The 288,358-nt window shown below is 39.6% G+C and overlaps 4 protein-coding genes across 5 annotated transcripts; 3 read left to right on the top strand and 1 right to left on the bottom strand.

Moving 5' to 3' along the window:
• The first annotated feature begins 1,985 nt into the window (after positions 1–1,985).
• LOC114650411 (NF-kappa-B inhibitor alpha-like) lies at positions 1,986–56,091 on the top strand. The gene is made up of 6 exons (XM_028800029.2): positions 1,986–2,797; positions 11,567–11,669; positions 19,458–19,695; positions 29,065–29,153; positions 52,678–52,887; positions 54,942–56,091. The coding sequence occupies exons 1-6, from the start codon at positions 2,520–2,522 to the stop codon at positions 55,002–55,004; spliced, it is 981 nt and encodes a 326-aa protein (XP_028655862.1). The 5' UTR covers positions 1,986–2,519; the 3' UTR covers positions 55,005–56,091.
• A 26,579-nt stretch (positions 56,092–82,670) lies between these two features.
• On the top strand, positions 82,671–114,520 carry yif1a (Yip1 interacting factor homolog A (S. cerevisiae)). 2 transcript variants are annotated; one of them, XM_028800048.2, is made up of 8 exons: positions 82,671–82,750; positions 88,109–88,341; positions 95,141–95,245; positions 104,893–104,971; positions 105,243–105,300; positions 108,351–108,506; positions 112,264–112,357; positions 113,557–114,520. In XM_028800048.2, exons 2-8 carry the CDS (start codon positions 88,111–88,113, stop codon positions 113,710–113,712), a joined length of 879 nt encoding a protein of 292 aa, XP_028655881.1. In that variant the 5' UTR covers positions 82,671–82,750; positions 88,109–88,110; the 3' UTR covers positions 113,713–114,520. The 2 variants fall into 2 exon arrangements, with proteins under 2 accessions (XP_028655881.1, XP_028655872.1); XM_028800039.2 differs by having other exon boundaries at positions 82,689–82,918.
• A 16,378-nt stretch (positions 114,521–130,898) lies between these two features.
• On the top strand, positions 130,899–219,496 carry naaladl1 (N-acetylated alpha-linked acidic dipeptidase like 1). Its single transcript, XM_051931779.1, has 19 exons — positions 130,899–131,131; positions 144,406–144,578; positions 148,801–148,922; positions 158,420–158,539; positions 165,239–165,431; positions 171,791–171,884; positions 178,370–178,471; positions 180,936–181,021; positions 182,014–182,133; positions 183,676–183,761; positions 191,740–191,803; positions 193,151–193,218; positions 193,303–193,394; positions 195,974–196,067; positions 196,518–196,599; positions 205,639–205,812; positions 206,917–207,004; positions 210,027–210,125; positions 219,117–219,496. The coding sequence occupies exons 1-19, from the start codon at positions 130,938–130,940 to the stop codon at positions 219,292–219,294; spliced, it is 2,229 nt and encodes a 742-aa protein (XP_051787739.1). The 5' UTR covers positions 130,899–130,937; the 3' UTR covers positions 219,295–219,496.
• Positions 219,497–240,714: 21,218 nt separating this feature from the next.
• On the bottom strand, positions 240,715–272,219 carry LOC114650431 (prospero homeobox protein 1-like). Its single transcript, XM_051933753.1, has 5 exons — positions 272,074–272,219; positions 264,406–266,039; positions 247,672–247,786; positions 247,084–247,278; positions 240,715–241,339 (listed from the first exon to the last, which is right to left on the bottom strand). The coding sequence occupies exons 2-5, from the start codon at positions 265,968–265,970 to the stop codon at positions 241,154–241,156; spliced, it is 2,061 nt and encodes a 686-aa protein (XP_051789713.1). The 5' UTR covers positions 265,971–266,039; positions 272,074–272,219; the 3' UTR covers positions 240,715–241,153.
• Positions 272,220–288,358: the final 16,139 nt, after the last annotated feature.

Here is a 288,358-nt window from a genome sequence, read left to right on the forward strand (position 1 = left end):
GCACCAGTCTGTCTCGGGGTGAACACATGGACACTCACTAGGGACGATTTACTGGCAATCCACCTAAACTGAATATCTTTGGACTGCGGGAGGAAACCTGACAGGGTGAGAACAGGGGGAGAACATGCAGACGCCATGCAGGGAAGATAGAGACTTGAACTTCAGCCTCCTTACTGTGAGACAGCAGAGCTACCACTGCACCACTGTGCTTCCCATCTGTGAACTAAAAAACTTTCATAAATGATAAAAATGCACTGAAACAAAAATGTATATACTTTACCACACAAAAATTTAGAAATGGCAATGCTGTAACAACAAACTCTGCGAAGGAAGACTTTGGAGTTTGGAGGCAGCAGCACTAACCACTCTACTACCACAGCTTCTATTAAGCAGAACCCAGAGCATGAAGTGGGCCGGTACACACCAGTATGGAATACTACACATCTCAGTTTTTACCAGTTGTGTACCAGCAGTATTTGTGAGTGTACTGGTTTGTATCACACATGTCCTAACATCTATTCCTCCCTCACCCTTAGAATAAATGTCAGTGCATCACAATGCTTGAAACTCCAAAACTTCCTTGTCCCCACTCGTTCAAAGATGGAATATTAATGGAGCATGGCACTAGAAGATCCTGTTCCCCACTCTTCAGTCATAAAAACACAGCGTACTGCTAGTTATGTATATGCATTTCAGGCAATGGCAGAACCTACTTCACTTTAATGCTTTGTGTCTTCTATTTTTCTCCATCATTTCATCTGATTTTGTGCCTAGAGTGAGTGTGCTTTGGCTTGCCTGAAGGTGGCTGTGTTTGATTCTTTGGCATCGGTGTTGATCATGCCTGATGCACCTTCATTTACAAGTGTCACCAGTCTACATTTGTGCGCACTGTACAGTATATGCCTGACCTTGGATCTGGATTTTTTTATTCCATACCTTGTCTCATTCTTCCCAGTGTTAAGTCTTGACTGGATAGTCAGCTCCATCTTTGACAGACATTGATGCCACTCTCAGACCCAACTACTACTGTCTATTGACTTTTCTCCATCTGCTCTTGTACAGTAAATCCAGACTGGAAATGTTGAGGCCTTCAAATCACTCACAGACACAATCCATTGTTCTACAGCCTCTGTTATCCTGTTGATTTTGATACCCGTCTAGATGCAGACCCGAAATGACAACATATCACAGATTCAAATGCCTAACCCAACTCAACCTGAGGCCTTCACTATCTGTTACATCTAACAAGCCAAGTGCCTCTGGTAGGCTGTGCACCATCTTTAATTATACCACTACATAACAAATTAGATTAACGGGCGACTCCAAATTGGCCTACTGTGCATGTAAGTGTGGCTGTGTGATAAATTGGCATCCTGTTCTGTTTTCTGCCTTGCACCCACTTCTACCATCCCCACAAGTTCAAGTTTTTCCTTTGCAGGAATCTTGAACAGCCAGTCTGGATCAGACAGGATAACAGGATCCATTCTAACATGCATGCCAAATTAACTCATGCCATCCAGAGTCTGAGTTTTTAATGAACATAACGCGCACATGTCTGGGATGTGCAAGAAACTGTACATCGCCCACACACTTAACAACGAGGTGAAGGTGCAGGCGAAACACAGAGAGTGACCCAATTCATACACCTCTGCAGCACCACCACTCCGTTTCCTGTTCCAAGAAAGCAAAAATCATCTCATTGATTTGCTTTCACATTGGCCCAAGGTTACAAAGTGGGCCAGATGTGTAGATCGAATGGACAAACCGTACAGTGCAACTCTTTATTCCTGTCTGCTTAAACTGGCCCTCGTCTAGGTCCCATGTCGAGACACAATCTGCTGACATATTTGTATATTTCCTATATGGGGGACATGTGACCGTCCATGCCCTTATCTGCGCCTTATAAAGAAATAAAAACGTCGAATGGAAAAACTGACTGAATACAAAAGCAGCAGCCTCTGCATTTTGAAACTCAACTCTTGACAGTGCGATTACTTCCCGCACCTCACGTTTCTGCACCCGTCAGATTCTCAGTTGACAGCGCAGATTCAATGTTGAAGAGAGGCGGACTTTCCCAAGTGTTGTAACCGACCTTTCCTCCTCCTTTTCAGCCGATCTCTACGATCGGATCTTTTGGAAGCTGCTGCTTTAACACGTGCGTCGGGGAGGAGATTCGTCAGTTGGGAGAGTGCGGCGTTATGGGGCGCTAGAACAGGTTCTGCCAGCTGACTCTCCAGATCCTGAGCAACAAACTCGCTGTCAGGGCGGTAAGGCGGGCGCCATCGTCGTACGCTTCGGTGCCCGTGCGGGGTATTTCCCCATTCTGCGAAGGAACTTCCAGCTTGTGGCTGGCCGCCCGGCAAGCATGAGTAAGGCGCCTCACTTGTACCTCTCGCATCAGCCCAGTGCAAGAAGCGCAGCGACGACGGGCTGCTTTCAGTTCGCCTGTCTCTTTAGACCGCTTTTCTAAACTTGCTAATGACGGATTGTCTAATCTACATGTCCTGGTTCTTTCCAGCATGGAATTAACTGATGATATGATACCCATCGATTCAGACTGTTTCACTTTAGAACAAGGCTATCCGGTGGAGCGTAACGAAGCAATAGAAATGAAGAAAACGCTGCCCCTGGAGTGCCCACAAGAGGCGGACGACTTGTGCGACTCCGGCTTCTTGGAGAACTTCAACTCCGGCTGCTCGCTGCATGACCGACGGAACCAGGATGGACAAGAAGGAGACATGGACACAGCGGAGACGCGTGCTAGCCTGTGGAGATTTTTATCAGAAGATCAAGACACGTACGTTATGTAGCAGGGGTCGTGGGAACTTTGAACGTTACAGAACTGCTTTTATTTCACCGTGAATTTACACCTGTGTGCAGTTAAGATGTACGCTCAGTTTAGGGAAAGCGGTCAGGTGAAGTGTTTCGATAAGTATGGGCTAATTTTCAGTTACTTGGAACATACTCTTCCTCTTTTTAGTTTTCATTTTATGCCAGTGGTTCTGGGTTGATTCATTTTACAGGTTGGATTGCTGGAATACAAGTTAAGAGTGTTGTTATTGTTAGGACTTGTTCATTCTGTTAGGGAGTAATGGAAGAGCGAGGGGGGGGGGGGGGGGTGTATGGGGGCACAGTGGTTAGTGCTGCTACCTCATAGCTCAGGAAACTTCCGTTGTGATGGCTTATCTAGGCCCTAGCAACTGTGCTTGGCATTTGCATGTTCTCCCTGTGTGGGTGTTATAGTCGTAGTTTCTTTGCATGTTTCAAAGATGTTTGGTGTTTTGGTTAATTAGTGACTCCACATCGGTGTGAGCGCAGCAGCAGTAGTAGTAGTAGTAGTAGTAGTAGTATCACGTGTACGAAGTGCCATGAAAATCTTACTTGCATGTCTGACCAACATGCAGTGTGTGGTGTATCATCCCACTCAACGGTGACATGATAAAAAAAAGAATATATTCAAAACAACAGAACTTCATTTGTCACTAGTGAGTGTGCCATGTAATGTACTGGTCTCTGACCTTGGGTTGGGTGGTTGTTTGCACCTAATACTACCAGGACACAATGGTTTATAAAATGAATGGAGTTTATTATAAGGTCATTCATTACTCATGTGCTAACACGATGCCACTTTCCGGTGCCATGATTAGTAAATATAAAATCCATACCTTGAAATCCCTGTCTTCCTAACCTTGAGATTCTCAAAATGCAGAATTAATATGGGAATCTGAGAGCTCCTGAGACTGTTGTATGGTGGTTTCCATTACAGTGTCACAGCTCCAGACTGGGACTTTATTCCTAGGCATGCCCCTATTTGTGTGGAGTTTACACATTTTCCCAGTGTACGTGTGGGGCTTCCCAGTGTGCTTCTTCTATCATTCCACATCTCAAAGATAAGCAGGTTACATTTACTGGCATCTGTATATTGTAATGTGCCCAGTATGTGGCAATGTGCAGTTGTGTGTGAGTGGACGCCTATGATGGATTGGTGTCACAGCCAGGCACAGTTAGGCAGCAAGTTTTTTAAAGCATTTATAGGGAATACCAGTAACGTGTGCATTGCAAGATAACGTGCAGTGAATACACTTGACTTGCACATTCCTAGTTTTCAGACTCTTTCTCTGTACGTTTAGCATTCGTTTGCTCAGAGGTTGATGCGCTTGCTGCTTCCTGAGCAGCTCTTCTTTTCTCTACCCTAGCTGCCCACTTCTTCTCTTCTTTCGTCGGCATCTTTTCACGTTAAAACTGATTAAGTCAGTGTTTGTGTTGCAATTACTTAGTACGTTTTTCTTCATTTTTCACTTAAGTAGGCACTTAAGTCTTCAGTCTGCCTCAAGAATGATTTAAGATATGAGCAGGTAGGGGAAGTGATAACGAAGGTGGTAGGGATGAGAACGGCGCCTGTACCCATGTGCCGCACGGCCACCCTGCTGGCATCTGCCGAGAGTTGATTCTACAATAAAATAAAAAGAAAATTCATCACCCCGAAAGCGGACAGTAGAGATCATGTAGTACATCTGTACCAAATTTCAGGTCAATAGTTCAAATGGTTCACAACATACAGGTGATATAAAATACTGGACAGACAAATGGACAGCCATGGTAGCGTATTAAATAAGAAGATAACATGCATGTTATCTGTGCATAGTGACTAGAATTATCATTTGTCAGATCCTTGTAACCCCTTAACTGTCCAAGTTGGCCGGCAGTTCTTGTCTCTGCCCAGTGATCAATTAAACTGTATGCTTGGCATATTTGTTCATTTTTAGATCACTTATGCAGTGTTCTGGGTGAAGGAGAGCCAGTGCTTCAGGATAATTCTTGACTCTTTTTTATGAAATCACAAGGTGCTTTAGTAAAGACTTGGCTGGGATATTGAGATGTTTTGTCTTTGGATAGCCAAGCAGAGGATGCTGTTCGGCCGTGCGTATTGAGAGCTATATTAGGCCTATTAATGTCATAAGGATTTCTATTCATCAATGGGAGAAAAGATCTGAGTTATGATAACATAATGGAAATAACAAAAACAAATATTTGAAGTAGTAATGGATTGCAGTATATGGGAAACAGGAGATGACTCAACATAAAGCACAAGGAAAACTGCAGTAGAAAGTAGCAATGTTTCCTTAAAACCTTGCGAGGAAGATATACTGATCTGCACAGATTTAGTGTAGTCAGTAGGATCTGATGGTTCACAATGTTGAAGACTGTGAAAGGGTGAGAGAAGGTGATAAGATGGCAACTCTGCCTGACTGCAGTATGATGCAAAGGAGAAAAGTCAAAATGGGATCTCTAGGCTATAGTAAATTAAGGGCATTAAATTCTACTACGGGTCCATACCTCCTGATACTGTCACTGAGGTGGATATCAAAGAGATAGTATGACAGCATTCAACATAATATGATATGATTTTAGTGTGGATTCATTATGAGTGATCTGGAATTAAGGCTGAATCCTGAGATTTATGTTTGCGTCAGGGTATTACATTAGACCAGGTGTCTCCAACTCCAGTCCTGGAGAGCTACAGTGTCTGCACGTTTTCATTCTAACTCTTTTCTTAACTCTTTTAGGGCTAATTATTTTTTTTTTCTCTTTTGTACTGGGGCTAAATATTTTTCCAAAAAAAACCACAAAAAACAATGGTTTCAGACATAAATCAATCTAAAATACTCATTTATGACAAATGTCACTTTGTTTTATGTTCCATGAGCCCCTACAGTATGTAAATTCACATACTTTTTACACACCTGTTTCTCTCATCACTCATAAGATGAAAGGAACTTACTGGAAAAAAACAGCTTGAAATAGTTGAGTGGCTGGTAATCCATGGTGCCCACTAGCACACTGTGTCGTTTGATGAAGTCCAGTTGTCAGCTTGCCTCCTACAGATCAATGTCTGTGTAGTCCTCCCAGGGTGAACGTTGCCGTAGGCATGTCAGCTGCACAATCAGCAGATGCAGGTCCCTGTCTTTCATTTTCAATCTCCAGAACACTTGCATCAAAATCGGAGTTCGATAAGTCAGAGTCCAGTTCAGCAATATTGTGTAAAAAAAATAAATGAATAAAATATACACATGGAGTATTTTGTTTTGCGCATTTGCTTCGCTGTCTCGCCTGATGTCGATGCCATTCTAGACGTTGTTTACTCTACACTATTTATGCATACATAGGGATTCAATGTAATGTCAACGTGTCTTAATGGCCCTCCTAGCAAATCAGGTCTACCTATCGAGTAATGGTGAGTTTTAACGACGTGTACAACTTTTTTTTCACCCTCTGCCCCTGAATGTCGACTTTAGTCGACATCCTCCCTCAACCCCTTGTGTCGACAAAAGTCGACATCCACCCTTACAGAGTTAATTAGAATATGAGAACACTCTAGATGAGAACAGGCCATTCAGTCCAACAAAGCTCACCAGTCCTAACCACTTATTTCTTCCAAAAAATATCAAGTCGAGTTTTAAAAGTCCCTAAAGTCTTACTGTCCACCACACTACTTGGTAGCTTATTCCAAGTGTCCATCGTTCTTTGTGTAAAGAAAAACTTCCTAACCGACCAGTTAGTGACCTAGTGACCAGTTTTTTCTTCTAATTAACTATTTCCATTTATTTTAAATTGATTTTTCTTGAGACTCTGATGGCTGGATTGATTCTTAAATGGCACCTAAACATAAATTTGATGTGAAGTGAGCCAACAGATGACCAACTAAATTGGGGCCGCATACTCCAACCAACTTCACTTCATTCAGTTTCTTAACTTGAAGCCAATTCTCGTTGCTAATTAAACTTATTATTTAATTCCAATGGTGCTCATTCTGCCATGGCAGACGTTTCCAAAACTGTTGATTTTCTTTTTTAAGAGCGCTGTCAAAATGTGTTGTGGACCTGAGCAGATCAACATTATTAAGGCCTTCACCTTTCTTTGTTTTCAGTTATTGTGTGATGGATGCTGGTTGTTGTTTATGTGTTTGTTCATTTTGTGTCTTAATATTGTTTGGTTGCTAATTAAGGAAAAAAGAAATAATTAATGGGCCTGCATCTTAAGTTGTGCATCAATTAAAATTAAGGCAAAGAGTTAATTAGCAGCAAAATCTGGTTACCAATTAAGAAAAAGGTTAGAAAGAAAACCTGCAGCCACAGTAGCTCTCCAGGACTGGAGTTGAAGACTCTTGCATTAGACCCTTGTATGTCAGACTTGGGCAATTTTATCATGTAGGATCCTTGGGAACACTCTTGTCACGTTGTTGTTTCTTATTTTTAGCTATTTTACCATTTTTTTAGGTGATATCAAAGTCATTGCCGTTTTGTGATGTTGGTCACAATGATGCTATGTTTTAGTAGGCATGTTGGACACTCATAACATGCAACATTATGGCCACCATCTTATTTGAGGTCATTTTGCTTGTTTATGGGTGTCTACACTTTATTGAAAATAATGGAAATTCTTAGTAAAAGAAATTCAGTTTTTGAATGATTCAACTCAACTGCTTGTAATGCTTTCTGAGAAGACATAGGTTCATAAAATACATTAATAATAACTTGGATATATATTATTTTTTGGGATGAAAATGTCTGCAGTCTTGTTACTTTACATTGACATGGCATTATCTTAAATGCTTCTTAAGCCTAAACATTTTCTCCAGGTTTGCCACCAAGGATTGAAATAACCACTAAAGGGTCTTGCTCATTATCTGCACTCTTGAAATAAACATGTACTGTATTTACAGTAGCTGCTTACGTATTAGTTTCTTGATGGCATGATGACCCAGTGGTTGTTGCGTTCCTGGCAGCCAGTCTGAATGGTCTTCCTATGTTGGTATGTTGTTTTTCTTCTGTGGATGCACAACTTTACTTTCCACAACTAGATGAAGTGACGACTGAGTTTGTGAATGCGTCCATGAGTATTCCATGTGATGGACTGCCGCCCTGTCTAGGCTAATTTCTGCCTTGCACTGGATGGTGTCAAGGTGTCAAGGCCCATGGCACTGAATTAAGATTAAGTAGATTTGATAATGGATGGATGGATAGGTGCCCTTTTGACGGTGTGGTAACTCATCCCTGCTTCAAAGATCTAGATTTGGATCCCAGCCTGGTCATTGCCTATATAGGGTTCACATATTCTCTCTGTGTCCATGTTGATTTTCTTAAACTATTCTGCTTTCCTCCCAAATCTCCAGCAAGTGCAAGTTAAGCGAATTAATGTCTCTAAATTGCTGCCCTCCATTAAAATAAGCAAGTTTAGAAAATGGATGGAAGGGCCTTCTGAAGCAGAGCTGGAAAGATGAAGGTGACAATTCCTTAAAGTTAAGTGAGATTGAAAACTGTACTTGCAGTAAGTGCTATGAAGTGTGTTAATTTTCAAATCTGATCATCATGCAAAATGTTATACAGTGGTGTGAAAAACTATTTGCCCCCTTCCTGATTTCTTATTCTTTTGCATGTTTGTCACACAAAATGTTTCTGATCATCAAACACATTTAACCATTAGTCAAATATAACACAAGTAAACACAAAATGCAGTTTGTAAATGGTGGTTTTTATTATTTAGGGAGAAAAAAAAATCCAAACCTACATGGCCCTGTGTGAAAAAGTAATTGCCCCCTGAACCTAATAACTGGTTGGGCCACCCTTAGCAGCAATAACTGCAATCAAGCATTTGCGATAACTTGCAATGAGTCTTTTACAGCACTCTGGAGGAATTTTGGCCCACTCATCTTTGCAAAATTGTTGTAATTCAGCTTTATTTGAGGGTTTTCTAGCATGAACCGCCTTTTTAAGGTCATGCCATAGCATCTCAATTGGATTCAGGTCAGGACTTTGACTAGGCCACTCCAAAGTCTTCATTTTGTTTTTCTTCAGCCATTCAGAGGTGGATTTGCTGGTGTGTTTTGGGTCATTGTCCTGTTGCAGCACCCAAGATCGCTTCAGCTTGAGTTGACGAACAGATGGCCGGACATTCTCCTTCAGGATTTTTTGGTAGACAGTAGAATTCATGGTTCCATCTATCACAGCAAGCCTTCCAGGTCCTGAAGCAGCAAAACAACCCCAGACCATCACACTACCACCACCATATTTTACTGTTGGTATGATGTTCTTTTTCTGAAATGCTGTGTTCCTTTTACGCCAGATGTAACGGGGCATTTGCCTTCCAAAAAGTTCAACTTTTGTCTCATCAGTCCACAAGGTATTTTCCCAAAAGTCTTGGCAATCATTGAGATGTTTCTTAGCAAAATTGAGACGAGCCCTAATGTTCTTTTTGCTTAACAGTGGTTTGCGTCTTGGAAATCTGCCATGCAGGCCGTTTTTGCCCAGTCTCTTTCTTATGGTGGAGTCATGAACACTGACCTTAATTGAGGCAAGTGAGGCCTGCAGTTCTTTAGACGTTGTCCTGGGGTCTTTTGTGACCTCTCGGATGAGTCGTCTCTGCGCTCTTGGGGTAATTTTGGTCGGCCGGCCACTCCTGGGAAGGTTCACCACTGTTCCATGTTTTTGCCATTTGTGGATAATGGCTCTCACTGTGGTTCGCTGGAGTCCCAAAGCTTTAGAAATGGCTTTATAACCTTTACCAGACTGATAGATCTCAATTACTTCTGTTCTCATTTGTTCCTGAATTTCTTTGGATCTTGGCATGATGTCTAGCGTTTGAGGTGCTTTTGGTCTACTTCTCTGTGTCAGGCAGCTCCTATTTAAGTGATTTCTTGATTGAAACAGGTGTGGCAGTAATCAGGCCTGGGGGTGGCTACGGAAATTGAACTCAGGTGTGATACACCACAGTTAGGTTATTTTTTAACAAGGGGGCAATTACTTTTTCACACAGGGCCATGTAGGTTTGGATTTTTTTTCTCCCTAAATAATAAAAACCATCATTTAAAAACTGCATTTTGTGTTTACTTGTGTTATATTTGACTAATGGTTAAATGTGTTTGATGATCAGAAACATTTTGTGTGACAAACATGCAAAAGAATAAGAAATCAGGAAGGGGGCAAATAGTTTTTCACACCACTGTATACCGTAAACTTAGGTTAGCTTTGAGAATTGTGCCTGGGCCTTGGTTTGTTGTTTTAGTTGATATTTTGTTTTAATTTCTTTTAGTCCACTTTACAGCTTCCACCCATTTGCTTGTGATACATATATACTGTATAGTGTTCATCTGGCCGATGAGTTGATTCTATTATTTGTGATGCTCATGTTTCTTAAACAAGGACTGGCCACTTCCCTTTCAGTGTTTAAAGGTGAGTTCGCTTTACTGTAAAGTGCGACTGCTTTCAGTTTCACTTTTAAGACAGTGTAACAGCCTGGCAACAATGTGTTGTCTCTGATCTCAATGGCAGCCAGCTTGTGTTTGTCACGCTACCTGAGAAGGCATGGAGGACGGGTGATGACTCATTTGGTGGGGGAAGGGAAGAGGAAGTCAGATTTTTTTTTTTTTTTTTCGGAATCAGGTGACAGATATTTTCAGTATGGTTACATTCCTGCTTTGACATTGGGGCTTCCCTATTAATGCTGATAATGGATATTCTTGTGCTGTTCCTCATTCGCTACCCAGACTGTTCGTTTCATGTGAACTTGATGATGCACTTTTTGCTGTCCTTCTGATGTATTTTATGTCTCCTGTGTGAACTGAATCTACCACAATGTGCATTTCATCATACTGAAAAGTACCAAACACAAGTTAAAAGGACGGAGGTTAATCTTTAGTCGAGATCCGGCTTATAAAAATGCAGCTGACCCTTATCAGTGGGAGGTTTGCTGGCTCTGGTACCCTGGATACTTTGTGTTATTTTCTTTCCCTTGGCTATGTATGCAAATCACTGCTATAAAAACAGTAAAGAGAAAATAGATTTTGGTCCACTCTCCATGGCTACCACGTTAATGCGATAGTCACTTTTGCTTCCCATAAGATATATTTCTGATATTCTTTAATGGCAGTTAAATAAAGCAGTACCACATCCCATTAAATATGGAATTTCCCCTTGGGATTAATAAAGTATCTATCTATCTATCTATCCATCCATCCATCCATCCATCCATCCCTTACCTGATTCACTACTGGAAGTGGATTTAGAAGTGAAGTCAGGAAGCACTTCTTTGCTCAAAGAGTTGTGGGAAGCTGGAACAAAGACATACAAGTAAAGCAGAACCATGTCAACCTGTAAAAAGTATCTGGATGAGACGCTGAGACAGCTTAGCTATTAGCTTAACAAATGAGCCTGAAGGACTGATTGGTCTCCTCTCATTTGTCAGATTCCCTGTGTTCTATTCCAATTCAGGTTTGGCACTCAGAACCTATTCTGGCAGTCATGGGCACAAAGCGCTAGTCCAGAACAAAACACACACACAAACACACACACTTTCACTCACTCATACACTGCCGATTTAGTGTTGATAGTCAACATGACACGTTCTGGTGACTCTAAATTCAAAACCAGGCGTTTGAAGTGGCATTTTGTCCCAGGGCTGGCTCTTACCTAATGCTTATTATTCATGAAAAGGAGGAAGCAAGTAGCTAAAGGGGGGGATGGTTATGTGATAAATGTAACATTCCTTTTTGCTTCCATTTTTATTCCAGGTTTCTGCATTTGTGCATCATCCATGAGTCAGAGGACAGAGCTCTATCAATTATTCATCAAGCCAGTCCATCTTTCCTAAATTTCCAGAACACATTGTACCAGGTGAGTATCAAAACACCATATGAAACACTTTGTTGGGAACAGGCCATTCAGATATTCACCTAACTCTTGCAAGAACCACGAAGGCCTGCAAAGCAGTACTGTTTGCCACACTGCTTGTCAGTTCACTCCAGGTATCTGTTTTTTTTTCTGTGTAAAGAAAAGCTTTCTAATGTTAAAAAATTTCCCTTAACTTTGCCTCTTTCTTCCAGATGAGGGGTCTGCAAAGTCGGTCCTGAGGGGGCCATAGTGGCTGCAGAGTCTTGTGCTACCCTGAATGCTTAATTCAAAACCAATCCTTGCCAGTATCAGATCTTATTTAGGGTTATGGCTTCTTAGCGTTTTCATTCTGCCATGTCAGGTCATTCTTATATCGTAGTATTTTTCCTTTCCAAGGATATCATTCAAATGATTTGTAGCCCGTAGTAGCAGATTTTCTCTTCACTTTCCTTCCATATATTTTATTAAACCAGACAGTTCACAATAATAATGAATACAAGTAAATGGAAACAAGTTAGATGGAGAGCTGCTGATTCCTTTGTCATTTGCATCGTATTGCTAATAATGAGCCATTAAAACTAGTGAATGCAGCTGTTTAAGACTGAAATAAGCAATTCAGGTTGGGAAATCTTAACAAGTGAGACAAAAAAAGTGAAATATGAAACTTTTGCTCAACAAATAAGCAGTGATTGATTCCAAATATTGGGTTGGAATGAAAACCTGCAGCTACTATGGCTCTCCAGGACCAACTTTACCTGCCCCTGCTCAAGATGAAGAGCTCATTAAGTAACAGTTGCTATCTAACTTACAACTTTCCTTCATAATTTTAATACCCATATTGTGTCCACTGAAGCAGATGCCCCCTCTGCCCCTGCAAGACGGAGAGACATCTAAACCCAAAAGGTTCCCTCATCAGACCTCCACAGTTCCAGCCAAAATATATATACACCTGCCTTTACACACACATAAACTTTAGTGACATCCCAATCTTAATACTTAGGCTTTAATATGGAGTTGGCCCACCTTTTTCAGCTATTTTACAGCTTCAACTCTTCTGGAAAGGCTTTCCACAAGGTGTAGGAGTGTGTATATGGGAATTCTTGACCATTCTTCCAGGAGAGCATTTGTGAGGTCAGGCACTGATGTTGGTCAAGAAGGCCTGGCTCACAGTCTCTGTTCTAATTCTATTGGGATGTTCTGTTGGGTTGAGGTCAGGGCTCTGTGCAGGCCAGTCAAGTTTCTCCACACCAAACTCACTCATCCATCTCTTTATAGACCTTGCTTTTGTGCACTGGTGCACAGTCATGTTGGATCAGGAAGAGGCCATCCCCAAACTGTTCCCATAAAGTTGGGAGCATGAAGTTGTCCAAAATGGCTTTGTATGCTGAAGCATTAAGAGTTAATTTCACTGGAACTAAGGGGCCAAGTCCAACTCCTGAAAAACATCCCCACACCTTAATCCCCCCTCCACCAAACTTTACACTTGGCAGTCAGGCAAGTACAGTTCACCTGCAACTGCCAAACCCAGAGTCGTCCTTTGGATTGCAAGACAGAGAAGCGTAATTTGTCACTCCAGAGGACATGTCTCCACTGCTGTAGAGTCCAGTGGTGGTGTGCTTTACACCACTGCATCCAACGCTTTGCATTGCACTTGGTGATGTAAGGCTTGGATGCAGTTGCTCAGCCATTGAAACCATGAAGCTCTCTACGCTGCACTTTTCTTGAGCTTTTGGATGTCTGTAGCTATTGACTCTGCAGAAAGTTGTGCCTCAGCATGCACTGTCCCCACCTATGATTTTACATGGCCTACCACTTTGTGGCTGAGTTGCTGTTGTTCCCAATTGCTTCCACTTTGTTATAATACCATTTATAGTTGACCGTGGAATATTTAGTAGTGAGGAAATTTCATGAATTGACTTATTGCACAGATGGCATCCTATCATGGTACCACACTTGAATTCACTGAGCTCCTGAGAGCATCCCATTCTTTCACAAATATTTGTAGAAGCCATCTACATGTCTAGATGCTTAATGTTATACACCCGTGGCCATGGAACACCTAAATTCAATGATTTGGAGGGGTGCTGCAATACATTTGGCAATATAGTATAAAGTCAAAGCGAACTTTATTGTCATCTCAACAAGTATACAGATAGACGAAATTGTGAAGCTAAATTAAAAATAGAATTAAAATTTAAAATTAAAACACAAACAAGACAAGCCATTGTGCAAAGACAGAAGTAGCAGCAAAATTGACGTGTAGTAAGCAATATGAACATTGATGCAATGTATGGTATTGTGCAATCTAGATACATAAATATAGTCAATAGATATGTAATATAATAAACTAATAAATAAATAATGAATATAGATACTACAGAAATTATCAGTGTATGATAACAGTTGTTTAAGACGTGTAAACAATGACAGGTCAGAATGTTTCACAGCAGAAGGATATCAAGAGTGTCAAAATACTTAAAGGTCAGTAGGAGATTTTCAGTTCTTCTCCACATGCACACTCGTGGCTCGCATGTATAAAAGTTCAGTTTTTAGAGGTGGTTGAGGACGTGTGGAAGATCTCAGGGGGCAGCCTGGTGTTAAGGAGTCTAACAGCTTGGGGGTAAAAACTCTCCTGCATCCTGGCAGATCTGGCTCTGATGCTGCAGTATCTTCTCTTGGATGGCAGAAGTGTGACATGTCCATGTGAGGGGTGTAAGGGGTCCTGCACAATGCTGCAGGCCTTGCAGACACTGTGTTTGTGAAATATGTCCTGTAGTGAAGGGAGAGGCACCCTAATCATGTTCTCTGTGGTTCTAATGTTCTATATGGTTATAAATTCTATATTATATTTAGGGTCATACTGTATATAGGGCTTGGGCAAGTCTTCTTACTACTAGTGAAGGGCAATCTTAATGCTTCAGCATACAAAGACATTTTAAAAAATGCTATGTTGCCAACTTGGTGGAAACAATTTGGGGAAGGCCCTTTTTTAATCCAGGATAACTGTGCCCCAGTGCACAAAGCAACGTCCATAACGACATGGTTGGATGAGTTTGGTTTGGCAGAAGTTGAGTGGCCCACACAGAGCCCTGACCTAAACCCCATGGAACACCTATAGGATGAACTGGAACAGAGATTGTGAGCCAGGCCTTCTCGTCCAACATAAGTGCCTGACCTAATAAATGCTCTTCAGAATGAATGGCCGCAAATTCCCACAGAAGCAATCTTGTGGAGAGTCTACTGAGAAGAGTGGAAGCTGTTTTAGCTGCAAATGGGGGAGCAACTCCGTATTAAAGTCTATGTATTGTGAGGGATGGCCGGCCAAATATTCCGGCCCACACCTCCAGGCCGCCAGATGGAGCCCTCCCAGCAGCATGGAAGTTCCCCGAATTCCAGCAGGGCCTTATGGACATTGTAGTTTTTATAAACAGCCCTGCTGGATACCATGGGGACCACCAGGAGCCGCTGTAGGGAGGCTTGAGGAGTGCTACGTGCCCTATAACCCGGAAGTGCGTCCCGATCACATGTCAGAAGGAACGACGTGCTTCCGGGTTGAAGAAAAGGACTTTTAATCTGACCCGGAAGTGATGAGGACTCATGGATTGCAGGGCTGGATCCACTTCCGGGTCAGGGACTATAAAGGACTATGGGAAACCCCAGACGAGTGAGCTGAGCTGAGTGAAAGGGTGGCAACGCGTCTGGGAGAGGAGGATTGGTGATTATTTGTTGATTATTGTATTGTATGAGTAGTGTGGAGTGGAGGGTGCTTTGTGCAAAGATTATTATAAAATAAATAATAACTGTACTTTTACCTGGTGTTTGGCGTTGTACCTGAGGGTTCAAGAGGTCAATAGGGGCCTCTACTGCTACAGTATTTGAATGCAATGTCATTAAATTCCCTGTTGGTGTAATGGTCAGGCATCCCAATAGTTTTGTCCATATAGTGTATACATATTTTTGAAAACAGAAAAAAAGCTTTGTGCATTTTTATGCTAAAGAAATTAGTGAGAAACTGGTGTGTCAAGTTGTATCACGCTACCAGCAACAGATGATAATAATTGAAATCTGCGTCAGTTAACTGTTAGACAATGAAGAATAACATCAGGATAAGAAAAAGAAAATATCTAAGCACTACTCAAAGCAAGCAATTAGCATGTCAGGACACTGCCAGACCAAACCAAAGACAACATCTGCGCTTAAATCATCAGTGGAAGAGGGAACTGGTGAAAAGCTACATAAAAGGAGCAGATCACATTAGGTGAATCAAGAACCATGGCCAGCTTGACAAAACAGGCTTCTTCTCCTTGTCCTCTTGTCCACTTCTTTCTACTGCAGATGACAACAAGCTTATTAATGATCAGCCGAGCAACCAGCCAGCCTCAGATAGACTTAACGATGTGCAGTATTTGAAATGAAATAAGTACATAATAACATTGGGCTCTTAGACATTATTATTATGTTAATGCCAGAACAATTTTTCCCTAAAGTGCAACAAATTTCACAGCATGGGTTTAATTAAATTTGGTTAAAGAAAAAACGTTTGTTTGAATAGTTTCTGGCTGCTGTGGAGAGGCAGGTGAGTCTGAAAACTTATGATTTTAGGGTCATACAACAAAAAAAGTGTTAAATACAGGAAATAGTCCAAAATTTCTCATGACCCCATTAGTACAGGTCTAGATTTTCCATGTTTTGGGTTTTTTTATAGTATATTTTCACTGTAGTTGTTTTTATGATTAATAGTTTCCTGCTTTTGGTCTATTTGAATGATTATTTTTGTTGTTTCAGAGTGTTATTCCTTTTCAAGAGTTGATAGCAACTGTGCCGTTCTTAAACCACTGCAGCTTGATGTCTGATTACAATGCAATGTGTACAACCTTGCGTTTGGATTTTTAAAAGCAAAAAAAAGGCTACGTTCACACTGCAGCAGCTCAGTTCCCATTTTCTTACTTGTATGTGACACCGACCTGATGTTTTGTGCAGTAGAGGAGTGTGATTAGCAAAAAAGATATGGAATCAAAATTTTTCAGATTTCACTGTCTCTCGTAACAACGGTTTTGCTTCCAAACGTTTCTCATTCCACTCTTGGCCATTCCAGTCTCCTGACCTTTGGGCCACTTGTTTCTGCATAGAGAACACTGACAATGAGAAATGCACACAAGCCAACAGCTCTTTCGTTTGCCTCTTTTCTCTTCTTTGCCATCGCAAGCTTATGAATTTGCAGGCGTCCTACACTGATAAAACGTGAAGTAGAGAAGCAGACAGCATCTGTCTATTTGTGTGCATCTGCCTGATAAAATTCATTTTGTGTATGCTGGACACATTCAGGATAGAGATCTGTACTCATGTCAGATGTGGATTAGTTACAAAATTAATTTGAGCAGGCAAAAAAAAAAAAGTTACATATGAGGCAAAAATCAGAAAAGAGTCACTCCTAGCTATATAGTTTTAAAAGGCTCGTGTTTCTTCAGACAATGCCTGCTTTATGTGCAACAACAACATCCAAAACAACATTACATATGTGAAACCACTAAATACAGGAATGTTAAAAAAAAAAAAAAAGTTTAACCGAGGTCCCACTGTAAATGCAGTTTTTTCAGAGCCCCACCTTCACCATTATAAAACAAAGATCGAAAGGGCTTCCTCACTTGGCCTTAGACAGGTCGAGTGGCTTTCAGTGCAACAGGTTCCTTAACTATAATCACAATCATGTTAATCTTTTTTAGTGTGTGCTGTTATTAGCCATGATGGAAAAAGAGAGCATTGGCATGAAAACAGATATATATACATACACTATATATATATATATATATATATATATATATATATATATATATATATATATATATAGTGTATCATGAGGTTTGTGAGCCATGTTGCTTTTTCTATTAATCTATTCATTTCCTAACCTGCATATCTACTTCAGAGAAGGTGCCTATCCCAGGATCACTGAGCAGATGGTGGCAGCCAACAGTAGATGATGTGCTGCACTCAGGACACACTCACAGACATACATACCGTATATACTTCCGTATAAGTCGGGTCTTGAAACCCGAAAATTCGATCATAAAATCAGACACCAGCTTGTACGCCCGTTCAAAAATACGACACTTACATTTTTTTTTTTTTTTTACATCTTCTTGCTTCCTCTAATCTCGTGCCAGTTTCTCGGACACATCAAATTTTGTTGCAGTAGTGCATTTACCAATTTCTTTTGCCACTTTAACAACTTTTAATTTAAAACCAGCTTCATATTTTCTTCTGATCGAATGCTACATCATAGATAAGGGGATGCTTTAACAATGAAAGTGTATAAGGGTGTGAGATACAAAAAACACAAAACAGTGCAAACATCGCTTTGGAATAGTTCAGGTATTACCGTGTGGTCACGTAGGCACAATATATAGAAAAAAAAGGCAGTGTGCTCCGTGGTTACTCTCTCAGGTGGGCGTTAGCATATCATAATCTCTTGGACAAATAGCATAAGTTTTCTGCATTCGACTTCTATGACCGACATTATAAAGTACCAGAAATTATATGATAAAATCAAGCCCCGACTTATCCATGGGAGAACTTAAACGCAAGTATATACGGTACATGTACACCCTCACTTAACACAGAGCCAGAATGGGCAATTAACCTAATGCAGACCTCTTTAGGATGTAGGAGAGATATGAGGACAAAGAAAGAATGTGCAAATTTCAAATAGCCTGGAGCCCAGCATGACCTGAAAAGTATGTGAATATCCTGAAATCCATTTATGGTTAAAGCATCTCATGTCAGAATCAGAACATGACAAGTCATGTTGGCCAATTTGTAAAATTACAAAAACTCTCTAAATTCTTTATCTCAATGAGTATTGGCCAACTTTCACTTGCAATTTTGGGAACTTTGACAGCTGACAATTAGGATTCCATATTATGCCATATAAGACAGGGTTTAATGCACATTTAGAGGACAATGCAGTATGGTTGGCCAACCAGACTGAACTAATATGTCAGTTAGGCATTTGTGGATGTATTACAGAAAAACAGATAACATGACAAACATGGTTTGTTCCATTGTTTTACATATAAATAAATAGAAAATAACAGAACTTTCATTTTGAAGAAAAATATTATACTGATTTTCACAGTAGTTAACACTGATGCTTTTCAGGAGACAGGATTGTGTCCTGGCCTGGTCTCTGTCAATGATGAGTTTGTTTATTTTGTGTGTTGTTATGAATTTTCCTCCATGTTAGATTAATATGCACAGTACCTATGTGTTATAACCCACCAGAGGCACAGGCAAGAGAAAAACTTCATAGTTTTTTTTATATTAGTTTATTTACAAAATAAAAACAAGAATGCATAAAATTAGATTTTTAATTACTTTTGAAACATTACTTCTGTTGAAAAGTTTTCAATGTCGTTAAGTATAACATCGAAATGTTTATCACCGTTGGAGGTTCTATGTATGAGTGAATGGAGAAGCGCTATCTGGGTTGAGTGGCGGGGTTATAACATACAAGTACCATACGCACCTCCCAACTGGTCCAGTATAGCTGCCTTTATGTCCAGTAATGGTTTTTGCCTTACACGTTGTCCTGATGTAATAAGGTCCAGGTCCCCTTGACTTAGTATTGGACTGTGCAAGTTCTCAAGACAGATGGATGAATTATTTTAATCTATAATTAAATAAACTTTCCCAGGGAGCTGGATGCTTATTGAATGCATTATGTTCTCTCTGACCTGCATGGCTTTCTGAGGAGAAGTTCATAACTAATTCTTGTCCCCTCTCTCCCCCTGGCAGACACCACTCCACTTGGCTGTTTACTTACGGCTGGTGAAGACGGTCCGTGACCTGGTTTTGTGGGGTGCAGACACCAATCTCCAAGACTGGAATGGGAACACACCTCTTCATCTGGCCTGTGACTACGGATACGTGGACTGTCTGCAGGCCCTGACACAGCCCCCCACCGAAGAAGAGCAGCTCCAGCGTCCACAACAGTTAATTGAGCCTCCAGACCTGGAGAAGCATAATTGGAGAGGTACAGTATGTGCTGAAAGGGATCTAGTATGACTGAAATAATCAGCTGGAATTGAAGAGGGATCTTGTATCAGATCAGCAGAGGGGATATAATAGTAATAGACTGACTGAGAGAGCAAGTGTTTCCTGACCCCATTCTCAGGTGTGAATAATCCGTTTCAAAGCCTATCCAAGCAGCATGGGGTGTAAGCCGAAAACACCTCTGGACAGGGCAACAATCACTTGGATGTTCATCATAGGAAGGTGCTATATAAAATTAGATCGAACTAACTAGAATATCAGATCACTGGTTGAACATCCATCGCAGTTGACCACTATGACTCTATATGGGTCACTTTATAATAACATTGTATGGAAACTGTTATAGCATACCTAAACCATAGAAAGATGCTATTTAAAATTACCAGGTCATTGTGGTTGGATTTAATGGGTTCTGTGAATGGTTGGATGGCTGATACTAAGATATAGTGAGATATTAATTGATCCATACAGTAGCTTGTAAATAACAAACTGGAAAATGCGACACATTTATGCGAGCGCAGTGAATAAGTTTGACCTGGCATTTAATGCTGCTGCTTGGGCTGGTGCTCTATTATGCTAAAACATGAGCATTAAACAGGGAAGTAGGTGGTCAAAAATCTGATTGTTTGAGGTAGACATAGGCATTTTTGTTTGACATTTAGACAGTAACAAGGTTGTGTGCCATGCTTGTCCTTTAGTTAAGGTCTCTTTCACTTTCATCTTCAACAGAGGGAGATCACAATTATAAGATAATAATTTCATTACAGTACATTACTTGAGTCTGACCCGTCATTTTGCAGTACTTTATCCTTTCTCTGGTGCTTCTTGGTAGCACAACTTAAAATCAGTTTGTTTCTGCTACTAGAGTCTGTTTTGGACCAAACTCCATGCACATGATATTTTGATCTATGCAAAAATGCAAGTCATTTACAAGAACCTAGCTGAGATTGCTGGACACTACAGGGCATAGTAAAGAAAATTGTAGTTATGGGCAAAACAAAGGGCCGCCTTACTGAAAATGCCGAGGAAATCGCCCTCACTCAAAATAGTATACTGGTTTTCATTGCTGTCCTATTAAATATCGAACACCACTCCTCCAGCATCTGTTGGATTTGTACTTCTGCTGGGATAGTTATTGAATATTTTTGCAAAGGTATGTGTGTTGAAGGCACCTTAGCATATACAGTAAATTAAAATAATAGGCAATTAATCTGTATTGTGTTTGTAAGAATTACTTACGAGTGCTTTGAAAACACTTAAGGTTTTTTCTTTTTTTGTTGATTGGCCCCTCCAGATTCATGAGTATGAGAAAACTCCCACAATAAGAAATATCATTTGATACATCTTGACGTCTAATTATGCAAGACATCAAGATTTTTTGGGTTCCCTCCTTATTTTTGGCTGACTAAACCCCAAAAACACTCTAATTTTAGGTCCTTTTTGGACCTTATTTTGTGCAGGAAATTATACTGTTGTGGTAACGAGTAAATCAATAGGTGTCTTCAACAAAAATGATCAGAAGGACTTGGAGTTGTGCATGCCACATCAGCCACTCCCAGGGGTTCACCTCCAGTGGGATATAAGGTGTCAAAGTTACTCCTTTTCGCAAAATTTTGAAAAAGGGGATCAATAATATAGTCATGTGGAGGGTTATTTTATGCTGTTTTGAGGTTGCTGATCAAGAGTATAATTATATTGTTGATATCTGATAGATAGATAGATAGATACTTTATTAATCCCAATGGGAAATTCACATTCTTAAGCAGCAGCATACTGATACAATAAATAATATTAAATTAAAGAATGATAATAATACAGGTGAAAAAAACAGACAATAACTATGTATAATGTTAAATATTAACGTTTACCCCCCCTGGTGGAATTAAAGAGGCGCATAGTTTGGGGGAGGAACGATCTCCTCAATCTGTCTGTGGAGCAGGACAGTGACAGCAGTCTGTCGCTGAAGCTGCTCTTCTGTCTGGAGATGACATTATTTAATGGATGCAGTGGATTCTCCATAATTGATAGGAGCCTGCTGAGCGCCCTTCGCTCTGCCACAGATGTTAAACTGTCCAGCTCCATGCCAACAATAGAGCCTGCCTTCCTCACCAGTTTGTCCAGGCGTGAGGCGTCTTTCCTCTTAATGCTGCCTCCCCAGCACACCACTGCGTAGAAGAGGGCGCTCGCCACAACTGTTTGATAGAACATCTGCAGCATCTTATTGCAGATGTTGAAGGAAGCCAGCCTTCTAAGGAAGTATAACCGGCTTTGTCCTTTCTTGCACAGCGCATCAGTATTGGCAGTCCAGTCTAATTTATCATCCAGCTGCACTCCCAGATATTTATAGGTCTGCACCATCTGCACACAGTCACCTTTGATGATCACTGGGTCTATGAGGGGTCTGGGCCTCCTAAAATCCACCACCAGCTCCTTGGTTTTGCTGGTGTTCAGGTGTAGGTGGTTTGAGTCGGACCATTTAACAAATTCATTGATTAGGTCCCTATACTCCTCCTCCAGCCCATTCCTGATACAGCCCACGATAGCAGTGTCATCAGCGAACTTTTGCACATGGCAGGACTCCGAGTTGTATTGGAAGTCCGATGTATATAGGCTGAACAGGACCGGAGAAAGTACAGTCCCTTGTGGCGCTCCTGTGTTGCTGACCACAATGTCAGACGTGCAGTTCCCAAGACGCACATACTGAGGTCTGTCTTTAAGATAGTCCACGATCCATGCCACTAGGTATGAATCTAATCCCATCTCTGTCAGCTTGTCCCTAAGGAGCAGAGGTTGGATTGTGTTGAAGGCGCTAGAGAAGTCTAGAAACATAATTCTTACAGCACCACTGCCTCTGTCCAAGTGAGAGAGGGATCGGTGTAGCATATAGATGATGGCATCTTCCGCTCCCACCTTCTCCTGATATGCAAACTGCAGAGGGTCAAGGGCGTGTTGAACCTGTGGCCTAAGGTGGTGAAGCAGCAGCCTCTTCATGGTCTTCATCACATGTGATGTCAGAGCAACAGGCCGAAAGTCATTCAGCTCACTAGGACGTGATACCTTTGGGACTGGGGTGATACAAGATGTTTTCCAAAGCCTCGGGACTCTCCCCTGTTCCAGGCTCAGGTTGAAGATGCGCTGTAGAGGACCCCCCAGCTCCGATGCACAGACCTTCAGCAGTCGTGGCGATACTCCATCTGGACCCGCTGCTTTGCTGGCACGAAGTCTCCTCAGCTCTCTGCTCACTTGCGCTGTTGTTATTATGGGTGGGGATGTTTTTCCTATGCTGGTATCAGCAGAAGGATGTGTGGAGGGTGCAGTACTCCGAGGTGAGAGTGAGAGTGGGTTAGGGTGGTCAAACCTGTTAAAAAAGTTGTTCATTTGGTTTGCTCTCTTCACGTCTCTCTCAATGGTGGTACCCCGCTTCGAGCTGCAGCCAGTGATGATCTTCATCCCATCCCACACTTCCTTCATGCTGTTATTCTGCAACTTCTGCTCCAGCTTTCTCCTGTACTGCTCCTTCGCCGCCCTGAGTTGGACTCGGAGTTCCTTCTGCACGCGCTTGAGCTCATGCTGATCACCGTCTTTAAAAGCCCTTTTCTTCTGATTCAAAAGGCCCTTGATGTCACTTGTAATCCATGGCTTGTTGTTAGCATAGCAGCGTACTGTTCTTACTGGAACTACAATGTCCATACAGAAGTTGATGTAGTCAGTAGTGCAGTCAACAACTTCCTCAATGTTCTCATTATGAGATCCCTGCAGGATATCCCAGTCTGTAGTTCCAAAAAGTTCTCTCAGAGTATTCTCAGCCTCCAGGGTCCACTTCCTGAATGATCGTGTGGTTGTAGGTAGGACTCTTAACTTTTGGTTTATAGTGAGGCTGAAGCTGAACCAGGTTATGAGAATGCAGGCAATGTTTTGTCCAGCGTCACATGGTTAAAGACTCCAGCGATTAGCACAAGCGCCTCAGGGTGCTGCGTTTGTAACTTAGCAACAGCGGAATGGATGATGTCACTCGCTGACTCCACGTCTGCCCGAGGAGGAATGTATACAATAACAACAATGACATGTCCAAACTCTCTAGGCAAATAGTAGGGACGTAAACTTACGGCCAACAGTTCGATATCCCTGCAGCAAGTGGAGATTTTGACGTTAACATGTCCAGAGTGACACCACCGTGTATTAACATAGAGAGCGAGTCCTCCTCCTTTGTGCTTACCACAGGTACTTGCATCTCTGTCCGCTCTAACTGTGCTAAACCCGGATAGCTCCACGTTGGCATCTGGGATGGTGTTATTTAGCCACGTTTCGCAGAAACACAACAAACTGCATTCTCTGTAGGTCCTTACATTTTTCACCAGCGCAGCCAGTTCGTCGATCTTATTTGAGATTGAGTTTACATTCCCCAGAATCACAGAAGGCACCGAAGGCTTGAAACGCCACTTTCTCGCAAGCCGCTTCTTTTTTAGCTTAGTGCCGGCTCTGCTGCCACGATACCGCCTTCTTACCTCGTCGGGTAAATATGGAACCACACCGGCACTGGCATTTGTTCTCAGCGCCCGAAGTTGAGTACTTGAATAGGCGAGTCTCGGCGTGTAAAAATCCATGCCCACGTTGTAAAAGTAAGTGTGTCCAGGGAAGGAATCCACATAAAATAAAGTGGTAGGAGTGATCAATAAATAAAAATAGAAAAATGAAAGTAGAAAAGTACACATACATATACAGTCATACACGGAGCTGCTGAAAAGGCTGCCACTCACGGCGGCGCCGGATGCACAATAATTCTGATTCTTTACCATGGTCCTAGCCCTCTAAGAGCCACTCCCAGAAGGTTAAAAATAATACATTTCAAACATAAGTATAAGGGTTACATTTTAAACTATTTCAAGGTCAGTGATTATAAATATGTTAATTTTGATTTGTAAGGATCTAGTTCTCTATGGACCTCTGTCAGAAGGTGAAAAATGACTATTTCTATTACAATCGAAAATTTTTAGACTTTTACGTGTAAATTGAACCTTACTGTTTGATATTCCAAATATATGATGCAACTGCTCTTGTATCTTATGTACTTCTACCTTATGAAGTAAATCATTACATTTCTTATGAACACCTCAAATTAGGATGGCTAACGCTAATTTGGACTTTTCTTATGTAGCATCATATTAAAAAAACAGCTTGGGTTATCATTGTAATGCATACACATGGGTAAACTGAACAGGACAATAATAATGAGGGTGAAAAGACAACTCAACAAGTGGACAACAGCAAGTGTTTGTAACAGAGAAGAGCCCAGGATTGATTTTGCATGTGAAATACTCTTATTATGTGCTGTATTGTTTACCTTTATTGTATTGTTTAGTGCCTTATAATATACAATGTTTTTAGTTTTTCCATCTTTAGCCAATATGTAAAGGTTCTTAGGACTTCCTACCCTTGAATATACCACAAAAAGTTGTCCATGTGAGAAACAGGCTGTGTCCAAACTGATTCCAGCAATTTTCAATGATTGTCCAAACGTTCTGAGGGTCAAGTGGATGATAACAGACATACAAGACCGAATCTCCAGTTAGTCTCTTTTAACAGAAATTCTTTTACAATCAATTAAAGGTTAAATATTTTACCTATATAAATAAATATTATAAGTTAAATATCATAGCTATATTTGCTCTATACTTTACCTTCGATTTTGATAACTTAATTAAATTAGTCTTTTGATATGAATGTATTAAAAAAAATTCCTATTTGTTTTTTACGAAAAAATTGTAATACCAACACGTTAGCTATGATATTGCGAAACAAATGACATTTAGTTCATTAACGAATAAACAAAAATTACAAAGAGAGCTGCTAAATCCACAAAATAAATATAGGATGTTTATGGTAGATAAAAATAAAATTGCTTACTTATCTTATATATAATATAACAGCCTATTTTAATCAAAATATAATCGCGGAATACGTTCAAAGCAATGTATAAAAGATGGGAAAAGCGAAGCCTTTTTTTATGTTTTTTTGACAGATTAATTTTTGTTTTGTGGTGTAGTAGTAAGTTTTTACATGCAGAATTTTTGACAATGTAAAAAAAGTTCATTAAATTAATATTATTATTAAGTTAATTTAATTCTATTACCACTACAACATTGTTACAATAAGAATAATGGAAGATGAAAATATAGTTAACAAAAACAAACATTAAACGACAAACAAATAATACTACGGATTTTTCATGATAAAACTGTCGGTTGCTTTTACGGAGCACACCAGAAACGTTCCGAGTGTCAACTGGATGATAACATACATACAAGACCGCAAGATTGTTACAGTCTGTTTTATATATATATATATATATGGCGGCTCGAGTCACAACGACAAAATGAGTCCCAAAAATAGCAACTCAGCCAAAATTAATTTCAAAAGCAACAGGGGCGTGGTGGTGCTCAAACATAAACAATGCTGGCAGCCTCCTCCAGTTCACCCTTTGGTGGTCGTTTTGAGTGTCAACTGGATGATAACATGCATGCAAGACCACAAGATCACCCCCCACCCTACCCAGAAGGGGGTGAGTTAGGGTTGATTTCACCCTGCAGTATTTTTAGTCGACCAATGAGAAACATTTGTACCAAGTTTCATGAATATCGCTCCAGCAGTTCGGAAGTGATGCTGGAACATACATACATACATACAGACATACACACATTGACTTTTATATATATATATATATATATATATATATATATATATATATATATATATGTGTGTATATATATATGTGTATATATATGTGTGTATATATATATGTGTATATATATGTGTGTATATATATGTGTGTATATATATGTATGTGTATATATATATATATATATATATAATATATATATATTTGCAGTTGGAGATCCACAAAGGGAGAAAAAACGAATCACGTATCATAAAATAGTTTTATTCCTGAGCTTTCAACCTCTATCGGGGGTCTTCATCAGAGGATAATGCTTAGACTTACAAGAATCAAAGGCAATATATAGTAACACATTCAGTATGGGGGGGGGGTGGGTGGCGGTGACTAAGTCAGTATGATCAAGGGGGGGGGGGTGTATCGTTTAATTATTGTGTACATGTCCTTCTTAAGTTGGCATATGCTGGGTTTATGTCCAAGTGTCTGTTGATGGCGTTTTCATCTGATAGCCAAGACTCGGCCAACTTTCTGGCGCTTTTTGTACTGGCCTTAAATTTTACTTTTACGTTGTCCCAGTTGAATGTGTGTCCTGTCGATTTGGTATGTGCATATATCAAAGATAGTGCGTCCTTTCTTCTGACGGCGTTGCGATGTTCCTGTACACGTGTTGAGATTTTTTTTGACGTTTGTCCTATGTATACAGCTGAGCAAGAATTGCATGGAATACTATAAACTGCGTTTCATGTTTCGGCTGTCGATTTCTTTAAGGCCAGTACAAAAAGCGCCAGAGAGTTGGCCGAGTCTTGGCTATCAGATGAAAACGCCATCAACAGACACTTGGACATAAACCCAGCATATGCCAACTTAAGAAGGACATATGCACATTAATTAAACGATACACCACCCCCCCCCCCCCTGATCATACTGACTTAGTCACCTCCACCCACCCCCCACTGAATGTTTTGCTATATATTGCCTTTGATTCTTGTAAGTCTAAGCATTATCCTCTGATGAAGACCCCTGATAGGGGTTGAAAGCTCAGGAATAAAACTATTTTATGATACGTGATTCGTTTTTTCTCCCTTTGTGGATCTCCAACTGCAAATATGCAAACCGTATCACAGACCTTCTCTTCCATATATATATATATATATAGATGATCAGCATCAAAAGAATTGGGTATTGGGTGGTGGGGTGCAAAAAGAAAGGCAGAAGATAATGGGGCAGCCTTGGTTGGCCAACCTTTGGATCGAAGAAGCAGAAGTGTATTCCTAAGTTAACGCGCAGTGTGCGCTCCCTAACAATAATTCTAGAACATATGTTTTAAACATTTTCAACTTTATGGCTCCCCATCTCGAGCCAGTCCCAGTCCTGTTCCAACAAGGAAGAGCTAGAGTTTTAGCTGTCCATGACCCATGCAATGGAAGTTATGGATAATAAGATGCTGCACACAAAGTTCAAAAACGACATTCATACTAATAAGTCCTGTCACTTTTAATGTAATTTTAATGAGTTATGTAATATTTTAGGCTGCACGGTGTTCTGTGTGGCATTTGTTTATTCACCCCATGTTCGTTTAAGCTTCTTTCTTGGTTTCATGAAATACTTATCCATCACTAGGCACAAATACACACATATCCATATTGGTCAATTTAAAATAATCAAATAAAGCGAACTGCAAGTCTTTGTGATTTGTGAGAACAACCAGGGTACCTAGAGAAGAACCCATGGAGAGATGGGAAGAACATCCATCCATCCATCCATTTTCCAACTCGCTGAATCCGAACACAGGGTCACGGGGGTCTGCTGGAGCCAATCCCAGCCAACACAGGGCTGGGAAGAACATGCAATCTGCAAAAACAATGGCCAGATCAGATTTGAAGTTCAGAGCTCTGTTTCTGTCAGACAGCCATATGAAGATCTGTGCCACCCATTAAAATTTTAATAACTAAACAATGTATGCAGTTTCCACATATCTCAAAATGCAGTATGTAATGGGAAGAAGTATTATGTTCACATGATATGCAGATATTCAAAGTTACTACTTGTGATGTCTCACTTTCTTACTTCATTGTGTTCATTTGAATTTCCGGCTGCTGTGTTGGGAGAAATGAAAGGTTTGCTGCCCAAGTCACACACACACAAAGAAAAAGCTATGAGAATACACACACGGCATAGACTACTCATGCCATTGCACCTATTCTGTAAGTCCATGTTTGTGTGTACATATTTACATTTACACAAATGACATATTAAACCTGCCTAGCATGTGAAACAAAACACTGGAAACTGTTATACCTGGAGTTTCGAATTCAAAAATCCCCCATGAATTGTGTTGTGTTTTAGCCTGAACACAGAAAAGCAAGTAAGACACTAAAATAATCAGCTACTCAGACCTGTCATGCCACAATTCTTTACATCTTGCCTGAAGAAGGGGCCTGAGTTGCCTCGAAAGCTTGAATATTGTAATATTTTTAGTTAGCCAATAAAAGGTGTCATTTTGCTTGGCTTTTCTCTACATTCATAATGGCTAACACGGTACAACACCCTAGTACCACAATTCTTTAGTAAATGATTCACCTGTTAGGAGCCTCACCTCTGAAATGACTAAGAGTGCTGAAATCCCACAAGACGCTGTCACTGTTGCATTTCCAGTAACCACTGGCACGTGTTTTTCAGGTCACGCTTGCATTCACATCGCTGTGCTGCAGGGAAATTACCAGACGTTGGAGATTCTTCTGTCCCTAGGAGCTGATATCAATGCTGAGGTGAGGCTTTGCTCTTTTAACTTTCTCCAATGAGTATTCTAGTAGGGTGAAGTACACTTGGGTGGTGAGGCTTGGTAACAAGTGGGCTGCCTTTCTGTTTTGTTTTTTAATTTTCAGCTGATATATTCTTTTTGACTTTTTGTGTTGAATCTAAAAAGCTAAATGTATTTACTTTTTTTATGTGGCAGTGTTTATAACAATTACTTACTTTAAATTATAGTTTATGACAAGTGTGGGAAATTCTAAGGGCTAAAATAGTAAAAGTAATGTCCTTAATGAATGAAGACTACCCAGGAGGACATAGGGAATAGCACAAAGTATCATACATCAAGCTAAAGACATCCGTAGCTGGGTGGGTAGAGTTGCTCATTCACTTTCTCACCACTAAAATATATATCAAGATGGCTATACCTGTACGTCTCTGTCCATTCATTGTGGTTCTGAGGCTAAGGATCTGCGCAGGTATCTGGAAGGTTGCTGATTCAAATCCTGTAACTGCCAGAAGGGATCCTAATCCGTTGGGCCCTTGAGCGAGGCCCTTAACCTGAAAATTGTAACCGTGATGCTGTACAATGGCTGACCCTGTGCTCTGACCTCCAAAAATTATGTGAAAACACAATTTCCCCTCAGGCATTAATAAAATATATCAAATCAAGTAAAAAAAAAAAGATCCTTCTGATCTCAAACTCCTCTTTATAAACCTTACACTACGATTAGCACTCCTACAAAGACCCAGGTTTGTCAAGTTACTGAGCCCTCTGCAAGGCCCTAGTACCTCTTCTTCTTTGAGCTCATGCTCTCTCCTAAGAGACCAGCCTGCACACCCATCTTTCCATTTTGTTTTTCCATCTAATGGATTTCAGGGGTTTCCCTATCCAATGTGACAACTACCTCACTCTGGCATTCCCAAAAAACTCCTGGATATCCCAAGGGATACCCAGGCTGCTATTGTCTAACTACAGGCCTGCAGTGATCTCTTCATCTTTCCTGCAGGGGTTAGTCTTGTGTAAATGACCTCCACGCCAGTGCCTGAATTGGAGTTACTTAAGTGCTGGTATTCTGTGATTGAGATTCATTGATTCAACCTTGAGATTTTTGAGCAATGCAATACACTAACATTTACTGACAAGTCAGGGTGCAGGTACTGGTTTTCATTAAGAGTTCTGAGCTCTGTGATACACTAACATCTGATCGACAAGCACTGGGCATGGGGTTGTTAGTGGGGATGTGTGAAGGTATGCAACTTTTTAAAACTGAGCAGTGACACTACTCCATACTAGCAAGTAGCAGCCCACTTCAAGCACTACTGGTAGCCCATTGCAATCCATGCAACCTGTTTAAAAAATGGCAATACATTTTCTTGATTTTAATGTAAAGAACCCCAAGATTGTAATGTTTGGACTCACTGACCTCTATAGAGCCTCTGATAGTAAACTCGGTTCACTAGTACCATACATTAAACCCTGCACTAAAAATTTAGATGTGAAATTTGATGGTAGCCCTAAATTACATAGACATGAAAATTCTGTTGTTAAGTCTTGTTTCTTTTCAAGTTTTAGCCAAGATCTTGTTGATCTGTGTGTGTTTGTGCCTATATTTCTGCTCTATTAGAATACCGAATCTCTTTCTGATCTACAACTGGTCCAAAACGCTGCTTCACTTTTGACAGTTGCACGTTTATGTCACCATATTTCTATTATATTAGCCTCACTTTATCGGACTCCGGTCTGTTACAAAGTTGATTAATTATTGTTTGTATTTAAGTTCCTAAATCAATTAGCACCTTTACATTCCATTTCGCCTATTTAGGTCCTCTTAGGTCTGTGTTCTCAGACTATTTGGAGCGCTGGGGTTTGAAGTTTCACCTGTCCACTTCAGTGCATTCATTTGGCTTTCCAGTCGGACTGTTCCAGTGGTCTCAAACTCCAGTCCTGGAGGGCTGCAATGGCTGTGTTTTCATTCTAACCCTTTTCTTAAATGGTGTCCAGTTTTTGCTGTTAATTAACTCCTTTTCCATTCATTTTAATGGACTTGTTTTTTAACATTTGTTCCCCTGAATTTCTTCATCGTTCCTCTGAATTGCTTCATTTCTTTTCTTAAATGGCACCAAGACAGAAATGAAATGTGAAGTGAGTCAGCTCACAGAAGGCCAGCAAAGTCAGGGCCTCAGACTCCAACCGGTTGCTTTTAATTGGGCACTGATTGTTGCTGTTAAATAAATCCGTTCTTTAATTCCATGGCTTGTTGCTGCTCTCATTGTGCAATAGCAGACATTTCCTAAATTGTTGATTTTCTCTTTTCTAAGAACACTGTTAAAATGTTTTGAGGACCTCAGAAGATCAGCATTCCAGAGACCTTCATCTTTCTTTATTTTAAGATATTGTATGGTGCACCCAGTTTGCTGGTCATGTTTTGGCGCATTTTGTATCTCATTATTGTTTGGCTGCTAATTAAGGAAAAAGAAACAATTTAAGGATCTGAGTCTCAAAGAACAACTCAATTAAAATTAATTCAAAAGAATTTAATTAGCAGCAAAAACTGGTCACTAATTAAGAAAAGAGTCAGAATGAAAACCTGCAGCCAATGCGGCCATCCATCCAGGAGTGGAGTTTGAGACCACTGGACTATTCGGAGAAGCGTGAGGTCACTCATGATTTGTTACTTGGTCTGCCAAAAAAACAAAACAATTTAAAGATAAAGGATATGTCTTGTGAGAATAAAGAACAAAATTAACGTATTAGTCAGGTTTAACTTGGCAAAAAAAATGTCATTTCTGGCTGATCAGGTTATATGTTTTATTGTAAACAATTGATCAAGGTGAAAGGTCGGCGTTGCGTCACAATTCGGACAATTCAGCCCTGGCTCTGTTTTGTCCGAGTTGGCAATGCTTTACAATTTCCGACTACACACGCAGCGTATGATCAGATAAGTTTAAAGGTGAGTGTTCTTTTATAAAAGCCGCCCCTCAGCTCTGCTACAACTGTTTTAAATCCAGTCTTTTCTCCTTGGTCTTTAATTGGAATCGAGTGCTCTAATGTATTTTGTTTAACTGTATCCTGTCTTATGTGGTTCTTTGTAATATTATTTCTTTTAACGTGAAGCAGGTTGTTTTGAGTGTGATCTGTAAATAACTAAACACAATGAGGATAACATTGTGCAAGTTTTATTTGAGAAAAAAAAAATTGTATATTATTTAAATGTGTGGGAAACATACCGTAGAGAATCCCCCATTGTGGTGTAGTAGTTTTGAGTTTAAGAGACCGCTATGGTTGTACTGCACTTTTTTCTTTTGTCATTCTGTAGTGTGGGGGCACAGTGGTTAGTGCTGCTGCCCACTTCATGGATGCAGTATTCCGAGCTTGAATTTAGTTTTCTCAATTTTTTTCGTGAAAAATATTTTTTTCGCTAATGATGATAAGCATTGGGTAGAAAAAATGATAAAGCATTTTTCATTCGTCAAGATAAGGCGCGTGGTCTGTCACAAAGCACGTAGTCTTGCCGAAACGTCACAACATCACCCACTTTGGCATGTTCTCCTGAATTAATCATGAGGTCATTTTTGAAAACGTGGTCCAGAATAGTGCAAGGAGAGACGTAGCCTACGAAGACGACTGTGTGGCGAGCGAAGCCGAGGAGGAAAATGTGTTAGCTGCTGACGAAGAGAGATTGCAACAAAAATGTGGCAGTGGTTTTGGTTATCATAAATCGGACCAAACACTAATAAACCCGATATGCTGTTGCCAAGTACCTAAAAAGAATGATAACGCAACAAATCTATTCCTCCAACAACAAAGTTACCATCCGATCGAATTCCTTATGAAGACTGTCAGAAAGAACACTCCATGGATGTTGCTCGCCAGCGCTCAAACAGTGGCGTGGTACCTCCACTACAGTCCGGCGTGCCGACGTTTTCACTCATGACCCCATAAAACTGAGCATCAAAACGGCATCAGGACACCACGAATAAGTGCACCAACTTCATAGCAAAAGACGTGGTGCCAGTGAGTGTTTAAAAAACTTTTGAAAGTGCTCGACTCGAGCAATCAACTTCCTGGCTGAAAACCTTTTTCTCATACTATGACACAGCTTTAAACTGAATGTCGACCGAGGTTGGAGGCTGAGTTGAAAGACGCGAGATATTTTACGACTACCACAGATTTATGTTTGACTCGGACATCGGAGCCATGCACAACGTTCTTGCGAAGGGATCACACGGCAAAAAGTTATGTCAATGGTGCCCGAGGATGCCCTGTGATCTTAGATGTGCCCTGGGGCTTAGAGAGGATCGCGAGGTCTGTTGAACAGCGGGCAGCAAAGCGAGCATTGCCAAGGCTGGGGGTGAAAAAAGGACTCGCTGCAGTGCTTCGGACACCTAACATTGTTTTATGCTTATTTATTTCTTTGGCTGACGCTTTTATCCACGACGTCTTAAAACAGGCGAGACACAATTGGCAACATTTCCTTTGATGTTTAATAAACTATTACTTTTAGGTAATCCATATATAATAAGCATACGTTGCTGTAATGTTTGCACGTAAATGTATTTGCGCTGTTACATAACTTGTTAATTTCAGCTACTGTAAGGAAGTGCAGTTATTTAATCAGTTTTAAGGAAATTTTTAATGTATTTAATTCAATAATAAGCATCTTGCTTATTCAGTCTGTTGTAATAAGATCCTCTTACAGTAATATGAAACTCAATTTTGATATTTATCATGATATAGATCAGTACAGTAAAAATAATCATAATGTTTTTGAGCATATCACCCAGCCCTACTTGAATTCCATATCCAGTCATTGCCTGTGTGTGTGGAATCTGCATGGCCTCTCCGTGTCTGTGTGGGCCTTTTCTTTGTTTTTCGGCCTATAGATGTGCATTATTACCTAACTAGCTGTGTAAGCTGGGGTCCTAGAAAGTATTGAAATCATCAGAAAAAAATTGAAATGTAGAGATGTCAGGTAATTGAAAGGAACTACTCTGGACGTCACTCTCCTAGGATGATTTGTTTTGCCGATGTGCTCGCCTCGCTTGTGCATTAGTGGTGGGGGGGAAAAAGTAAAAGGGATACCGTTTTGCTGATGTTAGTGGCTATAAGCGTCTTTGTCTTTCTTCTGAAGTTTCGTTTTGCTGACATGCTAGCCCCACATGTGTTATCAGCGGCTAAGCGAGTTTTCTGTTTCCTCGGAGGTGGAGCCCTTACCCCGACTCCACCTCTCACTTCCAGGCCTGACAGACACACACTTCCACACGTAGACATTTATATATAAGATGAATTAAGATTTCTAAACTGGCCCTGCATGGGCTTGTGTGTGAGTGGGCCATGGCATGGCATGGACTGGACTGTCCACCGCAAGTTTCTGCCTTGTACCCAACATTGCTCAGGTAGACTTAGGTACCCACTGCCTTGAACTGGTTTAGGTGGAATGTTTTATTTTTTTATGGTAATAAATAATAAAGATGGCTAAAGTTAGAATAACCAATGTAACGCATTACAAGCCTGAATGTGGGTGGTATTGTGCCTGTTTTTGTAATACTTAAGGTTTTATTAAGCTTCTCCTTTATTTTATGGTGCTGTGGCCAGAATTTATGTCCTGCTTGGAATTCGTTATCAGTACTAAAGAATGCGGAGTCTGTGTATTTCTGTTCTTCCTTCTCTGATACTAGTGGAGTACAGCATGTGTAATGCCTTTGAGATTCTGGAAGACTGTGCAGAATGTGTTTATTCCTATTGTATTCCTTTGAATATTTGTGAAGCACTTTGAGCATGGAAAAGGTGCTAAATAAATAAAATGTATTACTACAATGGTGTAGATAAGATGTTTGTTAGTCATATTGACTAATTCTGTTATAGACCACTGAATATTCCAGTAAACAAATCTATAAATTTATAAATCTATAAATACAATAGTTTAATGAAATGTAGAAAGTAATTTAATAAAGTTTAGATTTAAATATGATTTACAAAAGCTTGTGTACTATAAGGTACACTCATGAACCAGCATTGACCCCAGAAAAGGCAAGGAAGCCCAATTACCTAACCATAAGAAGCGCCTCCTGTCCATAGCTTAGTTGGGGATTTCTGAAGGCAGTGAGGTGTGTGCTTCTTTGGTTTGATTAATATTAAATGATAATAATAATAATGTATTTTATTTATATAGCACTTTGATTATCTTGAAGTCTACTCTTTAGTTTCCATTGTTGTCGGGAAGAAAAGAAAGTGTAGAATGAACAAAGGGATTTAACACAAAGCAGTTTTACAAAAGGAGAAACAATTTTGCTGCCTTTGTCGCCTACCAAAATGGGCCTTTTTCTAAGTGCTGGGGTGGTTGCTGACTTCTTCAGTCAAGTTTCACACAAAGCACTCCCTGTATTCCCTCCAGCTATCTCCCAATTCTGGCCTCTCTACTTCCAGTGAGTCCCCCTTCACTAAGCTCAATAAAAGACTGGTGCTGGGGCAGTGTTATACTCTTCTCCACAGATTACCTTTGGGGCAGCTTCAAAAGCTACTGCCTGCTTTCATATGCTGTGTTGAAGCCCTGTAGCCATATGCCTAGAGCACCTTCTAGCAGACTAAGCTGCTTCTGCACTTCCAAAGCAGAGCTGAGATTTAAAGGGGTAGGCACTCCTCACTTAGCCAGTCATCTCCAGTGAGCAGGCACATCTCCTGCCATCCAGCTCAGACCTTAGGGCTGTCCTCTAATGGACCGGTGAACTGCTAACGTGGTTCCCCACTCCCCTCCCTCCAGTTGTATATGGTTTGGTATAATTAACTCCTTGACTTCCATTGCCACTTCATTGGCAGTATTGCAGTCTCAGTGACTTCTCTTATTGTCAAGGAAAGTTTACAATCGTGACCTTGTGAAGTCCTACTCCTGTCTGGTGGCATCCCCTGCTAGTTGCGCTGTCAGATGCTACCTGTCCTTTCTCTACAAGCTATTGTGATAAAGCCTGTGTAGAAGATCTAAATAAAGTATCATATTCTCAACTCATTATTTACAGAGAGAAACACAAGGTGTAAAAATGCAAATATACAATGGCAATAAATGCTGTTATATATTGTATACTTGGTGACAGAGATCCTTGGGTAGGGCTTATCGTAACTGTTCCACAATCCATCCATTCCGATTTTGATTTCGTCTGAAGTTAATGGTGACTTAAATTCTGGCTGGTATGAGTACTTGTGAGTGTGTGACTAAATATGTTCTGTGATGCACTGCCATCCCATTGTAGAGCGATTTCTGTCTTATAGTAGAGATGATGGAATAGGCTGTAGCCCACCCTGAAAATTGCACTCAAGTAAGAATTTACAGTCACATTCTTCCATTCAAGGAATGTGAATATGAGTGGGGGTGTGTGTGTGTGAGAGTGAATATGGCCGGCGATGGACTGGCATCATCTAAGAACCTGTCTGTTCCTTGAGTCTGTCAGAATTTTCATGTACTTTTAAGATGCGCCATCTCTATATATCTCCCTATTATAATAAAAAAAATCCTGGGACGAGACGTGACTTTTTAGCCTGGGATGAGACGTGACTTTTTCAGAGAGATACTTTCATGTCCTGCAAGATGAGACTTTGTGCCAAGAGATTTAACAACACCAGGGGCCGGAAATAAAAGACAAAGAGTAGATGACAAAGTAGAACATCATGAAGAATTCAAAAACATTGACACGATACATATGCAGAGCAGGTTAGAGATAATGAAAGTACTAAAATTCGAAAGTCTCAAAAAAATGATAGTAAAGATTGCATTAGCGCAAACAATTGGAAATTACTACTCGGTGAAATAACTGAACAGTGAAAAAAGGTCAAATATATTTTTCGGATTTAAACTTTAAGTCGGAGACTTGTAGATTGTCTAATTCGTATTGCCATTAGGGAAAAGTAGTGTTTCTTCCAAATGTAGAGGCATCCACAAGGATGAAAAGATCCCCATACACAAACGGCAGAGACGCGAAGTGAAGTGGCTGGCACATAGCACAGGCTGGGGGGAGGGGGAGTTTTGGCGAGTGAAGCGAGTGTGTGTATATAAATATATATAATAGATAGATATAGATATATACAGTACAGTATATCTATCTATATCTATCTATATATATATATATATATATATATATATATATCTCCAACGTCTGTATGTCTGTCTGCTTTTCACGAGAGAACTACTTAAGGGATTTAGATAGGATTTTTTTTTTTCTATAATTTGCTTGAACATTCCAGTTAATTTTGTGACTTCTCTCATCGCACTAAGAATCATAGTTCGCTTGCAGGTGCGATATATTTGGACTAATCCGAGACAGAGGCTGTGGGCTTATGGGAGGGGGGAGCGTTATGTCAGGAGTTGGGAGCCGGGCGGGACCCTCCTCCCTGTCCTGTTTCACTACTAAGTGGGCAGAGCAATGGGGGACGGCTAGTATTGAAAATAAATGGAATGAGCCGATGATAGGCTAAACATTGTTTAGGTTGTGTATACCATGTCATGAGTTCACCCTGGCAGCAACTGTGATGTTCACCTGTCTGACCTTTTCTTGGTCAAAAGACTCGAGAGTTCAGCTCTGCTGTACGTGTTTGACCTGCAAACACTAGAAGTGGAAGCCATTGAGTTCACCATGCTGGCTGATCCCATGAGCTCCTCCTGTCCATGGCTTATTTGGGGTTTTCTGAAGGCAGTGAAGTGTGTGCTTCTTTGGTCTGATTAATATTAAATGATGATAATGCATTTTATTTTTGTAGCACCTTGATTATCTTAAGGCCTACCCTTTAGTTTCCATTGTTGTCTGGTGTAATGCTTAGTCTTCTTTTCACATTCTGGCAAGGCAGAGGGTCTGCATCATCATCATCACAAAATAAGCTTTTATTGCTTTCATGTACAGTATAAAAAGAAAAGTTAAGCAAAATGACACCTTTTATTGGCTATCTAGAAAGATTACAGTATGCAAGTTTTTGAGGCAACTCAGCCCCCTTCTTCAGGCGAGATGTAATGATGTAATTCTTGCCTGAAGAAGGTCCCGGAGCTGCCTCTAAAATTTGCAAATTGTAATCTTTCTAGTTAGCCAATAAAAGGTGTCATTTTGCTTAACTTCACTACATTCATAATGGTACAACACCCTGGTACTATATGTATTGTGAAATTTGCCCGGACACTGTCAAACCAACACCGCATCTTTATCCAAATGTACTTTTATTTTCTTCTCCACACAACACAAACTCAGTCCCGCACAACAACACTGTGCCTTCAGCCCCAGTCACCTTTTTCCTGGGCCTTCTCTCTCCTCGTCCCTGGGCCACCTGTCCTCTCTCTCCAGGAGCTTCATCCTGCTCCTGCTCCCGACTCCAGCTCACTGACAGGAGGGAGGTGGCCCCCTTTATCCTCACCCGGATGAGCTCCAGGTGTTCTACCTGACGTCACGTCCTGGTGTGGTGGAAGCATCAGGAGAGCACCCGGAAGCACTCCGGGTGACCCTGGAAGGATCGTCCTCCATGGGTGTGGCAGAAGTGAATAAGTCCCGGGCTCCATGAGGCTCGGGGCGCCCTCTGGCAGTGACCAGAGACCCCAACGGTCTTGAGCCTCCCTGCTCCCCTTCCGTGGGCCTCTTCTACTCCAGGGCGGTTGCCCCCTCGTGGCCCGGAGGATAAATATGCCACGACCCAGCCCTTCCAGGTGTCCTGGCCGGGTCTGACCCCCAGCCGCGTACCACAGTAGAAAAAGACAAACTTCAGTTCATGTTAAAAATAGGCATTTTGGAGAAATCACACAGATTATCAAGTTAATTAAACAATAAAATTATTTGGGGTGACGTTAAAATGAACAAATGTGTATCAAATGGTGATCTTTCACTTTAGGTGCCTCTTTTTCAATTGAGAAAAAATCTCCAAGGTGTTTTAAAGGTTCTGAGCACATGAGCTACGGGATAAAAAATTTCAGCCTCCTCCAAGAATCAGAATAATAGAAGATAAATTGAATGGAGTGGCAAATTAATTTGCTTGTGCTAATAAGGGTATAGAAGAGCCATAATGTCATACCCTTGTTTGTATCTCAGCACAGGGGCTTTCCACAAGGATTCTGTTCTAGGATTAAAGGAAGTGTTTAAAAAAAGATAACACTGTGTTTATGGCACTTGTAACATATTTGAAAAAGGGGATTTTTGTCAGTGTTGAGCAATTAAAGGGAGCTCATTGCTGCTCCTGACGTTATTAACAGGAAGTGTAATTCTATACAAAAAACTTTAATGTGCTTACTTTACATGTTTGTCATTTTGTTAGAACATTTACAGTCTTTACCTCGTGATAAGTGCTCAGAGTCCTAATATAAGGATATACAAAAATTAAATATATTGCAGTATGCCCAAAAATATCAGGACATATCTTTGAATATAATGTATATGTAGTTCAAATATGTTTTTAAGATTAGATCTGAAATATAAGGAAACCCTTGTTTGTCTTTAATATGCCATAACAGAAGAAGAAGTTGAAGAAAAGCCGACCAATTCAATATTCTGGGTATCCAGACCTAACGCAGCTTATTCATGCCTTTACATTTTTACCTGGAAAATACTGAACCCAGACTCCCGGTGAATCCAATTTAATTTGGACTCCCTGTATCCCACTAAAAGTAATTCAAGCCAATCACTACACCAGGATACGTCGGCTTCAGTTTACAATCTTAAAAGCTTCTTGTAGGTTTGTAATTTGTGCTGTGTCCCTGTGCAATTTGGTCTAGAACATATCTCAAAGATAACAAGAAACGCCTGTGATGTCTTTTGGATGATATTTTCAATAACGTGTGTGGTAAGATGAGATGGGGGTCTGTGGCAGTGTGTTAGTTTAAATTCAAAAGGGTGCACTGAGGTTCGGTGTGGCCATAGGAGTGTACGCTAGCATGAACTAGCAAACACGGGGTATTGATGGAGGGCATAGCAAGTTTCCATGTGCAGCTGCTTGCAGTTTGGTCAGTTCACTCATTAGCATTCTAAGTTGCCTGATTAGGTACCTGTGGCCACTAAAGTATAAAAAGAGCCTGAGTGAGACAAAGAGAGGGAGGAGGAGTTGGGAAGTTAAAGGAAAAGGCAGGACTGTGGCTGAGTCGGTGCAACAGAAGGGAGGTAGACAGGTCAGGTGTGGTCCTTTAGAGGAGTGAGCAGAAGGGGCTCCAGGAGCAGTGTCACTCCTGCTCCTTGGGTGCTCAGCTCCTACAGACACCAGGGAATGGCAGTGGGGGATAGCAGTAGAGCTCACGGGGTCCCCACTGAAAGGCCGAGGGTTGCAGCGAGATGCATGAGCCGGTTAAAAGGATGACTGCACCTGTTAGAGGACATCTGAGGAGGTTGTAAAGGTTTAGGAGAGGAGACGTCGGGTTTGGAAGGAGGTATGAAAGGCTCCTGGTGGTCTTAAAAAAAGGAGTAGATCCTACCAGTGATTTTAACCTCTGTGTTAAATTCATATAGTGTTTGCTTACTTTCTTACTATGTCAGATTTTCATAGTTACTCAGATATGGTTATAGTCTTTCACCCCCTGTAAGTTAACACGAGAGAGAACTTTCTTAGCTATATCGGAAGAACAGAGTGTTAATTAAGCCAGTTAGGAAATAGTCTTACAGCTAGCATGAACTATTAGATGTGTTTGCAAATAGGAGACGGCATACAATTTTCTGAGCGTGCTTACATGATTAACTTGCTGAGCTGTGAGACAGCAAAACAAACCGCTATAAGCAGAGACCCCCTGTCAAATCTGTTCAAGGAGATACAAGTGAAAACTTAGCCTCCTTCCCCCAACTTGCATCTTGACAGGGACATCACTTTTGTTGGGCATAGCCTCAAGCAAAATGTTTTGAATTGTCTGAACTGGGTGTGCCAGAAAACCTCTCCTCTTCACCCAGTTTTGGGTTCATTGTGGTGTAGCGAATGCGCCCTCTGCAGGAAGGTCAAGGTGCCACATTCTTGTGGAATTCTTTGAAGTTGTGTCTGTTAAGATACTGAGGCTTATACTATATTTATGATTCAATTGAAAATAGACATCATGCCCAAACACAAATATGCAACACATCCTAATCAATAAAATGTCTGAGTGACTCAGACTGTAATAAAATTCCAAAAGTCCATTGTCAGTACCTTAATGTTAGGTACACAAATACGATAAGCTTGGAATAATCTATAATAATGAATAAAGACTAAAAAAGAAAAAGCCTTTTGTCAATATATTTCTCAGGGCAGCTTGAAGGCAGAGTGTTTCTGTCTCCTTGGTTCAAATCCTGGCTCAGACACTGGCTGTGTGTGAAGTTTGCTTCTTCTCCCTGTGTCTGCTTAGTTTTTTTTCCTTGATATCACAAGCCGTATGTATAACTTTGATCTTCAACTCTAAATTGGCCCAGTATGAATGGGTGTAAGTGCAACCTGTGATGGGCTGCTACCCCATTTGCAGTTGTCTGTAGGCCTTCTACATCCCTGGGTTGGATCATGTGGGTTTGAGGGTGGAGGACGGACCTTTTTCTTCTGTTTTTTTCATGACGTGGTTTGCACAACTCCTGTGAATCACAATGGTTATACTATTGTTGACTCTGATAGTAGGGTAAGACCCCAAACACTGCAACTAGTACTGTCTGCACAGCTTCTCAATGTCATGTGCTCTGTAATACTCGGGTTAACCCTGAATGTAAAAGGTTGAGTGAATCTGAAAATCTTGTGCTATTTCATAATTATTTTCCCATCTTAATGTGACAGCAGATCAAGCACCCTCATGTGAATGTAGCAGTGGGCTTAAATTAATTAATATGCAGAAAATGTGTTTTTTTTTAAAGAGAAGCGAATATATTGCAGTACCCTTCGGGATTTTTTTTGTTATTATCTATCAGGAGCCTTCAGTCATATTGCCTTTTATGACAACCAAAGGCAAAGTGTGCCACTCTACCTTAACTATTTAAACTTTAAATCCACATACAGGATTTACTTGACATGTCCAGGACTATAGGAGCGGCACAATCCGGTTTTCCATGAACAAAATAAAATTCACATTTTATTGTAAAGGTACATGTAATAGATTACCCAAGCCAAACTGACAATGCTAGATTGTGACTGAAGCAGGCTGTGTGTGATTGGGCTGTTTATTGTCACCCTCCCGGGACTTTACGTGAACTAAATGCATTGTATCCCATGGTTAATGGTGTAGTATGAAATAATAATAAAATAATAATAAAAGCTTGTTTTACCAAGGATGATTTATTGAAAGCCTAAAAATGCAATTGTATAGAATGAATCTCAAATGTCTGCATACTGTGACCGCAGAGAGCTGTCTCATACCACCATGCTTCAGACTCAGCCACACAGACAGGTACAAATAAACACTAATTTGGCAAAATAGCCTTTTATAGGCTTCTTCAAAAAATAATAGTGCTATTCCCCTCTTTTTTCACACTGTCTTCCTGCACTCCTTCCCTGATGAGCTTTGTCCTCCTCCTTTCCTAGGTGAGGCAGGATGACTTATTTTATGTACTTCTGGTACTACAATATTAGACTCGTGAAGCTCATCCTGGTCTGGTGGATCCTTCCTAAGATAAGGGAGCTTCTGTCAAAGGAAACTGTTGGGAGGTACATCCACAAGGCCACCCATAGAAACTGCAGTTCCTAGATAGCTCTGTTGTTGCGTACATGACACCTGAGCAGAGGGATGCTGCAAACTGGGAAGCAGTCTCCCACCGTCATTCCAGTACAGTTTCATCTTGACCCATCTGTCCGTGGGAGCCATCTGTTTTAAAAGCAGAGACTGGAGAGGAATTGACTTCCATTAAGCCTCCATAGCATTTTTCTGTCTGGTGCAAGCTTATGGAAGCTGTATTCAGAAATAAATGAGAAGACTACTTTTATGAAAATAGAATTCTAAATAACTGCAGTGGGTTGGCAACCTGCCCCGGATTGGTTCCTGCCTTGTGCCCTGTGTTGGCTGGGATTGGCTCCAGCAGACCCCCGTGACCCTGTGTTCGGATTCAGCGGGTTGGGAACTGGATGGATGGATGGAATTCTAAATAAACAACAACTTGAGTTTATGAAACATATTTTTAAGACGTTTTTTGAACATGCAACTGAGATGAAAAGAAGCTATCACTTTATTTACATACAGTTTTAATGGCATCTGCAACAGTTCTACATCCAATGTTAATTTAATGTTAATTCTATGACAATTCTAGAAGCCATCAGCATCACATGTAATATACAAAAGTGGATTTCATGTCAGAGTAAAAATAAGAGGCGAATGTTACATTTTGGGTGGAGGTGGAGTGCCTCAGGGGTCTGACTTGAACTGTCGTTGTCTATTAATTTGTACTAATGACATTTGATTCTGGTGAAGAAAAAAAAAGTTTGGACTGTGCCGGATCCATTGTCTTTTCTGTTCCTAGACAGCTTGAAAACAGTTACTGTGTAAAGAAATATACAGTGCAAAGAAACACGTCTTATGTCATAGAGTCCATCTAGGCCAACAGCAAGGAGCAGAAGGACCTGAACTTCTCAGGTTACATTGTAAGACTAGCTTTAAGAATAAAGAAGGAGTCTATTGACGTCAGAGCCATGTTTTCTTAGGCTACATTACAGAGTTTGAAAAAATGCTGCAACCCTCTCAAAATTATGAGACGATAGTTAAAAACATCTTTTTTTTTTTTAGCCAGAAGAAGCAAAGTAATGCAAATCAAATTCAATAATGTAGATTGTTAGAAAACAAATAAAAGGAAAAATAAAAATTAAAGGCTTACTGTTAAAATGGAATAATATTGCTTTCCATTTCTTGCATTAGCATACTGGTTATTGTTGCTGTCACACATCTCCTGAAGATTGTGTTCCCCAGCTTGGTCATGGCTTGTGTTCAGTCTAGATGGTCTTCCTGTTGTGTCCCCCAAGTCAGACCTCCATCGCCCCCGACCCCCTCCAAGCATGTATGTGATGGTGTGGGTTGGCTCTACGCTACTAATTGCACCCCATGAGCCTCTTGAATCTGCCACCGCTGATAATGTACTCAAAGGGTGAGCCAATAGATGAGGACACACACAGAGCAAGGGTTAGGTGCATAAAAGTATGAAAGCGCTTTTATTAAAAACAGTCAAAACAAAGTGTCCAGAAGTGCAGTGCAAAATCTCCAGTAAATAAATACTCCATTTAAACCGTGAACATCTGTGCGATTTAATACCCAGCACTTAAAACAAGAAAAAAATTATCACAGTTATCAGGTCCTTGTTCCATCGGACAAGCCCAACGCAACTCCCACTTTAGCTCCCCAGGTTACCCATCACTTGCTTAGCAGGCAGAAACATTAGCAGCTGCAGCCCTGTCTAACCTGGCCCTTATCTTGGCTGCCTTGAATGGCATTTGGGATCGGTTATCCTTCCATCTTCCTTCTCGCTCCCCTAGTGTGTATTGGATCCCTGAGGAGGACTCCACCATTCTCACACCCACTCTTTTACAATTAATTAAGGGGGGGCAAAGCATCCCTAGAGCGCTGATCCTTCGCTCCTGTGTGGGACCAGCAACCTCGCTGCCTTTCCACACTAGCCTCCTGGCTCGTCCTGCCTGTCCACCTGGTGCTGCTCTCCTGGTTTTCTTTCTGTTCTTTCTCATTCTTTTTTTTTTTTTCCTGACCTGTTTCTGTCTTGCACTCCACTTTTATACATTTGGGAGGATTGCAGGTGCGATCGTCTGATTGCCGCCCCGGGATGATGATGAGACAATCCGACTGGCTGCATGTGCCAACAACACAATGCATGGTTGGTTGACTGCCTAGCACCAACCCGGAGATGAGCCATCTTTTCTGCAGATCGCCTGCACTTGCTCCACTCCTCAGTGCGAGCGTGTCAGTTATTTATTTAATTCGAGGATAACAACAAGCCGCAGACCTATGGTACCACAAGGTGTGCAAGTGAGGTTACTTGATGATGCCATATTGGCCCTCTAGGAGCTAGTATAAGTGTGGCAACTTCTTCTATAGTGGGCTCCTACACCTAAAATTGTACGGGCAAGCTCCAGGTCCTGGGTCTCTGAACTGGATGGGTGGATGGATCTTTTTCAGCTCACCATGTATGAAAGGATCTCTGAGATGCTGTTGTGGTGCATCTCCTCTCAGTTGTACTTCCTGTGGTTCTCATTCCTTCTCTTGCTTGTATTGCTAAATGAGTAAGTGTGGGATATTACAGATTCACTAGAGGGGAGAAAATGATCCTCTTGTAAGAAACTAATAAACTGGTTCCACAAGTCCAGCTGTCTGAAATCAAATCAGTTTAAAATGTTAGAATGCCCCTGTCGAACAGGAAACCCTCCTACTTTAAATAATTACCATTATTAAAGTCAAAACCAGATACCTCAGCCGATGAGCCAAAGAACATTTCTAAGAAATCAGGGTGTTTTCACAAAGTAAGATTCTCATCAATGAAATTTAGGATGACTCAGTTGCATTTATTTGAAGAATGTCAGATCTGTCTCTGATACCTGATTACCTTCAAATTTCCGTGTATGTAATCGTAAGCAAAGCCCAGGGCCAGAGAATCACCTTCTGTTACGATTAATGCCTGTCGTAAAAGAGTTCAGTGTGTGGAATTTATGAACAATTATACCTTTTCTATATACAGTATATAAAACTTGAGTTGCACTTTAAATTACAAAGGATCACAAAGATATTAGCCAAAATGCTTATGCTGTTTGAAATTGTAACCCTTTTGTGATGGCATTCATCATATCCAGTGGACAATTTGTTTTCTCAGGTTGACCTTGTTGGAAAATTCCAAGCAGCACTTTAACAAGTTTGTTTGTCTCAGTGAAGAAAAGAACAGGAAGACTTAGAGATCAGGATACTGGATTGAACTTCAAACCACAAAGTGGCTTGTTCATCTGCTTCTTCAGTTTCAGTGCGTCACCCTGTGCAAATGAAGGACTAATACCAATAATAAGCAGGGAGGAAGTACAGGAGGCACAGAATAGAATGAAAAATGAAAAGGCAACAAGACAGGATAAAATACTAGCAGAATTGTGGAAGAGGTTAGGAGAAAAGGGAGTTGGTGTGTTGTGGGATGTAATGCAGAGATCTATGAACAGGAGAGAATACGAGAGGAGTGGAGGAACAGTGTGATCGTCCCCATTTATAAGGACAATAGTGATATTCAGGATTGTGTAAATCATAGAGGAATAAAGCTGATGTTACACTCGGTGACAATTGGGAAAGGGTTATATAGACAAGGCTTAAGGAAGAGACCACCATAAGGGATAAACAGTTTGTTTTTTTACAAGGGAGAGGAACAACTGATGCTGTCTTTGCATTCGGACAGCTCATAGAAAAGCATCAAGAAAACCAGAAAGCTTTGCATATGGTGTTTATTGATTTGGAGAAGGCTTATGATAGAGTGCCGTGTCAAGAAGTCTGGAGGTTCATGCGGGAGAAAGGAGAACCTAAGAAGTATGCGAGGATTGTCCATAATATGTGTGAGGGAGTGAGGACTCGAGCTAAAAACAGTGTTGTGATAACAAGCAAGATCCCAGTCAGAGTAAGTGTGCACCAGGGATCATCTTTAAGTCCTTACCCTTTTGGTCTGGATATGGATATGTTGAGTCATGGGGATAAAAGACCAATCCGTCTCGTGTATATTTTTGGCTGATGACATTGTATTGTGTAGCACAAGAAAGAAAGAAGGAAGTGGAGAGGAAAATGGAAGAAGGAAGAAGGGCATTGGAGATAGAGGATTGATGATAAGTAGGAAGAAGACAGAATATATGAAATTTAATGATGATCAGGATTCAGAAGTAAGCCTGCAGGGAGAGCTATTGCAAAGAGTGGATACATTTAAATATCTAGAATCAATCGTAGTTTAACATAGATAATTAAATGCATAGATAAGAGTTCAGTGTGGATGGAACAATGGGAAGGTGGTCTCAGGAGAAATGTGTGATTGAAGGTTCAAGGTAAGGATTTTAAAACCGTAGTAAGCCCAGCAATACTAAATGGAGCTGAGACATGGGCAGTAAAGGGAGCACAGGAGAAGAAGTTAAGCTCAGGCTGGTGCTGCACCCACCTCACAATGAACCACCTGGACTGGGACCCGAGTGCAGTGGGTGACACCTCAGCACAACAATGGAATAGTGTGAGGTTTTTATGGTGGATGGAGTGCCAGTTAGATGTGACACAAATGAGAAGGTTGTGTGGAGTTACAAAACAGGACAGAGTAAGAAATGAGACAGTGGGAGGCATAACAAAAGTGGAAGAGCTATCTAATAAAATTAAGGAAAGTGATGTTATGAGAGAGACAATGAATTTGTGGGCAAAAGAGAGGGCGAGGGAGGCCAAAGTAGAAGTGGATGGATAAAGTAAAAGAAGAGGGCTTAACAGGAGAGGAGGCGTAGGACCAAGCTTGGAGAAGGTTGATCAAGCACATTGACCCCTTATAGAAGTGGGAAAAGGATGAAGAGGAAAAAAGAAGAACCCTGGGCTCCATTGATACAAATTGCATATTTAAATACCACAGCACTATATGTGTAAAGTGCCTTGAGATGACATCCATTATAGGTGCTGTATAAAATGAAGGCTTACGTTGCACTACTACTACGTTTAACAAAATGAGTAATTCTTACACATTCCAGCTGCAGAGCTGTAAGTCATTGACCTTTTGCACCCACGGTTTAGGCAATTTGAAATAGCTGACATTCACTGTTACAGGAACAAAAAACATTTCCAACCGGTGGCTTTTGCTGTCCTTCAAGCACTTTAGTGTTATGCAGTTTTGCCAAGCATTACATATTTGTTCTAAAAATGTAGAGAACAGTGCTGCTTATTCCTAATTTTAAGAGATTACAGAATTCACTTTGAGGAGGAATTCCATACTGAGCATTCCATGTTGATTTGTTCTGTGCTCTGTTTAGCTCTCCAAACACTGCGCTGTATTTGAATTGTGATGCTTTGTGAGCATCCTGTTGGCCTGTACTGAAGAGAGCACACTCACAAAATGGAGAATAGTGTAATGGTCGTCACTTTTATGAGGCAGGTGCTCAGGTCATGAAAGTGGTGCTTTGCAGAAACAGAAGGGACAGCAGATAGAGACGCCTGGAGTGTGTGAGACATGCTGTGCTTGTTGGCTGTTCAACGCCTGCGAGGGATGTAGTGGCTGGTATGACTCCTCTTTTCAGAATGGGTGCCAAATTGTTGAGAACTCCATACACGTAAACATATTCATTTTGAATCTTGTCTTCAGATGTTTGACATCTAAGTGTGGTGGGAAGGAAACCAGAGCAGTAGGAGAAAATCCACATGAACACTAGGAGAGCATGCAGATACCAGTAGACAACAATAATGAAAACTCATCTACATAAAAACATGAGAACTCGCATCCTCTGTAAACAAATTTCATGTCAAAATAATAAAAATAAAATTCTATTGAGCTGTGCTATGCACATCACTGGGTCCCACAAGCATCAAAAGATGTTTATGGATATTGTCAAAAGAGTAACGTACAATTATTTTTGTTTATTAGATAAAATAGCAAATTTATTTAGGAACGGAATGCAAGTATAATTAATTAAAAAGAAAATTTTAGTATCTTTTTAAGCCTAATTAGCAAAGCTTAAGTTTTAAAGACTATGGAGAAAAAAACAACTTTTTGTAAGGATCAGCAGTGGAATTACAAATGTCAAGTTGTGACTCGGAGAGACTGATTACATAATTTAGTAATGTAACCTCAAGTAGCGAAATAGCAAATGGAAGACAACACGTTCTTCTGTTTTTATTGTTATTACGTTCAAGTAAGCAATGACTAAGAACTGTAATGAACTAAACTGCAATAGAAATTTGAGCCGTACTGCTTAGTCCAGTTTCTCCTGGTACTTTCGGGCTTGAGGGGGGCACCATTCATGGCTGGGATGGCAGTGCATCAGAGGGCCCACTGAAGCACATGCTAACAATGTAGGGTGACCCCACAGTTTAGCCTGCAGGTCTTTGGGATACAAGAGCAAGCCCACGGACACATGAGAAGAACATGCAATCTCCACACAGAAAGGGACCAGGCTGGAAACCGAATGAAATTTGTGGAGCAAAAGAGTTAAAACCTGAGATGTCACTACACCAATAAGCATGAAAAGAGCAATGATCACAGTCTGAGCTCTGTGAAGAAGAAAAGCCACTCGGGGGGGGGGGGGGGAAAGAGAAGTTTAAGAAAATGAGTTTCATAATGAAGCAGCATCATGTTGTTTGAATTCACGTTGGCATTTCTCCTCTTTGCTGAGTTCAATTGCTATGCATTTTGCAGAGTTTGTTACATTTACGTTTGACTAAATCCTGGCCACGTTCAGTATGTTGATTACCTGAGAAACAGGAAGGAAGTACTGCGGGACGTTTGTTCAATCAGTGCCCACGCATTATGCACAGGGGTGGCTGAGTCTCATTTTAGCCCATATAGTTCTGACCACTGTGACTCAGCCTTATGGAGTCTTTTCATGAATTTGTTTTTTTTTTTTCTTTCTTCAATTTCTTGAAATATGTACTGAAAGACAGTCACTGTCTTACTAAACTTCACATTGTGGGCTGCACCTCCTGAGGTATGTCATTGGGTTGAAGGCTTTGACATCCACAGTGATGAGTTTACACAAGCAGTTTCTTCTCTGCTTACTAAGAATTTGTTTTCTTGTAGCATCTGGCCAAATCCTGCTGTGTCAGTGGCTTTTTTATTTTACATATATAATTTATACATAAACATGTTTGCTAACTGGTTTATCAAGTTCAACATCAGTCATAAAGAGAAAACTTACCCATGCTGCCCATAACAGACAATAATCATAATATCGTAATGCTTTCAATCATGCAAACACAAGTTGATGGTATGGCAGCTGATAGCATGCATTCATTATGTCCTTTCTCTGTTGCGATATAAGGGAATTCATTCCATTTATTTTCATTATGCCTAATAGTATTTATCATTATTCCTCCTGGTGCAATATAATTGAAAAATTCCTTGTGGACCTAGTATCTCCTCCATGTTCTTGCGACCTTCTTGCGATGGCATGTATGGATGTGCCATCCTGGAGGAACTGGATTACCTATGCAACCTGAATCGGCAGAAGGTATCGCCTCATGCTACCAGTAGTGACGAGGACACTGTCAAAACACAAAACTAGAGAAGAATCAGTCAGGAAGGATAAGGAGAGAATGTGGCCACCGCATGCTAAACCATTCCCTTTTTGGGGGTTGACTTGCTGTTGGCTCTCCAGGGCACCTGTTGTCACTTTCATTTGCACCAAAGCAGGTGAAGTTTATTCACAGTTACTTGTGCTTCCAAACTGGACAGATTTATATCTTTGAAAAGTAACTATCTTGGTGTTAGACTGTGATGTTAATTTCTTTGAGCAGTGTATATGTTACGGGTAGAGACAGAAATTGGATAAACCTAGCATTATCCGGGTGAAGTTCACATTGTCCAAAGAGATTACGCGGGTAAAGTTAGAAACTCCTATTTTACTTCAGCTTTACCCAGGTCTGCCTGATAATATGAACTTTACCCTGGTACTGCTAGGTTTATCCAGTTTTCAAGCCATACCAGTAACATCTAATATATATAATATATATTCTCAAATGAAGAGTCACATAATGCCAGAACCTATCCTGGCACACTGGGTACAAGGCATGAACCAATCCTGGAGAGGGCACCAGTCCATCACAGGCCCACCTGTAAACACAAGCACTTCACATAGGGCCAATTAACCAAACACACCCATCTTTTAAATGTAGAAAGAAAAGCACAGTACCAGGAGAAAGAGCCACATAGACATGGGGAGAACATGTCATCTGTATACAGTATTAATCTTGAGTTCAGTGCTTGCTTGTCTGCAAAATGGTGGCATGGTAATCCATCTATCTATTAATACATTAATTAATATGCAGACAGTTGAAAACATAGACGTCTTTCTCGGAATCTTGTACAGTGATGCTAATAAACGCTGACTCATTTTACAAGTTCAGGTTGAGTCTGAAGGTCATTCAGGTTGAGTATGGCTGATTTCTCTGTCGAGTTTCACTTCTGGTAAGTGGTACCGGATTCCTCCAAACATTTGGTTGAACCCACTTTCCGTAATCCCCTGTCACATTATTAGGTATGCATTTTGATGGTGTGATCCATACTATTAAGAATAGAAAAGTTTAAAATTTCTTTCTCTTACATGTCTCGTCATTATATTACTGGACTACACTGACAGTCCATTCATTCTGCCAGTATCGAAATTGCTTGCCACATTTCACGGTCGTGAGAGCCAGGGATTATCTTGGCAGCGTGGGGTGCAATACAGGAGGCAACCTTGGACAGGCAGATTTTTGAGTAAACTTCATAGAAAACAAAGTTTACAAAGGGATACTTTAAAATTCTTGTGACATTTTTGTACAAGCCTGTGAAATTTAAAAAATACGATTCACACCATGTAGAGATTATCATTTAGCATAGGACGTATCCAAATTCTACCCAGTATTATCATACTACCACCTATTGTTTTCAAGTATCAAGCAATAGAATTCTTTTGTAAATGTTTATTTTATTGCTGTATTCCTTTTTTCATTGTAGCAAAATGGTTACAGGTACCGAGAAGCATAGTTGAAGCAATAACCCTGACTATTTTTAAAAAGTATGTGGAGGAGATATTGGGACAACTAAGCTATTGAGCTTCATAGACTGAACAGTCTCCTCTTGTTCGCCTGTCTTCTTATGCGCTGACTCGCAGTTCCAGGCACTTGGCTTCTATAGCCAGGTCTCAGACTGTAAGGGTTTTCTCCAAGTACTCCATTTCCCCCCAATATTCTGAAGATGCACCAGCTAGCTACTTTAGTTTGATGAAGTATCCAGGTTGGCCTCCCACATTGTTCTTGCTAAGCTATTTCCTGTGACCCTGTGGTGGATTAATCAGCTCGAGCTTTATTTCATCAATTCAAGTGAAGACTATCCATTTCTGAAGTCCTTTTTTATATAGTGGGAGTCTGGGGAAAACAATCACAGTAGGAACCACTGAATGGCCGTCATTAGGAGACAAAACTCGCAATGAGCCAACAATGCTCATCCAGACTGGGCTGGTTTAGATCCACACACCACCCTAACCGAATCTTTAGACTGATGGAAGAAAGTCATCTAACTCTTCAGACACGCTTTGCACAGTAATAACTGGAAATCGAGGCAATGCTTGTGTGTTGGAAATGCCAGTGCTACAACACCATGCCATTCACATTTATTTAAGTTTTATTTCCAGTTACCTTGTAATCTTTTTGCATAGAGATAATGAATTCTGGAAAAGGCACTACATAAGTTAATGCTTGATTAATTCATTAATTGGTCTTTTATCAATCATTTCAGTTTACTTGACAGTAAAATGCACATTGAGTTATGGCCATCGCCCAGTGTAAAGTAGGAAGTGTGTCAGTAGCACATGGTTGTCTGCTGAAAATGCTGATTTGTAATTAATGTTATTATGTCAGGACTTTTTAAAGCTAATGTGTGTTTTTTTTTTTGTTTTTTGTTTTCTCCCCCTCTCTCTTTACTCAGGAAGTAACATGGGGGAGGCGACCCTTGCATCTCGCAACAGAGAATAATGACATTAAAATGGTATCACTGTTGCTGGAAAGGGGAGCACAAGTGGATTCTGAAACATATAGTGGCGTGACCCCACTAGAGCTGGCCATCGGGCGAGGCAACGGGCAACTTGCTGTGGAACTTCAACACACTGTGGGATTGAGTGGCTCGAACACCAGTGTGGTAAGCAAATGTCACTGATCTTCTGGTGTCTGCTTATTGCATGGATTTTTCCTATATACAATTTAATAAAATGATTGTTTTCTCCTTTAAATGGGCATTAAAGGGAGCAAAGGAGAAAAGGTTGGCTGTGTACAGAGTTACAAAACATGACACAATAAGAAATGAGACAATAAGAAGTACAACAAAATTGGGAGAGATATCTAAGAAAGTGCAGAAAGTAGGTTGAAGTGGTATGGCGATGTGATGAAGAGTGACCATGAATATGTGGGCTAAAGAGTGATGGGAATGGAATTACAGAGGAAGAGAAAGTAATTCGGCTAAAGGGGAGGTGGACGGACAAAAGTAAAAGAAAATCTGAAGGAAAAGGGCTTGACTGGTGCAGGACTGAGCTGTTTGGAGAAGGTTGATCAAGCAAATTGACTCCACATAGAAGTAGAAAATGAGGAAGAATTGTTCTCTCCTTTAAAGTTGAAACAGAACAAATTTTTAAGAACTTATCCATGCAATTATGTAATCCGCCAATCAAGAGATAGTAGCGCAATGCATAAAATGATGCAGATCCAGGTCAGAGGTTTCAGTTAATGTTCACATCAAACACCAGAATCAGAAATAATGTAATGTCTGTGATTTTGACAGTGGTAGGACTGTTGGGGGCAGACAACTCTAGAATTTACTGAGAATGGTGTGAAAAATTAAAGACATCTAGTGAGTAGCAGGTCTGCAGATGGAAATGCCTTGTTGATGAGAAAGGTCAGAAGAGAATGGCCAGACTGGTTTGAGCTGACGGATAGGCTACACTAATTCAGATAATCCACTTTATACAACTGTGGTAAGCAGAAAAGAATACACAACATGTTGAACCTTGAGGCAGATGGGCTGCAACAGAAGATGACCATGTTGGGTTCCGTTCCTGACAGCCAAGTACTTGGAAACTTGAGGCTGTAGTGGTGGGCACAAGCTCACCAAGACTGGACAGCTGAAGACTGAAAAATGTAACCTGGTTTGATAAATCTTGATTTCTGCTGAGGCACACAGATGGTAGGGTCAGAATTTTGCTCCAACAGCACAAATCTATGTACCCAGCCTATCTTGTGTCAACTGTCTAGGCTGGTGATAGTGATGTAATGGGGTTGAAACTGTTTTCTAGCACACTATATGGGTCCATTAATACCAATTCATCATTCCTTGAATGCCATGGCCTGTTTGAGTATTGTTGCTGACCATGTGCATCACTTCATCTTTGAATGGCTAATCCCAGCATGTTCTGCACCATGTCACAAAGTAAAAATTGTCTCAAACTGGTTTTATGAACATGACAATGAGTTCAGTATTCTTCAGTGGCTTGCCCACTCCCTAAATCCAGTAGAACACATTTGGAATGTGGTAGAGCGGGAGATTAGCAGCATGAATGTGCAGCTGAGAAACTGAAATTGACCAACTGGCCAATGTGGACCAGAATCTGAAAAGATTTTTTTTAGCATCTTGTGGAATTCTTGCCACTAAGAATTGAGGCTGTTTTGAGCGCAAAAAGGATGTCCTACCCATTATTAGTCCAATGTTCCTAATAGCTAACTATAAGATCCCAGCCAGGTCCCGGTCTGTTGTATTTTTTTTCCCCCAAAGGATATTACTTCAGCTTTTATCCCACATGAAAAACATGTTGATGGATGACTGTAAACTAGCATTGTGTGTATGATTGTGACTGAGACAATGAAGCAAAAGGGAAAATAAAGCAATGAAATATCTAAACAAATAGCACTAAAGTATCTACTGGAGCAGGGCATCCTTTACAGCATTAGCTCTTTTAAGTCAGACAAATGTAAAAGAGTTCTGAGCCAACATGACTGTAATTCAGTCTCTTCCTCTAACACGTCTGACCTTCATATTCGGAGGAAGTGAAAGCAAATGGTCTTTGTAGACTTGAATCCACAACATTTAGGGAAGAAGTATGAGCAGGAGTGTATCTTACTCATTTTTCTTTAATTTTAATGCAGTTAAAATCTAAACTCCTCACTCCTTACCACTCTCTGTCTCTTTTTCTCTTTGTCCCTCAGATTATTAATGGCTGCTTCTTTGATGATCTGAAACTAAGAGGCCTCCCACTGACAAGTCATTAATGGAGCCAGTTACTCACCAAGCTTCCCCCTCTGAACTTGTGAAGGGGGACTTTTTCAGGACAGTTTTGACATCCTTTTGGAATTCACCTCCTACCTGAACCCTGCCTCGGGCCACTAGGCTTGTTTTTTTTGAAGGACTGCATTGAGCCTATGTGGGTGAATATATATGTGTGTGTTTTTTTTCTGAACTGCTGATTTTTATTTTTGGGAGGTAGGATTGAGCAGTGAGTGCTCATTTTATGTAGCCGAGTTCCCTTCCTCCATTGATTTATATTTTCTTGTCAATCCAGGCCTAGCAGCACTAAGCAAACACTTAATTCACCCTGGATCTAGGAAAAGTAGAGCTTCTTTATAAGAAACCTGCAGCTTTTCTCTCTAAGCATTAAAAAGGAATCCATTCATTGGCAAACTGACCCATCCTTGTTATTCATCTGTAAGCAATGAATTTGCCATATCAGACTATTGAAGGAGTTCTATATAGCAGACGTCATCATCCTCCTAATACTAAAAACAATAATGATGATGAAACTTTTGAAACCAGCATGCTATTAAGTATTTTTCAATCTATAGTCCTTGTAGACGATTGGATTTTATCATTAACTGTGTGCGAATATATTCGGCCTTCCAGGAATTATGACAAGGCTGCAGTTACAATATTTGTTTGGCAGCATGAAAACATATATGCAGTTTGTATCAAAAGCAGTTACCATATTGGAATTTGCTGACAATATTGAAGTGTGTGGAATCTTAACGAACAGATCCATTTATTATCATTGTGCAGAATGAAAAATGGTACTACATTCCTTAGTTTAATGTGTAAGCTGCGTATGACAGCAGACTGTGCTTTTGTGCTGTCTTTTTAAGCCAAATGATGCCAAAGAGGCCAAGGCAGAGAAAAAGAAAAAAAGCTGTAACAACAAAAGTGATGAATACAGAGGGAAAGTAAATGGGACAAGCTAATAGATGAAACACAAGAAGCATATGTCCACAATTAGGTCACCTTGTACTGCATTTTGTGCTTATCTGTCAGGTTGGCTAGCTGCCTGCCAAATGTTATTTTAAAAGGGTTTCCTCCTGTTCAAGTTAATTTTCGACTTCGCATGTATTTGCCATTTATACACCGTACATTGAGGTTTTTACTTGCGTGTTTCCCTCAGACTAGTGACAGCTGTATTCAGTTTTATTTCTTTGGCCCCTCTTTCTCCCAGAAGTCGAACCCTCGTCGTACATTTCACTTACAGCTCCAACCATATCTAATAGAATGAGTTTTGAAATCTTGGGGAGGAATTACTTCTGGGAGCACCATGGGGTTGATTAGAGTCTGGGACTCCTGGGGCCATCTTCCTCTAACAGACCCCGATAACCCTGCTGTCCTTTAGCCCTCTGCTCATAAGTAAAAGTCCAAGAAACCTCTAGGTCACCGGTCTATTATAGTGGTTTGCCCTGCCGCTACTAGCCTGGAAGAGACATGCACAATTACACAGGGTTCCACTACTATTCTAGGATAAATTATGCAGTTGAAGAATATCTGACTCTGTGCTCCATAAGCAAGGATCATAATGTCCCATTGTCCTACCAGAGCAGCCATCTCTAAGAATCCTTTCATATTAAATAGGGATAGTGGCCCCTACTGGTATGGTTGACAAGGCCACAATTGTAACACACCACTGTGGTCCTATCCTGTATTATGGAAACTACCTACAGCTCTGACCTCTACAGGGGCCTACGTCACACAGTTCATAATTCACTATGAGGAAATGGATGACAAGAACATGATGTTTCATCAACATCCAGAGATTGAACTTCTTGTGAATAGCAATATCTTGGTAGCTGCCGTTCACATGAGAGCTTTATGCTTAACTGAACAGCAGCAGCGTCAGATGTTGGGTAACACAATTTAAAGGCAGGCACTTCGATATTGCCCTTCAGCCTTGAACAGTATTGAGTGTAAGAAAAGAACAAATGACTTTTGCCTTATAGAATACTAAGATGTGATACACAGAGAAATGAGGCTGCCCAGGCATTCCTACCCCAAGGGAACCATCAAACATGGTAGAAGAGTGGTAAAACACCATTAAATTGGGGTGGAGATTTAGTAGAGATATCAAAACAAAGGCACACAGAAAAAGTAAAAAAATATTAATTCTGTGATTCAGTAAGAATATAAACTGGAAATTACTACATTTAGTTCCCAATTACAACACATCTATACATCTTGTAATATTATAAAATATATGTTAGAATAGAGAAAAGTGCTTCCTCTACAACAGTGGTTCCCAAACTCGGTCCTGGGGACCCACTGTTGCTGCAGGTTTTTGTCCAAACCAGATTCAAAATCTGTGATAATAATCGATATCAACTGATCTCATTTAGTTAACTGGTCTTTTGTTATTCTTCTCTTATTCTGCATTCAGAATGTTTTTTACATTTATAAGACATTTAGAAATATTTCTATTTTTTTCTAAAGCTATAAATGCTTAACTCTCTTTTGTTGTTTTCCTATTATTTTCCTCTTTTCCTGTGTAGTTTGCTTCCTTCACTTAACCCCAATAGTGACAATTAGCAGCCAGCATAGCAGACACCCAGGATGATGAAAGCTGTAACGACTTCAGAGTCAGACCCGCTAATTAGTAAATAATCAATTAAATAACCGAAACATGCGCAAAAGTAGAATGAAAATTAGGTTGAAAATACGGTTAACGACTTAAAAAACCTACACAGTACCCATATAACATATCACATTTTAATAAAAAATCTACTAGACTTAGTTTGTAATTTTTATATTGACTCCACAACATAGAAACTGGGAAATAATGACTCACTTAATTAGGCTAAGAGTCCAAAGAAAAACGGAAGTTGGTTGGAACAAAAACCTGCAGCCACAGTGGGTCCCCAGGACCGAGTTTGGGAACCACTTGCCCTACACCAGGGGGTCCTCAGTCACGGTCCTGGAGGGCCGCAGTGGCTACATGTTTTTGTTCCAACCCAATTGCTTAATAAGAAGCCCTTATTGCTCAAGTAACACTTCTGCTTCATTTTAGTTGTCTCGCTCGTTGAGATTTTGAACCCTTATTGCTTATTTTAGTCTTAAAGAGTCTTTCTGGTTTTTAATGGCTCCTAATTAGCAATAACATGCAAATGACAAAAGAAACCAGCATTTCTCAATTTAGCTTGTTTCCATTTACACCTGTGTGGATTTATCATGCACTTGGAAGGAAAGTGAAGAGAAAAAAGTGAAGGACTGAGAATTACTCTTCCATTTTAGCCTTCAAATCATTTGGATGATATCCTTAGAAAGGAGAAGAAAATCTAGGATATGAGAATTACCGGACATAGCAGAGTTAAAGCACTGACAAGCTATGAAATTAAATGATTGGCAAGATTTGCTTTCTAATTAAGCAACTGGGTTAGAACAAAAACCTGCAGCCACTGCGGCCCTCCAGGACTGTGATTGAGGACCCCTGCTGTACACGGTGTGTTCGCCCTGGTTCGACTCTTTTTATCAATTGTCTTCTCAGTGGAGTTTGCATGCGCTTCATCCAATTGCAGGGGTTTCTGCTTGTTTTTTTTTTTTTTTCTTTCCTGCAGTCCAAACCAGTGCTGCTAGATGACTGGTCAGCTCTCATCTGGCTGCCGATGGGTTTTCTTATCGTGAGGGTGTACATATGTGTGGGTTTCGAAGTCTTCTTTGTTCTTGTATTCAGCCGTTGTACCCATTGCTGCCATGATTAGGCCAGCTCCTCACAACCCCAATCAAGAAATCCAGATTATAGAAAATGATTGGAGTGATAGATGATCTAGTAGATAAAAGTCTTCTAAGAAAACAAAGTTTTGGCCTGAAAAGCAAATGAGTGTATAGGCTGTCCAAATAAACCTGCAGTTTTAACAAGGACACCATGCTGTGCGGCATCCGCACTCTTTATTCTCTTGTCAGTTGTTTTGTTATGTAGTACAATCTCACAACTGTTGTTTTTTTATATTTACATGATATATTTTTACATTCAGAAGTTTCTTTTTAAAAAAGTATATGTTATAACCCTATTAATGTTTCCCCTGTTTGCTTATCTGGTATTTCTACTTTGAACACTTCCAATCTGAAAGCAGGTCAGATCTCTATCTCTTACCTACTTAATGATCTGGCAACACTGCAGCGCTTCAGAAGATAAAACCAATGCTGATGTTTGTAACGCACCCCAATGCTGAAAGCTTTTACTTAGACTTCTTAACTTTGACACCATTTTCAATAAATCTGGCATTTCATTAAGCTCTTTTTTCCTTCTTTATTATTCTTAAGCCTCATTCATTTTTTGCTTTGTATGAAAACAAAGTGTGTTTAAAGTATTTCAACGAAATAGTCCTGTTGGATTTGTAAATTATATGTTTGATGATGACAGACTACTCTGATGAAGAGGGGGAAAAAAAGGGGTAACTGTGCTAAATATAAAAAAAGAAAATAAATTGAGTTTGGAAATGTTTATAATTCTTTAAGTTGCTTGAAATTAAATGTACTTGTTTCAACACATCCATTTTTAAAACCTTATCCCATCAGAGGTATTTGAATTTAAATTACTTGAGTCACAAGTGGTCGGTGTGGCTAAGACATAATCTTTAGAGTCACAAGGTTGCCGGTTCAATTCCTGCCGTGACTCCCTGAGCAAGTGCCTTAAGCCGACTGTGCTCCAGATGTCCTTCCATTTACTAACTTGTTTACCCTGTTTAGGGTATATAAAAATAAATAAAAAGTAGCTTTGCACTTACAAGGTCCCTTGTGATAGTGTTCACTGCAGAAGGGGCCATATGAAATGAAGTGTGTAAAGTGTAATCAATAAACTCATTAAAAAATAAAAGCAGCAAAACAGGTTATTTAACTTTTTACAGCCTATGATTATAATATCCGTAATAAAGCCTGAAAAGCAAGACCTTTTCTTTGATTCATTCATACATACAATAATAGCATACCTTTTGTTCATATTAATATTAATGGATTTCAGGTATTACAGGTCAGTGTTGAAAACAACAGGCCATTGGCCCCAGTTGGGTACATTTTAGTTAAATATATAAAAAGGGTTAAAAAAGCATTGCCTTATATGGAGAGAGACAAATGGTGTAAACATGCTGTGTGATTGGCTGAGGAGTGTGCCAATGGCTGCTCATACAGCAAGGCAAATTAACATTTGGAGATACTGCATGTGACATTGATTTTCACGGCTTAAAAGTGCGGGTCAGCTTTCAGAAATTTGAAATATCTCAGCCTGTCATATTTCTGCTTACAGACAGCGTTAGTAGTAATCATCAGCCATATCTGTATTGCTTGTGCAGAGTTAAGCTTCTTTGTATATGAAACGAAGAAAGAAGATTCCTGGTCAAGTGACCTGAGTTTCTACTTGCTGTGCATTTGTTTTCTTTTCCATTCACTACCACTCCACAAATATAACAATGGTTTAAATATAGATAGATAGATACTATGCTATGAAAACAGTGTTCATTCTTTCTTTACAAAATATAAAAACTACTTCTATTAATTTTACTAACCTGCTTATTCCAAAGCAGGGGACAGTTAGGCATGCTTGTGCACTCAGTTGTTTTTTTGTTCTTTATTTCTCCTTATACAATTTCTTGTATTAGGAATTTGTTAGTTTTCGCATACCCCTTGGGGTCAGAGCACAGGGTCAGCCATTGTACAGCACCCCAGGAGCAATTACAGGTTAAGGACCTTGCGCAAGGGCCCAGCAGAGCAGGATCTCTTTTGGCAGTGAGAGGGATTCGAACCAGCAACCTTCAGGATACCAGCACAGATCCTTAGCCTCAGAGCCACCACTCCGCCCTCGTTTGGAGTGGTCCATAAACCTGACCTGAATGACTTGCCTGAGCACTCATAAGAAAAGCCCCAGTTAAACACTGGAAGAACATGCAGAAAAAAAAAACACACAGAGTGACTGGGTCTGAATTTGAGCACAGGACTCCGAAGCTGTGAGGCAGCTGTGTCACACCCAACAAATTGAAGTAAGTTCAACGTGTTCTGACTTGAACCAAACTGATCACATTAGCTGCATGTTAGATAAAGAATCATCTTTAAAAGTCTGCTGTTGACTTACAAAGCTGTAAATGTTAACCACCCAGAGGGCTCACTATACTGTATATCACCTAAGATCTAACATTTCCTCACCATCATGACCATCTGTCTTGGGTGGACACTGTTTCAGTTTCATGTCGTCAGTTGAAGTTTAAGTTGCACATGGAGATCTTTGTGGCTGTTCTGTAAAAAGTTTCATCTGGCAATCATTTTCCACATCGGACTGTCCAACAAGGAGGTCAGGCTTAGAAGGCCATAATGGCTGCAGGTTTTTATTCCAACCCAATTTGCTTAAATAGAAAACAATCCTTGCTAATAGCAAATGTTATTTAATTGTATGGCCTCATAGTATTTCCATTCTGCAGTGTCCAGGTATTCTTATATATTGTTGATTTCTTTATTTTCAAGATCATCATGCAAATGATTTGCTTCCAGAGTAATTCTCAGTCCTTCAGTTTTTTTTCTCTTCAGTTCAATTCCAGATATTTTACGTGTTAAACCAGGTAGTTCATGATGATTATTTGTGCCTTATCTTTCTATATGATACGCTACTGTGGCTGTTCGTTTGTCTCTCCAGGAATTTAAATCACCTGTAGCTTGTAAACCGTTTGAACTATTGACTTGAAATTTGGTACACATATACTACGTGACATCTACTATCCACTTTTGGGGTGATTATTGACCTCCAAGATTATTCTTCTTTTTCTTTTTCTTTTATTTTATTGTAGAATCAACTCTCAGCAGTAGGGCGGCCGTGCGGCACATGCGTATAGATAGATAGATAGATAGATAGATAGGCGCTGTTCTCATCCCTACCACCTACGCCATCACTTCCCCTACCTCTTCATATCTTAAATCAATCTTGAGGCAGATTGAAGACTTAATTTTTCACTTAGTATGTTTTTCTTAAGTGCCAGCTTAAGTAATTTCAACACAAACACTGACTTAATCAGTTTTAACGTGAAAAGATGCCAATGAAAGAAGAGAAGAAGCGGGCTACTAGGGTGGAGAAAAGAAGAGCTGCTCAGGAAGCAGCAAGCACATTAACCTCTGAGCAAACGAATGCTAAACGTACAGAGAAAGAGCATGAAAACTATCAATGCTCAAGTCAAGTGTATTTACTACGCGTTACCATGCAGTGTGCCATTAGTGGTTGCTAATAAGAAGCCATTAAAACAATGAATGCGGCTATTTAAGTCTAAATTAAGAGTTTGAAATCTTAACATACGAAACAACGAAAATGGAGCATGCAAATGTTGCATGAGTGAAAAGTGCTTCAGCAGCAAGAATTGACTTAAACTGGGTTGGAAAAAAAAAACCTGTAGCCAATCTGGCCCTATGGGACCGATTTTGCAGACCCCTGTTCTATTAGTTTAACAGATCAGTCTGCCTCTACAGTAAATATCCTCCTGTGTTGATATCAGACTCTTTCCATTTTCCTTTTCCTGTCTGTCAACACTGCATTGCTGTTTTGACGTGCTGTGATCAGTTCTACAAATACTTTATTATGATCTTATTCACTCATTAAAATCTCTTATGATGGCACATACTGTTAATGATGCTGTATAAGACTGATTGATGAGCTCTTTGAAATAAAACCAGGATAATATTTAGCTATTTTCCTGCTATTTCTGCAGTCCTTTGAAGTCAAGGTTTTCTCCCAAAGCATCCTTCTTCTTACTTTTATTTGTGGAAGTTGCAAATCAGAGAGCTAAGCCTGGATTTCACACATTTTTCTCTCTTTAAATTTATCGGCATGCTTACTAATTGTACAATCGAGCTATTGACTGCCGCTGTCAGGACGCCGCGCCTTGAGCTGGATTCCCTTTTGTATGACTGTTGAAAACCAAAGATGGTGGAGGCCATTTTATTACTGAAACTCCCAGAAGACGTAGAATGAGATTCACTTGCACTATTCCATGCCTTTCATGTGATGACAAGTTATTAATATCAGTCACGGGATTTTTTTTGGGTCTTTCCCCCCAGCCATTCAGAATTGATCAATACAAGCAGAACTTTTCAGAAAGGCATTTGCGTTTTTCGGTTTGCATCATGGTAAAGAAGCTTCTCCTTTTTTAGCCAACGTGCAGCTTGACGGCCTTCATGATTATGTCACCGTCTTATTTAAAGAAAAATTCTGATTTATTTCTTTTATTGGATATTACTAATATTGTAAGACATGAGTAAAATCTGAAAAGTATTTATATTATCATTAGTGCCTGGAATTAGGATGAATCTACTGCTTTATTGGTTCTTCTAAACTGTGCAATGCAGCTTGAAAAATACTGCAAAAATCTGAGCTCACCTTTACCCTGGCCACAGGTTTCACACAGAAGTGTTTTCTTGTATGGCTGTACTCTCATTTCTGGTCAGTGATGCAAAGAGTCACACGTGGGTACATTTATATCATAAATAAAGGACGGTGGCCATTCAGCACAGGCTTTGATACAGTCTGCCTATGGAAATGAAAGGTTGTCAGCACTCTGAGTTTGGCAAGTCTGCTATTCACTGCCGACCCTGAGATCTTCAAATTCAACACTTCAGGATGAACACAGTACAACAGAGCTGACATTTTTTACTCTTCAGAACATGACATTTGTGGTAGTTGCGTTATGTTGCATTGTAGCACGGTGATAAGCAAAACTGTTTAACCCCTCCAGAATCTCAAATTTGAACCTTGTTATTCTAGTATGGACCATTCATGTTCTTCCTGTGTCTATGTGAGTTTTCTTCCAACATAAAAAAAACAACTTTTATGATTAAATGGTGAGTCTTGAGGTAGGCTGGTGCCCTGCCCGGGGTTTGTTTCCTGCCTTGCGCCCTGTGTTGGCTGGGATTGTCTCCAGCAGACCCCCGTGACCCTGTAGTTAGGATATAGTGGGTTGGATAATGGATGGTTGGATGGTGACTCTACATTTTCCCATCATGACTGAGTGTGCCACTGTGTGACTGTGGAACCCCATCCAGAGCTGATTTCTGCCATGTACACAGTGCTTGCTCCCCAAGAATCTGAAATGGATAATCTCATTTGAAAATGAATAGACTGATGGATGTTCAGGATCTGACTATTCATGGCTGCTACAGGATTTGTGATCTTTTAACTTGTAAAACAGGTGAACCTTTGGCTAGGACTTATAAGATCTCAACTGACATTTAAGGTCAGTGTTCTTTCTCTCTAACAGCCCATGTCTGGGGGCTTTTTGTGTTGTACACTTACACTTACACTTACATCATTTAGCAGACGCTCTTATCCAGAGCGACTTACAACAGTGCTTGTCGTGTTGTCACACCATCAACCGCATAGCAGCTTATACATTTTGATTTTCTAATCAAGTTTGAAAAACAAGGAGCTTTAAATGGTTACTGATTTACACAAAACCTGATTAGAGCAACACAGATTATCAGAAATAACTCAGAACAGTAAGTAAAAAGCAATAATGATGTTTCTTCTTCTTCTTTGTGTAACCAACATCTAATCGCTCAAGATGGTGCTCTCTTCACAAGTGTTATCCCCACTGGACTCCTTGGACATCAACTCGGCACCAAACCCCAACCTAACTTCGGAAAGCTACCTTGACCAATCAAGCCAACGGAAAACATTCTCGGTGCAAATGAAGCTTCTGACATCAAGGCTGTTTCTTCTTCATGGTGGAAATGGTCTATTTGTCTGGTTCAAGGGCTGGAATCAATTATTTATCCAGAGTTTTTTTTAGGTTGCTTGGAGAGTTGGGAGTTGTGTGTGCTTCTGTTTGTCGTTTAGGCCTCTCAGTTTCTTGCACTCCTTGCTGTGCCTGTCTATAGCTACACATTTCTGCTCTTGCTGAGGTAAAATAGTCTGCTAAGGGGTCAGTTGTTTCAGCGATGCAAACGTGTTACTTTTCTCTTCTGTTCCCTCACCTTGTAGACTTAGCAAAGCTGTACTCACATCACTCAGGTCTCTCTCTGTTAGAGCCTGTCTTCCTCTTCTTCTACTTGTAAGTCCAAATTCTGAAATTCCCTTTTGATGTAAATCTCACAGTCAGGGCAAAGAAAAACAATGCTTGTAAGTACTGAGGCATAAAAGAAAATGTTGACATTTCCATCTTGATTTCATTCTTTATTTCCTTGACAATATAAGTCCATTCTTTGGTACATGATTGCTGCATAGGTTTGTCCGTCGAGGTTTAAAGTGATGAATATTCTGTCGCTTTCCTTCTTATCCATCAGCTCAGCACACCGAGTTTGACTATCACTAGGAAGATGTCACTTGTCTCAACTCCACTCAAATGAGAAGGGCACTTTAGGCGCCAAATGCTGGTCTTCGTATTGTCTGCACACACCAAAAGCTTCAGAAGGAAAGTAATTTGTTGATTCATTTGCTTCTTAAAGAATTTGGAATTGGTAAGCTTCCACCTCAAATGAAAGTCTGTCTTTCCATGGTGAAATAAAAAGAAGACAAAAGCAAATTTGCCTCACAAAAGTGGGCACATACGCTCATTGAGGAACTTATTAGGAACACCTAATCCACGCAATTATCTAATCAGCCAATCATGTGACAGCAGTGCAATCCATAAAATCCTGCAGAAACGAGTCAAGAGCTTTAGTTAATGTTCACCAGAATGGGGAAAAAATGTGACCTCAGTGGTTTCGGCTGCGGTATGATTGCCTGTGAGCATCAGTTCTGTGAACAAAAATGCCTTGTTGATGAGACAGGTCAGAGGAGAATGGCCAGACTGGTTCAAGCTGGAAAAAAGGCAACAGTAACTCAAATAATCACTCTGTACAACTGGGCTGCACAGAAGGCATCTCAGAATACACAACATGTCAAACTTGAAGTGAATGGTCCACAACAGCAGAAAACCCCGTCAGGTTCCACTCCTGTTAGACAAGAAAAGAAAACTCATACTGCAGTGGGCACAGGCTCACCAAAACTGAATAGCTGAAAACTGAACAGAGGAGGCCTGGTTTGTTGAATCTCAAATTCTGCAGAGGCACACAGAAGTTTGGGTTAGAATTTGGCACAAACAGAATGAATCCATGCACACAATCTGCCTTGTGTCATCAGTCCAGGCTGCTGGTGGTGCAATGTTGTGTGTTGTTGGCACACTTGGGGCCTCTTAATACCAATCAATTATCGCTTGCATGCCATGGCTCATTTCAGTATTGTTGCTCACCATGTACGTAAAGTACATCCCTCATGGCTACAATTTACCCATCTTCCAATGGCTACTTCTGCTATAATAATGCACCATGCCACAAAGCAAAACTTATCCCAAACTGGTTTCATGATCATGACAATGAGTTCAGTGTTTTTCAGTGACCTTCCCAGTCACTGGACCTGAATCCAATAGAACACCTTTGGGATGTGGTAGAAGAGGAGATTCACAGCAAGAATGTGCAGCTGAGAACTCTGCAGAATCTTCATTATGCAGTTATGTCAACATGGACCAGAATATCAAAGGAATATTTACAACATCTTGTGGAATCCTGGTCTAGTGGTCCTACCAATTTGCTCAGTGAGTGTGCATTAGTAGGGAAACAAATGGGGATCCTCTGTTACAAGTTCAACAGTCCATTTCATCCTCTGTACTTGCAGGCTGTAACTTGTAAAAGTGTCATTTTGATTACGTGCAAGTGTGACGTTATAGTGGTTAGTTAGCTGTGCTGTTTCGTGGCTCCAACATTCTGCATTTGACTCGAGAACCTGGTTGTTGTCTGTGTAAAGTTTGCATGTTCGTTTGTCATAGATTTCTTTTAAATAAATGTTCTAAGCTTCTTTTGGTGTATACAGTATATGTATGTATTGTGGAGGATTGCAGGCTTCCCAGTCTGGCCCTCACCCCCAGGCCGCTAGGAGGAGCCCTCCGGACAGCATATTCATGCCCCGAGTTCCAGCAGGGCCTCATGGACTTTGTAGTGTCGTTACACAGCCTTGCTGGATACCTTGGGGGCCGCCAGGAGTCGCTGTAGGGGGGCTAGTGGGCCCTTACGTGCCCTATAACCCGGGAGTGCGTCATCACCACGTGATAGGAAGAAACGACGTGCTCCCGGGCGGAAGAAAGACGGTTTACCCTGGCCCGGAAGGGATAAGGACTTGGGGGTTTGGCCAGGAACCATTTCCGGGTCAGGGGATATAAAAGGACTGTGGGAAGCCCAGTACACTGAGCTGAGCTGGGAGGTAGGGTGGCAAAGTGTCTGGGCGAGGAGGATTGTTTATTGTGAGAGTTTATTGTGTATATGAGTGTAGAGTGGAGGGTGCTTTGTGCACAGTATAATAGAGAAAATAAAGAAATATTATACTTTCACCTGGTCATCGGAGTGGTACCTGAGGGTTCAAGAGGTGGACAAAGGGCTTATTGCTACAGTATGTACTGTATATATTCGGTGTATATATATATATATATATATATATATATATATATATCTATATATATACACTAGTATTATAGATAGAGACATATCTATCTATCTATCTATCTATCTATCTATACACATATAAATGTAAATGATTATTATTATTATAATATAAAGAGAGACTTACATATATATATGCTTCCCCCTTGTGGTCAGAATAGAGAGGTAAAAACCCAAGACACAGTAAAGAAATGTAATGAATTATTATTATTATTATTATTAAAGCTCTAGACGTTTCTGGAATAAAATACAGAGTATTTATTCACACCTTTCCAGTGATCACCTCCAGTGGTTATCCTCCTACAATATATAAATCTGTTCATTAGATGTATTGGAAAGCAGCAAGTGATCATTTTGTTCTATTTCAGCCACTCTATCTAACACAAATGTTCTTGAGTCTTTATAGACAAAATAAGGACTGATAGCTAAAAAGCAGTCAATCATCCTACAGACTGCAAAAGAGCTAGAAACTTGAAGTACAGAGCTTATCACTTGGCTAAACCCCTGCCATCTTTTAGGTGAGGCAGAAAGAAATCTTTTGTTCTAGAATAGCAATTTACAGTTTATGAGCATACATACTGTATAATATGTTTAAAATTGGTTTTAAAAAATACATTAAAAAATTCCATAACAAAATACACTCCTCAAAAGTTAATTGAGGCATTCTCTATGTGATTTTTGACTATATAAAAATAAGTTGTTGTTGTTGTTGTCTGTGTGGGTTTTCTTCTGGTAATCGAGCCTTCTTTCCATATCATTACAAATGAACAAGTTTAAGTCAGTGGGCATTTCCAAATTGTCCCATGTATGGAAGGGGGTCTGCGATTAACCGGTGCTCTGTTCAGGTCTGTTTCCTATCGTGTTGTTTCGGAGAGATGCTACACTCCATGACCTTAAATTTGCATTAACCAGGTTTGAAAATATTATTTTATGTTATGTTTCCTATATGATGTTTGAACTGATACATTCTCTCTGGTGCTGAAAGTATGTAGCTGCAGCATTCTCCAGGTGCCATAGCTAACCTCAGATTCTGAAGTGGGCCCTTCTCTTCGTGTCTCAGGGTGCAGCACATTGACTCTCAACACTCGCTCGCACTGAGATCCATACATCAAACTCACCAAGGGACTCTAAGAGGAACACAAGTACAGATATAACCACAGATAAAAAACAGTTCTCACTGCAAGGAAGTGTATTTTAAAAGTATTTGAGTTTAGAACAAGGGGCTATCCACAGGCAATACCCTTCAAAAATGGCGTTGTGAAAATGCATAAATTGAGCGTTGTAAGTCTGGAAAGAATCTAAGAGGACATCCTCACCACTGTCTTACTTTGTATTTTTTCCAAAATAACTGATCTCACAGGACTATTCTACCCTTTCACATGTGCCCATATTAAAAGAATATTACTGTATCTTTCTATTCTAAGACTGTACATAAAGGTGGCAAACAGAATACTTAGCACAGAATACTTAGTCATAGTTTGCAATACTCCTATAGAAAGAAAATGAGCTTTGGGTTGGGCTCTAAAATTCCCTAGAATTTCAATTGCTTTCTGAACCTGCTTTTTTCATTCTTTTGGTGTCAATGGTTGTTCTGACTGCATCAAGGTCAAGAAAAGAGCCACCCCTGGGCAGGGTGCCATTGCATCACGGGGCATGCTGACATATAACAGTTCAGAATTATCTATCACATAACATCCATCTGTTTGGGAAGTTGGAGAACATGCAAAGTCCACACAGCGAGTATCCACATTGGCTTTTGAACCCATGAGACAACATCACTGACCACTACACCAGCCAGGGTTCAAGCCTAAAAAGCACATATGCCAATAGTAGATTGATTCTTTGACAGTGGTCAGAAGAATGACTAAAACCAAATAGAAATTTCTTATTAACAGCTAAGTATTTACTGTATAAAGACTCAGAGCATGAAGGCAAAGAGATGTGGTTTCTTTTTATATCAAAGTGTTTTAGAACATACAAAGCGGCAAATGGTCACTTTGCATATCAAAGTATTTTTGGATGCACTCCCATTCATCGTGCTCAGCAGGTGGTCACTTAGCACTTTTCAAAGGACTTTCTGGATGTGATTAGATCCATGCCGCTCAGCAGGTAGCATTTATATATTGTATGTGGTGGATACATATCAGATATAGTCAGAAGCTAACAGTAATTTTAAATACCAAACAACATAAAAAATGAACCAATATTTATATTGTATTAAGATGCATCTTATCAGTTACCTTAATCTAACAGGCTGGTGAGCAGAATGCCTGTAGTCTTAATAGCAACATTAGCCAGCTGTCTGTCATGCTAGACTGGCACTTTAGTTTCACGGGTGAAGAATGAAAGAATATTCTCAAAGCCTTGTTCAACAAAAGGTTTCTGCGGCTGACTGTCAAATGACCTACATTGAGAATGTCAAATGCCCCCGCAAAATTCACATCTTCTTTTGATCACAGTTTCCCTTACTGCAGTTCTGCTGTGGCATTAAAAGCAGCAATAAAACTGCTACACAATAAACCAACTTGTGCACTGACTTGAGTTGAACATAAGTAGGAAACAAAGCTTAAGCACACAAAGGACCGCAGTTTGCTGAGCACGCTGGAATAATGCTGCAAACAATTCTGTATTTTATTGACAACATCGACCTGACTGATGAACCTGTTTTAATCTTGCTGGGCTCTCATTCAGTTCTTATCAGTTCTGATGTTGTCTACTTTTTGTCTTCAGTTTATTGTTTTAGATTAGCTGTGTAAGCCTGTGCTGTAAAAATCCCGGGGTCCTAGAAACTATTGAAATTATCAGAATAGAAAATTGAAATGCAGAAAATGTCAAGTAATTGAACGGAACTACTCTGGGCATCTTTCTCCTAGGAGGATTCGTTTTGCCGACATGCTTGCATCGCTTGTGCATTAGCGGCGGAAGGAAAAGTAAAAGGGATACCATTTTGCATATGTTAGCGGCTAAGCGACTGTCTTTCTTTTCTGAGATTTCGTTTTGCTGATGTGCTGTCCTTGCTTGTGTTATTAGTGGCTAAGCGAGTTTCTGTTTCCTCAGAGGTGGAGCCCTTACCCCAACTCCACCTCACACTTACGGGCCGGACAGACAGACACACACACTTCCACACATAGATGTTTATACATTGTGGAATATGACCCGAACACAGACAGGCAGACACATTAGTATTACCCCATACACCTTTATTTTGGTACTCCATAATACAAAATATCACTCACAGACCCCCGATACCCCACAGTCCAGACCAACACGATGCTTTCTCTCTCTCTCTCTTCTTCAGACCGCCTCCTTCTCTCCTCCAGAAACCTTGTCCTTCTTCCACCCGACTCAAGTCCATCTCTGAAGGGAGGCGGCCCCTTTAAATAATCACCCGGATGTGCTCCAGATGTGTTCCCGGCAATCTCCCACCGACACGCCCCAGTGTGGTGGAAGTGCCGGCTGTATCCCCGGAAGTGCTCCGGGTGTCCCTGTTCCTCTTCCCCCCAGCACTTCCTGGTGTGGCGGAAGTGCTGAGGTCCAGGGTCCTCCAGGTATTGGGGTCCCCCTGGCGGTGACCACGGGCCCCTACAGGGTCGAGCTTCCCAGCTCTGTACCTGTGGCCCCCAGGCCGGTCACCCCCTCGAGGTCTGGAGGAGGTACAAGTCCTTCTCTGGTCTTCTCGGGCGTCCCAGCTGGATACCACCCCCATCTGGGTACCACAACATAAGATACTATGTTGTTGATTCCAGCATATTGGCATGCTCTTTTCAGCTTAAATAAATGTTCCTGTTCTTTATCTTCTGCTTTAATTATGTCTGTTTTTTTAGAGTGTGTTCTGCAATACACTTTGTAATTGTGTCTGCTGTGGAAGAAAAAAATGACTAATTGAATGGTTTACTATTTTTTAAAACACTCATGTTACTTTATACTATACATGCTGTCACAAATAAGAGCTGCTGCACACAGAAGCAGTGGTCCACTTAACACACAAAATGGGGTAAAGGGCACAAAACAAATGAGCAGGGACAGACGGGAATCCACAACAACTTGTTTCTCCAGAAACTGGGATCCATATTACTAACCGAGAATGGTAAACCGGATGGCATGGACGCAGGTTTACTAACTAAACCGGATGGCATGAACGCAGGTACACGGCGATGTGACCATGAGACGTACTGTGCAGGTGCGTACAGCGCACGTCTCATAAACCGCAATCAAAGTCGTATCCACCGCGAACGAAGGACTCACGGCCCAAAAATGAAACAGCTCAACAGAAGGAATGAGAAATGAAGCAACAAGGCGCCCATAGCTAACGACTACCGACACAGCCATGCCAAAAAGAGGATTCTGCGCTGCAGCCCGGATTCAAACGGAAGAGGCTATGGCGGCTCCCCAGGTCCACAAAGATGGTACGAAAGGTGCAGGCGTCACCGCCATATTGTGAGTGGCAATACTACGGAAGGCGCAGGCGTCACCGCCATATTGTGCGTGGCACTACCGCAGAGTGAAGTGAGGAGTAATGTGCTGCTTGGGATTGTACAAACCACTGAACGCTTTACACCGAATTCAAACACAATACAGCTCAATGATACAAACACGAGCTCACCTGGATAAGATCAATGAACGCAGGCGCCTACAACGCGCGTCTGAAACTGCGGAAGCACAGCAGACACGGGTTCAAAACAAACGAGCTCGACTGACGGATATACAAGCACGAGCCTGGCTTGATAAATAATAAAAGGCAAAGAGTAAACAACAAAGTCTTTTCGCATTTGCATCATTCAAAGCACAAAACATGGATTTACACAATAATGGACCATACGCTATGAGAATCTGTAGTCCCGGAACAGTTAAAACAACAACAAGTTAAATTTCAAAGAATACACAATTTGGTCAGGTGTATATTGATGATCACGGAGAAGCGATGCAAATTTTACCCAACGCCGGGGGTAGGCGAGCGAAGCGAGCTGGGGGCGGAGCCCCCTTGTACTTATATAAATGGTCCAAAGGCTATGGACTCAAACACATATTGCACTTTAAAATATCCAGATAGTGAATCCTGTATCTTGCTTTGATTCAATGTGCTGCTTCAAGGCTTTGTGTCTTCACACAACACGTTGGCCCTGAGGTGGCTGAGTGAAGTACAGGGTAGCATTAGGTTCTTGAAGCATATACAGTATTATGGATGAATAAGGTAAACCTTATAGGTGACAGTGCAGAAATGAGAAATGGCAAGAACAGAGAAGGAGCTCCAGAGATAACAGTCGTAAAGTTAAATATGACCGGTCAAAATATACAAAGGATTGGGGTACCCAGTTAATACGGATGGTTGGCAAAAAGGCAAAAGAAAAGGTACATGCAGGGGAAAAACACAATGTTGTGTCATCAGAAGAAAGTTGCACCTGAGTAGGAATTCCATCTTCCTCAGTTGCAGGTTCCGAATGAACTTCGCTTTTCAGGTGTTTCTTGATCTTCATAGTGCTGACCTGGAAGCGGTTGGGGATTCTTTGGCAGAAGTGGAAATGAGATCACTTGTTACCTTGCTGGCAATCCACTGAATTGAGAGTGAAAAGGGAGATAATGCTAATGACAGTGCCCCTCTCTGCTCAGGGTGTTATTGCCTATCTTATTAGAGCACTGAAGATGTCCCCTAAGTGTTCGTGTTTGACACAGAAAATCCAAAATTAATAACAACAATTTCAGCTTTCTATTTTCTCTCAGTGTTAAATCTTTTGTTCAGATTCTTTTTACCTCTCTGTCTTGCCATAGTTATTTTATTTTAATTTTTCTAATACATGGCTAGAAACTGAACACTGCAACCTTGAGTGTTTAAAAGTGCATAGACTGGAGGAATGTGGAGGTGTGTTTTTAGGAAGAAACCATGTGGGCATAGCCTTTGCAGTGGTGGAGTTTGGTGCTATTCACTACAAACAACTGGGAGTTGTCCCCAGACGTGTATTCTTGTTCAAAATGACATTTGGCTCTGGTTTCTGATTATTTTTTACTCTGTCTTTGGTATTTTGCTCATGGATTTTGTTTTGGACTTGTTTGCTTCAGGAGTACATTTTAAGCAACTTCTTTTGGCCTATTTCTGCTCTTTAGAACATTTGTGTTTTTCTGTTTATGATTAATACATCTTCTGTTTAGGAAGATCCTGTGGTATCTCTTTTGTGCACAAGCTACAGGTTTACAGTAATCTCTTGTTTCTTAGGACATTTATGACATATTTTGGGAGATTTGTTTATATTTTGAACTAAGCCATTTTTTTCCACTTTGAACCAAGGCAGGCTGAAGCCTGCATATAGTTTGCTGGGTCAAGCTGATCTGGAGTGAGTTTCTTCTGGACTGGCCAGTGAAGGTCCAGTCATGCTTTATGCTTGTTTTTTGAGGCCTCAGCCCCATTTCACCTTGTTTGAGTCTACTTTTCAGGGCAAGTTGTAGGCCAATACATAATGAACTTAGTGAGTCCCACTCGCCCTTTGGACATCACAATGAATAGCATAGATGGGGAAACCAAATCATTACTCTGTGATTTGTGGAAATATTTGCTAAGGGTCTGTGCAGAAATAAATACCAATCTATAACAGCATTTCTCAACCTTTAAGTATTTGCGACCCGAGTTTTCAGTTTCAATCGCGTCCCCCTAACGTTTTTTTGAAACCCTACTTAAATTTATTCCTATATTTTTTGCTGCCGATACACCACTGCAAGTTTAAAATTCCCCTACAAACAGTGAAATTACGCCACATATGGCAACATTCGTGCCCCTTTTTTTGTTACTTCACGCCCCACTGGGGGGTGCGCCCCACAGTTTCAGAACCGCTGATCTATAAAATGTTTGTGTGAAAAATAATATAACTTTTACTTCTTTTAGAAATTAAGTATTTTAATGTATGATTGCATTAATGCTTGTTATGACTCAGCCTGGGTTCCTCCCCCTGGCTAGGGTTCAAACACATGGTTTATGTCTCTTTTGCTCATTTTGATTGCTTTATGCTGATTATGTTAATGCTACTTTTCTTGATTATGTGCATTAACTGTGTTTTTGATTTTGTTTATGTATGTAAGCTTCATGTGCTTTGTGGGTTGTCCTCCAGGAGTCAAGGCCACATGTCAGTCACCACCAGGAACTGTCCTCCATCCTATAAATCCAGAGGATTTCCTACAGTTCCTGACACTTCATTTTTTCATGTGCTTGGGAGTGGGGAGTTCATTTGTTTAATTTGATTTATTGGGTCTCTTGATTTTTGACCCTCATCTCTGTGTTTTGATGATTCTTTGAATATTTGTATTGGGACTTGTTCACTTTGGATTGGATTACATTATTAGGTTTACTGTAAACAACATTACGTCTTTAATGCTCATTCACTGGTTGTCATTACACACTTTTTACTAACATATAGATCCCTACAGTATGAGCATTCTACTGTATACACCTTTTATATGAATTTTACACAGACTGCTGGGACTCTGATGAAATTTTCTCTTGGCGTGCTTTCTGCCTGAAATTACACTATTTGAACCATGATCCAATAGATTTCCTGTGACGATGCGGGTTCACTCCACACTCCCAAACAGCTTCTGGGAGCTCTTGAACCCGACACCGTTGTTAATGTCACTGATGAGCTAGGCAGTGAGGCACAACATAGCAAGGGGATGGTGCAAAAAGTGCAAAGTGCTTTTATTAAAACAGCAAACAAAACAGTGTTTAAATAAATAAGTGCAGTGTTTCAAAAATCTTTAAATAAATAATCCATAAAACCAGAGGTGAAATCGTGGAGGTTAAAATCCAACAGAAAAAACAAAATCCTTTTTAAAATGACGAGGTTAAAACAACAGCTGGAAGCTGTCCTTTAAAGCAAAGCCCAGTGCATTCTTTAACTGGTGACTCAGGCCATGCATCAGGGGAGCCACCCTACCTGCAGCTGACCTTCATTCTGCCTTCTGGTCTGGAGGCTTCCCAATCCCTGGCTTTGGTTCTGCTCTCCCCAGACCGAAACGTGGCTTCCCCCAACGGCCAGGATACTCAAACTGGGGAATCCACCTCCCAAGCCTCCTGACTCCCGCTGTCTTCTGCAGCGAGCCATCCTTCTTCCGGTCACTCCCGCTCCACACAATGCTCAGCGGGAGCAACCATTACCAACTGCCCTAGGTGGCGGCCAAACACCCCGCTAGGGCTCACTGTCCAGCTGCCTGCAAGCCTGCATTCGTTCGCTCTCTTGCATTGCACCGGCTTTCCTCTCCCTGCTTCCTGCCTCCCTCTTCTGCAACCTCCATTCCATTCCTTTCTTCTTCTTTTTCTTCCCTCCCTAGCTTCCTCGCACTTCTATTTATCACGGAGATGTGGATCAGATGTGGCAATTAGCAGCTCCCGGGAACAATTACGGATGCAGACGACTCCTCACCTGTGCACTTAGGTATCACGAATTCCCCAGAAACCGCTTGGCCACACACACCATGCCCTCTCACTAAGCTGCGAGTGCGGCGATTATTTATTTTAAAAAGTGGCCTTTTAGACGTGAGCTGTGGACCCGCTACACCACATTTCCTCCCACTGTCCAATGACATTTCATTGTCTGGTCCAGTGTGAGAGAGTGAGCATGTTTCTCAATGGACTGGTACCCTGGTCTGGAACTGATTCCCTTCTTACACTTACTGCTGTCAAGATAGATGCCAGCTTCCCTTGATGCTAGACTGGATAAGTGAGTTAAATTTAACATTTGCCATGAGGTATCTAAAGTACATTCTGTTAACATATTAGGTTCCCCTCCCACTTGCCAAGGACATGTCATTAGAATGATTGGTCCAGAATGAGCTGGTGTGGGGGTGTGCATAAGTGTGCCTTGTGGTGGACTGGCATTCTTTCCAGGATTGGTTCTTACCTTGAGCCTCTGATGCTGAGGCTGCAGCTCTGCCCAGGTTATGTTCCAAATGTTCTAAAAAAGGTTCAAAGTACAGATAAAAGTATAATGTGTTAAAAGAATTCAAAACAAATTTCAGCAACAGTAAAATCTGCCAAGAAAATGGAGCTTTTTCTCACAGTACTCCATTTTTCTGGTTCTGGTTTCATCTTTCCTTCCATATTCATAGACAGAGGCAGTGACAACTTTTAATTTCATGCTGTGTTGCATTATGTAGAGGAGCACTTAAGTTTCCTCACAAATATACTAACAGATAATCTTAAAACACAAATGCAGTTTATGACACAACCTACCTGAATAAGAGGTCACCGTTCCTTCCTAATGCCCACATATTCTTCCTTCTGTTTTTGAGACTGCTTTCTTCAATACGGAGTCCAGGGATTTCCTCAATCGTTCAGTTTAAAAATCAGCCCCATTTTACTCTGAGTTGGATTACATTAACTTGAAAATGTTATGTTACATAGTTAATGTTAAACATCGAGTTTTCTCTTGAAAACACAAATTCTGAACTTCATGTTCTATGCAAACAGTGCCCCCTGGTGTTTCTTAACAGTGTAAATGCATTCATATGAATCAAGACAAGGAAAAGCTTGTGCTTACCTAAAGTAAGTGTCACTTTCTACATTAACTAGAATAATAAAATATAATAAAAAGTTTGGTTTGAAGTTTTTGATTTTTGAATAGTCTAATACCTAAAAAATATGATTGCTGATACCAAAAATCAATACATCTGCTTTACTGGACCACGAGAGGGCAGTCGCCGGGGTTTGTATGGGGGCCGCGGGAACCGAGCATGGAAGCTCAACCCTATTGTGGCCAGTGGCCACCACAGTGGGGAGCCCGGAGGATTGTGGAGCCCTGGATGCACTTCCGCCACACCCGAAAGTGATGTTGGATGAAATTCCAGGGACACCCAGAGTGCTTCTGGGTGCTCACACGGCACTTCCACCACGCCAGAAAGTGCCACCGGAAGATCGTCACAGAGCACCTGGAGTGCATCCGGGTGATTATAAAAGAGACTGCCTCCCTCCAGTCGGGGAGCTGGAGTCGGGCGGCAGAAGAAGAAGTCCAGATGGGCGAGACGGACTTATTACGGGTGTTTGGTGCACTGTCACTGTGTGGTGTGCAGAACTGTAAATAAAATGTGTGTGACTTTTGGATCATTCTGTGTCCGCCTGTTCATGTCCGGGCTGGTTTACCACAGGGCAGTAATAGATACTTGACAGTGTTGGGGTAAAATGTAACATTCTCTATGTTCCTGAAACACAGCTTCCATCAATGAATGTAATTTAATAGACTGATTTTTATAACTGGCCCAACAGCCGTCCGGACCTGCAGTTTTTCTAATGTACACTGTCTGGGATTTCAAAGAAATTTAATGGTTTGTCCAGCTGCTCCTCATGCAATGTATTGATCGTTGGCAATTCTATTTTATCGAGGAATTCATTGGTATGAGCCTCACCTTCTCAGCATTCCAATATGCACAGAGACAAAATATTCCTTAAATATATTCTTTGTGCTCACTAAAGTAATTTCCAAACAGCACTGGTGATCTTTGCAATTACATTTTAAACTTCCTTTTTTTTGTGTAGTTGTTGACCTGTTCTCCAGGCTCATAATAAGAATGGCAAGACTTACAAATGAGTTGATCTACTTCTCTTGGGGCCAAACCTGTGCTTTTCACAACAGCTTTTTCTTTGTGTGATCTTGCATATTCTTCATTGCCATTATAATTCTAACAGTTAGTTCTGACGCCCTTCTATTTTGCAATTTATTTTTAAGCAAAACACACAACATAGAATTGTTTCTTTATTCTGTTTATTTGATATATTACACTGAAACCTGATGAATGGGTTGAGAAAACCTTGTCTGTAGTTTTTACTAAATATTTATATTTTTCTAAACTGCTTTATCAGATTGCAGAATACATTCTGCCTCCCTGAAAAGTAAATATTTCACCTATTTTCGTTATTTTTGTTTTTCCTATCGATTTAAAACTTAATATTTTATTATGTCTGCTGTCTCCTACAATGCTACTATTTCTGCTGTTACTCTCAAGCTTTCTTACAAAAATTTCAAGCACCATTTCAACTACCATACTGGTCTCCTTAATATCATACTGTATGTCAATGGGTACCAGAACCAGTCTCATTCATATGCTACAGTCATAAAATTGGCTGCTAAGTTCCATCAGGGCAGGAAGTCTCTTGAAAATGATTCAACATCTGGCCAGCCTTAGACTTTTGACAACAGAAATAAGTAAAGTGTGTCATAATGAAGAATCAAGGAGTGATGGATCCATGAAATGGCAGCCACTAAAGGAGTTAGTGGGATTCAGATTAATCCATTCTCCAGAAACAATTTAACAAGTGAGTCAATGTGTGCCCAGAAGTTAACCCAGAAATGAAGCATCACTTCATCCATTGTTCAAAGGAGAATCTCAGGATGATGAATCCAGATTGGGATCAATTTAAGAAACATTTCATAACTGGTGTCACACACGTGTGCTTAGGAGGCAGTCAACAAGCCCAAAAGTGAGTGAAACATCGTAAGACAGGGGGTTGATGTGCGGTACTAATGTATCTCTTTCTTCGTTTTCATCAAACAAAAAGTAGAAAAATAATTACTTCCTTCTTGGTTTCAAGATGGCTGCCAGGATGTCACTTCTGGCACCTCCAGATGACGTTACTTCCGGCCCTTCCAAATGACGCTACTACTGGCTCCCTCTGATGACATCACTTCTGCTCTACCTTTGATGACATTGTAGCCATCCCACAGTTTCGACGTCATCTCCTGCCAACTCACTTCCTGTCTTCATTTTGTCCTCTGTATAAAAATGCCATTTTCTCATGTATTTGTATCAAATGCTATACATGCTTTTTGATCCCTGCAAAAGTCTTTGCGTTTTTTGCTTGTCCAACAGACATTATACAGGGACGGTCCCCAAACCTTTTTCTTTGTGGAAAAAACTTATTACACCAGAGTAAAAAAACAATCAAAACAATGGAAGCGTGGTGGTTCATTGACACCAAAAAACTTCAAGGTCCAAGCCAGTGGCAGCAAGATTGGGAGCAAAATTTTTATGACATTTAGGGTGTAATCTACACTGATTACATGTTTATAAAGCCTCACATAACTTGTACACTGAGTTGTAAAAGCCTTCCCCTTAAACTGCGGCTTTAAAAAGACACCACACACATTTTCTCTATTTTCCAGACCTGGTCTCCTGTGAGTACCAGGAGTTCCTTAATCTAAAGCTTTACTGATGTAGCATGCACCATGGCAACACTAAAGACATCAATTTAGCTACAGGGCAAGCAAGACGACTGAAAGGTTTTGAGAATAATTCACTGCTCATAAAGCACAAAGGGCAGTTTTTATGAGATAAATGATATTTCAGCATTACTTTGGAAGGCTAAAAGAACAACAGTTCTGTTTTCCAAAACAGTTATTTTCAGATGTGGTCCTGGAGTCATATACGGCTGCAGGTTTCATTTTAACCAGTGTTTGGAAGTCTAATTAAATAAACATTCTATTACTTGCACGTTTCTGCAATATCTGTCCCAATTAAGAAATTCCAAGCACACCCTATTTGCTTTTAACATTAATTTAAAAAGTATTATGTTATTTACATTCAAAGATGAGCATACCCTCCTTGCTTTTTTTTTAAGATTTCACTATTGTATTTATTAAACTGTGACTGGGTAAAGTGTTGCTTGCTAATGCAGGCAGAGAATTGCATTGAGATAGCTGTTTACTTGTGATTCTCATTTGTACCTATAAGCATTACATTTAATTAAGTGCTACAATCTGTATTCAATCGTGAAAGCAAATTCTACAGAAACATCAACATATTAACAAGATTAAAATGAAAAGACAGTAAATTTTAAAAGCTATGAAAAAAGAATGTTTTTTTCTCACAAAAATAAATGACACACTCAAATGTTACTCCGACTACAAACTGGAAGTAACATAAGATCACTATCTGAACAAGGAATTTAATTAAAACTAATTATGAAATTTGCCAGAAAGAACACTCAATAGGCCCCCAGAAGTGAGTCTTCCGAAGCACTGGACTATGCCATGAATCTACCATATATCTCACCGATGCAGGGGTGGGCGAATTCACTCCTGGAGGGCCGCAGTGGCTGCAGTTTTTCGTACCAACCCAATTGCTTAATTAGAAATCAGTCTTTGCAAGTCTCAGACTTTATTTAATTTTATGGCTTGTTAGTAAGCAATCAGTGGCGTAGCTAGGGGTGGGCGGAGGGGGCAGTCTGCCCCGGCTGGCACATTTTTGGGGGCGGCATTATTGGCCAAAAGGCTCAGAACACTTCACGTGTAAGCAGCAGGGTTCGGAAAAATATCACTCATGAAAGAATTCTCTGATTTTCATCCACAAATGCTTCAAAAATCATTTTCAGACGGCCCTTCTGTGATGGCATCAGACACGGCAGTTGAAATTTATGAGGCAATAACAAAAATAAACAGAAACATTAGATAGATAGATACTTTATTAATCCCAAGGGGAAATTCACAAATTCATTAAACCGATAATAATTTCTAGGAAGATAATAAACTAATTCACAATGTATAATTTCGTTTCATTAACAATCCAAATGCGTTCTTGCTCATCCCCACCTATCACTTGTACACCACACCGGTTCTGGTTTTCGCAGCGTAATTATATTAAACTAATAATCAGAACACGGCTTATCAGTGCGTCTGTACTATATTCTTGTTTAGTTGATGCTTATAAATAATTATATGCGAAAAAAATATTGCTGTTTCTCTATATAATAAATAAATCTATGCAAAATGTATATTAATTTTTCTCTATATATCATTTTAATTTTCTATTTAAATAGGTTAACATATTCAGATACGTTGGAGGGTGGCAAATTGAAGCCCCGCCCCACCCCCAGTGGCGAGAACTCGAGCTACGCCACTGTAAGCAATGTTAGGTTCTTATATTGTAGATTTTTTCCTTTTCGAGGATATCATCCAAATGGTTTGAATCCTAAAACTGATCATTTTCAGTCTGTCACATTTTTCTCTTTAAGTGTTTTATTAAACCAAATAGTAAGTGATGAATATACACAGGAGTAACTGGAAACAAGTTATCTGGAGAACTGCTGGCTCCTATGTCATTTGCATCTTTTTGGTAATAAGGAGCCATTAAAAACAGTGAATGCAGCTGTTTAAGACTAAAATAAGCAATTAAGGATGGAAAACCTTAACAAGTGAGACCACTAAAATGATGAAGCATCAAGAATGTCACTTGACTAATAAGTGGTTCTTCAGCAAGAATGGACTTCTCATTAAGAAACTGAATTGGAACAAAAACCTGCTGCCCTCCAGGAACGAGGTGCCCACCCCTGGTACTGTATCAGTCTACGTTTACCTATGCTGAAATTGAACAAATGTTTTCCGCAAATAATGTAGCTGAAAAACACACCATAGAGCTCTTGACGTAATCACTATAACATATTGAATCTTCCTCCTCTTCATCTTTTCTCACTTCTGTGTGGGGTCGATGTGCTTGAACAATCTCCTCTAAACAGCTCGATCGTGCACCTCCTGGCCAGTCAAGCCCCTTACTATGGCAAAACGAAATTTGCTGCCCCATGCAGCAGGCATATTCCTAGTCTGGCATGACAGGAGACGTTAAACTTTAAAACATAAACTAACTAAACGAACTCTTGTCTTCTGCTCGACTTGGTCTCAAAAGGTAACCAGATTCGCTTTTTCAACCTAAATTTCCCCTTAACGATAGAGTTTGGCAAATATTATTTTTGATAAAAGTACATCTCGCCGGCTTTGTATTTTACGCAAAAATTCCTGATGACACCAAACTCTTTATTTGCAGTTTGGGTATTTTACTTTTTAGTTGACAACTGCTTGCTTTTTAGTAATCACATTCTAGAGCAGCATTTTAAAATGCCACCAAATTACGCTACACGTTTCCAAGCCATCCCTCTTTCCCATCTTTTCTGACTTCGTGGCACTCCTGTTACAACGTTCACGTGACCAACAATGCGCACACCTTCTATTAACCATAGAACTCCGTGACAAATGAATTCTTTACTTTACTTTAACTGACGTCTACTGCAAAGCCAATCAAAGATTCGAGGCAAATGATTGAACCCTCCTTTCCTTCGAGACGAGAATCACCGGCACATCACAAAGATTGACAGACATTCTACCCTATTAACAGATGCTAACTGCTAACTGACAAGTAGAGTGACGAATAAAAGTTTCGATGTTAAGCGCTCCGATGACGCAAACCTGCGTATCCGGACCAATCAGTAGCAAGTGGATATTTTGACGTGTCCGTATTGGACTTAACGTGTTGTCAAGTGGTACGAATTTTGTTTATTTAAAACATGCTTTCCTAGGTTAAGCGATTACACTACTTTTTGTCAAATTTATCTGGATATTGAAATTTAATTTGTGTAGTTTTTAAACGATTTTGGACGTTTTGCTGAATAAGTGGCACCGTGAAATGGCCCATCAAGGATACAGACAGAGTAAGTATAGTAGAGTAATATTGCCCTCAGACAGCACGGATACTGAAAAACACAAGTGGAAATGCAACACCTTTTATATTATTCAGATTGTTGTTCACTCATAGCAGCAGGTTACTTGTATTGTAAACTGTGACGTAATTTAATATTATTAAGTGTTGATACTTAAAATGTTAGCTGACTTAAGTTTTTTTGCTTCTGCTGCACGGTGACTGGTATGGCCGAAGGTGATTGGAAATTTTAAAACGCTTTCGACTGACTCAGCAAAATAAGTAACAAGAAGACAAGAAAATCTTGAAGGCATTCTTTAAAATTATCATGGGGAAATATACGTCAGACATTTAATTGCTTAAGGTATCATGGACTCGCTATTAGCTAACTCTTCGACTGGATTTGTGATCGGTAAATGGATGGCCGCAAACCTCAAAATGATTTAATTTTTAATGAAAAAAATGAGCATGAAAGAAGATAAAGATAACATGAACCAACATCAGAGATCATCAGTAGTCTGTACGCATCGGTGTGCGCTGTTAGCCCCGGCCCGTTAGTTAGGAGAAGTTCTACTCCATTGTGCAAAGTTTAACTTAAAATAATGGATCTGGTGCACGTAAAGTGACTCCACGTGTGCCTCATGTTTCACGACCATCCCTTCCTTTAGGCAGATTTCAGCCATTAGTAGCCAGCGTGTTACGTTTCACTACCTGATACTGAACATTGATACTGTGATGTTCTGTGGTGCAAATTCGATGCGAGAATGTTTCGACAGCCTTAGCTTCTTTGTACATTATCTAGTCCACGGAATTGGCGATGCTCATCTTTGATGAAAGTTGGTAGATGTATTTTCTTTTCTGTGTGTGTGTGTGTGAGAGAGAGAGAGAGCGCCCTTTAATGGACTGGTGCCCTGTCCAGGATGGTTTCACGTCCATTGTTGCCAAGTTAGATGCTGATCCTCATGACCCATAACTGGGTTAAGCAGGTCTGAGAATGTTATGTTTTAGATGCGTTGATTCCAAGTTTTGAATACCTGGTTTAAAATTCAGAGCTCAGTGTATTTGCTAATAGCAGTGGTTTTCAACTTTAGTCTTTGGAAATGATTGTGGCAGCAGGTTTGTGTCCCAACCAACTTCTTCTTTTGTTTGGACTCCTACCTTAATTGAGCAAGTTGTTTTTTCTGCTTTCAGCTTACCAAATTACTGGAATGTAGCAAGCATTTAGTGTTTTTAATTTTTTATTGTTTTATCTTTTAATTTTTATCAATATTGTCATGGTTTTCATTCCACTTTTCTGGAAATCTAGCTATTTAAGATATTATTTACTAAGGAGCTGCAGCTTTTCTGCATTCAGTGTCAGTTTCCCTGGTGGCTTTTCATCTTGTGGTTAACAGTCATTATTGGGATACAAAATAAAAAAGAAAGTTCAGCAATTAAAACTGTGGTAAAAATGTAAATATTTGAATTTCTAAAGAATGTAAATTTTACAGTACTGTTGTTTTCTGACTGGTGCCCTGTCCAGGGTTTTTTCATGCTTTACTCCATTGTTGCTGGGTTGGGCTTCTGCTGCCCCATGACCCTGTCCTGGAAAAATGGATGGATGGGATTTGTTTTCTAAAGGCAGAATAGTGGAAGAAGAAGAAGAAAAAGAAAAATCAACTAATTAAATAAAGAGATCTGCTAGAGGTAAAATGACTAACTGTGAAACTGGTTGAAGCTAAAACTTCTAGCCATAGTAGACCCCCAGGAATGAACTTCGGAACCACTGGCTTATATTATGTGAGTCATATGAAATGCTCACTATCACTGTTCCTTCATATTTTAATTTTTTTTTGCTTGTAATTAAGTGTGTTTTACAGATTTTACAAAGTGAAACTATCATTGTAAATGTGGTACTCTCAAAGAATAAGACCAAATGGACACCAGGTCTATTTGTTTTCTGTTCTGCCACTGGAAGAAAATTCAACTCTATACCTTCTATAAAATAATGAGGCATATTTAGAAATATAATGAGCCTAACTGTAACTTAGAAACACAGCTTTTCTAAATCATTTCATAATGACTGGTTCAAACACCAGTCTGTTGGCTGGTCAGTAGTATCCTGTCCATCCTATGTATATTCATGTTACTTTATAGTTTATAAAGTCCGCTGCTGGTCTGAGGACATTATAACCAACTTGATTTTCAAACGTTTTATTTTCAGTGTACAATTCAGTTAGATTGTGTCACAAACTAAACTATTTTTGTGTAATGCCAATAATTAATCTATGATGTGAAGTTTTGCTGCAAGTGCTGTATTTACTCCCTCGAGAGCAGCCTGCATTTGTTTCTCACTGTATTTATAACCTTTTATAACCAGTTTCACCAAGCAGGTAGCAGGTAATAGGTATTAAATGCAGTGAACATAAAGCTACTGTGTATCTGATGTCTGTGGGTATGTTGCTTTTCTGCAGTTCAGATGCATATGGTTGTTGAATGTGCCATTCAAAAATTAGGGCTGTAGGGTTGCACAGCCCACTACTATGTTCTTACAGGGCAAATAAATGTTTAAAAAAAGTGAGCAGAGTAATGGACGTGTACAAGTTTGTCATCAGAAATACGACACAGACTAAAATCATCTAGTTACTGCGGTATCGCCACAGACTTGTTAAACTGTTGCCTACATTGAGCTAGAACTAGAACTAGAACCAATAATTGAAACAGTGTTGGTTCCAGGACCTCCAGGCAAAGCTCAATAAAAGTGAAATAGGATCTGTACCCATTTCTGCATATTTTCCTGGTGTTGCGCTCCCTTTGTGAATAAGGATGTTTTGTATGTGATGGTTTCACACTTTTTTGCATAACTGAACATTTTTGTTTAGTATGATAAATGTATCACATTTCTATTTGACAAGTAAACACTTACTTTAGATGTTTTTAAATAAAATTGACACTTTAAGTGAAAGTGAGAGATGGAATACGTACTAAACTTTTACTTAAGACAACTGAGTGTTGTCAGACAGAAGGTAAAAATTTGCATTCACTATCCTACCTTGAGTGGTAATTTGTAGATAATAAGAATCTACTCTGGCTATTATAGTTAAATTATTTATTATTTTTTCATAATAGTTCCACTGTGATGCTGTAAATAAAATGTACACAATGCCTTCAGCAGTGAAAACCCATAAGGCATTGTGTGGCTGTTTATTGACAATGTATGAAGTGTTACTTCCCCACCATTCTAAGTGGTTTTACTTTTTCAGTTTATGCCATTTTCAAGGCTCAGAACTTTAGTGCTTACTTATACCACTTTACAAGTTGCTGTTGGCTCCATTGCCTGGATGGGGAATGTCTGCTGTATGCACAGCAGTGATAGAGTGACTGGCTTATTCCCAATGATGCTGCGCTAATTTCGCTCTTTGCATCCATTAAATTAGATTTAGCAGGTTTGATAATTGGATGGCATTTAATGTATTAGTGTGTTCTTATTTTATTTACCAGGCTCCCAGTAACCAGTCTACAAAATAATAAAAATGATTGGGCAAGTCTGAAAAATCATAATTTTATCTAGACCAGTGACCTTTTTACCATAGGAAGTGATTTTTTAATTTTGGGTTAACTATTTGTTTGGTGGGTGGCATGGTAGTACATTGGTTAGCACTACTGTTTCATGGTTGGAGCATCCTGAGTTTGAATCCTGCAATGGGTTGCTATATCAGTGTGTTGTCTGCACGTTCCACCCGTGTAGCAACCGCACAATACGGGAATGCGATTCCTACACTTCACAACCCGTACAGGGGGGTGGATGATGTTTGAAAGCATAATAGCACAACCATATTCGGTCCTCGTCCCCTCTTGCCACAATTCCCTTCTTAATAATTTGCAGCAAATAAAATGCAATAGGAAGTGGAACAGAAAAAATATATTAACAGTTGCTGTTTACATGAACTTGACCTGTGCCTGAGTGCTCCTTAGTGAACCCCTTCCCCAGACGCCCTCCCTAGCGCCCAAATACTAACCCCCGGTTTGACACAGACAATAAAAAGAAAATAAATAATAAGAAAAACTGTTCTTTGAGAAAGCAAAAGGAAGATTTCACTTAGTCCAAAATATACGAAAACAAGAAACACTGCAGTTTAGTTCCTCCTGAAGGCAGGAAACACAACCGTCCTTTGGCGGAACGACTTCTCCGCGGACTATCACGAAGAATGAAACTCAGGAATCCAACTCACCAGATGGGAGCACCCGGAGAACACCAGACCCTGGCCTCTTCTCGGGGATTCGTCACTTGAATATTTCTTCGGGGTGGCCACCCATGAATAGCAGACGTCCCTGGGTGAAGTAAAATCCTGAATAGTTCTTTGAGCGTGGATAGTCGTTGCGATGCCTTAAGCCTTATCCTTTCTTTTTTCTCTCCTCTCCGTGATCCGCCATTCCCCTTAAAAAGAAAAAGTTTCCCGCCGAAAATCCTTGCCCCTCACGGTTGTCATGGGAACCTCACGCCAGCAACAGGCAGCTGGAAAATTTACTCGGGCGGGATCCTTCCAGACTGGGGTCTCACCAAAGGTGCCTGAAGGGCTATTTAAAACACCCTCCCAGCCAACATTATAAAGTGACGGACAATCCAGAAGGCTGACACGACTGTCCGTTTTGTAGCCTTGCTACAATATCAGTGTGTTGTCTGCACGTTCCACCCGTGTTGTTTTTTTTTTTTTCTTTTCTTACAGGTTTACAGAGGTGTTGTCTGTGTGTAGTTTGCATGTTTTACCTGTATTTGGGTGAATTTTTCTTCCACGTTGAGTTACTTGATGATTCTAATTGGCACCTTTGTGAGTGTGAGCGTTGTGTGAGAGGGCCCTGCAATAAACACCACCTGCCTGGTTCCAGAATGTGTATTGGCTGCCACGAGGCCATGAATTGGATTAAGCAGGTCCGTGAATGTTCTGTTACTTCTTGCAGAACAACGTAAATATTTTTGGGAAACATCTATGTACAATCAATAACATATAAAATAGCAACAAATAGTAATGATGATACTATGTAAAGAGTGTGTGTTTTTAAGAAGCACATGAGTGGTTTGGCACTACACATACTAATCAGAGTTTCTGTTGTGTGTGTAAAATTTAAAGATTATTCACAAGCCAAGTATTGGCAGTGAAGATGGTTTTGTTTTAGTAACTGAGGAATATGTTTAATTTACTAATCTTGTATTTATTTGTTGTAGATATGAAGCCTAGGGCTCGTGGTCCTTCCACTATGGCTGGTGACCCTAATCAGCTTTTTGAAGACACAAGTGCAGGAATGCCCCCAAGTCAGCCAGGAGGTTACCCAAATCAGAGCTATGACATGGGAAATTTCAGCGTCAACAACATTTTTGGTGACTCAGTAGTATCTGATCTTGCTATGGCATATGGTTCCAATCTTGCTAACCAGAGCAAAGAAATGGTGAACAAGGAAGTAAGTAGAAAATCTGATATTCCTATTTCATGCAGTTACTATGGAAGAGCAGAGAGAGTGGTTTAGAGCAGGTTCTGTATCTAGTGGCTAAGACATTGGACTTGAAACCAAAGTGTGACCCATTTGCTTAACCTACCAGTGCACCGGTTATAAAACAATACATGTAAACAAAAAGTTTATAATAGAAAGGTGATGTATATAGTAGTTACTGTTGTTTTCTTGTTTATTTATAATATTCTAATATTGTACATACTAAATCTGATTAAAATTGTCTTAAAGCTCCATTTGCCATGTCTGATGGCGCAGGTAACAAACCTTAAACTTTTTTTCATTCAGTGTCTTCTTGCAAAACGCATAAACAATTAATGTTTCATTTATACGTCTTCAGTGCTACAAGAAATTTTACCCCATGAAGTCTGTCTTTTAACATGTATGCATATATGTAAATTTAATCCTATCAGTAAGGGCCCTGATCTATGATGTAACCGTAAAAGTTTGCATTTTCCAATTATGCAATCAACATAATGAGCAGAAATGCATTTCTTAGACTTGTGTACATTATGTAGGTAAACATTTGTGGACATCTGACCATCACACCTTTATGAGCTTGTTGGACATCCCATTCCAAAAGCCAATGTGCATAAAAGGATACGTTTGTTATTTTTTAATTTGAAATTAGTTATTTCATAAAAATATCTTTATAATGAAATTTCAAGTGAAAAATACATACAAAGTTAAACTTTTTTTGATAAATTGTAACAAATCTTGCTGACTTTCATTTTATAATGCAGCTAATGGGTACCAGAATGTGGAAAAAAAGTATTAAACTTACTGAATACATCATTTTTTCTAACCAGAAGTGTTATTGAGTATTTATCCAGTCTTGAGATTGTTAGCATATTGTAATTCTGCATATTCATGTAACTTTAAGAAAGGAAAAAAAAGCAAACTGCAAAACACTTTTGTGAGATTTGGCCATTGTAAAAGGGGACCAGCAGTGTGCTTCACTTTGCTGCTCATCTTCCTCCGTGCCACCCTTCAGAGCCATGGGTATGGATTCACTTTAGAAAGTGATTGCCAAGCTCTGTTTTTCACTGTCTTAAATGTTGATGCTAATATGTGAATTGCTGTCTCTCATCTGTAGACAACTTGACAAGAACAATTCAAATGTCACACTTGTGATTGGTCACATTCTTTCACTATTCAGAGGCCTAGTTCAGGTTTTTTTTACATTTTTTTTTATATATACAAAAACCTTGCCTACTGCTGTCATTGTCATAATGCATACATGCACTTTGGTGGTCTGGCGAGAGAAATATCGAGTACATGCGTAGCATGCAGTCAAGTGACAAGAGCTGAACTAATGTTAAAGACATATAGTATATTTAGCTTTAATCCCATTGAAGTTTTGTAAGTTTAGTACTAATGTTTTTAGCAACAGCAGACTGGTAAGCGCAGAGCTGTCACTCATCCCTCATAGTTCCAGTTTCTGCATGAAGGTTACACATTTTCCCCTTGTATTTATCGATTGCTGTTGGTGAGGTTACTCACTCAAAGATGTCTTTTGTTCTTTTATTATCATTTTCTTGGCAGGTGCAACTTGTCACACTACAAACCAAATATCCAGTTTTTTAAATGTGTATCAGTCTGGTTCATCTCGGTTGGGCTTTTTTTATTTTCTGTTTTATTTTTATTTATTTTTTTTTATTGTGCATGTGCACAACACAACATCAAAAGTATGACATGCAGGTGGCTCTCCTCTGTTATAAAAAATACAATGCCTTTTAATGAGTTTAGATTTGTTGTTATGTGCGTAAAGTACAATGAATCTCTTATGTGCTCTTTTGCACCACTATACAGTAGAACCTCTGGTCATGAACATTTCCGAACATGTACAAATCGGGTTACGATCAAAAAGTTTGCCAAAATTTTGCATCAGTTCACGACCACACACTCTGGTGGTGAACAAAAACAACGGCGGCCAGTTTTCCCACACGCGTTCGTACACGCCAATGATTTCCCATTCTCCATTTCCCATTTTGTTTTGTTTGCGTGTACAGGGCCTAACAAAGCAGCTGATGTTGCAAAAGGAGTTACTGTATAATGTTAACCAAGCAGAGGCCTCAAGTGCTGGAAGAGGTGGAAAAACTGTTGCTAGAGTGGTTGAACGAGAAGCAACTTGCAGGGGATAGCGTAAGTGAGGCGATCATATGCGCAAAAGTCAGGAAGATTCATGGCGATTTGCTGAAAAAAGATCCTTCTTCGAGTGGCGAAGGTGAGGAATTTAAAGCTAGTAGAGGATGGTTTGAAAAGTTTTGCAAGAGAAGTGGCATTTAATTTTTTGTCCCTGTGCTTAAAACTTATTTAAAAAAAAAAAAAAAAAAAAAAAAAAAATGTGTATACAGTGATCCCTCGCTATATCGCGCTTCGCCTTTCGCGGCTTCACTCCATCGCGGATTTTATATGTAAGCATATTTAAATATATATCGCAGATTTTGGTTCGCGGATTTCTGCGGACAATGGGTCTTTTAATTTCTGGTACATGCTTCCTCAGTTGGTTTGCCCAGTTGATTTCATACAAGGGACGCTATTGGCAGATGGCTGAGAAGCTACCCAACTTACTTTTCTTTCTCTCTCTCTCTTGCACTGACTATCTGTGATCCTGACGTAGGGGGTGTGAGCAGGGGGGCTGTTCGCACACCTAGACGATACGGACGCTCGTCTAAAAATGCTGAAAGATTATCTTCACGTTGCTACCTTCTGTGTGCAGCTTTTAAGTATGCTGCACGGTGCTTCGCATACTTAAAAGCTCAAAGGGCATGTATTGATTTTTGACTTTGTTTCTCTCTCTCTGCTCCTGACGGAGGGGGTGTGAGCTGCCGCCTTCAACAGCTTTGTACCGGCGGTGCTTCGCATACTTAAAAACAAACAGCCCTATTGATTTGTTTGCTTTCCTCTCTGTTTCCTTTGAAGAGGAAGATATGTTTGCATTCTTTTAATTGTGAGACGGAACTGTCATCTCTGTCTTGTCATGGAGCACAGTTTAAACTTTTGAAAAAGAGACAAATGTTTGTTTGCAGTGTTTGAATAACGTTCCTGTCTCTCTACAACCTCCTGTGTTTCTGCGCAAATCTGTGACCCAAGCATGACAATATAAAAATAACCATATAAACATATGGTTTGTACTTCGCGGATTTTCTTATTTCGCGGGTGGCTCTGGAACGCAACCCCCGCGATGGAGGAGGGATTACTGTACAGCGAGTGGTTTGTAAGGGTCTAGCGTGAACTCTTGCAATGTTGGTTTTCTCTGTTGTTCAAGGTTTTCTCACTGTTATTCAATGTTTTTACATTTAGTTTACTATTACACTATGCATTCTATGGTATAATTAACTATTTTTGTGCTTAAAAAATTATATATATTTACATACAGTTCATACGGTCTGGAACGGATTGATTGTATTTACATACAATCTTATGGGGAAATTACATTCGGGGCGCATCGAGTTTTGGAACGAATTACAGTCGTGACCAGAGGTACCACTGTATTGCCACACAGCATTGATATCACTCTGTAGGCTATGTAAAATAGCAAAACTGAATGTAATTGTGAAAAATACTTGATGTTTAGGGGGTAAAAAATCATACGAGTTGAGTGCACCTCTGTCTGTTACAAGCCATGGCAAAATATAATTGCTGAAGAAACAGAAGCAAAAGTGGGATACCATATTATGCAGAATATAGCTATAGGCAAGCAAGCAAGAAATACAGTATATCTTTACCTCAAGGGAATAATTTCTTAAGTCAAAACCTTTGTTAGTTCGAAGTCCACGCATTTGGTAAATTTTAAGGTTTTTTTTTTTCTTCACATTGTAACTATGGTACTCCTGCGGTGGGCTGGCGCCCTGCCCAGGGTTTGTTTCCTGCCTTGCGCCCTGTGTTGGCTGGGATTGGCTCCAGCAGACCCCCGTGACTCTGTAGTTAGGATATAGCAGGTTGGATACTGGATGGATGGATGAACTACGGTACTCATTAGCTCCATTATAAAATGCAAGAGCAGGCTAGTTATTCTTTAAAATTTATAATACATGTTTTACTTTAGAACACAGTTCCAATTGACAAATGAATATAAAAGCGTCAACTTGAAAAATGCTAAACTTATCTTTGCCCCACCCCTTGCGAATATAACGGCCTACACTCTTTTGGGAAGGCTTTTCACAAGGTTTTTGAGTGTGTATGTGGCATTCAGCCGAAAGAGCATCTATGAGGTCACAATCAGCTTCCAGTTCATCCAAAATATATTCAGTAATGTTGAGGTCTGGGCTGTGTGAAAGTCACTCGAGTTGCTCCACACCAAACTTGTCAAACCTTGTCTTTATGGAGCTTTCTTTGAGCACAGGAGTGCAGTTATGCTGAACAGAAAAAGGCAGTTTCTAAACTGTTGCCACAAAGTTGGAAGCACACAATTGTCCAAAACGTCTTCGTATTCTACCTCATTAACTGTATTATTAACTATTATTATAAAAATGGCATTTAATATAATTTATAAAATAATTTTTATAGTCAGTTGTTTGGTTCCCCTGCATTGTTATTTTAATGCAGGGAAGTGCTAAATACACAATAAAGGAATAGTAAAAAAAAGCTAAGGAGTTAGAATTCAAATTAAGGATCACAAAAGTACCTTTTACATTTATTTACATTCTCATTTCTTATGAGTAAATGCTACATGGAAATTGATTAATACTTTCTAACATTGTAAACCAGATTTTGACATTAAATGTGCATATTTAATAATGGATTTTATTTATACAATGCATTTCCCATGCTCAAATCACTTCACATATATTTGAACAGGTGTAAACGTAACAATAGCACAAAAAAAGATAAAATTAGTAACACTAGATACAAACTAATATCAGACATTTAAACACCAATTAATAGATTAATATAAGAAACCCAAAGTTCTGAAACAGAATAAGAAACAACAAACAGAAATAAAAAAAAAAAATACTAAAACCCAAAATGCTAGTAGAGAACCATGAACAAGTAACCTAGGAATATCAACGTAGATGGTAAATGCCTAGGAGAGAGGACTTGGCTGATTGTGTATATCAGTTAGTTCAGATCACGTAAAGAGGCCCATTGCAGTAAATGACCTTTAGTATCCAGCCATTATTAAATAAAAAGTTAAATCAAGAAAGGTAGCACATAAAAGAAATAAAATTCTGCAAATCAGAAATGACCCATGAATATAAAAATGAGTAAAGACCCAATTAATTTTGGCCATATATCCAAGGTAGACTTTGCCTCCCGTGATTGTATTATGGAATAATGTTAGTACTGGATGATTTTCATATTTTGATATATTTTTTTTTTAATTTGATATACTTTGTTAATCCCCAAGGGAAAATGCGTTTTTTCGTATATATTTGCTCTAGCATTAAATGGAAGTTAAAGCCACTGACAATTTCCTAATAAGGATCAGTGGATTAGTCAGCAGATTAATGTCTATTTGATAGTAATAACACATAATACAGTGGAACCTTGGGTCACGACCCGAAGTAATTTCCCCCATAGGATTGTATGTAAAAACAATTAATCCATTCCAGACCGTACGAACTGTATGTAAATATATATTTTTTTAAGATTTTTAAGCACAGATGTAGTTAATTATACCATAGAATGCACAGCATAATAGTAAACTAAATGTAAAAACATTGAATAACACTGAGAAAACCTTGAACAACAGAGAGAACTAACACTGCAAGAGTTCGTGCTATAGTGGTACGAACCGCTCGCTAAAAACACTTTTTTTTTTTTTTTTAATGAGTTGTAAGCACAGGGAAAAAAATGAACATTTGAAAAATCCCCAATTTAATAAACCACCAAGAAAAGTAACATTGCAACAATGCACGCTACAAACCTATCGCTGTAAACAGAAGTGAAGTGGAGGTTAAAATCCAATAGAAAAAAGTCTTCATTAAATACAACGAGGTTAAAACAATGCTCGAATCAGTCTCTTTAAAAACAAGCCTGGTGCACTCTTTAACTGCCTTCTCGGCCTTATATGACCAGCCCTCTCTATCTTGTGTGTGTGTGTGTGTGTGTGTGTGTGTCTCTCTCACGTGTGTGTGTGTGTGTGTTTCTCTCACTCGCTGTCTGCACAGGAAATGACTGAACACGTGCGGAAATCATCGGCGCACACAAACCGAAAGGGAAACTGGCTTGTTCGTATACCGAGTGTGTGGTCGTGAACAGATGCAAACAGATTTGTACGTGTTCAGAGACATTTGTGAACCGAGGTTCCACTGTATTAGGAAATAAAAATTTGTAATGAATAGTTGAATAAAGGTGTACAGTGGAATTTTCAACAGAGAGCGTTGTTCCTGCATTGGCACTATTTAAGTGCAATTTGACAGTGTAGACTTTATAATATTTTTCGTAAGTGGATTTACATAATTAGCATTCAGAGAACATGACGAGGAATGAATTTTTTGTTGGCATGTGTTAACTGAAAAAGCACATTCTGACTTTCAGGCCTAATGAAATCACATTTTGGTGACATGATCATCAAACTTACTCCAATAGGATAGATTTCGAAAAAAGATTGTGAAAATTGACAGAGTGATGGCTGTTCTCAAATGACTTGAATTGAAGGAGAGCAAAATAAATCTGAAACTTGCATTAGATAGTTCCAGGGTAATATTATGTAGCATTGTAGGTGTGATTTGTACAGTTATGAACCATTATTAGCTATTTGTGAAGTACCTTTTAAAAACTTTTTTTTTCCCTTTTCTTTCAGATCAACAGATTCATGCCAATCAACAAACTGAAGTATTTCTTTGCAGTTGACACCAAATATGTCGTGAAAAAGTTAGCCCTTTTAATGTTTCCTTACACGCATCAGGTATGTAGATTTGTGTTATTATGTCTCCACCTGTGCAAATCTATAAATACATATCTGTTTATACAGTAGTGTTCCGTGGTACACACATTCAGTTATTGTTCAGTTGACTGGATTTGTTGTATCATGTTGAACAGAGTCAAAAACAATAGAAGGGGCAACTTAAAACAACAAAGTTAAAACAAGAGCAGATGCACATTATCTTTAGCAAAGAGCAGGATCTGTAGTATCTATAATAGTGTTTTTTGCAATTTAAATGGCAACATAATTTTATATTATTGATCTCTTAGTTCAAAATCATTATCCATTTACATTTCCTGTTAGATTTTATATTTCAAATGTTTGGTGATGTGCACAGTAAAATGTCCTTTTGGCTCATGTTCCAGTACTTACTCCTTAAAGGAGCAAGCACATATAGTCTTCCTTTAACAACAACAACAACATTTATTTATATAGCACATTTAAAATGGTTGAATCTCATAATACTGGTGTTTTTGTTGAAAAATGAGTGGTATAAGCTATTTTACACTTAAGATCACTTAAGATGCAGATCAATACTCGACAACTGCCTTGGCTTGAAAAATAGTCTTATTTAGTACTTTTTGAGCCTTTATTTTCCAGTGGTGTTTTATGCCCCATGTCTCCATTGTAAAACACCACTGATATATAATTTTAAATTTGTAGAAAATGCTTAACTGTAAAACAAAAATTTGAGTGAAGAAATAAATTTGATATGAAAAATACTGAACTTATCCTTCAATGTAGGTTTAGTTTTCTTCTGTTAGGTAGTAGTGCTTTTTTTTTTTTTTTTTTTTTAAATGGCAGAATCACTTAATTCCTGGTAGTGACTGTTTTTTTTTTTATTCCTAGTCTTGTGGTGCTAGATGTGATTCTCACATGAGAATACACATCTGGGAAACAACTCCTTAAAAAGATTGTAGTGAATAGCAGCAAAATCCTCCACTGCAAGAATTCAGGGCCTGAATGTCACTGCAGTGGTTATGTAAAATGTAACTCCACAACAATAGACTCCAGCTTCCCTGCAACCTCCTCAGGTTAAGCGGGTTAGGAAAATGGTTGTTGAATGAAAAATGTTGTAATGTCGCATTCCATTAATATGGGGATTAATTGCCATTCCATCACACAAATTGAGCAGCTTCAGGAGACCCTTTAAAAGTGGCAAAAGATTTCCAACTTGTGTAACCACAGTCAGTGATTAATTTTAAGAATGGTGAGCTACACAAGTCTGCGAGCACCACCGTGTCTTGGTGTGGTATATACCAGCTCCGCACCTTAACATTTTAGTGGCCCCTTTTTAATTAAATAAATAATTGAATGGCCATCTCTGTGAGGTTGTAAGTGCAGCACGGTGAAATAATTGGGGCGAGACACACTTGTATATGAGGGTGCGGTGGATCTCTGTTGCTTCATCAGTTTTCTGCAGTATGTGATTGACGTACTGTGCCCATGGAGTTGTTTAATGGGTAGTTGGCACAGAGAAAGGCGAGAGGTAATAGACTGGCCAGCAAGAGAGAAGAGAACCACAAAGGTGGTTAAAAAAAGAAGGGGGGGGTGGGGGGAAGGGAGGCAGAGACGGAAAGTGCCACTGCTGAAATGAGTGAGGTAGGTGATCAGGTGTGAGTCTCAAGGCTGTGGAAAGGGCACTCCTACTGAGTGCTGTCAGCGGGAGACATGTGCGGCACAGCGTTGTGCCCCGGCATTGCCAAAGGCAGGGTAATGGGGACCTGAGCTGGGATCTGAAGCGTCCAGATAGGATAAAGAGAGGAGAGGCCAGATTTGAGAAGGAAGCATTGGGGTCATTGTCTTCATGAACTGTGTCTGGTTTTAACCTCATTGTTTTTATTGGATGATTTATTGGAGCTGTTTTTAACCTTCACCTTCACTGTTTTTATGGATTATTTATTTGAGTGATGGAGCACTGCACTGTTTTGGACATTGAAATGTATTGTTTAATAAATTCAGTTTAGCACATTATGCACCTACCTCTTGCTTTGTGTGAGTGTTCTCACTTGTTAGGCTCATCCCTGGGGTATGTTATCGGTGGTGGCGGGTTCAAGAGACTCCCTGGAGGACCCGGTAGCTTGGGGCCGACCTGCACCATCATACCTGGTGCTATAAATATATCCGTGTTCTTCCCATTCAAACACTGATCAGGCTGCCTGCCTTGAGCTACAGTGCACTCCTGCTAAACTAGCATAGCACAGGAAATCTCACACACCTCCTACTGTAAATGCCAGCACCTGACAGCTTTCTTATGAGGCTTACAAGATTTAAAAAAAAAAAAAAAAAAAAAAAAAAGCACTTTTTTGGCACTTTGAGGAAATTTCTGCTAATGTATGGAGCCAATTGATGATTTTAATTTACATCAACAATGTGTCCAGCCTATCGGCGATGGACAATATCCATAGTGCCCAGGCATTCTGCATTTACTGCTTTTCTTTTTATTTTATTGTGCAAATAACTACTAATTGTACATTAAAATGTGCAGAAATCTGTCATGTGTAAATTTTGTTTTATGCAGATGTGTTAGCTTATTTTCTCTTGGAGATTTCATGAAACATACAGTTTACCAGGTGTGCCCAAACATTTCAATACAGCTAGATACCAAAGTAATATAAATTTAAGTCTGCAGGCAGTGAACTGTTCAGCTGGTGTTTTCTTGGATCGGAGAGTTTTTTTCCATTGTCCAGCAAGTGGTGGTAAACTGTAGTGGTACAAACAATGCAAAAGACTCACACTGCATCTCCACTCTGTACACTTCATAATTCTTACTACTTTATATACTCGCGGATAAGTTGGGACTTGATTTTACAGTATAGTTTCTGGTATTTTATAATGTCGGTCGTATAAGTCGAATGCAGAAAACTCACACTATTGGTCCAGGAGATTGATATGCTAATGCCCCCCTGAGAGAGTAACCACGGAGCACAGTGCCTTTTTTACTATGTGGGTGCGGCAATGTGCTGTATCAGCCCGTGCTCCTAAACTCACTCTCTATTGTGCCTATGTGACCACGCGGTAATACACGAATTATTCCAAAGCAACGTTTGCACTGATTTGTGTTTTTTCTATCTCACACCCTCATACACCTTTATCGTAAAAGCATCCTTTATCTACAATAGAGTGTTCAATCAGAAGAAAATATGAAGCTGGTTTTAAATTAAACGTCATTGAAGTAGTGAAAGAAATTGGTAACTGCGCTGTTGCAACAAAATTTGATGTGTCTGAGAAACTGATGCGAGATTGGAGGAGGCAAGAAGATGTAAAAAAAAAAAATGAAGTGTCGCATTTTTAAATGGGCGTATAAGTCGGGGTCTGGTTTTATGATCGATTTTTTTTTTTTTTGTGTTTCAAGACCTGACTTATACATGAGTATATACGGTATTTCTAAGACAGACTATGTGATTTGTTCTCTTTATATACTACTGCAAGAGTCTGATCTTAGTCAAAATCTTTTGCAAGAGGCAATATTTGTAATTGTTAAACGTGTTACCCATCAGCATAGAATCGTACATTTTTTTAGACCTGCAAGCATACCTTCCTTGGTGTTCTCAAAGTGAATAATTAATTTGGAACATACTTTATATTGTTTGTCTTTAACATTTGCATATTGCACACTCCTAGAAATGAGCTTTCTGTCTCCTCTCTTTTTTGGAGGCAGTTCAAGTTCACTATTGTGTTTGTGTCTTTTGTTTTAGTTTTTTTTTTTTTTTTACCATCTTAAAAAGTGGCATTAAATTATCACCTTCAAAATATTTAGTTAATTAAAACCAGTAACCTGTTATTAGAATTGCAAATATTTAGTTTTCCTGTTCTCTACCAAGTGAAGATTTGCTATTAGCACTCTCTTCCTGCTTAGGCTACTAGTAAGCACTCTTTTTTCCATGGTAGTCTAGTAGATGATGCTAAACCAAAAAACTCAGTCATTTATATTCATGTTTCTCTCCTTACACACACTGAAACAGTTACTCAGTACACACCCATTGTTTTAATGTTTTTATATTCATGGTAAGTGCTTCTCTGAGGCTTTCTTACCCACTATACTTTAGAAATCTATATCCTTGATAGCAGTGTCCACCCATTCATTTCTTGAAGCTGCTTAATCTATGTCAGAGTAGCAGGAAGTTTGAACCTATTGCTAAAAGGCTAGCATTAGCATCCTCATTAGCGCAATGTCATGAGGATATCTACTTACCCTGACTTCCAGTTCTGCCAGGTGAAGTCTCTGGGCATCTTTCTCCATAAATAAGACTTGAGAATGTCTCTCAGTATTTTAATTCCGGTCTGTAGTGAGAAGTTAAGCAAAATGACACCTGAATGGGCTAACTAAAAAGACTGCAATATGCAAGCTTTCAAGGCAACTCTGGCCCCTTCTTCAGGCGAGATGTAATTCTGGTCTGCAAATTCAAATTTTCTGACAGTAATTCTACCTATTTATATTCATCTTTTACCTTGTATATTTCTACTTTTGGAACTCTTTTCCTTTTAATTGCTTTCACTAGTCACTATCACAGGTGGCGCAGTGGTAGTGCTGCTGCTTTGCAGTAAGGAGACTGTGGAAGATTGTGGGTTCACTTCCCGGTTCCTCCCTGTGTGGATAGCGCTGAGAAAAGCGCCATATAAATGTAATGAATTATTACTATTACTGCAAAACTTGATAATTTAATATAATTTGTGGATTTGTTTTTTTTTTTAAATCTTATGTTTCTTGAACTAGCTACTGTAAAAATCATCCAGTCATCCAGATGCAACATCGTTTAAATAGCCAGATATGGCTTGTTTTGCCTGGATTCAAGTAGTTGGTGGCTAATTTTACCTATCGGGCTTCAAACCCCCCAGGCTGTTTTTTGGGGTTTGTGAGGAGAGACCTCTCTACCTTGTGTCACACATGCAACTTTCGAATCTCACATCAAGAATACCATTAAGACCGCTTTCATTGAAAACACATATCCTGGCTTAATTTTTCCTGACATGCAGTGTTCATCTATGCTTTTGTTACATTTTGCTGTTTAGTTTCATATTTTATCCCAAGGAATAGGTTATATGCACATGGTAGTGCTGACATACTTCGATGAAATCTCAGCCAGCTCAGTCACTTCCATTGTCCATGTTGCAGTTATGATTTTAGAAGTTTAAATTTCAGCATGCAGATGGCTCTACAGCTGAACATTGTTGTGTACCTTTTGTGTCGAGCTTCCAGTAAGTACAACAAGGTACTTAATTTTCATACATTTCTCTCAGATGTGGAAGCCTGATCCAAATGAATCGTCGCTATTCACAGAGAGCTTTATGGTTAGTCCCCATACCTGAGTTTGTAGTCGACATTTTAAAAAAGAGGATTTTCGTGAGCTAACATCTGAGAAAGGGCAATAAATGTTGAAGGGAACAATTCCTTTGTTGTTTGAGTGGAACAATTTCTTTGTTCCACTTTTAAGACCGGGGGTTTGAAAGAGGAGAAAGCGACTGATGAAGGATGACACACAGGGTAAGGAGGAGGATGATAAAATCCTCGAGGACCATGACTACACTTTGGCTCCGGATCCAGTAGTTGTCAGTCCAGCACTTGATGAAAACATGTCTCTCAGAGAGGAGATCCCCCAGCTGAGGAAACAAATTGAGACCCTTACAATGAAGCATTGTTTTAGCATTCATTGTTTGCTGGCGCAGACAAGGTAAAATGTCCAGCCGACTCATATTATTTTGTATTGTAGCATTGGTACTGATTGTTGAAATGGCTGGATTATCTGCTCTTTACATGGCTCTTTGAGATGGCTCACTATCCTTAAAAGGATGGCTTGCCTTTTGCCACACTAGTTGGAATTTTTTTTACAGGTGCCCCTTCTATTGAAGATGCAGTGCCAGCTCATTCTTTTGGTGACTCATCCCTGGCTAACTGTCCAGCGCCATTGCAGTGTTAAGCTGACATACGTATTCGCTTGTCCATGAATAATGTTTAATGACTAATTATTGAAATTGGTTTTTTTTTTTTTTTTTTTTTTTTAAGAAACCTAATGTAATTGCATGTTTGACCCATGTTAATTCATAATAGACATAAGTTTTTAAAATGTCCCAATCTTACCTTCATAATTGTGGATGTACAGTAATCCCTCCTCCATCGCGGGGGTTGCGTTCCAGAGCCACCCGCGAAATAAGAAAATCCGCGAAGTAGAAACCATATGTTTATATAGTTATTTTTATATTGTCATGCTTGGGTCACAGATTTGCGCAGAAACACAGGAGGTTGTAGAGAGACAGGAACGTTATTCAAACACTGCAAACAAACATTTGTCTCTTTTTCAAAAGTTTAAACTGTGCACCATGACAAGACAGAGATGACAGTTCAGTCTCACAATTAAAAGAATGCAAACATATCTTCCTCTTCAAAGGAGCAAACAATTCAATAGGGCTGTTTGGCTTGTAAGTATGCGAAGCACCGTGGCACAAAGCTGTTGAAGGCGGCAGCTCACACCCCCTCCGTCAAGAGCAGAGAGAGAGAGTTAGAGAGAGACAGATAAAAAAAATCAATACGTGCCCTTTGAGCTTTTAAGTATGCGAAGCACCGTGCAGCATACTTAAAAGCTGCACACAGAAGGTAGCAACGTGAAGATAATCTTTCAGCATTTTTAGACGAGCATCCGTATCGTCTAGGTGTGCGAACAGCCCCCCTGCTCAATCCCCATACGTCAGGATCAGAGATAGTCAGCGCAAGAGAGAGAGAAAGAAAAGTAAGTTGGGTAGCTTCTCAGCCATCTGTCAATAGCGTCCCTTGTATGAAATCAACTGGGCAAACCAACTGAGGAAGCATGTACCAGAAATTAAAAGACCCATTGTCCGCAGAAACCTGCGAAGCAGCGAAAAATCCGCGATGTATATTTAAATATGCTTACATATAAAATCCGCGATGGAGTGAAGCCACGAAAGGCGAAGCGTGATATAGCGAGGGATTACTGTAGCTTGAAACATATAGTTTGAAGCCCTTCTCCTTTTTAGCTCCTGACATATGGCACAATTTTTGAATAATGAAACTTGTGTCATTTACCGTAAATCTGCACAAGTCTTGAAGCAGTTGGGTGAAAAACATCATAGCTAGTCTATTTTGATATCAGAGCGAAAAGTGCAGCAGCTGGCTGATGCGGAATCCTGATGAGAGTATGCAAATAGCCTATTAGAAGACCACTGTATGTACAAAACTTAGCTGCCACAATTATTACTGATTCAAAACCCTAGGAACATATTACCTCTACACTTGAATGACTCCAGTGACTCTTGGTTAAATTTTTATAGATACAAGATTCTTTTACTCCTCTTTAAATCCCTTTACAGTCTCAGCCATGCTTATCTTTTCAGTCTTATTCAGTGTTGCATGTTTTCTCATTTGTTATGCTCCTCAGAGTCCCATTTGCTCTTTTTCCCCCTCTTCTGGGCTTTGCTGTACAAGTGACTGAGTGTTACTGGTTCAAGCTCTTGAGTGCATTTCCTTTAAGTATATGTGTATCCACAAAATTCTGCTATTTTAAAGGACAGCTCCCCTTTTTAAGCAAGTATTTTTGATGTGTTAACTATCAGTCTCATTTTTATGGAATTATAACATATGTATTTTTGTTCTTATTGTGTCAGCATTTATTTATGTACAGTACACCCCCAAAATTTGTGGGGTTTACGCTCCTAGAGCACCCGCGAATTGTGAAAAACCGTGAATTTTGGAATGTGGTTAAACAAATGCTTATTTTCATAGTTTTAACCCTAAATATGCCCCCAAAACACTTTAATTTAATTTCAAACTCTGCTTAATACATTACCTAAAAATAAAGAATGTAAAGGTAAACCTGTATATCATACTGCTATGTCTCCCGCAGTGCTAGAATGTAAAATACCGATGTTACCGCTAAATGTACTGTAATTCATGCAAGCGCATTTTCATTGCCAGAAGCCTTAGACGGTGCAGCTCGTTTCCGTGGCATGTAGGGACTTTAACCCTTAAACTTGGGGGTTAATGCATCCCTGGACACCAAATGCTTTTTTGCTGCACTTTTAAGTAAACGTCACAATTAACAAAGAAAAAGTGAAATTTTAATGGAACACTTTTTTTCATGCAAAGAGCATCACAATTACTGCAACACTGATCATTTTACACACTGCTAATGAACTGTAAAAACTATTTAAAAAAAACTACTGGAACAATATGTACAAAGTGCAACTGACGCCATGGATGTAAATCACTGAGCCAACTGCTCTTGAACTGCCTGCACGCAAGCACACAAGCGCTGACTCTGGCAGGCTCACTCAGGGTCTCACGCGTGGGTAACAGAAACACAGGAGATTGTAGAGACAGGAACTTTATTTAAACACTTCAAACAAACATGTCTCTTTCAGAAGAGAAACGAGCTCAGTGTGCAGTTAGTTATCGATTAAACAATAGACAAACATCATAGGAGAGCACAACCCCCAACAGGAGCAGAGAATGTCTGGGGGAGGAGAGAGAAACAAAGCAATCGGCCAAAAAGGACAGGTGCTAGTCAGGCTTTTAAGTAAACCGAAAACACAAGAACACTCGGCTTGAGATGTATCACAGTCAATCAGCATCGAAATGTAATGATGAAAATAGATAGTCCAGAGATCCGCATGTTGAATGGGAATGTAAAGATAGTCCTACTGGTAGTTCCTGAAATGGTGAAGATGGTTGGACGGGTTCAGGAGCGCTCCTTTTTTTGCAGGATGGCCATGAATCCACTTACAGGTCGTCATGTACACAGGCAGATGGCAGACCATCCAGACGCACAAAACGATCCAGGACAAAATAAATAAGTACAGGTAACCCAACAGAAGGCAGTCAGACAGGAACTTGAAACACAAATTACAAAAACCTTTTTTTTTTTTTTTTTTTGCTTTTGGTTACCAGCCCCCTTTTTTAAAAGCAGCGCTGACACCCTTTGACCTCAATAGCCCCAGCACCCTCAGCAGAAGACCAATCAGATCCACTGCAGGGATTGCTGGGAGTTGCAGTTTCAAATTCTATTGGCTACTTTCACCATCCCAAGCCGCGGTTCTCTCTACAGTACAGTATTGCCACGAAAAAAGCCATAAAAATTGCGGAGGATTTTTGCAGTTTCCTCTAACAATTATTAGTTAGGTTCTAAGGAAATATCCGCGAATGACTGAGGCCACGAACTCTGAACCCCAACTTCGCGGGGATCTACTGTATATCTTTTTGTTTTCAATTTTATGGTGCTTTTTTTATTTTGTATTCAGATGTGTAGAGTTTCTTTGGTACCTTGAAAAGTACTATTAAGTAAAATTTCTTACTCTTCTCTGTGTATTTTCTAATAGTAAGAAATTGGATCTTTAACCTACATAGCTTGTCCTGCTGTGACAGGTTAAAGTAATGGATCTTTATTTTTGTACAGAGAAGTCTTTTCACCAACTTAATTTCTGATTTAAAGATTCTCAGGATTTCAGTTTTCTTCACATTAATGGACATAAAAATATGGAACTAGCAAGTCATGTGGAAACCCTAGTAGTTTTTTTTAAAGTATGACTGGCTGAACTGTTGAGTTGATTATTGGCTAATCAAATGAAATTGATAGGTGAATGGTCTCCTCTGATTTGTCTTCATTTTCTTATACTAATAGAACTGGGAGGTGCGGTACAGCAGAGATTCCCCGTTGACTCCAAGATGTGATGTCAATGCACCTGATCTTTACATTCCATGTAAGTAATAGATATTAAAATGCACAGGATGATAAAATGATCGATGGCATGCAAAATGAATTTTAGTTTCGCTTATTCCATAAACATTAATTATTTAATTAAATTAGATTGAATTAAAGATAAACAACTTGCAACATTTTCTTTTTAATTATTTTGCTAATTTAAAAAAATTATATTTTTTAAAATGTAGTATTTAATATTTAGTAATTTTAGTGCTGTTTGTTGTTTATGATCAATTCATTAACTTTTAATTTCTTATCTTTTATTGTAGCTATGGCATTTATCACATATATACTCCTTGCAGGAATGGCTTTAGGAATTCAGAAAAGGTAACTTACCACAGATTGATGAATGCATACATTTCCTTTACCAAGTACCTCTGCCTCTTCTGTCATATCCAGAGCTGGTACTTACCATTGATTAGCCAGTCCGAATTTATTTTATATTTTACCTTTTATAGCAAGCATCATTACAATAAGAATTTTGAAATAATGAAATACAGCCCACTAAAGTTTGTTTATTATATCTCACTATATATTGTGGTTCTTTGTTTTTGGTTGAATGCAACATAGCTAAGTTGTATTATTTTTTTGTTATTTGTTAAATTAGGTTAATAATACATTTTACCAGAGGAAGCAGACTCAACTGTGACACCATGTTTTTGTTCAATACTGCTTTCTTTTATTTACTTTTTTCCATTTTTAGATGAATAGTCATAGCTACAAAATTTTAGTGTCTACTCCTGAGCTGTATATGCTTGTCCATTCTTCATTCTGTCCTCATCACCTTCTATACTATTGACAGTTTTATTATATTCATCCTACAGTAGCATCATTGTCCTCTCTGCAGCTCAGTTCTTTGCACTTTAAACCGGCGTAACAATACATGACTTCTAGTCAGAGAAGATGTCAAATTTAACTTGTGCAGTTGCTAGATCTTGTAACCATGAAGATACCATAATACATGACTAGGAATCACAGGGGATGACAAATTACATGACTGTGTAATGGCAGTTCAGCACGATTGCTCATTTCCAAAGTATCATAATGTTTTGTCTTGCAATATATTACTCTACTTTCTCCTTTTGTATTAATATGTAGCCTTTGTGTCAGAATGCCTCAAATCTCAAAAGACTTACCACTTTTTATAAGGTATTGTACATATAACCTCTTCTCACCTTCCTTTCTACATTTATAACCTCGGCAATTAGGTGTAGTAAAAGACAAGCAGGAGTTAAGTTACACTTTAAATAATGTATTATTGATAATAGATAGATAGATAGATAGATAGATAGATAGATACTTTATTAATCCCAATGGGAAATTCACAAATAATAACAATAATAATAATATTCATAAGTAATAACAATATGCAAATTACAAGTGAATACTGGCAACCATACAACCTGATAAAATGCTGATGTGTAGTTTCAGGTGGCATACAGACTTGTAGTTACTTAAAATGTCTCTAGTTAAGGCATAATTTTTGGTCAGCTTTCTTCAGAACAGGCCGCATGTCTGTCTCAATATGGCTGCCGAGCTGTGCTCTCCATTGTGTTGTCCTTCTCAGTTCATGGTGTGTGAGATGCTCCTTCATCATTTGGTACGAGAGAGAGAAGAATAAAGCAAGCAAATTTATAGATTTTCTGTCCAACCCCTACAGCCAATAAGGCATCATGGTACTTAAAGGCTTCTGATACAAGCCAATTCCATACTTCAGACCAATGGGGCAGAGAATACCTTCACAACTGCCCCCAAAACCCTGTGTTAAGGTGAAGCTTACCAGCTAGGCAGTCTGCCTTTCCTGTGGGGGTTGACTGAGAGAGCCCAACAGAGAAACATTTGCCAGACTTGTTTGAGGCACTTCCCCCAACCCTGTCATAAAATTCACGATCCTGACTTAGTCCTAGGGGGTAAACATGAATTCTTCTCACAAATACTAATATTACATTGCTTTGCCTAAGTTACGAATAAAGACATACAAAATATTTATCAACTTGTATGCAAAATTTCATACCACAACACATGAGCTCACTGCACGCTGACAGCCAATTACTGTGTTGCTTGACAGTACTGATGCCTGTTGAAAGTCAAGTTCAGCTGCATTCTCAACCCTTTTATTTTCCTTTTTCAGTTCAGTTGTGATACTGCAAACACTAGGTATCAGGCAGATGACTGTCTCCTCTTTTTATGTGGTCCAAAACACCTGTGTTGTTGTTTTCCAATGGCCACATTTGCATATTGCACTTCCAGGAAATTTCTCATTGGTATCGGCTCTTGCACGCGCACACACTCGCCCCTAGAACTTAAGACAAAATCAACCCTGTTTTGAGTGTGCAGGGGAGAGTCGCAGACCAGTCTTGTATTGTGAAGAGGCTTTATATACTGAAAATTTAAACTCTTGAGTTGTGGTGTCTGCACTTTCCTTCCACCATAGCTCAGACAATCCCAGCATTCCCTATCATACCCCTCACATGTTCAAGACATTTCTCAGCCTTCCTAGCCATATGAATGCTCTTATGTTTAGTCTCAAATTACAAATATTACACTGCTTCATAACCTTTGAGACCCATTCTTTCCCCTGACAGATGAGAATTCACTAATCAAGTTAATAAAAATAACACATAAAAAAATCGTCAAAGTTAATGTTCGAAAATTAGTTTTGTTGTTTATCTGTTTACCCCGATTTCATCGGTCTTCCATCACTCCAGTATATGATCATCTACAACATTGTATTTATCTTTTTGCACAACTGCTCTGTTCAAGGGCACAGGGTACACTTGTGTTTAATAAACAGGCTTCTGTTTTGTAAGACTTTTTTTAACTTTATGCAGTGATAGATTTTGTCTGCCTCCTATATATGCTTTCGAGAACTTCTGTGTGTGACAGTGTTTTTTGTGTAAGTGTGTCCTGTATAATTAACTGGTGTTCAATTTAGGTTCCAGACTGGTATAGTAGGTTAAGAAAATGTGTGAATGGAAGGATGTTTCTTTTTAAAAAGAAAAATGTTTATTAGCTACATAACATCAGCATGAGTCTCTGTAAGCGCAATGCTCCAGTGACTATCCCATCCCAACCAATTTTTATTATCTAACATTTTTATTAATTAGGCCTCTTGTAAAATTTTCCATGTCTGAACTGAGTACTGTATATACAAAAATATATGGGATGGGAGAGCCACTGTAGCCTTTTGGTAACTGAGTTTGAGAACACTGAAATCAAATTAAATAATGATGAACTGTTACATTTAATGTATTATCGAGAAAATATAATACCCTCCAAAGAGATATAAAAACAATAGGTTTTGGCTAATGCTAGTTGAAAGTTCTTAAGGTAAGGCTTTTTTTCAGCAGAATAACTTCACATTTCTCTTTTGGCAGGTTTTCACCAGAGGTGCTTGGTATGTGTGCAAGTACCGCTCTTGTCTGGATTATCATTGAAGTTTTAGCTCTTCTTCTATGCCTCTATTTAGTCACAGTGCACACAGACCTTACAACATTTGACATCTTAGCATACAGTGGTTACAAGTATGTTGGGTAAGTTGAAAATCTTATGTAACATTGACACCAACATTCAGATCTACTGCAACAATTAGGTACTGTAAAATATTACAATAAAGTTGTAGTTAAATCATCAAAATAATTTGGTTTGGAATGTAACTAATAAATCAATTTGGCATTAACATTATGAATCTTAGGAAACAAAATTTTGAAACATCAAGGTTATCTTTGAAGGGTGCGGCATTCTGTATATACATTATCATTATACAACAAAGCCAAACATAGTAATTTGGTCAAGAAAGCAAAATTTAGTTATCAAAAACAAGTGATTAAAAAATGAAATAGTGATGCACTACTGAAATAACAAAAATTACAGAATTAGTGTAAATATTACCAACTGTTTCTTACTGAAATGTACATTTACTGGAAGCGATACAAAAGCCTGTTGCACCAATGAAATGTACTATATAGTCTGATGATCAGTAGGTACTCCGTATAGTGGAAGAAATCTAGAAAAAGACTAAATCCCATGAAAGGAAGTGTCAAACAAAAATGTTGCAAGGCACAGTTAAAGAAACTAGTACACACTGTATATCCACAATTGAAATGCATTAGACTTGAATAAAGAAAACGAGAGTAGCAGATATTACAGGAGTACTCCACCCAAAAATGGTACTTTTTATGTGTTGCATACTCCATGTTTGAATTGATGTCCAAGAAAGAAATTTGATTTCATGCATTCTTGAGGAACTGCATAAACAAAGGTTCCTTAAAGCAACAGCATCAAGATAATAAGTAATCTCCTGCAGTGTAGTTCAATCCAGTTTATATTTGTATTGTGCTCTGCACGGAATATATAGCCAGAATGCTGACATAAGTTTCCAGCTGCAGTGCAGTGTAGAAATAATTAAACCATATGTCATTTGCATACATGAACACAATAAAAAGTAGTATGTTTGATTGACATGAATAAATGATGGTATAAGTCAACAAGTTAACCTTCTGATTGAGACGTGGCTAATGGACAGTGTAGGAGATGCGGGGGGAAACGGGGTATGACTTTTTCACTGCGCAGAATATGGTGGCTTATTCACCTATATATGCTTATTTTTTCTTGTACAAGGCAGCAGAGAACTAATACTTAACTCTCTAGAAATGGTTGGCAAAAACAACTGGGTGCTACAGCGGTCCATTGTATGGCATGATATAGTGATTAGGCAAAAAACAGCTTTTTGGTAACAAAATTTTGAACTTTTACAAGGGTCCACTTAACTAACTTATTCTCAAACTAAATTGGACTAAAGTTTCTTCAACATTTTAAAAGCAATATATTTTAAAAGCAAAGTAATGTCAGTAGTGCGTTATGTGCTGTGTATGTTGTGACATGATATCATTGCTATTTTTTTATATCCCAAATAAAGAGAAAACCTGAACTAAACCCTTAGTGTACAACTACTGTTCATAAAAGTTTGCTGCAAGGTTTATTACTAGCAATTAAAAGTGGCTCAGTGATCAAGTTATGACATATGTAGGGTGCACATTATCTTTTTTTGGTTTAAATATGCTGTACAGTGTATTTAATATATTCTGATTTGCTGAATTATACAGGTAGTTTACTAGTGAAACATGTAGACTTCTGTTCTTAAAATAAAATTCTACAAAGGACTACCTATAAAAATCTCTCCACCCACTATTTACAAATATAAGCTAAACAAACATTTGGTTTTGAATTCTGAACACATATGTAACATACCCTGGGTGATTATCAATAGATAGGCATGTGGGGATCGTTCAATAATTATAATAAATGGCTCCTCAAAATGCTTATTATTCTTCAATGCAAATATAATTAATCAAAAATTGTATGGGAAAAGTAAATTCTAAATGGTTTTCAGAAGAAAAGTTCAGTTCACTTTTAGGCTATGGACTGGCAGATTCCCATTTAAGGACCCCAGGCTAGTTTTGTGGGAGATGTTTCTGGGGAAGCTGATCTCCCTGCGTGGTGATGTCGGGTGGCCCTCACATTCATCTGATTTTTTTCTTGTGGGGCTTGACAAAGGTATACACACACCGACCTCTAAACCTTGAAGCCCTCAAGGACAGTATTCGCCACACAATCACTGCTATTCCCCTTCAAATGGCCATGCAAGTCATGCGAGCGTTCAGAAATCATCTTGAAGAGTGTATCGCTAATGATGGCGACCACCACGAAGACATCATTTTTAAAATCTATTTTGTATACCCTTTCCTGTGCTGTAATGAAATTAATTTTATCTTGTAGCGTTTTTGCAGAATAAACGTTTGAAATGTGGTACTACTTTTTGGCTCCCCCTGTACTTTTACTGCATTTATGGAACTGATTAAAAGCTGGTAAAAACAAATGCATTAGTAAATAAATACATTGTAAACTGTAAGGGGTCTTCTCAAGATGTTCTTGAACCCAAACAACACCCAAGGAGGGCAAAAAGCATAAAAAAAATGGATTTACTAAAGGGTAAATTTAAATATATGCTTGTTCTTTTAGTTTCATATGCATGTCCTTCAATATATATTCATTGCTTTAAAGATAAATAAAAATGGCTAAAGACAGAATCACTTCTTATAAGTTGAAGAATTGACGCCATATTTAGAAAAGTGAATTTATGTGACCCAATTTTTTTAACTAATTTTATGTTACAGTACCAAAAGTCTTTACTTCAGAGCTTTACATTTCAAAATATTGGCCCTTTTTGAGGTGTTGCCTGTCAGATTTTACTAGAAGGCAAAATTACACTGTACTATTTGTGTGTATAATACCAATCTTTTTGTTAAACAAACCTTTTATGTTTATGAGGCATGTCAACTATTGCATAAAATGATGTAGAATGTAATTCAGCATCTTTATGGGTCATACATAGTCCCAGATAACTGCAGATGAGCTCAAAAGATCTGCTAGATAAATACAGAAAGCTGTTCCTGTCCGATATCCAGACACCTTCATCTACTCTGCTCTGCTTGTTACCAAAAGCCATTACACATGTATCCACCAAACATTAATCTTTCTGTGGCTGAAAAACATTCTTGGATTGCCCCGTGTTCACTTCCATAATGCAATAAGCATAAAATAAGTGGGTTTTTTTGTTTGTTTTTTTCCTCCTATATTCATGCCCACTATCCTTTTGTAAATTGCCTTTATAAGTGTGCTGGGCATGTATGGTCACAGGGGCAGGGCATACCTCTGCATGTTCGGGCACAAATTATGAACCAGCCAAGGATCAAATGCCTAGGCATTGCAGTATATACCTCACTCACTCATTTTGGGCCTTTTAGAGATGCTAGTTAGCCTACATCTTTGGTATGTGGAAAGAAAAATGTTAAATCCAGCCTGAGTCTCCTTAGAAATTTGAGGCAGCAGCACAAATCATTGAAACACCATTTCATCCAGGATTGCATATATAGTACTTGTGAAAATTTGTTCAAATGTCTGAATACTTGTACTATATTACACTACTTTTTGGCACTTACGTAGTGTATTTTTTTAACTTGTTTCAGCATTCATATAATACTACTAAGAAAATGTCTGTAAACTTCATTTTACATTGACCACATATTTCACTAGGTACAGTATATATGGTAATTCACTTTTGCTTTTTTAAGAATGTTTAAGTCATAAATCTACACTCAAATGCTGAATGACTAAGTTTATTTTTTTCTCTTCATTAGTTTATCCATCCGTCCATTCTTACTAATATGAGATATTTGACTGGAATTTTGTCACTCTTCCTTATATTAAATATATTTTTATTTTTTACAGAATGATACTGTCGGTGCTCTTTGGCCTCTTGTTTGGTAAAGATGGATACTATGTTGCCTTAGCTTGGACGTCTTGTGCCCTAATGTTTTTTATTGTAAGTAGAAAATAAAAAACAACAGGTTTAACAATAATTGTAATTATTGTTAAATTAACTGTGACATGTGTTCATTACCAGAAAATGGAACTAAGGAATCCCATTTATGGCATTATTATGTGTAATTACTCAAAGGCAGCAGAGCAGGTAATGTCAGTAGTTCACAGCTCTTGAATTTCAGTTCACTTCTTGGCTACAGTGCCTTCTGTGTCAAGTTTGTATGCTCTCTCTCCTTCACATTGGTTTCCCATACAATGTCTTGGTTCTTCACCGAATCCTAAAACTCACTGTTAACTGTAATAAAGCAATGAAAGCATTTGTCATTTTCTGGGTGTTCATCAGGCCAAATTAAGATGAATTGTCTACACATGGAGGAAACTCTGTCACTACTGTATCAAGGAGTTGGAACATTGACTTTGCCCAGCTAACACATGTACATTTGGTAAAGTCTGGCAAATATAAAGAGTTATTACTAGTAAACAGCTCCCATCTGTTTAAGACATACATGTACACTAAAATATGCTACCTTAGAGAAACTAAGACTATATTAAAGGCCTCTGTTATCCTGAACAGACACTTTTTTCTCTCTTCTACGCTAGCTTAGATGTAGTGATAAATTTTTACCTTGTATTTTGCACAGTATTCATCTTCCATTCTGTTCCAAAGTTGAACAGAACAGGTCATAATTCAATTACTTACTTTTATATTGTAATAATGGTGTGTTTCAAAGAATAGAACATGTAACCAGCGCTGAAGTAGCATGACATCAAACAATTAATTCAGTTTATCAAAAATTTTAACTTCACATATTACTATTGTTGAAAACTGACTCTTCTCATTGTGGTATACTAGGCCAAGATCATTCTGGGTAGAATTGTTTGCAGTATTTTGTAAAGATGTTTTTTTTTTTTCCTTTTGTGAGGTTGTATTTAACATTAAATTATAGAACAGACAATGAAGCTTAATGAATGAGATTATTTGTGAAACATAACTGACAGTCTCTGAACTGGTTTTCATGACACTGCATAACTTAATAGAAGTTCTAAGGTTAAAGTTTATATTGATAAAAACATTAAATCAAAGAATAAAATTAATTTATAGCTAAGAAAAAATCAATGTTGAAAGCACTAGAGTCCTGGCTCAATGGTTTTGTTACTGCCTATAATTTTTTAATTTATTTATTTTTTTTGTAATTTAAGGTGCGTTCCCTACGAATGAAAATCCTGTCCACAGTGTCCTCTGAAGGCATGGTCAGCTATAATGCCAAAAATCAAATTCGCCTTTACATCACGATGGCCACAGCTCTCTTCCAGCCTGTAATAATCTACTGGCTGACCTTTCATCTGATCAGATGAGGTTCAATACTGGACTTGACTCTGTGGGTCATTAACATGGGATCGTCCCAAAAGAAGAGCGTCATTTTGTTTCATCAGTAGTAAAATGTGGAACAAGTGTTTTTCACCACAAAAGTGCCAAAAGAAAGATTTTATTAGAATGTATTGGAAACCATGGTGTGCTTGAATATAAGGCGAAATCTACAATAAAGGACTACATTGTTTAAAAACTGTTTTACGCTTTTGTTTGGCATAAACTGGTCTTATTTAATATTTTTCAGATGTTGTTTTTTCTCATAAAGGTACCTTATGAAAAATCATATTTGAAGGCAGTGACTTTGAACTGAAATTGTTGGCAAAAGTTTTTGAAACATTCTAAAGTTGTAGGATTTTTTTTTTCCCCAAATGTTATTTATCCTTGTACTGGCAAATCAGGTTGTCTGTATTTTCTATTTAGAAAGCATGTTTTTTATTATAGTGTAATTAAAGAATTAGTAAAATGTATTACAGGTAGTAGTTATGCTGAAAGTCACTCCTAAAATGTTACCAATAAATCATGGTTACCCTTTGAAATATTTCCTTTTGTCAGTATGGTGTGTTTTGTTGTGATCATTATATACATTAACCCAATATGTTAAAAGTCTGTACCATTTTTAGGAATCTGAGAAGTGAAAAAAGAAAAGCAGATAGATGGTTGTTTGGGTGTGATATTTGCTTATAATGCTCAGTATCGCACAATTTGGTAAGTGTGAATTTTGAGTACCTTTTAGTGCAAAGGGCTTCTGAAATACTTTGGTTATGCATGCATACAATAAATGATTTAATACTTTCTCTGTGTACAGTAATCCCTTCTCCATCGTGGGGGTTGTGTTCCAGAGCCACCCGCGAAATAAGAAAATCCGCGAAGTAGAAACCATATGTTTATATGGTTATTTTTATATTGTCATGCTTGGGTCACAGATTTGCGCAGAAACACAGGAGGTTGTAGAGAGACAGGAACGTTATTCAAACACTGCAAACAAACATTTGTCTCTTTTTCAAAAGTTTAAACTGTGCTCCATGACAAGACAGAGATGACAGTTCCGTCTCACAATTAAAAGAATGCAAACATATCTTCCTCTTCAAAGGAGTGTGCGTCAGGAGCAGATGTCAGAGAGAGAGAGAAAAGCAAACAAATCAATAGGGCTGTTTGGCTTTTAAGTATGCGAAGCACCGCGGCACAAAGCTGTTGAAGGTGGCAGCTCACACCCCCTCCGTCAGGAGGAGAGAGAGAGAGAGATTTTCAGTCAAAAATCAATATGTGCCCTTCGAGCTTTTAAGTATGCGAAGCACTGTGCAGCATGTCATTTCAGGAAGCAGCTGCACAAAAGATAGCAAACTGAAGATAATCTTTCAGCATTTTTAGACGAGCGTCCGTATTGTCTTGGTGTGCGAACAGCCCCCCTGCTCAATCCCCCTATGTCAGGATCAGAGAAAGTCAGCGCAAGAGAGAGAGAGAGAGAGAAAAGTACGTTGGGTAGCTTCTCAGCCATCTGCCAATAGCATCCCTTGTATGAAATCAACTGGGCAAACCAACTGAGGAAGCATGTACCAGAAATTAAAAGACCCATTGTCCGCAGAAATCCGCGAACCAGCAAAAAAATCCGCGATATATATTTAAATATGCTTACATATAAAATCTGCGATGGAGTGAAGCCGCGAAAGGCGAAGCGCGATATAGCGAGGGATTACTGTACATCATGAACTATGATTACCTATGTATTATTTGTGAAATGTATCAGAGCAGCATGTCTGCTCATTATAATTACTATTAATATATCACCAGGGAGATATAAAGGATGCATTACTTTGGATGTGTTTTGTTAAACATCTGTAGCCTGTAATAAGGAAGAACACCAGACATTGCAAAGGTTTGGGGCAGCCACCCGTATAATGTGTTCCTGGCTGCAAAGGCAAAAAAAAAAAGTTTTAGAGCGAGTAGTGTTTTCAAGACCGTCCAAAACAGAACTAAAATCCAGAGGAAGGGAGTGAGGTTTTATAGGGAGTCTGGGGCAAGTGACGTCATCCTCGGGGATTGGGACCGGAAATGATGTGTCCCATGTTGAGGTAGCAGCTCCTGGTGGGATTTCACAGGAAAGATCTGCAGGAGACTTAGAAAAAGAGTCGGTGCACCCCACCGCCCCCTGGGCAGATATGTTGCTACCAGCCTTCAGCTGCCTCCTATTCAGACGTGTGACAGGCCTCATGTATAAACAGTGCATACACACAAAAATGTTGCATACTCCCATTTCTTCGCACATATGTATAAAACCAAAACTTGGCGTAAAACCACACACAATTTCACGGCAACCCTCTACCTTGCGCATGCGCATTTCCACTCTGTTTTTGTAAACTGGCAGCACTCAGCATCAAAGCAGTGCCATTGTTTCTGTGTCATTTGCCTTTCTTCTTAATATTCGCATCAATGACGCGGAATTTATCAAATACACCAAAATTAATTGCATATCGTTTAAAAATTCACTTGATTGGTTATTCCATGCAACATTATATTGTTACAGAAAGATTACAATCTATTCCAACTACCTGAGCCATTAAGCATTGTTGGAAGTCCTTACAAATGGAAGAATTAGAAGAGAGTGCATATTTATAGATTATGATGATGATGACTGGCTTCTAAGTCGATTTTGATTTCCAAGATCTATCCTCTTGGAGCCGTGTGCTGAACTGGTATGGGCTTTACAAAGGCAGACTTTGAGGAATTGTGCTCTACCTGCTTCTTTGCACGTTTGGTCCTCTCTCAGGATTGTAGCCACAGGAGCTTTTAAACGTGAACTTGCTGACCAATCAGGTATTTCACAAACATCATTCAGTCACAACTTGCCAGTTGTATAGGATGGTATTATTTACTTGTCATCCAGTTACTCTATACAAGATTTCCTTACACTGTAGTTGAACTGCTAAACATCAAAGCCCAATTTGCAGCAATGGTCGGTGTTCCAAATGTAATCGGAGCGGTCAACTGCATGCACATTGCTATTGCAACAGTGCTGGACAACTTGCATCAAGTAGGGATGAATCTCCAAAAGAATGAGCTGGCATTATATCGTATAGCTAGAGAACCTACAAAAATGGCAGCTCCCTACAGTCGCAAGTGCTTTTTCCAACTAGTGCGGGAAAAGGCAAGCAGTTCTCTTAAAGATACTATAGCGAGTCACCTCAAGTAGCCATGTAATGAGAAGAGAATCTCTGTTGCTCGGTGCCGATGCTACACTATAAAGATGCCTTCAGAGAATGAATTTGCTTATATAAATAGAATGCATTTCCACTCTATTAATGTGCTGCTCTATAGTCCACAGAATGTGTGTCAGCGGCTTGCCTGTTCCTGACAAAATGTGGTATGATGAAGCTGTCCCTGACCCACCAAATGATCAGCCAAATTGGACAGCGCTACAGCTTTGTTTTAAAGTAATAAACAGAATGTGAAACAGATAATCAGCATTTATTTTTAACCAGTTAATTTAAATTGTGGTCAATGTCACATAGTACAGCCCTTATATTCCTTAGTTCATTGGCCACAGCATTCACTGTTGCATTTTGTGACTCCAGAACAGTGTCCGTCAGCACACAGCCAATATAGTCGGTCAGCGATTTCCGAGTTAGAGGTGTGTGTGCAGCCACCACCCGAAAATGGGATCAGCACAGCAGCACCATCATGTCATGGCCACGGGGGGGGGGGGGTCAGCTTTTGTAATATTGTCTGAAACAGAGTAATCAGTCAGCTGTGACTTGCCTTTTCACGTCGACTTTGATGTCTGACCACTTTTTTTTTTTTTTTTTTTTATTTCAGGAACTGTGCGACTTTCTGAACTTGAACTTTCGAGTGTCTCTGCCACACTGTATCACTCAATAACTTCCTTTTCTTGCTTATACCACTGCTTAAGCCAACAATTGGTACATTTTTCCTGGCCTCCACTTTGCATTAACTGAAATTCTTCTTTTTTCCACGTGATTTTGCCATTGTCTTTTTAACAAAACACAGAACAGAAGGTGATGTTTATATTGATTTGCATATTAAAATATGCAAAGTTCTGGGAGCAGTCAGGGTGGGTCTGTAGGCACGTGCGTTAAATTTCACATTCATTGGGATTTATACAGGGGACTACGTGGAACTTGCTGTACGCATAGTTTTATGCATCTGGATTTTTTGTGCTTACGCATTTTTCTGTTTTAGTATGAGGCCCCTGATTTTTTTTTTAGCTGTATGTCAGTAGAATAGTGTGACACACCCTTAGGGCAGCTCAATATAAACAAAATTGACCTAAATAAGAACTGTGCCTTATCAAGACAGGCCTGTAGTGAGTTTGGCTGGTGGTACTTTGCACTGTTGTGTATATTTTGAGCAGAGCACCACTAACCATTCCCAAGCAAATACAGATTTATAGCAGTTTTAAATTAAGAAGATAAAAAGGTTCTAGAAAACCAGTGATTGGATAACTTCCCATTGTGACCACTGCCTGAATCTCATGCTTGGAGACTGATTGTGTTAAAACCTTTTACAGTCTTTTGTTGCTTTAATCCACATTTGTCTAAATCAGTAAAGTTAATTTTCTACAGTGCTCGTCACTGAGGGTTACAGGTATAACATGGCAATAGTAAAATACAAAAACATAAAATGGTAGCAGAAACAAATCCAGGCAAATGAAGTGTAACAGATGTAATAGGAAAGAATTGACTCCAACAAAATCAAAAAAAGTTGGGAAATTGCCCCGTATAATGTCCAGAGGACTTGATGAAAAACAATTGAGAATAGGATCAAAAAACCAAAGCATTTGACAAAAAACAGCACTGAAATGACAAAATGGTGATAGGATGTGATGTGGCAGTGTATTATCGTATTATTTCCCTCTGCTTACCCTTTACCTGTTTTCTCAAGGGTAAGTGTTCTCGTCGAGTTTGTTATCAGGTTGGTCTACTGTTGCACTTTAAGATGAACACACAGATACATAGCTATATGCATACACACAGACCCTAACCACAACAGTGCCCCATGAATGACACACACACACACACACACTGATTAACCTTTAGCACTTTAAACCACACAAGTGCTTTAGGAATAACACAGCCTGTCACTCAGCACTTCAAGAGACTTACTTATTTTCGGCACGAACAACATACAATAATATCTCAGACCTAAATATTAATCTTGGTCTACAAGAATACATTTAAACATACAAAGACTCCGCACTCTTGACTATAGGCCATTTATCAGCCAAGAATACCTTCTTCACTAACTGTTCCTACTATCGAGTTGAGCTCTCACTCTCAGCCTTAAAACCTTGCAGCACAGAGGTAATGGTAAATCTCTGTGGCTGCTACAGGTGCCAAAGAAATCTAACATTACTTCAATCACTCTATAGACATTAAGACAAAGCAGAAAAAGTTAAAAGCAGCATGGTATTTATTACAAGAATAATAATAATACCACTGGAACAAAGAATAATCGAAAATAGGTACTGACAGGAAAGACTGAATATACAGTGCATCACTTTTTCCACATTTTGTTATGTTACAGCCTTATTCCAAAATGGATTAAATTAATTTTTTTCCTCAGAATTCTACACACAACACCCCATAACGACAACGTGAAAAATGTTTACTTGAGGTTTTTGCAAATTTATTAAAAATAAAAAAACTGAGAAAGCACATGTACATAAGTATTCACAGCCTTTGCTCAATACTTTGTCGATGCACCTTTGGCAGCAATTACAGCCTCAAGTCTTTTTGAATATGATGCCACAAGCTTGGCACACCTATCCTTGGCCAGTTTCGCCCATTCCTCTTTGCAGCACCTCTCAAGCTCCATCAGGTCGGATGGGAAGCGTCAGTGCACAGCCATTTTAAGATAAATCCAGAGAGGTTCAATCAGATTCAAGTCTGGGCTCTGGCTGGGCCACTCAAGGACATCACGGAGTTGTCCTGAAGCCACTCCTTTGATATCTTGGCTGTGTGCTTAGGGTCGTTGTCCAGCTGCAAGATGAACCGTCACCCCAGTCTGAGGTCAAGAGCGCTCTGGAGCAGGTTTTCATCCAGGATGTCTCTGTACATTGCTGCAGTCATCTTTCCCTTTATCCTGACTAGTCTCCCAGTCCCTGCCGCTGAAAAACATCCCCACAGCATGATGCTGCCACCACCATGCTTCACTGTAGGGATGGTGCCAGGTTTCCCCCAAATGTGACGCCTGGCATTCACACCAAAGAGTTCAATCTTTGTCTCATCAGACCAGAGAATTTTCCTTCTCATGGTCTGAGAGTCCTTCAGGTGAATTTTGGCAAACTCCAGGTGGACTGCCATGTGCCTTTTACTAAGGAGTGGCTTCCGTCTGGCCACTCTACCATACAGGCCTGATTGGTGGATTGCTGCAGAGATGGTTGTCCTTCTGGAAGGTTCTCCTCTCTCCACAGAGGACCTCTAGAGCTAAGACAGAGTGACCATTGGGTTCTTGGTCACCTCCCTGACTAAGGCCCTTCTCCCCCGATCGCTCAGTTTAGATGGCTGGCCAGCTCTAGGAAGAGTCCTGGTGGTTTTGAACTTCTTCCACTTATGGATAATGGAGGCCACTGTGCTCATTGGGACCTTCAAAGCAGCAGAAATGTTTCTGTAATCTTCCCCAGATTTGTGCCTTGAGACAATCCTGTCTCGGAGGTCTACAGACAATTCCTTTGACTTCATGCTTGGTTTGTGCTCTGACATGAACTGTCAACTGTGGGACCTTATATAGACAGGTGTGTGCCTTTCCAAATCATGTCCAATCAACTGAATTTACCACAGGTGGACTCCAATTAAGCTGCAGAAACATCTCAAGGATGATCAGAGGAAACAGGATGCACCTGAGCTCAATTTTGAGCTTCACAGCAAAGGCTATGAAGACTTATGTACATGTGCTTTCTCAATTTTTTTATTTTTAATAAATTTGCAAAAACCTCAAGTAAACTTTTTTCATGTTGTCATTATGGGGTGTTGTGTGTAGAATTCTGAGGAAAAAATGATTTTGATCCATTTTGGAATAAGGCTGTAACATAACAAAATGCAGAAAAAGTGATGTGCTGTGAATATTTTCCGGATGCACTGTACATAGTCTTTAGGAAAAGCTTACGAAAAAGTTACAGATGACAAGGATGAATGTCCCAGGACGCCGTTTGATTTAGCAATCGATGTTCATAATGCTTTTCTGACGACCAGTGACATCTTCGTCCGTTCCTCTTCTTCTTCTTCTCCTCCCCTACTTTTCTTCTGACGTTGCTTTCAAAATGAGGCATATTTATTATGAAATGTCATGCCGTGGTTTCACAACAAATGCACCTGATTGGTTGGCTGTCAATATAATTGATGAATTTTTTAATCTATCTTTTCCCAGATAAAGTTTTTTGATGTTGCCTAAAACATCACCATTTCCATCTTTCCCAGGCAGTAAACCAAATTGTTGTTCCAGATGTCCATCCATAAAGTAATCAACAGCCTAAGGTATTGGCTCAGCATCCTTTCCCAGGCTGTAAAACCATTTTAGCACTATGCCATGAACAACTGTTATAAAAGTGAGGTGTAAGGGAAGAAGATATGCCTTGATTTGTCCTAAATGTAGTTCATCTGTTGTCTTGTCTTGAACAAAATGTAATGGAAAATTAAACCAAAATGTACAGATTTTATACACCATAACAGGCAGGAAATTATGTCAAAACTGTAGGACAAGAGTGACATCATCATGGTGGCAACCAGAAGTGACGTCGTCACAATGAGACGGAAATTACATCATTTTCGGGAGTCGGACACGGAAATGCGGTTGAACAGCCATTTTGAGAACTTGGAAATGATGGAGGTAAGTGAATGAGATCATTATTTTTCTTCTTTGGGTCTGGTGAAAGAGAGGGAGAGACGTTAGTACCCGAAATCAACCTTTCATCTCGCGATAGATCACTCACCTTAGGGCTTGTTGAAAGCCTCCTAAGTGCATGTGTGTGCCACAGAGGAGTCAGCGCCTCAAACAGTACTGCTACCTTTATGCAGTATGTCTAACTGACAGCGAAATGAAGGAAAACTAAAAGTCCAGTTAACAGCCTTCTGAGGAGTCAGTCAATGGCCCTTTGTAACAGGTCACAATTATGCTTCTCATTCTTCCCTTTCACAATGAACATGCTGTACAAATCATTTTAAAATATGATGGTGTGATCGCAGGGTCAGCAACTGCTGAGATTCTCCATCATTGTGACAACTCACTCCATAAACTGGATGCTTGAAAGCAGCAGTGACATTGTGTTCCACAGCACGATACCAAGAAGGGGAAGAGAAAGCGAAGAGAAAAAGGCCAGTAATAGCTCGTCATTTTTCAGAGATCTTCTTTTCAAACTGGTAATTAACAAACAGTATAATCAACTCCTTTAGACTGGGGCAATGAAACACCTTGAGAATGGAAAAGATGCTATAAAAATAAAACATTTTATTGTTATTAATCTTTCTCCTGGCTTTAAATGTGGCATCTCTTAGACTAATGGGTAAATATTAACTTAAGAGTGTGCTCCCTCCATTGTTGTACATATCCTTGAGATATCTAGATGATGCTATTATAATGTATATATTAAAATATAGGAATTAGTAACTTCATTTAAATCATTGGCGCCAAAGCCATTAGGTCTGAAGGTCAGAAGGCATACTTTAAAACCACGGCACAAGTAACTGGAAACAAATGCAGACCTAAGAGGCTGAGTTACATGGTTGTACTTCGGTCACACCTGAGGTATCCATTATAAAACACTTTATTTACTATGCTGTTATTGATTAAAAAATCCTATGTTGGTCTTGAAATATATTGTTTTATATTTAATAATAATTCATTACATTTATATAGCGCTTTTCTCAATACTCAAAGCGCTATCCACACAGGGAGGAACCGGGAAGCGAACCCACAATCTTCCACAGTCTCCTTACTGCAAAGCAGCAGCACTACTACTCTGCCACCTGTGAGGAGTTATGAGAGTTATGACATGCTGTCTGTTAAGAGCTACTTATAATGATACTGTTCCATGCAAAGGTTTGGGCAGTAGTTCATATTTTGTTGACATTTTAAGTAAAAACCAGTTTGACAGCAAGCACATTAAAACAACATAATTTTTATGAAATTGTTAATTATTTGATGAACTGATAATATGCAAAATGAATACACAAATAAAAGAGTAAGTGTGGCATTTGCAAGCACCCTTTCACTTGTAAGGTCTCAGAACTCGTTCATTTGGTCGCTAGTCTGGTCTATCTCATCTCATCTGCTCAAGAATTGTCAGCCGATGATCGTTTCAGAGCTCAGTATATTCTTTGACATTGAGCAACACTCGACAACCATGGACTGTGCTAAGCTACTGACTGAATATCTGATAAGTAAACTTAACAGATGCACACAAAGCTGGAGAAAGAGATAAAAAGATATCAAAGTGTTTCTAGTTAGCAATGCATATAGTCTGACGTCATTAGGAAACAGCGGTTAAGGGATAACGTGGAGGTCAAGACAAGATCTGGAAATCTGAAAGAACAGCTTGTATATGTGCATGAAGACAAAGCAAAACTCCCATGTGATTGCCAAGGACCTACAGAGAGGTTTAGCTGAGAAAGGTGTGGTGGTGTGCTGCTCTGCTGTTCACCCTAACTTACTGTACATAACCATGACCTTCATGCAAGAGTCAACAGGAGGTAACCTTACCAATGATTAAATCACTTAAAATGTCTTATGCAGATGATGTTTTGCATTCTTAAGACGGACCCATTTGGGAACCAACTGCTGTGGATATGTAAATTTGAGTTCCTTGGTGTCGATGACAAAAGGAGTGTTTTTCTGGGGACAGCAGCGTTTGAAACAAAAACATTATTGACAAGGTTTGCAGTTTAAGTCTGTGGATGGATGATGTGTCATGCTTTGGGGATGTGTGGCGTGTAGCGGCACAGGAAACATCGTGCAAGTACAATGAAGAATACATTTCACTGGAGCTGAAATAAGGATGGCTTCGACAACAATACAATGAACCCAAAACACACTTTGCAGTCTGCTATGCAGAACCTCAAGAAACAAACTGAAGATGAAGGTTTTGGAATGTCTACAGACTTTCATTGAAAAGCTGCGGGTGCTATAGATCTTATATGTACTGTGCATGCAGGACCGCCTGAGAATGTATCATAGCTAGAAGTGATCTGCCAGGAGAAAGGGGGGAAACTTCCAAAACAAGACTCATAGTTTGCAAAAAAGATTTTTTTGACAAAGGGGGTATTATTGACTTAGTAGGGTGCCCACTCTTTTGCAAATGCCACATTTTATTTTTTTAGTCCATCAACATAAATGGTAGCTGTCCGTGAACATTTTTTTTAAAAACTGTCATCGTTTTAGTGTGCTTGCTGTCAACGTTTACTACTTTGCACTTCAAATATCAACAAAATGTGCCATTTTGCCAGGGGTGTCCAAACTTTTGCATGGAACTGTAGCTGAAGTATTTGCTGTACTTGTTAATTCTAGTGATCACCTTTGTAAGAAATTTGTGTATTACAGCAGTCTGTGAGTAAAGCATTGCAGTAGTCCATTCTGTCTGAAATAAATAAATAACTGACTTCTCCTGCGTCTAGCATAGATTTATCTGAATTCCTTAGCTCTAAAAATGGGTGAAGGAAAGTTCAGTAATGTGATCGTCAAATGAGAGCTTAGTGTCAAGATAATGTCTCTCTCACATTGTGATTCAGTACAAGGAATGGACCTGTGAGTTAAACAGTGACAGTTGTGTGTTACTGTCTGCCACATTCCCCGTCACCTTACAGACTCTCTGTTTATTCCATATATAAAGCCACATTCTGTACTTTTAAATCACTGAAGTTGTTATTTAAGGAACGATGGGAGACGTGTCATTATCTCTGATCTAACTGGTCTAATTGGTGAGGTTACTGTATATTCATTTACCACAGTGACATATTGATGAGGGCATGCAAGTAAGAATCTTACTGCACTATGTGCATGGGACAAAAATGTCTAAGTATATGCAAACAAATATATATAAATAAATATAGATGCAGCTGACTACCACCTGCGTAAAAGTTAATTTGAATGTTATGGTGTTATGGTATCCTCCTAAAACAAAAGCAGTGCCAGTGCTGAGCTCTATGGGACACCAAATGAAGTGTCATAACATAAAGCTAAACTCTTCCCAACATGTTTCACTAAATTGAGGCCAAAGTGTTTAATGGGCAAGTTTCCTTTTGTCACTGGCAGTGTCACATTATTAAATACAGTATTGTAAATTTATTGTCATACAAGACAGTGTAGCGAATAATACAAAAAATCTTTAGTGTAAAACTTTGAGAAAATAGAAAACCACGTCAGACAGAAAATAGAACTGTGGCAGTAAATGTGCTCAGGACTCGCAGAGTCTGCTGCCACAAGAATCCACCACTGTACAAGTTCTTGAAATTCTCCATTTAAATGTGAAACTCCGTCTTTATGTGGTGGAAAGCTGCAAATAAAAATATTCTGAGCAACACAGCCTAGGATGTGCTCTGACGCTCCATTGAGTACAGGCCGCTGCTATACCATACATGTCAGTTGTACAATAAAATCAATTTCATTTTTTTAATTTGCTTATGTACTACCAAAACTGAAGATGTTGTAACCTTTATGGAAAAATGACTTGACCAGAAAAATGTAGAGAAAGCCACACAAATGTCAGATGTGTCACTAAGCATTAGCCATGAAAGTTATAGCCAATCCATGGAAAAGCAACCACTCGCTGGCAAAAATCAGTAAGACGTATGCAGTTAAAACGAGTTTGGACATTCGATGGCTTTCCTTTTTGAGGTGAGTCCTTGATCACGTACAACTCATTGTGAGACCTGCTGTCCACGGGGCTTATTTAGTGACTGTGTATTCTGCCAAGGGGAGGGGGGCAGGGCCCTCCTCACTCACGCGCCCGCCTCTGTCGCTCTACCTCTTGCCACATGTTGGAGTGTACCTTGCCTCTGCTTACCTAGTGATACCTGTTTGTTCAACAGACAATATAATCTACAGATAGTTAAGGAGTAACGTCTGACATTTTTTTGAGAGAGAGAATACAGCTACGGCCACATGTTTTTCTCCCCACTCGGGGGACGCTCTCCCGTCAGATCTGAACACGATCAGATACAGTGACAACATTCCACATTGGAGAGTACCTACCTTCTGCTAGGCCAGAATTACATTTTAAAAAAATTTGTTATTGATTTTTAAAGTTTGTCCCGTTTCACTACTATGTGGGCAGAGCCATGGGGGACAAATAGTATATATAGCAGTTTTACTATATTCGTGAACTTGGAGAGGCGTCTGCTAACTCTTAAGATTACCCAGGGCAGAGGATGTACACATACCTGTGCTTGCTGCCCCACTGGCTTTCATAAGAAGACACGGGCAATGCCATATCTTAGCTGTATCGGTGGCATATGAGTCCTATTAATCTTTGTCTTGGGGAAAATACCTCCAGATAGATTATGTTTTTAGTGAAAACATTAAGCCTTTGCCTCCGTTACTGAGGTGTTTCACTTGCATGTTGTTGAGCCGTGGTGTTTCAACATTTCAACATTGTATCTCTTCATCTGTGTCATTAGCACAACGTTGTTGTTAGGCGGCAGTGGAGTTTGCTGCTCAGAGGTCTTTTGTAGTGTGATGTGTGGTGCATGCAAGTGCCAAAAAAATGTAAAAATGTATGCATGCGCCATACACACACACACAGGTCTTTCATTTAAATATCCATCCATCCATTATCCAACCCGCTATATCCTAATTACAGGGTCACGGGGGTCTGCTGGAGTCAATCCCAGCCAACACAAGGGCGCAAGGCAGGAACCAAACCCCGCGCAGGGCGCCAGCCCACCGCAGTCATTTAAATATGTTTTATATATATAGTAAAAGATAGCCCAGCCACAGACACGACACCAAATGTCCACAACACACACGGTTTATTTACAATATTTCTATTTACAGTGGACAGTTCCACAGACTCACACAACTACTCAGTCATTTCCTCTCTTCGGCCACCTCCACTCCTCTCTTGCAAGCTCCGTCTTCCTCCTCCCGACTCCAGCTCCTCAAAGGGAATGTGGTGGCCCCTTTTATCATGCCCCAGATGTGCCCCAGGTGCTCAGTGATGGTCTTCTGGCAGCACTTCCTGGTGTGGCGGAAATGCTGCCCTTGCACCCGGAAGCACACTGGGCATACACAGTTCCTGGAGCGGCAGCACTTTCTGGTGTGGAGGAAGTGCTGTCCTCCAGGGCTCAGGAACCATCTAGGTGCCCCCTGGGGTTGGCCATGGACCCCCACAGGGTTGAGCTTCCCAGCTCCATATCTGTGGTCCTTGATAGAAATCACGGGGACTGCCCTCTTGCACCCAGGAACATGCCTCCTCCGGACCACAGGAAAGGAGCATGGAAGCTCAACCCTATAGGGGCCCGTGGTCACCTGCCAGGAGGCGCCCAGATGCCTGGAGAGCCCTGGTCCTCAGCATTTCCGGGGGATGAAGACCAGGGACACCCGGAGTGCTTCCGGGTGCACAGCTGGCACTTCCGCCACACCAGGGAGTGTCAGCAGAAGCTCATTGGGAGGCACCTGGAACATGTCCGAGTGAGGATAAAAGAGGTTGCCTCCCTCTATTCGATGGCTGGAGTCGGGTGGAAGAGGGTGGAGCTCGGAGGAGAGGAGTGGAGCCGGTCAAGAAGAGAGAGAAAGGCATTGAGAGAGGCCTGGACTAAAGGGTGATTGGTGCTGGGGCACTGGGTTGTGTGTGCGGTATAGTGGTAAATAATTATGAATAAATGTGTGTTGGTATTTGAACCTACGGTGTCCTCCTGTCTGTGTCTGGGCCAGTCAATAATTATATATAAAACAGCTCAAAAAAATTAAAGGAACACTTTGAAAACACATCAGATCTCGATGGGGAAAAAAAGTCTTGCTGGATATCTATACTGATATAGACTGGGTAATGTGTTAGGAACAAAAAGTTGCCACATCGTTTGATGGAAATAAAAATGATCAAAATACAGAGGGCTGAATTCAAAGACAACCCAAAAATCAAAGTGAAAAAATGATGCGGCTGGCAAGTCCATTTTGCCGAAATTTAATTGCTGCAACTCAAAATCTTATAGATATAAATATATATACTGTGGATATATATATATATATATATATATATATATATATATATATATATATATATATGTGTGTGTGTGTGTATATGTATAGATATAGATATATACCGCATATAGTCGCGGATAAGTCAGGGCTTGATTTTACAGTATAAGTCAAATGCAGAAAACTCACGCTGTTGGTCCAAGAGATTACGATATGCTGACGCCCACCTGAGAGAGTAACCACAGAGCACTCTGCCTTTTTTTTTCTATGTATTGTGCCTACGTGACCACACGGTAATATCCAAACTATTCTGAAGCAACATTTGCACTGTTTTGTGTTTTTTGAATCTCATACCCTCATACATCTTTATCATAAGAACATCCCTTATCTACGATGGAGCATTCAATCAGAAGGAAATATGAAGCTGGTTTTAAATTAAAAGTCATTCAAGTGGTGAAAGAAATTGGTAACTGTGCTGCTGCAACAAAATTCGACGTGTCTGAGAAACTGGTGTGAGATTAGAGGAGGCAAGAAGATGTAAAAAAAATGAAGTGTCGCATTTTTGAACGGGCGTATAAGTCGGGGTCTGATTTTATGATCAATTTTTCGGGTTTCAAGACCCGACTTATACACGAGTTTATACGGTAGATATAGATAGATATATAAGACTGGACACAGACATACTAGACAGACAAATATAAGATATAGGCTGGCTGTTTACTGGAATTTAGAGTTCTGCTTGATCTTGGCACAGATCAATAGCTTTACGATACCAAGTCTTTAAAGATGATGTCCAATCTTCTTTGGAGTTGTTGCTTTATTGTTGCTCTTGGTTCAAGAGGAGGATTCTTCTTGCATTGGAGTGCACTCTTATAGTTTGCTGCATGATCCTTGTCAGTGCTGTTGCTTCCTCACCTTGCCTTCTGCCATCTCTTGCCACTTCATAGGAATTAGGCATTACTCATTCTGGCCCAAGAGTTTAGATGCTGAAGTTCCCCTCCTGAAGTAATGGCTTCTTGGCATCATCAGAATATTAATCAAAATGTAGTATCTCATCAGAATATTAGCACACAGCTTTGGATTGACATGCTGGGTCTCAGCTTCAGGCTCACAAAGAAAATATATATATTTTTGAGGCCAGGTTTCAGAAGTTCATTTTGCATATATTCCCCATCCCTTAGAAAATCCCCATTGAGTTCAGTGAATGTTCAATGAATATCATGGAGAACTTCTTCAGGATGGTGCAGAGAGTTTTAAAGGAAGATTGAACCTTCTTCTGATTGGATTAAAGCCACTTCCAGTTATAAAATCAGCATCTTCTAATAGGTGAGTTTTTCTGGCCATCTTACTTAATATTATATGTCTTTGTTCTAGCTTGAGTCCATTTTGTGCCTTCTGGCTCAAGAGTTCTGGAGAGAAGTCTCTGGAGAGATGTCGGCGCAACTCTGATTTACACCTTTGCTATCAGATGAAGTCCAGGCAGGTCCTGGTACAAGTAGGAGTTTAGTCACTTAGTTTGGAATGCAAGTGGGAGAAGATGGAAGCCAGGGAATGCCTGCATCCATGTTAAATCTGTGTTTTTTTAACATGCCTGGTGTACCTCTAAAGTCAATGTGTATCAGAGCAAAATCCAAACCATCAGGTTGTAGGAATTGTCTGCAGAACTTAGAGATAGGATTATGTTGAGACACAGATTTAAGGAAGGCTACAAAAATCCTCCAGCTTTAAAAGTTCTTAACACCAGAACGGCTATCATAATTCTTAAATGGAAAAAGTTTGGAATAAGTATGACTCTTTCAAGACTGGCCAGTGAGTCATACTAAGCAACTGTAGGGGAAGGGCCAAGGTAGGAGAGATGACCAAGAACACAATGGTCACTCTGGCTGCATTCCAGATTACCTGTGTGGAAGTGAGAGAAACCTCTACAAGGACAACCATCACTGCAACACTCAACCATTCTGGGCCTTATGGCAGAGTGGTAAGACTCTCCTCGGTCCAAGAAACATGGAGGCCTGTTTGGAGTTTGCAAAAAGCACCTAAGGACTCTCAGACTGTAAGAAACAAGATTTTCTGGTCTGATTAATTCAAGACCAGTTTCATATTTGGTGGAAACCAGAAAATGTTCTTCACCTGTGCAATACCATCCCAAAGGTGAACCATGATGGTGGCAGCAACATGCTTTGGGGTTGTTTTTCAGTGGCAGGGACTGGGAGACTCAACAGGGAAAGTTACATGGAGCAAAGCAGTGCAATATCTTTAATGAAAATTTGCCCAAGAACACTCTGGAGATCAGAATGGGCCGAAGGTTCACCTTCCAACAAAACAAGGATCCTAAGCACAAAGCAAAGACAACTCGGGAGTGGCTTAGGGACAACTCTGGAAACACCCTTATGTTGCACAGCCAGATCCCAGATTTGAACCCAATCAAACATCACTGGAGAGAGACATGAAAATAGCTGTCCATGGATGGTCCTCATCCGGCCCTACGGAGCTTAAGGAGATTTGCAGAGGAGAACAGCAGAAACTCCCCAAATCCAGATATGTGAAGCTTGTTGCATCAGACCCAAGGAGACTCCAGAATGTACTCGCTGCCAAAGTGGCTTCAACAAAGCCCTGAGTAAAAGGTCTGACTACTTATGTCAATAGGATATTTCAGGTTTTTATTTTTAATACATTTGCAAAAATTTCTAAAATCCTGTTTTGCTTTGTCATTCTGGGGTACTGAATATTGCTTGAAGTGTAAAAAAAATTAATTTAAATGATTTTAGCATAAGGCTGCAACAGAACAAAACATGAAAAAAACAAAGTGTCTGAATACTTTCTGAATGCACAGGATTGGGATTTTATATTTTGTGCTTTTTGTTGGAAACATCGTAAATATTCAGAAAACATTTTTTATCTTTGCTAATCTATGTAATTTTGATTTCCACATTTTTAATAAGATCAGCTATTACGGTATCAGAAACACTTCCTCTCTTGTTGTCAATGATTAAACTTCAGCACCTTGCTATAAAAGGTTCTTCCACTGAGCAGTACAGCCTTGGCAAGTCTGGGAATTGAATTCACAGCCATGTGGAAAAAAGTGATAGGATTTGGCTTTTTGGGGCTTCTGGTCTTTGCTGTGGGAATCCTTCTCGGTCATTTTGCAATTACGAAGAACTCCTCACCAGAATGGGTTGTTGATGTCACCCAAGACATTGATGAATCTTTAATTAAAGAATTTATCAAAGAAGTGGATAACAAAAGAATTGAAGATAACCTAAGGTAAGACCAAATATTCCAGCTGTTTTGTTTTTTTTTGCACTTTACATTTTATATATAATAATACATATCTATATATAAATGTACTTTTTTAAATAGTATATATAAATAATATGTAGACATTCTTTTTAAAGTTTCTTGAGCTACTTTAAATCCCCCTCTGGGACTAATCATCCTATCTATCTATCTATCTATCTATCTATCTATCTATCTATCTATCTATCTATCTATCTATCTATCTATCTATCTATCTATCTATCTATCTATCTATCTGTCTGTCTGTCTGTCTGTCTGTCTGTCTGTCTGTCTGTCTGTCTGTCTGTATCTGAATTTCTTCAGTTCATTTATTTTCATGACAGTACAAAATTAAATAAGGGCTCCCTGTTTGTATAAATGTTACACTTTCTGGTAGATGACAAGTGATTAGTTCAATTTGGTACGAAAATTTGGTCTCACTTTGGTGTTATGTATTGTAGGATTGGTTCAATCCTGATCACATGTACAGATGTTCATTAACTAAGTAAAGCTTGTTCTTTTCAATAATTATATTTATATTAAATAATTACATTGGATATATTTTGAGTTCACAATCCTCCCATTTTTCTCTTTGAGGACCATGCTAATATTAAGAACATGACTCTGCTACTGTTAATGATTGTTTTGTGTCATCTTGATAAAAGTTACAAATTACTCAAACAAGAGACAATGGCATGTGGATGTACCCCTGTATTAGAGGTTCATCCATAATTAAGCTCAGGAGTTGAGCCTATGTGAGTGGGAAGGAACCCTGCATCAGGCAACACCCCATGTTGCTTTGAGACTCCATGGCCATCACATTTATTCATAATGGGTCATTTGTCAGTAGCCATGAACATATGTGGATTGTGGGAGAAAAACTGAAATTACTTGGAGAAAAAGCCAACACAAACATAGGATAGACATGCAAACTCAAGACAAACAATACCTGGACCAGGATTCAAACTCAGTAGACTGGTTCTGTGAAGCAGAAGTCCTAAACATTGCAAGCCATTCAAGCAATCCTGCTTGAATTAGCAGTTAAAAAATAAGGTGCTGGGACTTAATCATTGTGGGCTTATCAGTCTCACTTTATCGGGAATTCCTCATTCATGGGGAACAACTGCATCATTATGGTCTCCATCACCAACGAGGTTCAATGGCCTACCCACACCTCTTGCCACAGAGCAGACACAAGCTAATCCATTCAGTGCAGAGTGTGTGTAGCTCCTGGCATCTAAGGGTATCACTGACATGCTGTGGCACAATCTCACATTACTAAAAGCCATCTGCTCCTCTAAAAAGTTGGATGGGAGGCTCTTTTGTTATCAGATTTAACCAGAAAAATTGTTCCATCATCTAAGAACGGTCATACTCCACCCAACACATAATCGAGGAAGAGCGATCAATCTGTCAGTCCCTTTTGAGATTGAAAATAAATAATCATTTTCATTTCTAAAATTAACAGCACGTTTTACTGATCAATCTTTTTAATATTGTAAAAAATATGAGATTGAAGTGACATTGGGTCATATGCTGTAACAGCAGGTCCCATCTTATGACTCTTTATTGAACAAATTGTGTGCGCTCTTATCAGTCAATGATCCCATAATCTGTAAATTATTCTTTTCTGTCTCTTAATATAAGTTTAGCTGGTGGACAAAGTTCAAGTTGATGGTGAGTACAATGTTGTGAGGTGTTGTGTGCTATACTGTATAGGGAAATTATTAATTGTATTAATGAGTCAAGAAGCAAGAAAAGAATTCAGAAGGACTATGGGGGTCATTCTGACATCTTTTCAGTTCTCTGCCGTCATCTTGCTGTATTTTTTCAGTTTTCCATCCACATATCTAAAACATGCTGTGATGTCAACTGATGATTCTGAATTTCCCCAGTATGTGTCCTATGACAGACTGCCACCATGTCAAGGGACAGTTACTCTCTGGAGACTTGTGATTATAGCTCCCAGTGCCTTTCAAAAGTATTTGATCTGACAGGCTAATCTAATTACTTGAGGGAAGAAAAAAATAAATGGATGAAAATAGAAGGATCGAGTAGAGCAGAAGACAAACCATGGAAAACTTTAAGAGACGAGTGACCTGAATAACAGGGGAAGGTGGGCTCAAAGTCAAAACAATAATAGTTATAAGCAAATGTCCACGCAATTAGTGAAAAGAAATTATGGGAGAAACTAGCTGCTAAACACAAATGACTTCTCTTTATCAAAATGAAGTCCCAAGAATAATCAAACATGTGGCTCACGTTCATATAAGATGGCAACCATTAGGTCACGCGTACTTCTTTGCACTGGACACTTTTCAAGTGACAAATCGCATCCTAGCAGCCGAAACACAAAATGGCAGAGTGGCATAATTATGCAACCGTTAAAAAAGATAAAACACATTTTAAAAATAAAGATCAGAATGTTATGTGACCACTGCGGTGGGTTGGCACCCTGCCCGGGATTGTTTCCTGCCCTGTGACCCTGTGTTGGCTGGGATTGGCTCCAGCAGACCCCCGTGACCCTGTGTTTGGATTCAGCGGGTTGGAAAATGGATGGATGGATGGATGGATGTTATGTGACCAGTGACCAAATTTTAAAAACTTATAACAATATTCATTGTCTTGAGAGTTAAGTGATAAAGGTTGGGAAATGCAGTCAAATGATCAAACACACTTTCCTGAATAAGGCTAAACAAAACTCAAAGTTGGAACTAAAAAGTCAAATCCTTCATTTTTTTTGTCAGTCTTCATGATTTACTTGTCATTAACTTCTGAGGGGAGGCATCTATGACTTTTTTAAAAAAAAAAGGGAGACTGGCACATCAGAAATTGTGCCACACCACTGCAAACAGGAAAGTGTCCCAGAACTAAGAGTGTGACAATAGCAGAAATTACATCATTAATACAACAGAAGATAATGTAAAAGATCAAACGACAGTTTGTTCCAATTCCAAAACAGAAAAAGATGCCACAAATATTTTCAGACCACTCTAGATTATAACAATTATGATTTCCATTTAAGTTAGGGAATAGCATCAGTAAGCCTGAAGTTCATAAGGAGGCTTAAAAAAATATTTCATGATGACATTCACACCCTAATGGCCCCTGTGCCCCCTCACTGACATATGCAGGACTTGTCCTGCAGCTTATAGTCTGGCTTTGTCTCATCTTCTTCTTCCCCGCTGCTACCACTTTGTTAGGGGTCAGAAACCTTGATGACTCTCCATCTTGGTCTATCCTCCACATCCTCACTTCCTCATACTGTATGCCTCCTCTTCTCTCCGAGTCTTTTCCAATCTCTCTCAATCATCTTCTTACCACATGACCACCGCTTCTCTAATCTTCTCATTGATCTTTACCACTCCTGTCCTTCTCTTAACTTCTTCCTTACTCAATCTGTCTGTAAGTGAGACCCCTCCAAAAGCCCACCTCAACATTTTCACTTCTGTTCTTTCAAGTTTCTTATCTGCTGTTTTCCTTATTCCTCGTGCATGTGCACACATTCTGGGGACCTAATCTTGTGGTATTCCTTGTAACCAATAGGGGGCACCACTGAGTCCTAAACCCCAGACCCAATAATGCCCAACACAGTCACAGGTTCATTTTTAATCCTCCTAGCACCTTGTACAATAAAGCACAGCATATAACTATTCAGATAATGCAATTCTTTCCTTTCCTTCTGCCTCCAGTTGGGTGTCAGCTGCTGCCTCCCAACTCTGACTCCTTGAGTTAAGACGGGGGCTCCTTTTAAGCTGGACTTAGAATGTCTTATCAGGAACTTTTCCAGTATATTTGGGAACCTGGATAGTCCTCCCCTGATAGCACCCCCTCGTGCCACCCAGGGAGTCCAACAGGGCTGCACTTCTGGACACCAGTTCCCATGAACCCCTGCTAGTGTCTAAACTGGGATGCTTCCCGCTAACCTCTGCCACCTAATGTATGGGGGATGGAAGTGCCCCTGGCCTCTGACTTTTGCTCATCTGTCCCCTGGTACCTTCCATTTTGGTAGGAGGTCATGCCAAAGTCCAGTCTCACCCTCTTGCAAGCTACTCCATTTATACTCTCTGCTCTATTTAGTCATTTAATAAATATTTTACAAGCACTAAAATTTTATATACCTGTAAATAAACTTTTAAATTGCCATGTAAGAGAGTTAATAAATAAATTGAACAACTCTAGCTTATGCTTCAAAAAGTACTGTTTCAAGGATTCTCCTGTGATCCTAAAAAAGAAAATTAAATGAGTTGTAATGTTTGCTATTTTAATGTTTCAAAGATAAACAGTGTAAGCTCAACTCAGCATGAGAGGTTGAGTAACTCACATTCCAGTGCTGTCATTGTTTATGTTCTTTACAAATGAACCACCACGACAACTCATTCAGCCATTTTCGGAACCCACTTGTTCTTACTTCATGTCAAAGAGCATATGAGGACTCTCATTCACAATCGAGCAGACTGAAGAGTAAAAAACATGGTGGATTCTATGAAGGCTGAGTACATATTGTTGTGGAAAAAATATTCACCATGGCAACTCCGGACTCTTTTGTGTCTGTCACATGTGCTCAGAATGAACCTGCTATCATCTATAAAGAAAACAGGGCGCCAATGGCAGAGCTGCAAATTGTGGTATTCTCTGGAGAATGCCAATCGAGCTGCTTGAGCATAGGTCCCACTAGAGGATGTTGGGCCCTCACGCCACACACACGATGAGAATGCAGAATATTTCTTTATTTGCAGAGTTATGCACAAATGTCTCAGTCCATGCAGTGAGCAATCAATTAAACAATTCTTCTGCTTTTATACTTTTCTATTACCATTACCTCAACTAATACCTCATGTCATCTGGCTCTTAATATGCAGAATTTTATCATCCCATCCAATCATCTAGTGTCACCACTATTTTGTGACTCTTGTCGACTCTCCCATTAATCTGAATGCCTCCTCATTGATAGGGGTGTTCTACGGATTCACTTATTGATCTTGTCACCTCTTCATGGGGGGTGTATGGGCATTCCCATTAGTTTATCCTCACTTTCTTGAGGGGTGTTTGTTACTCATTTACTTCATTCTAACCCTGGAAAATCTAGTTGGTGGTTTCTCTAAGGCAGTGGTAGTCAACCTGGTCCCTACCGCCCACTAGTGGGCGTTCCAGCTTTCATGGTGGGCGGTAGCGGTAGCGGAGGAACCAAACGGCGCTACTAATTGACTAATTTAACTATAGTAAGTTGTTTTATAAAGATTTATTCTGCCAAACTTAGCGAAAATCCGACATAAAGTACTTGGTAAGTAATTATTATTATATGCTTTAACTTGCTGTAACTCTGCTTTATAAATTTTATAAAGTAAAGTTACTTCCCTACTTTATAAATCAACATTACTGTGGAACCGGTGGGTGGTTAGAAAATTTTACTACTAACAGAGATACAAAAGTGGGCGGTAGGTATAAAAAGGTTGACTACCCTGCTCTAAGGTGAGGCAGACCTCACATGCTTAAACTTTAAGCTACATTTAGTTAATACTTGAGATCCATTCAATCCCTGTCCTTATGTTTAATAATACATTCTGTTATGGCTTCATATATACTTGTAATAAATCGTAAAAGGTTATATATTAACTAAAAATTCCACTGTCTAGATGTCCTAGTTAAACTGCATTATGGACCTGTGAGACCTCATCTTGATTATAAGGTGCAACTTATATCTTCAGTTCAAATGGATCAGATAAAACGAGTGTCACATTGGCACCATTTGTGACACACAAAAACTTTCAGTGCCACCTCTAGAGTAGTGGATCACTAAATGAAAAGGGCAATAAGTCACAGAATAAAGAACAGCTAGAGGAAGTTACAAAAATACATAATTTTTGTCAGCCATTGCTGCTTATAAATCTTCACTTTGCATAGTGTGGCCTGCAGGGGACACACCAGCTCCCCATACCTGACACTGACAGATGTAGACACAAATTCCACAAGTACATGTGATATTTGCCCGGACACCACCAGTCGAAGACCACATCTTTATACAAAATATGCTTCTTTATTTAACTTCCAGTTAACACAACACAGTCCTGCACAACTCATAGTGCCTCTAGCCCCAGTCACCCTTCTCCTGGGCCTTCTCTCTCCTCTTCCCTGGGCCACCAGTCCTCTCTCTCCAGGAGCTTTGTCCTGCTCCTACTCCCGACTCCAGCTCTCTGATAGGAGGGAGATGGCCCCATTTATCCTCACCCGGATGAACTCCAGGTGCTCTACCTGACGTCACGTCCTGGTGTGGCGGAAGTGTCAGAAGAGCACCTGGAAGCACTCCGGGTGACCCTGGAAGGATCGTCCTCCATGGGTGTGGCGGAAGTAAATAAGTCCTGGGCTCCATGAGGCTCAGGGCACCCCCTGACGGTGGATACGGGCCTCCACGGACTTGAGCCTCCCTGCTCCCCATCCGTGGCCCTCTTCTGCTCCAGGGCGGTTGCCCCCTCGTGGCCCAGAGGAAAAATATGCCACCTCTTGGTCCCTCCAGGCGTCCCGGCCGGGTCTGACCCCCAGCCATGTACGACAACAACACAGGCTTTATTGAGTGGGAAACTCCTCTCCCAAGTGCTTCCCACCCGCAAGTACTCTTCTTTCTCTGTCTACTTTGTTTAATCTTTTTATGTTGCACTTTGAGATTTACTGCTAATGTAAAGTGCCTCTATAAATAAAATGCATTATTATTATTATTATTATTATTACTTCTCATTTTCTGTCCACCACCACTATTCCTCCAGCAAGCTTTGTCACCTTCCTCCCGACTCTGGCTTCTGGAGCAGTGGCTGCAGGCATCTTTTATCCAACACCTGGAGTATTTCTAGAGGCACATTTGAGTGGTCCGGAAGCACTTCTGGGTCAGGTGGAAGCCCGACAAGGTAGGGCTTTGCAGTTCCTGCAGCACCCCGTGGCAACACCCACGGAAGCCACGAAGCCCTGTGGGAATCTGAGGCACTGCTACAACCTAGGGGGGCTGCCATCTAACGATCCAGGGGAGATAATGCCCTGTGTATTTTCTCCCCCAGTCCTTTCATTAAGAAGGCATCCTTGACGGGCAAGGGTGTTGGCCGTCTTCCACAATAGCTAGCGATTCATTTTATGTGAGACTAGTGGTGAAATGATCTGTGTTTCACTTCAAAAATATGCAATAAAATTACATTTTCCTCCTTTGAAATTCCTACCTTTGACACAAGAAGACAGATTTTTAATCCATGCTTTAATTCCACATACACCTGCCCTTTAATGCAGTACAAGAGTAAATCAAAAAGTAAAGGCAATTTGATAATTACGTAGTAAACGCAAGAAACAGAAGGTGACACAATTCAAAAGCTTCTTCTCAAGAAGATCCGGGTGTTTTGGGGTGAATTGTCAGTGGAGATGAGACATGGGTCAAAAGCAGGAGACAAAGCATAAAGTGCAAACAATAGCCTTCTGACAAAAAATCATGATGACCTTCTTTTGAAACATGAATGGTCCTATTTTAGTGCATTTTCAAGGAACATGAACAACCAGCGGCCAGTACAATGTACTGTGGCCTGCTTTGAGAGAAACTGAAATCTGCAATTCTTAGCAAAAGACTAGAAATGCTGTCTAAACCAGTCTTGCTTCTCCATCACTATCACATCTTCAGTCCACTTAAAGAGGCTCTACATCAGTGGTCTCAGACTCCGGTCCTGGAGGGCCGCAGTAGAAGCAGGGTTTCATGCTAACAGTTTTCTTAATTGGCAACCAGTTTTTGTTGCATATTAATTCCTTTTCCTTCCATTTTAATTGACTAGGGGGCTTTTCCCCCTGTTCACTTTGCTCGCCAACCCCTGGGCAGGCACTGCACGCAAGTCACTTTGTGGTATTGCCGGTCACGTATGGGGATGTGGATGTACAATTTAAACAGAATATTTTTTCATGGGAATTGTTACATATGCATAATAGAACTAACTATTTTATATTAAAGAGATTAACTATATTAAAAAAATAGTAAAACGTTATAATTTGAAACTAAATTATGTTTCATGTTGTGTTACAGTTATTTGTTGCGTTATACGATTTTGTTCTGTTTGGATTTGAAATTAATCCGCAAATACCTTTTAAACTTACACTTTTACTGTAAAACTTCAGTAAAAACAATTTTTTGAATTTAATTTTCATCAATATCGCATTGTATTTTTATTCTGTGTTTGGACTTACATCATGACAACGCAATGTATAACTGCCCATGAGTGAATTTCGTTTCTTTCTCTCTAATAAATAAACAGATTTTTTCAAATGTTTGTCTCTGTGATTTGTTAATTGTCTTAATTGTTTTTGCAAAAGCTATTCTAACGGGAAACTGTTCACGTTTTAATATGAATGGCATATCAAGATCTCCTTTGTTGTCTAATGTTATCCCCTGAAGATGTACTACAGTACATTAAGTTTCTTGGACACATCCTTTTTTCAACAGTAATTTGGCCGGTAGAAGACCAGACGGTGTTAACGGTTGTAGATATTCTTTGGGATATTTTAAATTGATGTTTTCATCTTCCGCACGATCACCAACAACTGTTTCAGCATAGTCTATTGATACGGATTTAACCAATTTCCCATGCAATCGAACAAAAATTTTCATGCTAATTCATTTGACTTCATCGTTTCTCTGTGCTTGGATTGCCCTGTATTCATTTCTTCTGCTGATAACCCTTCAGGATGAAATTCTTCAATAAGATTTGGACATAATATGTCTTCTTTTACTGGGAACTTTAAATGAGGAAAATGTAAAAAGAGCTTAGAGAGCAAGAACTGTGTCTGTTAAAAGCATTCACATGAATGAGAGGTGAGAGGGGCTTGTACATGGTTGAATATGGTTGAGAGGAGGGCGGGACTTGAAAAAAATCTCATGTCCAAAGTATCATCTCACGGGACTTGAAAAAATATCTTTGAAAAAAGTCTTGTCTCAGGATTTCCTTTTAAAATAGAGAGACTTGTTTTTTAAGATTTGTCCCCTGAATTTCTTCATCGTTCCTCCGAATTGCTTCGTTTCTTTCCTTAAATGGCACCCAAACAGAAATGAAACGTGAAGTGAGTGAGCCAAAAGAAGACCAACTAAGTCAGGGCCTCAGACTCCAACCAACTTCACTCTAACCAGTTGTTGTTAGTTAAACCCGTTCTTTAATTCCATGGCTTGTCGCTGCTGTCATTGTGCAATAGCATACATTTCCAAAATTATTGATTTTTTATCTTTTCTAAGAGCACTATTAAAATGTTTTGGGGTCCTGAGCAGAACAGTTTCCTGAGACCCTCCTCTTTCTTTTTTCTCAGATATTGTGTGATGGACATGATTTGCTGGTCATGTTTTGGCTCATTTTATATCTCATTATTGTTTGACTGCTAATTAAGGAAAAAGAAACAATTGAAGGTTTTGAGTCTTCAAGAACAAGTCAATTAAAATTAATTCAAAAGAAGCTAATTAGCAGCAAAAAACAGGTCACTAATTAAGAAAAGGGTTAGAATGAAAACCTGAAGCCATTGTGGCCCTCCAGGACCGGAGTTTAAGACCACTGCTCTACATGGTTGCAGGTTCACCTGTGACAATGAGGTTAAGAAAGTGGTGCAGACCTTGATTCGGGAGCAGGAGAAAAGCTGCTTCTCCCAAGGAATAAACAAGTTAGTGAAATGATATGAGAACACATTGACCTGCAGGGAGATTATGTGGAGAAGTAATAGAACTGTTATGTTCATCTGTTCACAGTTACCCCTATCAAGAAGACTTTACTTTTAAATAAAGATCTCTTGTAATTATCACTGGACTCATTTCCCGTGGTGTAGATATTTTATTTGGCTATCAGACGTGTTCTGGTAGTGTGATCTGCACTTTGCTAATTATGATGACAATCTTGATGTCAGAGACGTAAAACTCCATGGCTCTTGGAGACTATAAATCTCCATATCCTCAACCTCTTCTGCAGGAATCAAGAAACAGGAAAGGGTGGTTGCTAAGGCAACATGGGTGGGAAGTTGTGACTTCCTGTGCAGTGAGATTTTCCAATGGAGAAAGGACAACAATGTTGATAATGGTGCATTTTGGTGTATGTTCATGTGGAAAATATTCAGAATGTAACACTTTTAGACAACATACTACACTCCTACGTGATGATGTGAACAAGAGGTGTAAGCAGAATTGACTTTACAGGTGTGCACTACACAGCTGCAGTAAAGAACACAGGTAAAAGAGAAATATGAAGAATGGTTTTAGGGAGCAGTATTACTTGGTTTTCATCCATCCATCCATCCATCCATCCATTATCCAACCCACTATATCCTAACTACAGGGTCACGGGGGTCTGCTGGAGCCAATCCCAGCCAACACAGGGCACAAGGCAGAAAACAAACCCTGGGCAGGGCGCCAGCTCACCGCAGGGAACACACAATTTAGAATCGCCAATGCACCTAACCTGCATGTGTTTGGATGGTGGGAGGAAACCGAAGTACCCGGAGGAAACTACTTGGTTTAAACCACAAATATAAAAAAAGCAAATAAAAAACAATTTTTAGTAAGTTTTACATTTCACAATTGGAAAATCAACGGTAGCTTGCATTTTAATGAATGTACGCAAACCAAAGTTTGCCTGTTTTGATCATCACAACAGGGGACTGAATTACACAACTTTAGTGGAACCTGGGACTGCAGGTGTGCCCCTTAAGTTCTTTATAAAAATGGTCATAGACTTGTGCAGTTGTTTTTTTCCTCCTTCACTTTGCTAGTTTAGTTTTCAAAAAATTTAGGAAAGATTGTTAAAACCTCCAAATCCGAGACCATGGTCCTCAGCCGGAAAAGGGTGGAGTGCCCTCTCAGGGTTGGGAGCGAGATCCTGCCTCAAGTGGAGGAGTTCAAGTATCTTGGGGTCTTGTTCACGAATGAGGGAAGAATGGAGCGTGAGATTGACAGGCGGATCGGTGCGGCATCCGCAGTGATGCGGGCTCTGCATCGGTCTGTCGTGGTCAAAAAGGAGCTGAGCTGTAAGGCAAAGCTCTCAACTTACCAGTCGATCTATGTTCCTACCCTCACCTATGGGCATGAGCTATGGGTAGTGACCGAAAGAACGAGATCGCAAATACAAGCGGCTGAAATGAGTTTCCTTCGCAGGGTGTCTGGACTCTCCCTTAAAGGTAGGGTGAGAAGCTCAGTCATCCGGGAGGGGCTCAGAGTAGAGCCGCTGCTCCTCCGCATTGAGAGGAGTCAGATGAGGTGGCTCGGGCATCTGATCAGGATGCCTCCTGGACGCCTCCCTCATGAGGTGTTCTGGGCACGTCTAACCGGGAGGAGGCCCCGGGGAAGACCCAGGACACACTGGAGGGACTATGTCTCCCAGCTGGCCTGGGAACGCCTTGTGATTCTCCCGGAAGAGCTAGAAGAAGTGGCCGGAGAGAGGGAAGTCTGGTCATCTCTGCTCAAGCTGCTGCCCCCATGACCTGACCTCGGATAAGCAGAAGAGGATGGATGGATGGATGGATGGATGTTAAAACCTTTGGAGTGAATTTAATGTGGCTTGGGTTACTTTAAATTATGTTGACACTTTGGGATAGAATTTCATTAGTCTTATAAACTGCTCCAAAAAATTAAGGGAACACTTAAAATCATGAATCATTTCAATCATTGGATCTCGATGAACAAAATATTCAAGTGGAAAATCTATACTTGGTAATACTGTGTTATTCGTTGAGAACAAAATTATATAAAAATGGTAATGGAAACCAAAATCGCCAACCAACTGATGGCTGGAATCAACATCTCACCAAAAATCAAAATCAAAAACTGAAATCACAGACTGATCCAACTTGTGTGAATTTCATCATGGCAACTCACAATATGACTCAATAGCATATATGGCCCCCAAGTGCCTGCATGCACTGCCGATAATGTGTGGGCATGCTCCTGATGACACGGCAGATGGTGTCCTGGGGGACCTCCTTCCAGACCTGGATCAGAGCATCAGTGAGTTCTTGGGCAGTCTGTGGCACTACTTGGTGGCATTAGATGGACCTATACATAATGTTCCAGAGGTTCTCAATTGGATTCAGGTCTGAGGAATGTGTGGGCCAGTCAATGGCATCAATGCTTTCCTCATCTAGGAACTGCCTATTAACTGCTGTCACATGAGGCAGATCCCTGGGCTTTGCACCAGTGTAAGGTCTGACAATGGCTCTGATGATCTCACCCAGGTACCTAACAGCAGTCAGGGTACCGTTGCCTAGCATGCGGTGGTCTGTGCAACCCCTCCAAATATATGCCTCCCCAGACCATCACTGACCCACTGCCAAACCAGTCATACTGGATGATGCTGCAGGCTGCATAACGTTCACAACAGCATCTGCAGACTCTTTCATTCTTTCATGTCTCAGTGTGAACCTGCTCAGGTGTAAAGAGAATGGGACGCCAATGACAGAGCTTCAAATGGTGGCATTCTCTGGTGAATGCCAAATGAGCTGCATGGTCATGAGCTGTGAGCACAGGATCCCACTAGAGGACCTCATGCCCCCCTAATAGAGGTAGCCAGCTGGAGGTCATTTTGTAGGGGTCTGACAGTGCTCCTCCTGTTCTTCCTCACACAAAGAATCAGATACCAGTCCTGCTGCTGGGTTGATGTCCAGCTCTCCTCATGTAACAGCCTGTCTCCTGGTATCTCCTGCATGCTCTTGAGACCTTCTTGCAATGGCACGTATGAATATGCCATCCTGAAGAAGGTGGACTACCTGTGCAACTTGAATCGGCAGTAGGAACCACCTCATGCTACCAGTAGTTACAAGGACACTAGCAAAACATACAACTAGAGAAGAATTGGTCAGGGAGGATAAGGAGAGAGAGCAACTGTCTGTGGCCACCTCCTGCAACACCATTCCCTTTTTGGGGGGTTATCCTGCTATTGTCTCTCCAGTGCACCTGTCACTTCATTTGCATCAAAGCAGGTGAAGCTGATTCATAAACACTTATGCTTCCTAATGGGACAGATTGATATCCCTGAAGTTTAATTGACTTGTTGTTAGACTGTTATGATTAAGTATTCCTTTAGCTTTTTTGAACAGTGTATTTCGATATATTGGTCATTTGTATTTATTTTATATAAATCACTTCTGGGAGTGTGTAAAACCACACCTTGTTATGCCACTGATGTAATTTCTTGTTTATATATGTAAACCTGATTGGTCATTTACATAGGTAGCCAGATCTTTGCCCTTATCGTTCTTATTTTTTTTTTTTGTTTTTGCAGAGAGCTGACCAAAATTCCTCACATGGCCACCAGTGCTGGTGATAAACAATTGGTGAAACTTATGCTTGACCGATGGGGAGATCACAAGACCGGACTTGATGGTGCTTGGACGGATACTTATAAGGTTTTCCTCTCTTTTCCTAACAAAACCAAACCAAACAGTGCCATAGTAGGTATGACCAGTCAACCTTCCATTCTCACTATCTGCTCTCAGTTGGGTCTTGTGAAAGCAAGAAGTTTGACAAATGAGAGCAGACTCCTCAATCCTTTAACATCATTTGATTAAGCAGTAGATAAATTATCCCGATGTCAAATTCTGAATCTTTTATTCGTTCAATTACCTGACTTTGTGTTTCGTTTCTGCTTCTAACTAGCCTTTACAGGATGAAGTACTTGTTGTCTTCTGTCTTAAATGAACATCACCTTCCAAAGCACTGGTGTCCTTGACTATGTGGTTCACTGATCAACTGAATAGTATTTAATGATCAGGAAATCTAATCTTATTTAATACTTTTTGAGAGTGAGCACCAAAATACAGTGTCATTGAAAGGAAATCAAGAATAGTATTACTAAATAAAAATAATGAAGTAATGGCACATGCAGAAATTTAATACAGACAGTACTTGGAAAGGTGAATCAAAAGTACAACAGAATGATTGAGATGTTAGTAAGAAACACATTGGAAGTAATCTCTTCATCTTTTATCAAACCTGGTAAATCCAGGATTGTGGAAAAATGGAGCTTGTCGTGGTAACATCGATCATTGGCTGTGATAACCATTTCTGCATCTTCCAGTTTGAAGTTCTCCATCCATCTATATTTTAACCTGCTTTATCCATTTTTGTGTCACATTGGTCAGCACTGCTGGGTGCAATTTATGAATGAACAATGTATGACTTAAAAACACACACACTAACTCAGTCACACAGGGGTAATGCACACTCTCCAAATTACACTGAAATTCATGTCTTTGGGATTTAGGTGGACAAACTGGATACACATGAAAAACGGCAGAGTCATGGGTAGAATATGCCAAATTTGCATAGGCAGTAAAAGCTGTGGGATGCACAACAAAAACTTTATTGCCATGAGATGCATTGTGCCACCATGCTGTCCAACCAAAACTATTAAATCACACATATGTAATTATCGTAATTCAGGACAGACAGTGAGGATGGCAGTGTTTGCTTTGCTCGGAAAAATCTCAGAAAGAAATGATCATATGTATAAGTACAATAAGAATACAAACGCCCCATTCACCACCCACCTCACCCTCTCAATTCAATCTAAAGTTACTGCAAAAATTTAAAATCCCATGAATTCAAGCTGAGAGGTGCTTCTATAATGGAAGAATATGATGGATGGTACCATCAAGTGAAAAACTGACTAATGTTTGCTCAGGCAGGGCATTTAAAAAACAGCATATCCTACTCACTTAAATAGCACGTTAAACATTAACTCTCTAATTATATCAAAATTTAAGGGTTAGATAAAACCAAGAAATGATGTTCGTTGTCTGTTTTCCTAAATTTTATCATCTCACTCTGTTATTGATTGGCCAATACCTATAGATATGGACTTGCCAGAGGAGAGTGTCCCATCATGTTGACAAAGGACGGTTAGTCCTGTCCAATGACAATAAAAAAGAAAGAGGGGGGGGGGACTAGGCAGGGGAGAGAGAGAGAGAGAGAGAGACCCATGCCGACAGTAAGAAGGCTAGGGGCAGTAGACCTTGTCGTGTAGCGTGCCCCTTATGTGCAAATTCTAAGAGCCCCTGAATAAAGTCTCTTCAGGCCAGCGATAGAAGGACAGAGTCAGAGACAGAGACAGAGACAGAGATGCCATGGAGGGCTTGCACCAGGTCACATGACCTCCAAGCTGAAAGTTGGCACCACATAGTCTTTTCATTCCCAGCCATGTCAGATATTGGCAAGATAACAGTAGTTCTACTCTGTTCCTCGACCACTAGGGGAGAACACAGGTTCATTGTGGGCATGCTGTTTTTAATTTATGCAATTAAATTTATATTTACATTTATTTGCTTAGCAGACACTTTTATGCAAAGTGAATCACAAAAGAGATCAACCTAATCGAGTAAACACCATTCTGGGTGACTGTTTAAAAAGAAGCATTACAGGACAAGTTTACAAACGTGATCATCACAAGTTAAGAGCTCAGAACTAATTGCTAGCTAACTGTACTGCCTTAAATACAAAAACCTAACAAAGTCGTTATAAATTAGACGGCTTAGTCAGACAATTAGAAAGTTACAGAACAACACAGTGTTCAAATGCTTCTTAAACACATTCAGGGAGTCATGTGTTTGAATGGTAACGGGTACCTCACTCCACCAGCTACACATGTGAAGAGTCTGCATTGAGATTTGATGCCACACATAGGCAGCATCAACAGATCTGGTTGGTTGAGATGGAACATAAGACCTAACTAGTGTCTCCACATATCTAGGAAAGCATTAAGGATGTGAACTTAATACTTGATGTTACAGGGAGCAACTGTAATGATTTGAAATGAGGAATGACATGTGCCCGCCTTGGCCAATTGAGCTCCAGACGTGCCGCTGTATTTTGAATTTATCTGCAGCAGCTTGGTGACATACTGTATACCATTACTCCTGCCAGCAGAGAGCTGCAGCAGTCCATACACGATAAGACCAAAGTCCTTCTGCTGCATAGTCTGTCCAGATATGGTCTGATCTTGTGAATGTCTTATAGAGTGAGCCTACAAGACCAAGAGACCATTGCAACATGGTCAGTGAAGAACAGCTGATCACTGATCACCACTCCAAGGTTGCATACAGACTAGGTGGATGTTAGCAGTAGTGAGCCAAGCTGAACAGAGGTGGGATACTGAACAGATGCATGAACTAGAATAACAAAAAGGTGTGTGTCTTTGCCAGGCTGGGATGGAGATGGTGCTCCCTTATCCAGGTTGAAATAATGGTGAGACATGCAGAGATTCTAGATGGTATTGTGTGGTTCTCTGGAGGAAACGAATAGTGAGGATGGCAGGATTTACTTTGCTTAAAAAAAAATTCAGAATGAAAGATTCGCAAACATAACACCAATAATAGCTGCTTATCAATGCATAGCACTGATGAAGAATATGAATTATTACTGGCCAGAAGAGCTTCACCCTTCGATACCAATGTGACTTGTAAGCTGGACTAGTTTGTTTGCTGGATTTAACATAGGATTAATGAAACACTGGGTTTGTTATTGTTATACCGTAATTGGTAGAATAATTTAGATGAATTTCACTTCTATGTGTGCCTTCTAACAAAAAGACACCAGTTGTCACTGGTTAGGACTCAATCTCAATCTTAATATAACCAATAGAATCAACATTCCCAAGTATATATGCACAATGAGCTGAAATGGAGTTATACAAAGTTCTTTTTTATTAGTGGTCTCCTTGTTAATGCTTTTTAATAGCCTATTTAACTTCACTCTAAATGCCAACCATCTACTTTTTAACATACATTACCATACTAGAAGCATTAAAAGGGAATGTCAAATTAAAGATGATGGGATATTTTACTGATGTGCTCCCTTGAGAGAGATCTGACTCATGGCATTGAAAAGGACAGTAAAGACAAAATACAATTCAGTCCTGCCAAACCCTGGACATGGCATCCACAAGTCCATATCCACACTCTCCTCTAGAGTCCCAGTCTGCTTACTGCAATGCTTTTTGTCATGTGGGACTGTACTACTAGGGTGTTCGCCATTATGATTGTAGTGAGAAGTCAAGCAGATTGACACCTTTTATTGGCTAACTAAAAAGATTACAGTTTGCAAGCTTTCGATTACATCTTACATCCTGAAGAAGGGGCCTGAGTTGCCTCAAAAGCCTGCATATTGTAATCATTTTAGTTAGCCAATAAAAGGTGTCATTTTGCTTGACTTCTCAGTACTGCCATGTGGGAAGAAGCCACCAGTTCTCCAAGGAAAACACATACAAGTATGGATGGAAAATGTAGACTTCACACAGGTAGTGAGGAGGTAATGGGTGCACTGGCAAAAAACAATGCAAATAAGATATCTACAGTTGAGTAAAAGCCGATTCACAAGGAACACTAAACCTCAGCCATGGTGCTGCCCAAAGTTGATAGCTGGGCTGAACTCCCTCACAGGGCACGCTAGCAATATGAAGGCCAGACTGTCCATTCTTCAATAAGGATTCTTGAAATTAGGGAAGAACTTTGGAATTGCTACAATTCTTTCACATTTGTAGTGTTATTGAATAATTTCATAATATACATTACAGCAATTTCAAACAAGCTGTTTTTTTAGTTGAATTAACATTGGATTGTTTAGAGGTGTCAAAGAGGTGCAGCATGATAAATTATTTATTTATTGCTTTTTTCGTTTACAGTTTCTGAAAATAATAAAATCCTTCACACTACACAACTCAAAGAGAAGGCTTATAGAAAGGAACAGAATGATACTGATGTAGTGCAGCCATATGCAGCATTTGCACCACCTGGGAATCCCAAGGTAAGAATGTTCATTGGAAAACTCGAGAAGCTCTTAAAACAGCATGCATTTATATGTAAGCACGACATGTCATATTTCACTATCTATTAAGGCTGCACGTTTGAACAGATAATGCACACCCTCTGCTTTTCAACAGACAAAATGATGTTCTCTGTGCTCTGGACCAGAGAGATCATGCTGGTCAATGTATTGCTTTTATTGTTCCAATAACTCAGCGACACGTTGTTTGGAAAAGAGTAGCTCTTTACTTGAACAGTCCTAAACATGTACAACAACTTCTGCAAAACACCAAATCCTCTTACAACTTCCTGTATGTAAATTAAGACATTACTATTAGCTGTCGAGCTCACAGATCAACATCAACTATCATTACAGTCAACTTGTCTTATTTTCTTGTATCGTAATTTGACACGTTTGTTTATAACCTCCATCCCATGCTCCTTCTTTTCTTATCTACTCATTATTTCACATTAGGATCTGCTTTTTCTTCACTCAAGAGAAGAAATATTACTTTTTTTTATCAGTGCAAATACGCTGAGAATTTGCTTTTTTCTCAAACTAACAGGAAACCCAATACAGGTGTCTGACGATACTGACTTGAAGAGTAAGGTTTTAATGATAGCGGCCAAGAGGTGCACTTAGTAAGTCAAAGCCTTAAATGTCAATCAGTCTGATGTTTCATCAAGTTAGGACGTTAAACAGTAATCAAGAGACAGAAACAAGAGCAAGAGTTCAAAAACTGGAAAATCATCTTTTTAAATGCTTGAATGCAAGCATCTATCAGAAAACTCTTTAAATTAGTTGCTCTGATGATGTCACAGGTGGTGCAGAATCTGGTGAATTCTGGGAGAATTACCATGAATGACGACTGATGCAGCTGCGACTATAGGAAAACAAAGAAGGTATTATGACATAAGGTTAAAAAATGTAACTTCTTCACTTCTTCAAGTCCTAAACACCACAAATTGATGCATCTTATATATAAACGTCTACACGTGGAAGTGTGTGTGTCTGTCTGTCAGGCCGGGAAGTAACAGGTGGAGTCGGGGTAAGGGCTCCACCTCAGAGGAAACAGAAAACTCGCTTAGCCGCTAAAAACACAAGCAGGGCTAGCACATCAGCAAAACGAAACCTCGAAGAAAGACAAAGTCGCTTAGTCGCTAACATCAGCAAAACGGTATCCCTTTTACTTTTCCTCCTGCCGCTAATACACAAGCGACGCGAGCACGTCGGCAAAACGAATCCTCCTAGGAGAGAGACGCCCAGGGTAGTTCCCTTCAATTACCTGACATCTCTACATTTCTGACGATTTCAATAGTTTCCAGGACACCCCGGGCTTACACAACTAGTAGATTATAAAGATCCATGCAGGATTGTTCACAGAAAAGGTCAATGATTATAACATGGGGGCATCTAGGAGTCCAGCTAGCAGGATGGCAACTGTTAGAACATGAGATCAAATTTTAAAAGAAAGGGCTGTTCAGCCAGCAATTCATCCCAACATGGCTTGTCAATCGCTATTCTATCTTTTTAGGTCCCCAAAGTACAACTATCTAACATTATATTTATTGACCTATTGCACCTGTCTGTGATTCTGTGCTACTCATCTTGTTACCATTGCAGTCCTCCACAGGATGGCAAATAAAGGAATGAAAAAGCAAATAGTTTTTTAAATCTACACCATTAGCAAGTTACTAGTTAAATGTCATGAACAAAAGGGGTACTCATGACCTGACTCTCGTACTCAAATCAATATGAAATATTATAAAAATAATCAAAACACAAGGTGTAAACCAAGCACAACATAACAGGCCTAATAGCCTTCTGGGCCTACCTACTTGGGGTTGGTTCCTGTCTATTTGGTGGGGTGGTTTGTCCACTTGTTCAGCTCAATAATATAAAAAACATCCCCATGCCTCTGTTTTAACTTTGGTTCCTCTTCATGCTGTTGCTTGTCTACCTTCTATACTCTGTCTGTCCTTGGCAGGAAGTGGTGTTCAAACCCCAAACAGGTATTACTTCTGGAGCAATTTCTGAAACTGCCTCTTGGGTCAGAAGTACCTTCTGAGAGCCCTGAAAGCCAGTCTTTGAACCCGCTGAAAAGATCCAGGTAAATTCTTGCTAGGCCCTTATGACATGTCTTCCATAAAAAGCAGATAGAATCCAAATACTTTTTGTTGGACCATCTTGTTTTCAGCTATTGCTCAGGGCACTTCTGTCAATTTATTACTCCCCCTTTTTGTCATTCTTTAACTTTCATGCCTATGGAGTAATTAGCTCATGGGAATTTGAGAGAAGCCAAAATGTAGGAGATACCATGAAATACAGTAATGGTGTTCTCCATTATGCACTTCTTTGATGCACCCCATTTCAGCTAGTGTGGGTTTCTCTCAGTGTTCTACGGTTTTGCAACTTGTAGTTGGATTGGAAGTCAGACTTGACCACTGCAGTTGCTGATCTCATTGCCAGGTTATGTTAATATACACGACTAGAAATCGCTGGGGATGTTAAATTATGAAACTGTATATGATGCTTTTCCAGGATAGTTTCACATTTCCCAAGTATCAGAAACTCACCTCACAGACAATAACACACTACCTAATGGCGTTGATGCACATATGAAGGTATGGTGAGCTCTGGCACAACCTCGACTCCGCATATTTTCTTTTTTCTATTCTTTTGTGATATGTAAAATGTGACACATCAGAGTCTCTCTTCTGTTGATCGGGTTCACAACACCCACATTGCTTATTCCTCGTCACTGCATTACATGCATTATACTTGTGGGTGGGCACTCATTGGTTGTCAGCTCTGATGCACGCAGAGCCCACCGATATGAATTCACACAAAATCAAACAGGTTGTCAAGTTGCAGACTGGTTGGACTGAGTGGCTGAGTATGTCATACGACACAAAGTGCACTGCGACTGCCCCCAACTCCCTTAGATTATTTAAATGAAGTCGATGACAGTAAATTGCTACATAAGTCTTGTAATGTGACAGGGCCTTAAACCAAAGTTTCTACATCCAGAATCTTTTGATCAAACAGACTGGGATGATCAGGACTTGGAGTAGAAGGGTTTAAGTAAATATTTACCGAGCACAACATTTTAACACTGTAAATAACTCATCCATTGTGCAGTCTCCATTTGGATATGATTATTATAACTGCATGCTACCTGGTCTCTCTGTTGAGTGTGGTCCTCTCGACTACAATAGTATTACTAATGTAGGAAGACTCTCAAACTGCTATCTATTCATGAATAATGGGCAGAATGTGCTGTATTTTAGCACTCCTTTTTAGACTTTGAAGCAATTATGACAAAGGTCGTAAACCATTCAGATGCTTCTGTGATTAAGTGATAAAGGTACAGTTCTTCGTTGAACTGTTTCCCTGCAATAAATTTGCTGAATCTCCAAAAATATCCTTTTGTTCAAAGAAAATAGCTTATCTTGATGAATTTGCATATTTCTAGAAATCTAGACTAGTAATTGAACTCTGGACCATATGGGATGATAATGAATAGCCATTTTGTTCCTTATCTCTGCTTTTATTTTTCAGTCTGTTAACCTAAACATGACACTTCAATAACAGCTGTTATCTAAATTGCAGATAATGTTAGCATCAAACCCTTGCCTAATATAATGATCTGAACATTCTGAAGGCTGTTTAGACCATCTTGACATTCTTGTGAGCATTCAGTGACTTTTTTTTCCAAAAGTGAGTAAGGGTTCATGTTTCATAATTATACCAAAAATAAAATTATTAAAACTGAGTTTCTATCAGTCAGGACTGTTTTCTAACATAGGAAAGCAAGGATACAGCAGAGCATTCACTCCATCGATCCATTATCTAATTGCTTAATCCAGTATACAGTCATTTGGGAGAGCATGCCTAGGAAGTATCAGGCACAAAACAGGAACCAACCTGAAATGGGGGCACCAGGACATACACCCACACTGACACCCATCCTGAATATAGTTGTCAGTTCACTCAGCATATGTACAGTACATCTTTGGAATGTGAAAGAACATTTGAGAATTCTACACAAGGACACGTGTTACTCTGGAATAGACATAGATAGATAGATAGATAGATAGATAGATAGATAGATAGATAGATAGATAGATAGATAGATAGATAGATAGATAGATAGATAGATAGATAGATAGATAGATAGATAGATAGATAGATAGATAGATAGATAGATAGATAGGGGACACCCCAGTAATGGAAGAATGGGGGAAAGCAGCTTATCATGGACACTGCCTCCTCCAGGACAATAGATGGCAGCTTCCCTGGACTGCAGCAGTGCCCCGGATGCCCATAGGGCACTATGGGGCTTGGAGTTTGGCAACACAGCCCTGCTGGGTACCGTGGGTGCAGGGAGACTGAGGAGTGCCTACTGTTTACATAGCCCAGAAGCAATGTTCCCTCTAAGTTACAAGGACATGTGTGCAAAATATATTTTGTGTGGGCGGTGCTCTGAAACGACTTGTGTAAGGTAATATGTATTAGGCTTGCCATTTAAATATGTGATGAAGGCCTGTATTGTGATAAATTAATATAATATGTATGAAACTTTATTCATTTACCGCCCAGTTATAGAGAAACATAAATACAAACAAAATACATGTAGCCAATAAGCTATCAGTATAACTGACTTGAGTATTATACTACAACGACAAGTCATATAGTATAATAACTAATGCAATGTAAGTCAACTAAGTGGCAGTAGCACTACCAATAATCACACTGTTAATAACATAACGATAATACAATATCAACCATGTTCTTAAAGTATTGAAACACAATAAAACACAACAGTTTTATACAGTATATGATACAGTTGAAAATCTGGCTTGATAAAATTAACAAGGTGGTTATTACAACTTTTCATGTCTAATTTTACATTCTTTCCACACGTTATACATTTTGTGCAAATCCACAGTCTTTCCAGCATTTAAATATTATTTTATTCGCATAAGATGATCCAAATGAGTAACGTCAAGCCTGTTTCGTGTTTTCACTGTAACACTATTCATGAGGCTAAAACCTTGTTCACAATCAGCACTGGATGGTTGAAAAGTACAGCAAATATCGATTATCATTGAGAGTGAGCTAAATTGTTCATCATTTAAAGTTACTCCTGCGATTTCAGGTAGTGAATTTATGGTACCAGATTTCAGTTTCTCTCTGATCTGAAATTTGAAGTCATTGTATTGAGTAATAATCAACTCATCATTTGTTGTATGTAACAAGTCTTTATACTTTACGCACAGTTCATTTATCTCTTTGACACCAAAATCAAATGCACAGTTTTTCAAACCTGTGACATCAAAAGCTGATCAAAATTGTAGTTCATCCACTGGAAATCTTACCTTTAAGTGATCACAGACTGATCGTATGAACTGTGTGATTTGTCTTGTGTCAATGCCTTCATTTTCACTCAAAATTTGCTTGGCTTTATCATTCCAATAAACATTCTCACCCAGATATTGTGCTTCCAATTTACAGATTTTAGATAAACAAAACTGATGTGCTTCAATTGGTGATAAATTACTTTGTTGTAATAACATGGATAAATTAGCTAATTCAGTTAAAACATCATTTACTGTATACAGAGCAATCTGATACAGTGAATCTCGTAATGATTTCAAAACATGATTACAAACAGGATCATTGCAATTTTGCACATGTTCTTCACAGTATGCAGCTAAAACATCAAGATTTTTAACAAAAGCACTGACAGCAAAGTGACGTGACAACCAACGAACTTTATGAATTGGTCGAAAAGAAATTACATCCATATCATTTACATTTGCCAATTCTTCAAGTGCACCTTTTTTAACTGAAGATCGACTAAATAAAGAACAAACAGTACGCAACAGAATCTCAATATTTTTAAACAAACTAACATCCTTCCAAGAATCAGTAAGTGCCAAGTCTTCTTGGTGAGCAACACAGTGCTGTTCAGCAAGATGAGGAACCGTTGACTTGAGTAAAGCGGCCAATCCCTTCCGACGGCCTAACATAACTGATGCCCCATCTGACGTTATCATAACCATGTGGTTCATATTCAGTCGATGATCAGTGTAGTATTGTCTTATTGCTGCCTCAAGGGCTGAAGAATCACATGCTGTTAGCTGAATGATCCCACCAAAAACAGTTTTGTAATCACACGAATTTGCTGGACGATATTTAAAGTAGATAATTAGCATTTTATGTCTGTTATGTCAGTACTTTCATCAACGATGAGCGTGTGGAACGATGCAGCTCGAAGTTCTATAAATATGTTGTTTGCAACCACTTTGTTGATTGCTTCAACAAACTCGAAGGCGTAGTTCTTACTTCGCCAACTGTCTGGTATAGAAGCATATTTTCCGATATGGTCATGAATCATTTGCACTGACAGCATCGAAGCGTTCATCCTGATGGCAAGAAGGACATTATCCATTAAGATTCGAACTTGCTCCTCGTTTGATCACTGGTGCTCGTTATGCTCAATTCGTTCTTCTCACTCAGTACTTGTTTCAACAAGAAGACGTTTCAGGTTGATTCCATGTGAGCGATTGTACAAAATTTACTAATTTTACAACATTTTCTAAGTGAATACGTGACGATAAATGTCATTTACAGTAGTCAAGCTTCCATGTTTCCTAACGCTTTCCGGTGACATATTTGTTGTCTTTGTTAGCCTTCTTACTTGAACTAGCAGCACAGAACTTACACTTAAGTTCATTCTCGTCTGAGTATTCGTATATGCAACCTAATTCAACCACAACATTCCTTGAATCTGGTGTATCTGTGGTTACTTTTACTTTTAACCATTCAGGCTTAAATGAATCTTGAGCTTTCTTATTTTACATTTCTTTACCACTTGTTGTACATGTTTTTCTCTTCAAAATTTTAAAATATCGACACAAAGACTGTTAATTAAACGCACTACTGTATGTCTAGAGAAAGCGAACTGAGTGAAGTACAGTAGACAGTGCAGCAACTGGTCACTCAACGAAATAAAATGTGCAAGCTAATGTGGCTTGCTGGTCATTTACACGCGCCAGTGTGTAAATGACAGTCTGCTGTCTTTATCTCACTTCACAGGGTGACATCACTGATCGTCACTGACGATCTGCGTGCGGGGATTACAAAATGACTGTGCGGCAGGTTTACAACTACTGCGCGGCCGCGCAGCTTAGAGGGAACATTGCCCAGAAGTATTTCAAAGTCACGGGGACGGAAGCACAGAAGTACTTCTGGGCTGAAGAAAAATACAATTCTCCATCTGACCTGGAAGTGCTGATGAGCCACATGGACGGAAGGACAGAAACACTTCCAGGTCAAAGACTATATAAAGGACTGATGGGGACCCAGCAAACGAGCCGGAGTTGGGAGGTAGTTGACAGAGCTTGCTGGGAGGTGTGGAGGAGAGATTTGGAGATTTAAATATTATTGTGATTATTTTTTATTGTGGCAGAGGTGCTTTGGGCACTATTTACTTGAAGAAGAGAAATCAAACAGTTTCTTGGTGTTTTAAAAACATGTTGTCAGTGTCTGTGTGTTGGGTTAAGCGCTGGTATAGCGCCATCTAGTGTTACAATAGATAGATAGATCGATCTATTTATTTCCTATTCCCAGCTAATAAACTAATTGGAAAAGAAGGAAGAAGCTGCAAGAGAGAATGCTTGCAATACCTGTAATTATAGTCCTGTAAATTCAGTTCATCGTGTTTCATTTGAGAAAAATAATTAATATTTAATATAGATAGTCTGCAGTCGAAAAACTGAAGAAAACTTTCCACTCCAGGACAGTTTGTGCAGGCATGAATAAGTGTGCCCTGAAACAGGCTGGTATTCTGCCCAGGACTGGCTTCTGCTTTGTGTCTGATGCCGCTTGCATACCTTCCTGCCCCCTATAAACCTGCAGCTGATTCAGCAGGTTTGATCATGAGTGAAGAGAATGCATAAAGATGGCACGCTAACATACTGAGTAGTTTCCATTCCTCCAATGCATGCTTGAGTGTCCCCTGTGTGGAGTTTGTTTTTGCTAATGTCAGTCACTAGGTGTGCTGTATGCCAGCTGTATGTGCACATTGTATACTTCTGAAGTGACGTAAGTACCAAGAGCATTTGTCAGTCAATCCAACCAGCAAATTTACTCTCTGTAAGTAACCTCAGCAAGGTACTGCTTTAAACAAACTGTGATGAAGAGTGTGCTTTTGATGAACAGGTCTTCTGCATAAATCAAAACAACACGTGCAGTTTTTAAAACTTTTACTTTGAAATTTAAGAGAAAATGGGTTTTATGTACTAATGCTTTGCTTTGGATTTTTTTTAAATTAACATCATTTAGTAATTGTATTTTCATAGATAGATAGATAGATAGATAGATAGATAGATAGATAGATAGATAGATAGATAGATAGATAGATAGATAGATAGATAGATAGATAGATAGATAGATAGATAGATAGATAGATAGATAGATAGATAGATAAACTTTATTTGTCCCTATGGGGAAATTTGGCTTTTTACAGATACATGTGCAAAACAGCTTTGTTAAATCTTTTAGAAAAGGAGGAGTCAAACATTGACTACTAGTGGCACATATTAAGTTTGGTCTTTACTTCACTTGGTCTTTGTATTTTTGCACCTACAATAGCATCCTAAAGAGAGATGTACACTTCTACTACTCCTTTTGGCTGCTCAGATTCCATCTTGTATATACTGTCTATGTCATCTTTCAGGTACTTTTGTTTATCAGTCATATCCCAAAGATGTGCTCTTCAAATTAACAGGACATTTTAAAATGGCTTGTGTGCGTGAATGTGCCCCATGACTCGCTTCCAACTTCAAGGTTTTTTCCTGCATTGTGTTCTGTCTCAAAGGGATAGTAAAAGAAAAATGAACCGTGATCAGGAGAATTATAGTCAGAGAGCAGGCAAAAGGTCAAAACCGAAATGAGAACCAGAAATTGGAGTAAAAAGAAGAACAACAGCAGAGATTCAGAGACCAAGAAGAGCAGAAAATAATACTCTTTTTCTTTTGTCGCCATGAAACAAAGGTTTATCTGTCAAATTTGGATTTCCGAGGATGATCTGTAAGCCGCTGTTCTGATGACGTGTGCAATGAACACAAAAAAGTGTATTCTGGGAACCACTACCAAGAAAACAACAAATGCAGTAAGCGCATAAAAAGGCGGCACTAATAGGGAAAACCAAAATGTTGTTGCAACAAAACATAAACAAATTTTATGCTTCTTAATTAAGCCAAATGCACCATTTCTGATAACATATTCATAATCCTTACACATGAAAAGGTAGAAAAAACCTTCAGGTTTAGATTCAGCCTTATAAAGTATGCTTAGAACACCCGCCACAATCCTTGGGACAAAATTGTTGTTGACCAGTGCTGTTATTAAAGTGTACGGTACATTTTTCATTAAAAGTGAAAAAAATATTACTGGCTTAACATTCTCTTTCTTTTTCTGTTTTCTAGGGAAAACTGGTCTATGCAAACCAGGGTAAGATAAGCGACTATGAGTTCCTCAATAAGACAATTAACTTAATTGGGACCATCGCCATCACCCGTTATGGGGGAGCAGGGAGAGCAGACAAGGTGGGTAACATCTGGACTTCTACCATCATGACTCAGATGAGTTGCCACCAGAATATTTTGTGCTGTACTGTTTATAAGCCTCGTTTCAGATTAAGGGTTTTTACAAATGGCTCTTGTTTAGCGTCATAGAACACTCTTCCTAGAATAAATAAAATACAGTAATCCCTCCTCCGTCGCGGGGGTTGCGTTCCAGAGCCACCCGCGAAATAAGAAAATCCGCGAAGTAGAAACCATATGTTTATATGGTTATTTTTATATTGTCATGCTTGGGTCACAGATTTGCGCAGAAACACAGGAGGTTGTAGAGAGACAGGAACGTTATTCAAACACTGCAAACAAACATTTGTCTCTTTTTCAAAAGTTTAAACTGTGCTCCATGACAAGACAGAGATGACAGTTCTGTCTCACAATTAAAAGAATGCAAACATATCTTCCTCTTCAACGGAGTGCGCGTCAGAGAGAGAAAAGCAAACAAATCAATAGGGCTGTTTTAAGTATGTGAAGCACCGCTGGTACAAAGCTGTTGAAGGCGGCAGCTCACACCCCCACACCCCCGTCAGGAGCAGGGAGAGAGAGAGAGAGAGAGAGAGAGAGACAGAGAAAAACAAAGTCAAAAATCAATACGTGCCCTTTGAGCTTTTAAGTATGTGAAGCACCGTGCAGCATGTCGCTTCAGGAAGCAGCTGCACACAGAAGGTAGCAACGTGAAGATAATCTTTCAGCATTTTTAGACGAGCGTCCCTATCGTCTAGGTGTGCGAACAGCCCCCCTGCTCACACCCCCCTACGTCAGCGCAAGAGAGAGAGAGAGAGAAAGTAAGTTGGGTAGCTTCTCAGCCATCTGCCAATAGCGTCCCTTGTATGAAATCAACTGGGCAAACCAACTGAGGAAGCACGTACCAGAAATTAAAAGACCCATTGTCCTCAGAAATCCGCGAACCAGCAAAAAATCCGTGATATATATTTAAATATGCTTACATATAAAATCCGCGATAGAGTGAAGCCGCGAAAGGCGAAGCGCGATATAGTGAGGGATTACTGTAATTGAATATGTTATTGCTACTTTTTTAGTAAAGCTGTTTTGTTTGTTAAACCTTAAACAGCCCTTAAAGATGAATAGACTTCAGCTATTCAAACTAAAAGAGTATAAATGAGCCAATTAAAGAAATTACTCAGAGATTATTATTTGGATCCTTTCTTTAGATGTATTTTATGTTTCATACTGTTTTACTGACAATTTTCAAATTGTGACATTTCTTCTGTCAATATAATAGCACACTACAGCAGTACTACAAAATCATCAAAACTGTATGTATTGTGAAAAATGAAAAGAAGTTGTGTGCTTTTTTTAACATTCACCTATGGTACTATCTTTAAAGCCCTCTCACATTAACCATGCTTAATTTAACGTACTTTGTAAAGCTGCAATGTCATGCTGGTGCAGTGCTTATCAGAGTCCTGAGTTCAGATTTTGTCCATATCTATATAAATGTGTTTGCACCTTTTCTTTTTGTCCGTTAAAGTTTTTCTATGAGCGCTCAGCTTGTACCTGTTAGGTACGATGGAGACTCTAAAATGGTCCAGTATGTCGTCCAGATGAAATGGTCCCACTGATTTTTTTTTTATCCTTTATTCGCCATATACAATTTCTTGTATTAGGAATTTGGAATTTTTCACATACCCCAACTTACCCTCCAGAGAGTTCTTGGGGTCAGAACACAAGGTCAACTATTTGTACAACGCCCTTGGAGTAATTGCAGGTTATGGGCCTTGCTCAAGGGCCCAATGGAGTAGCATTGCCAGCATTCGAATCGGCAACCATCGAGTTACCAGCCCACATCCTTTAGCCAGAGAGGCACCACTCCAATCACACGTGCCTCAATCTCTGACGTCACTTTCTCTGTTGCCCTTCTATAGTTTTACTCATTTTAGTCCTTCAGAGAAGCCATATTTGTGTTAAAAGGCACACGTGGGGTTTTGGGAGATGTGACATTGCAGACATTTGATTGGTTATCTTGACCTGATGACGAATGACTCTGATCAAAGTGTTTGATCTTTAAAGTACGTCCGTACTCCTTCCATTCTCAAGCTGTAAACTAACTTGATAATTCCTAGTCCCACAGCATCCAGCTGTTTCCAGGTGTGGGGAACACCGCGGACACAGAGAGGTAGACATGTTGATTCACCACACATGTTTATTTACACTAATATTTGCAACAGTAGTGAGCAGAATACCCAGTGCCGCAGCACCAATCACCCCTTCAGTCCTGGCCACAACACAATGCCTTCTCTCAGTCTCTTGTCCGCCTCCACTCCTCTCCACCAAGCTTTGTCCACTTCCACCTGACTCTTGCCCACGACTGGAGGGAGGCGGCCCCTTTTATTCACCCCGGAAGGGCTCCAGCTGCGTCCTGAGGGCTCATAGCCACACTCCTGTGTGGCGGAAGCTCCAACGGTGAAACCAGAAGCCCACCGGGTGTCTCCGAGTCTCTTCCCAACAGTACTGAGGGCCAACACTCCCAAGGCATTGGGGCGCCCCCTGGCGGTGACCACGGGCCCCTACAGGGTTGAGCTTCCATGCTCTGTACCCGTGGCCTCCAAAGCAACCAGGGCGGACGCTCCCTCGTGTTCTGGAGGAGGCACAAGCCCTCCTCCGCTACTCCTGGGTATCCCGGCTGGGCGACAAACCCCACCAGGTGCCACACAGGTTATAAATGAATCAAAACAGGTTCTGCAGCATCTCCATTTATTTCCCATTCTCAGCTAATAAGCTAATTGAAAAACAAACTGGCTTGAACAGCTGCATAAATTGCTGATACAATACAGGAAGAATGTGCAAGAAAGGATGCTTGCGATGCCTGTAATTATAGTCCTGTAATTCAGTTCATCGTGTTTCATTTGAGCAAAATAATTAAAATTTAATAGAGACAGTCTACAGTCAAAAAATTGAAGTGTTTCCATACCAGGACAGTTTGTGCTGGCATGATGCCCTGAAATGGATTGATATTCTGCCCAGGACTGGCTTCTGCTTTGTGTCTGATGCCGCTTGCATACCTTCCTGCCCCCTATAAACCTGCAGTTGATTCAGCAGGTTTGATCATGAGTGAAGAGAATGCATAAAAATGGCACACTAACATACTGAGTACCTGTCATTCCTCCAATGCATGCTTGAGTGTCCCCTGTGTGGAGTTTGCTTTTGCTCATGTCGGTCACTAGTTTTGCTGTATGCCAGCTGTATGTTCACGTTGTATACTTTTGAAGTGACGTAAGTACCAATCCAACCAGCAAATTTACTCTCTGTAAGTAACCTCAGCAAGGTACTGCTTTAAACAAACTGTGATGAAGAGTGTGCTTTTGATGAACAGGTCTTCAGCATAAATCAAATCAACACATGCAGCTTTAAAGATTTGTATTTTGAAATTTAAGAGAAAATGGTTTTTACATGCTAATACTTTCTTTTAAATTATACCTTTAACATAATTTAGTAACTGTATTTTCATAATGGGGAAGCATTATTTCTATAAACATTTCTGACAGTCTTGCATGAATGTAGCATGCTGGTGTTACAAGCTTGTGCTGCGGCCTCACAGTTTCAGGGCCTCGCTTTGATTCCTGGTCCTTCTATATATGCTGAGTTCACAAATTCTCTTTGTGTTTGTTTTCAAGAGCTCCAATTTCCTTTCCTGTCCCTAAAAATGTCTACTGGTATGTTAGGCTAATTTTTGCTTTGTGCCCTTCCCCACCATAATCTATCATCTATAGGGGAGGAGCGAAAGCTTTAGATTCGTCAAAGATTTCAGTCTCCAGTTTTCGATGCATCTTAATGTTTTAGGGTCCCCTGAAACCGATATCTTGATGTTGGGTGTGTGTCTATGTGTGTGTGTGTCTGTCACAGTTTCTTGAGGACAGTCTAGAGCAAGGGCGTCGAACTCCAGTACAGGAGGGCCGCAGTGGCTGCAGGTTTTCATTCTAACCATCTTCTTCATTAGTGACCAGTTTTTGCTGCTAATTAACTTCTTTTGCCTTTGTTTTAATTAACTTAGACCCCTTAGTTCTTTCTTTTTCCTTAATGAGGAGCCAAACAATAATGAGACACAAAACAAGCTGCCACATCACCAGCTAACCACATTATCTGAACATAAAGAAAGGTGAGGGTCTCAGTAAGGTTGATCTCCGAGGTCACCAAAACATCTCGACGGTGTCCTTAGAAAAAACAGAAAATGAATAGTTTTGGAAATGTCTGCTGTGGCAGAATGAGATCAACAGCAAGCCATGGAGTTAAATAATTGGTTTAATTAACAGCAAGAATGGCTTCTCATTAAGGAACTGGTTGGAGTGAAATTGGCAGGAGTTTGAAGCCCCAGTTTAGCTGGTGTAATAAGGCGCTATATAGCGCCCGACCCGGCACAGACTTACACAGAGACACGTGCAAAATAAACAGTTTCTTTATTTTTCTTCAGCTGGAGGGCACGTCTTCCCTGTAATCTCTCCAGCCACAACACAGTCCCACAAGCACTAATACAACACAAAACAACTCTTTTCTCTCCACCTTGGCACCACCACTCCTCCCAGGCAACCTCGTCCTCTTCCTCCCGATTCTGGCTCATGAGTGGTGGATGCTGGCCCTTTTTATAGCCCACCTGGAAGTGCTCCAGGTGCTTGATCACCTGTGGCTAATTGCACTTCCGGGCGGGGCTGCAGAGATGTCCAGGTGGATTCCTGGCTCCATGCAACACCCCCTTGTGGCCACCCCAGCTCCCCACAGGGTTGTGTAGAACTTCATCTCCCAGGAAACCCTGCGGGAAACTGAGGCACCATCGCCAGCCAGGGAGGCTGCCACCAAGCGTCCCTGGGGAGGTAGTGAGATGTCCTTAGCTGCTCCCCCGGAACATATACAGAAGGGGCATCCCGGCCGGGCATGGGACCCAGCCGCCTGTCACACTGGTCATCTCTTGACTTGTTTCACATCTCATTTCTGTTTGGCTGCCATTTAATGAAGAAAAGAATCAATTCAGAGGACCAAATCCTTAAAACAGGGCTATTAAAATGAAAGGAAAACAAGTTAATCAGCAGTGAAAACTGGTCACTGATTAGGAAAAGGGTTAGACAGAAAACCAGCAGCCACTGCGGCCCTCCAGGCCCAGAGTTTGACACCCCAGGTCTAGGGCTAAAATGGCTGGACAGAAAAATACCAAACTCAACACTTAACCCTGTTATGAGATGACGATGTGCCGATTAGTTTTTGAGCCAAATCGTGCAAGAGAAAGAGGCACTCTAGAGGAACCATCAAATACCGTAATTCTGCAATTAATTATGAATTCAATTGCTGCCTTAATGACCTATTTTATGATTGGAAAGATTAGCATCAAAGCTGTAAATAATTGCTGAAATGTTATAGAATAGCTGGGGTAACTTGGTTCCTAGGGCACAAAGACTACTAACGCTCACATCTGAATTTTTGACTCATTTTGGTGTCACTATGAAATCCTGTCCTTGGTTGGTTCTCACCTTGTGTTGCATCCTGGGTAGGCTGCGACTCAAAGATGGATTGATCTTCAGCTATAAACTATAAAATAAGATCAAGCAGTCTGGTGAGCAATTACATCACTGCAAAGTCTGAAGACATTACAAGTACTGTGCTCAAGCCAACAGCAATGCCATTACATATCGTTATAACACTTCAGCTTATTATGCCACACAAAGTACATACAGGAGCATGACAGCGATAGTTTTTTGCAACCCAGATCTTTGAGATTCATCCAGAAGAACATTTACTTTTAATGATCTCTGAAAGATTGTATCCAGCAGGGAGTGCTAGGTCCCTTGTTGGAGTAAGTTCTTTTGCAATTGCGGCATGTTACATAACCTGAAACTATATAGATATAATATAAAAAGGCGATACCCCTCTCTTAGTGATACTGTGGTAAGAAATCACATAGGAGAAATATCTTAGCTTTCTTTAGTGACGGTTTATGCGGCATAACAGATGAGGAAGCCATGACAAGACCTTTGGGTAGTGGTTGCCCAATGTATAGAGTCTACCATTTTCGTCGATGCGTTGGAAGGATTTTCCGGATTGCATGACGTTATCTCCCATCTGTCCGTCGGCTTCAAAGGTGTGCCAGGCAATGTTCCAAGGATTTATACTCTTTCTCTATGTGCAGGCACCCACTTCGGTGAATCATGCCATTCCCAAACAAGGCACAGAGGATACAATTTCATGCTGACTTGGACACACAGAAATGCCCATCTCGCAGTTGTCCCTAACTGTCTTGTCTTCTAATGCTTGCCTAGTAGTTCTTATATGGTGAACTCCTGTGTGCTAAATCTGGCCTTGTGTTAGCTGTACATGTGAGTAGAAAGAGAAGTGGCTTAATAAAATATTTTTGTACAGAGCACAGTGACATATTAAACTTGTATACTTATTACAAAGATAAAGTGTGCATATTGGCTTTTCAAGGACAGGATTTGCTGAAGAAATGGAACTGGCGTATTGTATCATTGTGATGTTATGTTGAACTCTGCAGAAATGCTTTGGAATGCTATCTGAACCTTTCTCTTCTACAAATGAACACGCAAGTTATAATAAAAAAATGATGTTTGAAATAAATGAACCACATAAAGGGGCTTTTGAACTTTGGCCAACAAGTTTTGAAATGTTCATCAATTATTTGTCATTGAAATCTTTTTCCTTTGTCAGGCTATAAATGGCGCCATGTTTGGAGTGATTGGAGTTCTTGTGTACACTGACCCTAAAGACATTAATGATGGGAAGATGTCGGACATTAATGAGACCTACCCCCATTCATGGTACTTGCCCCCCTCCGGAGTGGAACGTGGCTCCTTTAAGAGCTCTTTTGGAGACCTCCTGACGCCTTATTATCCTGCTAAAGGTACATGTAATGTGTTTACTCTGAGGCAGCAAGACACAGGACTTTATTTTTGAGTGCACCTGTAAGAATATCATTAGCATGCAATTAGCTCATTAGTTCAGGCTCATTTAAAGTATGTCCAGATGAATAATTTCTCAAGAAGTATAACTGTTAATTTTGTTTGACTACATGATTTAAGGTGTGAAAGGGCTTAGAGTTCTATTGTCTGTCTAGACAGATTTCAAATGCTAAGTGTTCAGATTAAAAACATGAAATTAGGCAGAAGCACAATGACTAAAAAATAAAATAACTAACAGAAAATGACCATAATTAATTCTTAAGAATTTTTCTGAGTTGTAATAATTTAGTAAGCACATTTAAGACACATTTGGTAGCCTTCTGTATGATTAGCACTGATGCCTCACAGCTCCGATTTTCAGACCCTGCCTTGGGCACAGTTTGTGTGCAGTTTGCATATTCTCCGTGTATCTGTCCTGAATTTCCTTGCTGGTGATTCTGAATTTTCACAAAGTACAGTATCTGTGTGAATAATTGGATGGACTGCAGTCCCATCCAGACAGTCTGGACCTTAAGGGTACTTGAAGATGACTGAGGCATGGCAGACTCAAACACAATTCAGTTTCTCTTTCACTCTTCAACAAATCAATGAAAATAAATGTAATGGCCTATTTATTATGTATTTGGCCAAGTGATGTATATAAGGGCAAATTAGGTGTTCGCATAAATGATTCTTCATTGTGAACCACTTTTCATTGAAAGCTGAGCAGACTGAAACCCATTATAGTGATAAAGTTTATTCTGAATTCCATTTAAGAGACTAGTATTGTGTCATGTCTTCTGTAAGAATGTGAGAAAAATATTACAGTAACCGAATGATTCTGGAAAAAAGAAACACAGATCAAAAAGAATATTACAGCTGTGGAATCTCCAGAAGGCTTTATTAGGTGATTAGGGTTCAAAAAGTGAAGCACATAGCCTGGGGTGTGTGTGTCATCAAATACTTTTGACTCTGTGATGGAATTTTTAAAGATTTTACTGAGTAAAGCTTTGACCTCAAAGTTGGTCAGCCAAAAAAATTAAAAAAGGCAGTAAGATATGTGCAGGTGGTTTTAAGAGCTAAACATCCTTTGAACATTTTCTTTTCCTTTATATTTTGTAATAAAAATTAAATAACCTTTTAAGATATCTGGAAAGTATTAATCCATCTGCAGTGTGATTTTAATGCTATTGTTAGGCATAATTTAGCAAAAGAGTTTTAGTTTGTGTAAGGAAAAACAAGAAGAACATATAACAGTTTTGAAATGTCTGCGGAAAAAGGTCATGTGACAACATAGGGAATATAAAAGAGAACTGTCAAGCTAGCAAGACGTAGCAGGTAAGTGATCTGTGTGTAGCTGGATGTCGACAATACAACTGTCCTCTTTCATAGTGACCTGACCACAATTGCTCATCTTGACACTGGACCACATCAAATGAAAATCGTTGTCCATGTCAAATTTGACAGCTGAGTGCTGAGCTCCCAGTGCAGTTGTGCTCACCTCTTTTTCTGACCACATATAACATGCTGCCTGACAGAGCTGACACTCAATGAAGGGTTAATAGATGCTGCAAGTTCAGCTGCAATCTCTCCTTCTTCTTTTTTCCATTCTGTTGTGGTACATAAAACATGAGACACCATACACCAGAGTGCTGGTACACTGCTAGTAGCAGGGTTTCCACTCGCCAATGCGTTTCCAGTGTCGACATCAGACCCTGGCATATTTTGTACTTCTGTTTCCTATTGCTAATAAAAACTAAAATGTCTGTTTGTCAAGACATAGTTCACATTTCCTCCAACACTACCTAACTCAATAGTATCTAGTGATGGGCGAATCACGAGGGACTCATTTGTTCTTTGAAAGACTCTTTTCAGTGAAACACATAATACTCAACGGGAGTGCTAAATAACTTCAGTAAGTCGCTAGTTGATAGCCTTATGTTAGCATCACATGTTTTGAGTAGCTGTGATTGGTAACATTTTACGTCAATCTTATTTTCTAAACCTTGTTATGCAGACGCACGCTGTATAATCTTGATCCATATATGCACTTTCCAACTACTTTTAAGAGTTAAATAAATTTTTCTAGTGAAAAAATTAACATTTGTGATTTTGCTGTGTAAGTTTATAATATTAAATTTTAGTCAAGGGAAATGTATATTAAAATGCATGTCTGCAGCATAGCCTCATTTTCATTTGAAGAAAAAAAAATTAAAAACCTAAACTACGGTGTGGGCCAGTGAAGAAAGTGGGTGGTGGGCCAAGCCCAATACTGCTGCTGCCCCTGACAAGAATATTGTGCGATTAAAAGTAGTCAACGATCAGATGTCATAGTGAGTGAACCTGAAGTAACTGCTGAACTTGAACTGCTGAGCTCAGCTCGTACACTTGTCTGACATTGAGTTACAGCAGCTTCTGGTGCTGCAAAAACTGCTTCCTATGTGTTTTGTAATTGAAGGCACCTTATAAATCTGCACTACATCATGAATGGGTCTCTGTCTCCAGCAGGGGGTGCTTGCTCCCTGGGATTGTGTTCTTTATTGAATGATGAACATAATTGAATCTTACATACATTGCTTCAGTAAGCATGGCGGTAATAATCAGACAAGAGAAATGTGGTACTAAAAGAGATAAATATATACTGTATATTGTGGCAGACGACCAGGGACCTTGCCCCACCGGGACGCCTGGGTCAGGGAAGGACCGGGAAAGTGGTAATATCTTGTGCAAGAGGGCAGCCCCCCTGATTTCCACCAAGGACCACAGATACGGAGCTGGGAAGCTCAACCCTGTGGGGGTCCGTGGCCAAACCTAGGGGGCACCTGGATGGTTCCTGAGCCCTGGAGGACAGCACTTCCGCCACACCAGGAAGTGCTGCCGGAAGACCATCACCGAGCACCTGGAGCACATCAGGGGCATGATAAAAGGGATCCTCACTCCCTTCGAGGAGTCAGAGTCGGACTCGGGAGGAGGAAGACGGAGCTTGCGAGAGAGCAGTGGAGGTGGCCGAAGAGAGACAAAGGACTGAGGAGTTGTGCGTGAGTCGCTGGAACCACTGTTGTAAATAGTGTTGTGGACATTGGTGTCGTGTCTGTCTGTGGCCGGGCTATCTGTTACAATATATAAATATATATATATAAATATAGGGCAGCACGGTGGCGCAGTGGTAGCGCTTCTGCCTCACAGTTAGGAGACCCGGGTTTGCTCCCCGGGTCCTCCCTGCATGGAGTTTGCATGTTCTCCCTGTGTCTGTGTGGGTTTCCTCCGGGTACTCTGGCTTCCTCCCACAGTCCAAAGACATGCAGGTTAGGTGGATTGGCGATGCTAAATTGGCCCTAGTGTGTGCTTGGTGTGTGGGTCACGGGGGTCTGCTGGAGCCAATCCCTGCCAGCACAGGGCGCAAAGCAAGAACAAATACCAGGCAGGGTACCAACCCACTGCAGGACACACACACACACACACCAAACACTCTCTAGGGACAATTTAGGATCACCAGTGCACCTAACCTGCATGTCTTTGGACTGTGGAAGGAAAACAGAGCATGCGGAGGTAACCCACACAGACACAGGGAGAACATGCAAACTCCATGCAGGGAGGACTCGGGAAGTGAACCCAGGTCTCCTTACTGTGAGGCAGCAGCGCTACCACTGCGCCACTGTGCTGCCCATATACACCTCGGTTCACGAACGTCTCGGCACACGTACAACTCGGTTTACGACCAAAAAGTTCACCAAACTTTTGCCTCGGTTCACGACCAAACACTTGGTATACGAACAAGCCAGGTTCCCTTTCGGTTTGTTGATGTTCATTCTCTCCCTGTGCATTTCCTGTGCAGCGAGTGAGAGAGAGCGCGAGAGAGCGTGACACACACACACACACACACACACAGAGAGGCAGCGCAAGAGACAGAGGGCTGTACACACACACACAGGAGCACGCGCGAGAGAGGCGTGTGCGCACACACACAGGAGCGCTCTAGACAGACACACTGTGAGCTGCAAAGCTGATCGCACCCCCAGAGAATACAGACGCCCCTGGGAAAACCCCTAAGAAACATGGACAGACTACCTTCACATTCCTCCTTTCCCTTCTTGCCGGCTCTGTCGCGTAATATGCCTCTCGCGCGGTGCTCCGCCTTCTTAAAAAGCCTGCACGGGCTTCTTTCAGTTTGTTAAATTGGTTGCTTGCTTCTCCTTCTTTCTCTCTCAGACAATCTGTGCTCCTGGCGGAGCTGTCATCTCTGACTTGTCATGGAGCACGTTTAAACTGTTGAAAAGAGACAAATGTTTGTTTGCAGGGCTTTGAATAAAGTTCCTTTTTTTCTACAACCTCCTGTGTCTCTGTGCAAATCTGTGACCCAAGCGTGATAACACACACAGGCGCTCCAGGCTCGCAAAAGAGAGACGCACGCACACACACACACACAGGCTGGGGGGGGGTAGGAGAGAGACGCACGCACACACAGGCGGGGGAGAGAGAGGCCCGCGCACACACACAGGAGCGCGCTAGAGAGACACACACAGGTGCTCCAGGCTCGCAAAAGAGAGACGCACGCGCACACACACACAGGCGGGGCGGGGCGGGGCGGGGTGGGGCAGGGCGGGGGGGGAGAGAGAGGCGCGCGCACACACACAGTAGCGCGCTAGAGAGATGCACACAGGCGCTCCAGGCTCGCAAAAGAGAGACGCACACACACACACACACACAGAGCGATTGAGGGACGCATAAGGTAGAGAAGGCTTGTTTTTGTTTTCAGTTCTGTTTACAGCGATCGGTTCGTAGCCTGCATTGTTGCAATGTTACTTTTCTTGGTGGTTTATTAAATTACGGATTTTTCAAATGTTCCTTTTTTCCCCTGTGCTTAAAACTAATTAAAAAAAGTGTTTTTAGCGAGAGCGGTTCCTAGCACTATAGCGCAAACTATTGCAGTGTTAGTTTTCTCTGTTGTTAAAGGTTTTCTCAGTGTTATTCAATGTTTTTACATTTAGTTTACCATTACGCTGTGCATTCTATGGTATAATTAACTATATTTGTGCTTAAAAACTAAAAAAATGTATATATTTACATACAGTTTCTACGGTCTGGAACAGATTAATTGTATTTACATACAATCCTATGGGAGAAATTGCTTCGGTTCACGACCAACTCGGTTTACGACCAGAGTTTTGGAATGAATTATGGTCGTGAACCGAGGTTCCACTGTATATATTTAACTTTCTTTAAAATGCAGCTTTACACTTTGTGAGCTTTTTCACTCACAATATACAGTATGTAGTGTAATCATTTATACATACATACCCAGGCCAATGAGAAGCCATTGGGGCACTCCATTCATCTTCCAGTTCTACAGTGGGAAATCCTGATAAATGCATGTCCAGTTTGTCGGACTACAAAGCGGCATTTCTTTTTGCAGACAGCTCTGGCTTCTTGATGGTTCTTCACTATTATAAATACCCACAAATTTTGCATATTCAGTGAGGTTTTTATGAAACTTGCCAGGTATAGGTAACTAACATCAAAACCATGTTATTTATGGACTATGCTCTTCTAAGACCCAAAGAGCATCTTTTGCCCTGTCTGTGCACAGTGCACCTGCTCTGATCATTCATAGCCTCTGCCTGAAAGTTGTGAGTCAGGCCTGCTTTAAATAATCAAAATTCCTGCCTGAATGGACTGTCCCATGGAATTCGTTCACAAGGAAAAACTCAATATATTGATCATCACCAAACAGGGCACATCAGCACTTTTAAATAGCCTGCCTGAGTCATCTCCCACTTGTTTCTGTCCCTCTCTCTGTCAGTACAGTAGTAAGAGATTAACACTTTTAGGATTTTTTTTTAAATATCTTGACTTTTAACAAAAGCTGTAAATTCTTAACTTTATCTTACCATTTTCTTTTAATTGACCTTTTTCTGTCAGCCGATTTGCGTGGATTCAGCTGTATTTATTTATGGCTGCAATGATGATAAAATAATATGTCTGGAATAAAATTCACAGATCACAGTGGCAACAGTCTCACTGTCCTTTGATATACTGGCTTAGTGTTAATGGCAATGGCTGAGCCGTGCCGTGCTGTCTCTTTAAAATAATTTTGTGGAATGTATCATGTAATTAAACTTTTGGTTTCGAAATGTGTCAAATCTATTAAAATCTGTAATGAAGTAGAATATAAAAATATTAAAAGAGGGCTGTTTCAGAAAGCCTAATGTTCTGAATTTTACTTTGTTACTTGAAATTGAATTGTAAAATAATTTCTCTTTGAGAAGAACTGTAATCTTTTCATTTTAAGGTTAGACTAATCTGCTTTACTCTTCTGCCACAGAGCACACATACAGAAGACCTGAAAGTGAGATAGTAGGGATGGCTCCAATTTCCACTCAACCAATTGGATTTGAAGATGCCTATGCTTTAATCTGGTTTGTGCTACATTTTTCCTTTCTAAGTATAGATGATAACATATGTGTACATAAACTAAAGATATTTAACATTAAAATAAATTTAATACAGTAAGGGTGTACTCTCACTGGCAATTCTTTCCATGCCCGAGCATGTTTATCTGCATGTAATTCCGCAAAGTCTAGTTTGTTTGACTAGTGTGATCACTCTGGGCCAGGCCAACTGTACTGTGCCCTGGCACGCTTGGAAGAGGTGGGCCTGAGCACAGTCCCGTAGCATTCAGGAACAATGTGATCACTAAATGTGCTTGAGCACAGAAAACAGACATGACGTTGATGATACAGCAATTCTCATTTCATTCAATAACATTTGAGTTAAAAACAGGTTTTTATTCTCACCTTACACATGAACATGAATTGTAGTTGGTAAGAAAAGCTGTAAATTCCTCCCTTAACATCATTTGTATCCATAAAAATCTTCTCATAATCATTCTCATGATTAACAGCAAAACACTGTGTTGCATACTCAATAAATTTCTAAGAGGGTAGAGCGTTATCCTGCCCTATATGACTCCAAACCAACCACAAAATAAGTGAAATTATTTTGAAATGCATGCTGTAACTCCATGTTCGGATCTTGTTTTGGCTTTACACAAAGTCACATGGTCATGATGAAAGTGTGCCCGGGTCCAGAACATTAAGCACAGCATGAATGCAGGCCAGCGGGGAAGGAGGGGGGGACGGGGACAATCGCGCTTGGGCGCAGTATAGAACAAAAGTGCCTAGCGTGAATACACCCTAAGTATAACAGTAAGTAGTCACAAGCTGAAATTTTCCCTTGGGTCAGGATGTTACATATAAGCAGGGGCCTGTTGGAATGAAAACTCTGGGGGACCTGAGAGAGAGAGAGAGAGACAGTCAGAAGGGGCGGAGCCATCATGAGAAGCATGTGGAGAGCGTGTGTGTAAAAGAGAGAGAGTGAGAGAGATGAGCAGGCACTTACAGGACAGCACTTATGAGACCTGCTCCACCAATCCAATCTAAAGGCAGGGGTATGTGGCCACTGATGAACTGGAGGATGGATCCTGGCCTGGATTGGCTCATGGAGTGTAAACGGTGACTGAGTGGTGTGATGTGGAGTTGGTGGTATAAATGAACAGGCAGTCAACATGGCAGAGAAAAGATCACCTAAGCTGCATGGAAAGGTCTGCAAATCTCATGTGAGATGGGGATGAAGGGAGAGAGAATATTTCACAATGCATTAGGTGTGGAAGAAAAAGTAAGCAACAATAACAATAGACAAAAGGAGATCTTTTATTTTATAACAAGCTTTTATACATTGTGTTTCTGTTGTTTAATTAACACCTTTAGAATATTAATACAGTTAATTGCATGACTAGAGCTAAACACAGGATGTCTAATGCTGAGCCAACATATTCTGTTTTCCATTTCTTTTAAACAAGTAGTATTACATCACAGCACAAAAGAAAGCAAATTGTTCTTCTGTTTTTGCATAGTTCTTGAAAACATAGTAAAAAGGCTATATTCAAAGTTTTACGATGAAGAGTTTTTATTTTAATCTTGTTATTAGACTACTAGCACCAATGTTGAAAAAAATGCCAGCCAAATAATGCCATTAGAAGTCATACAAAATGAAGATCCATCAACATATTATTTTATCGTAGAGTATAATCACAAACAGACAGCAGTAAAAGATATCAGCATCAAGCACTTAACACCACATCCTGAAACACAAAAGGACATTCATGAATTTTCGATATTTGTTCAATGGGCAAAGTGCTAAATCATATTATACATGTTCTGCCAAATGATGGAATAATGGCAGGCATGGCCAGTCCTACCATTAAGGTGCACACTTTGATGCTCTCCTCAAAAAGGGCCACCACCAGGGCCGGATTTATATGAAAAGAGGCCCTAGGCTATTCCACTTATGAGGCCCTTTCACCTTCCATTTTTAAGTTTGTAAATTACATGAGAGATAATAAAATACATCATTACTGTGATTAACCAATACATTTTTATGTTTGTTTATTAGTCATATGCGTAGAATTTCTCCTTATTTTCGGTTCAGTGTTTTAGTGTTCACTCTTTTTAGAATAGTGTAATTTTAATTTTGCTAACAATTTGAATGTAGGCCCCTCTTGATCTTGAGGCCCTAGGCTGAAGCCTAGTTAGCCTATAGGAAAATCCGGCCCTGGCCACCACAGCCCAATATCCAGCATACACCTCTATCTCACGTAGATCCTCATGAATATAACCCTATCCAATCAGACTTAAAATGAGCTTTTAAAAGTCCTGATTGGTTGATATGGGAGGGTCACTTTTAGAAGATGTATATTTGATGTGTTGCTGTGCCACAAAAGAAACAGAGGATCATTTTTGCCTGGCTTAAGACACAACATAACGGTCTTCTTCTTTCCCAAAGAGGCTTTTATTTCCTTCATTGTGATATTCTGAGTGATTTCTCATCTACTCCGGTGTCTTGTTATTTCTTCTGAACTACAAAAATCAAAGAGTTGAGTGTACTTGGCATACATTGTCTTTAAGCAACTCAGTTTTCCTTTCTCCACTACCTGCATGTTATAAATTTTTATCGTCTTAATAAAAGAAACGTCATCCTCCTCTAAATAATTTATATGACAATTTAAATTTTTTAGGGTGTGCAGATGCAGTATTACACATGAAATTAAGCAGATGCACAGCCCTTAACAAGCATATTAAAACAAATTCACCAATTTGTGGCTTTACAGTACCTGGATTTTATTTCTACCCGGATGTGCTCCTGGTGCCTGGTGACGTTCTTCCGGCAGCACTTCCTGGTGTGGTGGAAGTGCTGCCCTTTGCACCGGAAGCACTCCAGGTGTCCCTGGAAGGCTCTTCCCCCATCTTCCCCGGTGTGGCGGAAGTAAACGTTTCCCGGGTTCCATGAGGCTTAAGGTGCCCCCTGGCGATGGCCACGGGTCCCAACGGGTTGGAACCTCTTTACTCCTCTCCCGTGGTCCTCTCCTAACCCAGGGTGGTTGCCCCCTCGTGATCTGGAAGATATAAATGCCACATGGGCATAAGAACCCCAGCCTTCTGTGACAGTGTGCATTAAGAAAAATACAGTAGTAAGAGATTAACACTTTTAGGAAGTTTTTTTAAATATCTTGACTTTTAACAAAAGCTGTAAATTCTTAACTTTATCTTACCATTTTCTTTTAATTAACCTTTTTGTGTTAAGTTGCACAGATACTTCGCTGTCAGACCTGCTTGGGCCCTCATTACTAGATAATGGCCATAATAACTCAACATTAAGAAACCACATCCTCTAACAGGAGACAGAGCTGGAGGTAGCAGAGTTAAAGATTTGCACTGAGTGTGATGAGGATGGACAGAATTAGAAATGAGTACATTAGAGGGTCAGCTCAAGTTGGATGGTTGGGAGACAAAGTCAGAGAGGTGAGATTGTGTTGGTTTGGACATGTGCAGAGGAGAGATGCTGGGTATATTGGGAGAAGGATGCTAAGGATAGAGCTGCCAGGCAAGAGGAAAAGAGGAAGGCCTAAGCGAATGTTTATGGATGTGGTGAGAGAGGACATGCAGGTGATGGGTGTAACAGAACAAGACGCAGAGGACAGAAAGATATGGAAGAAGATGATCCGCTGTGGCAACCACTAATGGGAGCAGCCGAAAGAAGAAGAAGAAGATCATGTTAAAAAGCAGGATAAAAAACAAGAATTAATTCCTGTGTAGCACACACATACATGTGCTGGCTACATAACAATAAAGAACAAATCCAGTGTGTAATTTCTAGATTTAAACAAAAAATGCAGAAAACAGGAGGTAACATCTTTCTTAATTAAGACTAGGGCGCTTTGCCCCCTGCTCGCTTTGCTCGCCAATCCCAACAGGCCTGCACTACATGCCAGCCACTTTGCGTCTCTGCCACTCGCATATGTGGATTTCACATTCACCAAACAACAAATCTTTTAATTCTCACAGATACGCCTCTTCATTGTGAAGAAACACTACTTTTCCCTAATGGCAACATGAATTAGACGACCTACAAGTCTCTGAGTTAAAGTTTAAATGCAAACAATATATTCGATCTCTTTTTGTTGTTCCATTATTTCACCGAGTAATAATTTCCATTTGTTTGCGCTAATGCATTCTTTACTATCATTTTTTTGAGACTTTTGAATTTTTGTACTTCCATTATCTCTAACCTGCTCTACATGTGTATCACACCAACGTATTTGAATTCTTTACGATGTTCTACTTTGTCATCTACTCTTTGTCTTTTATTTCCAGCCCCGGGTGTGGTTAAATCTCTTGGCACAAAGTCTTGTCTTGCGGGACATGAAAGTATCTCTCTGAAAAAGTCACATCTCATCCCAGGATTTTGTTATTATAATAGAGAGATATTGTACATTCAGGCGACAGCTTAATCCATGGGGTCTTACAAGATCAGAACACAATCCAATGGTTTACATTTAATGTTTCACAATTTGTTTAGAGCAGGGGCACACACCTCCAATCCTGGAGGGCCACCGAGACTGCAGGTTTTCATTCTAACCATTATCTTAAATAGTGAGCATTTTTCTGCTGCTAATTAACTTCATTTGATTGATTTGCTATTTAAGATACAAACCCTTTAAATTGGGGTGAACAATGTTGGTCCTGGAGGGCTGTAGTGGCTGCACATTTTTGTTCCAACCCAATTGCTTCATGGGAAGTCATTTATCGATGATGCAAGCACTTACTGCTCAAGTGATATTTTTCTGCTTCATTTTAGATGTCTCGCTTGTTAAGATTTTGAACCCTTAATTGCTTATTTTAGTCTTAAACAGCCATATTCATTGCTTTAACTGCTTCGTCTTATTGATAAGATGCAAATGACAAAGGAACCACCTGTGTGTATTCATCGTGCACTATTTGGTTTAATAGAATACTCAGAAGGAAACTGAAGAGAAAGTGAAGAACTGAAAATGACTCATCTGTTTCAGGGTTCAAATGATTTAGATGATATAATTAGAATGGAAAAAAATCTACAATTTAAGCGTGACCTTACATTGTAGAGTTAAAACACTAACAAGGAATTAAATTAACTAAGACCTGTTATTGGCAAGGATTGGTTTCTAGTTAAGTAGCTGGGGTGGAACAAAAATCTGCAGCCACTGCTTCCCTCCAGGATCAGCGTTGATCACCCATGGATTACAGGTTGGGATATTTGCTCAGGGTCAGATTTGAGGATGGAAACTGAACCAGTAACTTGGAGATTTCAAGTACAACATAGTCACTACACCACACTGTCATGTGCCCATGTTTCAATCCTTCATGTTGGTAAGAACATGCAAACTGCACACAGACAGCCACTGGTCATAGAATATCCAGCATGACACTTTTCCTAGCTTATAAAAACTGTATTTGGTCATCATGCAGGAAGGTGACACCATAGTGTAGTGAACAGGGATTCAAACCCAGCCTAATCACTGTCTGTGTAGAGCTTGCATGCTCTCGCTGAGGCTTGGTACTTCAGTTTTATCAAATATTCTATAGACGCATGCCTGAGGTGAATTTGTTCCGGTGTAAGTGAATGTGCCCTCTGGTGGGCTTGTGCCTCCACCTGGTTTGGTTAGTAACCTTGTGTCTGATATTTCTCAAATAGACTTGAACATTCTGCAACCTTGAAACAGAATATGATGTGTTCAACTGCTGGGCTGATTTTTAAAAAACATTTTTATTACCAGGAGAACAAATGTAAAGACAAATCTCAACACACCGATTACAAATGGCAAAAATAAACGTGGATTATGTAAGATATTTAGAAACCCTTTGATTATACCTTTTTGTTCTCCCTCCTGGGGATTCTTCTTAGGTATGTCTGCTTTGTTTGCATGTGTTAAAAAGGATGAACTGGAATGCTAGTAAGATTTTAGAAAAATTGTGCTTGATGTGAAGGATCCAATTGAATTACATAAGAATATGAAATTTGATTTATTTCTTTAGATTTTGTATTCTGTACATTTTTGATTAAAAAGAGAGTGACGAGTGGATTACGTGAGTTGGATGTAAAAATATGACAAAAGAATATCAGTGATGTGTCTGAAGCTTTGGTTCCCATGGATCTTGCATTGCCTACTTGTAATGCATTTATCTGCTGACCTTCATAAACACAAAGTCTTCAGTTCTGCAAAATATTTAAATTAGAATAGCTAGGGACTGCACAGTAGAGAGCTAGACAGACTCCTACAGTGTACAAACTGAATGGCTTTACCCCCTCTAGAAGGACTGCAACTTCAATAAAGTAAATATTAATGTGACCCAGTAATAGCATTCTGCTTGGCTAACTGGTGCTGTGCCTGCCCAGCACTGTTCCTGGTGAAAAACTTTCCTTTGTATGAGATCAGTTCACGATCTGCTACCAAAAAAGAAGAGAGAGCAAAGTACAGAAACACAAAGGAAATAACTGTAAATAATCTTCTCAATGTTCTTTATTCCAGTAAGTTAGATGGAACTGAGACTCCAGCAGACTGGCGGGGAAGTTTTAATTGCTCATACAAAACTGGACCTGGATTCTCCTCCGATAGTACATTTAACAACAGGTATTGTAATACCTCTTTTAATATGTAAGTGTTTGTTTGTTTGTGTGTTGATAGATAGATAGATAGATAGATAGATAGATAGATAGATAGATAGATAGATAGATAGATAGATAGATAGATAGATAGATAGATAGATAGATAGATAGATAGTGTCACAGGTGGCTGGGTGCGGCCAGCAATCAGCCACCTATTTAAGGAGCCGCCGCCCTGCAATCAAGGCTGGAGTCGGGTAGGAGGTTGACGAGGCCGGTGCAGAGGGGGCGAGGAGATGCCCGAGTGTGAGAAGAGTGAGAAGAGAGAGAAGGCTGAAGGAGCCAGGACTTTGGGAGACTGTGGGGCTTGGTGGCGGTGCACATAGAGACTTTGTAAATAATAGTATTGTAGAATAAACGTGTAGTGATGGCTAAATCAGTGTGTGTGTCCGGGCCATCCTATTTCACAATAGATAGATAGATAGATAGATGCTTTATTAATCCCAAGGGGAAATTCACATACTCCAGCAGCAGCATACTGATAAAGACAATATTAAATTAAAGAGTGATAACAATGCAGGTATAACAGACTGTAACTTTGTATAATGTTAATGTTTACCACCCCGGGTGGAATTGAAGAGTCGCATAGTGTGGGGGAGGAACGATCTCCTCAGTCTGTCAGTGGAGCAGGACATTGACAGCAGTCTGTCGCTGAAGCTGCTCCTCTGTCTGGAGATGACACTGTTTAGTGGATGCAGTGGATTCTCCATGATTGACAGGAGTCTGCTCAGCGCCCATTGCTCTGCCACAGATGTCAAACTGTCCAGCTCCATGCCTACAATAGAGCCAGCACACCACCGCGTAGAAGAGGGCGCTCGCCACAACCGTCTGGTAGAACATCTGCAGCATCTTATTGCAGATGATGAAGGATGCCAGCCTACTAAGGAAGTATAGACGGCTCTGTCCTTTCTTACACAGAGCATCAGTATTGGCAATCCAGTCCAATTTATCATCCAGCTGCACTCCCAGGTATTTATAGGTCTGCACCCTCTGCACACAGTCACCTCTGATGATCATGGGGTCCATGAGGGGCCTGGGCCATATACTGTATATATTTATATATATATGTGTATATATAGTGAAATGAATAGCCTTGACACACGCAAAAAGGGTTGGGGTAGCCACCCATATATTGTCCCTGCCTGCAAAAGGGTTTTGAAATAGCACTCATGTGCACTGTTTTAAGTTCTCAACTGAACTGACTGGTGGAGGCAAGATGGCGGCTTTATAAGCCGAAAGGTATAAGTGATGTCATCTGGTCAGAACCGGAAGTGACTTCAGTCTGGGGGCCGGAACTGGAAGTAACATTGAATCAGACAGGGTTTCCCATATTTGGCCTGCAGAAATAACAGAGGTAGGTTTAGTGCACCCCTCCACCCTCTTACCTTGCCTGGTGGGTAATTACCTCCACTTCGTCCACTCAGCTCACTCCTAGTCACACATGTGTGACAATATACTATATATATATTTTTTTTAATAGTTTTTTATTCTTAATCTTTTGACAAACTACCAGGTGTCATCATCACAGGAAAATGATTACACATACAGAAATTAAAGGCAATATATAGCAAGTGAAGGGTGGGGTTAGGGGTGAGGTTGTAAAGGGAGGAGGCAGGTGGATTAATAAAGTGGGGTTTGGTGAGTGTTGGTCATAAAGTCTTTTTATTATTTGGGTGTTCCTCTTTCTAAGCCTGCATATGCTGGGTTCAAGTCCAAGTGTCTGTTAGTCAGCTCTCTGACACTCTTAGTGTTAGTTCTGAATTTTACTTTCACAGTGTCCAAGTTAAATGTGTGTCCAGTGGAACTTGTATGTGATGAAAACTCCATTAACAGACATTTAGACTTGAATAGGGAGCTGTGGTACTTAATGGTTCCTGATTTTAAACCAAACAGGTGACTTTAGACCAATAGAATTCTGGTGTGACACAATGGTTTCACACCTGCCCCCAATACCATTTGTTGAGCTAATGTTTGCCAGTGAGGTAATTTGGCTTTCCTGTGGGGGCTGATTGAGAGAGTCCTGCAGAGAATCACTGGCCAGACTGGTTTTAGGCACTTCGCCTGACCCTGTCATAAAATTACAAAGACTCAGTACTAAATGGGGGACATCAAACCACTGCTATTCTTATCAATGATATAACACTAATATTATATTGCTTTGTCTAAGTTACAAATAAAGGCATACAAAATATTTATTAACTTATACACAAAATTGCACACCGCAGCAATGGGAAAGGTGCTATATAAATTAAATGTATCATCATTATTATTATTAGAAGTCACCAAACCTGAAATGTTAAATCTCTCGCAGGGCTGCAATGGTTTAAATTTTCTTTCTTTCTTTCTTTCTTTCTTTCTTTCTTTCTTTCTTTCTTTCTTTCTTTCTTTCTTTCTTTCTTTCTTTCTTTCTTTCTTTCTTTCTTTCTTTCTAGTGATGTTCAAGTCAATGTTTATAATTCATATGGAATCCATGACTCTGACAACGTGATGGGAATAATTCGGGGATCAGTGGAACCAGGTTGGACAGCATTTATTATTAAAGCAACATATTTTATAAAATTGGTCTACATTTAAATTCTCTGCTTTACATAGTGTGACAATGACAATGACGTAGTATGGTAGTTTCTGCAAAACAAAACTAAAAACAAATCCTAGTGCAGCGGTTCTCAAACTGTGGGGCGAAGTAACAAAAAAGGGTGCGTAAAGATGTGAAAAAAAGAAAACAACAATCGAAAATATGAAAAACGCATCTATTGAAACCAAAATAAATTAACTTAAACTACAATCTGATACTAGAAAAATAAATATTGAGTTAGATAAATGTTGATAAAAGTTAAGTAGGTATAATAAAATATGCATCTATGATATATCATTAATTAAAAAAGAACAAATTGGTATTAGTGGACTCCTTTCAAAAAAACATTAGGGGGTGCAATTAAAACTGTTATGAAAACTCGAGTCGCAAATACTTAAAGGTTGAGAAACGCTGTCCTAGTGAATGCATTCTGAACATGAAACCTCACTGTATTGAAACACAAACACATATCCTACTATATTAAAATATTAGGCCTTGTTTTTCAGTGTGCACAAATGATTGTCAATGACAAAGATACATTAAGCCCGCAGACACCTGCCTGGGTCACATGTTACTTTCAGTTATGCAAGTTATGTTATCATTAGGTCATCCCTTACCACTGAACCAGTATATCCACATATTTAATTCTTATTATGAAATATTTCTGAAAAAAATATTCTTTTTGAAAATGATACTACCAAACTATCCAAAATAAAGAAACAAAAACTGATATGGTATTAATAAATTAATATTTAATTGTACAAAATCAAAAGGCACTAAATATGTACATCAAAATCATATTTTGATAAACACCATTTCAAGTTTTCTTTTCCAATGAGCAAAGGAAATCAAGTACAGGTAGTCTTGTTCTGCTTTAATTTTAAATATTTATATTTTTGTTCATGAGCAAAATGTTTGAATCTGATTTTCCACAGATCGCTATGTCATTTATGGCAATCACCGAGACAGTTGGGTTCATGGAGCAATTGACCCCAGCAGTGGGACTGCTGTCATGCTGGAGATCACACGCATCCTGGGAAAAATGGTGAAAGAAGGTGATCAAGATCTTAACTGAACCCTTCTGTTACCTGGCTCCTTCTCTGAGGGCCAAGATGTGATGGTGCTGGACTGTAGTAAACTTTAAATCAACTTATATCTTTTGTTATTTAGAAGGGTAAACTTATTTTCATAGTTGTTATGCAAGAAAGAATGCAACGGTTCATATGTTGAATCACCAACATATAACATTCATATATATATATTGTGGAAGCTAGAGGACCCTGTTACTCCTCAAACCCAACAGACAGACACTGAGGACACGGCGTAAAAACACCAAGAGCGTATTTATTTTTTTAAAATTCTTCACAGTGCTCTCCATCACCACAGTCTCACGTAAATAGCCAATCAGCCACAATTCTATTTCTCTTCTCTCCTCCCAGCAAGTGCTGTCCACCTCCTCCCGACTTAGGCTCGCTGGCTGGGTTCACAGCGGTCCTTAATATATTGTCCAACCCGGAAGTGCTTCTGCTCTTCCAATTACGCGGTCTGCTAACACTTTCGGGTCAGGCGGATAGCTCACATCCCCCGGTTCATTCACAGCACCCCTGGTGGCACCCATGGCACCCAACAGGGCTGAGATAAAGAAACCCAAGTCCCATGGTTCCCTGCAGGAATCCGGGGCACCACTGTAAAGCAGGGAAGCCGCCCTCTAGTGTCTTGGGAGAGGCAGCGCCCTAGAAAAGCTGCCTTCTCCCTTCCTTCCATACCTGAGACGTCCCGGCCGGGTTGAGCTGCCAGCCATCTGTTACAATATATTTTGCAAGAAAAAGAGACAGATGTTCAATATTTGGGCACCGAAAGGCCAACCCTGTATGTTATAAATATAACACGGGTATTGATGCCTCATAAAAAAGAAAAGAAAACGTTGTGTTGATGCAAGTCTCCAAAACAGACTGTTCAAGATGGCGGAGGTTCTGGTATTATTTTCTCCTGGCAGGAAGAGGCGGGTCCAGGCAGGAGGACACTGGAAGTGACATCAGAGATGTCATGGTCATCAATCTTTTGGTCTGTAGACAGAGGAAGAGAAAAGGCATCAGTTGACAGCGCCCTTTGGCTTTTCGGCAGGAAATTTTAATTATCTGGGCCCTTAGATTGCCCCCCATGCACATGCGTGTGACAGTATGTAAATGGACCTTAGAAGGACAATCAGCTCCTTGAATATGCCTGACTATGGGATTACACTCTGCTAGGCAACTTGTGCTTTCATCCACTATCAAACTTGTCCAGTCCAATTCATTGTTATTGCAATTGCTTAACAACATTCATTAAATGTTCTCACACACAAATAATTTCCAGCTGTATCAAAGTCATGGCCCTAGAAAACACTGCACAATAACTGAAATTATGTTTCTTCTTAAAAGAGGGCTATGAAATAGTCCTGCAATAACCAGGCTATTAAAATAAACACATTTTTCATGGCAATGTAATTGTTACAATTTGACTTCCAAGACAGTACTCATTGTAATTATCAAGATGTCTGTTTTTCGTATCGCGTATTCTAAAAACACTTTAGAATGAAAAGTGACATTATTTTCCAGGTAAATGGAGGCCACGGAGATCCATTATCTTTGGCAGTTGGGGTGCAGAAGAATTTGGTCTTATTGGATCTACAGAATACACAGAGGTACACGTTTCAAATATGTAGATGTTAGCGTTTAAAAGAGCAGCTGAGATGTTCTAGTGTGTTATCAAGCAGGTGTGGCACCGCTGTCTCCGCAAGCTCCTTAACTGTAAAGAACAATCTGTAAAGGAGGGGGCAAGAATGCCTAAAAGGTTACTTTAACAAATATTTCACCTATCAACACAATCCTGTTTAACTTCTACTCTGCGATAATTTCTAAGATGCCAAAAATAAGTTTGACTTTGGATGGAAAAAGAATTCATACTGCAATTATTTTAACAGAGAACTGTAGATATCAAAGATTGACCATTTTGTTGCTTTTGCCTGCCACTGTAAGTGTTGGTTTTCATTATTTGGGTTTCTCCCACAGTGACCTTCTACCTTTAGGTGATGTTGTTGTTTAAGTCAGCTTGCTTCTGTCCTCATTCTGTTGACATCTTATTATGCAATAAGTCTGACTAAAGTTGAACTAAAATCCCTTAATTTAGGGTCGGACATTGGTGGGCAGTGGCTCAGAAGGGGAGAATGAGTGCGTTATGGTACAGGATTTGTTACATTTTAAGTCTGGACACAAATTTGAAAAAAAGCTTTTATTTCTGTGTTTTTAATTTTATGTAATATTTGGATGTAACTCCAGAGGCATTATAATGTTCACTAAATAGTGCCTATAATTTCTGTCTACTCTTTGTCATATTATTAGAAAGGACACTACAACATCTTTACTGGGCGCAGTCTTTATCTATATATATATAAAAGGCAAAGCCCTCCCTGACTCATCACTAATTCTCCCACTTTCCATAGAGTTGGGAAGCTGAAATTTCACATGCTCATTCCTTGCAGTGTACTTACAAAAGTTAGGTGTGTTTCATGTGCTATTGCAACACCCAAGGGGGGGGACGGAATGGGTGTATCCCCTAAACTGTATATATAGATTGGGAAACCCCTCCTCACTATTTCTGTGACTTCCAATATACGTAGGAAGCACACATTTCCCATGCTCATCCTATACACTGTACTTACAAACATTAAGTATGTTTCATTTCACACAGTGCCCCGTAACAAACTTACGTCTTTTTTTTGGCGGTTCTCACCATTATGCCGTAAGGAACTTTTGGAACTGACCTCTTCTTTTGGCAGTTTCATTCCTTATTTCCATTAACAGTGGATTTATTTCACAGCAGAAATGCACAAGGGCTGTCCCCGGTCCCCCTTCCTTTTTCCGCACAGCCGCTGTCCACGCACCTACCACATGGTTAACTCCCTACCTATATACTGTACATTGATGACATCCCGTGTTCATGTGCCTCCTCACTCGCTTCCTTACTTTCCTCAGCTGTTCGTCGTGCTCACTGCTCCCTTCTTCTTTACTCCACCACTTCAAACCTGTTGTTGTTGGCCTTGCTTCATGTCTTCCTGCTGGTGACTCCTGCCTTTTCATTTGCAAAGGGATCCTTACATCCTAAAAATGTGCATTTCTCATACACAAAATTTACAATCATAATTTAAACTCTTTACAATCATCAAATTCACTCTCAATACTAAAATAAGCCTGCAACAATTACATTGACTATCATGTTATGTTATTTTTAAAATGTTTCCTTTTCTTTTTCATAATTTCTTTAACACACTACTTCTCCGCTGCAAAGTGCGGGTATTTTGCTAGTTTTCTTAATATGACACACCTTAAGATGAAAGAGCAAATACAAGAATTCCCATCTAGTTACTCATGGACAGCATGAGTCCACATCATAGCGCATCAAATCAAAGCGAAAATGCATTTCTACAAATGTTTGTCATAAACCATTTGTTGGAATGACAAGTGTAATGCATACTGTATGTCTCTCTTATATGCTATTTGGTATGGGATTCATAAATTCAGCGTAAATGTTTGTGATGAGCCATCTGTTGGAATGACAAATACAATGCATTGCATTACTACAAATATTTGTGATGCTCCCTGACTGGGATATAGCAGCCGGAGGCACAGCAGATACACACACACACACACACACACACACACACACGGGCACACAGACATTTGTTCTTTTATTAACCCTTAAACCACCACATATTTGGGGAGTTAATGCACCCCTAGGCGCCAAATACTTTTTTGCTGCGCTTTTTAAGGAAACATCACAATTTGCCAAGAAAAAGTGAAATTTTAATGGAACACATTTTTTTCATGCAAAAAGCATCACAATTACTGCAACACCGATCATTTTACATACTGCCAATGAACTGTAAAAACTATTAAAAAAAACTACTGCAACAATCTATTATTATATGTACAAAGTGCAACTGACGCCATTCATTCAGTAAATCACCGAGCCAACTGCGCTTGAACTGGCTTCACACAAGCACACAGAGGCCAACGCTGATGCTTGCAGGCTAATCTAGTGCAGCGGCTGAATCTCAGGGGACAGTGATGCTGATTGGCTAGGGGCAGCAGTGGGCATGAGCTGGCAGCTCAACAAATGTATGGCACTGACTGATCAGCTCCAACGTGCTGGCAAATTGCACTGGGAAGCGACTATAGCTGGTTGTGGCGTTCAATGAAAATACGTCGCCGAAGATACTTGGCTCCGGCGTGCTGGCAGACTGCATTGGGAACCAACAATAGTCGGTTTTGGCGGTTTAAGGGTTAAGCAGGATATGTATTTAGATATCTCAGTAACAGAAACAAAAAACATATATAATACACTTTTACTTTCTTGCTGTTGTCAGCTTTTCGTATTTTTATAGCAAAATCTTTGGTTCCAATGTTTTGATAGATTGCTGCTGTATGACTGCATGTGGTGAAGCAAGTAAGGGGTCCAAGGCAGTGCGAGTTTTAAAATAAAAGCAGTGGGCCTCAGGCTCAGTGGGTGTGGATGTGCTGTGGCCAGGGGTTTTGAATGGGAGGCTAACTGATTGCTTGTTAACGTGCAGGAGTGGTCAGCTCAGCTGCTCCTCATTGATGCTCCATGGGTCTCTAAGCAGAACATCCCTGAACCCACAAGGTATTAAAAGAGTCTGGCGAAGACAAAGTAAAGAGAATGAAAGAGAAAGAACTCAAGGAAGCAAGAACAGAGAGAGACAGGAGAATCGGTTGGGGAGCGAGAAATAAGAAATAGCAATGAAGCAGTTAGGGGAAGCCCTGAGGTGGCGCTGCAAGAGGGATGCTGCAGAAATGGACCCGATCACTCCTGTTGTGCAATTGGAGAGCTGGAGTGATCATGGGGATCCTAGGAATTCCACTGACACTGAGACTGGAGTAGAGAAGATGGATTCAGGCTCAGCACGTCTTAGTGGATGTCCAGCGATGGTGACCAGGATAGGTGTCAGGAGAGGACCACTTTGCCAGGGTCTCGGCACTGCTGAGCATGCCTGGAAGTTACAAGAGTGGGGTGAGATGAGAGTAAGTGAGCACTGTACTGAGATTTTAAACGCGATTCTGACTTTAGATTCTACCCTTGACTTCAATTAAATATTTATTGTTGTTGCTCCGATTTCCTCCCACAGTCTGAAGACATGCAGGTTAGGTGCATTGGCAATCCTAAATTGTCCCTAGTGTGTGTGTGTGCCCTGCGGTGGGATGGCGCCCTGCTTCGACCCTGTGTTGACTGGGATTGGCTCCAGCAGACACCCTGTGACCCTGTATTAGTATATAGCAGGTTGGACAATGACTGACTGACTATTTATTGTTATTGACTTGTCTTTTAACTTCTTCACATGCACTGGATTTTAATGATTATTTATTTAAAGAGTAGTTTTACACTGCACTTTGTTTTGGACACTCTGAATAAATCGGTGCAATGCACTTTGCAGTACATCTTGCTGTTCTGAGTCCTCATTTGCTGTAATCCATCTTGGTTCATGACTTTTGATGTCCAGGTTCTAGAAGGTCATGCCTGCTGCGGCAACACAGGAATCACACTTCAACTTCAACTTTACTGTCATTTGTACTCCATACGATGAAAATCTTATTCTACGAGTCCTCCAGCAATAGACAAGAATGCACAACAACAGACAAGAATACACAACAATAAACTAAAAAGAAATGCAAAAACAAACAGAAGTAAGAGTGCACATGCAAATAAATAAATGATTCAGTGTAAGTTCTGCAAGTGTACAGTATGGCCTCAAGATGGCCTTCCATACTCCAGACATGAGCAAGCCTGCAGTGCTGTGGAGAGGGACAGTTGATGGGTTTTATTTCCAGGCCTGATGGCCTAAGGGAGAACACTGTGTTTTAGCCTTGATCTTTTGGCTTCTATACTCTTACAGTATCTCCCTGATGTTAACAGAATGAACAGTTCATGTTGTGTGTGGGTTGTGTTCTTAATAATGTTATGGGCCCTCCTGAGAACTTTGGTGTTATGGATGTCCTCTACTGCAGGGAGTGCTGTTCCAATAATATTCTGTACCGATTTTACTTCTCGCTGTAGAGCCTTGTGGTCCCTTGGTGTACTGTTCCCAAACCAGACACTGTGATGGAGTAGATGAGGATATTCTCAACTGTGCATCTGTAGATGTTTCTGAGGATACTGCTTGACAGGCTAAACTTTCTCAGTCTTCTCAGAAAATGCAAATACTGCCGGGCTGTCCCTGCCATGTCTGTGATGTGGTAGGTCCAAGTGAGGTCCTCAGGGATGTTAATGTCAAGAAATTTAAAGTTGGCCACTCTCTTCACTTCAGTCTCTCCAATGTACATTGTTGGGAGTTGACCTCTCTTCCTCTGTGTGTTAAAAATCACTTCTTTCATTTTGCTGCTCTTAAGAATGAGATTACTGTCCTAACACCACTTCACAAGGCCAGCCATCTCCCTCCTGTATGCTGACTTGTCACCCCCTGAAGTCAGTCCAGTGATGGTGGTATCATCCACAAATTTAATAATACTGGTGTTATGCTTGGGAGTGACACAGTCATGGCTAAAGAGCGTGTACAGCATGAGACTCAGAACACATCCTTGTGGGGTTCCTATATTTACGTTTTTTATTTTGGAAATGTTTTTCCCAACCTGAATGACTGGGGTCTGCCTATTATAAATTCCAGAACCCAGTTACAGAGTAGGTGACACACCTAGAATGGAGAGCTTAGCTGGTATCACAATATTAAAAGTCAAGCTATAATCAATAAAGAGCAAACAGGCGTAGCAATCCTTGTTCTCTAGGTGTGAAAGAACTGCATGTCATGTTGTGCTAACTGTGTCCTCTGTCGACCTGTTTGGTGTACAGTATATACAAACAGTAGGGGGTCCATTGTGTTGGGTATGAATGTTTGAATGTGGTTCATAATGATTCTCTCAGTGCAATGGGCCGGTATTCATTCAGACAGTTAGCTTTGCTCTTTTTGCCAGTGGAATAATGGTGGTTGTTTTGCAGCAGGTAGGGATTGTGGCTTCCATGAGGGAGAAGTTAAATGTGTCAGCCCGAACATCAGCCAGGGTTGAAGCACAAGCTTTGAGTCCAGCGATGTTATCTGGGCCAGCTGCTTTCTGGGGTTTCATCCTCCTCTGAGACTTTTTCACGTGTGAATGATATTGTGAATGGGGTCATTAAACACTCACTAGCACCCTTCCTGCCCATTGACTTAGTATTATGGGATTCAAAATGGACATAGAATTCATGAAACTCTTCCAGAGAGAAGTGACTGTCCATAGTCGACCTTCTGCTTCTTCTGCCTCTGTAGCCTGTGATGTTTCCCAGTCCCTGCCACATACTCAGAGTGTCAGCAGTAATATAGTGATGTTCAGCTTTGTTCACAGTGATATCTATCTTTTTGTATAGAAGCAGAAGATCAGAGCGCCGTTGTTGTCCACATAGGGTTCTGAGTTTGGATGTAAGTGAATTGAGCTGGGAAAAACTTTGTTCAGCAGTTACTGTTGATACAGGTGGTGTGGCAAAGATTTTCTGAAATTCAAACCATGTTGGGAACACTTAATTAGCACCAAACTCTTTGAACATACTCAGCATTACTTTTACCTGGGAAAGTATATGCAGAATTAAATATTCACTGCTCCGTCAGAGGGCTTGGCTCGACTGAGCTTGAATGGCACTGTCACATTTGAAACTAAAACCTGAATGAGCAGATCCACATGCAGACATGGAGGCGTGTGTCTAACAGTCTGACACTGAAACCAGCTACAAAAGTTGGTGTTATAAACACAGTGAATGTGATATGTGCAGTCATTACAATTACACTACATTGCCAAAAGTATTGGGGCGCCTGCCTTTACACACATATGAACTTAAATGACATCCTGTTCTTAATACTTAGGGTTTAATATGGAGTTGGCCTCCCTTTTTCAGCTATAACAGCTTCAACTCTTCTGGGAAGGCTTTCCACAAGGTGTAGGAGTGTGTTCTGTTCTGTGTATTGTATTGTATTGATCCCCTTCTTTTTGACACTCACTGCACGCCCAGCCTACCTGGAAAGGGGTCTCTCTTTGAACTCTTCTTCCATTTTTTCCCTAAAAGGGTTTTTTTTGGGACTTCTTCATTGTCTTCTTAGAGAGTCAAGGCTGGGGGGTCTGTCAGGAGGCAGGGCCTGTTAAAGCCATTGCGGCACTTCTTGTGTGATTTTGGGCTATACAAAAATAAATTGTATTGTATTGTATTGTTAATGGGAATTTTTGACCATTCTTCCAAGAGAGCATTTATGAGGTCAGGCACTAATGTTGGACAAGAAGGCCTGGCTCGCTCGCAGTCTCCACTCTAAATCATTCCAAAGGTGTTTTATTGGGTTGAGGTCATGGCTCTGTGCCATCCAGTCAAGTTCCTCCACACCAAACTTGCTCATCCATTTCTTTATAGACTTTGCTTTTATGCTCTGGTACGCAGTCATGTTGGAACAGGAATAGGACATCCACAAACTGTTCCCACAAAGTTGGGAGCATGACATTGTCCAAAATGACTTTGTATGCTAAAACATTGAGTTTCTTTAACTGGAATAAGGGGCCAAACACAACCCCTCAAAAACAACCCCACACCATGATCCTCCCACCATGAAACTTTACACTTGGCACACTGCAATCAGGCAAGTACAGTTCTCCTGGCAACCACCAAACCCAGACTCGTCCTTTGGATTGCCAGACAGACAAGCGTGATTTGTCACTCCAGAGGACTCTAGAGTCCAGTGGTGGTGTGCTTTACACCACTGCATCCAACACTTTGCATTGCACTTGGTGATGTAAGGCATGGAAGCAGCTGCTCGGCCATGGAAACCCATTGCATGACGCTCTCTACGCTGCACTGTTCTTGAGCTTTTGCTTGTTTGCACACTGTGTGCCTCAGCATACGCTGTCCCTGCTCTGTGATTTTACATGGCCTACCACTTTGTGGCTGAGTTGCTGTTGTTCCCAATTGCTTCCACTTTGTTATAATACCATTAACAGTTGACTGTGCAATATTTAATAGCGAGGAAATTTCACGAATGGACTTACTGCAAAAGCGGCATCCTATCACGGCATCCTATCGAGTGGCATCCTTTCACAAATGTTTGTAGAAGCAGTCTGCATGCCTAGGTGCTTGATGTTATACATCTGTGGCCAAGGAAGTGATTGGAACACCTGAATTCAATGATTTGGAGGGGTGTCCCAATACTTTTGGCAATATAGTGTATGTCATGTGTCATAATATCATACATACCAACATGACTAGCGCACAGATTTTTATATACTGTACGTATTTTGTGGAAGTAATGGCAAAATTTATTGTAGACCATTATTTATTTTAAGATGTTCATGCTCCCAAGCTCTTCCTCTCCTAACCCAAGAAAGGAGCACTTGGGCCAATAAAGGGAAAGTGGAAGGGGCTTGAGCCAATGTAGCCAGACCCTTTGTGTACATTCCAGTTCTAAAACAGACATGAACTGACTTAATGGATATATATGAAGCAAAGGCAGAATATGTAGTCATTCATCTTTTCAAATAATGCTTGATTAACTTTTTAAGGTATAACAGCACTTTCATTTTCTCCATTTTGTCCACTTGTCCCAACAGGAATACTATAGCAAGCTCAGAGAAAGGACCACAGCTTATATAAATGTGGATATAAGTGTGTTTGGTAAGTAAAGAAGACAGCATTGGAACCTTGAGTGTGTAGGTGCCACCTTGCAGTGCTTCAATGCCAGTTTGATCCCCAGCTGGCGTGCCCTGTGAGGTGTGTTTGTATGTTATCCTGGTAATTACCTAGGTTTCTTCATGAATTCTCCCAAAGTCTAAATACTTCAAATATACATTTTAAATGAGAAAACATTCTTTGTTACTTGAACTGAATGTCTGTGGGTTAACTGTTCATTTTGAAAAGATGCTTATTTAACTTTGAGGTATAAAGAAGATCTTTCTCTTTCATTCTGATATGGCATCCACCACGGCCGTCTTATCCCTACGAGCATAGGGGCCCACGATGTTTCTGTTTTGCTATCAAAACAGGGGTCCCAGCACACTGCTTTGCCCGAGGGCCTATGATGCATCCACCCAGAACCTTGCTTTGCCTGGCCATGCTAACTGATAGACAGATAGATAGATAGATAGATAGATAGATAGATAGATAGATAGATAGATAGATAGATAGATAGATAGATAGATAGATAGATAGATAGATAGATAGATAGATAGATAGATAGATAGATAGATAGATAGATAGATAGATACTTTATTAATCCCAAGGGGAAATTCAAAAATTGGGTGCTTTACAGGTGTGCCACTAATATTTTGTTGTCATTTGCTATCTAAAAGGTTTTTTGTTGGACAGTGTTAACATTTTTGTTGTTAACTTGAGAAACCCATACACTCTATGATCCAATTTGTGATAGGTAGTTATTAAACAGTGAGAGCTGATGGGTAAGCCAGAGGCCAATGGCTGCTCCATTAGTTAAGAATGTGTCTCCTGAGCTTGGCAGTCTTATCTGTTAGTGTTACAGAGGGTGTAAACTGAGTTTGAGATCAGGCTGGTGCATCAACTCCAAGTGTCCCCCAAGGATGGGTCTTCCTACCTAACTTTCAAATATATTAATCTTTGAAGCGGCCCATTCAGTCTTTTTAAACAGCTTATGCAGTTTGAGACTTTGCTTCCTAAAGAGGTTTCTCTTCAGTAAGCCACCTAATGTCACAATTCTTTACATTGTTTACTCCCCTTCAGATTGGAGAGCATAATTGTGAAGTACGTGTTGTATCACAACCTTCAGATCTTCTATGCAACAATTACCACTACAGACTATTTCCTACAGTTCGTATCATCCCAGACTTCATGGCTTGTTATCAGTGGGGTCTGCTGTTTGTTGCGTGTCCTTTGCTATTACCGCAGTGGGCTTTCTATCATCAGACCAAATCAGTCACTGACTTTTCTCAGCTTCCTCTGTCTGTGTCAGGTGATACCTAACTAACATTTGTCTCAATGCCTTTTTTTAAGCAAATGATACATTTAGAGCAACTGGCTCTCCGGCTTTGCAGAGTGTCATTTTCACTGCAGCCAAACAGGTATGAGCTCTGGTGGGTGAAGTCTTTTGGGGTTGTAATTTCAGAGAATGAATCCTATTAAAAGTGTAATAACATTGTCTTTAGGTGGAGAACCCTGGATCCCAGACAATGTCTGTTTATGACAACTGGATGAAACACGCCAACCGGTCGAGCAAATTACATGGAGTCATTCCCAAGTGAGAAAACTGTCTATATTTTCTATTATGAAAGATGTGGCTGGTGGTCTCTATGATTTCTTAGATGTTTTTTTTTTTACTTTGGATGAATTTTTGCCAGGAACCGCAGTGAATCAGTTGTCAAGTTGTAGTTCCTTCTTTGCATAGGTATATTTCATGTGTAACAAGGATGAGCCAAAGACATCGTAAAGGTTTAGGGCAGCCACCCATATATTGTTCCACGGCTGCTAAATAGGTTTTTAGAAATTGAGCAGAGATATTCACAGAGTCGAGTCCAAAAATGAACTGATTGTATGGAGGCAAGATGGCGGCTTTAAAGGCCAGTACAGGAAGTGACGTCATCATTGGGCCTGGAACTGGAAGTGATGTCATCAGAGGTGACAGAAACCAGGTGGGATTGCAAGGAACTGAGAGAGACAGTCAGCACACCCCGCCGCCCCCTTGTCTGTCGTGGTATTACAATTACTCAGGCCCTTTAGCTGTGCCCTATTTGCACGTGTGTGACACATGTTATTCTAAAAGATGAATACCTCTTATGATGTTCCATGTATACTAACTGCCAGTGGCATTTTTGCCATGAAAATTCTAGTGTAGGGGTCCTCAGTCACAGTCCTGGAGGGCCGCAGTGGCTACGGGTTTTCATTCCAGCCAGTTTCTCCAATTAGAACTCAGCTCTTACTGATAATGAAACTTGGCATTGAACTCTAGGCCTTGTTAGCGCTTTCATTTGTCAAAGACAAATTTTAGTTACATTGTAGATCAGAGGTCCTCAATTACAGCCCTGGAGGTCCACAATGGCTGTGTGTCTCCACTTCAACCAGTTTCTTAATTTGACCCCATTTATTTACTACTAAAGCAATACAGTTCTTGGGATTCTAGTTATCTGGCCTGTTACAATTCAGAACCCTTAATTGCCTATTTTAGTTTTTAGCAGCTGCATTTGAGTTTTAATTGTTGCCTGTTTAATTGACCAGACATTAGTTAATAATGAAATGCAGATAACCAATAAATCAGCAGCTCTCCAGCTAACAGGCTTCCTTTTAAACCTGTCCTTATGCACCATGAAGTATCTGTGTCAAAAATAAATGAATAAATAAATGAGAGAGGAACTGGAAAGACTGTTTAAATCTGTTCTGGTCCACAAAACACATGGATAATGTCCACAGAGAAGGAAACTCTACAGTGCAATTCTAATTTCCCTTGGATGAGTGAATGCACTAACAAGCCAAATAGTTAAATACCAAGTTTCATTATCAGCAAGGACCGTCTTCTAATTAGGAAACTGGCTGGAAGGAAAAGCTGCAGCCACTGCGGCCCTCCAGGACTGTGACTGAGGACCCCTGTTCTAGTGGGACCATACCAGAGTTTTTCTGCATGTTTGAAAGTTTTCTAACATGAATATTATCTTTACCTAACAGACAATATTTATTCCACCTTTGTTAAAACATACAAGTTCATATACCCTTTATGTCATAAAAAAAATCAATGGCACAATGGGATTCTGGTGCCTGGTCTGTCTTGATTGTGTCAGATTTTGATGACACCCTAGGACATTGCCATCATCTGACAAAATACAGCTGTATAGAATTAAGCTTTGTTAAAAAAGAAAATTGAAGGCTTTGCAATCACCCACTACAAATGAAATCTATTGGCTATGAAGTGTCTAAATTGAAATAGCAACACCTCAAGTTTAGAATCAAACAGATTTGACAATCCGCAATAATACAGAACAAACAGAGACTGCACACACCACACAATCTGAACTATACTGACTACTGTACAACGAGGTGTTTGCTGTTCCTTCTGCACCAGGATTACGTAATTCTTTGAAACAGGAGCATCAGACTTATGGCTTCTTCTTCACAAAGTGGACGGAGCCACTATAAGCTGCCATGGTGGCGTTTTCAAATTTAGCGTGCTCCTCCTTAGCATTAGGTGAAAATCAACTTGCAGTATGATGACTTGTCAGAAATTAATTTCTGATATTGACGTTCTTTTTTTTAAGTTAATATGACTTTTAAAGGAGCAAATAGTACTGGGTTTTTCATACCTCTTTATGGGTTAAACCTTGAACTAGAAGTGCAAATAAGCACTTAAAAAAAGAAAGACAACAATAGGTGGTCCTCATTTTAAAATGGGCGATGACCTTCAAGCCATATCTCTAAACTTTAGAAATTCAGGTTGCGCACACACATCCCCAAAGGTATAGAGAACACTGCAGGGCCAATTGGCCAGCCTCTCAGCCAGAAACAGGCCTGCTGCACCTGGCATAATGACAATGTGACACACTGCAAGTTGAGAGATGTTATTAACATTTTAATAATAAGTTCCATTTCTGTGTGAAGCTTTTTTTTAATTTTACACAACATCTGTTGTGGCTGTGTCCTTAATGCATAAACGTTAATGCTAGCTGCACTCCTTACAGTTTTTGGACTCACATCAAGCCAGCCTCCAGACTTTCTTTTTTATCTTATCAGATGTATTTTTAGTGCTCTTTCTTTCCAGTGTGTGAAAGACAGTAGGACTAATATGATATGGAGTTGAGATTTTTTGTTGAATATTCTTTTGTCTTTTTGCAGCATGGCCAGTTTTTCAGGAGCCGGCAGTGACTATGCTTCCTTTGTGCACTACCTGGGCATCTCTTCAATGGATCTTGCTTTTACATATGATAGGGTAATACATCTTTAAAATGAAGGAGCCAAGAATGTTTGTCATCTTTGCTTAAAGAAATCAGCTGAAACTTTTTATATTTTTAACATGACTTTGACAGAATTCATCTTTATGTCCATTATAACATAATTCTCTATTATAATGAAAGTGGTTCTTCACTGTCCTGAGCGCCACAGATTGTTTAGAGTTAAGACATTCACTCCATGTCATCATGGCTTCTCTCTGTGTAGTCCAGGTTTCTTCCCAAATCCAAAGTGTGTAGATTAGGTGTGATTGGCCCAATATGAATGAGTCTACTTGTCTCCTGCAGCAGAGTGGCACCCCATCTAATTTTGTTTTAAATGAACATTGACCTCCTATAATCCTTGATGAAAAACAGATCTTGTAATTCTGCAAGTTAAGAAGAATAGAAAACTATACTATTTGTTTGTTTTTTTTGTTTTGTTTTTTTAGACGAAGACTAAAGCCCGGATATATCCTGCCTACCACACTGCCTATGACACTTTTGATTATGCATCTAAATACATCGATCCAGGTATTTACTATGAATTTAATGAATTTAATGAATTTATCATATTTACTATGAATTTGTAAAACAGCATACATCTATCTTATGTCTAATGTTTCATTGATTTTCTTATTAATACCAAACAATGCAACATTAAATATACAAAGTGATCAGTATAATATGCATCAGAACAATAAAGGAACTTTACAACTTTACACATCATATAAATTTGTGATGCTAATCTACAAAAAAGGCATGTGAAAAGTGATAAAGTAAAAGATAACATTGAAGATATCCAAGTTATCAAATCTACCAGACCTTTTTATTATAGCAACAGTAATGTCACATTGAGCAGCAGGGCCTGTCGAAATTCATAAATAAAGGAACTACAGTTAAAAAAACAGGGAAGATTAGTTTGGTCTTCAGTGTAGATCAAAATGTTGAAACAGATGGAGCATAACAAACGGTATGGTGTATAACAGCTTTTTTGGCACAGTATGAAGAATGAAACATTATTTCAGCTGTGTAAGAAATTGATATGATGTAAGCAGTGCAGACACTTATTCAGTCTCAGGCGTTTTAGTTTTGAAGATAGAAAATGTGCCTGACCCGACACAGATTCACACTGGAGGCACACGTATAAAATAAATAAAAGTTATATTTTCTTCACTTGTGGGCCACGTCTTCCCCACAATTCCCACAGGCACAACACAGTCCCAAAAACACCAAGTACACCACACACTTCTTCTCCTTGGCACCACCACTCCAAAGGCATCCTTGTCCTCCTCCACCTGACTCTGGCCCCTGAGTGGTGGTTGCTGGCTCCTTTTATTGGGCACCCGGTATGCCGAGTACGCTGCCCAGACAGGCTCAGGAGTCCCAGCTTCTGCACCCCCTGGTGGCGCCTGCAGGACCCAACAGGGGAGCACCCAACTCCAATTCCCATGGAGCCCTGCGGGAAACCGAGGCACCGCTCCAACCCAACGGGGCGGCCATCCAGCGTCCAGGGGGAGGTATTGCACCATCCAGAGCTGCTCCCCCTGAGTATACAGTGAAGGGGCGTTCCAGCTGGGCATGGACCCCGGCCGTCCACCACAACTGTTACATGGTAAAGTGTGACCCACTACTTCATCATTCAATCTGGACCGGTAAGGCAAAATTATAAAGGGATTCTCTAATGTTTGGGGACACTAAAGATTAGGACACTTTCAACTATGACTCCAAGGCTGCCATGAGACACATTTATAGAGTCAGGCTTCTTGTGCTGGTCAAGTAATTTAATGTTGTATGTACCAAATTAGAAGACATTTAACAGCAGAGTTACCCTTTCCATTTCTTAATGATTTATTTAACTGGACTACAAGGGATATTCAGCGACTTGGATATTTTCTTGTCTCTGTTCACTGATTTGTACTTTTCATGGAGTTACCTGGTTGCGTTCTTTTGTCTTCATTGTGTAGTTTGGGTCACAATTCTGACACCCCCACAAGCTGGAGCATCCAGTTAGAGGGTCATTTAGACCAACTAAATTAAAACCTCTTGACTACAGACAGGCGATCTCCACTGAACTAATTATGTAACTTCTAAAAACAACTGTGAACAGTTAGGCGTGCCATTCTTATGCAATGAATTCTTTTGTATTCTATATTTATTATTAATTTAGATCTCTTTGCAGATGTCTGTTTTCACTTTAACATTAACAAACCTTTTTCTCTTGATCACTGTCAAAAATGTGAAATTAAAACCAAGTAAGAAAGACCTCACATCAAATTACAAGTAGAGTATCTCCACAGCATGTGGAAGAGTCAGAACCCAAGAGCAAAACTGATTTTTTTGGTTAGCTGTTTGTCTGGTGTAAACATAATCTGCAGTCAATGGAGACGGCTCTCTTTACAAGAGCTGGTACAACTAGTAACGACAGAAATTTAAATGAATGCAGAATAAATATTGTATGAAAATCTATTACACTTGATTAGACATCAGGGACTTTGCAGTGGTCCTCTTCCACTAGGATGCACATCCCGCATCGATTATTGTAATTCCCTACTGGCAGGTGCCCCTTCTAATCTTATATCACAGCTCCAGCTTATTCAAAACTGAGCTGCAAGAGTCCTTACTCGAATCAGCAGCAGCGAGCACATCACACCCATCCTGCTCCGCCTTCACTGGCTCCCTGTGTCCTACAGAATTGAATATAAAATCCTACTAATAACTTACAAAGCCTTAAATGACCTTGCACCAAACTACATCAGTGACCTTCTCCATCACTATGTGCCTGCCCGCCCACTAAGGTCCTCTAATTCTGGCAATCTTGTTGTGCCCCTCACTAATCTACACTCCATGGGTGACAGGGCCTTCAGCTGTATAGCGCCCAGACTCTGGAATGACCTACCGAAATTAATCAGATCAGCTGACTCCATGAATTCTTTTAAAAAACAACTCAAAACTCATCTGTTCAGGAAGGCTTTTAGCTCTACTTGACTTTATTACCCTTCTCTCAGTTTACCTTTATGTCAAGATGCTCATGTAACCTGTGTGTGTGTGTGCTATGCCATCAATTATGTTGTCTGTTAGGCTTTTCTCTGAATATACTGTCTTACTCTTCTCTATTTATTTATCTGGTTTAGGACAATGCTATATACTGTATACCCTGCCGTTCTGTCTTAATCTCTGTAAAGGTGCTATATAAATAAAATGTATTAATATTATTATTATTATACATGAAGCCAAGTGCTCACTGGAGTAGTTTAAAAGCAAAATGTTCCTGGCTGACCCTATAATGGCACACACCTCGATCCAGTTAAGAACATGTTGGGAGGACATTGAAAACTCATGTTCAGTTATGGCCCTGGTTCACTGTGAGAAAGTCATTTATGGTATTGTTAGGCAAAGTGCAATGTAGAGATGCGCAAAGCCGAAAGAGAACTCTCAAAAGTTCATGTTTGTGCCAAAAGTGCTTCTACCAAAATGAGACACTTAAAGGGAGACACTTAAAGGGTGTCCTCACAGGTGGTGCAGTGGTAGTGCTGCTGCTGCTTTGCAGTAAGGAGACTGTGGAAGATTGTGGGTTTGCTTCCCGGTTCCTCCCTGTGTGGATAGCGCTTTGAGTACTGAGAAAAGCGCTATATAAATGTAATGAATTATTTATTATTAAATACACAGAATTTTCTTTTGTCCTCTTTATCATCGAAGACCTGAGTTTCCCTTTGCTCTTTTATTTTTACATTTACATCATTTAGCAGACGCTCTTATCCAGAGCGACTTACAACAGTGTTTGTTAGTTTTTTTTTTTTCCGCATACCCCTTGGGGTCAGAGCGCTGGGTCAGCCATTGTACAGCGCCCCCTGGAGCAATTACAGGTTAAGGGCCTTGCTCAAGGGCCCAGCAGAGTAGGATCTCTTTTGGCACTGACGGGGATTCGAACCGGCAACCTTCGGGATACCAGCGCAGATCCTTAGCCTCAGAGCCACCACTCCGCCTCTTTTTAAATTCTGAAGTTTTATTTAATTACGTTTTTCACTAAACACTTTACATTTCCGTTTGCTTTCCTACATATTAAATAGAAAAAACAAAAATCTAAAGAAATGCTTCTTTTACAACGTAAAACTTTTCAGCCTGAATACAGAACTCCCACAAGTTGCTGAACCATTTGACCAGCTGTGGTATAATGCAGAGGTTCAACTGGAAAAATAATTTAGCTTAAGTTAATAACCCTAATTTGATAAAAGTAGCCATGGCACATTTTGTTACTAGAGACAAGCAGAGACACATCAGTTCTATCACACGTTGGTGAAATAAAATGTGAACAGTAAGAACATTCATATTAATGTTATGGTAATTCAATTAAAAAGGTAAATGAGAATTTATAAAAATGTGACAATAATGAGGCTACAGCAGTTGACCTAAGTTTCTACATTGCAGAGAAGCTCTTTCTTCCACAAGACCACAAAACTCACCAGTTTTTGTAATCAGGATTCAGGGTAGTAAGAACTGAACCAAACTAAAAACTCCACCTTAATAAAAAGATAATTGTCTGTGTATCTGTCTTTGTGTCAGTGTGATTGCTACCTCTCTGTCATTTCAAAAGATGTCAATGTAGTGTAGTGGTTAAGGCTTTAGACTTCAATACCCTGAGATTGTGGGTTCAAATCCCACTACTGACACTGTGAGACCGTGAGTAAGTCACTTGACCTGCCTGTGCTCCAGTTCAAAAAACTAAAGAAATGTAACCAGTTGTATTATAAATGTTGTAAGTTGCCTTGAATAAAGGTGTCAGCCAAATAAGTAAATAGCACATCACAAACATTTGTAGACTGTTTTTTTATTACTACAAGCATTACAAAATATGATCCAATAAATGATGCACTGCAAACGTTAATGCTGAGGTCTCTGTTGACTACTGAGACTTCAGTCCATTCTAGACAGGTAGTACCAATAATGTAATGTATATATTTCATTAAAGCCACAAATTCAGCGCCAGCAACTACTAACAGGTTTGTCAGTTGATGCCAGTTCTTAGAACAATTCACTGTCCCAGTTCCTACTATGATACATCCTGGTTGAACAAAAAGTACATATCCTGGAGTTAGGGCTACAAAAGTACCAGGAACTGACAATATCCTGAGTCTCTGAAAAGTCCCGGGTTCCAGAAAAAAGTTCTTTCGGTGGGAAAGTTCCTGTTGAGATACTGGTGTGTCAAGTCACATGACGTTTCAGGCAACAAATGGGCATGAGACAATCTGCATAAGTTACCTAGTAGGCAATGAAGAGATCTATCAGAATAAGAAAAGAAAAATAATTAAGCCATACTCAAATGAAGCAACTGTTACAACAGGCCACTAGCAGATTACTGTACGTGATGCAAATCGAGCAACACAGAAAGTGTCACAGAAAAGGTGTCTTCTGCTTGTCCTCCTTGCCCACTTCTCTCCATTGCAGACAATCATGAGCATATCTATAACGATGGGCCGAGCAACCTGACAGCCCCAGATCGAGGTAGGAATAATGTACTTGAATAGAAATAAGGAAATGCTGCACTAGCATTGGGGTCTCAGAATATTTCATCATTATATGGTAATGCCATGGCAGGTTTCCTCCAAACTGCAATAAATTGGCTGGGCACAATACGGGTTTAATTTGTGTATTTGAATAGTTGCAGACTTCAGCAGAGAGAAAAAGGGGAACAAGCATGGAATGTTTTTCTAGGGACCAATGGAAGAAAAAAAAGAAATTGTCAATCGTTTTTTTGAGAAGTGTGATTAGCATGGAATCTGAATTGCTGTTATAAGTTTTGCATCCAAATGTCCCACATCGTCCTCCCCAATCCACTCTCCTGTTCTTTGGGACACTTGTTTCTATGTACAGAATAACAGCAGAGTTAAATGCAATCTTTCATTTCTTGATTCTCTTCTTTACCATTATGAGCTGACAAATTTGCATGTGTCTAGTACTGAAACGATTTGAAGTGGAGCAGGAACCAGCATCTTTTAGTTTACATCTGTCTGACAAAACTACTTCATTCTTTTTGTGCATGTACGGCACATTCAGGATAGACTCATCAGATTTGAATCAGGCGCAAAATTTATCTAAGAAGTAAAAAAAAAACCCTTATACAGTACGACACAAAAGTCAGGACAGAGAAAATCAGGACTCGCTCATCTTGAGATAAGAGCTTTTTATATTAAGTCAAGTCAAGTGGCTTTCTTGTCATGGCATCCATACACTGCATCGTAGCATATAGTGGCATGAAATAACAGCAGTGTAACATATACATAAACACAGGACAAGTGCAAGACAAGTGAAGAACTATACTATACTCTAAATAGATAAACAAATAATGGGTAAGGGAATAGATCAGGGATGGCCATCTCTGATATTTTTGTTCCAACCCAGTTGCTTAATTAGAAGCCAATTCTCCCCAATAACAGATCTTATTTAATGTCTTAGCTTGTTAGTGTTTTAACTCTACCGTATCAGTTCATTCTTAAATCATAGATTTGTTTCCCTCTCTAATGATACATGTACAGTATCACCCAAATGATCTGAAGCCTAAAACGGATATGTAATTTTCAGTTCTTCACTTTCTCTTCAGTTTTCTTCTGACTACTTAATTAAACCAAATAGTGAATGATGAATACACACGGGTGGAAATGGAGACAAGCTAGATGAACTGCTGCTGGTTCCTTTGTCATTTGCATCTTATTGCTAATAAGAAGTAGTTAAATGAAAACAACTTTTTAAGAGGGTTCAAAATCTTAACAAGAGAGACAACTAAAATGAAGCAGTAAATGCTTCATCCACAACAAATGATTTCTCATGAGGCAACTGGGTTGGAATAAAAACCTGAAGCCACTGCTGCCCTCCAGGACCAATGTTTCTCTGCCCTGATTTAAACTGTCTGAGTCTTAAATAGCAAATAAATTAAATGAAGTTAATTATTAGCAAAAACTAGTCACTAATTAAGAAAATGGTTAGAGTGAAAACCTGTAGCCACTGTGGCTGTCCAGGACTAGAGTTGGCCACCCCAGGATAGATAGTATTGATTTGAAATAGAAAGTAATAAATAAATAAATTAATTAATTAATTAAATAATGACAACAGGTAATAATAATTAATAAAGTAAAAAGTGTAACAAATGTACTGTATATAAGTAAACTACTAGGAGCAGATCTTAGGGCAGGAGTGCAGCACAGAGTTTGGAGTCCGGACAGCTGAGGGGTAGAAGCTGTTGCAGAAACTGGAAAAACTGGTTTGGATGCTACAGAATCTTAAGATGAAAGTGAGACAAAGACTCCTTTGGACGGATGGGAGTGGTCCTTCAAAAAGCTATAGTCTTTGCAGGTGCAATGCTTTACAAAGATGTCTTTAGTGGAGGGCAGAGAGGATGCACCAATCTTTTCTGCCGGCATTCACTATGCATTATAGGACCTTATAGTCGGAGACACTGCAGTTCCCAACCAGACAGTGATGCGGGTGGTCAGAAAGCTCTCGATGATGCCTCTGTAGAATGTGGTGAACACAGCATCCAAAAATAAATGTTAAATGTGTGAAAATGCGAAATATGAGAATGTTAAACTGGGATTATATTGTAAATGCTTTTTTTCAGTGAGGGGCCCCCATCTCAGCTATTGCAGGGTGCATGAATGATTGTGATTCACCAGTGTCTGGGCTTTTTAATACTTAACCTTATTTAATACTTTTTCTCACTTTTGGGCTGCTTTTTTGTTTTTGAGATTTTTTTTTTTTTATATTAGTGTGACCAGTAGAATTTACTCTTGAGCTGAAATAACTCAACCTCAACCCTCAAACCCAAAATAGGCCAAATTATAGAAAAAGAAACTGAATAATGAAAAAGAATAACGGCTAACAGAAGGGTACAGAGTATAAATGCAGTATATTAATAATAAATTAAAAGAAAAACTACTTATTTTTTCCTTAGGCCTATCCCTTCAGGGGTTTAGACCCTGTCTAGCCTACTGGTCACCTAAAGCGCTTGCCCACCAGGATTGTACTATTATACTATATAACTCTTCCTGTTCACCTTCTCAGTTTTGTCCTCATTCCTCTGGCCTCTCCACTGCTACTTGAGTCTTTCTCAACACTAATCCTACAAACTCCAAGCTCATTGGCCATACAGCTACAAAGAGTTTGTAAACTCTGCCCAGGAACCATTTCTAAAGGAAACTCAAATGTGACTTACTGGGTCAGAAATGGTGTAGGGAACTCCTGAGGTTTTGCTCCTAGAATTCGCCTTAATGACCTTTGCCATCTCTATAGCTCTAAAATTCAATTTTCCTTTAAAGAGACAGATCACTCCCTTTACACTTGTCTGTTTTATTGAAAAGTAGCGAGGTACCTGCCAATTTGAGGGGGTCCTACTCCGCTTCCTAACATCCCCCAAAGTCTCTAAGCCACTCAGCCACATCTGTGTCAGGGTTATCATAAGTACAGTGGAACCTCGGGTCATGACTGTAATTCGTTCCAAAACTCTGGTCACAACCCGATTTGGTCGTGACCCAAAGTAATTTCCCCAATAGGATTGTATGTAAATACAATTAATCCATTCCGGACCATATGAGCTGTATGTAAATATATATTTTTTTAAAGATTTTTAAGCACAAAAATAGTTAATTATACCATAGAATGCACAGTGTAATAGTAAACTAAATGTTTACTTACTACTTCTGGTCACTCCAGCTCCTTGATCGCTCAGCTGGAGCGACCACTTCCTTCTCCCCCACTGAGTGTCGGCCAAAACACCCCTGCTTGGGCTCTCTCTCTTGCTCTCTCTCTCTCTCTCTCTCTTGCTCTCTCTCTCTCTCTCTCTCGCTCGCTCTCTCTTTCTCGCTCGCTGCATAGGGAATGCACAGGGAGAGACTGAAGACTTACGGAAATCATCGGCACGTACGAACCAGAAGGGAAACTGGCTTGTTCGTATACCGAGTGTGTGGTCATGAACAGATGCAAAACTTTGGCGAACTTTTTGGTCGTAACCCGATTCGTACGTGGTCCGAGACGTTTGTGACCCGAGGTTCCACCCAAGGTATATGGCATTTTGAGGAACAGTGAGTGGTGGTCCCCTTTCAGTTTCATATATATCTGATCGAACTGGGGTTTTGCATGAGTAGAGGTGCAATTAGAGGGAGCGAGTCAGGAAGATACAGTAAGGGGATAGATGGAACATAGTGTCTACTAGTGGTAGTCACTTGACACTGGAATTTATACCTCTGACAGAGCATTATCCATTGGGACATCTTACAGCCCAAGTCGTACTCTGTCCTCTTGGAAATCCCTTGTAGTTGTTGTCTCTACCAGGCCCTCTGTCACAACTGCCTGAAATGTTCCAAGAATCTGGAGTGCTTGAACTGTATTGTGAATATAAGACATACTGTATATTGACATGATTATCATAAATTTCTCAAATGTAGTAATTTTTCTCATTGTGTTTAAGATTTTCCTATTTTCAGTGGTTTACTCTAATCAGAATTGAAACATAGAATACATGACAGTGCAAAGAATAAAGGATTTCATTAGTAACTTCATGTTCTGCTTCTCTTCATCATTCAGGTTTTACAAGTCACCAGGCAGTGGCTCGGACAGCAGGAAATATTCTTCTTCGACTAGCAGACAGTTTAATTTTGCCCTTCAAGGCCAGTGATTATACCGAGTCCTTGGAGAAGTACTTCTCAACGGCGTTGGAGGTGTTTGGAAACAAACTTGTTGCTAATGGCATTACGTTGGGTAGGAAGAGAAGTCTTTTTATTGCAGATGTGAATACAATCCATATTCTACTGGAAATTCTCCTATAGACTTTCCATTCAAATACAATTTGTAGAGGTGATGGAGTCATTTACCTTATACTAGCAGTCAGACAATTTTAGCTGAAGCCAGGCAACCTGAGATGTAGAAGGCATTTAAAGGTAGTCAGATATTACCTGAAATTCACACATATGGACATCTTCTACACCAAGATTGTCAGAAACTTGATGTTTTACTTATTCTTTTCCCTTCTTTATGAGTGTAAAATTTGTTCAGTATCTGAGCCAGTCAAAAACTTGATTATTTTCAACATATGGTGTTTCAGATAATTTCTTCAAGTACCTTACATAGGACTTGTCAGGAATGTGGACATTTATGCTCAAATACAATAATTAAAAATGGACACATCAAGTAGTGATCATTAGAAAAGGAACACAGTGTGTCCTAGAGGATGAAAGAGATCTCACAACCAAGAAAGAATCTAATTTAACAATCAAAATGGCATGTAATCCCTGGGCATGGCAAACAGCCCCAAATTAAAAAGAAAAAAAAAAGTTGACATATCAACAGAAGTACAATTGTAGGCTACTGGGAAAAAAAACAATAGAAATGTGTTTTCTAAATGATTTTCTTTGCTTGACTGTATGCACCCTTACCAGCTTTTAATAATAATAGTAATAATAATAATAATTTATAAACCATCTTTCCCAAGCTCACCCTTAAAATATACTCACACATTGTCTGCTTTAATTATAAATGTGACATAATAGAAGCAGGTAAAGGCTTCTAGAAGATACTCTGATCATTTTTCTTTTGCCCCAACCTGATCCTACAGAAGATTAAGCCTGATCAGTAAAGGCCCTACATCAACTGGCTCAAAAGGCGGAGGACTCAGCAGTGGAAAAACTGTTACAACCTGCAAATTCTGCAGGGAATGACTCCTTTGTTTCTGTGTATCTTTGTTCCTAAAGAAAAACAAACAAACTTAACAACGAAAAGTCAAACTTTAAAAACTTGTTATTTCATTGCTTATTTACTCATTCACTACATGCTGCCATTTTTATACCACAATCCTTATCCCTTCAGATTCAATAAAGGAAGCAGTTGAACAGTTCAAAACAGCTTCTTCTAAACTGGAACAGGAAATCCAAAATGTTGAAAAAAATATAGAAAAGTAAGTAAACTCTTGAATCTGATCCTTGGTGCCACTTTTGTCTATGGGCAGCTCAGCTATTGTGAATGCTTCTTAGATTTTCTACCCTTGGATGTGACAATTTAATGTTTCAATGGATTGGAATGGCGGTTAATGTTTTCTTCTCATAAACTGCTAATTTCTTAAACTTCAGTTAGCCCATCATCTGTTTGCATGATAAGATCAATTTTAAAAGGTATGTATGTACGCCTGCACTGACTTGATTTGTATGTTTAAGTATCTACAGCAAATCCAGAAAGTGTTCAGGCTTCTTCCTTTTCTGTACACTTTAATTTTAAATGAATAAATTTGCCATTTTTGACCATAAATCTTCGCTCAGGTTGCATCCTGTTTGCTTTAATTATCCTTGAGATGGGGTCTAACTAAAACTAAATTGACTGGACATCATTTAGAAAGGCTCAAACCTGTGTATATAAGGTCCCACAATTCATAATTCATGCCAGGACAAATTCACTGTAGACCTCCACTATCAAATTGTGCTGAGTCATAGGTTCGTGTAAGTGCATAATGTCATTTCTAAAGCTTTGAGTGTTCTCAGGAGCACCATGGCTTCAATAATTGTGAAACCACCAGGACTCTTCCTAGACTTGGCTATCAGGCAAGATTGAGTAAATGGACAAGAAGGGCCTTGCTCAAGAACCCAAGAATCAGTCTTACAGAGCTTCAGAATTCCTCTGCTGATACTGGAGAATCTGTCAGACGGACGACTATCTCAGTAGCACCCCATCAATCAGGCATTTGTGAAAGAATGTATAATTCTCACTTGGGTTTTGCTAGAGAGCATGAGGAAAAGATTCTCTGGTCAGAAGAGACAAAAAATAAACTCTTTGTGCAGAGCTCAGAGCACTATGTTTGCTGAAGACCAGGCACTGTTCATCACCTGCCTAATATCATCCCATGGTGAAGCATTGTGGTGGCCACATCATGCTGTGGATGTGTTTCTCAGCAGCAGGGTCAGGGAGACTGGTCAGAACTGATGGAACAATGAATGCAGCCAAATATAACCTACTCCAGAGTCCACATGGCCTTAGGCTGGGGTAACAGTTCACCTTTCAGCACGACAATGACCCAAAGCATACAGCTAAAACAACACTGGTTTGCTTCAGGACAAGTATCTGACTGTTCTTAAGTGGTCGAGCCAAAGTCCAGACTTAAACCTGATAGAATATCTGTGGAGATACCTGAAGACGGCAGTTTATTGATGCTTCCTATCCAGTCTACTGAAGCATGAGAGGATCTGCCAGGAGGAATAGGATAAACTACACAAGTCTAGTTCTGCAAAGCTGGTAGAGACTTACCTAAGAAGACTCAAAGCTGTGATTGCAGACAAAGAGGATTCTACAAAGTACTGAATTAAGGGTCTGAATACTTACAATGAATGAGAGATTTCAGTTTTTGATTTTCAATAAATTTGCAAACCTTCCTGAAAACTCGTTTTTCCTTTCTCCTTTGAGTGTAGAGTGATGGACAAAAATGGCAAATTTATGGCAAATTTATGCATTTGAAATTAAATGTACAACACAATAAAGTGTTCAGAGAGTGAAGGAGTCTAGTTTCTGAATCCACTGTATAATGGGGACTGTCACATACATAGAGGAAAACAGGATATACAGTAAAAGCTATAAAGGAACGGCATAGATAAAAGTTTAATTTTGACAAAAATAATGTTAAAGTAGAATCCTAAATATTACAAATGAAGGATGAGAAGAATTGAGTCCTTAGGAAACTGTAAAATGTTTAGTTTTTAATTGAGGTAAGACCAAAAGATACAATGGGTTACTGGCCCATAACTGGGAAACATTGGCTTTATGTGTGTTTAGATGGAGTGGATGAACAGAAGTTATTACTTACTTAATTATGAACATAAAACAAGATTGCTGAGAACATGCCATTTAGTCCAGCACAGCTCATCAGTTCCTTTTGAACAAACTCTAACAAAATGAAGTTGGGACTTTGTTTTAAACAGTTGCTGCATTGAAAGCTGTGCAGCATAAGGTCCAGATATCCAACTGGCTTTCTAATGGTTTTAATTATTTTCCATCTTAAGCTACTAATACCTTAAAGACTTTGTATAATATGACCTAAAAACTTGTTATTCTAATAAAATCACAAAAGTCACATCTCTCGGTTTAAGCTTTCACTTTTAGTATCCTTCAACTTTTCGAATGTAAGATAATGTGTTAAGTACTGAGCACGTCTGTTTTTGAAAGCCATGGGAGTGCTTTTCTGACTTGAATCAGGTGAAAATAATGCAGAAGCAAAATGGTGTTACACAGTTGTAAACTACTTTTGTCTCTTGTTCTATAGAATGGAGGAAAACAGTTCTGCTGACTATGCCACTGTAATAAAAGTTGAAAGACACTTTCAAAGAGTTTGTGTACTGACCTGGCTACCTTGTTTAATGAGTTGCAAGTCTTCAAAGAGAAAATAAAGAAAATAATTGGAATGACCAATGATCCAATGTTGTTTAGATGTTCTCTCCATGAGAGATGTTTCTTCTTAGAGAGCAGTTTCCAAAATGTATGACGACTTCTGGTTGTCTTTCTTCTTAGATAAGAAAAGTCGGAAAGAAGCAGGGCTTCCAGCATTAGTGCAGAAAGAACATCATGGTTTGCCCAAATTGTCTTCCTCCACTCTATGGGACAAGATGCAATGGCAGTTACCGACTATGTAACACCCTTCTCCATTTGCATTATGGTTACCTTATCCAAGCCAGAGGAGCACTGTTAAGACTTGCATGTGTGACAAATGGGAAAAAAAATGTGTATTTGTCACTGTTCCATAAGATTTCTTCCTTGTAAATTTTTCCATGTTTTGTTAGTATATAATATTGAAATACAGTATGATTAAGAACATGTGTGAAATATGCACTTATGCAAGCATTTTTTATTATCATCAAGTTGCTAGTAGCCTTCCACTACTATTGAATTCATTGGCTGCTTTTCTTTGCTTTCATAATTTATTTATATGTAAATGATTCCAGAATTACTCCCCTGAAGATTCGCATGATCAATGACCAGTTGATGCTTTTAGAGCGAGCCTTTCTGGACCCAGTAGCTTTTCCAGACAAGACCTACTACAGGTAAATTTAGATATATATCATAAGACTAAAGTATTACACTGTGCTAATATGGTGACACTTTTGATTGCTGCTTTTCTATTATCAGTGACCAACTGGCATGTTCTGGTTATACATCTTCTGGAACTCCTCAGCTGGTCCATTTTTCACTTTCGTCTAAGCAGTGCATCACTGGCACTAAATGCTTAGGCCTGAACTCAGTTTCTATGTTTCATTCATTGTGTCCAATTTGAAAACTACCATTCTCCAGTGGTCTAAACCATCTGTCTTCCTTTGTTTTGACAACTGTGATTCTTATCTTTCTATTATATAAAAAAAAATCCTGTGACGAGATCAGACTTTTTAGAAGATTTTTTCAAGTCCCGTGAGATGAGACCTTGGCCTTGAGATTTTTTTCAAGTCACGCCCTCCTCTCAACCATTTTCAACCACGCACACGGTAATCTCACCTCTAATTCGTGTGAATGCTTTTTACAGACACAGTTTCTGTTCTCTCAGCTCTTATAAATTTTAACATTTTCCTCACTTTAAGTTCCCAATTAAAAAAGACGTATTATGTCCAAATCTTATTGAAGAATTTCATCACAAAAAGTTATCAACAGAAAAAATGAGCACACGGGCAATCCTAGCACCGAGAAATGATGAAGTCAAATGAATTAATACCAAAAATATTGATTGGTTACATGGCAAATTGGTTAAATGATTATCAACAGACTATGGCGAAACAGTTGATGGTGATGAAAACATCAACTTACAATATCCCGAAGAATATCTACAACCGTTAACACCGTCCGATCTTCCACCGCACAAATTACTGTAGAAAGAAGGATGTATCCAAGAAAGGTAATGTAGTACATTTTCAGGGGATAACATTACACAACAAGGAGATGTAGATATGCCATTCATATTAAAATGTTAACAGTTTCCTGTTAGAATAGCTTTTGCAATGACAACTAACAAATCTCAGAGCCAAACATTCAAAAAAGTCATTTTATTTAATAGAGAGAAAGAAACGAAAGGCAATCATGGGCAGTTATACGTTGCATTGTCACAATGAAAGTCCAAACACAGAATCAAAATTCAGTGTGATATTGACAAAAATTTAATTAAAAAATTTGTTTTTACTCAAGTTTTACAGTAAAAGTGTAAGTTAATTTTAAAGCCAAAAAGAATACAATCGTATAATGCAACAAATAACTGTAACACAACATAAAACATAATTTACTTTCAAATTATTACATTTTACTATTTTTTAATATGGTTAATTACTCGCTGTTTTGTTGTCTTGTCTAGTCACAGGTAAAATAGTTCTATTATGCATATGTAACAATTCCCATGAAAATAAAAATCTGTTTAAATTGTACCTCTGCATCCGCAAAGAGGCTAGCGCAGGCACAGGAGTTGGCGAGTGAAGCAAGCATGGGGCAAAGCCCCTTAATCTCCTTAAAAAAAGGTTCTAACCATTTATGATCAGACCAAATCCCTAAGACTAGATCTACTTCCAAATTTGATTAAATTAACAAAATAATTTGAGATTGTCTTTCATCTGATTTACTGAAAGATGACCTTCGCTCACCTAGAGTTGAACAATAAAACTTTTCTCAAAAGTCTGCCATCAAAATGCACCTGTAATTGAACTTGTTTCTTAGTTTGAGTTTAGGCTCAGTACATTCAGAAGTGTTCAATAGTGTGTGTTTCCTATCTAAACCTGATTTATATTGTTGTCTTGGACTTTAGATATTATAGTTTTATTTAGTCAGTCAGTCAGTCATTGTCCAACCCACTATATCCTAACACAGGGTCACGGGGATCTGCTGGAGCCAATCCCAGCCCGCACAAGGTGCAAGGCAGGAAACAAACCCCGGGCAGTGTGCCAGCCCACCACAGGGCACACACACACACACCAAGCACACACTAGGGACAATTTAGGATCGCCAATGCACCTAACCTGCATGTCTTTGGACTGAAGGAGGAAACCGGAGCACCCAGAGGAAACCCACGCAGACACGGGGAGAACATGCAAACTCCACACAGGAAGGACCCAGGAAGTGAACCCAGGTCTCCTAACTGTGAGGCAGCAGCACTACCACTACACCACCATGCCACCCTAGTTTTATTTATTTGGTTCAAATTGTGGATGATTTACTTTTGAAAAGTCAATCAGTGAATCATTTGATGAGCACATATACAGTAGTATATATAGTTCTATAATGAATTAATTTAGTCACAATTATATTAAGAAAAACAAATGGATAAATTGCTCATTCTATAAATATTTTTAATTCCACATCTAACTAATCCTAGTGCACCCTCTTTCCTTAAGAAGTGACATAATTACTTCAATGAAAAAATCACATTCAATGTATACAGTGTATACTTGTGTATACTTAATAATAATAATTGGAAAATGATAAAATGTGAAAAGTGCAATTCAGTAAATATGTTAAATCCATTTTACAATGCTTTAATTTTTGTTTTTTGCCCCTTGTGCTCAAGGACCTCTTGTATGAGATGGTATATCCCATGCCAGTGTGAACTCTTGGGCGCTGCCTCTTAGTGCCCCTGTTCAAACCTGATTTATTTTTTACACTTCACCCCTACATATCTCTAGAGTCATAATATGCATAATATTCTTTAAGTTCTAATTAATAATTAAACTTACCACCTCTGCTTCCAAGTTGTAAAACAAATCCAGTGCTGGTTAATTTTAAACTCTTGCAAAAAATGTTTATAAAAAATGTGAAATAGAAAATTACAGTACTGCAAATTCAAATGTAATGATACAATTGGAAAAAAGTCATTCCAAGTGATGTCAGCTTGGCTTTGCACTCTGTCCAGGGCTGCTTCCTGTTTTGTACCGGATTCTACCAAGATAAGTTGCTACCTTCCATGACCCTGAAGTGGATTACTTGAGTTTAAGATTTTATATTATTATGAAAACACATCAGGTTGGAACATGTAATGCTGCTCATTTGTTGTATTTTATCATACACTATCCATCATTGTCATTTTTCTCTTTTATAGGAGACCAAGGATATAAGCTCACTCACTGATTTCTGTCTCCTTGCTTTGATTGTTTTCCAATATCCATCCATCCACCCCAAAAGGAATCTGAACAAATCCTGCAGCACAAAATGCCATACTAGGCAGGGCGCCAGTCTCTTGCAGGACATACACTATCAAACTCATGTCTTGTTATAGACAAACAAGAAAAAAATTCAAATAGAAAGTCATAAAACAGGGAGCTGACTTAAATAACTGAAAAGGCCCAGAATATAGAATATAGGAACAATGTATATAAGAAGCCTATAAACTGATGCATTCATGGATACAGTCTCATACTTCCACAGGCATTTAAATCTGTAATGTTTATATATTTGCTGAACTTTTGAGAAACAAGCCAGACTTATAAATATGAATTAGTAAAGAAACAGTAAAACAAATAAATACATAATTTAAAAGAAGCCAAAGTGATTTAAATGTGCTACTATGGACTGGGCTACATCCAGTAAACACCCCTGCCCTTATGCCCATTCCTGCTAGCTTGTGCACTGGGTCCCCGATATCATGAATTGAATTAAGCAGATACAGAAAAATGGGTGAGAAGAAAGTTTATCAGAAAAGATAAAACTCTTTAAAGGGTTCCTAAATATGAAAAAGAAGGTTAAAAGGAGGCTAGATAAGGATAAATAAGAAACACGGAGCAAAGAATAAATAGAGAAAAAGTGAAAGGGAGTCACAAAAAGTCTATGCTATCCTCTGAGCTTCCTCATCTGGCCTGTGCCTTGATACACACTGTAAATGTTGACAGCAGCTGGTAGGAACTTCTAAGAAATCATTGTTATCTTCCTAGCCGGCAGGTTAGTTGGGGGTGCCAAAAGGCTGACATGGATAAACAGCAGCCAAAGAAAACAAATGGGCGATAATTCAGAAAGCACTACATATTCAATAAAAGAAATCTGAGAAAAGGAATAAAGTCCACATACAGCAGTCAGCTTATGAACTGCATTAATACTTGCAGTAGATTATCTTTGTTCTCTTAGGAGTTCTCATTTTCCTCATATTATGTACACAATATAAAGTCATACATAATCAAGCCCCTGTAGTGTCATCCTGAATGGAAAGAGAGCCACGATAACCCAAGGGTTTTGTTCTCTGTAGTTAATAAACTACCCAAACCCGCATCTGGCCCAACTACCTCTTCTACTGAAGTCTGTGAGGAATTCCTCCACTTTTTCCGTAACAAAATTAAAGATCTAAGTAATTCAACTAACATAAATACATCATCTGTTTATATCTCTTCCTGTTTTCCCACTCCATCCAGCTCCTTCTCTAAGTTCTCACCAGTCACTTCTATGTTTGTTAATAACCTGCTTTGTAAGATGAGGCCGACTACTTGTGTACTGGACCCCATCCCCACCACACTACTTAAATCCTGCCTTCATGCCATAATCCCGACTGTTACAACAATAATAAACTCATCCCTTGACACTGGCTCTGTGCCGCTCACTTTTAAAATCGCTTCTGTAATCCCAATGTTAAAAAAGTCTGGCCTTGATGCTGACAATCTTAACAATTTCCGGCCTATTTCCCACTTACCTTTCCTGTCAAAAGTTCTTGAGCGTGTTGTAGCCTCCCAACTCACCAATTACCTAACCTCTAATAATCTGATGGAACCCTTTCAGTCTGGTTTCAGGGCGCAGCATAGCTATGAAACTGCTCTGCTATGGGTAACTAATGATTTGCTTATGGCAGCAGACTCTGGACAAACCAGCATATTAATTCTGTTAGACCTCAGTGCAGCATTTGACACAGTCAGACATGACATCCTGCTGTCCAAAATGGAGAACATGCTGGGTATCTCTGGCACTGCCCTCCAGTGGTTCAAGTCCTATCTGACTGATAGGCAAGAGTTTGTTAGTCTTGGCAACAGCAGATCTAGCTCAGCACCAGTCACACAAGGAGTTCCTCAGGGCTCTGTCCTTGGCCATCTTCTCTTCTGTATTTATATGCTTCCCTTTGGCCATATTATTCGTAGCTTTGGACTGGGTTATCATTTTTATGAAGACGATACTCATCTTTATTTCAATGTTAAAAGTGGAACTTCTTCAAAGCTTTCTCAGCTCACAACCTGCCTCAGTAAAATTAATACCTGAATGGAGCAGAACTCTTTAAAATTAAATTGCAACAAAACTGACCTCCTACAAATTGGGACTAAAATGCAACTTAATAAAATGAGCTCCTTCCCAGTCCATCTTGGCGGTGATCTCATCAGACCTGCCTCTACTGCAAAGAATTTTGGTGTCATTTTTGATTCCTCCCTTTCTTATTCCTCCCACATAAACCACATTAAGAAACTTTCTTACCTTCACCTCCGTAACATATCCCATGTTCACTCCTTCCTCTCCTTTTCTAATGCTGAGAAACTTGTCCATGCTTTTATCACATCCCACATCGATTATTATAATTCCCTACTGGCAGGTGCCCCTTGTAATCTTATATCACAGCTCCAGCTTATTCAGAACTCGGCAGCAAGAGTCCTTACATGAACAAGCAGCACATCACACCCATCCTGCTCCTCCTTCACTGGCTCCCTGTGTCTTACAGAATCGAATATAAAATCCTACTAATAACCTACAAAGCTTTAAATGACCTCGCACCAAACTACATCAGTGACCTCCTCCATCACTATGTGCCTGCCCGCCCACTAAGGTCCTCTGATTCTGGTAATCTTGTTGTGCCCCACACTAATCTACACTCTATGGGTGACAGGGCCTTCAGCTGTATAGCGCCCAGACTCTGGAATGACCTACCAAAATTAATCAGGTCAGCTGACTCCATGAATTCTTTTAAAAAACAACTCAAAACTCATCTGTTCAGGAAGGCTTTTAGCTCTACTTGACTTTATTACCCTTCTCTCGGTTTACCTTTATGTCAAGTTGCTCATGTAACCTGTATGTGTGTGTGCTATACCATCAGTTATGTTGTCTGTTAGGCTTTTTCTCTGAATTTACTGTCTTAATCTTATTTATTTATTTATCTGGTTTGTACAATGCATTACACTGTATACCCTGCCATTCTTTCTTAAATTCTGTTGAAGTGCCTTGAGCATGGGAAAGGCGCTATATAAATAAAATGTATTATTATTATTATTATTATGAAATGTCCTGGCATGAAGGCAACTCATTCTAGTTCAGAAAAGCTACCAGCTGGTTGTGTAAGTGTTCTGAGGATGGTCAAATAATGGAAGAATGTTGAAAAAAATTAAGGAGTCTTCCAAGCCAGTAGGTGCTTTCAGAGAGGTTTATTAATTTATTGAATGCTCCTTACCAAGTGGCATATTTATATTTAGCCTTTAGATGGTTGTCTGGTCCTTTTAATGTAATATGGACTGGAACGACACATGTAGGTGCTAGAATGAGTTCCTGAAAGGTAGCCACAGGGGTTCCCAGAGGGTGTTCCTGATGCCAGAAATCATCCAGGAAGCTGACCGAGAAGAAGTTATGGGCTAGGGCTTAATGGTCCTTTCTAGTCGTCCCATGCTTGAGTTTGGAGTCGGATGTGTAGAGCGAAGCAAAGGCTCTATTGGTGGGTGGAAGAAGGTGAGAGTAGTTTGAAGTAATGGTCAGTAAGGTAAAGGAGTGTAATTGTTCATTTTTGGGTAAGTGAATAATCTATCCCACAAAACAGAGAAGGACTCACAGGCTTTTTAATCAGGATTGTCTAAATACTGTAGATCCACAGAGACTCTAAGGTTTAATATTTATTTATTGTTGTGTACAACTTTCTCTGTTTATCTACTCCCAAGTATTTATTTTTATGTTATCATATCAACATTTGTTATTCTGGTTTAAAAGATGGCTATTGTCTACCACAGTTGCTTTCAGATCAACAAGGGCATGTGAGAGCATGAGAGCAACAGTTGATGATGATAGAACTTAATGATGATAGAACTTTATTTGTCCCCAAGGGGAAATTTGGCTTCTTACAGAAACACTTTAGATAGATAGATAGATAGATAGATAGATAGATAGATAGATAGATAGATAGATAGATAGATAGATAGATAGATAGATAGATAGATAGATAGATAGATAGATAGATAGATAGATAGATAGATAGATAGATAGTGCCAATGAGTGGAGGCTAGGTGGCACTATTGCCCCTTTAAACCCAACAGACAGACACTCTGGACACAGGTTAAAAGCAACAAGAAGATCTTCTATTCTTCTTCCTTCTATAAATAGTGCCCTCAAGCAACTCCGCCACAATAAACAGGCAAATCAATACTAATTACAATAAACACAAATCTCTCCTCCACACCTCCCAGCAAGCTCTGTCCTACTCCTCCCGACTCTGACTTGCTTGCTGGGTCCTTTACATAGTGTCCAACCCGGAAGTGCTTCTGTTCTTCCTACCACGTGACTTACCAGCACTTCCGGGTCAGATGGAGAATTCAGGTTCTTTAGTCAGCCCGGAAGTACTTTGGGACTTCTGTCCTCATGACTACCTAGTAACACAGAGCACAAGGCAGGAACAAACCCTGAACAGGTAAAGCGAACACCCCCCCCAATCACACACTAGGGCCAACTTAGGATCACCTAACCTGTATGTCTTTGGGCTGTGGGAGGAAACCCTGCCCTCCTTACTGTGAAGCACTGTACCCATTGTGCCATTGTGACACCTAATACAGCATACAGTTATGCTCAAAAAATGTGCAAATATTTTTGAAGAAAAGAGGAAGTGCAGGGGCGGCACGGTGGCGCAGTGGGTAGTGCTGCTGCCTCGCAGTTGGGAGACCTGGGGACCTGGGTTCACTTCCCGGGTCCTCCCTGCGTGGAGTTTGCATGTTCTCCCCATGTCTGCGTGGGTTTCCTCCGGGCGCTCCGGTTTCCTCCCACAGTCCAAAGACATGCAGGTTAGGTGGATTGGCGATTCTAAATTGGCCCTAGTGTGTGCTTGGTGTGTGGGTGTGTTTGTGTGTGTCCTGCGGTGGGTTGGCACCCTGCCCAGGATTGGTTCCTGCCTTGTGCCCTGTGTTGGCTGGGATTGGCTCCAGCAGACACCCATGACCCTGTGTGCGGATTCAGCGGGTTAGAAAATGGATGGATGGATGGAAGTGCAGTCAAGCTATCTCCAAAGCCACAATAAAACCCACGGGACAATGCCAAATATAAAAGATGGATGTCTTATTAAAAGTAAAATCTCAGGGAGTTGAGCAAGGAGACAGAGCCTATCAAGTGTAAGGCAGGAACCAACCTGGCATGTGTGCCAGTCCATCATAGATAAATTCATGCAAATGGTGGCTGCTATCACTACAGTAAGCTACCCTCATATGGGTAATCATCCGTTTCAATTGTTGCCATCATGGGTCACTAACTTCTTTCCCACACTAATGCCTCTGGTAAAACATGATTTTTGTTTCACCTCGGTGTCCCCAGGTCACCAAACAGTTCTGGATATGATAATTTATGTATACTTTTATTGTATACTGGCCAGGGAAGTATTTCTATACTTCATTATACTGTTTTATACATTTATAGCATTTTTGCACTATGGTATTATTTAGTATGTTGTTCATATTATACATTTGATATTATGCAATCAGTGTTAACAACTAGGCAAATTCCTAGAAGTTGATCAATTCATTTCAATTTAAGGATTCCAGTATAGGGGGAATGCAGAGACCCTCATGTACACAGTATATATGGAGAACATGCAAACCTAAATCAATGACTGTGTGGAGGAAACACCTTATCACTGTGCCACCTAATTCCAGATCTTTTCATGCCCACCTAATGCCCACTGCTGCAGCCTTCATACTTTTTTTATTGTATGTCTGTATTGTATTCGTACTTTGGAACCTTTTGTAAACTAATAAACAATGCAAACTTGGATAGCGATAAGAAAAGTTTGAAAGATCCCTAATTGCTCTATTAATTTGGAATAAGATAACCTTCTTGCCCTTTCTCTCTTTCTTTTTCATTTTTTACAGACATGTAATCTGGGCCCCTAAAACCTCTTCGGTGTCCACATTCCCAGGACTGGCAGATGCTTTTGCCAAAGCTGACAGAAGTAACTTAAAGAGTGACTGGGAGCAGGTCAAGAAGCATATCACCATCGTCACACAGGCCATAGAACAGGCGGCATCCATACTAGAGGCAGTCATATAATGTTGGATTTTCAAGTGTTCCTACTTCTACAATTTTTGTTAATCTCCTAAAGTGAAAACAATAACTTAAATGTGTCAGATGCAAGATTCTTGTGTTATTTAATGAAGACAGTGTAGTGTACCGGGTGAACTGCCACTTCTGACTCTCTAGGCCTCATAGCCTGCCTGGGCTCTAACAAAATAAATAATCTTTGATTACTAAATATGATTTCATTTAAATAGTGAAAGGCATGGCCATATGAAGTCTTTGAGATAGAATGCTGCTTTTGCCTTACATTTGTCTTGCCCACGGGCATCCTGCTGCTGTTCGGAGATTAAACCATCCAGTGTATCTTTGACTTAAAGTGCTTTATGCAGAAGGTTGACATTTGTCCCTGTCATCCACAGCAATTAGCCGGTTATCTTGAGTTGTTGTTGTGTTTTGTGCATGCACATGGGTGGCTGTGGGGAGACTTTTGTTTACAGCATATGCCTTCTGGTCAATAAAGTATGGCTCAATGGCCAGAGGGTTTTAAATGGAGCCAGGCCGGGAAACAGGATTGTATTCATATGGTGGTTTGAGAAACCATGCCAGCTGAGCAGCTGCACAAGTGGAAAGCAAACACAATGTATGCAGGTTTAATGGATGAGCTACTTCAAAGAAACAAAGATATCTTAAGACGTTGGGCTGGAGGGGTGACCTCAGTTGAGCTTCTAGTGAGCCATCATTTTCATTTTGGCAGTGTTAAATTTTTAAACAGTTGCCAAACAATCAGGTTAAGACGTTGAAATACAACACTTTCAATGCCATCCAAAGAGAAATTTTGTATTTCACCCCCGAACATTATTTTAGCAAGGTATATTTCATAAGACCCAGTCCGTATGGAGTGTGTGTTGCCCTGCTGGTTGTAGTAAATGTGGACAGATACAGTAACTTTATTCACCAAGAAAGTCAAAGGCTGAGAATCTGTATAGTGGCAAGACATTATACAAAGTATGAAAAATGTATTAACCAATGACAAACATGAAGGTAAAAATGAGTAATCTCATTAATCTGAAACAATATGGCAGAAGGTAAAACTAAAATCAGAGCAGGGCCTGGAGGATAATGGAGCCAGGGAAATACCAATATGTAACAAACTGGCGGGGGATAAAAGTATACCAAAAGCCATTTTGCAATAATATTAACACTGACTGATGTAATAATAAAATAATTCTAATTCATTACATTTATATAGAGCTTTTCTCACTACTCAAAGAGCTTTTCATAGTGAGCAGGGAGCCACTTCAACCACCACTAATGTGCAGCATACACCTGGATGACGCAGCAGCAGCCATTTTGTGCCAATATGCTCACCACACATTAACTGTTAGGTTGTGAAGGTTATGTTGTGAAGGGGTGAGAGATAGTTAGCCAATCAGAGGCAAGGGATGGTTAAGGGGCTAAAAAGATTAGGCCATGGTGGGCAATTTAGCCAGGACATCAGGATACACCTTGCTTTTTACAAAGGAAGCCCAGGGATCTTTTATGACCTCAGAGAGTCAAGACCTCAGTTTTTTGTCTCATCTGAAGGACGGTGCCATTTTTACAGTTCACTGTCTCCATCACTGCACTGGGGCATAGTGGAATAGTTTGAACTCAGAAGAAGCAACAGTCTAGGAAGTGCATTTGCTTATGGTGTTATCAAAGCTGTCACTTCAGCTGTTTCTCCGTTGATAGTGGATTTATTATGATTTATGCACTTAAAAAATGTTTTTCATTTATATGGATCATCAGGATGCCATTTCAGTTTGCAATTAGAGCTAATTGGTCTGATGATGCAGTGAATGATGATGCAGTGAACCTGGGTGCAAGCTTTATTTACCAACATTTTGATAAGGCAGGAGCATATGTGAGAATCTTGTTCATGGACAATAGCTTCATTTTCAATGTGATCATCCTAGAGCTCCTAGATAAGAAACTCACCCAGGTCAATCTACCACTGGATTACAGACTTTCTTACAGATAGGAAACAATGTGTGTGGTCGGGCAAACATACATCTGACCCTTTAATCCTTAGTACTGGTGTGCTGCAGGGTGGTGCACTTTTCCCCACAACTCTTCTTGCTTCATACCAACAACTGTACCTCTGGCAATTCGTCTGTCAAACTTCTTACATTTTCAGATGACATCACACTAATGGGACTCATTCCAAACAATTGGTGAGTCCATAGTCAGATAAGGGTTGGAACATCTGACAGTGTAGTGCAGCTATAATAATTTAGAACTTAAACATTAAAAAAACTCAGGAGATGATCATAGATTTCAGGAAACAGCTACCTGCTCACGTATCATTTGTACTAACTGAGTCATTTAAGTTTCTGGGCACTATGCTGTCACAGAACCTTAAGTGGGATGAAGACATCCCATGTATTATCAAGAAATCCCCTCAGAGAAAGTTCTTTTGGTGCCAAATGAGGAAATTCCATCTCCCTCCAAGAAATGCTGTTCGAGTGCATTCTGGACCTCACCTGTAACTGTCTGGTTTGGTCCTGCCTCTGTTCAGGCTAAGGCCAACCACACCATATTATCAGAGCCTGTGAAAAAATCATAGGCTGTAACTTACCTCACATTCAAGTCCTCTATGAGTCCAGAGTAAAGAAGCAGGCCACAAAGCTCATTGCTGATCCGACACACTCAGGGAACCACCTATTCCAAAGAGTTCCCACCACCAAACATCTTTGCGCAGTGAAAGTCAAAACAACATGTCACTTTTTTTGTAGCAGTTTTATACTGGTGCCATTGTTCTGACTTACCAGGTCTAAGTTTCTACTCAGTATCTATGTACACTTGCACACCTTGGACTTTTTTTTTCTTCATATCTTATCGTATTTTATACAATTTTACCTTTTTTTTTAGTTTGAGTTGCCCTTTTATATTTTGTGTTGCTGAGCTGGCTACTTAGAGCAGCTGTTTAAAGCTGATCCTCCAGCTAGGATGTTGGAAATCTCTGGGTCCACAGTTCTTGAGGCTGATCCTCCAATTAGCTGTGAACCAGCTGAGGGGAAGGAAGGCTGCAGGGATCAGTGGTATGTGGGGTGAACTTCTCCAGGCTGATGGTAAGGCTATGCTCCTGGCATTGCAAGCAATCTTTGCTTCCATCTCGGAGACGGGTGTCATCCTAACTGACTGGAAAAAAGGACTTGTCGTTCCTATCTGGAAAGGGAAGGGTGATCGCCTGGATTGCGACAACTACAGGGGGATAACATTGCTCTCCGTGCTGGGTAAGGGTCCTTGCTAGGGTTGTCCTCAATAGGATCCATGATCACTTGCTCACCTACCAGCGACCGGAGCAGTCTGGTTTTATGCCTGTTGGCAAGGAAAGATTCACTGATCTTGACTTTGCCGATGATGGTGTGATGGAGGCACTGATCGGGGCTCTAGAGAGACTGAGCAAGGAGTGCGAGTGTCTGGGCTTGCGAGTGTCCTAGATAAAAACCAAGATCCAGGCCTTTAATGACCTCTTAGGCACAGCCATCAGCAGTGTGTCTGTCTGCGGAGAGAGTGTCAACCTTGTTAAGTGGTTTACTTACCTCAGCAGTGACACTCATGTCTCTGGTGACTCTTCCTATGAAGTCAATAACAGATAGGGAGAGCACGGGGGTCATGAGGTCCCTGGAAAGTGGTATGTGGTGTTCCCGATATCTATGCAAAACGACAAAGGTCCAAGTCTTTAGAGTCCTAGTGCTTCCTGTCTTGCTATATGGTTGCGAGACATGGATGCTATGCAGTGTCCTGAGATGAAGACTGGACTCCTTTGGTGCTATGTCTCTTTGGAGAATCCTTGGGTACCACTGGTTTGAGTTTGTATTGAATGAGCGGTTGCTCATGCAGTCCCGAATGAGACACATTACCTGCATTGTGAGGGAGCGCCAGTTATGGCCCTACAGCCATGTGGCGCGATTCCCCAAGGGTGATCCGGCTCGCAGGATCCTCATTGGTGAGAATCCGTGTGGCTGGACCAGGCCAAGGGGACACCCATGTAACACCTGGCTGTGGCAAATAGAGGGTCATTTCTGGGGGGTGGGACTGGACTGCATGTCTGCCTGGGAAGTTGCCAACCAGGATCCTGAGCCGTTTCATTATGTGGTGGGTGTGGCAATGTGCTGTATGAGTGCATTCTCCCCATCCTGACCTGACCTGTCTTATCCTTGTATGTTGCATCATTGCTATGATGACAAATTTGTAGTACCTGGCCAATACAGTAAATTCTGATTCTGAGTTTATGTTCAGTCTTCCCTGTGTCTGTATAGATTATTCTCCCATATCATAAAGACATGTTTGAAAGGTCAATGGATAACTTTAAAGTGGTTACGTGTAAGTAAGAATGGGTGCTGACATGCTGTGCCCTGCAAGGGATGGGCAAACAGTAGTGCTGAAGTGGGCATCGCTTCCATGCAACCATGTAGACAAGAAAGATATAAATGAAGTGATGGACAGACAACAATGTTATTCATTTTTGGTTGGTTGCAGGTTTCTTACTACCAGTAGATGGCAGCATTGATTTACACTAACAATGAACAGAGATTCAACAGGCAAATTGTATTTTTCACATAGGATTTCAAAAATTGTATAAAAGTTTTCCATGTACATCTTTCATTCCTTTTTTATTTCAAAGTAAGGTAGCAAGCAAATTTCTATCCTTCTAATTTTTGATCCCTCTTGATGCTTTTTATCATCAGAGGGGCCTGCGAGGCAAGAATCAACTCTGGACAAAATACTAGTCTATTGCAGGACACTGTCATTCAATTTATAGTGTCGTCATCAGTTATCTTAACACACACATCTTGACGTTTAGGAGAAAAACTTTTGTGCCCAAATAAAACACATGCAAGTACCAGAAGAACATAAAGAATTAACAAAGACCAGTGACCAAGTGCAGAATTGAAACTTTAACTCTGGAGCTGTCAGGCAGCAGCAGTAACCACTGATGCATTCATTTTGCTATTGTAATTATTTAAAATACTATTATTTTTTCTGTACTATTATCAAACTATTCAGTCTTATTCTTAAAAAAGGAGGCATGTCCTGTGTGGGACAGTTAATAGCAAACCCTTCCATAGGTCTGAGCACCTCTTCATCTCCAAATGCCAGCAGTGTTATTATCTATAGGAGAGAACCCATATTATTCGATATAGCATTCAATGGCACACAACAAGTTAAATCATGTTATTGAAAACTTGATGAAAATTTTGCACAATTGCTAGTAAATCTGAAACTCGGTTTTGCTTTTTGCGTGTAATCAAACTGATTTAAAGCTCCAAATGAATTTTCATCAGGTGCACTAACATAACAAGACCTCAACCTGTCAGTGAAGGAGAGTACATGTTAGTGGAATATGGAGTTAGTCAGTGTGAACCTTTTAGCATGGAAAAAAAAAATAAAAAAACAACAATAACATGAAGTACTGATGTTCTCCATTGATTCACTTGCAGTTTTGCAATAGACTGGCAAAGTCATACTGTGTTATTCTGATCTTTTCATTTTATTTTTATACTACGGGGTATAAAAAATCCCTGTGCCTGCACTACGTGCTAGCCTCTTTGCGGTTCTGCCACTCTCGTATGGGGATGCATATTTACAATTTACACAGATTTTTATTTTCATGGGAATTGTTATATATGCATTATACAACTATTTTGCATTACAGTGAGTACTTAACCATATTAAAAAATAATAAAACAATAATTTGAAAGTAAATTATGTTTCATGTTGCATTAGAATTATTCGTTGAGTAATACGATTTTGTTCTGTTTGGTTTGAAATTAACACACAAATACTTTTTATTCTTACACTTTTACTGTAAAACTTCAGTAAAAACAATTTTTTGAATTATATTTTCTTTAATATCGCATTGAATTTTGATTTTGTGTTTGGACTTTCATTGTGACAATGCAACATATAACTGCCTGTGATTGAATTTAGTTTCTTTCTCTCTATTAAATAAAAAAACTTTTTTGAATGTTTGGCTCTGAGATTTGTTAATTGTCTTTGCAAAAGCTATTCTAATGGGAAACTGTTAAAATTTTAATACGAATGGCATATCGAGATCTCCTTTGTTGTGTAATGTTATCCCCTGAAGATGTACTACATTACCTTTCTTAGATACGCCCTTCTTTCTATAAGAATAATAATAACAATACATTTTATTTATATAGCGCCTTTCCCATGTTCAAGGCACTTACAGAATATAATAAAGAACGGCATGGTATACAGTATATAGCATTGTACAAACCAGATAAATAAATAAAGAAGATTACGACAGTAAATTCAGAGAAAAATATCAGAGCGCGACAACATCAATGGTGGTCTTGCACACACTCACACAGGTTACATGAGCATCTTGACAGAGAAGTAAACCGAGAGAAGAGTAATAAAGTCAAGTAGAGCTAAAAGCCTTCCTGAACAGATGAGTTTTGAGTTGTTTTTTTTTAAAGAATTCATGGAGTCAGCTGACCTGATTAATTTCGGTAGGTCATTTCAGAGTCTGGGCGCTATACAGCTGAAGGCCCTGTCACCCATGGAGTGTAGATTAGTGTGGGGCACAACAAGATTGCCAGAATCAGAGGACCTTAGTGGGCGGACAGGCACATAGTGATGGAGAAGGTCACTGATGTAGTTTGGCGCGAGGTTATTTAAAGCTTTGTAGGTTATTAGTAGGATTTTATGTTCGATTCTGCAAGGCACAGGGAGCCAGTGAAGGCGGAGCAGGATGGGTGTGATGTGCTCGCTGCTGCTGGTTCAAGTAAGGACTGTTGCAGCTGAGTTTTGAATAAGCTGGAGCTGTGATAAAAGATTAGAAGGGGCACCTGCCAGTAGGGAATTACAATAATCGATGCGGGATGTGATAAAAGCACGGACAAGTTTCTCAGCATTAGAGAAAGAGAGGAAGGAGCGAACACGGGATATGTTACGGAGGTGAAAGTAAGAAAGTTTTTTATGTGGGCAGAATTAAAGAGGGAGGAATCAAAAATGACACCAAGATTTTTTACAGTAGAGGCAGGTCTGATGAGATCACCGCCAAGATAGACTGGGAAGGAGCTCATTTTATTAAGTTGCATTTTAGTCCCAATTTGCAGGAATTCTACAGTAATTCATGTGGTGGAAGACTGGACGGTGTTAACAGTTGTAGATATTCTTCGGGGTATTGTAAGTTGGTGTTTTCATCTTCCGCAACATCACCACCAACTGTTTCAGCATAGTCTATTGATACACATATAACCAATTTCCAGTGTAACCGATTGATATTTTTGGCGTTAACTCATTTGACTTCATCATTTCTCGGTGCTAGGATTGCCCGTGTACTCATTTTTTCTGTTGATAACCCTTCGTGATGAAATTCTTCAATTAGATTTAGACATAATACGTCTTCTTTAATTGGAAACTTAAAGTGAGGAAAATGTTAAATTTATAAGAGCTGAGAGAGCAGGAATTGTGTCTGACAAAAGCATTCACACGAATGAGAGGTCAGAGTACTGTGTGTGTGGTTGAGTATGGTTGAGAGGAGGCCGTGACTTGAAAAAAATCTCATGGCCAAAGCCACGCGGGACTTGAAAAAATCTCTTCAAAAAAGTCTCGTCTCGTCAAAGGATTTTTTTTTTATAATAGAGAGAAATGAAAACCTTAGGTACTGAATAATTTCCAAAATGTTGACAAATTGTTTACATTTCTGGATGACAGATTCCACTGTATTACTGCCAGAGTCATGTAATGAAATGCTTGTGGCAGGAACGTCACTGTAAAGTATTTTTCTGTGTTTTTTATTACAGTTTTATGGGGTCATTATGGTCACAAGTACAGAGTAGACTGAAATTTTTACTAGCATGTATTAGTCAACATGTCACCATTCTCCGGCACCATGATTAGGGAGTATATCAACCTTACCTCAAAACTTCTGTCTTCCTCACCTTAATTAGGTGGTGGAAGCTCAACATTTAGGTGTAATCCTAAAAATAAAAAGTGGCTTAAATGGGAAAAGAAAAAGAAGGAGACAAGGAAAAGTTTGGAAAAACAGCAAACTAACAGTAAGTAAAAAGTAAAATTGTGAAACTGACTTCAGTAGGGGCTCATGGGTGACCTGGTTAATCTCACTCACTTAGTGACCTTGAATGATTTATTTTATCAATTTGAGTTGATTGTTAAAAAAACACAAAATCGGTGTAATTTGGCCATGCACTGAATAGCCTCTTTATTAGTCTGTTGCATCCGCATTATCTGTGCCAAGAAACTTGCCATCACAAGAAACTGGATGCATCAGTAAAAGCTGAAATGGCGGTGTTTCAGAGCAACAGCAAGCGCGGGCGTTGTTTAGAAAAAGTGTGTCGGTATCTGATGATTGCGCCGCCTGCTTCAGTGGAGGCAGAGCCTGCTTTCTCAGTGGCTGGCGTACTTCTGCACAAAGGTGCGCTCTCGCATGGACCACCGCACGTGGGACAAGTTAATAATAATAATAAATTACATTTATATAGCACTTTTCTCAGTACTCAATACGCTATCCACACAGGGAGGAACCAGGAAGCGAACCCACAATCTTCCACAGTCTCCTTACTGCAAAGCAGCAGCTCTATCACTGCGCCACCTATGAGGACGTTGTGCTTTCTTTGCTCTTATTACCACAACTAAAGATACATGTACTTATATGACAGCATGAACTGTTTGTAGATAAGGTTAGTCTTTTATTTGTGTCAACATATTGCAGTAGTTTTATTAAAAATAAGTGTCAGTCGTTCTAAAACCATTCACATGCGAGATGCCCGGAAGCCCGGGATTCCCGGGAATGAAACACGGGATTCCCGAATTCCTGGGAATGGATAAACCCGTCCGGGAATGGATTCCCTAACCGCATATGCAGACAATGTTTTCTGATGTAGACAGACCGGCAGTGATGGACTGCATGATTGTGCAGTTCAGAAGGCTAATGCATAACATTAACGTGGCTGAGAAAGCAGTAAGTTAGTGAGCATAACTAATCAAATATAGATAATTTATGAAAGTAGCCGAAAGAAGCTGCCATATTTTGTACCGGGAAACACACTGGGTTTAGTCGACCTATTAAAAGTTGAACAGTGATTCAGCGACACCAAAATCATAACACAAATAAAAGTTTGTTGTAGATGAGATATTTTGGCCAAACAAAAAACTCAAATATATGATTGCAGTGAAGTAATGAAAACAAGAAGATAGAACAGGAAAATGTCAATTGATAAATTCAAGCCTGTTGGAGGAGCAAGATATGGAGGCAAACCTCATCAGTCGATGGAGCCTTTCTGCTGGGTGAGGGTGTCGAAATGGCGCAGTGACTACTTTCATGGGGCACATTGGGTGCCTTGATATGAGCAGACCAATGTTTCAATGCCACAGAATATCTGAACATTATACAGGTGAAGTGTTTCCCTATTACTGAAAAGTCTTTTAGTAATATAATATTTTGTGTGGGCGGCACGGTGGCGCAGTGGGTAGCGCTGCTGCCTCGCAGTTAGGAGACCTGGGTTCACTTCCCGGGTTCTCCCTGTGTGGAGTTTGCATGTTCTCCCCGTGTCTGCGTGGGTTTCCTCCCACAGTCCAAAGACATGCAGATTAGGTGCATTGGCGATTCTAAATTGTCCCTAATGTGTGCTTGGTGTGCGTGCCCTGCGGTAGGCTGGCGCTCTGCCCGGGGTTTGTTTCCTGCCTTGCGCCCTGTTTTGGCTATGATTGGCTCCAGCAGACCCCGTGACCCTGTAATTAGGATATAGCAGGTTGGATGATGGATGGATGGATGGATATTTTGTGCTACAGAGCTGTAGACATCCTGGAGTTACTTGATGTTAACTTATCATAGCATCCTTAGTTTAAAATTTACCTCAAGAAAAACAACCCAAAAACATTGCTTTCTTCAACAAGAAAAAAATGTTATTATGTGTAATAGAAACATGTAAATACAAAACGTCAGCATAAATACAGTTGAAAAGGTGTGCCAAGTGTCCACTGCTGTATTGATGCTAATTTAGTACACGTCTTTCGTGTGACATGTGTTAATTTGGTCACAAATGCACAGCCCGATATTGCAAGACAGTAGAAGTGTGCTTCTGTGTGTAATTTTCTTGTAATTTTTTCTGTTGCTAGCACGAGAGGGTAGAATGTCAGTGCCTGACCTCATGATCAACACACCCCTTGTGTTATGCAGGCTACTACAGTACAAGGTTTAGTGACTTCTACATTTCCCCTGACACAAACAATACTTAGGGGGCTTACGTCTTGCTTGTCCTCGCACTTCATTGCATTTAATTTGCCTCTTTGTCATGTAGCTACTGTTACACCATGCTGAAGCTTCACATGACTGAATTCCCCAGATATACCATGGTGGTTTGGTTGTGCATTACTTTATCATGCCTCCATTTCACTATCTATGTCAATGTCTGATGTCCAATTTTATTTTCTCATCACTATCGCTCCATTCGAGCAATAATTTAATTTCAGTTTGTTCTAAAACTGGCTTTATAGTTGTTTGTTTGCCATTGTTTTTGGTTGGATGCTCTCCCCACTCATGAATATTGAAGAGTTACCATAAAGTGGCAGAGAGCATACAAATATTCCTTTTTTAGCAGCAGCAGAAGCTGCATAATGTTATTTCATCCACTAGATGGCAGCAGAATACGGACCCAAGAGATAAAACTACAAAGCGTTTCAATACATGCTACCCTAGGCTCGACTTGGGTCTAACTATAATTGCATGGCATTGCAAGCCCGAAAGATGCCTGAGGATAATGCATACCAAGGACGAAATGCAGTGTGACTTAAACGACAACCAATTTCCAATACATTCAAGAGAGATGTAATAAGCTATTGGAAGCAGAGATCCTCCACCAGCCAATTGACAAAAACTATGGGACACAATAGTGTCAACCATTTCTCTGCTACCAACACCCCGTTGAATCAAGGCTCAGGGAAATTGAGGCAATTATGAGGCCAGAATACTATTAGGTAGGGGAACCTAGTAAAGTGTACAAAATGAAGTTCTTTAATTTTGTCATGCATGTCTAACAAAGTAGATTCATCAATAAAAGTTTATCTTTTAGACCTAACTTTTAACCCTTGTAATGGCACATGCAAATGATGCAGGTTTGTTGTAACGTTTTAATGCTAAGAGGCAACACTATGAATACTGTTGCACTCATAATTTATGCCAGCAAACAGCATTATAGCCGAGTATAAAAAGGACAAATGCTACTGTTATCTGGGAAGAAACTGAATTCAAATGGAGGTAAACCAATTATTACAAGTATGTACCATGAACCAAAAGTAATCGGGCACGCATACGCATTCTGTAATTAGCATGCTTAACGATTATCCCTTTGGTCTTTCTCCCTAGCTTAAGAACCATTTTAAAACAGACATAATAATCAAAACATGTATTGAAATTGTTAAACATATATAGGTTTCCATATTTTCAGGAATCTCTTTCTGAAAATTTGAGTCTCAGTTTAGCCTGCAGTCATGCATCTGGAATATTAATCTATAATAGTTATTACAATTGATTGTGAATTCTGCAGTGCTCTGGTGAATAATCCATGGACCTGATCGCTTTAATAATGTGCAGCTGTAGCTTGGTTTTCAATACATGTTGATTGACGATATCTTAGTATGTATGTTTTATAAATATATAAGACATTCTCGAATCTGAAGTCCACAGCTGCTGGGAAATGAGCCTTTCCAAATACTAAAGGACCAATAATTAATGTAAGTAATGTAACTCAATATTAAAGTATGTACAAGCAAAATGACACCTTTTATTAGCTAACTAAAAAGATTACAATATGCAAGCTTTCGAGGAAACTCAGGCCTCTACTTCAGGCAAGATGTAATGGGGCCTGAGTTGCCTTGAAAGCTTGCATATTGTAATCTTTTTAGTTAGCCAATAAAAGGTGTCATTTTGCTTGGCTTTTCTCTACATTCATAATGGCTAACACAGTACAACACCCTAGTACTAAAGTATGTACAGTAATCCTCAGCTTTGTCTTCTTAAGCTATTTTTTCCCAATTTTCTAGCTTAGGCTCCATATTATCACTTATGTAGAAAATCATGGTGTCTGCCAGACACTGTCTGGTAGTATGGAAAATGATCTTTCTGCTAGGTGATGCAAGTCTATTTTTGGCTGAGGGACTGGACCAAGTGGCCCTGCAGTGCCCACCACACCCTGAGCTTTCCAGGTCAGCGATGGAGCTTGAACATCGAACAATCACATTTTTTTTTGTTATGTGTGTTTGCACTTCCAGTTTGAAATTTCCCCCTCAAAGTCATGCTGCAAACTCACATGAATAGGTAGAAAAAGTGCGTTTCCATTTACTCTTTTAAAAGTAGCCATATTAGTTTGAAAAAAAAGGAAGAAAATCAATATTAGGAATGCATTGTTCACAAAATATTAGACTGCATCTTAAATTTCAACTACTGAAGAGGAGGATAGATCTAAGCTCCTTCAGCTTCATGGACAAGATGTAGGCAGTTAGATGGTCCTCTTTGAAATAAGTGCAAGTGTGGAAAGAATATGTGCATATACTGTATGTATATTGCTGACCTCACATTGACCAGCAGCAACCTGGCAACCTGTTAGTTAATGCTACTAAAGGGCATGCAGTGTGCAGTTCAAGTCATACAGTGTGTGTAGTCAGCGAATTCGTTCAATGTTATTGTGGCTTGTACTTTTTTAATTCACCTCACTAACATGCTGTATATACAGATTATTTAATTAAATGCATCTATTGTTTAACCATAAATACAGTATGAAGAAGTGACACAAAACAGGAAGAGACACTTACAGAAGCGCTGGCAGTTTGCAGTCTTCCTCATTTCTTGCTGGTGAATTGTTCCACACTTCATAAAGGTTCCATTACCTTTTGAACTTCTCTGTAGCTTTTACTAAATCACTTTAATCAACAGATAATGCAACACCAAGTAACTGAGAGAAACAGCTTAATATTTAACCCGTCAATTTACATTCAGAGTGTGTGTGCGTTCTACATGGACATGTCTGTTTTTAAAAGTTTGGGAAGGCCAATTCATCATTTGTTTTCTAACCAGCTTATGCAGTTCACGGTGTTGGGCAACTATTGCCTAATGCTGCAGCACTTTCACTGGGGGGCATGACATGAACAAACCCTGGAAGGAGTCTCAGACCACTCCATAAACACACATACTCACATGGGGACAATTTAGAGTCAATTAACATGATGTGTGTCTTTCTGGGAAGAAAACCAGATGGCTCAGAGAAAGAGAAAACGCCACAAAAACTCAGGGGGGACATTCACACTCAATACTGAAGGACATGAATTAAACCAGGGGCTCTAGAGCAATGATGCAGCAGTGCTAACTAATACAATATTTGTTATCTAAGACTATCTATGATAGTATTTAAAATATTATTGAATTGCAGGGAAAACGTGCCCTAAAAGACAAGCAATGGAAGATTTATGTGACTCTAGTTGTTTTCAACTGCTGCCTTTAGAATGTTTAAGATTAATAGCCCAATGTGCCTGTGCAAGTCTTAAGCTGCTTCTATTTAGAAAAATAATGAATTGTGGAATATCAACATCTCTCATGGCTGTTTTTCCCAGACCAAGGTGACCAGACCAGCCATACACTAAAATAAGACAACAATAATGGTAAAATGGAGTTGCACACTCAATCAGTACCATACATCACAGACCCGGATTAAGTAATAAATAGATAAAGACAGATCACTTAAAATTTTATTTCAAATATATTCTCTGTGTTTGTATCACATAATTTTCAAATGTGCCTCTATCTCAAAGTTTTGAATATAAAACATTTCCTAATGCAATTTTTCTCTTTATTATTTAATTTATTTTAATTTTGTTCTTTTTGTTTTACACAAATGCATCATTATGTACAGTTTCATTTGAAAACACAGGTTAAATAATATTAATATCAATTAAGACCCTTTCACTACCCAGGAATGAATACAAATATTGACATTTATAATAATAAATACAACAGGAAAATTTTAAAAAGTTTCAAACAAAGAAACATTGGTAAAGCTGTCATTTTCACATCACAGTTGATCAAATTAATTTGTATTTACAGATAGAAAAGTCTAGGAATATTTGCTTTTGCCTTCCTTGCAGCCTTTAGGACTTCTTTGATCCATCCAAGCAGATACTGGTGATGCATCTCAGATTTCAGTTTGCTAAAATGTCTTATATAAAGTATATATAACTGGTTCAAAATTCTAAGTCGGTTTTCCATCCATTTTCTGAATGAACTATCTCCATCTTTATGGTGCTCACAGCATTAGGTGCAAATCAAGAACAAACCCCAGACAGGGTTCCTGTTCATTGCAGGGCACAACATTCAAGCTAACACCCACTCACTCATCAGCTTAACTTGGAAGGAAATCAAAGTAGCCGGTCTCTAGAGTGGTAAGGAACCACTACTATTCTAAGTAAAACTATGTTAAAAATATTAATAATAACAAAGCACTACCATGTGCACTTTATATATAAATGTCCTCAGCTTCTACTTCTATCCTTCCTAATAAATGAGATGAGGTCAACAGGAGCCACTTTACTAGCAATCTGACATGAACTCTCCTTTTGTTTTTCGACAGTTCTCTCTTCATGTGCTGCCACTTCCTCCATACAGATTCTATTTTCTAGTTACTTTTGAATGGTAGCATTTACAAATTCTAATGAATGTAATGCATAATTCCCCCTCCATTTGTTCTTAGTATTGTGTATTAATGTTTTCCAGGTATAGTCTTTGTGAAGGTCAGTCGTCTTTATGCTTGGGGATACTTTTTGGTCTTTCTTTTTTTAAATCCACCTTTCACACATGCATTTTATCAGGACATTTCTTTTCTGCAGCATAAACATACCCCGGTATAATCTGTAGCACATGTATTGTTTAGCCTTATGGTATTTCAAGGTAAGGTACTTATTTAAGGTAAAGGAAACCAAAGTTTCAAAGCAATGTAGTTCTACTCACTAATAGTTGTGCCGTGGAGTGGTAAAGTGTTTCATGTTGTTTAGCACATGCAAGTAATAATTTCACAGTACCCTGTACACATGACAATAACGACCAATTATAAACCCTTTCTTTTTTCTTCTTATTTTTGTCAGCACCAACAATACTTAATATTACAGTATAAATATTATGATTACTGTTACTTGCATCCATCATAGTTTACCCCACAAGTATTTGTGCGGTTTGTGCATCTATCTTGTGAGGGCCTTTCTCCCTGTCCATGCATGGTCTACACTTTAGGACTGTTGCCTCAGTACTTTAGGTATCTGTCTGGTTGCAGCTCCATTTTGGGTCATATGGGTTTTGTCACAAGTCCTCCAATCTTCTCCAACATCCCAAAGGTCCACATGTTATAATCAGAGCCTGTACATTGTCCCCATCTAAGTGAGTGTGTCACATAGGCATCTGTTCAGTTAAATTTGTAGAACTGATGGAAAGATTTTATCCTCCTATATTATACAGACTTTACTTTAGAATGCCCAAGAGGTGGTGTGCAGCCGGTTAGCTGAGGTCTCCAGGACTGTGACTGTTTCTGACTTTGTCTTTTGACGTTGTTTGTTATAATTGACCATGGACCTCCCAGAGGTGTATTTTCTCCAGGGATGCTTCTGACTGGAGGTTTTGTTTTCCTCTCTTCTGTTGTTGACTGTCCATAGTTCAACAATTAATCAATGGACAGAGAGTGCTAGGCTCTGTTTATGTTAATCAGTTTGGAACTGATTTATCTTCCTATGTGTTTAAACAAATCTGTATCTTTATATGCATGCATTACATAACTATTAGATTGTAAAACTATAATTTTGTTTAACCTGTGAATGTTTTACAGCACACTGAACCTGCAGTTAATCTGTCCCAAAATGTTATACATAGGTGCTCCTACCATTTCACACAGTCTTGAATATCTATTCATCCAGCTATATCCTAACTACAGGGTCAGAGGGGTCTGCTGGAGCCAATCCCAGCCAACACAGGGCATAAGGCAGGAAACAAACCCCGGGCAGGGCGCCAGCCCACCGCAGGGCGCACACACACACACCAAGCATGCACTAGGGACAATTTAGAATTGCCAATGACACCTAACCTGCAATTCTTTGGACTGTGGGAGGAAACCGGAGCACCTGGAGGACACCCACGCAGACACGGGGAGAACATACAAACTCCACGCAGGGAGGACCCAGGAAGCGAACCCAGGTCCCCTAACTGTGAGGCAGCAACGCTACCCACTGCGCCACCGTGCTGCCCAGTCTTGAATATCCTTCACTTAAATGTTTTTGCACTTGACAGTCTCAAAACCCTTAACAAAATCGTCTTATTTTACAGAGTAAACAACCATCCACCCATTATGTGCTTACCCTGCTCAGGGAAGTAGAGGCCACAGACTATAGTGGAAATGTCAGTAACACAGCAAGAATGAATCCTGGATAGGGTATAGCTCCATCACAGGGCACATTCACAAACACACCCAACTGACCAACATATTTTAATGAATATCATTGTTATCTAACCATCCATTTATTTTCTAACCCACTTCTTGGGCAAGGTAGGAAGCAGCTGTAGAACGGCCGCCACTTTTGTCACAAGGCATGCGCACACATCCACCATTAGTCATATGGGACAAACTTAGCAGCTGCCAATTAACCTAAGATACACTTTATTGGGATGTAGAAAGTTAACTGCATATGGGATCGAACAGATACAAGGAAAATGTACAAAGTCCACATGGGATGTTTTGGGCTGGGCTGGGAGTCAGTAGTGTTAATCAGTGTTCCACCCCATGCTACATTCAATCCTCTATAACTGGGGTTCTCAAAGTCGGTCCTGGGGGCCCACTGTGGCTTCAGGTTTTTGTTCCAACCAGATTCATAATCATTGACAACTGCAAACTCTGATCTCAATTAATTAGCTGGTATTTTTTTCTCTTCTCTTATTCTACATTAAGAAAGCACCGCAACATGACTTTTACATTTATAAGACATTTGGAAATATTTCCCTTTTTGCTAGAGATTTAAATGATTGACCCTCTTTTGTGGATTTTATTTTATATTTTGCCCTTTCTCTGTGTAGTTTTCTCCCTTCATTGTATCTTAATAATGACAAGCAGCAGAGCAGACAAACGGGCAAACAACACTGAATAATCAAAGGCTGCAACTACTTTAGCGTTAGACTCACTAATTAGAAAATAATGAATTAATTAAACGATTAGAACACCCGGCAAAAAAAAGAATGAAAATCAAGATGAAAATATTGTTAAAGGGAAAAAAACACATTATTCCAATATAACTGCTTGGTACATTTTAATATAAATATATATTTTTTAATATATATATTAAATATTATTTTTTTTACCAAACTTAGTTTTCTAATTTCCACATTTTTCCCAAAACAAAATTTGGCAAATAACAGTTCACTTAATTAGCCCATAAGTCCAATTAACAATAGAAGCTGGTTGGAAAAAAAACCTGCAGCAACAGTGGGCCTCCAGGACCGACGTTGAGAACCCCTGCTCTATAACATTACAGTATCCCCCATTTTTGCACTGCTGATGGAGCACACGGACATATAACGGAAGCAAGTGGTTGCTCCTCAAGCTATAGCAGGAGTGATTATCTTGTAGTATTCACCATGACAAGCAGGCTTGTGAGCTTAACTGGGAACCAGCAAACAATGCTGCCACCATTCTCGGATTGTTTTCTAACTTGAGAATTACAATACTAAACCTGACATAATACATTTTAATACCAGAAGTGGAAAAAGGTTGAAAAAGTAAGACATGAGATGAGCAGAAAGGGGAGAGAAATAATCAGCGAGAGTGTCACTAGTGTTACAACAGACCGCTGGAGTGCATGGACCATTTCAGCGTAGTTTGCATTATTTATGATTAACCTTCTTATCCCACCTCACTAATCACAAGTTGTAATCTCTGCCCCTCTTAGCTGAAGTGACTCTATTTCCATCCATTTGGAGTTCAAAGTGAGCAAGTGGCAAAATATGGTTTATGTAGTGCATTGCATGTTCTCCCCGTGTCTGCGTGGGTTTCCTCCGGGCGCTCCGGTTTCCTCCCACAGTCCAAAGACATGCAGGTTAGGTGGATTGGCGATTCTAAATTGGCCCTAGTGTGTGCTTGGTGTGTGGGTGTGTTTGTGTGTGTCCTGCGGTGGGTTGGCACCCTGCCCAGGATTGGTTCCCTGCCTTGTGCCCTGTGTTGGCTGGGATTGGCTCCAGCAGACCCCCGTGACCCTGTGTTCGGATTCAGCGGGTTGGAAAATGGATGGATGGATACTGAATTAATTATTTTTTCCCATAATAAAAAAGTAAAAAGGCACTTAAAAAGAGGCCACAAAACAATAATTAGATCAACAGAATACTTTAAAGCTACAAAAATCACATTTTTCGCTGAAAGCGATACCGCGAAGCGAGACAGGAATGAAGTTTTGACAATCAAGTAATCACTATGGGTAGGCTGGAATAAGTAAAATCCAACTTTAAGTTTCTTTTATTTGTTTCTTATTTGTTTAGGTGCATTTGCATATTGACAGTGAATCACCTATTGGATAGCCCATGCATGAAACAGCTCGATACCCCGTAGAACAATTATGTTGAAGTGTGGCACACCAACTCTTCAAGGAAATTTGCCAAGACAGTTCAATTTGTGTTGAGATATCTTGGAACAGTTTGCGCTGTAAAATGTTTAAAAATTTCAGTTTCCCATTGAAAGGCATTGGCGAATTTGCGATCTCGTCAATTTTAAAACAGAGAGACTTTCCGTGCAACTTCAACTATGAATTAGTTTAGTTTAATGTTTTAATTTTACCTTGACAGCGGTTACACCGATTTGTGTGTTTTGTATCATTTCCACTTTCTCACCTTCGATAGATGGCAGAATACATGAGCAGGTAGGATGGCGCTGTTTTTTGGCCAATTGCGCATGCGCAGGACGGCGATCCTCCATCTGCAAGTTGAGATTTGCTCGCGCGGGCAAACCTCCAGATCAGCAAGCTGTTGCTCTGTCTGCTTTATGAAGCCTTTCCAGCCGGTTGAGTGCAAACGGAAGAGATGCGGGACACAGGCATCTCATGCCTAAAGGGGCTTTAAGTTATAACAGGTACGTTAAATTATTTTCCAAACGTAAAAGTCTAAAATTAAAGCACGGAAAACAAAAGGTTTCCTAAGTAAGAATTTGGTACCCTGTGGAGTGTAAGCCCCTGTGCACTGAGCAAATAAACATTTACTCCGCATACCTTAAACTAAACCGACCTAACTGTTCCATTATCTGCAGTTTATAATGATTCACATTTTTACTTTCACTCCAATTTATAAGGGTGACCAGTCGTCAGTATAATACCGACAGTCCCGATTTAAGGCTATGTGTTAATTAACTGAAGAACATCAATAAAACATTGATCTGCTGACACAAGCTACTTCACAATTTATTTAGAATATATTTACGAAACTTCAAGGGGCACAAAACCCCATAACCAGTGTAATGCACAAATAATAACGCAGTCAAATCTCCATTAAGAGCTAGTATTGAATTCGAACAGCATCGCGGGAACGACTAACAAACTGATAAAAAAAAAAAACAACAGACGATACCGTCATTTGTTTCCACTTCAAGCAGTTTGTGGGCTCCTAAGCAGGCATTTGTTAAAGTGTTTTTATTCGTGCCGTGATCCCTCCCTGATGACAATAGAAATATTAGCTATTAAAACATGAAAACGGGCCTCATACATGGGCATACATCCTACACAAGTGCCCAGGTTTGGGGCTTTGAAAATCTGGTCACCCAATAATTTATCATCACTGTGCCACGGTCACCTGATACCCTTATAGTCAGTCGCTGTAATAAACTTTGCTTATTGTCTTTTTTTGATCCATTTGTAATAGATTAAAACAGGTACTGCAATATCATTTACAATATTTGCACCAGTCCTATTATTTTTATGTGGTTTTTTTTGTTTACACTTCCGTTTTTCCCTAACATTTGTTAAAACTGAACAGCTTTGCAAGTCCCATGTCATAAAAATTATTAGGGTCAGACATGCTCAGGCACAGAAGGAATTATGACATGGTTTTATTTATTTATTTATGCTATGTTAATTGGCACGTGTAAATTATCACTGTTTGTGAATATAGTGTGTGTGAGTGACAGTCGTTCCTGTGATGGATTAGAGTCCTTCCAAGGCCTGTTTTCAACCTTTTGCGTAGTCCTGATGGGATAGCCTTTTGCCCCATGACCCCGAAATGCATTGAGAAAGTTCTGGAACCAACTTACTGAGCTCAGGCCATTAAAAGACACAGTGCCTGCACAGTCCTTGAACGCACCTGAATGTTATGCCATGCATACATTTTTTAATTTGTTATATGCTGAGTGGAAGACGAATCACTATTACTGTATATGTGTAAGAGCTTTTATAAACCTGTCATGTTATTAAATACAGGATGAATACTAGCAGTGGTAGCACTAATGGGAAATGCAGCCCCATGACACTGAATTAGATAAAGCAGGTATGAGAATGATATGTTACATGTTTTGTCACGTTTACTTCTCTACTGTATTTAACACTTATAAGTTCTTTTTCAGGGTCATGGGACCTCATTCTATGATTTGCAGAAAGCTCTCAATTTATCACACTAGAACAACATTTTGTTGTATTGTGCATGTCTATTGATCTCTTCAATGCACATTAAAAGCATAGTGAGACTTGGTGCTTAACTTAATAAAATATAAAAAAGGTGCTACAATGGTTTTTAATTACAAATAATTTGTACATCACTTAATGCTGCCCTAAGACGGACTAATGACCTAACCTGATTAAAGCCTGCCATGTACTTATGCCCATTCCCCTCAGCTCTATCCTTGATATTTAGGTTCAGAAAATGGATGGTCTTGCATTATACTTTCTCCTCATACAACTGAGCAAAATAGAAAGATATTTTGGCTTCTGGTATGAATAGTCTAATTTTTCAATAGAGTTTGGCATTTTGTAATTGAGTTCTGCATATTGCAGAAAAATAATAGCTCAGTGTATTCGGTGTAACAGTGATCATAGCATAATCAACATGACCTTCACTTATTTGTGATTTGCTTAAACTTCCTTTCTTGCTTAGAGGTCACCCCTGCACATCAAATATTCTTTCATTTTGTACACCAAGTCCATAAATTACATGGGCCACAGGACCAGCAGGTTTTCATTTCAGTGAGTCTCCCAATCAGAGCCCTAAGTTTCAGTAGAACTTCTATTTTCATTTTTACAGTCTAAGTCTATAAGTTCATAATGAATCTATAAGTAAAAGCTAACAGAGATTTTTATTATTAATAGCAGAAGTGATTCTGCTAACTTATTTAATATATTATCCCTTTTATCTAAAAGCAGCTTAAAAAATCTAAATTGCAGTGAAAAGGCTTGTATGTAAATGACAGCAAATCACTTTTGTAAAATATTATTGTTGTTTATTTACTGGATTGCTCAATAAAATAAGCTGCCTTTTAAAGAAATATTTATAAAGAAAGAGTGCTGCAAAGAAATATATCAAAAATATGAAGTAAAGTCCTTGAATACAGTTTGAGGTCTAATTCATTTGAATCAACAAGCATACACCCTGTAGTGTCTATTCCAGTCCACAGCGTGTACACTGAGTCACAGCGAGGAATTCATTTAAAAGCAATGGGTGTCTTATTAAGGAATCAGTTGGAATGAAAACCTGCAGTGCAAGTGATGAATCATTTGTTGGTTAAATATGCACAATTTAATGAGTAAGTAAGTTAGCTGACATTGTTTAATCCCACCATGTCCCAGATTTCCAAAATTCTGAAAAGTTTGTTTATTCACGGGATATATCCTGCAGGCAGTTTGGAGATTTGAAGAACTCTGGGACTTCACTGTCAAGTTTGCAGATTACCTTATATATTGCCTTCTTCCAAGAAGGATCAGAGTCCTTGTTTCCATGAATAGCTGAAAAGAATTCTCTTAAGGTAACCTGTGACACCTCCAGAAATCGGTCAGGAACCTGAAAGAGAGATAGATGGGCAGTTATGAAACAGACACTGATTTAAGAGTGCAAGAGTGTTCAGTGAGTAAGAGTCCAAGTACTTGTGAAATATCTAGAGAATGATATGTTAGACAATAAAAGTTGTAAAGTAAAAAGGAAACAATTGATGGATGAATGAATAAATAGATGGATGAACAGATGGATTGATGGACGGATGGATTACTACTAAATGATTCAAAGTATTTTGATATCTCCCGTCTTAATCTGACTGTGGACAGCAGCAGTACAATTATCTTTCTGTTAATTCTTTATACCTGGGGCTGTAATGGAAAGGAAAAGTACAAAACATTTCCAATTTCCAACTTAGAAAGAAAGAAAAAGAAAAGTTCTTTCTTTCTTTCTTTCTCTTTCTTTCTTTCTCTCTTTCTTTCTTTCTTTCTTTCTTTCTTTCTTTCTTTCTTTCTTTCTTTCTTTCTTTCTTTCTTTCTTTCTTTCTTTCTTTCCAGTGTTCCACACCAAGTGAGGATATTGCAGAATTAAGATTTTAAAAGCTACACAGAATACAATCAAAATGGAACAGTAAATATTAAAAAAATGACTGTACATTAGAGTGACAGAAAACCTAGTTTAATCATATTATATCTAATGACAAATGATAGCCAAAAGATCTCTGACTGCATTATCTGGAGAATCATAGAAGAAAGAGCCTTGAGTTCAAGATGCCTTGTATGTTATGTTATATTATGTTATGTTATATCCTTGTATATGTGTTCTGTATGGATAACACACAGTCACCATCACAAAGAGAGTGTGCGCACTGTGTAGCACACTCTGTCACACAAACAGTGTCAAGCATTTTTCATGATATCCAGCCGCTCAGCCAATATCCTTCTCTATACTGCTACATCCAGAAAGTCCAAGCTAGTACCCAGAACAAAGTCAAATGTTCCTAATTAACTTAAGTCTGTCGATAAACCCTAATTTCATGTTACTGCCCCAATATAGCAATGTGTAAAAGAGTACATCTGGATTGTTGTACCCTGTTCATGTATTGTTACCAGAGGACTGTATGCCTGGTTGAAGAAATGGAAGTACAGGATAAGTGAATTAAAACAGCAACAAGATAAATAGGCTGAAATACTCTGAAATGGCAATAGCACTCAGAGAAGGAGGGTGGAAATGAATAATCTGCTCAACTTAAGTGAAATGGTCATCACAAGGATATAGGAGTAAAACTCATCTCAACAAAGAGTCTAGAAAATGAACTTCTGACAATCGCTAAGGAGCAATTAAAAGTTCAGAAGACAGAAGTAACTGTTAAATGGAGAAATACCAACTTAAAGAATGGCATAAAAAATTGTCAGGTGCAATATGAAAGGATCCTTACTGAAATCCTTCTCATTCAGACTAAATGAAAATAACAAAAATTATATAAATGGTGTATTCAGTGTACAAAAAAAAACATGGAAGGAAAAAGACACAATTACAAATGAAAAAGTGAAAAACAATATCCCTGTTTGTTTAAGGGCCTTAATAATAATTTGTTACATTTATATAATGCTTTTCTTGCAACTCAAAGCACTTTATATAGACAGAACGTAACCAGTTTAACCACCACCAAAGGATAGCAACCCCACGTGAATGATACGACAGCAGCCATTATTGTGCCAGCATGCTCACCACACATTAGCTGTTAGTTGGTGAACAGGTGAGAGAGATAGTTAGCCAATTAGAGATGGGGCATGATTAGGGGGGCAAAATGACCAAGCCAAGGAATTTAGTAAGGACATCAGGATAATCCCTACTTTTTTAAAATATGCCCAGGGATCTTTAATGACCACAGAAAGTCAGAATCTAGGTTTTATGTTTTAACCAAAAGAGTGAACCATTTCCACAGCACTGTGTCCCTGTCACAGGACTGGGGCTTTGAGATCCACACACAAATCACACAAACGTCCCCCTGATGGCCTCACCAACATTTCTTTCAGAGGGAATCCAAGCTTTTTCTAGTTGGTTTCCCATTCAAGTACTGGCCAAACATGCTTAGCTTCAGGTAGATGAGCTGTTTTGGTATGACTGCTCACTATGTTTATCTGTGGGTAGGCTGATCCACTGGCCCACATCCCCAGTACTAAAATAATTATTTAATTTTCCCAGTACACATGTCTCTCTCATAATTCTGCCTTTTCTTTCTACAAGTTATCTGTTTTTCCAACACATCTCCTTATTTCAGACTCTGGAGTAAGGTGACTAAAACAGAATCACTTAAATGAACGGGTCTCTTGTACAGCTTCAAGGCTGCCTCAGTTTAACAGAGAATAATGTTCTGCCAGGGGTAATCATCATCTCCCTGTCAATCCTTTAAAAGAAATTGTAGACTTCTTTCTGTAAGGGAACAACACACTAAAAGTATCATCCCACTTTCATTCCTACGCAACCTTGTCCTAAGGATCTTGACCTGTGGTTACTGCATTCTAGAATTTCAATGACTGCCATATCTGATTTTCATTCCTTAATTTTAATCACATTATAATTACCATTTTTAAGTACATCTTCAAGACTGTGACATTCATCTTAGATGCTTCAGCCAATGAGTGGTTTCATAATACCGTAGGAAGAGCTTCCTTACTGACCGGAGCATTTTGCAACAGCTTAAAAGCTATAATTTTAGCCACCTACTGTATATTACATTTGTACAACAACTCAAAATAGTTCAATCTTGTATCCTATTCATTGACTATCCACTTCAGTCTGCAGCAACTAAAATTACATCTGCAGCTTCAGGATATTAAGTTGCGCTCCATAAAAGCTTCTCTACTGTATTTCCTTCTTCTTAATCTTCCTGCCACCCCTTTGTGACCTTACTGTGTCTCTAAGAACAGACAGAGCTGCCATCTTGTATCATTGCAGAGCATGTTTCTGTCATGCTGTAAAATCAAGTTATGTGTATGTTATGTTTTATTATTATTTTTGTTTATTTTTAGTTCTTATTTTTTTGTCTTTATGATACATTTATTGTTTTCATGTTATTATGTATTGGTGTAATGTTTCTTTAAGTATCAGTATATTTAATGTTCCTTGTAGGTGGAACCCAAAGAGGCAGACCCACCTGTCAATGTCTGGTTTGGAAATGCCCCCAGCATATAAAGGTTGTGGAGAGAGGCAGTTCAATAGGAAACATTGCTTTTGTGAAGTTAAGTGTAAGTATATGGTTTACAGTTGGATTTTGTAGATTTTTGATTATTTTGTTCTATCTTTGGATTTTGATTTCTGGACAGTGTTTGCATTAGGATTGTCCTTTTAGGCAACTCTTTTGTTACTTCTGCTGATCTTTTTGAGTTTGTATTTGCATCTTTGATATTAATTTTAACAAATCTTTTTATAAAGATTCTTTGCTTTCCCATCTGTGCACATGCTCAGAATTACAATTCCTCTTATGGGGCTTTTGTGATGTTTTGGTGGACGTTAGTAGTAGTTTTTACCAGCTCCTCGTTTTGGGGCTGCTCTAGCTGAAGGCAGCAGATTGCTTTAGGGCCTGGCTTAAGTAAAGATTGCCTCTGTTGGGCAGACCAGGTAACATTCTGGCCTGCTCCCTACCTTCTTTTGGAGGCCTCATAGCTTTTTTTACATTAATGGAGACTCCAAATCATGACAGTTTTGACCAAAGGCAACACTCATTCTGTCCTTCCTTTGTACCCACTTAGCACCCATTAGATTTACCGAGCTTTACTGCTCTCTAGATGGTTCACATCATACTGGTATGCCAGCACATGTCACTATTGCCAGTGTTTGTTTTATTCTCATTTACAGCCCTTCTGGGCTCTGTTCTGTTCTGTGCCATCCATTCCTGCTTGGTAAGTCCTCGCCTATCATGTAAAGCACCACTCAGGAGAACAGGAGAAAGACTGATAAATAATGGACACTCAACTGACGAAGCCATAGCACCATTTGAACATTCTTGTTCAAATCTATAAATTATAAGATGCCCATTATAATGAATATGCAACAACGTGTTACAACAGAGTTGCTGTAATGTCAACACACCATACTGAAGAAAATTAAGCATTCTTATAGGCTAAAAGAACAATAAGAAGATACAGTGAATGTATTTTTAGTTTATGAAAAAGCCTTCAAATTAGGTTTGTAAATGTATAACAGTAACTGTTAAGCAACCATTTATTGAAGCCAGAATCATCTATATATATATATATATATATATATATATATATATATATATATATATAAAATCCCTATGTGCGTCCAGGTGACCGTGTGTGGGTGTCTTCTGGTGAAGTGCGCATGCGCGGGGCATGGTGCGGCGCACGATATTACTGTCAGAGAAAGTTACAGGCGTTTTATGGAAATACAAACCAGTATTACTGCGAGAGGAAATTAAAGGTACACAATACAGTGACGCATATTACAGCCACATACAAGCCAGTATTACTGTCAGAGGAGATTAAAGGCATATTACCGACGCGCATGCCTGTATTACCGCCAGAGAAAATTAAAGGTATATTACGGACGTACAAGCCAGCGGACGTACAAGACGGTATCCTTCAATAAGGGCGCGCACAAAAAGGCGAGCCTCAAAAGGATGACCTCAATTGGGCGCAGCGAATAAAGGCGCGTGTAAATAAAGATCTGCACCTGTTGCTGTTCACATATTCCAGAGCCATTTGAACTAAATTATCTACCCACCCTTATTGAATAGAGCCGTACAAGACAGTATTACTGTCACAGAAAATTAAAGACACACACAATACACGGCGGCAGCCCACGAAGAACGGTCAGCACAGCAAGTAAACATCAACAAAAGAAAGGCTGAAAGAAAAAAAAAATACGACCAACAAAAAGAATGAGGTCAAAGTCCCTTGCCATTTAATATAGACTGTTCCTGCTAATGTTTATGCACTACTGTTCTAGCGCCCGTTATTGTAACGGGCTAAATGACTAGTATAAAATAATCTGCTTGTAAATGTTTACTCTGGACTTTATTTGTTATTTTTAAAAATGCTGGTGGCTCATATACTTGCTGTCCCCCCCAGAAGGCAATCTAAGTATTGCAAGTTTGGATCTGATCTGTTCCGGATGATATTAGAAACAAGATCCTCTACTATCCACAAATAATGTACTCCTGGTAACCTCTGGGTGGGACCTCTGTTATAATACCTCTTGCTGCTTATTTCCTCATGAGAATTGTTTTTGTTTTTTTTACTTCATTGACAGATATACTCTTTCTGATTGTATATTTTGACACCAGCAAAAACATATAACCTTAAAAACAGTATGACAATACATTCCACAAAAATAAAATAAGATAAGCAAATCCATTTTTATATTCATTAACAGCTGAAATTTAAAATTCTTATGGCACTTCTTCATAGTCTGGAAGGAACACAGGGAACAGATATTGATAAGAGAGAAAATGTCCAAAATGAATCATGGGGAACGATATAACAACAACTCTAGGGCTGATCAATAAGCATAGAAATCACAAATTTATATGATTTGGACATATTCAGAAAGACAATATTTTATCACTTCAAAGAGTTTTGAGGAGCTGGGATAATGTGCAGGTAAGCAGAATTTTGCCTTAGTGAAAGTAAACCTTGGATTGTTTTATTGGTATTAGGTTTTTCTATGTGAGCTACTGAAACTTTAACTGATTTAATTTCTTAAAAGATGCATGCTTTTATTTAACTGACTACATCCTCAGCCTGCCTCTAGATTTACAAAAATAAAAATTAAAAAAATCTCACCTCAAAGTCATTGGATTTGTTGTAGTGAAGGTTAAGAACCCGAAAGAGTTCAGACTCCCGATTTATGCTGAGCTTTTCAGGACTGGTAACCCCTTCGCTGATAGCTTGACGTGCAAACTTTTCCATTTGAATGTAGAAGAATTCCCGAAAGTTGCTGAACCATTTGATCAGCTGGGATGTGATGCAGCGATTAAACTGAAAATACATTCCAACATAACTTAATCATATTTGAGAAAAGCAAGCATGATCCATTTAAAAGTAAGTCTTGGCCATTTGTCTAGAGACAAATGCCTTTTACAATGATTTAGTAATTTCCAATTATGAGAGTCAATTTAAAATACTAAAGATACTATAAGCTGAATCATTATCAATTATCTGGGAAATCACCAAAAAAGTATAATCTTGGAAAGTATGTGATCCAGAAAGTTGTGAAGATGAAATACAATTTAATTAACATTAATGAAAGTTAATGTTGAGAAACAAGTTCCAAGGTTTAATAACAGGGACACAAGTGTGAGGATTTACAGTGAACTTTCCTTCTTGGTCCCCAGTATTCGAGAATGTACTGTAGTCATGAGGAAAACCTACCTTAACATCTGGAAAGTAGATCTTGAGAGTATTGGAGCTTGGGTATCGAGTATAGAAGAACATCAGTTTGGCTTTCTTGAGGTGGCTGGGAGACAAGCCTTCTTGTGAGTGAGAGGATTAAGGAAAATGCATGAAAAGTACCCTGGAGTGACTAAATAAGCCCCCTGTGCTAGGAAGACATTAGAATTAAATATTGCATAATGAAGTTTATGATTCTGCAGATAATAAAATCATCCTAAAGTCCATTCATGAGTCAATACACTTAGTCCAGTTTAGGGCCAACAGGAGCAAAGGCTATTCAGCTATGTCATGTGAAACACAGGAAAGAACTCTGGATGGTGCACCAATGGTAATAGTAATTACCTGTTTTAATATCATTATCTTAATTACATTATTCACGGTTAGTTTTTGTCTTGTGCTTGATGCTGTTAATAATCTCCCATAACCCTAAATTAGACTACAGTAAGTGGATTCAACAATGGACAGATTTTATTTATTTATTTATCTATTTAATTATTATTTTTCCAGGTAAGGTTGTTTCCTTTCTCATTCCTAAAACAATGTAGGCTAGTTATACAGTATTTTTACTATTAATATTATGAGGATAATTGTTATTATTATTATCGTCACCCACAACAGGGTTTTTTTCTAACTTTGTGCCCAGTTGAAAATGATAATAATAATAATAATAATAACAATAATAATAAAATCTCTTGTTAAAGATTAAGATTATGAGGATTATTATTATTATCATCATCACCCATAACAAGAGTTTTTTTTCTATCTTTTTGCCCAGTTTACAATAATAATTTCAAAAAATCTCTTGTTAATCTCTTTTACATACACCAGAGGTAAATAGTTGTGTCATGTACTTATGAGATACATAGAGTAAAAATGAGTAGTGGTGTGCCACATTTGTTTGGTTCTTTCAATGAAAAAGGACTGTACCCATTGTATTGGCCATGCCAAAGAACATAGCGTGCAGAAAGTTGCTGGTTTTTCATGTGTGTCAAAGCATACTGTCCAATGAATCTTCCAGCAGTGGTGTACATCAAATTCATCTGCTAATTGTTGCAGAACTGTGGTTGAAAGAAGGTGCTTACAGATATCAACCACCTATTTGTGCGACGCACTGTGCCACCAGGCAAGAGTTGCCGCAGTCAGTCAATGTAGGCCCACAACAAGCCATTTCTGAACAAACACTCGGAAGAGAATTGTAGGCCATGGATATCTGGAAGTGGGTTCTTTGGTTGATGATGAACGTGAACATGAAGGGTTACATTAGGTTTTTGGACAACCATATGTTACTTTTTGTGCTTCATCTCTAGCATGAACAAAGAGTAGCTACTGCCTTCTTAAATAACAATTTTAACTTTCAATATTCTGAAGCATTTTCAAATCTTGACTGGCCTGCAAAATCCCAACATTTAAACATTATAGAAAATTTGTATGACTATTTCAGTCATTGAATAAAATGCAGATGGAACCACCTGTCCAGTCTGGCTGGATTGAGGGATTTGGTGCTGGAGGAGCAGATAAAAATTGATTTTGCTTACATTCAAAAAATGGTGGCATCCATGCCAGACAGAACTGCAGCTGTTCTTTGGTCTAAGATTTAACCAAAGGTGACCAATTATTTGTCCATTGAGCTTATATATATGTGTGTGTGTGTGTGTGCACGTGTGTGTGTGTGTGTTTTTTTTTGCAATAGTTTCACAATGCCAGAGACAGGGACTGAACCACAAACCGACAGTGACAAGTTTGGAAACCAATATGAAGGTTCACTAATGGACAACACACCATTTCATTAACATGTCACAACAATAGGCTTTGAGTAGGTCCCCTAGAAATACATCCAGTTTGATTTACAAAGTATTATATATTTATTTTTTTTTTTACGTAAGAGCTTAGAAACAAATTCACCTACAAAATAAAACTGCTTATCTATTATTTTGAAAGGTTACTGCCCTGATCCAATATCACACTGCCATTATTTCATTTCAACAGATCTACAATTGATTGAACTGTTAACATCAAATGTTTTGGCCTAATAGCTCAGTATTATGTCATCATATAGTGGAGGGTTTTTTTGGCCTGTTTTAAGAAAATTTGATTTTTTTTTCATCTACATAGCTGGCCCCGGTCATCATTTCACTGTACTTCTAGCCCATTGACCGTGAGAGGTGTAATGATTAATTCTGATTCCTTCCCTTCAATGACCTACTGCAGCAAGCTTAGCAGCTGGCTGGCTTTTCACAAGCTGGACTTATGGATCTCATTCAGCAAGCTGGCGATAAAACAAAGCAAGCGATTAGACACAAGAGTTTTCTGGCTTCACAGACCTTTTTGCATTGATAAGTGTCATTCTGCCTTTGAAAACAGCAATCCCCCAGTGTTCTCCCTCTTCCCACCCGTCCATTTTTAACAGATAAGCATAAGGTCTGTTAACTTGTAAGGAGCAACAACAATCAAATGAGTGAAAACAAATAAGAATAATAAAAATCTGTGTGTGCCACTCATCTATTCCTCCTATTGCCTGTGTTCTCGGATGGCAGGCTTCCTGAATTCATTTCGGACAAAGTCTGTGTGGTGATTTGTGCTGTCTTTGAGCCAAAACTATGGCAGCTTGGATTCAAAGCTATTCCCATCAAGATGGCAACGGCATTATGCACACAAATACTCTTAATTCACATTAGAGCTCTGATACATGCTGGCCTGTCCAGCAATCCCAGCTCATGTTTCACTAATCCTGTCTTCTCATTCTCTCTCTACCTGGCATCTTTGCCTCACTCGTTCTCTCTGTCTCTTTTTTTAACTATTATTTTTTTTATTCCCCATCTTTTTCAGAAGGACTAGCAGCTTGGAAACAGTTCCTGAAAGTCTCTGTTGGAAACCTCTTATCTCTCCGCTCACTTCCTGAACCTTTTGTTCGATGCCTCTGGCTACAAAATACACTTCAACCTTACACAAACCTTGGTCTTATCAGTGTTTCACACAAGGGTCGCCCACACATACTTGGTAGTGCCCTTAGAAACAGCCCCTGAACACACACACACACACACACACTCTCCATTCTCCTCATCTGCCTGGCTAAGGTCTCTAGGACTGCAACTTTTTGTATTTTAGAATTAGAAAAATCATGGAAAGTGTTTGAAGAATAACAACCTTTTAGAATTTTAAATTCACTCTAAACAGTATTACTAAAGAATAAGATAACACTTTTGATTTCTATATGTTGGATTTTTAGAAAGCAAAAACATACAAGGCAAGAACTATTCTATAATCCAAAATGATTTTCCTAATTTTTTGCCAATGCTTTACTAACTTTTCAATAGCAGGGTATATTCCCACTTGCTTTCTGAGCTTTAATATATTTTAATGGTGTTAATATAACGGACTCAGCTATGTTTTCTCTGTGTTGTTGGAAAAGAGCGATCTCAGTTTCCTTGGCTAAGGTAATCAGAGTAAGGCGTTGTTTTTTTCCACTCAGCAGGAGAACAGGGGTGGAGATTGGAATTTTAGATTTCTGGATTTGGTAGGGAAAGAAGGTTATGCGAACATATTACATTGACAGTAAGAGGTTTGACAGATGAAAGGAAGCCATTTTGTCCATCAAACTCGTTGACAAGCTAATAGCTAAACTGGCACAATACCTTATCTCGATACATTGGTGCTGGAAGTGGTCAACTCACAACCACAGAAAGTTACTTTAAGCAGGATCAAGACATGAACTTTTCACAAGAATGCTCAGTGAATTCCACAGCACATCTTTAGAAACATAAAAATGAACAATAGAAATACTACAAATTAGAAAAAATCCACCCTCAAAATAAAATTGCTTATCTATTATTCTAAAAACTTATTTTAAGGAGAAGGTTAATCAAGCAAATCACAGAAGTGGAAAAAGATGAAGAGGAAGTAGAAGATTGCCCACATGCAGTGTACTAGCATCAGAATTCAGTTAAGATGCTGTTGACAAAGTTATGTAGTGATTTTTTCACAAGATTTTAAGTGTTATCACCACCTCCTCATTACCATGTTGAAAAGATGTGATAAAAGCCATTACATTCATTTAGCTTATGAAGGAAAGTTAATCATTGTTTTGCTCTGTGGTAAGGCCGAGAATTGTAAAGTTCAGATATTATTCTTGGAGTAGGACAATCAACACCTGGAGTGGTGCAAACCTCTTACATAAGTTAAAAGTATGAAGTCATCAGTAACCAACAATAACTTTATAGAGTCACAATGTCACAAGTGGTGCAGTATCATCACAACCCCAATCTCATGGGACTTAACCTCCTTAGTGTTAGACCTGAGCATCACCCGATTGTCAAGTATTACTCTGGCAATGACATAGGCATGTTTTGCAAAAGCATCATGGCCTGAGCGTTATATGGGCAATGGTGTAGATGTGTCTTCTTTTAGCCACATAATAGAATCTTGTAAGAAACTACTTCTCTTCAGCAGTGATGCTGACGTGAATCTGTCTTCAGGTAGTGAAATTGAAACGGTCAGTGAAATTGAAGGTGTTTCTGGGAATCCAAAAGTGACATTCACATTAACTCGCACATGTGCAGTGTGCTGTATATATTATTATTATTATTATTAATATCATTATTATATTTGTATATCTGACTTTGTACTTTGTGTTTTGCACATTTTACAGTAGAAAGATGAGATTTAATAAATGTGTAATTTTTCAAGCCAAAAAATTCAACGCTTTCTACATGTTTTGTTTTTTTTTAGACAAAAATGTAAAGGTTAAGAAATTAAATTAGCTCTAGTAACCAGACACAAATACAACAATTTATGGATGGTATGATGATAACCATAACCAATGGTAATAGTCCACTTAACTGGACTTGACTAGATGGCTAATTTTACATTTATGGTAACCACCCTGGCAGCAAAAAACATAAAGCAGGAACCAACGCTTAACTGAACGTCAGTAATAAGTAACATAGCTGTGGAAAAACTGTCATACAATAGACTAAAGATATCATAACATCACAAGAGGTGTTACACTTCATCGGCCCATTTTAAGTGTTACCTTTTTTCTTATTCAGCTCTAGTAGCTCTAGTAACCAGTCACAAACAGGCTATGTCTACTTTTATTTTGTTTCAAGGCCTTTTTTCCAAAGGTTTCAAAAGCTATCCATGCATTTTTGTGGCTCAGTTATTTCCTTTAGCACAGTTAAAGACCTTCACAATAAAATCCAAACATATGTTTAAAAAGTAGATAAAACAATCTGAAATAATATCCACTGTATCCACTGTGTGCTTGAGCATCCAAATAATACCTCTTTTGTAACTTAAAACATTTTTTGTCTCTCATATTTGACACAATTAATGTACAAGTAACACCATCCTTAAAGTTCAAGCTTTTAATGGAAAACCACTTGGATGGATGCCTTCATCCTTATTCGGATTTCTCATTTTCTGAGATTAGTGGAAAAGCTGCATATATGGCTAATTTTTGCACTTAACAAGAGGACTGAAACGTACAGTGACCTGCAGCTGAGCTATGAGACTCGCCACATTACTTGCCCACTTTTGGAGCAGAAAAATCTTAAAAAGAAAAGTAGTACAAATTATATTTTAAACTCTAAAATTCTGTAAAATATAAGGGTTTTATCATGACTTTTGAATATATGTGCCATTTTCAGGATACCAGCAACACTATAAGACCTCACTATCTGTCTGCAGTGGTGATGCCACTCTTCCAGATATTTTAAATAACTTCTATGCCTGGTTTGATGCCATGAATGACATATCTGTGAGGAAGCCTACCCCTCCTCAGGAAGAGCAGGTACTGTGCTTGTCCTCTGCTGAAGTGGAAAGAACTTTATGGAATGTAAACCCACACAAAGCTGCTGGACCAGACAACATACAGTACCTGGTCAGGCGCTCAAAGAATGTTCAAACCATCTTTACAAACGGCTTCAACATTTCACTGAGGCAGGCAATCGTCTCCAAGTGCTTCAAAACCACTGCCATCATACTCATGCTGAAAAAGTCCTCTGTCTCTTGCCTCAATGACTATTGCCCTATAGCACTTGCACCTGTCATCTTGAAGTGTTTTGAGAGACTAGTCTTGTGTCACTTTAAAGCTAGACTTCCCTAATCACATGACCTTCTCCAGTCTGCCTGTTGTCCAAACAGTTCCACTGAAGATGTCTTATCATCTACTTTTTATCTGACCCTGTCCAATCTGGACAAAAGAAATACTTTTGCTAGAATGCTTTTCATTGAGCTTATGCTAAGTGTTAAGCTTTCAACACTTTCAGCCCTTAAACGCTCAGTGGGATGTTGGTTCTGCTAGGCACCATCTCTAGTTCCAACACACTGAACACTGGTGTCCCCCAGGGCAGTGTACTCGGACAACTTTATTTTACTCTGCTGACTTACAATTGCATGGCTGTGTATGGCTCTAACACCATCATTAAATTTGTGAATGAAACAATGCTGGTGGTTATAATCATCAATAAGGATGCATCAGCTTACAGAATGGAGATACAACAATTGGCGGGATGGGGCAAGTGGAATAATCTGTCTCTTAATGCAGACAAGACAAAAGAGATGATTGTTGACTTCATTAAGGTCCATGCTGTCCATACCCCACTGCACTTTGAGAGCTTTGTAGTGGAATTGGTCAAGAGCCCCAAATTCCATGGTGTGCAGCCAACCTTATTTGGTCAATTAACAACATGTATATAACCAAGAAGACACAGCAGTGTCTATGCTTCCATCATTGACTGAAGAAGACAAGTTTACTCCCCCCACCCCCCTTCTCATCACATTCTACAGAGGCACCATCAAGTGCATTCGGACAAGCTGCATCACTGTCTGGTTTGGGAACTTCAGTGTCTCCGACTATAAGGTCCTACAACAGATAGTGCACACAGCAGAAATGATACTGTATATAGCATTGTGATGGAAACTTCCACCCCTCCCACAATTTCTGTGTCCCATGTTCATCTGGCAGAAGGTACTTTAGCATCCAAACCTGTTCTGCCAGGTTCTACCACAGCTTCTACCCTTGGCTGTCTGGACTAAGAACTCTGTTCTGCTCACAAATCTACTCCTAGTAGTTCACTTATATGCAGTACATTTCTTCCACCTGTTACATGTTTTTATTATTAGTTGTTATTATTTGTTTATTACTATCTTTTAACTTGCTTATTATTTATTTATTAATCTATTTTTAATATAGTACTAGCTGTCTCAAGCGGCTCTGCCCACATAGTTGGGAAACAGGACAAACTTTAAAAATCAATTTAAAAAAAATGTAATTCTGGTCAAGAGGAAGGTAGGTATGCTGCAACATCAAATGTTGGCACTGTATCTGATTGTGTTCAGCTCTGACGGGAGAGTGTCCCCCATGTGGTGAGAAAAGCACATGGCCATGATATCTGTGACAATCAGTAGCTACCCTCTAAAACACATGTAGCTTTGATCTCTCTCTCAAAAACGTCAAATGTTACTCCTCAACAATCTGCATGATACTGTCTGTTGAACAAACGGGTATTGCTAGCTAAGCGAAGGCAAGGTACACTAACATGTGGTGAGGCACAGACCGACTCGAACAGAGGCTGGCACACGAGTATATATATGAATAGATGTACATAATACTTCACTTGTCTTGCACTTCTCATGTGTTTATGTATATGTTGAATTGTAGTTCTGGTGCCATTGTATGCTGAAATACAACAATGTATGGATGGTATGATAATAAAGCCACTTGACTGGGCTTGACTAGATGGCTAATTTTACATTTATGGTAAACATAACGCAGGAACCAACACTGAACTGAATGTCAGTAATAAGTAACAGCTGTGGAAAAACCGTCATACAATAGGCTAATAATATCAAAACATCACAAGAGGTGTTACACTTCATTGGCCCATTTTAAGTGTTACCTTTTTTCTTACTCAGAAAGAAATATTATGTTTGCAGAATAATACTATAAAATATATAGTATAAATATAAATAGCTTTTAAATGGTGTTGTTGTGTATTCATTTTATGGTAATTATTCCAAGTGAAACTAAATGAATGCTAAAATAATGTAAATATTGAGGACAGGATTTTCCTGCTTGGCCCTGCTTACCTCTCAATTCACACACCAATGCGATTAACCACCAACAACAAATAATGGTCCGGCTATTTCCGGGGATGTCGCCAATCTATTCTACCGTGAGGGATGCCAGAATAAGCAGAGGGAGTTAGCAGGAGATAACATCTTCACTTCAGCTGCAATGTTTCAGCTTCAGCAGTCAAGTGTGCATAGAGGATTATAGGAGGACTATGGAATCAGTCTCTAGTCCATATGACACTGTACGAACCCTGGCTTCCCAGTGGAAGTTAAAGTCATGCTGAATGTATTGAGGCCATCCTAAGCCCTGTCCTCACCCGACTATCCACACATATTTGTGTGTATAAGAAAAACAGTTCAGCATTCTCAGTAAGGCTGAGTAAGCTGAGTCAACTCACTTAAACTGTGGATCAAGTGAGCACTTTCATTTGGTGGATGAATGTTGGCATGTTTATTTTGGATGAAACCATTTCCCATGCCCTCTCTTTCTTTCTTTTTTTCCTTCTTTTTTTTTTTTTGAGTTTCTGGTATTTTTCAGCATGAGAATTCTGCAGTTTGTTTGAAGCCTGAAATCTATTTGGGTCCTTTGCTTGCATATCCACAACATTAATATTGTTTCATTATTGTCTACTATAACTGGACTGAACTTTATCAAATGAATGGTTTCTTCATTTACAATTCTCAACTTGAAACGCTATTCTGATGTTCTTTTTAATGTGAGCTTTTGTCAAAAACGGCTAGAGGGCTAAGTGCTATTGTCTCACAGGTCCAGAGTTCAGACCCCATGCTAAGTCACTGCCTTCATGGAGCTTCTTTCCATTTTATCTTGTTTTTCTCTGGCTTTTATTCCCATATCCCAAAGATGTGCAGGTTAGGTTTAAATGGCATTTCTAGACTGGCCTGGTGTGAGTGTGGCTTTGTATGTGTAAGGAGGCTCTATGATTGCTTTGTGCCTGCACCATTAAGGCTGTGATTTCTCATGACTCAGGTTTAATAATGTGGGTAAAGGAATGTTACTGTATGTGCTTTTTGTCAGACTTTTCATACTTTTCATTACAGCTATACATGACCCCAGCATTTACACAGACAATATGAAATTAGGCTTATATGGAACTGAACATTAGGCAGGTCCATAAAAGGATCAATGGACAGTTACCTTACAGTGGAGCATCATCAGTGAATGAATAAAAAGATAAATATATCCTCTTTAAATGAAGGCCAAAGCTTTTTATTTATTTATTGGCACCATAGGTAGGCTTGTCCCCCTTCTCAGCTATGCTAACAGATATTTTGACAAAGATTCTTTTACTTCTTTGAAATTACATTTAGTTCTGTTTGCCCAAATGTATCGCCACTGAAGTAAAATAACAGCACATTATTAAACCTATTTTTTCTATCCTGTTTCCTTCAAATTAGTTGTACCATAACATTAGTCTAAATTTTTTTTCACTCCCATTAAAGATTTCAGCTGTTCTTTTTAGATTTGAAGGCGCTGAATCCAAAACTGCCAAGAGAATTGCTCTACCACATCTATTTCTTGAGAGATGAATGTTTAAAAAAAAACACTATTTTAAGAAAAAAATTTAAATTAAATCATTAAATTTTAGTGATTTAAAATCGAAAAAAATAATAAATTACACAATTATTTTAAATGTAATTATTACTTACAAAATGTTGTAGTTGTTTCCTCTGAAGGTGTTTCATGGTGGAATGGCTAGCAGATGTCTGCTAACATTGACTCACTCCACTTTCCACTGTACCATCTCTCCATTTGAATGATGTCCTGGTGGAACCTCTCCCCATATTCATCACTGACTATCACCATTTCCTCAGGGGAAAAACTACTGTTTGTTAAATACAGTACATGCTGCACCCAAGTGCTAGGTAGGAAGAGAGAGTTCATCGTAGTTTGTATTCCCAAGAAAATTGTAACACACACATTTTTTTCAATATATGAAGGCTGTGTATTCTTTTACTGTTTGCTTACCTATTTTCTGGGCAAGACCTTAGATAGATTAAGCCGACCTTGAATATTTCTGTAAAACTATTTAAACAACTTTCTTCTGGATGATAAAAAGGCATATTTCTAACCTTCAAAATATTCATTCTTGGCTACTTTGAAGGAATAAGAAGAGAGAAAAAATACTGATTGAGAGCAAAATATTATTCAGCAAATACTTGATATTGGATTGTTTCCACATCAAACATTAAGAATTTGGAAAACTGCCATTTTTCAGCCCAAAATATGCTTAAAAATATTCTGTGCATGACAAAAACTTATGTCATAAAACAAAGGTAACTTATTCTTAAAACATCAACTTTTTTTCAAGATGGCATTCCTCATTGAATGTGATTTCTTTTGGAAGTGGTTTGTGGTAAAGAAATTCCAGTTTCAGAAATTGATTTAACACACCTAAATCTATAAAGATCAACAATTTTTTTCGTGTTGAGAAACTTCTGTTATATCAAACATCAAAAAAAAAAAAAAAACTTTGAGTTTAGAAAACCTGACTTCTTGTAGGGTTGCTTCCTTAGAACTGGAATAATTCAAAAATAAAACCTTCACAAGACTTACAGGGTTGCATCGTGGTGCAGTGCGCGAACATTACTCTAGCAGACTGGGTCCATTTATAATATGTATAACATTACATGTCTTTCTGGTGTTTTACCTACATCCTAAAGGCATGTATGTTAGGTTACATTGTCACTTAGATAGTGTGTTTGGGTGTGCATCAGTGAACACTGTGATGGACTGGCACCACACCCAAGGTTGGCTCCAGAGGCTTCCTTAACTGGTTTAAACAGATTTGGTTGTAGGTGAATGGATGAAACTCCCTTCCTAAGATTCATCTTCCTTTTTTATACTTTTGACCACACATTGTGAAGCCATACATTTTATAATACAGTTTGTAAAGCAGAGAAAATCTATTTGGCCAACAAGTCAAGTCAAGTTGGGGAGCATGCACTGGTACAGTGCGTTGCCGCACCCACTACACGATAAAACAACTCGGGATCCCACTTTGCAACCCCCCAGGCAGACACGCGGTCCAGTCCCACCCTCTGGAAATGACCCTCTATCTGTCTCAGCCAGGTGTTACGTGGGTGACTTCTTGGTCTGGTCCAGCCACTCGGGTCCCCAACAATGAGGATCTTACGAGCCGGATCATCCTCTGGGAAACGCGCCACATGGCTGTAGTGTGTAACTGATGCTCCCTCACAATGCAGGTAATGTGCCTCATTCAGGATTCCATGAGCAACTGCTCATTTAAAACAAAGTCAAATTAACGGTACCCAAGGATTCTCCGAAGAGACACTGTACCAAAGGAGTCCAGTGTTCGTCTCAGGTCACTGGATAGCGTTCATGGCTCGCAACCATATAGCAAGACAGGAAGCACCAGGACTCTAAAGACTTGGACCTTCATCCTTTTGCATAGATATCGGGAGCACCATCACACCCCTTTCCAGCGACCTCATGACCCCCCATGCTCTCCCAGTCCATCTACTGACTTCATAGGAAGAGTCACCAGAGACATGAATGTCACTGCCAAGGTAAGTAAACCTCTCAGCAAGGTCATTTGTCTGTTTGTGGAGAGAGTGTTGACGTTGTGGAGAGTTTTACTCACTTTGGCAGTGACATTCATGTCTCTGGTGACTCTTCCTCTGGCCAACAGTTATGCAAAAAAAAAAAAAACTAGATCAGATAAAACTGGTAGTCTACACAACTTAAACAATATTAAAAGATTGTGCCTATATTGAATAGCTCCATATACATCTATTTTCAGGCTCATATAAGTTCCAAATTCAGAAACAGGGAGTCAACTTAATTTTTAAAATTGCCTTACCATAGCAGTTAAAGATTTGTCTTGAGTCTTGACCACCACAGGATTTCCTTAAAACAAAGATTTCATAAAGATGTTCTGATTTAATATTGTTCTAATTTATGCACATTAACATGCAAATTATCATATTTCACAGGATTGTGGAGGATTAGAAAGGCTTCTTTGGGATTGGCCAGTGAACCACTTGGTGTATGTAAATTGTTGAAATATATGGATACAAAGTAGGATGTAGAAGGAAAGGCTTATTGTAATCCCTGTCTTGTAGCTCATCGATGTGACCACCCAGGAGCAATTGCTATCTGATTACCATTTCATTTGTGGTTTAGGAATTCATATATATTTTTCCAGATTGCTGAATTTTAGAAGATAGATATTTTAAAATGTTGGGCATTTTTGTTTCCTAAGTGTTTAAAAATTAGTTTTACTGGGAATTTTGATAAGTACATGTAACATAACACGTTTGATCCCACTTAATACAACTCACAATTGTGGAGACTTGAGCCTAAGCCAGCAAAATCAGGTGCAAGTTATAAACCAACAGGGTTTACACACACGTACGCAAGGCTAATTTAGTATCGACAATTGACCTAACACCTATATTTCCATGATCTGCTATGAAAACCTACCTAGAGAAAAGGCAGCATACAGCAAATGGATGTAGGCATTGTGCCCTTGACACTGGACCCATGAAGTTTAAGCACTAAACACTGTTCCTATATAATCCAATCGAAATTTGAAATTATGCATAAAAGAGAAACAGGAGATGTACTAGAAAGCTCTCAGAGAAAAGTGTATTCTTACTGATGAAAAACAGAAATTTGGGACGGTGCTAATGGATCCATTTTAAGTAACAGAGTACTATGAACCTGGGACAATGGCATCCATGAAAATGACTGACACAGAGACTGTGAAACAGGGATAGTATTTAGTGTTGAAATAGCAGTGGTCCTAAATATGGACTAAATGTACAGGGTCTATTAGAGTCTAGTTACTGAATGAAAACCAAACAGAATCAATTTGAAAAATAAAATGTTGAAACTTTAAGAAAACTTCCTTATTTTTGTATTAGTATGTAACCTGACAAGCTGTATAGTGGTACAATGATAGTCCTGCTGCCTCACACATCTAATAATTAGAATCTAATACCCAGTCATTGACTGTATGTATTTTTTTCTTTTTTCATGTTTTCCCATGTCATCCTACTTTTATCTCCCACATACCTGAGGATATGTTGATTAGATTAATTGTTAGCTCTAAATTGGATTGTGTAATTGTGTAAAGGTCCAGGGCTGTTTTCTGACTTTTACTCAATTTTGCCAGGATAGACTCCCTCAGGTGGATCTGAGAATATTATGCTATTTTGATCATGGACTTTAGCACTTTTTAGTTTAGCTTATTTTTGTATAGGGTGAAGAATTTGCACAACAGGTATTTAGTAAAACATGTAATGGTTACCACTGCTCAGTCACAGATCTAGCATTCTGGGTTTATAAGACATGCTTGGTTACTGCCTGTATGAAGCTTGTATGTTTTCCCTATGTTTGTGAGGGTTTTCTACTTGAGATTCCGGACTTCAACCTAAAGTCATGTTGGGTTAATTGGATGATTCTAAACGGTTCTGTGTGGGTGTTTGAATGAGTGGGTCTTGTGATGTACTGCTGCCCTGTCTAAGATTGTTTCATGTTGCTAAGATAAGGTAAGCTCTGAATTATATTTAATGAATTTCACAATCAGGGGCCTCATGTATAAATGGTGCATACGCACAAAAATGTTGCGTAAGCCCGTTTCCACACTCAAATCACGATGTACAAAACCTAAACTTGGCATAAAGCCATGTACATTTTCACGGTAGTTCAAACCCTGGCGTACGCAAGTTCTCCACTCGGTTTTGCAAACTGGCGGCACCCAGCGTCAAAGCAGTGCTACTGTTCCTGTGTGGTTTCCCTTTCTTTTTCAGATCCACATCCCTGACGCGGCTTTATAAATACACTGAAATTAACCGCATATTATTTATTAGTTTAAGGCATCTGATTGTAATTAATCTGTAACAGTATAATGGTCCACAAAATGGCCAAACTATTTCAAATACCACTCAGAGTAGCTGATTGGAAAGAGAATTACAGAATCAAGCACACACTGCCTCAGCCATTCGCTATTTAAACTGCTTTCATCCGACAAATGCTTCAGAGCCTTTCCTGTACAGACCTCGCGGTTTAGAAACAGTTTCATCCCAAGAACTATAAACACACTCTCAATCAGTCCATCAAGTGCTCCTTATAGAACTGTTTGTACTTATAAGTACAATTACCTCACTGTAAACTTGCGATATAGTTATAATATTGCACAAGCTGCGCTACTTTATAAAGTGCATATTTACATATGATGACGATATCATTTTTAAGATGAAATGCAGCAAAATATGTTTATTGTATTATACAGATAAAACTTTAACTTCATTTAAATAATCTATATTGTTAATATTTAAACATGTGAGGACACGGTGCCGCAGCACTAGCAAGGAGCTGGCACTCCGTTCACAGATTGTTCCTACCTCGCGATGTATTCTTGCTGGGGCTGGCGCGACACAGTGGAAAGCCAGATAGATAGAATAATTAAACATGTGCTGCAAAGATATTTCAATGTTCCTTAAATGTTTTGAAGAATTGGCGTTCTAAGCTTACAGATGGCTTAACATCTATTACAGAACCGATTGCGTGGCGATTGGTTACTTGGAGAAAGAAAAGGAAGGACAAGAATTTGGGGTTAGTACATTTGAAAGAGACAGTATTGCTGCAATAAATTATTTCATCGAAGGTCACGCATGGCGCAGCAAGCATCTTACAGGAGGCATGAACAATCTGTGGACGAGGCGCCTGCTCGTCACTATCACTGCACCACCGTGTCCCCATGTTTAATAACATGCTTTAACTCCTATCATCATGAAAATGATATCACGTATACATCTCAGTATTTTAATTATTCAGAGAGCTATAATATTACGAATGTAATGAATTCTGTGTCCAGTCGGAGGAAGAGAAAGCCTGTTTAAGAAGCAGGTAGTGCACATAGAGCACATAGAAGATCAAATACAAAACAAAGCATTTAACGTGCTACTTTAGTTACAATAGGATTTGAGAAACTAGTAAATTAAACAATTTTAAGAAGAAGTTTATGATGTTCTACTTTAATGACAAAATAAACTACTTGATTAAAGTGGCAATTTCGAGATTAAAGTTGATATTTCGTACTTTTTTCCCCACTGTGTGCCAATTTTTTTTTCTCTGTACCCTAATAAGCTTTCATATGACACTCAGACGGTGGGCTACGACTTGCCTTTTCACAGCGACTTTGATATCTGACAACTTCTTTATTTCGGGCACCGTGCAACTTTGTGAACTTGAGTGTCAGAGAAACTCAAAAGCTCTATGTCACTCGATCAACTTCCTTTTGTTGATTATATCACTGTTTAAACCAACAAATAGTACGTTTTTCCTTGCCTCCACTTGGTATTCGCTGAAATTCTTCTATTTTCCCCTGTGCATTTGTCATTGTCTTTTCACAGAAGGCTGAGCTTAAGGGCTGTTTATATTGATCTGCATATTCAAAGAGGTGTAATTCTGAGAGGAGTTGGGGTGGGACAGCAGGCGCGTGCACATGTGTTACTTTTTACGCTGACCGGGATTTATGTAGCGGAAGAACGTGGAAGTTGGCGTTCACACAGATTTATGCATCTGGATTTTTTTGTGCGTAAGCACATTTCCACTTTTGTCCATATGCCATGTTATAGTGAGAATTCTATTCACGGCATTATACATGAGGCCCCAGGTCTCCAATTTTACTTTTCATTTCCCAGTCTAGCCTTGAGAGGAAGAAGAAATGAAGTCCATCTTTTGTTAAAACCATATGATTAATTATTCTCTATGTATTTTAGTGTGGGAAGTCCATATTTACATAAGTTTATCTAGCTAGTGTTTTTTCAGTTAAATTAAGTATTTAAGTTCTTTTTAATATTTAAAAAACTGGTCCTGCTTTAGAAATTAGCTCTTATAATAGTTGTTCCACTATGTATGTAACCATGTGATATGATAGGGTACAGTGTCTCAATACACTATATTTGGAACTGACTTTGTAAAAGCTCAAAAATCAGCTGTGGTATGTTTGGTTTGCAGCATTCCATCCATCCATTTTCTGAATCTGCTTGTGCCATTACTAGGCAAAAACCTATGCTAAAGGCATTGCATACAAAGTAGACACAAACTAAGTCCATGGCATTCCCAGTCACATCATCAGCACTAATTTAGAGACATCAGTTAATGAGGTCTGCATGTGCTTTGGGTATTGGGGAAATGCTGTGTATTCTCAGAAAGACCATGTAAGCATGACAATAACATAGATTTCCCACATAGACTTTGAACTTGGTAAGAAATAATCCCTGAACCATGAAACAGTGAGCCAACAACAGTAACCAAGGTACCAGCTTTCAGTGTTTAAAAGTAATGTAACTGAACTATTGTAAATGACAATATTATTTAAAAGTAATAATTTAAAAAATGAGATGTAATATTAATGACTTAATGATACATTTAAGATATGTTACTGCCATCTAGCAGAAAAGCTTTTTATCTCAAAAATACATACTACAGACATTAGACAGAATGATGATATAAGCCTTACAGACCATATTACGTTGCAATGCCTAGCCTTGCTCGATATTTTGTTAGTAGTTAATGGATCAAAAAAATGTTTACTTGGGACTAAGGAAAAAAAACATTTAAACACAGAAATATCAACAGTAAGCTACTAAAAGGATATGGCTGATGAAGTCAGGTACAGAGAAGGCTCTCCTGATTCCTGGAATCCACTGGTGTCAGGTTTCATTTTTGGCATCCCTGGTGACATACCATCCAAGGTGCTCAGCAAGTGCATTGATGGATAAGGGTGCTGCTGGCTTGAATGGTGGGAGGACAGCTGAGTACTGAGACTGGTCATCTCCAAGTAGGCATCTGGAGACATCCTGTCCTTACATGGTGGAATACCTCTAGCTGCTGAGGCTGCTGTGGCAGAGGCAAACATTCTCTGCATTGTGTAATGAACTAAAGGAATTGGAAGTGGATGCTGGAATGGAGAGCCTAATATTGAGTCCTTTGAAGTTTGATGATGGCCTCTAGAAATAGGTCCGTGGCTGTCCATAGACTTCCGAACTACAAGTGGCAAGGCTTCAACTTGGTCAAACATGAAATCCCTGTTTCGGCACTCCATTAAGGGATCAGCAGCATTTTCTCTTCCTGACGGTAAGTCACTTTCCAAGCAAGGAAAAGACTGATGTTCTGAACAAGGATCCTGGCGATCGTTAACTGGGACCATATGGGAATGGTGAAGGTGATTTTGGTGAGGTGACTGGAAAGCAGGTGCTGACATAATAGGACCATGTTGTGGCTCAAACCTTGCTTGATGCTGATGATAAGGAGAAAACATCTTAACTACAGTGTCTATAACTTGGGCCACTACAGTGCTCAGCTCCTCTTTCAGGGCATCAGCCAGTTTCTGCCCTTCCAGGCTAACCCAGGGGTGTTCATATTCTTTTTCAACATCCCCTGCTGTCAATAAATCTTTGAATTTTGACCCTTGATAGGCTGTTTCTCTGTTAAGATCCATGCCAATATAAGGGGAGGGGGCTCTTCCTATAGAGGATTCTTCTGTCTGTGCACTTTGTTCTCTTATGGTTTCATCCGAGTCCTCATCATCATCTAATGCCCCATTGTATAAGTGATAAACCTTTTCTTGGAGCTGCAATAGCTGCTCTCTCATATTGTCAAGTTGTGTCTTCAACTCTCGCTTTTCATGTTGCCTTCCTTCCTTCTTAATTTTTGGCTTAGGATGTTCTTGAGTAGTCTTCATCTCACTTCTGTCAACAGCAGACCATCCCCTCTCTGTACTACAGGAATGAGCACCACTTTCACCACTAGTCACATTTAAGTCTTGGGCCGGGGATGAACCCATGCTTCGAATAATGCTTTCAATCCGTGCCCTCTTGACTCGCATGTACTCTCTGTAAAGGTTTTCCATATCTAGTTGTCTTCTCTTACCAATAGGACTTGAAGGGTGATCTGGACTGTTTCCAGGGGAAGCTGCAGCACTTCCATCTCCTTCTGTATTGATGTCATCAAAGGGCTGCTCAATAGCTCCTCCCTCCTGGACGTGTGAGGTACTGCTGGCAGTTTTAAGTAGTCTAGAGATGATGGATCCAGTTGGCATAGAGAAAGGAGCTGTCTCTTCGAAGGGCTTGAACTTTCTGGGGTTATTATAAAGGCGATAGTGAAATTTATGACTGCTTTCCCCAAGTGACTGCTCATCAGTACAGTCCATTGTTCTCTTTTTAAGCAAAATGGCTTCTGTAGCTGAGAGAGGATCAGGGTTTTCTCTGGTATCTTGAGCCTTTAAAATGAATGAAGAATTATATTAGTATCTTTAACAGGAAAATATACTCACAATAGACCAGATTTTGATCTGCATGCAAATTACAGTATTATAAAATTTTATTAAGACTAACTACACTCCAAAAATAACAGTTCAGTAGGTGCTCTTTACTAGGTTTAATGGTTCTTTGTAGAGCCATTGCTTAGCAAAGAACCATTTCATTCTGGGAAGAGTTCTTTGCATTTAAGATTGGGTAATTGAGCTTTGAACAGGTTCTAAATAAGTAGATAAAACAAAAATATTTAATGTATAGTAGGCTACATAGAAGGATAATAACAGATCAAGAAAACAGAGCTTAGCCGGTGATATTGTATGTAGCAAGAGTCCTTTTAAAAATCTGGAACCCACTGGTGTTTCGCAAAGTTATAATCTATTCATGGTTATTTAAGGAGTTTGTTAATGGATCTAAGTAATAATGGTAACTTCTGGAACCTTTCGTGAAGAACCACATTAACACCTTTATATTTAAGAGTGTAGCAGCAGTGTGATAGCAGACTGATTAGCATTGCTGCCACACTGTTTCTGAATTCTGGGTTTAAATATCAGCCAGGTCAATGTCCTTATTTTTGTTTAAATATATAATATTAGTGCCCTTTTTCTATCAAGAGATTTAGGCTAGTAAAGTGGTCCATCATGAGTGACAGCAATTGTGCTCTGTAATGATCTGGTCACCTGTTTAAAATTTGATCCCACCTTTCTCCCCTCAACCCTGAAATGTTTAAGTGTCTAAGAAATTGTATGGAGGAATTTAATTGAATAAAACTTGTTATAGAGAGACAGCTATAGTTTTGCATTACTGTAGCTTATAGCATTAATAATGGACTAACGAATAATACATATAATTATACACATGTAACCAAAAAGAAAATTTAATATAAACGTATTATCATATAGAAAACATAGTTAAGACACATGGCTTAGTGTACATCAGGCAAAGGCGGCGAAAAAAACTGGATTTACATTTGTAAGATATTCTTTTAACGAAAACATAAAAAATAATACAGAACGTACTTTGGTTCATCTTTTTATATTATATTTTGTGTTTATTTAGCTTAAACGAGATGTTACAATAACGTAGTAGCTACAGGGTGCGAGTGTGTCCTGCGCCGAAATGGGGTGCTGGTAAGAGGAGAAACGCTCGACCCTCCGCGACCGAATACATGAACAAGGGCACGAAAAATAAAAAGTGCGCAAATGTGAAATAAGTTGCCCTAAAATGTTAGTTTAAACGCAATGCTATTATAAGATAGATGGACATTCGAATTTCTTCCAGTCGCTAGCTCGTTCTTTTAATTTTAACCCATCTTTAAATTATGTTTCAGACAGCCTTTTCACTGCCCTTCATTGTTTAAAAGCAGTGTTGTAATAAGTTGGTACTCACACCTCACGTTCGACTTGAGTGCGATATCATAAATGAAATATGAATGAATTCGTTTTCATTTAGATTTCAGTCACGTTTTAAACGTTTGGGAATATTGTGCACTGAATAAAACACTCAAAAATAGAAGAAACTTTGCGATTTATTTTGTTCGATTTGGGAAAAAGCGGCCGCATATATGACTTTTCCTGTCTCGTTAGTCCATTAATGATGACAGTAGACTAAATAACTGAAACGAGGAGCGCTGGGTGTGCGGAGTCTTCACCTTTCCAAACGATGCAGAGACCCCCCAAAGCGCAGTGACTGTTCCCTGAACTTCGCAAGCCGCTTCTTATTAAACTCCGCTGAAACCATGATGGAACCGGGCGCAAGCCAGGTTTCTTACACTGCGGTGCCATAAATAGGAGAAGAGTGCGACATTGAGGAGTGAACCTTTTACACGTTTGCTAGCACATCCTAATTGCTGAAGTTGTTCGCAGAAATGCCTACGACTTCGATTAAATCAACGACCCTACCTTATTTCCCAACCCACCTCTAATTTTTATGGTTTTCTTACACTTTTTTTGCATTAGCAAAGGTCATGCATTTTATCCCTTTGAATTTTTTTTTTTATCAAACACGGCAGTATATTCAAAAAAGACTTTCAGACTAGAGTGAGTTAATAAACAATGCACATATTGCGGGAACTGGAAACGAGAGAAACTTTCGTTTATGTTTCATACATAGCTGCTGTTCATTATAAGATTGGTTATGTTTTTGCCTTTGTAAAAACGTTCACGCTGTTTCAAAAATTAATTTTAGGAATTAAAGATTATTTGTATTATAGACTAAAGAGAAAATCTAAGCACCCTGTATCAACCGATTTTATTATGATTCATTCAGTAAACTTAATTCGCTGCATATATCTGAAACTTAATAAATTACTCGGCCACCCAGCGAGATAGGTAGGCCAGAAAGTGAATGAGTGGACAGCGTTGCCACTTCCGAATCTTCACATTTTCCTGCGACTATAATATTTTTCTGCTGCAATAAGTATTTGTTGGAAATCCATGGAACATAATGTTTCTGCACAAAAGGCACTCTGGTAACACTCAATGTTGTAGTCAAATCTTCATTAGTGTCCAAATACTGTATGGGCTGGCGGCCGAGGCCCTAGCACGCAGAGGCTCATGAAGATCATTTCAGAAGTATTGGAATACAAAAATGAAAATTAATAAATAAATTAATCCCCGAAAGCGACAACAAGGTATTTAACGGGGTTTGTTGTGCTCTTATAAATTATAGGGCGTTTAACGAATATAAGTAAATAAACTTATCATTTAATGGTAACTTCGTAATTTTCGTTTTTGTATAGATGAATCATTCACACTGGAAAGTACATAAAATAGCATACTATTGTAAAAAATGCTTAATCTAGTTCAGGGTTCGCGGGGGCCAAACTGGGCTCAAGGAAGGAAACAGCGCTGGACAGGGCACAAGACCACGGCAGAGTCCACTCAAGAGCACACTGAAACTCACCCTCACATGGGACCAGGACAAATTTAGAAGAGCATGAAGTGCGCACGTATGGAAAGTACTGACCCCAAACTGCCAACCACCGGGCGCGAGACTCTATTAGTCGTAATTAAATAGTATACCTTAAGAGTTGCGTTAGTCACGTGAGGAATGATTAAATATTTCGGAAAAATCGATGTTAATCTGCTCATAGCGCCAAGTACACGATGATTCGGTTAGCTTTTATCGTAATGACACAACTCTGTTGCACGTTGCTGCTTTCTTTCTTGTCGTGGTAAATGGATTATAATACACATTCCTAATACACATTCCTATACGGTTCTTTTCATATTAAGAATACAAACGGACACGTATAGTAAAGTAGGTTATTTTAAATGGATTGGGCTTGAAAAGCCAAGGCCACCTGACTTTCTCTTCAAGAAGCACCACAGCGCCTGGAACATTTCTCGTGACGGGGTATAAAACAATCAGTACAAAAATAATTAATGATTGACGTCTATAATATGAGGCTAGACAAATGGGTGCAGAGGATAACTTATAAGATGGTAAACATTTAGTGTCGTTTTCATCTGAGTAGGTATAGCAATACGATAAATAACCAAAACATGTAAAAGTAACAGAAATCTTGAAAGCCAAAGACGGGAGAACGTATTCAGCCTCGTGTATAAACACATCTGTATTTCTAAATTTTACAGAAATTGCAACTAAAATAGCTGGCTGAAATTTCTGTGAAAAAGAATTAAGTTAGAAACTTTTGTTTTACTAAGAATCTAATTGGTACCGGGATTTAGTTGGAATGAAATCCTGTATATTGTGAATGGTGTGGTTTGGCGTTCATTTGAATAAAACGAACGCCGTTGTTATCACGTCCATGTCCGCTTTACCCAGTTCAAAGTGATAAAGGCTAAAGTGGATTCCAGCTGTGTCGGAGGAAAGCAGGAATCGGTCCTGACAGGCTGACCATATGAATCCTCTGTTTAAGTTGTGTCTTGGACGGTTAAAGTATTTGAGGAAGGTTACTTTAAAAGCAAAATGTGTAAATTCAAGGAAGGAAATTAAAATAACAGAAACAAAATATTAAAATAATAAAAAAACGCGAGGGAAAACCATCAGGATAGTCACATTTAATCAGAATTCCTGTGGATGTCTTACATGTTACAAATTAACTTGAGCCATCATTATAAAGAAGTGTAAACTATAAGATGAGCAAAGTGACGCAGTGCTTAGAGGTGCTCCACCACAGAGCAAAGAAACATTTTTTTTTTTGTTCTCCCTATACTTCTCTTTCACATTTAAAGACTTAGGAGTTAATTTGTGATTCAAAAATAAAGGCCCAGTGTAAGTGAACGGGATCCGGCGCTGTAATAGCAGACAATGCGGTGCAGAGCTTATAGCTTTGGACTTCAAACCCTGAGGTTGTTGGTTCAAATCCCACTCCTAACACTAAGTGACCATGTGGAAGTCATTTCGCCTACTTGTGCTCCAATTGGCAAAAACAAACCAAAAAGTCGATTGTATATTTCAAATGTTGTGAGTCGCCTTCGATAAAGGTGTCATCCTAATAGTGGAGTATAGATTTCAGCTCTCGTAACCCTCAAATTACATGGTGCTCTGTAACAGGATGGATGAGCAATAAGAACCAACAATGGTGATTGAAGATTAACCGCTGTTTAAACGTTTTACGTATTACATGGAGAATAAAAATAAAGCTTATTATGTTAACAATACCTTTTTTGTCCATAAACAATTGCAATGAAAGTTTTTTTTTTTCAATTCTCGATACCGAATTTCTCTATTCAGTTCATTTGTGCCTCAAAATTGAGTGAGACTGTGTACGAGTTGGAGTGTTAACTCCGATAGGATTATGTACAGTCCAGGGTTTGTCTTACACCCAACGCTACAGCCACGAGCCGGAAACTGAGTAATCGGGTTGGGAAAAATACAAATGGATGGAAGGACGGCTGTTTCGCTGAAAAATAAATGGTCAGATGGGTGATTGCGTTTATACAGTGTACAAAAATCAAGGAATGAATATTTGTGGTTTCTGAATTAATTACATTAAAACATGGACATACACTTGAGGATTGAGAATTTACAAACGATAGACTACAGTAAGTATGAGCGTATGTAGCCGATTGACCATGATAAAAAGTCGTACAAAATATGTTATGCACAGAATGTCATAGTAGGGAGTCACAAGCAATCAGACCGGCAATGCGTCTGCAGCAGGTGAAAAGTAATGGGATGCAAAATTTAGATCTCAGAACCACGTCTTAAAATTGGGATGAAAGCCGGGAATGATTAATTTACGTGCTGTCAATTTACAGCACGGCTTCATAGAAATACTGAATTTCTGATAATGGAGAACGCGGAGTAAATAAGAAGATATATAGATCACCAGAGTTACTTTATACTCATTGATTTAACATCAGAAAGTTATGCTTTCGTCGCGGCAGCCATGGATTTCTCAGGATTTAACTTTTATTGAAAACGTAACAATTGAGAAACTCTTGAGATGGTCGGAATGCTCGACTGACTTACTAGGTATAGAGTCCACCCATAAACGCGACCCATTGAGGGATTTTTCTATTACACTTTGCATTATTACTATTACATTTTTCTATTACACTATTCCGTTAGCGTCTTTTGGAGATTGCATTGCACTCACGCGACCGCAATAACTTCTATATAGACATAATCAGGAGTGAACAATGGTATTTTAGCAGGAAATGAACGGGTTAAATTAAGTGACAATTAACCCTCATATATATCTTTCTTTTGCGGCTAGAAGTGCTTGTAGTTTCCTCAGAGAAGTCACAACTTTGGTCATTTTCAGGCTTTAGCCACTGGCATTTATGCTGTCTGACATGGTAGAATGTGCCCAAAGCTGCTCTCGTAATACAATTTTGAATGTCAGATGAGCACCGCAGTTATTCGCAATTTATTTTACAATGATATAACATCCTGACTTGCAGACGTCGGACGGGTAATTATCGCACTTAATAGCGGAAGCTTTTATAAAACAACGTTCGATATCTTTACACTTTTTCTATTTAACAATTTTTAATAACTGAAAAATAACAGATCTCACATACTTACTTTGTTGTTTGTTATTAGCCTGTACGTTTTCTAGTAATCCCTTCCTCTTATTAGATCTCCGGGCAGGTGGGAATGCAGTGAAAGTGGCAGCTGTGTTTCCTGTTATTCAATTGTCATAATTTCAGTCTCTCTCTCTCTCTCTCTCTCTCTCTCTCTCTCTCTCTCTCTCTCTCTCTCTCTCTCTCTCTCCCCACTCTAATGGACAGAAGGCTGGAGTGACAGGGACTTACTCCCCCGTCCTTATGCTTGACGTCACAATGGGAACTCCCCCACGTGGGCTACAGGGACCGCATCCAATCGTAACACAGTAAATCTGGGTATCGGCACTAATGGGATGAAGATGAGGCGGATCCCACTCCGTTCACAACAATAAATTCCAAGCGTGTAGCATCCACCCGTGTAATGTATTTAAAGAAACGTGTTTCACTTTAGTTATTGTTAATTTTTATTAGTCGATTTATGGTTGGCAGGTTACCAATAAGCTAATAAGCATTTTAAAGGTACATGATACTCATGCATTTTTACTATATGAACGGCAAAAAGAGGTACTTATTGCTGATCACTCAGTCCTCATTTTATGTAGCACCTGACCCATACCAATAACTAAGTCACCTCTGAAAGGCAGATACGAAAAGAACCATTCATGTCCAAAAGATTGATTTTAATACAATTTAGAGACACGACAATGCAAAGGATAATTAAAGCAGACATGAGCTAACTCAAGTAATAGAGTGATTGGAAAATGTAGGTATAGGCGGAGGTGTCTCGGAGTTGTGTTGTGAATCTGCTTCAGTTGCGAAACGCGTGTAGCACTCCTGTTTTTACTAGGCTAACAGCGCTGAAAACCTGGAATGTACTCTGAAGGTACTTTATCTAAGCTACTTATCCAGTTTACTGGGTTGTGCTGGTAAGACCCCAAACCCTTAAAGATAAAAGGTACTGCAGTGGTTCTTTAGAGCAATACCATAGGGCAGCATACGTGCGTGCCACTGACCCGAAAAATGTAACAGTACAGTACACTTAGTGCTCTAAGCCCCATTCAAATAGGGGGACAATCTACATGAAGGATCCAGAAAGAACCTGGGTCAGTAGCATCCCAGAGAAATAGCCTGGTTTGTGAAATCCCATGGCTTCATGATTTTAAAAGGACTCTTATCGCATTCAGTGTCTTAACTTCAATTCAGGTTTTCATGATCTGTCAGTAACCTGCTAGGTATCCAACTATACATTAAAAATTATAATCGTATTCAAAGAACCCATCACGCATGTATTTTTTGGAAGCAATAGTTCAACGAGGATCCACACGACCTGGTTATGTGCTATTAAATAACCGTTATTTTTACGAGTGCACCTCGGTTTATTGTGAATTCATTTTTTCAGTATATCTTTAAAATGAGGGAATAGAATCCTCTCAAACACTGTGTGAACGTATAAACTTCACACAGGCAGGTTTTTTTCTCTTTTCCTTGTGATGTTAAAGCACAAGGAGGACCCCAGCTAGGCCAGGCAACAAACGAGCATTCCGTAATGATCTGTTGATGTACGAGGGGTGACCACGGCGGAGAGCAGGATTAACTATATATTGGCAATCAAGCGATCAAGTTAGAAACTTCAGGGAATAATAATAATAAAACTCTTATTTCTCCAAGTAGATGCTGGCTTGCATTGCACCTGCTTTCTATATAACCTGTGGCAGCGCCAATTAAAAAAATGAAAAAAATTTGTCGTCACTTTAGTGCGCGGGTGCTCAACCTGAAAAGTGCAGGGAATCTCAATCGAATCTGCGGCCTGCCTCCCTTGAACATTCTGCTGGCACAGACTCATGAATGTTCCAGAAGTGCATTCACAAATCATTTCCATTCGTCATGAATCTGCAAGCTTATTTTGAAAATGATGTTTAGCAGCCAATTTTATGTAAAGGGTCCACATCCTCTGGTCAAGTAATCTGTTTATATGTCAAATCAGTTTATTAGAATATGATGCTTCACAGGTGCCTCGCATTGAACAAAAATGTTAAAAGTCGCGGGTACAAATAGTTTCAAATCGATACAGCAGTGTAAATGAGCGTGCAGTGGTTTGTTCAACTGTTTCTAAGTTACCGCGTCGTATCTCTTGCTGTCATGCGCAACTTTCTGGTTTGAAACACCGTGAAACATGTCTCCAAACAAAGCTGGAAGCGGAAAACGTCTTCTGCGTTATCGGCTTGCCAACAAACTCCATCAATGTCCATGAACGATCTTTTATTTTTAGAATGTCGAGTGGGAAAAAAAGCAAAGTTTATCCTCAGTGTTCAAGTTCAGTAAGCATTTATTGACCCATTCAGCGTTTTTCAATTAAGAAATAGGAATGTGTTCAGTTAAGTCGCGATTTTGTCCTCACTTACCTGTGTCCTGACAGTACTATTTATGTCTTCGACAGCAGGATGTTCACTAATGTAATTTTGGTTATTGAGGTTGAGTTTGCTCTTAGAAACTGTAGAATATGTTGTATAGTTTATCATTGTTTGCTGCTCTTCTAATGATTAATTGATTTTTAAAAATTAAACAAACATGGTCGTCACATCAACATAAATATTTTGTGAGTTATCATAACATTTAGCGCCCATTTCAAGGACACATGTTGACTTCTTATTGTATAGCCCACTTAGCTTGTTGTCACATGCTGTCACCCTCGGTGAAAAGAAAACAAAAGTTGAAAAACCCATTGTGCATGCAAAAATTAAGAGATGAAATGTTTTACTACAACCTGTGTCTGAAATTGCCAGATTTCTTCCTAGAAGCCACAAAACAATTAGTATTTAGCATAAGTGACGAAGCTTGAAGAGGTGAAAAAGAGAGTGCAGGCAGGGTGGAATGGGTGGAGAAGAGTGTCAGGAGTAATTTGTGACAGACGGGTATCAGCAAGAGTGAAAGGGAAGGTCTACAGGACAGTAGTGAGACCAGCTATGTTATATGGGTTGGAGACAGTGGCACTGACCAGAAAGCAGGAGACAGAGATGGAGGTGGCAGAGTTAAAGATGCTAGGATTTGCACTGGGTGTGATGAGGATGGACAGAATTAGAAACGAGTACATTAGAGGGTCAGCTCAAGTTGGACGGTTGGGAGACAAAGTCAGAGAGGCAAGATTACATTGGTTTGGACATGTGCAGAGGAGAGATGCTGGGTATATTGGGAGAAGGATGCTAAGGATAGAGCTGCCAGGCAAGAGAAAAAGAGGAAGGCCTAAGAGAAGATTTATGGATGTGGTTGAGAGAGGACATGCAGGTGATGGGTGTAACAGGTGTGACAGATTAAGGTCTCCGTGACTCCTTGAACCCTCAGACTAGACGTCAGACACCAGGTAAAAGTCCAAATATTACTTTTATTTAGACAATTATGTGCACAAAGCACCCTCCACTCCACAATACTCATACAACTAATCAATAAACAATTCAATAATCAATAACCAATCCTCCACTCCCAGACGCGTTGCCACCCTTCCACCCAGCTCAGCTCAACGTCTGGGATTTCCCATCGTCCTTTTATACACCCTGACCTGGAGGTGTTCCTGTCCAATCCATCCACAGTTCCTTATCCCTTCCGGGTCAGGGTAAACAGTCCTTTTCTTCAACCCGGGAGCACATCGTATCTTCCTGTCACGTGACTATGACGTACTCCCGGGTTATAGGGCACATAAGAGCCTCCGAGTCCTCCTACAGCGACTCCTGGTGGCCCCCAAGGTATCCAGCAGGGCTGCGTATAAAAACTACATAGTCCAAGAGGCCCTGCTGGAACTCGGGGGACATTCACGCTGTTGGGAGAGCTCCTCCTGGCGGCCTGGGGGTGAGAACCGGAATCGAAAGCCGGCAATCCACCACAATTCCCCCCCCCTTAGCGAAGCCAACTGGGGCGAAGTGACCAGCCCCACGAGGGACGTCCTCCTCCAGGAGGACGCGTTAGCCGGACCTTGGCTACGTTGTCTAGGCTCCGCAGCGAACCTTGGGGGAACGGTGTATCTTCTGTCCCACCGCTCCCCTGTCCTCTGGGGACAACTTCGCCACACGTGGCCCGGCCGACGACAGTTGTAACACCGATGATGTCCTCCTGGTTGTCCCCCTCTGTGAGACCAGAAACATCTCGGGAACTCCGTCAATGTTTGCTCCGCCCTTTCCTCCGCCAAGGAGGGTTTTACAGCCACTTTGCTGCTCTCAGCCCTTCTCTCTGTCTTGTCAGGAGACCCGTGTTTCAGTTTGTGGATCTCCTGCTTATTCTGGGGCTTGTGCACAGCGTGAGGCTCTCTATGGAGAAGAGAGAGCCTCTTTGCTGTTTGCACGCCCGTTGTTCTACGCATTATAGGAGGCGCCGTCATTAGTACCACCTCGCCCCGGGTAACAGCACTTTTCAGCTGCCCCGGTTTGATCGGCACTTCCTCCGCCCCTCCAGTAATGAGTGACAACTCCCTCATCACGCGGGTCGGGGTCTCGAGGTCCGTATCGCTCCGGGAAGCCGTCTCATACCGCTGTACCAGTTCGATCGGACCTTCACCCGACCACTCAGTCACCATTCCACAATCTATTGTCGGGTTCACAGTGCTTTGACACCCGCTACTAATTAAACGCGGTGCCGGATCATACTGTGTCCCTTTATGCTGTACGGCACAGATTTTATTTCCCTGAACCGCCCTTTTAATCTGGGGTATATCCACAGTTTGGGTCTCTCTATTAGTAAAAGAGAGCCCTTTTTTTGTCTGAACACCCTTTGATTTTTTATTAGAAGGAGGTGGCGTCTTCAGCACCTTATCGCCCCGAGAGACAGTACCTTCCAACTTCTTCGGTTTGATTGGGGCTTCCCCCGCCCCTTCTGTCATTATCCCACACTCTCGTGTAGGGCTCGCCGTGGTTTGGCACCCGCTACTTATCAAACGCGGGCCCATTTCACACTGCGTCCCTATTTCATTATATACGGTACCGGCATTTCCTACTTGTACCTCCAAATCATATAACACGGGACGCTCTCTACCAAACCGCCATAGGTATTCATCCAGCTTTTGTAACGGCGCTTCAGCTGCTGCTCCCAGCTCTCCAACAATCTTCTGTATTGTTGCCACAATCTGCAAAAAACTGTGCACGGGCTGAAGCAACTTCTCCAGCTCGCGCACATCAAAAAAGTTATTTAATTCAGCCGGAGGCATGCTCAAGAGATCACTAGCCTTACCCTCCAGCTGGGAGCCAATGAGCACGCTCGCTGTCGGCACGTGCTCTGACGGGTTTCGCGGAGGCTTCTGGGATTTGGAGTTTTTTTCATCTGAGGACCTGGTTGCCTTCTTCGGCGGACTGCGGTCTGTCTTTTTTAATTTGTTGGCAGACCGATGAGCCATTTCCCGGTCCTCCTTACCTTCTTGTGGGGTGAGCAGTGCTTCGCTCGCCTCCCCCATTCCCTTCGGAAAGTCCAAGTCCGTCTCTTCAGAGACGAAGGCACAAACAGCGGGACGCGGACCTCCTCGTTCCCAGAACACACCGGGGTCGATCACGTGTTCCTCGCCGACCGTCGACATGCGGAAGTTGCCTTTACTGCTCATTGGCTCGAACAGGAGCGTGTCACTATCTTCGGGAATATCCCCGCTTTCCCGCGGAGCCTCCAAGTGATCTTTTCCGAGGTACATGCACGGGACAAAGTGAGTTATTTCAAATGGATTATTTGTTAAATTCCCGGCACGTACCTTAGAGCGATCGTCTGTACATGGAGGTTTCTCCCGACTTGTGCAGCTGCTCCGTAGCTCCTCCCGGGCGTCGGCCATTACGAGCGTGGCTCTCCCGCTGGCGATGTCGCTCTGCTTGTCCTTCTTCTTCCCCATATCTGACGTGGTGAAGGTAGGTTCAGGCGATGTTGCTGCATGTCTGGACGTTGTCCTCTCCGGGTTCTCTGCCCACAGTAAAATTTATTTAAATTCAGGTCCTCTGCCAAAATCGACGGCCAGAGAATCCTGCCGACTACGCCAATTGTGACAGATTAAGGTCTCCGTGACCCCTTGAACCCTCAGACTAGATGTCAGACACCAGGTAAAAGTCCAAATATTACTTTTATTTAGACAATTATGTGCACAAAGCACCCTCCACTCCACAATACTCATACAACTAATCAATAAACAATTCAATAATCAATAACCAATCCTCCACTCCCAGACGCGTTGCCACCCTTCCACCCAGCTCAGCTCAACGTCTGGGATTTCCCATCGTCCTTTTATACACCCTGACCCGGAGGTGTTCCTGTCCAATCCGTCCACAGTTCCTTATCCCTTCCGGGTCAGGGTAAACAGTCCTTTTCTTCAACCCGGGAGCACATCGTATCTTCCTGTCACGTGACCATGACGTACTCCCGGGTTATAGGGCACATAAGAGCCTCCGAGTCCTCCTACAGCGACTCCTGGTGGCCCCCAAGGTATCCAGCAGGGCTGCGTATAAAAACTACATAGTCCATGAGGCCCTGCTGGAACTCGGGGGACGTTCACGCTGTTGGGAGAGCTCCTCCTGGCGGCCTGGGGGTGAGAACCGGAATCGAAAGCCGGCAATCCACCACACAGGGCAAGATGCAAAGGACAGAAAGATATGGAAGAAGGTGATCCGCTGTGGCAACACCTAACGGGAGCAGCCGAAAGAAGAAGAAGAAGAAAAGTGGTGACGAAGCTACAAGTGCAAGAGGGAGCTGAACTTTCTGGTAATTTGAACGGAAAAGACACAACTACCAACATATAATAGCTTAACATTAAGGATGATGGCGATGATGGAGCTCAGTCCTTACCTCACAATCAGCAGTGAAAACTTTACCGTATTTCTGCACACTCTGCATTGTAGATTTTGTATTATCCTACTTTTGTCCAGATAGTTAAAAGGTATTGTATTTTCCCTTTTTTGGGTTTTATTTTCGACAGTAACTTCTGGTTGTGTGTTTTGTTTTTTTTTCAAAATTGCAAATTTGCTAATTATTTTTATCATTAATACTTTGTGCCATACTTGGGAACCGGAGACAGTGGGCAGGGCAAAAATATCTTAGCACCACTTTAAAATTGGTTTACAGTTCTAGTCATAGTTGTTTACCGTACATCTGCAACGATCAGCATTCAAGGCCCCACCAGCTCATTGTCTATGTGGAGTTCTTACATTCTCCCAGTATATGGTAACTTACATTTTGGTCTCATTGGATTTTATGAGTGACTCTGTCCTGCTTCAAAGCAATGTCCCGTTGAGGAAAGGTACCTGCTTTTCCCTTGTTGCGAGTCATGTAACTACACACTTCAAAGGGGATATCGTGCATGGAAGCAATTGGATAAATGCATTAGTTATGCATTTAGTTACATTGGCATTTTTGGATTAAAAATTCTGGTTGAGCAATGCAGACCTGAGAGACAGAGATGATAGCAGAGAGAGATGATTAAGCACTTAGACATCTAAATTTACTGAACCAGACCCACACATTAGTTTTGGCCTGGGTATGAGGCTGTTGATCATCTCTGGAAGAATCCTGGATTGTGGAGATGTGAAAAGGGAGTACAGCTATTGTTGCCTCTGACCACAAGTAGGTTAGTGGGAATGTGTGGACAGAGGACACGGAAGGGAAATGATCATTGGAGCAACATGGTTGGAGTTGTGGAAGATCAGAGCAGCAGCAGCAGCATTGGAGGGTAGCTGAGGAAGGAGATGTTCTTCAGCATTTTATCTGAAATAAAAGCAAAAAATATATTTGATCCAAATCATTTTCATAATTACTTATTCCAAGGTATCATAACTTTATTTTTCACAAAGAAAGGTTGAAGGAATAAAAATAATTTAATATTTGTGAGATAGTTATCATTAGTAGTGCAGCCGAAACATACCACCTCAAAACCCCAAGGGTTGTCTCTTACGAAGGCCACATTATTCAGTGTACAATTAGAAAGCAATTCACAATCTGATTCTTTTAGAACAATAAAATTCATGTGTGATTTACGACTCTTGCAGGACGAAAGGAAGGTTCACACATCTGTTAAAACAGGAATGCTCATCTGCAGTTTTTTATTTTGAGACAGTTGAGGAGATTAAGAGTGTCACAATGACTTCTTAATTGAAGGTTTTTTGAGACCCTCCCCATCGCAGTGTGGTATGGTAAAATATAGTCTGTTTGAAACCAGTGTGTATTTATTCTAGATTGCAAAGCCTTAAAAGATTTTTTTCTCACCTGTTTGTCAACTCCCCTTCCACCTTGTTTCTGCTTTAGGTCTAACAAGGCTAGGACTACCCGGTTTCATGATAGTGTTTACCCTTGAGTGGTAAAATACATGAAATTAGTTTCTAGACCTAAGAGTCTCTGCAAATCACACTGTTATAATACTTTGATTTATAGCTGGTGTGCATCACAGCTGTTGCTATCCTGGTCATCTTCAGGAAGTAGGGCTGTTTCTGAATAGATGGGTCGAGAGGTCTGGGAGGATATTGTGTGCCTCAAGAAGGGCTGATTTAGGGTTGAGGGAGTACAGGGCTGCTATCCACCCAGTGGGTGGCAATTCTGGCAGTGGATGAGTGGAGTCCAGCCCATCCACATATCTGCTCTTCCTAATGTTTCTCCCGGTGTAATGTTGCTTTCTGCTTTCACCCTGGATGAGGTTTCTGGGTGTCTGGGGTTGAGCCAAGTTGAAAGGAACATGTGTCGGTGACCTCCTGCAATAGATTGTGTACATTCACTAGTTAAATGCATTGCAATACAACTTTGTAATTGTGAACTCTTGTTTCTTTGTTGTGGATTGACATTTTTGCCTAGGACCTGGAGCCATTGGTCGAGGGTTGCCTTTTTGGGTGATGGACTCTTTCTTATCAATGTCTGGAATTTATGTTTAAGTATTTAATACAGGCACATTTAGTATTATTTAATTAAGTGGAAAAAATGTATTTAAATTCATTATTCTTAAGAAATTATTGAATAAGTTAGTCTCAGCTGAAATAATTGATAAAGTAATTAATAAACTAATCAACCATTCTCAAGCATTTACTAATTAATTAGAAAATTAATGCCTTCCTAAACAATTAACTAAATGAATAAAACTATTTACATTGTGAGTGGTACAGTGATTAGCTCTATGGTTCCGTGGAGTGTGCCCCATCTTGGGATGTTGCCTGCCTTGTGCCCAAAGTTTGTGATAAATGTGCTCTGGGATTTTACAGGTAAGGAATACAAAATTTTCAAGGTACTGTTGTTGTACTCATTAATCACGAGAGAGGAGAGTGGCAAAGCATTATTTGTTAATGAAAGTAAGAATATCACTGTACTCCAGATATGTGGCAGTAATGACCCTATAAATCTATACCTAATGTGGAAGAGATATTTGTTTAGTGAATGTTTAAATGGTCTGTCACACTGGGTGTCTAAGAGCTGCTGGAGACTGATTCTTGTAACTCTTATGTAGTATTTTTGTATTGATAGTTTATTTGCATGAGCTTCATCTCTATGAATTCAATGTGAATGGCATTGTAATAATAATAAAAATAGAATTATTATTCAGAATTACTATTAATTTGTATTATATCTAAGGTTGTGTGGCACACTGGTGCAGGAGTTCACACTGCTGCCTCAGATTTTTATTGTTCTGGTTTTAAATCTGATTCCCATTGGTTTTGCTATGGATTTTCCACCTCCTTTCCATTTCTCTGAGGGATTTTCAAATGGTGTTCTGATTTTCCTTCCATATTCCAAAGACACGTATAAGAGATTAATTGGGTGACTGTGAATGAGCTCTGTGATGGACTGGCACCTTGTTCTTGGCTGTTTGTTCCCTCATGGCCAGTGCTACTAGTATAGGCTACAGGCCCCTTCGTGACTCTGAACTGGACTGAGAATGTTACAGTGTTATTTGGGTTTAGTAGTTTCCCAAGTGGGCACAATCTAAGCTAATGCCTTAAACCCCATAATCCCATAAATAACAGGCAGTGTGCTTTTACTGAATCAACAAAAAATGTCTTGCTGTGTAAAGTGTTGTTCACAAAATACTCCAACTGATACTTTTATAAAGAGTTTACAGTCTGAAGCTTTGATATTCATTCTTAAAAGACCATTTTTAATTTCCTTAGTCCCGTAAACAGAAAGCATGTTCTCCATTTCTTTCCACAAACAGAAAGCATGTTCTCCATTTCTTTCCACTTAATTTTTAACCACTGTTTTATAATATTTGGTAAATAGAGTTAAATATGACATTTAATCTATCCATCCATTTCCTAATCCTGCTTCATCCAAGCTTAGAGCTGACCCTTCAAATAACAATGATATTGAAATCAGATTTCTTTGTTAATGGTGAATTTTTTCCTATGATGCTTGCTACCACCAGTAATTTTTGTTAAAAGTGGGCCAAGTGCTGCTTACTAACAATAAAAACGGCTAGTCCTTCCTCATGGCGACCTGAGACAATTGCGCAGTGCCATGCCATTGCCATTAGTGAGTTAAATCTGTCCACTAGCAGCGCAGAAACAAGGCAGAACTGCAGGCTAACTAGTGGCCACTAGAGACTATTCATAGTGTATAGTAGCCAGTATATAAAGATAACAGATAGGGTATGTACTGTGTATTGAGAAGGAGTACTTGGTTAGGAAAACGTTGCCAGAGAAATAACAAAACCTATCCAGCATAACACAGAAGAAAGTCTTATGGAATCTGATAAATCCAATCAAGTTTTGCCGGGACCACAGCCAATCTTAATTATAACATTAAATAGCCCTAGACATGGTAGCAATTCCCTGTGGAGGTCTCTCACATTCATCCATACACTTATATGGTGCCAATTGAGAGTCGCCAGTTCAAGTAATATATATGCCATTTCTTAGTGAGTACTGTTTCATTTTGGAGATTTGGACATTTAAGGCTTCATGCTGTTTTTTTGTCCTTAACTCAACCTTTGGTTGTGACATTCAGATTGAGGCCAAAGTTTATTTCTCTAATGCACTTTAGAAGTGCTATTCCTGCTTCTATGACACTGAATTTGCAACTTTATAGTGTACTTGAAGGTTATTATTATGTTAGTATCTGCTGTCATGGGAGATGCATCTACCTTAGTTATGTTAGTTCAGCTTTAATCAGGAAAGGGGAACAAAGTATATCACTAAAATTAAATGAAATGTATTAAAAGCAGAAGGCTTTCACTATCCATCTGGGATCCCACTTATTGCACTCCCTTTTGCAACTATTTGTTTGTTTGTTTGTTTTTTCCTTTCCACCACAGAAACGTGGTTTTGCATGTTTTCAGATTGGGCATTTTAGTCAATTTTAGTCTGAGTCCAAATGGACTTCTGTGTTGGAGTTGTGAACCTCTGCCATTGTTAATTTTTATCAGGCGTGTTCAGTAATTAATGAAGGCAGGAGTTTTAACAAATAAAAGCTAAGCACTGCAGCCATGTACCTGTCAATCAATATGTTTTTTCCCTAATTTTAGTTAGCCTCTTCCAACCATTTAGTTAAGTCTTTGGCTTTATATTTTGTAGGTAAAGTTTTATCAACGTGTTTGGATTTTGATCTAGGTGCTGTTTTTTAATTGAATTTCTTGACTTTGATTTATTTTAAATTTGTATATGTTAAACGTTCATCTAATCCTCACGCTTATTTTTGAGTTGAGTTTTATTTCTCTTGTTTTATTTTTCTGTAAAAATTATTAGGTTACTTTAGTAAAACCATTTGAGCACTTATTTATGGTTACTACAGCTATGGTTCCAGTGTCACATTATAAGTGTATTGCTATTATGGTGTAGATGGAAAATAGGCTAGTTAAAGACCAAGATTTGGAAGTGGAAAGAATGAGGAGATGAAGTAAAAGGCTTTTTGGGGCAAGACAAAAGAACAGTCGCAAAAACAGGCCAAGTTCTTTAGCCAAAAGTCCAAAATAATGCCAGCAAACAAAGCCCAAAACGAGTTCCAAAAAGCAGTCTATCCATAATGATTATCCAAAATCTGCTCTGGTCAAATACTGAGTTTTAGAGAAAATGGAAATCAGGAAATGGATTGTAATGATAAGACGAGCCAGTGTCAGACCAGGGGAACAAGATGCTTGCTACCAGAACCTAAAATATGCACCAACATTGCAGCAGTCAAACAGAAGAGAATTAGTTGCCAGAATAATTACACTCTCAAGAATTTTACAGAGTAACTTAGTTTTTAGATGTATCCAAAAACTTGGGTACTGTGGCCATTTAATATGTGGTTCATAAAATATTATATGTGTGATACAGTATTACATCTCTCAATCTCTGGGGACATGTCCCCAAAAACTAACCCATGTGTCCTTTACAAAGACCACATAAAATATTCTTGCTGTAAAGGTAAAAAAGATGGTGTCATGGAATTATGTGATTTATTTTTGACTATGTGTAAAATGCAGCAAATTGAATAACAAACATCAGCCATGATTTCCTTAGTCTCTAAACCCCCCAAAGAAAATGTGAATTTTTTTGAGAACTGCTTTGAAAAGTTTAAAACAAACACCAGATCATGACAAAGCTTGAATGAAGACTTTAGTGAATTCCTTTCTTTTTATAGAGTTCATGTGATGATGTCACAATGCCACTAATCACATGAGTGGCAACCAATATTGTTGCCACAAAGAAACGTACAGTGCAGTATACTCTGTGTCCAAATTAGCTGTGCTACCTGTCTAAGATGGCTTAAAATCCAAGTAATCAACGTAGAACTCAACATTAACATTTGCAGTGCATCATGCCATGCTTGTGTCTCTGTTGTATGCCATTTGGTATAGGATTCGCAAAAGCAGTGGTAGTGTTTGTGATGTGCCATCTACTGGGATGACAGATGCAGTGTTTTTTTGTTTTTTTCAAAAAAGACTGGGTTACAGTCTAAAGACTAGCAGGTTTTTCAGCAAATTGTTCTTAAGTAGCCAGGACTCATTTGCTTTAGTTTCTGACTTTAGTTTTGACACACGTCTCTTGAACTGGCTCCAAATATTTGCTCCTTCCAACTTTAACCTTTTGCCTTTTGAAAAGGTTTTTTGGTTGGCTTAACTCTTTTGAATAGTTCAATTTCCAAGTCTATTATTCTTTTTTCTTTGGGGTGTTATGCTTATCACATTTTATCAGTGTAGATCATTTGTGTTTAATTGCTCAATTTTTTTTTTGGGTAATTTTACTTACTACTGCAAACATTCAGTTCCTAATTATTGGTTAATTAGGTTACTTTTCAATGAAGGCTCTGCCTTCCCTTTTTCTTGATTAAATGTTATTAAGTAATGGCCACTTCCAAACTATTTTTAGTAAGATTTGGCTAATTCACTTATTCAAACATCACACAAGCGCTTCAGCTACATGTCTCTGTAGTTTGTTCTACAGTAGATTCCCCTAACTCTTTGCGTAAAGAAGTGCTTCCTGGCCTCAATCCTTAATGTACTTCCTCTTTTTTTCCCCATGTTGTCCTCGAGTACAGTAGGTGCTAATCTGAGAGGCGTACAGACTTTTCCTACTTTAAGAAGGACCTAAGCAGTTCCTGAAAACCCCTTCACATTGTTAATTTCATAACTCTAGTGTCTTAATAAAATTAATTTAACTGGAAACATTAAAAAAAATCACTGTCCCTAAAAATGGCCCCAAGTTTTGTTCAAATAACACTGAACTGAATAATCCATCCATCCATTATTCAACCCGCTATATCCTAACTACAGGGTCACGGGGGTCTGTTGGAGCCAATCCCAGCCAACACAGGGCGCATGGCAGGAAACAAACCCTGGGCAGGGCGTCAGCCCACAGCAGACTGAACTGTATGAAAAATGAATTCTTCTTCTTCCTCTTCATTTCCCACTTCCATGTTGGGTTGATGTGCTTGATCAACCTTCTCCATACAGCTCAGTCCCGCACCTCCTCGTCAGTCAGACAGTTTTCCCTCGGATCTTCTTTTACTGTATCCATTAACCTCTGGCCTCCCTCATTTTTTTCCCTCTGTACTTCCACTCACATTACTCTGTTGCCTACATATTCATTATCTCTCCTAATCACATGTCTCAGCTCCATACATCATTGCTGGTCTTATGACTGTCATAAAAGGCTTACCTTTAACCTTAGCCTTAATTCTTCAATCACACAATACTCCTGACACCTTCTTCCAATTGTGCAGTCCACACTGTAGTATATGGGTTATCTGTACATCTAATTTTCCATCTTCAACTACACTGATCCTAGATATTTAAATGTATCCACTCTTATCAACTCTCCTTTCAGGCTAACTTCTGAATCATTAAACCTCATGTATTCTGTCTTCTTCTTATGTATCTTCAAACCTCTTTCTTTCAAAGCCCTTCTCCATTTTTCCAACTTCTTCTTCACTTCCTCTTTTCTGGTTCCCTCTGTGTGTATGGATTGAATGGCAGGTGTCACAGATGTCTCTATGACCACCATCATCATCAGTTTCTTCCATAAGGACTGATTTAGAACATCTCTGTTAGGTAGACTGCCCAGTGGGGGTTGGGCGGTCTTTTGGCCTTGGAACCCCTGCAGATTCTGTCCCCCTGACTATTTGGCTTTACCCTTTTCTTTGTTACATACTGTATAGTATTATTGCCTAATCTTGTTTATTTATGTTTTATATTAACTTCCTTTTATTTAATTTTGCAAAGCTTTTTGAGCTACAATACATTGTTTGCTTGAAAACGTGCTATATAAATAAATATTATTGTTGTTGTTGTTTGTGCTACGCAACAGAATGTCATCAGCAAAAAGCATGCACCTGGGAGATTGTTCCTTTGTCAAGGGTCCTCATTCACTCATACATATCTTGGATAATCCTCACATACATCTCTAGTATTCCTTTCTCTCTCAGGCTCCTCCAGATCTCTTGACTAGGCACTTTATCATAAGTCTGCTCCAAATCAATACACAGCATTTGCATTCCTTTCTGTTTTTCTCGATGCTTCTCTATCAGTTGTTCCTATCCCTAGCATAAAACCAAACTGCTCCTCCCCTATGGTGGTCTTTGCCAATAATAATGTCAGAAGACAAGTGAACCACAGGATGTGAATACACGAATACACCTGGCTTCAGCCTGCAATCAGTCCAGCTCCAGTCAGCAGGCTGCCTTGAGGACAGTGTCAGTATGTGTCAGCATTAACTGTGGAAATAACTGAGATGCTGATTGCAGGTCTCCAACATTCAGTCCCCAAATATCCAGACATGTCATGCTCTGCAGGCTGCAGGAAGGTGTACTTGGAATGACGGTGTAGACAATCAGGTATTAACACCAATGGCACACATCTGAAAATCATCACTGATGATTCATTTACGCAAATTTTCCTAAAGAAGGAGAAGCCCGTATTTTAGATAATTGACTGAGTAGAATATTGCATGTATTTGCATAGTCCTTTCTTTTTTTAATATTGAAGTAAAAAGGTGTCTAACAAAATATATTGGAGTAAAAGTTACAGTTTCATGGGATTTGAAAATATAGTGAAGTAAAAATTAAAGTAGAAAGAAAATGTTATGCTCTAGAAATATTCTCAAAACATTCTAAAGTACAGTAAGAACATTTCTACTTCATTACTTTACAACCCTGGTTTTTCATAAAAACTAACACAGTCAAAATAAAAGATAGAAGCTAAGGTTTGGGTATTTCTGGATCACAGAATACGCCTTATGTGTCCAAAAATCAAATTCAGGTGTCATTTATTGAATCCAATAACATCTTTAATGGCAAGTAAAAATTGCAGTAAGCACCTAGCAGTAAACTCTAAATCTTTCAGCAGGAAACATAGCAAATAATAGAGCTGAATTTCAGTTTTGGAGCCTTTAAGAGGATGAACCACTGGGGCCTTCAAAGTACCTACAATCAAAATGTTAATATATAATACAACTGTCACAATTTATCTTCCAGAACAGCTAATTTTAAAAATAGTTATGGCTTCTCAAAAAATGAGGTGGCATAACTCTATTCCAGCTGGGCCAAAGTGTCAGCCAGTCCATCTCTGCTCTCAGTTAATTATCTGCTGTAATTATTTGATTAGTTAGAGAGGATTAAACCTTTGCCCCTTAAACATTTTTATTAAGTATACCTTTAAAAATTCCCATTGCATGGATGATTAGCTACAAGGAATCACAGAAACAGTTTTGATAATACTCAGCTAAACAAATAATTAGATCATTTAATTGAAGGCTTGTACTGGAATAGAAGACTGGAGAGAGAGAAAATTGAATTTGACCCCTTGTTCTGAACTTGTACTATTAGCAAAAACCTCATTTAGCAAGTATTTAATCACAGTGAGATCCATTTTCATTCTTCTTTTTTTTTCTGTTTTGCTGAAACTACTC

Source organism: Erpetoichthys calabaricus, chromosome 1 (genome assembly GCF_900747795.2).
Source record: "Erpetoichthys calabaricus chromosome 1, fErpCal1.3, whole genome shotgun sequence".
Lineage (NCBI taxonomy): Eukaryota > Metazoa > Chordata > Cladistia > Polypteriformes > Polypteridae > Erpetoichthys > Erpetoichthys calabaricus.

Bases quoted from the DNA above. Each gene is read 5' to 3' on its own strand.
- LOC114650411 (XM_028800029.2), top strand. From the start codon at position 2,520: ATGGAATTAACTGATGATATGATACCCATCGATTCAGACTGTTTCACT. The intron at 11,670-19,457 runs GTGAGTATCAAA...TCCCCCTGGCAG, and splicing joins TCCAGAACACATTGTACCAG to ACACCACTCCACTTGGCTGT. The intron at 29,154-52,677 runs GTGAGGCTTTGC...CTCTTTACTCAG, and splicing joins GAGCTGATATCAATGCTGAG to GAAGTAACATGGGGGAGGCG.
- LOC114650431 (XM_051933753.1), bottom strand. From the start codon at position 265,970: ATGGACTGTACTGATGAGCAGTCACTTGGGGAAAGCAGTCATAAATTT. The intron at 247,279-247,671 runs GTAGGTTTTCCT...ATGTATTTTCAG, and splicing joins TCTACTTTCCAGATGTTAAG to TTTAATCGCTGCATCACATC. The intron at 241,340-247,083 runs GTGAGATTTTTT...TCTCTCTTTCAG, and splicing joins ACAAATCCAATGACTTTGAG to GTTCCTGACCGATTTCTGGA.
- naaladl1 (XM_051931779.1), top strand. From the start codon at position 130,938: ATGTGGAAAAAAGTGATAGGATTTGGCTTTTTGGGGCTTCTGGTCTTT. The intron at 158,540-165,238 runs GTGGGTAACATC...TTCCTTTGTCAG, and splicing joins GAGCAGGGAGAGCAGACAAG to GCTATAAATGGCGCCATGTT. The intron at 205,813-206,916 runs GTAGGAAGAGAA...TTATCCCTTCAG, and splicing joins TGCTAATGGCATTACGTTGG to ATTCAATAAAGGAAGCAGTT.
- yif1a (XM_028800039.2), top strand. From the start codon at position 82,894: ATGGCCCATCAAGGATACAGACAGA. The intron at 104,972-105,242 runs GTAAGTAATAGA...CTTTTATTGTAG, and splicing joins ACCTGATCTTTACATTCCAT to CTATGGCATTTATCACATAT. The intron at 105,301-108,350 runs GTAACTTACCAC...CTCTTTTGGCAG, and splicing joins GCTTTAGGAATTCAGAAAAG to GTTTTCACCAGAGGTGCTTG.